The sequence below is a fragment of the Mus caroli genome, unplaced genomic scaffold, assembly GCF_978045245.1.
Source record: "Mus caroli unplaced genomic scaffold, Mus_caroli_1 scaffold_10, whole genome shotgun sequence".
Taxonomy (NCBI): domain Eukaryota; kingdom Metazoa; phylum Chordata; class Mammalia; order Rodentia; family Muridae; genus Mus; species Mus caroli.
This window is the reverse complement of record NW_028227265.1, coordinates 20,125,807-20,369,599: the sequence shown is the minus strand read 5'-3', so window position 1 is coordinate 20,369,599 and position 243,793 is coordinate 20,125,807. Positions and strand designations below refer to the sequence as shown.

The window sequence follows — 243,793 nt, the reverse complement described above, 5'->3', positions numbered from 1 at the left end:
AACAAAAACAAAACAACAATAAACTTTGGGTGACTGTCGTTTTTCTGTTCTATAAATCTGATTAAGTGAGTCCCTGAATTTTGTCTCTCATAGATTTGATTAATTTTTTGTTTGTTTTCGAGACAGAGTTTCTCTGTGTAGCCCTGGCTGTCCTGAAACTCACTCTGTAGACCAGGCTGGCCTCGAACTCAGAAATGAGCCTGCATCTTCCTCCCAAGTGCTGGGATTAAAAGTGTGTGCCACCACCGCCTGGCTAGATTATTTTATCAACACATTGTTTTTGTCAAACCCTTCTCCAGAAGTGCTGCGTTGATTGCTGACCGTCTATCCCTGCTACCCGGAGCACTGGAATAACAGAGTGGTTTTGCTTCTGTTTGCTCGTTTGGAAAATTGTTGGCGATTTTCATGTGTGTCAATTATACAGGCAGTTTTCTGTTTTTGAACTTGTCCTCTGACACTTTTATGCATGTATATCCTGACATGACTATGCATGTGTATATTTCTTTCGCTCTTTCCCCCATCTCCTCTTTGTCTAAGTACTTTCCCCAGATTCCTGTTGTTAGGCTTGGACTCACTCATTTTATCCCGTGCCATCTTTGTCCTCATGAGTTTGGAGCTATCCATGGGTGAGCTCGCCATTGGGCACACAATGGAAGACAAAAGTCTTGTTAGGTAATTTCAACAGATTGTGAGTATGATTACTGCTACAGTTAGCGCAGTTAACTTTTTCTTATCTAAGTATGCGACAAGAGTGCCTATGCTATGCTATGTGGTAGTTTAGAAAACCAGCTCACTCTCCTTAAGAAGATATCGACTCAGTCAGAGATGTTGTACCATGATCGTTATTCTCCTTTATCTTACCATGGTACTGTTATGTAAAAATATTTTCTTTATAGTTGTAGTTTTGTGAATAAATGTACCAAAATATGTTACTCTGAAAGGCACCTCATTCCAGGCTTGGCCTGTCCCCTGTTCTTCTGGTCTCCTCCTTCCAAGTGCTGCAATTACAGGGTCATTGGCCACACCCAGCTTGAAAGAGTATTCTTAGCACAAATGTTTTCTACATGTTATGCCTATCTTAGGAAGATGACACCTTGAAGATGAAATTAAGAATGATTAAATCAGAGTGTAAGAACCGTTCTTATTGTGAGCTTAATTCTTGACTACAGTCTTAAAACACTTATTCCTTTCAGTTAAAGTAGTATTGAAGGCTTTGTGATTATTCTGCAACTCTTAATGTAAAATTATAATGTTGAGAGAGAGAGTGGAAGAGAGAGAGGCGAAGAGAAGGGAAGGGAAGGTGAAAAAGAAGAGGAGAGGAGAGAGAGGAGGGGAGAGGGAGAGGGAGAGGAGAGGGTAGGAGAGGAGAGGAGAAGAGAAGAGAAAGAGGAAGAGGAAGAGGAAGAGGAAGAGGAAGAAGAGGAAGAGGAAGAGGAAGAGGAAGAGGAAGAGGAAGAGGAAGAGGAAGAGGAAGAGGAAGAGGAAGAGAAAGAGAAAGAGAAAGAGAAAGAGAAAGAGAAAGAGAAAGAGAAAGAGAAAGAGAAAGAGAAAGAGAAAGAGAAAGAGAAAGAGAGAAAGAGAAAGAGAAAGAGAAAGAGAAGATATCTGGTGTGACACTAAGTCAAATATGTATTCTCTTCCCCTCTATATTTGAGGACAGATGGTATAGCTGATCTCAGTCACCTCGATGGAACCAAATAAGCAGGGTTGTTTTGATATGGAGGCAGGGCAGTGGCCTGTTTCATCTATGCTGTGGTCTGAGTTGAGTCTAGTAAAATCCAGATAGTGGTGAAACTATCCATTGTATTTGGCAACTGGGAAAGACTTAAGTGTTCAGCAGAATAGATCTCCGTGGCTTCTGTGCGGTAGCGGACTTTGTGTAAAGAAGCAGATCAATAGGTGCACGAGGTAATGTTCATGATGTCTCTTCCCCCATAACTGCTCATCTTCTACCTAGTTAATGAAACTATTTGATAAGTTGTGCAGACCGGAAAGTAAATGGCCATTCCTCATTCGCATCTCTTCAGCCACCAGATGTTCCTCCATGTTCTGTATAACAAGTCTGTTCAACTGAAATTCTATGGGATGACTCTCTCTTCTAAAGGTGTTAGGTTACCTCTCCATCATTACCTGTGGCCCATCCTGGTCCTGATGCTGCATGCCTGTGGTCTTGCAGCATCCCCTTTGCCCATCTGCCTTTACCCCTTCTTGCCCGCTACCGTCCATGTAACACACAGGGACCTTATTTAACTATTTCCCCACCGGAAACTCCAGAAGCTTCCAACTGAAATTAGATTAAAACCCAGACACCATACTGAGGCCTGTGGCAATCAGGTGTCTGCCCCATGGTCTGTTATTTCCAGCTCCTTTTGCTCCTGAACAGAAAGTTTGTTTGCATTGTTGCCCTTGAACACTCAGTTCATCTCTAGAATTGTAATGTCCCAGATGCTCTTAGGACTGTGAGCAGATAAACTTAGGACTTGAGCAGACACTCCTATGAGTGTCTATGAGACCAGAGCCAAGTAGAAGACCACCCTTGTCCATTGGCTGAATAAATGCATACTCTATTTGTTCTGACCTGCAGACTTCTCAAAACAGTCAAAGAGACAGACACTTAACGTGTAAATAGGTTAAGATACCCAGAGCTTTATAACTGATGGCTAAGAACGATAAAATAAAGACAAATCACAAGGCTAGATGCTGATATGGAGGGAGATCCATTTAGTGGAAGGCCCTGTGTGTTTGAAATGAAGCTCATTACGCACAAAGTACAAGACTGAGCCCACTCACCATCCTTTAGGCATTTGAGTAGGTGCTTGCAGGGCTTCTAATGTGGTAGGAAGGAGATGATTTCCGACAAAAGCAATTCATTGCAAAGTATTGTTAAGACCTATGTCTTAATGTTGAACATTTAAATAATACAGAAATGAAAAGAATGTCATGAAGTTGAATAACCTCCAGTCCTGAACCAAGCAGATCAGGCAGAGCTTAGTCATGCGCTCTTGCGACAATTGTTACAAGAGACTGAGAGAAATTACTAATCAGCTCATGAACCACGGGCTTCATATCTCATCCTGACCAAGGGTCTTCCTAGTCATGTCCAAAATGGGCTTCTTCTTGTCTATCTTCTGCTAGATAATATTATTGGAAAGAAGAGCTTACTTAGGACAGGAAAATAATTTTTGCAAAGATTCCGTCATTCATTATATTCTATTTGAATATCCAAAGTAGGCAGCCATGACGAACTTTTTGAACAGTGTGAAGATTAAAGTTCTTAATGTCTTTTAAGATATTCTAGCCTAACATCTCATTAGTTCTCCGAGGATGTCTTGCAGTGTGTTTTGATTGTGCTCACCCCACTCCTCCCTTCTTTTTAGATTTTTAACAAATGTTCAACTCATCTGAAAGTCACAGCTGCCTTTCTCTGGGCCCTGCGTTTTTTCTTCTCTTGTTAATGTATTAAAATTGACAGTTGATTAGAAAGGCAAAAAATATGACTCATATTTCTCAGATGTCATTATTGTTCTTTGATCGAGTTATTGACTTTAATTGTAGTTTGAAAGACACCTGTGATTCATATTCAAACCCACACAGTCTGGGTTCAGAGTCTAAGCTCTTACCCACACACTGAACTGGTTTATCATGGAAGTTTCCAGCACAAATCCTTGCCATGCTTCTTATGTTTACTAATTATATCATATTATCTCTTTATTATAATTAATCAGTAAATATTCATATTCACTACCCTAGCATGTTAATATCTTTGATAATTGTGACTTTTTTCACTCTTATTCTTGGATTTGATTTTCTTCCTATTAATGCCTAGCCTAATTATTGCTTTCAATAAAAGCTGCAAGACTCTGTTTTTATGTCTGGAAATAGCTTTTCCCTCCTTGCATAATAAGAATTGTAAGTCTAAAAGTTTCTCTTTCTCTCTGCATTCTGGTCATTTTTTTTCCCTGTTATTTAAGGAAAAAAATCGCTGCTCAGTTTTACTTTCTTATACAGATAATGAATTTCCTAGAAAATGTGTTAGTTTGCTTTGTTTTGGGATGACATTCTCTGTGTATTCTAGGAAGTGAACTCACTACGTAGGCCAGGCTGGCCTTGAACTTACAGTAGTTCTCTTGCCTCATCCTCCAGAAAACTAGAACTACAGGTGTGGATACCACACCGAGCTGAAAGGTATTATTTCTTCATGATTGTTTATTTCATTGTGACTTGGATCTAAATTCTCGAAGTATTCCAGAAAGACCTTTATGGTTTGACCATTTGTGATTTTTGTTTTAATGGTAAATTTTGAGTCATTATCTGCCCAGGTATCACATCTGGATGCACATCTTCAGTTTCCCTACTTTCTTCTAGGGTTTCCTCTTATTGGACATCTCTGCTCCTGTCCACTGTGTCTGCCAACTTGTCTTTGTGTCTCTGTTTGCTACATTTTCCTGAACCTCTTGGACATTTCTTCAACTTAACTTGTCATTTGCTAATTCTTCCACTAGCTTTGCCTAGTGAACTATCTTCCTCTGCAAATGGAGTTTAGAACATGCTATCCCTGTAACCTCCCCTGAGTGTGACCTCACGGCATTTAAGAACAGTAGATCAGGGGTTTCTCTCTGATGTTTGGTTGCTACCTCCAGCAGGCGGAATGTGGGGGGCAGTTTATCTCTGTCTTTCTTTGGGAAGGACTCTGGATCTTGGGAAGGCTTCATCCTTTGGTGCCCTCCTTCGGGAGTCTCTTTTATCCAATGGTTAAGTTACAGACGGATGATTGACTTAGGCTCTGGTTTTGGGTTATTTGCCTTTAGTTAAGAAGAAAAGGTAGATAATGTAGAACTGTCAAGGATATTTACTGTATCTGATGGCAAGATTTTTGAAAGGACATTTTAAAAATCTGAAGCGTTCTATAGTCAGAACTCAGCTCACTTCAGAACGGAAGCTGATATTTCGTGTGTGTGTGTGTGTGTGTGTGTGTGTGTGTGTGTGTGTGTAGGGCTTTCCTGTTCTTTCACAGGAGCCCATTTCTCCCTCAGGAACCTCCCAATAGACAGAAACCCCACTCACAAGTGTGCTAATAATCTATCCTCTACCAGTTGTGACTATGTCCTTCTTGTGAGGATTCACTGGTGTCCTCGGGGAACTAAGACCCCTGAAAGGCTCCCTCTGACCTTGGTTTTCCATCCTCCTCTGCTCTTCCTTCTCAACCAGCACAGATGTTCCACCCACTGGGCTCCCTTCAGTCCCTTCAGTCTTGGTGTGACCTCTTGTCATGTGGTTCTGACTGTTTGGGTCACGGCAATGAATGCAGCTGTCAGGTCATGTCCACTGCTGTAGGGCAATTCCGTTAGGCAAATTAGCATCTGCTGCATTTTTATCGGTACGAAGGATGCCACCCAACGATTCTTGTGCATGTGAGCCTGGATGTACACACATCTATGCTGTATTGGACGGACTATGTCCATCTGGCAACAGACTTACAGCATCAGGGAATATGCGCATGCTCAGCTTTACTGGAAAGACCAGATTTGCTGGTCAGTGTACCTACAGTGCTTTCACTTTCACTCACAGTGTACTTGAATTCCTCTTATTGTACATCCTGATAGTGCATGTTGGTACTTAAAAATAGTTGTCAGTATGGTCTGTCTGAAATGGTGCCATTCAATCCACGCACCTCACTACCTGAGCTAGCTCCCACTGCTGCTTCAAGTCCTCTTTATAACTGTTGGCCTTTGAAAGAGGATTTGGGGTTATACATTAGACTCATACACACACAACAACAACAACAATCTTCTTAGTGGCATCATTTGCACCAATGAGAAATGCAGCAGATTGTAATATACCTAATGGAGTTGATGCCTCTCTTATAGCAGTGACCATGGAAATCAAATGGCAGTTGCATGGATTGCCATGACAGCACAAGCACATCACAAGAGGCAACCTCAAGACCTCCATCTTGACTCCAGTAATTGGTGGTGTTTGAAGGAGGATCTGGGGCAGGGCACATTCCCTGGAGTTAGTTCTTCACGAGAGTACTGGCTATTCTTCTTCTAGCAAAGCCCTACCTCCTAACCCTACACAAATGGTACCACCAGCTCAGGACCCAGGTACCTGAGACTGTGAGAGGGGTGGCACTCAGGACCCAAGTACTCAAAAGCCTGAGACTATGAGAGGGGTGGCTTCTCTCTCATTCAACCCACATTTGTCAAGTTCAAGAAAGGGGCTTATCATTAAGTGTTTAAAAATATATAAATGCAAGGGAGAATTACTCTACATAAAATATAGAACCATTCTGTCCTTAGATATGCATTCATACCTTTCCATTCTTTTATATTCTTAATGCATTTAAATAAAGGTTATTTTTCATGGTACTTTTATATTTACTGCACATACTTTAAAGCAAGAGGGACTGGGCATATGGCTCAGTGGAGGAATACAATCTAGGATACACACTCACGGGATTTTCTGTTTTCTTCTGTGGGGCTGCAGCAGGAATGCTGTGTAAGCTCATCGGTTAAAGTGTGTTGGAATTGAGGGAAGATTTCAGAGATGCAGTGCAAGGACTGGTATGTGTTCTTTCTGTACTTAAAGGAGTACGTGCTCTGGAGGGTATGGAGTCTGCTCCTGTCGAATTTTGATTAGCCTCACTGGTACCATTCTGCCTCTCCATCTGTCTTCTCCTGATTCTGCCTCTTGTCTTCCTTGTCTTGCCTATAAAACTGCAGCTTTGTACCCTCTGACTCACATCCTCTCCTTAGCCCTCGTCACCTGTAACCATGCTGATCTACTCTCTGTCTCTTTGCATTTCAAATGTGCATGTATTTTAGAAGCCACATAAAATGAGATCATATAGTCATATAATAGTTTTTATTTTGTTTCTGGTTTATTTCATTGGTTGGATGTCCTAAAAGGTTCATCTGTGTGATAGATGTGTTATAATTTCCACAGCGAAACACATTATTCTATACAGTTAACATGTGCTGGGATTATTGTTTTAAAGACACGAGGTTGGGAGTGGCTAGAGGGGGGGGCCTAGATCTAGGAGGAATCAAGGGAAGGTGAATATCCGAAATATATTGCATGACATTCTCAAATAATTAAATATACATTTTAAAACATCCAAGCACTTAATAAGGAAACAGATCATAAAATCTCACTTTTCGAGGATAATTGATGTCTTACAATTCCTTTGTTCATCCATCCATTGACAGATACTTCGTTTGCCTCTGTGTCTTAGCTGTTATGAAGAGTGTAAATGCTTTTGTATAATGGTAGTTTATTTGCTTTTGGAGTTTTTCAAGTAATGCGCCGTTATATCATGTAGGGCTTTGAATCTCTGCCATTCCCATTTTCATTGTACTTTGGTTTCAGTTTTACCATAAACTGACTGTCTAATAGTTTAAAGAAAGGGAGCCATGAAAGCAGGTGTGTTTTTAATCTTCATATTCATCCATTTCATTTTCCCTCCTCTTATAGGTTTGAATCTGCATCTGCTGACAAATTCTCCAAGTTTCTGCTTGTTGGAATTAAGAAATTCTTAGCAAACTTATCTGATCACACTGTAAATTTTAGACACCACCACAGGTGCTTTCTGATTGGCTTCTGGTTAACTTCCGGGTTAGCTTGCAAGCTGTGGAGTTTTGGCATGGCATCATCGTGCAAGGTTCCGGGTTTATTGAGAAGTGCGTCCTCGATTTCCTCACCACACTTCTAGCCGAATGATTGATGTGTAAAGTGTAAGGGGACTACTGTACACCATCAGCGTTCTGCATGTGAGTCAGCTAACCCTCCCCAGGTCTCTTCACTCACACCTGCCAGTCTCCTCCTCACAGTGTCAAGGAACGCCAGTTTACATCAGCATTGATGGAAGCAACCTGCTAAACTCCCCAGTTTCAGGACCTGAAGAAATCTGGTATGGTGCTCTCCGTTTCTTCATTCTGCTTTAGCCCTTTTAAAGAAGAACCCGGTGTGGATGCACACGGGCCCTGTGTACGCTGCCTCAGTTTAACCTTGATGTTAAGGTGTCTTTCTTGGATGCAGCAGGGAAGTGGACCCTGTTTTGTTTTTTTGTTTTTTGTTTTGTTTTGTTTTCCATTCTATTAGTCACTGTCTTTTTATTGTGGTACTGAAGCCACTAATGTTGGGAGACATCGATGATCAGTGTTTTGTTTTGTGGTGTGTGTATCTGTGTGCATTTCAATTCTTTTCAATTGCTGGTCTGAAATTTTTTATTCTTTATGTTTTCTTGGGTGTGGTTAGCCTTTTTAGGTTGGAGATTTCCTTCTACACCTTCCATAGAGTATAAATAAATATTGGTTAATTTTTTTTTTAATCCTGGAATGCCTTATTTTTCATCTATTGTGATAGAATGTTTTGCTGGGTATAGTAGTCTGTGCTGGCTTGTAGAATCTCCACTGAAGAGCCAAGTGTCAGTCTAATCAGTATGCTTTAATATATTACTTGGTCTTTTTCCCTTGCAGCTTTTAATATTTTTTTATTTGTTCTGTGCTTTTATTGTTTTGATTATTATGTGCTAATGGGGCAGTCTTTTTTTTTTTTTGGTCTAGTCTGTTTGGGTGTTTTGTATGCTTCTTGTACTCTGAGAGGCATCCCCTTCCTTAGGTTAGGGAATCTTCATCTATAATTTGTTAAAAATATTTTCTGTGCCTTTGACCCGGGTTTCTTTTTCTTTCTCTATTTTTATTATTCTTAGATTTAGTCTTTTCGTAGTATTCTAGATTTCCTGGAATTTTTTTTTTCTTTTGCTTCAGCTATGTTGCAGTGCTTAGGGCCTGCTCTGGTAGGATTGCTGGGCTCTAATGGAGGCATATTGTCCCGGCTCTTATTGTGTTTCTACGTTGGCACTTAGGCATCTGTGTTTGGAAAAATTGTAATTCTTGGTGCTGGTGCTGGTGCTGATATCTTCTTTTCCTTGTTGGGTAGGTGGATGCTTTGTTCCTTGGCTTCTGTTGCCTTCTCTGGTTTATGGTAGAGTATGGTAGCTATATATATTGCCTAGTGGAGAATTCTTCCGGGATCACGTGGCCACTGGGGGGTTCCAGGTAGAATATGTTTCTGGGTATTGGGAGACACATAGGCATGGGGACAGGCCAGGAGAACTGTAGGGATCCACAGGAGGGAGAAGAGAAGGGGGTGTTCCAGCAGGATCTGCTTAGTCCCCTGGGAGTGGGAACACAGAGTGAGGAGAGGCCAAAGCACATGGTCTCCGACAGAACTGAGCTGAGACTGGGGGATTGGGCTTGAGGAATGGAGGGAGAAGTGAAGGGCTCCAGTTAGCCACTAGCTTCCCTGGCCAGTGTGGCTTGTGGGTTCCTAGGGAGTGCCTGCAGGACTTGGAGGCTGGGATGGTGCAATGGTCAGTGATCAGGAAGGAGGAACCTTAGAGGGGAAGATTGGTGCGATTCACAGAAGGGGAGGAGGAAGAGGAGGCTGTAGCAGGTGTTTTCCTGCAGATGTGGAGACTGGAGGACTGGATTTGGAGGATTGTAGAGAGAGGTGAAGATTCAAAGTTAGCCTACCTGCTTCCCTGGCTGGAGTGCTTAATAGAACATCTTTATTTTTTCAGAAGAAAGTATGGAAATATATACGTTGATAAGTAGAGATGCAATAATTTTAGTTAAAGCCATCTTATTCAAAGTTGAATTATTTTATTTATCTCTTGTTTCAGGATGTCATGTCTGTGTGTTTATAGCAGGTAATATGGTTAGTGGTAATGGCACCAGGCTCTAGTTCACCGTTTAAAACCTCATACTAGAACATACATTAGATCATGTGACTCAATGCTAGCTCCGTCCCCAGGCATGGAGCATTTACTGCTGATGGAGTGCGGCTGCCCGAGCTTTCCGTCTCTATTGTAACCAGCATTTTGTGATGGTTGAACATTGTACTGGCTGGTTCTGTGGGTCAACTTGACACAAGCCGGAGCTATCACAGAGAAAGGAGCCTCCCTTGAGGAAATGTCTCCATGAGATCCAGCTGTAAGGCATTTTCTCAATTAGTAATCAAGGGTGGGAGGGCCCCTAGTGGGTGATGCCATCACTGGACTGAAAGCTAGCTGAAAGCAAGCTGAGCAAGCCAGTAAGTAACATCCTTCATGGCCTCTGCATCAGCTCCTGCTTCCTGGCCTGTTTGAGTTCTGGTCCTGACCTCATTTGGTGATGAACAGCAATGTGGAAGTGTAAGCTGAATAGACCCTTTCCTCCCCAACTTGCTTCTTGGTCATGATGTTTGTGCGGGAATAGAAGCCCTGACTAAGAAAACTACCAAATGAACATTACAGAAGAAAGCTTGTAAATCGTATCCTCAATTGAACTTGAAGAACAATACAGCAGAAGTCCTCTGGTTTTGTCCTCTTGCTGATGATCAGACACAAGACCTAGACTACTCTCCTCTGCTATCTGGTTCTTAAAGAAGAGAACAGTATGGAGGATGACTGCCTAACTTGGTCTTTCTCTGCTCTCCTAAGTGTTGGCTTCTTAAGGACTTATAAATGAAATAGTGAACAGGCTTATAAGCTAGTCTCCATAACTAACAAAACAAAATGTAAAAGATTCAGCTTTGCAGTTAACCGAAAGCCAAAGCACACCTTTTCTCTGACTCAGTGCACAGGGTGAGTAAGAGTTTTGGGGATGGCTGGCTTATGAGTACACTCTGGAATTAATAGTCAACCCAGCAGTCTGTGCCACAGACTACTCCACCCAGAATATCCCCTCCAGCCCTTCGATGCTCTTATTTCCACCAAGACAATCCCAGAGAGAGACCAGCCGATCCTAGTAAGCTGGTCTCTTCAAGATGGTGAAGTTCTAGTTCAGTAAGAGAGTCTGTTTCAAGACAGTAAGACAGAGAGCGATAGAGAAAGGCATTGAAAGTCACCCTGTGGCCTCATGTGCATGTGCACCCACACCCACATGGGCATGGACTACAAACACTCATGTGTATGCATGTGCACACACACTTCAAAGTAAGGTCGATGGCCCTTGACGAATGATGTGAGAGACTGAGCTCACATACAAGCCTCTCCTCCCCTTCCCCCTCTCTCCCCTCTCCATCCCCTCTCTGCCTCTCTTGTCTCTCTCACACGTACACTATAAAACAATATTACAATTTACATTCAGACTGAACTGAATAAAAACTTACTCTTCCCATTAATGATCGTATGACATCCAAAAACAATTTTTCTTATATATGACAAGAGGTTGTTCTCAGGGTTTCTATCCAAAGTATCTTCTGCAAAGGTGGATCAGTTGGCCCATGTCTGTCCTCTCAGCACTCAGGAGGCTGAGGCAGAAGGCATATTAGGAGTTCAAAGACAACGTAGTAAGACTTGGGGTCAAAAAAAAAAGTAAAACAAAGCAGGTGATTTTAGTTTCCTTAACATTATTTTTGTCCTGTCTCTTATTGTATCTCCCCTAGTCATGAACAAGTACTTTCAGTCTTAATACTAGATTTAGAGGACTTAAAAGTCTTGAACTCTTGGGTTATGTGCTTGTTTGTCTGGTTTTTCGGATTATGTTTCCCATGCATCCTGTAAACCTGTAAAATGTGTGTCCTATGGGAGACACACTGCATCTAATTGAAACTCCTTTCACAGCCTTGCCCTCCCACACTGGCCCTGCTGACCATTAGTTGGTTACTGGCTCTTTGCTCATAGAGAAAACCAGATGCTATCAGTTATGAGTATCATTAACTTTCTTGATTGCGGGCTCCCTACCACATGGGGGCGGGGAGAGAGAGAGAGAGAGAGAGAGAGAGAGAGAGAGAGAGAGAGAGAGAGAGAGAGAGAGAGAATATCTTTGGTTGACAGCTGGGCATGTCGTATAGGATTCTAGACACTACCCTAAGTAATATTAATGTATAGAAATAGGTGAGTCTCTTCTGTTAGGCTCTTAGAATAGTCAGTCAAGTCAGAAAGAACTAGGTTTAGGTTTTTAAGTTTGGCTCCCTTGGGTTTTTCTAGCATTGTCTTGTGTTGAAGATTAGTGCTGGTTTGCCTGAATAATTATTCCATCCATCTGTTCATATATCAGTGCCGACCGATACTCTCTACTCAAGGCCAGAGTCTTTCCTGCATGCTTTTACCACCGAGAGAACAAAGAATTTCTCTCCACCTCATTCCAATGGTTGATTCATTTGATGCTTGCTAGCCCAGCAAGGTATAGGAAGAAGAGTTCAGTGTCCTGGTTTCATTCCAGGGTTAGGCTTGTCCTTTTGTCCTAAGACGCAGGGCATTGGGATACCCCTAACATTAGAGATACGGGGTAATTTGCTGCCTTCTTGAGGTGGCTTGATTATAGCTTCTGTTCTACAAGAAGGAGTCTGGGTATTTCTGAAGCATGACCTCTTGCTTCTTCTAGGCCTGGGTTATAAAGGGAAGCTTTCTCTAGTCTCCCTCCCAGCCTGGAATCTGACACTTAAACACTTAATAAGTATTCACGTACACAAATTTTCTTGAGTCCTTGTCTCTCAGGGTGGAGGTTCTCAGAACTTTCATTTGGCCTGGCTTGTTTGGTGACAACAACTTTAACCAGAACCTTCTTGCTCATTTCTTTATGTTCTGTTAGTGTTCAGACCCAGGTAAGTCAGTGCTCACACCCCATGTCTTCTTGGAGACATTTGCCTGTCCTTAGATGTCAAGTTAGTTTCCTTTTCTTGTGTCCTCAGTTGTAACAAGTGCAAAAGGGGTGTGTGTGATGGTTTGCATATCATTTAGATTTTTTTCTTAGTTTGGTAGTGATGCTGATTTTGGTGTTTTCTTCCCTTTCTCTTTTTTTATGGCAGGTCTCATGTCAAAGTCTGACATGTTTAGATTCATTGTATAGTCGAAAATGACCCTGGGCTTTTGATCCACTTGTCTCCATGGGGATTACAGGTGTGTACCACCATGTCTGGTTTAAGACACACACACACACAGAGGGATTAAGCGCAGGGTTTTGTGCATGCTAAGCCAGCTCTCTACCAGCTGAGTTACCTCTCCAGACTTATTTCATACATCTTTATATGGTTACTATTTATGGGGGGGAAAGGAGTCAGTCTTTGACCATTAGGTAATTGTTGGCTGTAAACCATCTCCACGTTTTTTGTTTGATAAGTAAGGATGTTAGACAGACATTTCATCACTGGGGAAAAAAAAATAACCGACACCACTCAGTAGGAGGAATGATTTATTTTGGCTGTGTCCATGGTCTGACTGCGTTAGTTCTTGATAAAACTGGATGAAGCCGAATACCATGCAGCAGGAACATGTGACAGAGGCTACTCACCTCATGGTGGATGGCAAACAGTAAGTGATGAGACCCAATGCTGGGTCTTCAAAGGTCCATGTCCAGTGATCTGCTTTCTCTACCTAAGTTCTCCCACCTCCTAAGCTGGGTACCAAGGGTCTAAAACCTGGGCTTGTCAAGGAGATTGTATTTTCAGATGATCGTGTTCTGCTCTTAGCCCGGAAAGGTTTATGGCCATTTCACAATACAAATTGTACATAGACTGTCCCCAAGAGTCCCCCAAATATTGACAGTTCCAATGTTGTTCAGAAGTCCAAGGCCCAAGCCTTTTCTGAGACTCGATGCAGATGCTTAGCTGGGAGCCCCTGTGAAATGAAAAGGTAGTTATAATCTTCTGAGATGAAATGGCCATGAAATACATATTCCAACTGGGAAGAGAACAACAGAAGAGTAGCAAAGAGGAAGCTGATGAAAACAAGACTGAACGGGAGAGGCAATCCCTCAACACTTGGCCTCCATGACTTGCGCCACTGTGAGCTCCCATAGTGTAACCCCCACTGTCTGGCCTGGCCGGTTGTAGCCCACATGGGCTCTTTTGGGCGCCAGCCTCACTCATTGCCTGTGGCTCTCCTCAGAAGTGATTTCTCATTCTTGGTGTCTTCTCTATCCAAGCATCTCCATTTCTACTCCCGCCATACCCCCAGCTTTACACATTGCCTGAGGAGCCCTGCAGGGGCTCCAAATCTGCACACTACCTAGCCTTTCAGGATTTCCTTTAAAATCTTGGTGAAATCCTTCATGACCTTTAGCGCTTACAATTTGCATGCCCAAAAGACCCAGCATCATACAGACAACATAAAAGTCTGCCATCAGCTAGAGCACCTGACAGACCATGGACCAAGGCTGCTGAATGCTGGGCAGTTGAGCACAGTGAGAGAAATGCTAGTTAGTCTGTGTAGAAGGGGCACTCTAGAGCCTCTCTTTTCTCAGGAGAATATCTTCTAAGTTTATCTGCTCTTTAATATCCTTGAGCCTGTCCTGGGAGATATCTGGACAATTCAAGAAAGACCCTCACAGCAGCCTTCCTGTCAATTCAATGCATAGGGCTTGGCAGATTTTGATGGTGCTAACCTTTTCAGAAACCACACCTCCCTTAGCTCTAGCCGTACAGTCTTCTGAGATCATCTGAAGATCTTCTGAGATCATCTGTGGGTCTTCCTATCTTGCATGTTTTTTCTACTATTCACACTATAAATCTTACTGATAGCATCCCTCCATTATTATGCAGTCCAAATACTGGAGTGCCTTAAAGAATTTCCTCTGCTAGATTAACTAACCCACCACCTTTAAACTCTGGCAGACTCAGGCACAGTGGAAATGGGAACAACTTGTTACTGGTTTTAGATCTTACAATGATGATATTTACTCAAGTTCCCATGAGTCTTTGCTCCCTTCTGAAACCTCACCAGCACAGTCTGCTGTCCACTCTCTGGCCTTCAAACCCATTAAGCTTTGCTTACAATGGTTGAGTCTCTCTCGCCCACTTCTCCACACATGGCTAAAATTTCCCCACAGTCCAGACAGAACAGCTCAGTGAGCCCACTCCTCTGAGACCAGTTTTCTGTGTTGGGTCTTTCGGTGCCATGGCTTAGGGGAACTGTTTGTTTTGAATGGAAATTTCAGGGGTATCAGTCCACAGTCTTTGGCTGCATTAATCCTCAGCTTTTGATTTTAGGTGTTAATTAATGGCAGCATCAGCACACGGCAGAGGCTATATCCTTCCCTCAGAGTTGACAAGAAGCAATGAGAGAGACTGGGGTGGTGGTGATGGGAAAACAACAGGCAGGGGAGATGCTGTGCGAAGGCATGTGCCAAGGCCCTACTTTTATTCAGATCCATCTTCTAAAATTTCTGCCACCTCCTAAAGCTAGGGATCTCAGCCAGGGACCAAGTAAGTAAAGCATAAGCTTGTGAAAGATACTTCATATTTAGATTTCAACAGTACATTTCCTTCATTTTCAGTTTTCTGGACTTTTTTCATGAAAATGTCTTATTTTGATTTTTCTCTGTTGTAATTAGTATGATCATGTAGATTTTCTTCTTTAGAGTATTAATTTGGAAGATAACATTACATCAGTTTTCAAATATCAAATCAGCTTTGCAGACTTTCAATAACTATTACTTTGTTGTATATGTTTCTACATATGTATACATATATATACTCATATATACATATGTCTATATACATATATAGTTGAATATGGCATGCTAATATTTTGTCAAAGACTTTTAAGTGACTTTATGGGAGATGCCCATATATAGTTGTATTGTAATTGATTAGTTTTTATAACCTTGGGCTAATGGGCCAGTTGTGTTACCTAATACAGCTGTCATCAGGTAGCCTAAACCTAGTATAGAACCTGTGCTTTGTACCATAGTCTTCCATATCAGCTAGATAGGAGCTATTTCCCAAGTGTGCATCTAATTGGAAGAGGTATACAAAGCCTTAGAATCTTCAAAATTATACTATACATAATATATTGCCTTCCTATTTGGAGCAGGTACCCCAGCGTATCCTGTGTGACCCTGAAATCTTCATCATGATGTCAGGACTTTCTGTTTATGGGCATTTTATCTTACCTCATAGAGCACATTTCTCTTATGAAGACATCCCATTTTGTTTAATTAGATTTGGTGAATATAATCCATCAACAGAGTGGGCCAGTGTGGTGTCATGTGGAATGTCCAGTCAGTTCAGCTCTCTTTGGCTGTCTTGTGACATAGACCATAACTGACACAGTCTGATGAGCAAGGCCGTGTTTACCTTCACTGTAGCTGTGAGCCATTACAGTTGCAGTATGCTTCACAGAGGACTGTAGATCTTCTTGCTGAAATTTGTTGAAAAACATTGTGTTGATCACTCAGGGTCATAATAGCTACAACAGAATATGTGATACCAAGTACTCAGCGCAGTGTTCCTAAGTTATAGGAAAGCAATGGTTAGAAAAGATAGAAATTTTGCAATTATCTCATGAAGTCAAATTTCTTAACAACAACAACAAAAAAAATCAAATGAAAACAAAGCTGCCCTAAAGTCAATTTTGCCAAACCTCTCTTAGCTAAGCAAGGTAAATAATTTATTGGTAGTTATTTTGCTGCAGTAGAGGAAAGTATTTGTACTAGGAAAATCAACAACTTCAAGATTATTAGCTTGCCAATTAGAGACATTGAGAATAGGATCTATAGTGACTTTTAAAATAAGGCAAACTAGAAAAGAAGGGAAAATTACTTTCTTATGTCATGAGTTGTTGTTTAAGAAACAGAATAAAACATTAGTATAATGTGTAGTGGGATCCACTAAGATGTGGGTTGATGAATAGTAAAGTGTATGGAGCAGAGAAAGCCTTTTCTAGACAAACCTCTGAGAGTCAATGGTAAAGACTTCCTGGGATGACTTCCCAGCAGATACTTGGTGGAAAATATTTGGGTCTGTCATGTGTTTTAAGCCAGGACTGTTAACCATGAACTCCATCATTCTCAGAGACTTAGACCTTATCCGTCCTGTTAGTTTTGGGGGCAGATAGACAGACAGAGACGGAGGGACAGAGACTGAACCTAATTATCCCAAATTTCTTTTTACATACAACAGATTGGTGGCTTTGCAGTTGTAAAGTTGTGTTTGTGAAATTTTGAGCATAGTATTAAAGTGCAAACTTTTCCAATGAGAAGAGCTCATTCAACCACCATGATTGAGAGAGTGGCTTTGGAAATGTGTTTAATGAAGAGCACACTCTTCAGTTAGTTCAATATTAAACCACACTTACACATGATATACTGAGTTGTTCCAGTTCAACAGTATTTGCTTTGTACATGCTTAACAAAACAAGAATTAGACTATCCATTGCCATGCAAGCTCAAACCAGTTCTGGGAAAGTTTTTAGACCTTGATTCAAGTACAAAGAAATATTCCATATTTTAAAAGCCATTAACTGTATAATTGAAGAGCTTCTACCTAACTTTCATTTGGAACTGATTAATGTGCAATGTAATGAAGTGCTAAACTGCAATTATCATAAAAATAATTTGCTATAATTCTATAAATGCCTTCCAATTGTTGAATATCAATTAATACCATATGCCCCCGACTAACATCAGTATTTGGTAGTTCCTATTTAAAAGAAAATCTGGAAGAGTAAATATGTAAATCTCACTACAGATATGCCTTAACTGGTGTACCTTAAAATTAAATTTAATAATTGACAACACTAACATTGTACCTCCTATTTAAACAAGATGTCATCTCTACAATTTTTCTGTTATTAAGAGGCTTCTGTTTATAAAAGAAACATATTAAATTACTTTAATGTGCTTTAAATTTCACCAACAAAGAGCTGCAGAAGCTTGAGTCTGTTTTGTCAGGTGCTATTGTAATATCCTTCCCTGAGGTTCTCCTCATTGAGACTCTAAGCAGAGAAACCTTTTACAATTCCTGCTGTGTATTGGTTTTCTGTCCCACCTCAACATAAGCCTTCCATTGGTTCTTTTGGGTTACTACCTACTAAAATTAATACAATATCTAGGGCTAGAAATGTAACTTGGTGGTATAGTGCTTGCTTAGCATGCACAAAACCCTAGATTAGTTCTCCAGTACTGCCTAACCCAGTTGTGGTATAATCCCAGCACTGGGGAGGATCAGAGGCTCAAAGTCATCCTTCAATACAAAAGGAGTTCTAGGCCAGTCTTGGATCCATGAGACTATTAAATTGTACAAAAGCAGGTATACCTTAATACAATGTAAATAAGAAGGCAATTTTCAGATCAGTAGGCATATCATGTATCAGAAGGCATGTTAACATTTATTAGTAAAGGCACCCATCTGGTGCAAAGCTCTTTGGGGTTACTGCTTTGGTTATGTTACTGTAATTTACTATCTTCTGCTGTGGCTACTCCATTTGTGTGAGAATCTGTCAAGCAATGTCATGTGTCTACCAACTTGTATTCATTATTGTTCCAAAGAAGCAGAACCAATAAGCTGTTTTTATAGATGGAAAGAGACTTAATTTAAGGAACTGTCTCATGCCATTGTGGAGGCTTGTCCATTGAGATGTCTGATGGGGATGCCTAGCAGGCTAGAGACAAAGCAGACTGTTGACGTTTGAGGCCAGAAATAATCTACTGTAGAATCAGAAAGAGTACACAAAAGTAAATGTGGCTGATCAAACCAAAGGTAATCTGATTGATTCTTGCTTGAGGGAAGTTGAGGTAATACTCCTGTTCGTTATCTATTGTATGAAGCCTGTCGACATTATAGAGGTGCCAAGGACCAGCCTCAGCTTGGTCAGGGGTCTTGAGGAAACGGTGTTTGGAAGCATCGAACAAATGACTCAGAGTCAGTGATGGATGCAAGTTGGCAGCTCTATGCTCTGCTCGAGAAAGCTCTCGCTCCAGATAACTTTCTGCTTGAGATCTTGCAGACCAAATCCCAGTCTTTTATTTTACATAAGGTACTTCCTTAGAAATTGCATATCAATTCAATCATTTACCCCAGGTTCTCTTTTGATTATCCCAGAAGTCAGCATTTTATGTCAGAGCCCCTTGACTTTATAGACAGAGCCACAAGCTGCCAAATTCTACTGCTTGTTGGAGCTGGAACATGGCCCCATTGTTCTCTTATGTTATCAACAGCTTTCTGTTTTCCAACTCCTTTGCTGCCTAAGCTTGGCTGTCTTGGAACTTGGTCTGTAGACTGACCTTGAATTTAGAGAGCTGTGTCTTGTGAATGCTGCGTTAAAGGTATGTACAATTTAAGCCCTAAGCCCTTCTTCACCTAGTGCCTGTTCTATCACAGGCTGACCTTGAACTCAGAAATCTGCTTACCTTTGTTTCCTGGGATTAATGGTGTCTACCACTTTGTCCAGTCCTAAGATTTTCAGGGTTATGGTTAGATTTTCAGGGCCACTATTCCTCAAGATCTGGTTCAAAGTGCTGTATATTCCAGCCTCAAGATCTGGATCACAAGTGTGCCCTCCATTTCTGGATTGTAGTTCATTTCAGATTAAAAGGCCAAACTATTACTTGTTCAACTGCAAACATAAACAATAAGCTTAGCTGGGTGGGATATTGCCTTGAGATCAGTTGTCACCCCCTAAATCTCTTTATCTCTTTCCTTAATATCTTTCTGACAAAGCTGGCTCATTAGTATAGCTTCCTCTGTTCTTTCAGCTCCATGAAGCCCTTCATATAATTCATATTGCATCCTTATATTTTGCACAGTTGAGAAATCTTGTAAAGAACTGTTCTCACTGATTTACGTATTCTTGAACTCATGTTTTCAGAGTTCTTTCCAACAGCCTTAAGGGTTGTCCTGAAGGTCTAAGTGTTACAGAGATATAGTCTTGCTTCTCAGAATCATGCTGTTTCTGATTATCATGGAATCATTAACCTTAGCAGGGAGAACATTTCTTGAAAGAGGAACATAAAGTAAAATATATTTTTATTAACATTATTATACAAACAAACCTTATGCCTACAGTAACTGTCAGCGCTCAAGAAGTCCCATGTTGTGTTGGCTCTGCTCCTGGACAGGAAACCATGTCATACTGTCCTTTCTGTGGCCATGCTGAACCTGGCACAGAGGGAAATATACTTTAGTAAGAGGTGTGGAATGTGGAGCAGTCGAGGGTGGATGGTGGGGGTGGGGAATGGAATATGCAATGTAAAAAATAAATTAAAAAAAAAAAAGAAAAAAGGAGTATCTAAAACTGACCAAAAGCATTATGGTTAGGAAAAGCTGACAATAAAATTAACCCTTTGTACTCTGTTCTTTAACTTTTTAAAAGATAAGGCTGAGCTTTGTGTTGTCCTATAGAAACACAATACTTTTAACTTACTTTCCTCACTTGCCAATGGATAGAGTATAGAGTATTTTATGGAACTTTGTTGTGTGTGATAACTTTTGTGTATGATAACTTTTGGTCAGGGAACCAATGTGAGAGGTCTTCTAACTGCTAACATATCTAGTTTTATCTCTTTATTTAGAAGCAGGGAAACTATGCTTGGGCTCATTTGCCTTCTATTATGTGAAACACTTACATGGTGACTAAGACATTTTATATGAAATGTTTTTATTTATTTATTTTGCTATGAAAATGACCCAGAGATAAATGTTTTTTAATTTTACTTTAAAAAAAAATCTAGTTAGCCAGGTAGAGTGGCACACACCTTTAACATCAGTACTCAGGAAGCATAGGCAGGTGGATCTCTGTGAGTTCGAGGCCAGCCTGGTCTACAAAGTGAGTCCAGTATAGCCAGGGCTATTTCACAAAGAAACACTGTCTCAAAATCATAAAAACAAAACTAGAACAAAAAAAAAGTCTATTAAAAAAAATCACATGTGTACATGAGTCCTCAGAGGTCAGAATCTGGGTTGATCTCCTGAAACTGGAGTTACAGGTGGTTGTGAGCTGCCTTGTGGGTGCTGGGAACCAAACTCGGATCCTCTGCTAGAGCTACAAGTGTTCTTAACTGCTAAGTCATCTCTTCATTGCCTCCTACATTGTTTTAAATTGGTAATTAGTTACCCCAATCCCATCATTCCTCTCTCCATGTTCTTGTTAGTTCATATAACAACCATCCTATTCCATAATATTTCTGTTTGTCTTCATTTGTCTCCTTCTGAAACTGCTGCACATGCCAATTAGAGTTGTTGTTTTTTTTTTTTTTAATATGTATCCCATTCTAGTTCCCAATTGAAATCCATAACAGTTGTACTGCAGTAGCTTGCCTCCAACCAGAGACTACTAATTTGGAATCCTCACTGGCATTTGACACGTGGTCTATTCTAAACTCTCCCCCTTCCTGTCTACTGCTGACACAACTCTCAAGTTGTAACCCTTCAGATCAGTTCAAAGTAGGGATTCCTGTGCAATGTCTTATTGAGGGAATGCTCACAGACGATAGGGAAGCAGACAGGGGTCGGGGAAGAAGCTAAGCCAAGATGTAATTTCAAAGTCTAGAATCAGATTCATCCAGTGAGATGCTCTGAGAGTAAATGATACCCCAGAAATTCTTCTCTTTATATGGAATGACATGTCTTTTATAACTGCTTGCCACTAAAGTGTCACTGGGTACCCACTAAAGTGTCACTGGGTACCCACAAGTTGCTTGACATTTAAATCTCAGGTCTTAGAGGGCAGAGAGACTCTCACGGAGAAACTAAATTGACACTTGCCAATTTCAGTGAAGTTTATAGTACTTTTATATACTATTGAGCTAGGTTATAGTTATCCAGTTCCCTAATAATTAGTCATAATTAGTCATTTTGATTGTTTCTGTTTTTTTTTTTCTACTTCAAACCATGTGGAGATGACTCTCTTTCTCCAAATGTGTATTACTGACACATGTACCTTTAAAGCAATGGTAAGATAGCTGATAAAATACAAATGAGTCCTAGCTTTGTCAGCGTTTTATTGTATAGTAGCCATATTCAATGGTGAAAACCAAGATAAGCTTTGACTTAAAAACAGAAATGTGTTAGGTTGCTGCATGCATCTGGAAATGAGAAATAGAAAATAAATTGAAGTAGTAACAGCAAAGAGACTATGCAAATACAGATTTGATAACCTAAAAATAGGGGGTATTTAATTTTTTGAGGAAATAAATGTAGATTTTATATTTAGGTGCCCATATATTTAGCCTTTTAACAAATAAAATGAAATATGAGAATTGGCTGAAAAAACTAGGTTAAGGGCTCCTCTTATTGACTTAGTGCAATCAGATGTATTTTCCATAATTAGACCATTAATACGCTCTTAAAATATGTATCTACCTACAAATGAGAAAAAGGCAGCTCAAATTCCTAGCTCAAGTTCCAAGACACATGGTAAGGCTAAGGGTTTAAGAGAAGAAACGCTGGTATGTAGAGCTAACACTGGGGATTTAGGTGAGGGACTTCTGAAGACAAGAATTGCAAGATTATTAGAAACAGATGGCAAGATGTTCATGCAGGAAAATAGAAAACACATAGGGAAAAAATAATTAACTCATATGAAATGGAAACTAATAACCCAAAGCATCCAAGATATTCAATGTTTGAAGCATTGCTGCCTGGCTGTAGGATTACTTGGATAAATTATAATTTCATAAAGCTCATACCAACGGTTGCCCCTATGGGAAAGAAGAGGTTTTTCTTATAAAATACATGTTATCTTTTCCTTTTATATTTAGCGTGTGTATATTTTATGTATGTGTAAGGGTGCACGCCACAGGATACATGTAGAAGTTCGAGAACAAGCTCTAGGAATCAATTCTAATTCTAGGGAACAAAGTCAGATCTTCATGCTTGGTGGTAAGCACGTCGACCCATTAAGTGATCTCTCTGGACCCCAAATTTATATACATATGTGTGTGTGTGTGTGTGTATATATATATATATATATATATATATATATATATATAGAGAGAGAGAGAGAGAGAGAGAGAGAGAAGGTCTCACTTTGTAGCCCCTGCTGATCTGGAACTCTCTACGTAGACCAAGCCAGCCTTGAGATCCACCTGCTTTTAGCTCCTGAGTTTAGGACTGAAGGTGTGTATTACTACGCCCAATTCATGGCTAAAGTTTAAAAGTAGTTCTTAGACTAGCAGAGGATTTAAAAATAACCGACAAAATAAAAGGAAGCAGCTGCTATAAATGAAAAAACAATGAAACACTTATTTTCTATGAACTGTTTATCTTGATTCAGCTTACTGATTCCAAATAGTTGAAATGAAAACATTTTTTCTTTTTTTTTTCTTTTTTTTTAATGGCAGAATGGTATTACTGTAAATTGTGATACAAGATTAAAATAGCTCCCTGCACAGTAAAATTTGTCCTGAAGATTCTTTTGACAATTTTATGTCACCGTGTGGTATGAGACCACTGATGAAAAATGTAGCAATTATTGAGGGACAGAGGACTGTAAGTAAAACCTCATCTTGTTCAACAATAAAGATATTTTTACACTAATACTCAAGAAGGAAATAGCAGCTCTGAGCTTTATCTGTGTTAGTCTGCTATTCGCAAGTAAAACAATGTATTATATGGCGGAAGTGCTATAGTCTTAAGAAAACATGAGGACGACAAACATTAAGTAGGATCAGATTAAAAAACCAAATTGTAGAGAAATTTCATTAATGATTTATACGAGAGGGTACACATCATGTTAATTAAATTTACAGACGATGGTGAATCAGATGGTGTTGACAAAACCAGAGAGGGCACATAAAAGAGACCTAAAGTGGTTAGAAATATGGGCAGGAAATGAAATGTGATTCAACCTGGAAAAATGCAGCTAGAAAGTACATCTGGAGAGAATAAACAGAAACACAGTCATTCTGTTGGCAGCCTAGACGGTGCTTGGCAAGTCGTACTGCCAAGGGACTTGATTCGTGATGATAGTGTCAGCAAATTATGTATGGTCTCGCAACACGGTCCTCAGTGAGATCACTCAGTGAGATTTTAGTATGTACATCTAAGAGCTCCACATCACATCGCTGGAAGCTAAGTTCTTTTACTAGCACTGCCGAGATCACAATGAGAATACCAGTTTGTGGCCCCACACTTGATTCAGTTAAGCAAATTACCTAATGTTCAAACTAGAAAATAAACGTAGGGCAAGCTTCAGACTTTAACTTACACCGAAAGATTAGAGGAAAACATATTGTTTGTTCTTTTTTCTATTACGTCCAGTTACAGCACTTCACAAATATTTGAAAGACGTAAACATCATGGAAGTCAAGTCACTTTAAAGGTAGGGTAAGAGGCTTTATGGTTAAGTACTGGGATGAAATTAAGTAACGGAAATTTAAGACGGAATCCGGGAAATGTTTTCTGACAGTGAAATCTATTAGTCTCTGGAATGGAGTCCCCAGAGAGCTGGGGGGAAGTTCCATTCTCTAGTCATTGGACTGGATCAAGGCTTGGACAAAAATCATTATTAACAAAACAAAATGAAAAGACAGAAGAAGAACCAATTTCAACATTTTGTATCAGCAGAGATGTGCACACACAGTGACACCATCAGATCCCATCTGATTATCTTCTCCTTAGACGTCTCTGATGGGCCGTGGTCTATCATTAAGGAACCACCTATTATTTTTTTTTAATGAATGCTTTTTAAAAGATCAAATTCATATTTTCCAGCTCATAGACTTCAATTTCCTGGATTATTATTTCTTTCTTCCAAGTCATAGGAAAGCTAGAAACGGAAACAGCCTTCCTTCCCCTTGTTGATGAGATACGGCCTTAAATATTCCAGACCTTTGGATCAGATCTCATGAGGTCTCTGAGCTCTGAAGTCCCACTTATATTATTGCATTAGAAACATATTGTGATTGCAGTTTTGCAACCACAACTATGGAATAAATGAAAATTCCTTCACTTCCTTTTCTGGCTTGGTCCACAGAGAGACCCTCACCAGATGGCGTGCTAGGAGTTGCTACTTACTCTTAGCAAAGCAATTGAACGAGGTTTAAACAACATAAAGCATGCAGTTCATCAAACATAAGACATTTTGCCAACTGGGCCTTTAAATCACCTCGGATAACTTTATTTATAATTGCATTTAGTACCCTAACTTTTAAGGATAAAAGAACAAAGGAGATGAATACTTTGATATAAAAATTCATATTAATACAAGTGTGATTTGTTTAAATAAAAACAAACACACTAAATGTATGTTAGGTTTTAGGTGAGATGTAAATGTATTTATTTAATACGTATATGTATTATATACATATGTAAATATATACAAATACATTCAATCTTAAACTTCATAAGTTATATTTTGCATTGTTGGTCATCTTTGTTATTTCTTTTGAAGCAAATAAGCAGGTGTTTTGTTCTAGTACTGAACAGCCCAGCTGGTGAGAAATGTGAGCTAAGAAAATATAGGCAGTATAAATATCAATTTTTAAATACCATTTTTTTATTTTTTGAGATTAAAATTATATCATCTTCCCCTTACCTTTCTTTCTTCCAAACCCTCCAAGGTACTCCATGCCTTGTTCTCTTTCAAATAAATAATCTCTTTTTATATATTTTTATGTAATACACGTGTAACAGCAACTAAAGATATGTATGTATATGTGTGTGTATCTAATACATACACATCAATTTTGATAGAAGGATTTAGATAATTTCATAAAATTTGTTGATATAATAAAAATTATCTAGAAAGTGGTATTAAGAGTTAGAGTGGCCGGGCGTGGTGGCCACGCCTTTAATCCTGGCACTCGGGAGGCAGAGGCAGGCGGATTTCTGAGTTTGAGGCCAGCCTGGTCTACTGAGTGAGCTCCTGGACAGCCAGGGCTACATAGAGAAACCCTGTCTCAGAAAAACAAAAACAAGAGTTAGAGTGGACAGATTATTAATCAAGGTTTTCAAGAGATAGCCCATGTGCATGCACATACACAAACACCCCCCCCCCCGCAAGAAAAAAAACCTATGGAGTGTGATGTGAGTCAAATTCCTGCAAAGCAGGCGTCCCTGACTAAGTGTAAGAGCTGAACATTGCTGTAGAGAGCCATGAAGAGCAGGAGAATTTTCTCTCAGTCTAAGGAACATAGGCTTTTTGCTATGCTCAGGCCTTTGGTGGGTTGCCTATGGCCCTCTTACATGATCCATGTTATTCAGTTGACAGATTTAAATGCTGATCTCAACCAAAACACCTTTGATAGAACCAGAGTAATGTCTGATCAAATATTTGGACATCCTGTGGTTCTGTGGGTACATACATACACACACACACACACACACACACACACACACACACCCTAACCGTCAGAAATCTAGAAGAGTTTGAACCAGATAACATTTTTAAGTGAGAAAATAACAGTAGAAATGGTCAATGAAAACTCTTCGAATACAATAAAGAGGAAAAACTAGGGATAACAAACTTGGCCCAAGAAAAGTGAGTGGCTGTGGAAAGGCTGTCAGGAACCGGGGGTTATCTTGTGTTAACTTGTTTCTGAGGCTGGCGAGAGTATGCGTCTGTTGTGAGCATAGAGAGGCCGAGTTATAAGGATAGCAGGCCAGGGTGAGAGCTGTGCAGTTGAAATGAGGGAAATTGGGGAGATTATTTTACTTTAATTGAAAAATAAGATTCCTTTTTTGTGTCACATAGAAATCACACAAGAATACCATTTTTATTCCACTTTACTCTTGAATATTGTAAGAATATGCTATGCCTTTTTGAGACAGGTCTTGCTAGGTAACCTATACTGACATTGGACCTGTGACTCTCCTGCCTTCACCTCCAGAGTGGATGGCTTATGGGCGTTTGCCAACGTGTGCAGGTAAAACTACTTTGTATGCTGGGCACACTGACGTACTCCTGTAGTCTTAGAGACTTACCCAGAGAAGACTTTGTAGGAATTTACAACCCTCTGAATAACACAGTAGAACCCTCTATCCTTAAATATTTGTTTTTGTGCTTATGTCTTTACCTGCTCGAGTCATGTGTACTACAAGCATTCAGACACCTGCCGAGACCAGAGGGGGGTTGGGTCCCCTAGAACTAGAATTATGGATGGTTGTAAGCCACCATGTAGGTGCGCTGAAAACCAAACCCAGGTCCTATGGGAGAACAGTAAATATCCTTATCTGTTGTACCATCTCTCCAGCCCCCAAATGTATATTTCGAATGAAGTAAATGATCAGGTTTATATCCCATGTAATAACAGCATATCCATTTTAAGTGTTAGTGAGTCATTCAAGAAGAATGTGTGGTTGTTTAACTATCTGGGACTTAACAGCTACCCACTTTCAATGAAAATGAGTATCTATCAGGCCTATGTTTAATGGCAAAGAGATGCACCCGTATCACACATGTACACAGTGTCCTCCACCCTGACCAGGATAGACGCCCTGCTCTTTCCACCTCAGCCGGATGCATCTCACATTTCCCATATGTTCTGCAATCATGCCTTCTTTAGTGTGGTGGTAGGCGGCTGTTCAAACGCTCAGTTTTAGCTGGGGGATAGAGTGACCTAGTTCCAGCTCATACGGAACATAACGGTTTTCCTCGGCAGAGGCTAGGTTGGAGTGTTAGCTCAGTTAGCTCACTGGGAGAACTGGTATCTGCATAATCCTTACTCACTGAGCCCTTTGAGTTGCCCTGTTATCCTCCGCAGCTGGAGGTGGCTGCTTCCAAGTAAGTAGAGGATGGGAAAGCCACATGTAATCCAGACGCACCAATGGCTGCAGTCACTCTGTACAGCTGGATCAAGGGTAGTGATGGAAAATTGCCCCCAGCAACCTTCAGTGTTGACTTGTCTATCACCCGTATTTTCTAGGAAGAGAGTAGTTGGTGACGGGGAAAAACGTGAGAAAAGTCACCACGCAGGGCATAAAAAATAAATTCTATCCTGAGCATGGTGCTAGAGGGGAGGGGGAGACGTCGGCAGAAGTGGGGTATACAGCACAGACAAGTGGCTCCCCTTTTTTTCTTACCCATTGAACAGAGAGAGGAGATCTTTTGGATTCATAGAATCAAGGCGCCTCCTTGCAAATTTGGGGGATGATTATATTGTTAACCTCATCCAGCAGGTGGACTTCAAACCTCACATAAACTAGAGGTGAGATCTTGGCTTCAGAACGCTTTTACTCTTATAAATAATGAGTGCTAAATGTAATTACAGATGCAGAATTCAAGTTGACACACAATTCAAATGTTCTCGTATTCGGTGACAAAAATTCTGATCTATCGTCCCATGAGAGCCTGCTAGCAGGAAGCACTTTAACTTGCAGTGTTTGTTTTTATTTACTGTTATATTTTTTTCATTTCCTAATATAATTTTCAAGATGTAACCCCTCAAAGCTTGAGAAGGTTCCTTAGTGAGAGAAGCTGATGTAGCCCACTCTTCACCAGCCACAGATCTCTGGATGGTGTGTGTGCCTTGTTGATCCCAGGAAGCCTTCTCTTCTGTGTATCCCTAAAATTTTCTTAAAACTTAATTTTATGACACATCACCATTAAATAGATTGAGATATGTTTGTCAAAAAAGGGCAGGGAACGTCACTCAGTTGATAGAGTCCTGGGTGTAGCGCCACACACCTGCATTCTCAGCTTGGGAACAGATGATCAGACTGGCAAGGTTATCCCTGACTACATAGGAAGTTCATCCTGGGTTTTGTGAATTGTTATCTTGGGAAAAAGGAAGGAAGAGAGAGAGAAAGAGAGAAAGAGGGAAGGAGGGAAGGAGGGAGAGAGGAGGGAGGGGAACCTTATCTGGATAGAGTGATAGATACACTCACGTTAGTGTGTTATGAAATCATCTTAAGTTCAAGGCCAGCATGAGCTATAAAGTACAGGAACCTGTCTCAAATAATAAGATAAAGAAAAGTGGTGTGTGTGTGTGTGTGTGTGTGTGTGTGTGTGTGTGTAAATGCATATCTTAGCAATTTTATTATCTATATTAAGGATCCTTTATAACCATAAAACTATAACTACACTTTAAAAAAAAAAAACTATTATTGTTGGGCTAGAGAGATGGTTCAGTGGTTAAGAGCATCGACTGCTCTTTCAAAGGTCCTGAGTTCAATTCCCAGCAACCACATGGGGGCTCACAATCCTCTGTAAAGGGATCTGATGCCCTCTTCTGGTGTGTCTGGAAACAGCTACAGCGTACTCATATAAATAAAATAAATCTTTTTTTAAAAATCTGTATTATTGAAATATAATTTGCATATCATGCAGTCCATCCATTTGAAAGATACACGTTTTATTATTTTCACATGAATTTGTAAGCCTAGTCAGTTTTCCTAACTCTAGAAAGCTGACACACTCCTGCTCTCTCCACTCCTCCCAGCCCTCCAAATCTAGGCAGCTGCTAATGTGCTTGTCTATATTGGTTTATTTACGATGCTTCATATTAATTGAACCCCTTGGGAGCCGGAGAGCTGCTTTAGTAGTTAAATGTACTTGCTGCACTTGCTTAGGACCCAGGTGTGGTTCCCAGCATCCACACAGCAGCTCACACCCACCTAGAACAGCAGTTTCAGAGGTTCCAGTATCTCCTTCTGGCCTCCTTTGATCCCCACCAAGTAGTACACATACATACATGCAGGTAAAATACTCTTAGACATACATACGTATAAATAAATAGAATTACATAATAAATAGTATGTTCTTTTTAACCAGCTTCTTTAACTTAGCATAATGTTTTGAGATCCATCTATATGCCATGAATCAGTACTTTTTATATTTTATAATATTCTCTTGGATGTATACATTTCATTTTATGGATTCACTTGACTATATTGAATTTTTTAGAAACACATCATGAGCCAGTCTAGATGATCACCCCATATACCAAGGAAAATATTTGGTTCATTCCAGTGTGATTACTAAGAACACGGAAATATACCAGTCATTTGAAGATGATACAGCAACTATCTTAAGAAAGAGGATGATAACAGAAAAGTGTCTGAAGATACTATGCACATAATGTTTATGTACTATCAGGAATAGTTATTTCTTAGTAAATATTGTACACAGCGGAAGACAAATTTAATCTCCCTCAAGACCAATGTCTAAAGTGTAGTTACCAACTCTTTAGGTACTGCTTGTGACTCGTAGCTGTCCTTTTGAACAGCACAGAGAGCAGTTCCATCATGGTGGAAAGTTCTGCTCACCATTATTATGTTCTGGACGCCTCTACAGAACAAGAACTGGAGTTCCAAGGAGTGATTTAGATGATAAGATATAGCAAACTGAGATCTCTTCCTCCTGTGGTAAGGAAGGCTCAGAAGATGTATCTTGTCTTGTGGGGCTACTCTAGATTGAATAAAGAGTTTCATTCAGTCCCCATGAGCTATGTCCCCAACCCCAAAAGATGCTTCTGGTGTTAGACCTTAGAGTAGTAGCTACACAGAGAAAGCATTCATTTATAGCAGCAGAGAACAACCCAAAAGTTCAGGCTATATGAGTAAAGGTACACGTTATATAGGACTGAGAATAGTGAAAGCAAAGTATTGAAATTAAAGAGCTATCTTACAAGGTTTTCTTTGTATCAAGTGTCTTATGTTTCACTACTTTTGCATTGCAAGTCCTGAGCTTTGAGAGGGGGAAACATGTATTGGGAAGTTTGATAGAATAGTTACAGTGAACAGACACTGGAAGAAACATTTAGAGTGTGTTACTGCAGGCTGGGATAAAGTCGTCTTCATGGCCAGACTCAAATACATTAATAGTGGCAACCGGAAGGAAAGCTTAAAACTTGTAGAAGCATCAGACCATTTAATATTCCAACATTTGCCAACGTCACCCTTGAGAGCTATACAAGTGAGGTACAAAAAAGAAATCACAAAGCATCTCATAATGTTTTAAGTAATTTGGGGGTAATTTAAAGCTGTCCTTAGCTTCCAAAGCCACGAGTTGGGCATGCTCCGAAGAGTCACGTGACTAGAATGGGAGCCTCCATGATTGAATGGGAGTCGGATAACCAGGAGAAGAGGGATCTGATAAAGGGCGGAGTATAGAACCTCTAAGAATCCAGCAGTAATAGGACCAGGTTAGAGTGAAATGCCACGTGACCAATTTTAGAGAGAGAAAAATAATTAAAACCGGAAAGATAACTAGTTACTTTGTTTCAAAGAGAAATGACGACATTCTCCAAAAGGGCAGCTTCGTTTTCAGAGACGGACTGCTTGAATGCCTAGCAGGTATCAAGTAGTGTGTGTGCACCTAGTGTATTTATCCTTCTTAATATTCATACATTTCTGGAAAGATAAGTGCATATTGATTATCCATGTTGCATAGATGAGAAAAATTAAAGTTCACAGTGGTTACTGAGAGGAAAGCCGCCGTCCACTAAGAGCCTGCCCCTTGTTTCGTTATTGGCACAGTCCCAACTCTGAAACACTTCTTTTTTAAAAAACTCATTTTTATTTATATGAGTAAACTGTAGCTGTCTTCAGATACACACCAGAAGAGGGTATCAGATCCCATTACAGATGCTTGTGAGCTGCCATGTGGTTGCTGGGATTTGAACTCAGGACCTCTGGAAGAGCAGTCAGTGCTCTTAACCGCTGAGCCATCTCTCCAGCCCTCTGAAAATCTTCTTGAAACCTGTTGATTATAAATTTGTAACCAGCTTGCTTCCATCCTCCGAACTGGGCCTTACCGTGTCCCCTTTCCCGGGTCCCCCACCACTGCCAGGATGTGTGCTTGCTATGTGAAAACCACTGTGTCTCATTACTCCTGTCTTCTGATGGCTAGATGCAGTAAGTTCCCCCAGTATCTCTACCTATCATCTGAGTTGTGTGTCATTCTCCATCCAGTCTCCGAATTGTATTCAGTTAAATTCAGCCTGGACTCTGAATTGTGATGCCCAGAGTAGGCTTGGGTGTTCAGATGTAGTTTGATCACTATAGAATTTAAATGGTACATTTTTTTTTCTCTTAGTAGAAATTTAGAATCTGTGTTCAATTATTCATCCATTTATCTATTATGTATTTCCCATTTACCATACAGTAGGTAATTTGTAGTTACTTAGAACAGAACAAGTAATAGTAATTGATCATAGGAGTTAATTTTAAAGACTTTGCATGCATATTTCTAAACATAAATAATGTGAAATATTTTACACACACAACCTTTGTATCAAGTACAGATCTGGATACAGAAATGCTACTTAGTATCTTTCTTTGAAGAGAACAGAAGGTTGCTGGTTTTTTAATGAAGCAGGCATGCAAGCAAGGACACTAAAGAATTCAAGGCAAATATTTAAGTATCTAAAACTCATCGAGGCAAGAATGGCTTATGAAAAAATTAAACAGCAGTGGTATTTAACTTAATAATAATCTCCATTATCTTTTAGATTAGTGAAAGTATAATCAATCTTTCAAGAAATTAAAGTTGTTGCAAGAAAAGAAGGAAAATGGATGAAGAATATAGGAAGCAGATGGAGTACTTCCTAGATGAACTTGAGCATCAGGAAACCTGCCTTTGTTGGTTATTTGAAGTAGTAATTAATTAATAATCAGGATAATTCCTTCCAAGTAGCATGAGGAGAAGAGGATGGCCCTACTTAAATATTAAAACTTAAGAGTATTGATTTAGAGTTGTGTGGAAAGAATACTTGACTATGCAGGTTGATAACCAGAAGAAAAAAAAGAATATTTATTAAATGTGAGGCTGGAAACTAGTGTGGGAAAAATAGATATTCATTAATAAATTATACGTATTCATCAGTTAGTCATCAGTACACACAAAAAAATGTTGCATACTTTCTTGTTCATTTGTTCTTTTTTGGTGTTTTGAAATAGGGCCTCTCACCATGTTGCCTAGGAAGACCTGGAACTCACTGTGTAGCCCAGGGTTTTTTCAAACTCATAATTCTCCTGCCTTTTAACCCTGAGTTCTTGAATTATAGTCTTATACTAACACAACAAGCCAGACTGTTGCATTCCTGTCTTATAATATACAACCAAAAATTCAAATGGAACAAAAATAATGTAATCTTGGAAAATAAAAACACAAAACTGCTAGATGAAACTGAAAGGGTTTTTGTTGCGGCCCGCCCGCGGTCCACAACACGAACGGTTCAACTGAAAATGGCAGTTCAGGCTGAAAGAGAGGTAACTAGACGGGGCGGAAGAAACAATGGAGTCAAGACAAGACTCTGATCAAGACTCAATTTTATTAATTCCAGACACTCAGTTAATAAAGGAAGGGGGGGGGAACCCAATTTCCCGCCAAGTAACTCGGGGTCCAGTAGCAGGACGAACACGTGTGTGCCTCCAGACGGCAAAGGCAGGTTCCAGCAGTAGGTAGGCGTGGCAGGACGAATGAGCCGGTAGCTCCACCCTTGAGCAGGCAGGTTCCAGGCTGGGGGAAGGGAGGCCACAGTTTTGTTTGCTTGCTTGCTTCTAAAGCAAGACATAATGTCATTATGATGCATGTTGGGGGCTGGAACTTTTTAGGTAAATTCTCTATCCTGATGCCTTATTATTATTGTTATTATTACTCCATGAGTAGAGTGTTTCTTCTAAGAATTCAAAACTAAAATGTTATATGGAAAGACTAACTCATTTTACTAAATAATACTATAACCGCTGTGGTCAAAAATCTTAAGACTATTCTATAGGAAGGTCATCATATAGAAGCAGCCAACCTAACAGATGGATGAAAATCTAACATACGAACACAAGAAATATAAAAATCCAGATAACATAATACCTATAAAATGTTTAACTTTTAGCAATTGAATCCAAAGATATTGATATGGTTGGAATGCAAAAGAATTTAAAAGTATACTTTTATAAATGACCAGTGGACTTAAAGACAATTCTGATAAGCCTATGAATAAAATAAAGATGTCACTTTAAGACTCGGGCAAGAAGCTCAAGAACTTAAATGAGAAATTCAACAACTTAGAATGAAAAAAAAAAAAAAACAGCAAGGAGAGATCATGGAGAAAAGACAACTATACGAATAAAAAGCCCGATATATAATATTAAAACCAAACAGCATTTATTGGCTAGACCAGGCAGAATAAAGAATATTGGAGATTGGAGATTGTTGAGGATTGATTGTCCTCAGCAATAGTGAGAAAAGTAATCTTGACCATAGCATTTGTGGCCTGTGGAATGTGGTGTATACCTAATTTTTCATTTAGAAGAAGAAACTGAAATACAGACTTAAAATCATAGAATGACCAATGAAAAATTGATTCAGTGAAACTAAACCATTCAACTTCCCATTGAATGAAGTAAGCAAATGTTCTTTTTTTAAAGATTTTTATTTATTTACTTACTTATTTATTTATTTATTTATTATATGTGAGTACACTGTAGCTGTCTTCAGACACTCCAGAAGAGGACATCAGATCTCATTACAAATGGTTGTGAGCCACCATGTGGTTGCTGGGAATTGAACTCGGGACCTTTGGAAGAGCAGTCAGTCTCTTAACTACTGAGCCATCTCTCCAGCCCAAGTGAATGTCCAATTCTAAGAAGCATTTATAATCCCAGGCTATGAAAACCAGGCCAGAAAGAATCCCAAAAGCTACAAAAGAGAAATGCTAAGTCACTTACAAAGGAAAACCTATCAAAATAAAAGCAGACACCTCCACAAAAATCTTTTTTGTTAATTAATTTATTCTTTTACACTCCATATTTTATTCCCCCCATGCACCCTCCGACTGTTCTATATCTCATACCTTCCCCCCACCCCCTGTCCCCATCCCCCACCCCATCCAACCTCTAAACTCCCTCGGGCCTCCAGTCTCCCAAGGGTTAGGTACAAAGTATTGGAGAGAGCAGGAATTCAAGGCCCATACCTAAACATAATAAAAGGAATTTACTGCAAACCAACAGCCAATATCAAAATGGAGACATGCTTGAAGCAATCCCACTGAAATCAGGGACAAGACAAGGATGTCCACTCTCCCCATATCTATTCACTATGGTACTGAAAGTGCTAGGTAGAATAATAAGACAACAAAAAGAGATCAAAGGGATACATACTGGTAAAGAAGAAATAAAAGTATCACTATTTGCAGATGATATGGTAGTATACATAAGTGACCCCAAAAATTCTACCAGAGAACTTCTCCAGCTGATAAATGACTTCAGCAAAGTGGCTAAATATAAAATTAACTCAAATAAATCAGTAGCCTTCCTTTATACAAATAAGAAAGAAATTAAGTAAATAAATCCCTTCACAATAGCCACAAATAATATAAAATATCTTGGGGAAACTCTAATCAAACATGTAAAGACCTGTATGACAATAACTTCAAGTCTCTCAAGAAAGAAATTGAAGATCTCACAAAAATGGATCTCCCATGCTCATGGATTGGCAAAATTAACATAGTAAAAATGGCCATCCTACCAAAGGCAATCTATAGATTCAATGCAATCCCCATCAAAATCCCAACACAATTTTTTCAAAGACATGGAAAGAGCAATTCTCACATTCATCTGGAAAGGAAAAAAAACCCAGAATAGCGAAAACAATTCTTAACAATAAAAGAACAACTTGGGGAATCACCATCCCTGACCTCAAGCTTTACTACAGAGCAATAGTGATAAAAACTACATGGTATTGGTACAGAGATAGACACATTGATCAGTGGAATAAAATTGAAGACCCAGAAATAAAACCACACACTTACAGTCACTTGATCTTTGACAAAGATGCCAAAAATATACAATTGAAAAAAGAAAGAAAGAATCTTCAATAAATGGTGCTGGTCTAACTGGATGTCTGTATGTAGAATGGAAATAGACCCATATTTGTCACCTTGTACAAGGTTCAAGTCTAAGTGGATCAAGGACCTCAACATAAAACCAGATACATTGAATCTAATAGAAGAGAAAGTGGGAAAGAGCCTTGAACTCATTGGCACAGGGGCAAATTTCCTAAACAGAACTCCAATGGCTCTAAGATCAAAAATTGATAAATGGAACCTCATGAAACTGGAAAGCTTCTGAAAAAGGACATAGTCAATAAGACAAATTGGCAACCTACAGATCGGGGGGAAAAAGTCTTCACTAACCCCACATCTGATAGAGGGCTAATATCCAAAATCTATAAAGAACTCAAGAAGTTAATCACCAAAACACCAAACAACCCAATAAAAAAATGGGGTATAGAACTAAACCAAGAATTCACAACTGAGGAATCTTGAATGGCTGAGAAACACCTAAAGAAATTTACAAAGTCCTTAATGAGCAGAGAAATGCAAATCAAAATTACTCTGAGATTCCACCTGACACCAATCAGAATGGCTAAGCTCAAATCCTCAGGTGACAACACCTGTTGGAGAGAATGTGGAGGAAGAGGAACACTCCTCCATTGCTGGTAGGATTGCAAACTGGTACAACCGCTATGGAAATCAATCTGGAGGTTCCTCAGAAAATTAGAAATAAATCTACCTGAAGACCCAGCTATACCACTCTTGGGAATATACCAAAAGATGCCCCACCATGCCACAGGGGCAAGTGTTCCATTGTGTTCATAGTGGTCTTATTTGTGATAGCCAGAAGCTGGAAACAACTCAGATGTCCCACGACAGAAGAATGGATATAGAAAATGTGGTTCATTTACACAATGGAATACTACTCATCTATTAAGAACGAGGGCATCCACAAAAATCTTAATAGGAGAGCATATACTGGTATACATCAAGCTCCCAAAAGAGATGATAGAATTACCATATTGACAAAGTTACTATTTTAAACAAGGAGAAATGAAGACTTCCAACGATAGGCATTAAGCTAAAGCAATTCATGACAAGCCAACATTGGAGAAGACACATAAAGAAGTACTATACACAGAAGAAGAAAGATACGTGCAATCATTACAGTGATGAAATAATTTCAATATTAAAATAGATAAATGAAAGCATTAATTCAGTGAACCTGTAAGATTTAGAAGACAAAACTTTAATTACCTTCCAATAAAAATTCTAAAAATATCTAACTATGCTATTAAAAAGAATAGAGCCTCTATGGATTAAAAAACAATATCCAGCTGTTTGCTGTCTTCAAGAAACTCACTTAGTGTCAGAGATGTACAAACATAGTGAAAGGACAGAAAATGATGTTGCAAGTGAACGGAACCTCAAACAAGCAGTGATAGCAGTTCTAATATCCCAACAAGAAAATAATCAGAAGTGAAGAAATTAATTACATGTTAGAGAAAGAAACAATCAATCAAGACAATATAATTATTGTAAATGTTTGTATATCACATGTTGCAAAGCCAGCCTCATAAAATAAACTGTACTAGACATAAAGAGACAGGTAAGTCGGGAATAGTGGGTGACTTTAATACATCACTGTCTTCAATAGATAGATATTGCAAAGGAAAAAATCAATACATTTCATAGTTAAGATGCATCATATCTGAGACAGACATAATGGACATCCACATAATAGTCCATCCAACATTTCTAGAACATACATTCTCCTCCACAAACTAATCTCCAAAACACATTATATTTTAGGCCATATAGCAAGAAGTTATACAAACACACTTTGTATTGAACACAAGCTTCAGAACAGTCAATGATTCATGAAAGGAATCAGGAAGAAACTGAAATAAAAATCAAATGAAAATTAAAAGACAACCAGAAACTGCAACACAACAGAGGCAGTTCTAAAGTTTATAGCTTCTAGCGCCTACATTAAAAACAGCTAAAAAGATATTCTGCAACCCAGTGATACACTTCAAATTCATAACCAAGCCCCAAATTAGTAGATGTAGGCATATAGTTTTCTTAACCTACTTTAAAAGGGTTCAATCTTCTCTCTAGCTCCTACCATAGGTAGTAGAAAAGAAAAGTTATTAGGATACTGGGATGATTCCAATCTTCACTGTTCTTACTCCAGTCCACTAGCAAACACCAAACATAAATCAGCAGCCGCAGTGCAGTCCACTTTGCAGACACCACACAGGAACCAGCAGCTGCAGTTCAATCCAGAAGAAACTGTGATGCCAACTGGCCTGTCTGCGGAAGTTGCAAGAAGCCCCAGGAACCTCAGGAGAAGTTCTTTAGGGCATTTCTCTCAGTGATGTCACCACAAGTGAAGCTTAGCAATACAATGCAAGGCGAACCAATACATGCCTGTCATCAGCAAACCTAGCAAGGCAGAGCAATGCAAACCAATGCTTGAACTCCCCCTGTCTGTGGGGTCATGTTTATATCCCCTCTAGACATCATGCATCCTTTTACATGTCTGATATAGCAAAACATCCTTTTCTTTCACCTGTATGCCCAGCAAAACATCATTTGACATAGCTGACTTGCCAAAGAAACCAGAAGTTTTCACTTCAAGGAGATGTAAAGCAATAATCAAGATCACAATGGAAATTAATGTAATGGAAACTGTGAAACAATGCAGAGAATACTACCAAGTGTTAAAGAAACAAGATTGCCAAACCCTTAGCTGAACTAACCAAAGGGGGGGGGGGAATCTGAATTAATAAAATTAGACATAAAATGAAGATATGACTGTTATCACTGAAATGTGATAAATCATGAGGAAGATTTTTGAAAATCAAAAAAACTGGAGAAAATGGTTAAATTTCTAAATACACATGACCTAGCAAAATTTATCCAGAAGGAGATAAACAACCTAAAATCTGCAATAAAAGTGAAATTAAAACAGCAATAAATCATCATTTAACATAGAAAATTCCATGACTGGTTGGCTTTGATTCTGAATCTTGCTAGATCTTTCAAGAGCCTCAAACTATAAAAAGAAAGGCAAGAAATACCTGTAAATTTATTCTAAAATGCCATTATTAATCTTATATAAAAACCAATACAAATTTCCTTGATGAAAATAAGCCAGAAAAATACCTTAATAAAACACTAACTTATTTTAACAATACTTTATAAAGATGATGTACCTGGCATAAGACTTTAATTTCAGCATTCAAGTTACTGAGGCTGGAGTATCATTACAAGTTGAAGGCCAGCCTGGCTTTCATAGTGAGTTCTAGGCTAGTCAGAGCTGCATAAACAGGTTTCATTCCAGGCATGGAAGGACAGTTCAAATTAATCCACGTGAGTAAAAAGTAAAGTATATAAATAGAATCAAAGAAAGAGTAGCATGATCATTGTATCGGTGACTGCAGGAAATGTCTTTAAAAGAATTCAGTACCTATTCATGATATACTCCAAAGAAACTGATAATAGAAGGAACAACATAATTAAGGCCATATACAACAAACCTATGGCCAATGTTGTACTAAATACCGAAGAAAAGAAAGCATTTCCTCTAAAATTAGGAATGTAATAATGATATTTTTCACCACTATTAACCAACATAATGCTCAAACTCTTAGCTAGGAAAACAAAGCTAGAGAAATAAAATTGGGTACACATAAGAAGGAAGAAGTCAAATATATTACAGATGTTATTATGAGCATCTTAGTGCTAGACCCTGCAGACCCCACAAGGAAATTCTCAGATCTGGTAAACTGAAAGTACCAGGTTAACATTAAAAAAAAACATTTTTCTGTATATCAATGATGTGCCTGCTGAGAAAGTAATCAGAAAAATATTCCCATTTATGATTGCCCAAATAAAAGAAATTCTAACAAGAAATGTAACCAAGGAGAGAAGATGCTAGAAGATTAAAGACTTCTCATGTTCATGGATCAATGAATTAATAATATTTTTCAAGGAATCTGTCTTACTCAAAGCAATCTACAAACTCAACATAATCCCTATCAAAATTCTATTGACATTTTTCACAGAAATAGAAAAAATAATCCCATAAATCTTTTAGAAGTGTGCACGCGCGCGCGCACACACACACACACACACACACACACACACACACACACATGTACAGGGGGAGTGGCAGGCCCTGAACCAAAAGGAACAGTGTTGGAAGTACTAAAACATTGACTTTGAATTATTCTACAGAACCAACAGAACAAAAATCAGACTGGCATTGACACAAAACTAGAAATACAAACCAATGGAATAGAATACAGAACCAAGGTTGTTGGCAAAAAAACAAAACAAACAAACAAACAAAAAACCCAACAAAACTCAAAAAAACTGGAGAAAATGGATAAATTTCTAAATACACATGACCTAGCAAAATTTAACCAGAAGGAGATAAACAACCTAAAATCTGCAATAAAAGTGAAATTAAAACAGCAATAAATCATCATTTAACATAGAAAATTCCATGACTGGTTGGCCTTGATTCTGAATCTTGCTAGATCTTTCAAGAGCCTCAAACAATAACAACAACAAAAAAACTCAAAGACAGCTGACAGCCTGTGTTGTCTTCCTGCAGTCTGAGTGTTTCTGGTTTTGCACTTCCATCTCTGATCCGTTAGTCTTTGTGCAAGGTAGCAGATATGGGTGTAATTTCATTCTTCTACGTGTTGACACGCAGTTTTCCAAGCATCATTTGTTGAAGATGCTTTTTCTCTTTCTCTAGCTTATGTTTTGGACATCTTCATCAAATATTAAGCAGCAGTAGTAGTACACTTACCTTGGCAGTAACCAACAGTCCTTGAGTTGGATTTAAGACTTGCTCAACAAGAGGGAAAGTATGCTGTGTACTAGAAAACTAACTAACTGCCCAAAGCTTGTGAAGTCAAGCATCTTGACGAAGAACCTACAAGTCACCATTTTACTGAATCAGCACAATCAGACAAGTGACGTATGCAACAATTCCTGATGAAACAATCCATTTTTTTGGAAGGGACAAAAAGATATAAATTTATACATCAGATGGACATATTTTGATAGTGCTGTTAGTATGAATAGGGAGTGACTTCTTTACATAGCTATGTGGGAGCTAACCCCCGAGGAAGGAATTTGTTTGTAGTAATATTCTCTTTGTATATGTGTATATTCTTCCCTTCCCCTCATATATGCATGTGTGCTTTTCTATCTATGTTGAAGCCGGAAGTCAACTTTGGGTATCATTCATGAGGAAAGATACATTTTACCTCTTGAGACAGTCTCCAGCTTGATTTATAACTCCCTGATTAGTATAGGTTTGATGGCCAGTGAGCTTCTGGAATTCTCCTCCGTCTGTCCCCAGGGCTGGGATTACAGCACAAGCTACCACATCTGGCTTTATTCCATGGCTCCTGAGGATTTAGCTCAGGCCTTCATGTTTGCATGTCAAGTATTGTACCAACTGAGATACAGTACTAGCCCCTGGAGTTTTGCTTTTTGCCCCCAAAGATTCTGTTTTTATTACTATATCCCAAAGATAGACCATTGATATGCAAAGTGTGTTGTATATGCAAGAATATTCCTGGCAACATTGCTGAAAATATAGAAAGAGTGCAAATGAGGACTATTTAAAGAAACAGTAATATAATTTTATGCATAATTCATGAGTAGAAAGTTTTGTCATTATAACACAGAAGTCATGGAAATTCCCGTATCTGATTTTCCTCAACATGTTAATGTTTTCCATCAACTAACAGTGATTTCAAGTGCTTTTTATTCTGTGATCTCCCTCGGAAGATGATTACATTTTTTCAACACTGCGGGGGAGTCTCCTACCATATTTAGTTAACATCTGTTCCATATGCTGGAAGGTGAGAATAGGGTACCACAATTTAGCTCCCAGAGAACATTGATCTGTGGTTTGATACCAATCAAATGGTAGAAGCATGTAGGAGAAAAAGAAGCAGGACTCAGAAGGTGGCTTGGTGGGCAATGTGCTTGCTGTGCAAGTTTGAGAACCTGAGCCTCAATCTCTAGGAAGATACGGTGGCACATGTCTCTAATCTCAGTGCTGAGGGTGTGGAGTTGGGTGGAGCCCAGGGGCTTCTGGCCATCAGTGTAGTCAAAATGGCCAACTCCAAGTTTAACAAGAGAGACTCTGTTTCAAAAAATATGATACATAATAATCCAAGAAGACAATGCTGACCTTTCTTTACACACAGGCAAGCAAACAGGCACATATACCATACACATGCACCCAGAAACACCCTAAACAAGCAAATATGTAACGACAACTACAAGAGAGAAAGGAAGGAATGGATGACTGGAAAAGGGTAAAATATCAAACAAGGCATGCGTTAGTTCCGGGAAACAGTAGGAAACAGATATGTCATAAGTTTATCAATACAAGGACATAGATGTTTCTGCTCCAGTTACCATCAGTATTGGTTGAGAATTTAAGAGCTTTTACTACTTTTTGTTTTCTTTTAAAGTTTGCCTCCATCTCCAGCCTAGGGTGCACAGAGGAAGAATTACCAGAGAGAAAGCCTTCCAGCTTGGCTAAGCCCTCAACTCACACAGAAACAGGAGGGCGGATGTGAGCTGAGGCAGAGGGATAAAATTCACTCCCATGAGCCTCAGGAGAGGATGGAGTCTGCTATTACCTCTAAGGCACAACGGCAAAGTCAAGAGCCATAGGGGAAGAACAGCCATCTCCAAGATTGTAAGTTCTACTGTTCTTCTCAGCAGTCTGATTTTACAGAAACTGAGAAATGTCTCTCCTCACAAAATGTCCCCATTTATAGTAGATTTCCTGGCTAATTAAAACAGATAGCTTCTTAGTTCATACAGAAATGCCTGTATTGTTTAGCTGTAAAAAGGGAAAAAAAGGGGGGGTGTTAAACTGGTCATCTCTGTATAAACTATTAACTTTGTTAAAACAAATCCGTTGGTAAAACAAAGAGCACCATGGAGTAAAACTGTCAAAATATGTAAGGCGTGGTTATTCTCCATGGGTCTGTGTGCTCTTCCTTAAGGCTGAGTTTGTGCTAAGCTGGGAACGGATTCTCTAAACTCATGTGTATCTGTTTCATTATTTATGTCTCTCTCTCTGTCTCTCCATCTCTGTTTGTCTGTCTCTCTCTCTCTCTCTCTCTCTCTCTGTGTGTGTGTGTGTGTGTGTGTGTGTGTGTGTGAGAGAGAGAGAGAGAGAGAGAGAGAGAGAGGGAGAGAGAGAGAGAAACAAGCTTATGTCTTCTACCTTGTGGGTCCTGGGGATTAAACTAAGGTCATTAGGCTTAGTGGCAGGCTTTTTACCCAGAGAACCATTTCATTGGCCCCAATCCTGCATCTAAATTGACACTAGAATTATATAATATATTCAGAATATTTACAGAAGTGATCTGTCTTATAACTTCTGCATAAATAAACACTGAAAAATTACTCATTACTATAAGCTAATTAGAGAAATCCACAGTGATGTTTCATTACTACTATATATGATTTTTAAAATCTAAGTATTGACAAGGGTATAGACTAATTAGAGACCTCATATATCACTATTGGGAATGTAAAATGGTATAGTCACTTTGGAAAGCAGTTTGGAAAAGCAGTTGTTTGTTTTTATTTATTATTTTAAACAAGGATTCATAGAAATGCTTAGGCTGGCCTCAAGTTTGCCATGTAGCTGAGGCTGGCCTTGAAGTCCTGAGTATCCCACAACTGCCTTCTTGGTGCTGGGCCTACCGGTATGTGCCACAATGGCCAGGGATATTATATGTATAGTAATCATCTGAGTCCAAGTGTCTGTGACCACACGTTCACATAGTAACAGGCACAGCAGCGCTCCCAACAGCAGTTTTCATAGTAGTTAAAAGGGGCATTTTGCTAGGGGGTAGAGCATGAAGCAAACCTAAATGGATATTGGGAGGCTTCTAGGCATTCCCATGAACTGGCAGAGCCAGATATTATTTCTGAGTAGTGGACAATGTAATGAGAACCGTTGGAGGCAGTCCAGAGGGAAACCTAATTTCTGCCAACACAGTAAGACTTGAGAAGACTTGAAATTTTTTTCTAGATTGTGCATTTAAGGGAATTTCTTCTTGTAATATGAACGATTAATCTCTTTGCTATGCTTTTAAGAAGCCTTGTTACATTTATTTATTTACTTATTGCATGCCTCAGTGTGTATATGGGAGTCAAAGGGCAATTGGTGGGAACCCTTCTCCCACCATGAGGGCCCTAGAGATTGAACTCAAGTTGTCAGCTTGGTGACAAGAACCCTTGCCTGTCAAATGTCTTACTGTTCCCACTTCCACTACTGTTTTACACACACACACACACACACACACACACACACGCACGCACGCACGCACAGAGTGTGCACATGCTAGAAGACATCTAGCTTTGTTTCTTGGCTGGAACAGACTCTGAACCTCTAAAAACCTGTTCAATCGGTTGGAGAGAGACAGTTCAGTAGAATACTTCACTTGTGTGTGTAAAGCCCTGGATTCATTGTTCATTCCTCATCAACACACATAAACACCATACACACACACACACACACACACACACACACACACACACATCTAGTAGCAGATTATAAGAGACAAAATAATGCCTGAAAAAGCTTCAGTTTAAGGCTAATTTACCCAGTCTACTTAGTCTCAGTAATTCTGGATTACTAATTTCACCTACTATTCATAAGCTCAACACTGGCAATATTTTGTCTCCCACAGAAATATTACTACATATATCCGAGATGATGTAAATATATTGTTGAAGAACCAAAGATACAGACAAACTAAGCCCTGAAAAGTCAAAATATACATCACCATTTGATCAATTATATCTAAAAATCAAATCCCTAGATATTTAGTGAAATAGCTCAAAAGGCATACGAAAGAGCAGGTAGCTGCTTGGTAGAGTTTGGGCTGTGTGTACTGCAATAAGGCATGAAGCTTATGGTTCCATGCATGGCAGACAGATATCAGCCACTGAGCTGTGATCTGAGACCTTCCACCTCTTTCCCTCCCTGTCCCACCCCTGTGTGTGTCACACATTTGTGCATATGTGTGTGTGTGTGTGTGTATGTGACATCCAGAGAGCAAAAGAAAAAGTGAAGTCTCTTCTTGTGTCAGTCACCTTAAATGTTGGCAGAATTTCTCTCCACACCTAGAGCTCAGTATCTCAGGAAGACAAGCTGCCCAGTAAGCTCCTGCAGTCTGCCTTAGCCTCCACCCCACCCAACATGTCCTAGGCATGTGCAGCTGTGCCTGGCCTTTACACGGGTGCTAGGATCTAAACTCAGCTCTCTTCCCGTTGAGCTGTCTTCCCAGCCCCCTGCAACACTTTAAACGCAAGGAGAAAAAAATGGAAAATGAAGGAGAAGAGAATCACTCTTTAAGGAAAATAAGTTGGTAAACAACTTTGAGTAAGTATTGGAAAAAAAAAATCCAAGGAACTTCAGAAGTTTTACAACTATGAATTATTTTAGCTAAAAATAACAAAATATCTTTGTTACCTTTTAAATATTTTCTAAATTAACGAGTTCATTGCATCTGATATACCCAAGACAAAGAATCATTTTAACTGAAAGTATTTAATAGCTTGCTGTCGGTCTTTTTCAGGCTCTCCCGATTAATTTTCACCTCAGAGTGTAAACATTCAATGTAAGGCCATTTTTTTCTGAAGATATTAAAGCTATGTGCTTATTTTAAATCTTACTACTAAACTGAGAATAGGTTTTCCCTACCTTTTCAACATCTACAAAATCATAATAGTCTTGCCAGTTTTGTAAGTGTTACCAGTCCCACTCACCAAGTGTTTCCATTGTGATTCTTAGGTGAAATCCGGGAGAATTTTCTTACTTAATACCTCTAGCAAAGTATTTCTTTCTTTCTTCTTCTTTTTTTTTTAAACACCTGAAACGCCTGAAAAAATGTTCAGCATCCTTAATCATCAGGGAAATGCAAATCAAAACAACCCTGAGATTCCATCTCACACCAGTCAGAATGGCTAAGATCAAAAATTCAGGTGACAGCAGATGCTGGCAAGAATGTGGAGAAAGAGAAACACTCCTCCACTGTTGGTGGGATTGTAAGCTTGTACAACCACTCTGGAAATCAGTCTGGTGGTTTCTCAGAAAAATGGACATGGTACTACCAAAGGATCCCGCAATACCTCTCCTGGGCATATATCCAGAAGATGTTCCAACTAGTAAGAAAGAAACATGCTCCACTATGTTCATAGCAGCCTTATTTATAATAGCCAGAAGCTGGAAAGAACTCAGATGCCCCTCAACAGAGGAATGGATACAAAAAATGTGGTACATTTACACAATGGAGTACTACTCAGCTATTAAAAAGAATGAATTTATGAAATTCCTAGGCAAATGGTTAGACCTGGAGGGCATTATCCTGAGTGAGGTAACCCAATCACAAAAGAACTCACATGTTATGTACTCACTGATAAGTGGATATTAGCCCAGAAACTTAGAATACCCAAGATACAAGATACAATTTGCAAAACACATGAAACTCAAGAAGAACAAAGACCAAAGTGTGGACACTTTGCCCCTTCTTAGAATTGGGAACAAAACACCCTTGGAAGGAGTTACAGAGACAAAGTTTGGAGCTGAGACAAAAGGATGGACCATCTAGAGACTGCCATATCCAGGGATCCATCCCATAATCAGCCTCCAAACTCTGACACCATTGCATACACTAGCAAGATTTTGCTGAAAGGACCCAGATATAGCTGTCTCTTGTGAGACTACGCCGGGGCCTAGCAAACACAGAAGTGGATGCTCACAGTCAGCTATTGGATGGATCACAGGGCTCCCAATGGAGGAGCTAGAGAAAATACCCAAAGAGCTAAAGGGATCTGCAACCCTATAGGTGGAACAACAATATGAACTAACCAGTACCCCGGAGCTCTTGAATCTAGCTGCATATGTATCAAAAGATGGCCTAGTCGGCCATCACTGGAAAGAGAGGCCCATTGAACTTGCAAACTTTATATGCCCCAGTATAGGGGAAAGCCAGGGCCAAAAAGTGGGAGTGGGTGGGTAGGGGAGTGGGGGGGAGGGTATGGGGGACTTTTGGGATAGCATTGGAAATGTAAATGAGGAAAATACCTAATAAAAAATATTTTATTTTATTTTATTTTATTTATTTATTTTTTTTTTTTGGTTTTTCGAGACAGGGTTTCTCTGTATAGCCCTGGCTGTCCTGGCACTCACTTTGTAGACCAGGCTGGCCTCGAACTCAGAAATCCGCCTGCCTCTGCCTCCCGAGTGCTGGGATTAAAGGCGTGCGCCACCACGCCCGGCTATTTTTTTTTTTTAATATTTTTTTAAAAAAGTGAAAAAAAAAAAAAAAGCACTCAAAGTTCCATCATTGAAACAGTCAAATGAGATGAAGCCAGAGAATGAATTAGTGTTTGGCCAGGAAAAGGTGTGGGATGGTAGTGTTGGTACAGGTTGAATAGATTCTGATGTCAAGACGCCAGAGAAAGAAAATCACCACAAGGGGCACACACCATGTTTATATGAAAGGCTCAGAAGAGGCAAAACAACACAAATTTTAAATTGTTCCTTCGATGACTCATGTTTTTTCCCACCAACCCTACTGCCAGCTCATATTTATTGTTCTAGTTGTAAAACTCCCTCTTAAATTTTTTACTGGTTATTTTATTTATTTATGTTTCAGATGTTATCCCCTCTATGCCCTCCCCCTACCTCCTGCTTGTATGAGGGTGCTCCCCCACCCGCCCGCCCACTCCTGGCTCCCCTTAATTCCTTCAGTCCTTAGTTAGGGAAAAATCCCTCTTGTTAAACCCCAACACATTCTTATTTCTGATGGTATGTGCTAGTGTTTAAATTTTATGTAAATCATTTGAGGAAAAAAAAAACTTTCATATCCTGAAACAAAGAAATATGGTGAGCTTTTCTTGTCTCTGTTAATAGACATAACACCAACCTGGCAGATATTGGCTCATCTGTCACCTTCCATTTCTTTAACTAATCTACCTACAGCTCTGCTGGCACACCCAGATGTCCTGAAACTTTCCCAAGTGTGTTCGGAGCAGCCACTTGGAATCATTAAGAGTCCGCCTTCCACATGAGACCTGTCTGTCTCACCTGGTAAGAGTGCATATGCAATTTTACTGTGGTAAATGCTAATGGAACACATAGGGTCTTCGGTTGTCTTTGGCTCCTCGTATTTCTTTAAGGAGAGGGTCAACAAGGGGCAATCTGTGCCGCTTCCCATACCCAAATGATACTTTACATTTTCTGAAAAGTCAAACCTGCATAGAGCGGTAATAGTTGTGGATTGTTAGATTTCTATGCTTCCCTGCAACCTGGGGGGGGGGGAGTCTCATTTTGTGTTTCACTTTTTTCCCACCCCTCTGCTCTCAAAACCATAAGACGTCATTCATTAGTGGATCAGGAAAGAAGCTACAAATTTCTGTGGCTTATTGGCGAAACAGCATCTTTTTTTCTCATTTGTGGTGTTTTCCCTAAAGCATTCAGCTTCGCAGGAAGAGGCTGTGGCACTATAAATAAATATTAAACTTGTGTCGTTTGTATCCGTGATAAGCAGAATAGCTGTGAATGGCCAGCGGGCAGACGTGCCACGTGTTTACCTGTCCTATGCAGTACCCATGTAAAGAGGGAAAGTGGAAGGATTTCTCTTAGTGCTAAAGTTCATAAGGTTAGAAATGATTCTATTATGACTCAAAACTCATAGGTAATTTTTAAAGAAGTATTTAATTACAGTTGTCATTTCTATGGTTTCTAAGGAGAGAACAGTGGGGAGAGAACCCCCCAAATGCTCCCCTCACCCTTGAATAAATGTTATGTTCTTGAAACAGTGACCTTATCTGGTGACAGTAGTGGGAAGGTCAGAGAGCATCCGATTCTCAAAGTGTTTCAGTCCATGCACCATAAGTTCACCTTTGAAATTGTATAGCGTTCTGAAGTGTGTCCTTCTGCTTTAAGTAGTAATTTAATGCTAACCTAAATGAGTAATATTTGCCCTCGACGTGTTGATTTCAAAGCAGAAGCGTCTTAGCTAGGAGTGGTGGCACACTCCTTTAATCCCAGTACTCTGGAGTCAGAGGCAGGTGGATCTCTGTGAGTTTGAGGCCAGCCTGGTCTACAGAGCAAGTTCTAGGACAGCCAGGGCTACACAGAGAAACCCTGTCTCAAAACAACAACAACAAGAAGAAAGTAGAAATACCTTTTTGGGAGACTTTGCTGCTCCATTTTTTGTATTAAAATATATTTCAGACATCTCAAGGAAAGAGCAGAGACTAATACAAACAATATGCATGTGCCATTGCATGGGTTAACACATTACCAGTTTGACAAGACTACTGCATATTTTAAATAATAATAGTGATGTACATAACATTCATGCCATCATATTCTTTACCTTTCTTACTGTAACACCTTGGTTTTGATTCCCCAGAAATTTTTACATTATTATATCATTATGTATCCAAACAGCATTTTGAGTGATAAGTCATATAATTCCATGTATGTGGTCCTATAGTTTATTTTTTTCTTCAACTCATGTGTTTTTTTTTTTGTGGTTTTGTTTATTTTGTTTTGTTTTGTTTTAGTACTTGGGATGAAGCCTCCATATGCCAGACAAGCACTCTACTTTTATGCTGTTTCTTGGCCCTCTGCACTCTTTCTATTGGTGTGTCCCAAGGCATTTCATTTATAAAATGATGCCCTAACTTGCTTATGCACTCATTTCTTCATAGACAGATTGTTTCAATTCCTCAAGTATTAAAAGTAATAGCACAGTGAACATTCTTGTGCCCATCTCTTTGTGCACATGTGTGAGGTTTTGTCTGGTTAAAAACCTGTGAGCGAGCCGGGCGTGGTGGCGCACGCCTTTAATCCCAGCACTCGGGAGGCAGAGGCAGGCGGATTTCTGAGTTCGAGGCCAGCCTGGTCTACAAAGTGAGTTCCAGGACAGCCAGGGCTATACAGAGAAACCCTGTCTCGAAAAACCAAAAAAAAAAAAAAAAAAAAAAAAAACCTGTGAGCGGAACTGCCCAGCCTATGCATGGATCAGCTATGCTAAATGTTGCCCAGTTGATCTTTGACGCGTCTGTGGCTGTTTACATACCAAGCCCTCACCACTGTAAACTTTATGGAGATATAATTTATATGTCATAAATATACATCACTTGTAATGATATTCAGTAGGGTTTAGCATATTTATAGAGTTTTACAACTGTTACCTAAATATGACCTTATAACAGTTCAATTTCATCACACATCCCCAAGCAAAAACATGGGACCCACTGGGGTATATTCAAGGAAAATACAAACATCTACAAAGATAATATTGTTCACAGTCGTCAGAACATCCATCAAATGATGACTGAATAAACAAAGCATAGTGATTTCACTCATCAAGAGAGTGGAGAAGGGAATTAAGTACTGGTAGGAGATATGATATACATGAAACTCCAAAGCACCCCCTGGTAAGTGGAATCTGACAGTTATACAAGCATAAATATGATAACGTATGTACAAAGCTCAGAGTGGGCAAATGCATGGAGACAGCAGAGTCATCAGATTTGACTAAGAAAGGAAGGAAAAACTAGACACATGACTTCCCTCAAACACTGTCTTTGTCACACAGTAGTTTGTTTATTGGTTGGTTTTGTATTTTGCTTTTTGAGGTCTTAAAGAATGTAGGCAGTAGTCCGCTGTCTTCCACATAGTTTGCTAAGAATTTTGCCCCAATATCTAAGCAGCCTCTTTGCTCTGTTCCTTTCCTGTGTAGAAGATCTGTAATTTCCTAGATTGTCTTTGCCACATTGGATGGGCAGACGATTCTTTCTTTTCTTTGCTGTTTGAGCCCTTTCCATGCAGTTCTTGCTTCCCCTACCTCTTGACGTGTTTTGCCTTTATTTTTATTTAGCAAAGGTCTCCCCCTGTTCTGCAAAGTGTCTCTTCTTTCAAGCTTACTTTATTATATACCAAGTAGATACAAATTAGCATCATCTTGGTCTGAACACCATTTTAATGACTGTTGGACATCTTTTCACATGTTTTTATTATTATTTTTTCTTTTTTTCCTTTCCCTTTTAAAATTTATTATTATTATTATTATTTTGGAGGTGGATGGTGAAACAGGGTCTCACTATATAGGTAGCCCTGACTGACGTGGATCATGTTATGTAGACCAGGCTGGCCTTGAACTCACAGGGCTCCACCTGCCTCTCCCAAGTACTAGAATTAAAAGTATATGCTACCGTGCCCAGCTTATTTCTGTATTTTCTTCGGAAAAAAAAATCCATCTATATTCTTTGGCAATTTTCAAATTGGATCTCAGTCTTCATTTCCTTATTGAGATGCACGTGCCCTTTACCCACCACAAAGATGAGCTTCTTACTGGATACATAACCTGCAGACGGTTTCTCTCGCGGTCAGCATTTTATCTTCTTGAGAGTCTCCAAAGAGCAAAAGTTTGTTTCAGTTTTGGTGTTGTTTTAGCCCAGTGTGGTAATGGTTGTTTATATCTAATTCCAGCACTGGCAAGACCAAGCCAGGGGGACGCCAAGTGAAGTGCGGCTTAGGGTAGAGAGTGAGACTGTCTGTTTGAGAAATGACGACGCCTAGGACATCCATCCTTTCTATTATAGCTCAGCGTGCCCAAGGCGTCATACCCAAGGCAAAGCTGAGACTATCCACCCCTCTGGTTTTCTCATCGGTGCTTTTAGCCCTTACGTTTGAATCTTTCTCTGTTGCTATGGAATTGCACATACATTGGGAGGTGAAACTGCTTCGTTGTTTTGCATGTGGATGTGTCTTTTGTCAAAGTTGTTGTTTTTTGTTTTTTATTTTTTGTTTTTTGTGGGTTTTGTTGTTGTTGTTGTTAACCTCTTCAGACTTGCTGAAAATCAGCTGAGAAATATAAGGGTGTATTTTAAAATCTGAATTCTCTTTCCATTTACTGGGGAGTTTGAGTTTCCTCTGTCTGACGGTGTTCTCTTAATTTTAGTTGTAAACCTGCACTTCTGTTGTTACATTTATTCACAGGTTTTTTTTTTAATTGATGCTATCACAAATGCTATCACTTAATTTGCTTTTAAATTATATTGCTATATTGGTAGGGTATAGAGAACTGGGTAACTTTAGATGTTGGTATCTTAGTCTGATATCTTGATGAACTCATTTAACATATTTAATAGTTTTTAAAATCTACTCCTCAAGACCTAAAACAAAGCTTGCCCATGCTATTGAGTCTCTAATGTCAGTGACTATGAGTTTTAATTTCTCTCATATCTGCTTGTTCTTATTCTACTTCTGCCTTCTTATGATTTCTTATTGCTTTGCACCAGAAATTATTTCATCATCTCTGACTTCAGAAATCTTAAATGTACTTCCCTTAATGTCGTTGCCAGATGGTTTCAATAAAACCAATTTTGTGTGGATTGCATTAATTTTCTGACAGTTGGTTTGTTGATTGTTTTGAATACCTTTGTTAGTATCCAATTCATGTGATCTTTGGAATGTGGTTCATTCCTTGCTATGATAGTCTTTCAGTGGCCTGTATCTGACTTCCTTCAGTAAAACTGCAGGTCTTGGGCTAGCATTTGGGCGTTCAGCACAGAGTAATATCAAGGCATTGGTACATTCAACCTTGGCCATATCCTTTAATTAAGGAGCCTACCCCAGGTCCCAACATCAAACTACAGTGTTCCCCACCATGTCTCCATGTCTGTGAAATCCATTTAATCTTTCTCACCACACCAGAACCTAACTGCTGGTTTCCTCTAGAGTTCAGCATGTAGCAGCTCAGACCTGCACGGCGTTGTGTGTTTCTGTTTCTGAAGCATGCATGCCTGTAATGTCAGTCAGATAAAAGCAGCTCAACGAAGGCCGGAGGACGACTTTGTTTTGGCTCACGGTTTCAGAGTACAGGATGTGATGGTGCACACGGAAAGGCAGCAGGAGTGTGAGGCAGCTGGTCACACTGCGTCCACAGCCCGAAAGCAGGAAGCCAGAAGCCGAGAGAACTGGAGAATGGTGCTCTGTTCACGGTTCCCTTTGTATGCAGTCTAGGATGTGAGCCCCTGGCATAGTACTGTCCACATCCAGAGGTGATTCTCAGTTAGAGCTCCATGGGACCCCTCTTACTGACACACTAAGTGTGTCTCCTAGGTGGTTCTAAATCTATAGAGTACAGTAATCATTACCAGTGGCCATCTGATTTGAAAGCCTCTGCTTTCATTCTGAAAAATGCTTTCCTATCTTTGTTGTTAACAAGCTTTCGATTTTCTTACCCAATTTAAGAGACTAGTATAATTTTAACAGTATTTAAAGTAGCGAATAATAAGAAATTATAGAAGAGACTAAATGGTCTTGCTATCACTTCAGAGCTCCAGCTATTGCTTATTGTAGTGTAAGTTTTCAGAATATATTTCAAGAACATTCCCTAATGTGGTAGAATTCTCCCTGGTAAATTCTATAGCTTATTGACATTTATTTACCATGTTTTCATTTCATTACTTTAATTCTATAAGGTTACTTTCACAGACTTATATTTAAATTATACAGCTTGGAGAACTTTTTATTGAATTATTTTTTAACTTAAAATATAATTACATCATTCCCCTTGTCTTTCCTTGCTCCAACCATTCCCTTATACCCCTCTTGTTCTCTCTCAAATACATGCTCTCTATGTGTGTGTGTGTGTGTACATATACATATACATATACATATACATATACATATACATATACATATACATATACATATACATATACATGCCTATACATCCCTAAATATACAAATACCACCTGCTCAGTCCCCATAGTGTTACTTGTACGTACATGATTTCAGAGATGGCCACACAGTGTTGGATCACTGATCTGTGGTTTCTCCAGTTCTCATCATCCCTTAGTTAACTGCAGTCCTTTGACTAGGCTTGAGGCCTAATGAGATTTCTCCCTCTCATGGTCGTGTCTATCGATGTGGTCCTTGTTCAGTTTGTTTAGGTATCCGTGCTGATGAGATTTCCTGGGCTTATCTTCTCTGGTATTCCTAATAGTAAAATCTCACAGCAAACTTATGGTAATCTGGCTCTTGACCACCTTTTCTCTCATCTTTCGTGGTTCATCCTGATCAGGAGCCATCTTTCCTCTCATCTTTGCTGGTGCATCCTGACCAGGCATCGTGTTGTAGATGGATGGGTTGGGTCTGGGCAGCACGTGCTCACTTGCTCTCTGCATTTTGTGTAGTTGTGACTTTCTGCAGACTTTCATGTCTGACTGCTGCAAGGAAATGCTTCTTTGATGAGAGATGAGACTAAGATATGTATAAAAGGATAGATATTTAGGATGTAGCTATTGATTATGCTGATTTATATCCTCTGAGTTATATCCTTGGCCATATATTTATATGGCTTATATATGTGGCTATATTTAAGTGGTGGGTTTTAGGTTCTCCTCGCAGATCAGTGACTTTATCAGCCTCGGGGAGTTGGCTAGGTCTCCAGTACCAGACGTGGGTTTCTTCTTGTTGAGAGGATCTTAAGTCCAATTTGACAGCTGTTGGTTATCACCAAGTTGTGTGTGCCCCTATTGCAAATTGTGCCATGGCGGTCATTGTTTTAGTTTGGAGCCATAGAGCAGGATAGGGCTATCAGTTGCTTGGAAGCCTGCATGGAGCCTTCTGATACCATGAGAACTAGTTCTCAGGGACTTTAAAAAAGTAAAATATGCCGGGTGTAGGCAGATTTCTGAGTTCGAGACCAGCCTGATCTACAAAGTGAATTCCAGGACAGCCAGAGCTATACAGAGAAACCCTCTCTTGAAAAACCAAATAAATAAATAAATAAATACATAAAAAAGTAAAATATGCTATTATAATTGTATGTTCTAAAGGGAAATCTATTTTATGATTCAAAGAATAGAACACAAGCCTCGTTCCGGGAAAATAAGTGTTGACATCAATTGATGGTTTGGCATCCTCTAACGCTTTGGAAGTAGGATTTCCATAATGGACATCTGAAAACGACAATTCTTATTCAGTGAGAATTTTCTTTTGGGAGATTGTTAGACCCGAAAGAAAAGGAAAAAGTAGAAGTTTTTAACCCATTCGAGAAACTTGAACTTAAGGATGCCGGGTAAGGATGGCTGGGGAGGAGCACCAAGCAGATTTGAATCTGTAAGAGATCAAGGATGAAGGTAGCAGAGAACAGGAATGAGGTGTGTTGTGCCGTGCCCGAGTAGGTGACCGTAAGAACCTGGGTGCTCCTCTGGGAGGACGGACTGCCGAAGCCGGATTCCGGCGGGCATTTTAGGGCCGTGTTAAGGTGAGAAGAAGAAAGTAGTTCTCCGTGCCCTGCAACTATCTAATAATACGCTGCTGCCATCGCTGCCTTCTAATTGTAGGAGATGCTTTATTGGAAATCTCAAGTTTGAACTACTCAGTCTCTGTCCGTCTCCTATCCCTCCAGGGCCAGCTCAGCCCTTCATCCTGTCAGAGCGCATAAAACAGAACAGCTTACAATTTGCTATGAAGGGGTCTTCGGGATGAAGCATCTTAATGTCTGGAAAGATTAGACGGGATCTTCATGCTTAAAGACTCCCATGAAACATTTCAAATCGCCCGGATGTGTCTCGGTGCCCTTTGCCAAAATTAATAGATTTAGGCTGTGGAGTTAGAAGAAGGCTAAGTATCCATACCCACCTATCATCCAATAACATTTACTATTTTTAATCTTCTTATAGCTCCTGTACTCTTAAACTGAGAATATATTAAGTCAGAAAGGCTACCAATTTTAGACTCCTGTAAGTTAACACGTAGGGGCAATTTCGATGTATAGTGACATTCTAGAAATAAATATCACACACAATGATCTAGAGGCTAAACCATGTGGATCGCACGCGGCTGTTTTTACTTGCTTGCTTGCTTGTTTGTAATTTTGACTATTTATCAGTCTGAGGTTGACCCGCCTTTCTGGTTTCAAATAGCTATTCCAAGAGCCCTGATAAAGAATGGCACAGAGGGACTATGGTGCAATAAAACACCAAGTGAGCTACTTTGAATTCCTCTCATGTTCTGAGAACAAGAATGTCTTAAGCTTTGATAGAACAGGGCAATTTTATATTTTCTGTCTGACTACTTTAAAAGGTTCATTGTCTTTTAATTAAACTACGGGGGGGGGGCAGGGAGGGCTGCTGGGGGAGAGAGCAGAGATTAAAAGCTGTCGTGCTGTAAACGGGGTGGCTTTTAGCAACTAGTAGATGAGTGAAGCCACCACCTCAAGCAAGATGAACTACAGCAACAAGTTCTGTGCCTCGAAGCTTCTCCTTGTCTGACTGTAGCAGTAATTTGGAGTTAATTTGTGTGGTTTCCGCAGTAAAAAAAAAAAAAAAAAGACTGTGTTCTATGTCTGACTCTTCCTAGCGTCACTTCGGAGCTGTTAGGTCCCCTTTGTATGGTCCAGCAGTGAACCACCGTCACAGGTGAAAGCCAGGTGAGCAGGTTAGGTGGGCATCTTGGACCAGGCTTAGTGTTCACCACGTGTTGTTTACTCTCCACAAAATGCCCGCGTGAATCAGCCTCTGTCTCCATTCTCCCACTTCCTGCCTTCACCGATAAGCGGAGGGCCACTCTGCTCTGGGCAAGTCACACTGTTAGGTTGGGCGAATGTCTGGGTTTCTCTGGGAGTTTTATTGCCTGGCACATTGTCTTGTTTTCCTTTGTCTGTGTGAACACTTTTTTTTTCCTTCTTTGTGTCTGTTTTTCTCCCTTTGCCTCCTACTCCCCACTTGTCCCCAAATCCTTGAAGCCAATGAGGCTGTGGTGACACCTTCTGGGCAGTGCTGGGAGTGAATTACAGCCAGGAGTGAGCTTCCCGGTAGTGGTAGCTCACCCACATACAGTGAATAATAGGATGTATGGTTTGCTTCATCAGAGAAACTGATACAACATCCTGCTTGATCTTGGGATTTCTAGCACTGCTAAGTACCAAATGCTGTCAGTTTCTTGCAAACAAGCACAGATTCGCAGTTAGTGAAATAAGAAAATAAATTGACAACCAAGGCCCTACCTGCTTACTTTCCTAGTGGTGGTTCCGAGTCAGGCTTGAAAATGAATGTCAACAAAATAAAGGCGAGCAATTACGTGGGACTAGAATATCAACACCGGACACTGCTGCACGTGTTTTTGCAAGGATGTGTGTGTGGTGAGACACGGCAGTATCCCGTTACATGCCAGTGCCTTCTAGCAGTAAGGATGTGTCCCATAAATAGTCCCGGTAAAGGCAGTGACATCCATCTCAGCTGCCCACTGCCTGGCCGTGTAGGATACAGGTCGCCTGGCGCTGTTTCTGTGCACCCATGTCTCTCAGCGGGTTTCACAGACAGGTTACGGATCTACTCTGTACAGCCTCAACTGGAGTCTTTTCCGAACAGACTCCATCATTCCCACCTCTCCTTCAATGCTGATTTAATTGTTATATTTAACATTTTAAAATGGTTTCTTTTTTTTCATACAATATGGAAATGATACAAGCTTACAGTACCAATTTCTTTCTTTCTTTCTCTCTCTCTCTCTTTCTTTCCTCCCCCTCCCTTCCTCCTTTCTTTCTTTCCTTTTCCCCTTTCCTTTTTTTTTTTTCTATCACTACTGACTTACACTTGAACCCTGAAGAGACTCAAAGGTACAACTTCTAGGAAAAAAAAATCACATGGCAGTTCTAGCAAAGTTGATGTTACTATCTCATCAGGAGAATATTCAAAGAGCCTATGGAGTCTGTTGAATAATCTCTACCCTCCTCATAACCCTCTGTCATCGTCACTGACTGGATAGCAAATACAGAGGTAACAGACAACAAAGGTACACCAGGCAGCCATTGCAGCTGTGAAGCTGCCCGTCTTTGCAGTAACTGCACACCTTAGGACGCCGTCACGAGGACACTGAGCCCAGGACACTAAGCCTGGCTGTTGTTGGTGACTGGAACAGTTGCATCTGCAACCTTTAAAGGACCACCACATGCCTCATCTTCACTTTCTACACCGTTCTTCAGTGAAATATTGCTTATTGGGTGTATAATATGAGCATTTATGTGTGGTACAGAACCCGATATTTTTTACAAGTCCTAAATAATCAAATCAAAGCCTAGCCACATTACTTTCTAATTCTGATTTGCAAACAGTGGTAGTCCGCTTGAGAGAGAGAGGGGGGTGGGAAGGACAATGATGAAAACGGGGGTGAGGCTTTCCTGAAATTAAAAGAAAGCTGGAAATACCGAGGGTGTGAATAAGTAACAAAGTGTCGTGTGGTAACTGTCGCGTGGTAACTGCGGGGATGATGGTTTTATTTGAAGTAGGGGGGAAGGGAGGGAGAACCAGAAGGAGGCAAAAACACAATTTGGTCTAAAATTGAATTTCTCTGATAAGGCATTTCAGAAGCGGCTTGTCTTATTCACTCAGCAGCAAAATAATCATATGCGCTTTAATAATCTTTATTTTACAGGAGTGTGTTGCCAGGGTAACAGAGTGTAAGCAGGGGAACAGCACCTTCCAGATCACAAAGGCAAATCTGTGGAAGGAAATTTCTCTCCGTTCCTTTCTCCCTTACCACTGTAATAAAGACGCTGATTTTTTTCTGCACTATTTAATAATTGCCCATAAACATCCTCTTCTCCTTTCCCATTTCCATATCTGCTAAAACGTGGACAATGGCGTAAGTCTGGAACTGCCAAGCTCAGTGGGCTAAGCAAAAAGACAGATGTGGTATCTTTAGCATTTTTATATAATTATTTTTTATTACTATTTTACCCCGTCTCCATTCCTTCCCTCTGACTGTATTCTTATTTCCTTCTCTCTTTAACCAGCCCGATGGTAGTATACCAAGGAAAGGGGGCTCGAGGTGGGAGTCTGTATTTGGCTACATTAATCAAAATTTATTAGCCAAGCTTGCCTGCATGGAGATTTGAAGGAAGCAAGGAGTGCAGCTGAAGAGGATAAATTGAATTATTGCAAATGGAGTGACAAGCATTCAGACCTAAAGCTACAGAAACAATCATTTCTTTATACTCATGAACATAGAGGGTGGGTAAGGGGGGAGAAGGGAGATAAGTAGATTGGGGGGGGGGAGAGAGACAGAGAGACAGAAAGAGAAAGAAACAAAGAGACAGAGAGAGAAACCAAGACAGAGTGCGTCATCGGGGTCATTCAGTTTTTCATGGGCCCTGCTTCTGGGAGATCAGCAGATTTGAAATGAACAAAGTGAGAGATCCCAATGCCGTGGCAGCAGCAGAGATGCTCAAAACTGGCAATGAGAATGTACCAACTGGTCATTTGATTAGGTTCCATTCATGACAATCTGTGTATTTTCAGTAATTACCCCTAATTATTTTAGCCAGGGCTCTAGCCTTTGAGGGTAAATTTCGTGGGGTCAGGGCACGTCTTGAGATTAGATAAATAAAAAAAATATTCCAAATAGTCTGTGTTCACATGACTGTTGAAAGTTTGACTGTAGTGAAGAATTTTCAGGTTAAGGACATCTGGGTTCCTTAATACCACTGGTAACCGGATTCAACCTGTTTGTGGTAGCAGAGGCCTTAAGACAAAGGACTTTGAGGTGAGAGATGAAGACACACTCTGGTGTGTGGGAAAACAAACCAAAACAAACCATAAAGGACCGAGAGAGCGGACCATAAACAAAGGGCCATTTTAGGGAGTTTTCACCTTGCAAACTCTCCTGTCATCCCTGTAAAGAGAAGAAAGGGGTGCGTTTCAAGACCATCACTTGAATAACCCATGATGGGACCTACTCTCTGAATGCCTGAGCTATCCAAAGAGTATACACCTAGCTAGCTGGTCAGCCGCTTTGAAGGTGACATGCCAGTGAGCCGGTGACTTCCTTCTTAGTGTTGGTTGGAACAAGTGTTGCATTGTGTACATCTTGAGTCAGAGATGGGCTGTGTGAATAAGAAATGAGATACAAAGTTGTCTTAGCCCCCATGGGCTTCCTGGAGTGTTCTAGTGATAGTAACATCAAGTGAGAAGCCAGCCATGCTCTCTGGTACTACAACAGAGAGAAACAGTACCTCCACTTAATGAAAGGTCTGAAACCCTGATTCAGGAACATGCTACAAAAGCCAGCCCACTGCAGGAAGGACCTGGCACAGCAAAGCCCCTTGGAACTTTAGAACTCGTTGTTTTTTGTACTATTCTAGACTAAGTATATTAGTATCTCCATACTTTGTTTAAAATAAACTAAAACATGATATTTGCCTTAAATTTTATGTATAGGCATGATAAGTCAGGGAAAGAATAGATTGTATGTAAAATGATTTTTAAAACTATTTTTAAAACTATTTTTAAAATGGAAAAAAGATATATGCTTAAAGTAAAAATAAAATTCTGTATTCCCACTTAAAGTCATTCAACTTACATAACACGTAGATTTTAATAGACAGAGAAAAGATGGTTAGAGATGACCTGCACACATCCAAAAAAGAAATGGGATTTCTCACATTGGGCACATTTCTTTGGATCCCTTATTTGTTTTCTCTGTCCACCCTGCTCATTCCATCCATACGAGTTCATGTGAAGGTACTATAAAGCCACACAAAACTTGTATTGCTTGGGAAGGTTTGAGCAGGGTTCCTTTTTCATCCCTGTGATGGTACCTCTTCCCCCCTCCCTCACACCTCCCCAATCCATCTACAGATCTCCTTGCTTTAGGACATGGTGACTTTGTTTTCTTTCCTCAGACTTCCGGCATGGGTGTTGAAATCAAGAGGCCTTAATCAGAAACTCCATCATGTATTGCAAAATGCATGAAAGCTAATGGTAGTATTTGTACAACGATCAAATTAACTTCTTAATGCAGTTTTTTTTAAAATACAACGAGGCATTGTATGATAATGTTATGTTTCTGCCAGTCTTTCATGACTTTTAAATATATAAAAAGAACTTCTTAAACATTTTTCAAATCTATATTTTATAATTTTTGCTTTTAATTTTTTCTTCTGGGAATACTCTGAAGTTTGGCAGGGCCATCTTGGACCATAGCTATTCTCCCACCTTATAAAAATGTCTCCACCATGTTGGGCTCCCTCAGACTGTTCACAAATGAATAATAAGGAAGAAAGGGTAAAGAGTGAAAGCTAGCCAGGATGATGGCACAGGCCTGTACTCCCACAACATGGGAGGTAGAGGCAAGGGGATTATAAGTTCAAGATCAACCTGGTCTTCAGTGGACTCCCAGGCCAGCCAGGACTACATTTCAAGGTCTGGGGGAGAAGGAAGATCTCAAAGGAAAATTGTTATGATAATAGCTACAATATAATAATAATAATATAGTAGAAAATGTATTAATATCTCTACCAACTAACCTTGGTAGTAAGTATAATTCTGTGCTTATATAAAACATACACAAATGTAAAAATAACAGAACCTACTGGGGATCTTACAGAAGAGAAGCAGCTGTCAATGTGGGTGCCCCGTGCATGACCACACATGATGATATGAATGTTGCCCTGTGTAAATTCAGCCTCACCTAATATGTCATGATTCAATAAGCCGGGAATGGTGGAGTACACCTCTAATCTCAGCAGTTGAGAGACAGAGGCAGAGGTAGGTGGGTCTCTGTGAGTTCAAGGCCAGCCTGGTCTACAAAGTGAGTTCCAGACCAGCTAGAGCCACAGAGTTCAACCCTGTCACTAAAGACCAAGCCACCAAACAAACAGAAACCTCAATGAGATGCCAGAATACTTTCTACAGAAAACTATTCTTTTCCCTTGACCTTATCTTATAGAATTCACATTCAAAAGCCAAATTACCTTCTAAAGTAACACGTATAAAAAGGAGAAATATAATTGATTTTATGCGTTTATACTTATACTTTCTATTAGTTGAAGAAGATTCTACCTATAGTTTACAATTTGACTTATGTTGCAGTCTACGAAAATGGCCCATGACTTTTTTTATTCTGAAATTCATGTTTTATACAAGTACAGAACTATACTTGCTACAAGGTTAGTTGGTAGAAATATTAATAAAAGTCATATTGAAACATATACTCAAAGAAGCCAAGTCCTTATTGATGATTTAATAGTAGCTAGGTGTATGTTTTTGCCACTGTCATGCATAAAGAAGTAATGCCTGACTTGTTCAGGTCTTGGTTCTGCCACTTAGCTCTTTTGGATATCTTCCTTATCTATAAATAGTAATAGGATTTCCTGTTTAAATGTTGAAGTCATTGTAAAAACTCAGTGATGGATATTATTATCTCAGTGGTAAATAAAGCAAAATGCCTAAACAAGAGGCATTCACTTTGGTCATCTCTGTTAAAATAAAGAGTACATAGCGTCCATAAGCGAATACTGTAATCCATCCCAGATAGAATATGCAAATTCTTAAAAGGCAAGCTAGGCTCTAGGGCTAAGCTGTGTTTATTTACACCACAGTGGAAATAAATGTCTAAAACTTGGGTAATATTATTGATCCTCCATCTCCCAGTTCCCCACATCTTGATTTTTCCTTTCTCTCTCCTGCACAACCCTGGGATCCTAAGCATTTGAACATATTTGAATATTTTGATGTTAGGAAAGACAGTTTCCACACTAATGTCTACCTTGGCCATGGTATCATGTAGCCAACCAAGTGTGTTCCTTTGAAACATAGCTCAAGTCAGAGATATTTTCTGCCCAGCCAGGACTAAGAGATTTCCTGAAGCAGAAGTAAATGCTGGCGACACACTTCTAATTTTTAAGAACAAGTGAGGTGAAGCCAGAAGGCCAAGAGCCTTTGACATGATATTCTTGTCCATAAACATATTTCTACAAAACATGTCGCATATTTTCTTCCTTTAGAGAATGCTTGTTTAACACATCTTCCCCTGTAGAACCTCTGCTTACCCAGCCTCTTGCAGGGACCTCCTGTGCAGGTCAGGTTCCCGAGGAAGGCAGACCTGAGCTCTTTCCGGGTCTGCCATTGTGATAACACTTAACAACATCCTTTATATGAGGCATATAGAAGACATTTTTTTTCAACAAGTAAAAATAAATATGTTTTCCATTTGCAACTTAGGAAAATATTTCTATGTTTCATTTGAGTGAAAGAAATCCCCTTCTTTAATGTCTTTACCTTGAATTAACAATTTTTAGCCTCTATTTTGTAATCAGAATCTATATAATGGACTGAGATAAATAAAACTTCTATCTTACTGTTAAAATGCTATGTTAAGCTTTGACGATATGAACTGTGTACTTATTTTAAAACCGACTAAGTAATTAGTAGAGCTACCCAGAAATCTGGATTTCAACTTCGGTTTCCTGATTCTAGGGATGCTAGAAATACGCTTGTAATAATCAGAAGGGGTTTGTGGCTATTGTGTTTGAAATGTTTGCTGACTTGTATCAGACCTCTAGACATTTGAAGGTGGATTTGGCATGACCTACTTCACTGTAATTCCTATTAGTAACTCCACTGAAGTGTTAAGTGATAAATCCCCTCTCAAATTTTTTCCTTAGGTAATCCAAACTTAACTATATTATGAAAATAGAAGTAGCTCTCTAAGGAGGTGTGTGTGTGTGTGTGTGTGTGTGAGAGAGAGAGAGAGAGAGAGAGAGAGAGAGAGAGAGAGAGAGAGAGAGAGCCCTCGTCACTCTAAAGAGCGCAATACAGATGTGTTGGGCTCCCCTTTGTCTCCAAGAATGTCCTTTAAAGCTGCCATTGCCATTTTCCTCCATCACGCAAGGATTTATGAAAATGCCTTTTCATTTCAAGGCGTGTAGGTAGGACTCAAATATAATCACGAGACTTAAAATAAATGGTCCAGATTCTTAGACTAAAACAGTAACAACACATCTTTATCCACCACAAAGCACCGTGATGAGAGCAGGGTATTCCAACTGTGATAAACCTTGTCAGTAATGAAATAGATTATCCCTAAATATTAAGTATATTTACGGCTAGAAAATCTGATAGTAGTATTGACTGCTAATGTAAGAGGCCGACTCCTGTCCTCCAGTGAAAGTAAAGACAACCGTGCATCTATGTTAATTCCCAGCCGCTGAACTCAAGGATGCTTTGAACATCATTAGAGCTAAGAAAGGAATAAAGAAGGACCACAGAGAGGACTGTATGGAGGAAACGGATTCCTGGGAGCGTCATAACTAAGCTTGACCACCTCCTTCTTCCTCCCCACCCCCACCTCTGTCTCTGCAGCTTCCCATTTCTGGGGAAGGAGTGGGTATCTCAAGGGCTTTCATTCTCTAATCAGGAAGCATTGTCTCTTAAGCGAGTCGTGAGGTGATAACCCAGACACACAAATTCCATCATGTGTGGATCAGAGCTCTGCTGCCTGTTGAGGGTCTGCTGTCTCATTTCACAATCCCGTTAGCAGGGAAGGCAGGCACTCGTCTAATGTACATCTAAGGTACATCTGATGTACCTTAATTTTCACTAGGAAAGGTAGAGGTTGTTTTTATTTAAAGAAATCTAGATATTTCCAACAGCTAAAATTAGATGATTTCCGTTTCCCAATCATACTTCTGCGGATTATCCCTCCTTTTGAAATGGAAACTGTTCTAACCCTGTAACCTCAACATCACTGCAAGTAAAACTCTTTCTAATTATGTGACTGTGTGGTAGGCTCATTAGCATTGCTAATCAGCTGACTGCGGAGGGCTCCTGTCTTCAGTTTTAATGTTCATACACTCTCCATTGACATGATTGCAGTTTTTTTTTATAAGTACTTAGATGCTACTGTATTGAAAAGCAAAAATATGAATTTTTCAGTACATACCACCAAAATTTCGGGGGGAAAAAACATACATAATTTTACTAATGAGTCTTCATATAATTTTATGTCACTAAATTGAGTTTCCATACAGCACTATTTGTCTAAAATGTTCATGGTCCCTAATACTATTGGACACCAAAGCTTTACTTTCGAAATGAGAAAAGGCTTCCTCTTGGTTTGGCTTTATTTTTATTTCTTCTGTGACTGAAAGGCAATCATTTCCAGGGGAAAGTTGTTTTTTTTTTTTAATCTACAGAAAAGAATAGCTGATGATTTCTGAAAATCACCTTCAAAAGCCCTGTGTGAGATCACCATGATTGTCACAAATGAATATTTATTAAATGTCCACTGGGCTCTTGACATTATACTAGGTTGTTTTTTTTTTTAAAGGGATTTTGCTGAAGGCAGACAATAAAAAGAGAGAAGCTTCATATGACTATAATTTTATATACATATAAAGAAATTATTGCATAACTGGATTATATATTGCAGTAAATACACAGATGTTCCTAATGCACGTGAACATAGTAGAAATATTATATATATATATATAATGATGGCTATTTGAAACAGTTTCTGTATTTTCTGATACTTATGTAAATCTTCAAGTTAGTAGGTTATCAAAAAAGAAGCACACTATAACAGCAGCAAATGATTAGGAAGTATCTTACAGACTGATATCATCCCACACTGCCTTACTCAGTAGAACATGCAATAGAACTTAGTGTAGAACCTCTCAAAGAACAAAGGAGTTTAACGAGGATATGAGTCAAAATGAGGTCTTTGGAAAGCCCTTGGCAGTAAAAGGACATAGCAAGAATGTCATGGTGAAAAGGATGCTTGATTGATAAACGTGGGGCCCAGAGAACGATCTGGATGCAGAATCGCCATGTGTAGTGTAAGAGTCAGTGTGAGGAAATCATGTTCATCTAAATGAAGTACATAAAATATGCACTCCACAAATTCATAATGAATGGTCTGTGGAATAAAAGCTTGAGAAAAGTGAATAAATGAAGGAAGAGAAGTATAACTTATTCAATCAGTCACTCATCACATCTATTATATATTTTGTTCTGACAGAAGTGCTAGGGGCTATGTGAAGAATAAAAGTTTTGTAAGGAAATTCTTGGATAGAGAACTTAGTATTAACTTGAAAAGTCTCCCACTGCTTGACATATAGAAACCCAGGCAAACTGAAACGTTATTGTTTTGGGTGAATACCCATGCTTCTGAGAAACTAGGGGGGAAATGTCAATACCTAAAAAAAAAGGGGGGAAAGTTTTTTCGAGTGGTAAGCATGGTAGCCATGTTTTCTAGCTTGGGAAGGAAGGTGAAGGAGGGATGTTCTGGCCCATGGATATAAACTGAACCTCCAGCTAAGACTGGGACTCAAGATTTGGAGCATCCATGATCAGAAGAATTGCAACTGAATCAGTAGCATTAAACAACAACTCTGGGAATGTTATGTAATGACTAGGACTTTTAGAGTCTGCTCTCTAGCAAGCAACAAGATGAAGAAATGATTTGGGATTTTGGGTTTTTGGATTTTGCTTTGTTTTGTTTTCCTCACCCTGGGCTTGTGACTAAATAGGAGCGACAACTTCCCCCACGAATTTCTAATTATCATAGGCAAGCCGTTTTAAGACATTTGAGGTTTCCATGTGAACTCCTGCCTGGTGTATCTCCCAGCAGACAACATGAAAAGAGTTACAGTGAGAGCCCTGGTGTTCCTCACATTCAGAACTGAACTGGAAACTGTTGTAAAACGTATGCCCTTACCTCAGGCTACACTACACGCTTTCAGGAAACTACACCACTTAGCATGGCTTTAGTTTCTACACGTTAGAAAACAGTCAAGGAAGTAGCTAAAGTGGGCAAGAGTTAGCACACCCTAGTGCACACCAGCGTGAGCCTCTGATACAGACAACTGAAAGGGACCATGAGCAGGAAAGAATGAACATACTTTTCAAACATTAAAAGTGAGAGAATGGCTTAAGCTGAAAAAAAAATAGAGCAGTATCGAGCAAATTAACATCTGGAATATAGAGCTAAGGAAATTATCCTGAAGGTGGTATAGTGATCTAGGAAAAAAAGACTAGGAAATTGCATGTGGCAGGAAAAGAGGGAGGAAGGGAGGGAGGGAGGGAGGGAGGGAGGGAGGGAGGGAGGAAGGAAGGAAGGAAGGAAGGAAGGAAGGAAGGAGGGAGGGAGGGAGGGAAGAAGGGATGGAGGGAGGGAAGGAGGGGGGAGGGAGGGAGAGAAGGCGGGAGAGAGGGAGGAGGGAGGGAGGGAGGGAGGGAAGAGGGAGGGAGAAGACCATGGAAGGATATAGGAGATTGTTTAATGATCAAGTGCCTGAGAGTTCCCCTGACATTTCTTCTTGGCTTGGCTTGGCTTGGCTTGGCTTGGCTTGGCTTGGCTTGGCTTGGCTTGGCTTGGCTTGGCTTGGTTTGGTTGGCTATCTTGTTCTGTTCTTTTCCTTTGCGTCTATGTGTGTCAATGTGTGTGTTCTACATATCTGTTCTTCGGTGTGGATACACCCTTGAGCATGTGCGTACATGCACATAGAAGCCAGGAGGTGACATGCAGTTCCAAGGTTGCTCTTGAACTGATACTTTCGAGACAGGGCCTCTTATTGAACCCAGAGCCAATTGATTTAACCAATTGACCAATATCCAGGGATCTGCCTGCCTCAACCCTAACCTTATCCCAAGAGTTTCAAAAATATTTTATCATGTCCGACTTTCTATGTGTGTGCCGAGTAGCCAGACATGGGTGTTTATTCTTATGTTGACTCACTAAGCTATCTTCCCAGCTTCCCCCACCCCCCTAAGTTTGTACATGCCTAAATTTTTAGAGTAAGTTATTTTTAACTTTAACAGTCTCTGGTTGGTCCATGGTTCTGCCTAACGTATCACTCAAGAATGAAGCTTGTTATAAAGACGTTTTCATAGCAAACTTATTTATAGTCTGTGAGCGAGTAACTGGAGAATATCCTCCAAGTGCTGGAAATAAAAGCATCACACTAAGGACAAAGCCAACAGCAGAAAGCCACATGAAGTGTGGCTCTGTACAGTGTCCTCAGAATGATACAGTTATAGCTACATGATACAATTACAGTAAACATGAGTGACTGCCGGGAAGTGAGGCTGGAGAAGGAGAGAAAGGCCAGGCTGACTGTTAATGAATACTATCAGAAAGAATTTGTCTTAATTGCATTGGAGCTTATGATAAACTTTATGGAATGTGTGATCAAATGGTATGCATTCAGAAATTTCAATGGGACTTCTCAGAAAAGTGGCCGAGGGTTGTTTAAATAAACTAAACTTTACATCAACTAAGAGAAAGAGGAGAGTGGAAGCTAAAGCCACTAACTACATAAATAGTTTTAACTCAAAAAAAAAAAAGATAAAACCTTTCTAACTGTGTATAATAAGAGGCTATAAAAATGAAGGAAAACCTGACAGGACTATAAGGAGAGAGAGAAACAAATCTGCCAACCTATTTGGAACTTACTTAGCATATCTCCATGAATTTCGGAGAGGGAGGGGAGGGAGGCTGAGGAGCTGGAGGGAGGGGGGGGAGGCAGAGATGACTAATATACATTGAATATGTATAAGAAAATTCCTAAAAATGAAAAAAATGAAGCAAAAAGATTGTTGTTATATCAAAAGAGGGAGTACTGTGAGCAGTGTGTCTATGTCCTATGCCTAGGGACAAAGCAAAAATAGTTAAAGAAACAAAGCCAGGCAGTGGTGGCGCACACCTTTAATCCCAGCACTTGGGAGGCAGAGGGAGGCAGATTTCTGAGTTCGAGGCCAGCCTAGTCTACAGAGTGAGTTCCAGGACAGCCAGGGCTACACAGAGAAACCCTGTCTCGAAAAAATAAAAAAAGAAATAAACACTACTTCCTATATTCCTAAAGCTTGACCTTTCCATAAAATATAAATGGAAAACAATAAAAATTATATAGAGAATGGATTCACTAAATGAGATGCAAATATTAAATGTTAATACAATTTATTACAAATATACACGTATATAATACTCTAATTTTACCAGGTTAAAAAATAACGCTAGACTAAAAAAATATCCAAAATCTACCTATAAAGGGTGTGCTTATAATTACTAGGATGCAGAGAGCTTGAGGCAAATGCTAATAATAAGATTAATATATGTTGATATTAAATCTAATATTGTTGAAGACAAAAGCTTTATTAAAGAGATGCAAGACTACATATTGTAGAATGAAAATTTCTAAAAGCCACACACAAGAAAGCATGCATGTGCTTGTTAGCAAAACCAAAAACTAATATAGCAAAAATTAACAGCATTGGGCGAGTAAATGGCAAATCCGCTCTCCTGGTGAGGCACATAAACCCTTAAAGACCTGCTCAAGACACGGATCACTGGGACAGGGAAAGGATTTCAACAACACACTTGTACCTTGGGATCCTACAGGTAGACGTGGCGGTGAATCCCATGATGAACAGATGTGCTTTTCAAATAAATGGATAGCATTTAGGAGAACGTGGTATGTGCCAGCTCACAGAGAGAATCCCAACAAATGCTGTTAAAGGGGCATTTTCATACTGACTTCTGACCATGATACAGCAAAATTAGCAACCAGAACAAAAGATGACCCCAAACATCTTTAGGCATGGGAATGTTCAGAACACTCCCCTAAACTCACAAGATAGAAATAAAATTATAATAGGATTTGAAAATGATACTTAAAATAGAATTCAAAGCTTGTGAAGTCAAGAAGCTATTGTGTTTAGAGGAAATTCTATAGTTGAATAGTTGAGGGGGAAAAAAAAAACCCAAACAAACTAAAGCAAATCAAAACAAAAGACACAAAGTGTTCAATTAAAGTATCAAATTAGAGGGTTACTCTTTAAATCATTAACGCAATTGACAAACATGAATCCTAAGTGGTAGGAAGAAATCAACAAATAGAAATGATAAAGGAGAAGGGGCCTACCTATAATTAATGATTTTACAATATAAGAGAATATAATTTACCTAGCTCCGTTTTCCCAGGACCCTGTTGTCTGAATGTGAATTGTGTTTGTGAAACACCATTGCTAGGTTAACAGTAGTGACATTTTGTGATTAAATTACATTCAGCTGGAAGACTAGAAATAAGATTATAACTGGATAGAAGTTATAGTTTTAAACTTCCCAAAGAGCAGTGACCAGAAGCTATGCCCTGCAGAGTTAGCCCGGGATATATGGGTGACTTCTGCATACCCGCAGTGTGATTTTGTTCCCTCACATCTGAGATTAGCCCCATAGTGGTTAGGATCAGATAACCCCCATTGGATGACTACCCCGACTCAAGAGAGACACCTGATCTTGCTATGTCAACGTGTTCTGTAGCTGTGTGTCCTGACCTTTATTCTACATGTGCCTGTAATAGTTACATGAATGTAATTGCTGAGCTAAAAAAGCATCCTTAGTGGGCATAATGACTTTATGCCAATAAGCTGAAAAATCCCAGCTGAGACAGTTGCCCTGAAAAAATAAAACGTTTTTCAAATGTATTCAGGAATAATGAGAAAACCAAGCCAACCAGGGTCACATAAGAACTTGTCTCAAACAAGCAAACACACCCATATACAAAAACACAAGCAGAACTACAACTCTACTTATGTGCCTATACATTTTAAATTAATTTATTTTCGTTGGAAGGCAAAAATTGGTCTTGTTACTTGTCTTGTTGCTATAACAAAACAAAACAAAAATCAAACAACGATAAAGAACAAAGGACTTATTTTGGCTCATACTTCCAAAGGGTGCTGTCAATCATGGCAGGGAAGGTGTGGCCACAGGCGCTGGAGGTGGCTGCTCCCATTGTGTCTGCAGTCTGAAGGTATGGAGCCATTGTACTCCATCTCAGTGTATTTTCTCCTCGTCATTCAGTCCAGGACCCCAGCCCAGAGAGTGGCGCCACCAAAATTAAGATGAGTCTTTCCACTAGAATTAACCTAGTCTAGAGAATCTGTCACTAACATGCCCAGAGACTCATCTCTTTGGTGGTTCTAGATCTAGTCAAGTTGACAGCCTTTGCCATTCACAGCATAAGCAGTAAAAATACAGTCAGAGACTGAGAAGTCATTTCAGTACCACATATTGAGGGCAAACATGTTCATACCCTACAATAGAGTGAATATATTTTTAGCCATTACACTCAGGTTACTGTCATATTTGTGTGTAGAGACATGGGAGAGTTAGGTACGTTGTAGGAATTAGTGACCACAAACATGTACTCGTGAAAAAGAGAACTGACAAATATCCTAGAGATGATTAGTACCAGAGGACATCACACAGTTGGTTAATAGTGAGCTGTTTTCCATCAACATGACTATATCATAAGCCATGTGGAGCCAAGCAAACCGTTAACAAAATATAGCACTATGGAAGCGTGGAGTCGTTAATGTTAAATTATGAATGCCTATATGAAGTGACATATAAATACAGCCACGTGTAGAATAGTGATTCCTTGTGCTGGGGGGAGATGATTATATTTCCACAACGTCTTTAATGTTTGGAGCTAGTTAACTTTTTTGAATCATCGACTACTTTATTTAAGGAAAGATACCTAAGGTATGATATCATTCTTAAAGTGCTTACTTTCCATTAAGGGCCCCGTGATAACAAGTCATTGCAGTAGAGGTACTACCTAATCACGCTAGGAGTAGAGAGCAAGCACCGTACAGTTTCAGGCAGGGGCATGATACCTTCTCGGCCAGAGAGGTAGATATTTTTTTCTGAATGAAACTCTAGAACCCAGTGTTCAGGGTTGTCCATTGTCCATTCTCCCTCGTCCTGTCCTTAATGAAATCCCTGTGGCATGTCTTTAAAGAACCATGGTTAGGAAGGCTCAGATTGGGCCTGGAGGTAGACCAAGTAGATTGGCATGGTCAATGGAGTTGTGAAGCCAACATACAAGTAAAGGGTTGTAATAGGTCTGAAATATCAGGTGTAGCAAATTCACTGTATTCTTTAGGTTGGCAGGGGGTGGGGGGGAGCTTGTCACAAAAGGTCATGCTGCCTTTGGTAACCATTGTCCCAAGAAAATGAAGAGCAGCTGTCTGAGTGTAAGTAAGTGTGTGAATGTGTGTCCTGTGTGTTAGAAGGGATGACCTGTACAGATAGTCCCAGCAACTTGAGCTTGAGGCAAGAGGATCATGAGTTCAAGGCAAGACCAAGCAGCAGAGACCCTGTCTCAAAAAGAGAAGAGCGTGCATATAAATTAGCTTTTCAAACCAAGTAGGAAAATGTCTCCGAAAAGATTTCAGATATAAGAGGACTCAGGGTAAAACCGCATGTTAGGCTAGACATAAAAACCTTAGCTGTGCAAATATGCTTAGAAGAAGCTTTTGGATTCAGAAAGCCAGGAACCTCCAACCAAGTGGGAGATGTGGCATCTGGGATTTATCCTCAAGTACCTGAATGTCCACGGCACATGGTGAAGGGACAGACTGTGAACCAGATTTCAAGTTAATGGTTGGAACTTATGTAATGAAAATTTACAAATAATTACTGCAGGAATCAAAGCATTTACTAAAGTACTTGTGCTCTAAATATGATATACTGGTGTAGCTTAGAGCAAGCAGTCTGTAAATTAGTGGCATCATGGAAACCAGTAGTTACACAGGAAGTACAGAGACACCCATGCTTACCGGCTAAGGGCAAATAAAGCGTAAGAGGACCCAGGGTAAAACCACATTAGGCAGACGTGGTTCTGGAGGAACCCAGAGTTACACACCTTGATTCACAGGCAGCAGAAGGGGACTTTCTTTTATAGGCAGCTAGGAGCAGACTCTGATTCCACACTGGGTATAACTTGAATTTATATATGAGACCTCAGAAACCCACCTACACAGTGACATACTTCCTTCAACCTACTCCACACCTAATAGTACCACTCCCTATGGGTCAAGCATTCAAACATGTGAATCTGTGGGTGGCCAAACCTATTCAACCACCACATTCCACTTCCTAGACCCCCTTGGGCTTGTAGCCATAATATAATACAAAATGAGTGTTCCACTTAACTATTTGTGAATAAATATATTTCCCTTGGATACTGGAACATAGGGCTAAAACTGTAGCCATATCATTGGAGTCTTGGCCTCTGTCCCTTACATCAAATGTCTCTTCGTTTCTCTAGTAAAGACACTTGTATCCTGATTTGTGGCACAGTCTTTTAATCTCAAGACTCTTGATGATGTATAGAAAGAACTAATAGGTTCTACAAAATAGGACTTGAAAGTGTGTTTTGGGGAGCCACTGTTTAACTACACAACTGTAAACTCTTTAATGTTTAAGAATCTGTATTTCGTTGCAATAAGTGCTCTGGTTAAATTTCATGTTTTTATGAAATTCTCTCTTTGTAAAGAAAATGTTGGTCCTTTTTTTCTTTCTTTCTTCTTAGAGAAAACGTTGGTCTTCTTTTTCAGAATGACCGTGCTGTTTGATAGTTGGCCAGCAATGTGTGGTCAGTCCAGTTTCTGTGTTTCCCAAGTAGAATTTGGGGGACTCTTTCGTTTTAGGAGTTACAATAGGTATCTAGTGATGTCTTGGTGTGGTTTTAACATGCATTTCCCAAGGAAGGAGCTTTGAATGCGATGCCAGCCATCTTTTTGCGTGTCTATTCACTGTCTGAGTGTCTTCTTTGGTGGAACTGTCTGTAGTTCATGCTCAATGGACTTGTGTGCCGCTTCACTGTTGGCCCTCCATTGTACAAAGTCTAAACAGTAGTTCTTCATCAGAAGGCCTGCCTTCCTAGCTTGCCGTTTTTCATTTCCTTGGCCTGGTTATTTTCAAAGCAAAAGGTTTTATTTTTGAAGTGACCTGGGAGAATATTTTTTCCTTTCATATGTAATGTCCTCAAACCTAAGGCCTCTTTGCCTAGCCCTACCTCTAGAAGGGGACACATTTAGCGTGCCATGTTTACAGCTTGTAATTAAATTAATCTTTGTATAAGGCCTGACACCTAGATCAAGGTTCTTCATTTTTACATTTGGATGTCTTAATTTGTCCAGCATCATCTGCTGATACGTCATTGTTTCTTCAAGTGCCGTGTTCAAGTCTTAGAAGGAAAACATTGAGCCTGTGATAGTTAGTTAAGCGTACCATTAGCTGTGCCTTTCATAGGCACTCCTGATCAAGTTGAGAAAGCTGTCCTTTATTCCCATGAGGCCATTATCATGGGTGCCTAGTGACCTTCTTGATGCTTTCTTTGTATCAGTTGATAAGATCATAGGACCCAACAACTTTTTTTTTTTTTTTTTTTTTTTTTTGGTTTTTCGAGACAGGGTTTCTCTGTATAACCCTGACTGCCCTGGAACTCACTTTGTAGACCAGCCTGGCCTCAAACTCAGAAATCCGCCTGTCTCTGCCTCCCAAGTGCTGGGATTAAAGGCGTATGCCACCACTACCCAGCAAGACCCAACTTTTTAATAATAATGAAAACTACTGATCTATTTTCTAATGCTTAATAAGCTTTGCATCTCTGCAGTAAGTCCAACTGTGTTCTCTGCATATATTATTCTTCTGTGCTGTTGACTTATATTTGCTAATTTGTTATTCATTTTGCCTCTATTTTTAAGCAGAACCTTAGTCTATAATTTCATTCCCTCCTTTATTGTGTCTTCTTCTTCCTTTTTTTTTTTCCTATTTTTGTTCAATTTACTGTCGACATACTGCTGGATTCATCGAGTGAACCAAGAAGTATTTCTTCTGTGTTCTGAAATAATGGGGCTTGATATAAATTTCATTTAAACTTTGGATAAAATTCTCCAATAAAACATTCTGGCCTGGCAATCCCTTCTGTGATAGTTTTCAATCATGGATTCAGTTGCTTTTATATTTCCAGAGCTGGTCACATGACCTGTGTCCTACTGAGTGAGTTATACTTTGGGATTTTGATTGTAAGAACTGGTCTGTTTTATCTAAGTCATGAGACTCTTATGTGCAGAGTTATTTGTAATCCTTTTTCCATTATTCTTTTGATTTATATGTGGATAAAGCAATATTTCTGTTTCATTAGTAATACCACTAATTGCTGGAGATGTGTCAATTTATTAATGTTTTCTACAAAGAAAGAAAGAAGTTCTTTGCTGTGTTGATGTGGACCTTCTGCCCCACCTGCTGAGGCGCTGAGATAGGAGGACCCCAAGTTCAAGGCCAGGTTGGGCAATGTAAGGAGACACTACGTCCAGAAAACAAACCAGGTCTCCATCACATTGATTTTTGTCAACTATCTCACTATTTTCAACGTCAACAAATTCTGCTTGTCTCAATCATTTCTCCCATCCTGCTTGCCTCCAATTTACTTTGCTCTTCTTTTTCAAAGTTCCTGAAAGTCGAACTTAGATTACTGACTCAAGTCTTTTTTTTTTTCTAATGCACATAATTAGTGCTATAAATCGATTATCTGCCAGGTATTGCCATGGAAGAAAATGAAGGTTTGAAAAATTCCATTTATGACAATAAAGACTATCAATCAATAGGAATAAATCAATAGGGGGAAATACATAATCTTTACCAAGTAAATGATGAACCTTCCTGAAAGCTGGAAAAGATCTGGATAAATGGGCAGGAGAACTCTGTTAACAGGAAGAATCAGGATCATGAAGGCCACACTGTCCTTAACATCAGCTCTACCCATTGTGATGAGAGTCAAGTACCGTGCAGCTTCAAGACCTGGGCTGGTGAGATGCGGCCATGGATGTGGGCACTTGCCACCCAGCCTGACCTCCAGAGATTGATCCGCAGTGCTCACAGTGTAAAAGAGAACCTGTTCCTGCAGGTTTCCCTGTGACCTCTATATGCAAGCCATGGTGCACGGGCGCGCGCGCACACACACACACACATACACACACACACACACACCATAAATAAATGTTTAAATAACACATATTTACTGCAGATACTATTTCACTCTCATCCACTTAACACAAATCAATGGAAAATATCTATCAACACAGACACAAGAAAATAACCTAATCTCAAAATCTACAGGTGGTACTCTAAAGAGCTGCCGTCACTGTGTGGCTTGTGGTCATTACTTTTCTAGCTACTTGGGGTTTGATGCTATTTAGGAGAGCTGAAAATACTCATATATGCTTTGTAAACTCTCGTATATCACAAGAAGGGAAAAATGAACGCTTGTTGCTATATGGTAAATACTTGTGGATCATTGACAAAGCCTAACTGTGGTGGTAAGAAAAAGGATGAGTAGATTTGAGGGTATTCATTCAGGAAAACACAGAGAAATGCAGTAAACAATGAGCCGTGCCTAGACGTATCACTGGGAATCAAACTCTAAAATAAATGTTGTCAGACATGAGAAAATGTTATAGCACATCACAGTGTGATACAATGTGAACTTCTTATGCCTTCAGACATGCATGGGAATGGTGGACTTCAAATCCTGGGTGCAGTTCACATTTCAGGAAACAAAAGCAATGGAATTAGGAAGGACTTCCCACAAAGCTCAAATGGTAACCGTGACACCCTACTCCTTCGAAGTCTACCGGATAGATTTTGAAAATTGCCATGGCTTTCCATGCCAACAGGATCAACCAACTAGAGAAGATTTTTTTTTTGTCAGCAATTATCATACTTAATTAAACCCTTCTAAGGTGATTTTCTCACCAGAAGGTACGTTTTTTGTTAGGAGAGATAAGTACTATAGAGACAGATAAGATGAAGGGTTCCAAGACGGCCTTAGGTTCAAACAGATTTGCTCTTTTACCGTGTGTGGGCAGAATAAGTTTGTTTCTGGAAAAAGACTGTTTTATTTGGAAGGGAGGAGTCATTAAAAGGACCTGAAACAGAAGCATGTCTAACACAGGCTAGGGGCAAAGACACCAGGAGACTCAAGTAGTATGAAGGAGGAAAGAAATAGTAGGGAGAGAAAGTGAAGGCTAGGTTCGAAGAGAATTTAAGCCAGCTAGGGCCGGGTATTGACAATGACTTTGAACAAGACAGGAAGCGTCTGAATGGTTTTGATCAGAAGAGGGATCTAATCTTACTAAGGTTTTAAAAGAACCACTTTGACTGCAGGGAAGATACACCACTAGCCATTCCTTCTTTACAATCTGGAGACTGTAAGAAGAAAAATAATAAGTATGGACTGACTATTTTATATGGTATTTTTATGATGTTCATGTGTTTGGTTCTCAATGAACACTATTAGATACAATTGCATCTCCAATTTTACCAATGAAGAAAAGCGAAGTAAACTGCCCAAGGCCACACAGGCATTTATCTGAGAGATCCTGAGTTCAAATCCAAGCGGTCTAACTTTTGAACACCTATTCATGTTCTGCTGCCTCTTGCACTGCAGACGGTACTTTGAAAAATGTATGGAAGCCGATCTGAGTGTGTGCACCTTTACAGGATGAAATTGTATTAGATACAGAAAACCACTGCTGGAAGTGCAAAGAGCAGAATCACTTTGGAAATATCTTACATGCATAGCTTTAGAGTAATGATAGAATCCATGGTTGATTACTGACTTTAGAGGCAAAAATGGCTTAGAAAAGATGTCTGACGAGATTTTTTTTTTAAATCAAAGGAACCCTAAATGCTCAAAGACACAAAAGAGTTAACAGCCACTTGCCAGCATATAGGCTGGGTGAGACGTGATTGTTCCCAGGTAATATTAGATGTAAATACATTCAGGCATCAAAAAGAACTTCAAGAGGTGTGTGTGTGTGTGTGTGTGTGTGTGTGTGTGTGTGTGTTGGTATCTTTTGTTTTGATTTTGTTTTTTTCAGTTTTTTTGTTTGGTTGATTTTGCTGTTGTTGCACAGAAAACTGTCCTGTTGACATGCCACTGTGTTCTCAGACTATCTACCTGAGTCACTGTTTGCCAGTGTGCTGAACTGAACTGGGTTTCACAGATCGGTCCCATGTGGGAGGAAGGTATTTCTGCTTGTGGTTTGAGATCCCTCCTTCCCTGTTCAGATTTTACACTGACTCCTCCCATTTGGAATCACCACGTCACATTTTCTAACTTCCATTCCTCCCGAGAAACAGTAGCCGGGAGAGACACCGTGATGAACATTAGTGGCCGAGTGTGCGGTTACAAAAATCAATAAGCCACAGGATGCTTCAGATTCTTAAACAGTTTTTTAAAAGTGTGAGGACACTCGGTGGAATCCACAGAAGAGTAATTGTCTAAAGTTGGCACTCAGAATGCAAGGACTCGACTCACAATTAAAACTCCTTGTCCAGTGTGAGTACCTTCTTTTACACACGCATCTTGAAAAACACCCATCCCTTGACCATCTCTGAGTGTTTCACAAAATGAATGTTTTTCCAAACAATGTTGCCATTTTGTAAAGGAACAAATATTGTCTCTTATGGAAATTATAATTGCAACAATGTTCAACAGCCTTGTGGGCAGATTAAGGGAAGCCTCCAGGCTTAGATTTTTAAGACTTGAAACCAGTTCATTCTGGCCTCTCGCGATGACATAAAGTATCACAACATCAAAAAGAACTGTTTAGCGTATGTAGTTTGAATTTTTATTAAAGTTCTTTCTTGCCCCTGGCTTGTTTCTTTTCCCCCAGTTCATTTTAATTTCTTCCATCTTTCATTGCATAACTCCAAGTGATAAACATTTATTGAGTGTCAGCTCTCTAATTGTCCCTTTAATTGAACAGAGAAGGCCTGGACTCTGTGAATTCTAGACTAAATAAACAAAAGAGAAACCTGGAGGAATCCTGACAATGCGCATACCCCCCCTCCCCGTATTTATGACTTCCATTCAGTTTTTATCTATACACAGCTGATGGAGTTAGCCTAGATAGACACTTAGAATAAAAGCCAGGACTCACAAACAAAACTTAAACCCAGAGAGCTTCTGCGTTGTCTTAGGAATGAGATACAGAACATATATGACCGCCAGCAGGCATGAAACAGCAGAAATCAGCCAGCTTTAGGATTTTGAGGTGAGCAGCATTGGGGAGACTTTAAATCAAACAACTGGAAGTATAGCTAGCTGTCCCTTCAATACATTTGATAGGGGGCAGCTCTCCAGCTTCCTACACACACTAATGCTTGCTGAGCGCTGGCTGCAGACCTAAAGGGCCTTTGTTTTACCAACTTTCTCAGTCCTCACAACTGCAAGAGGGCATTAGTTATCATTATTCCCTCCACTTTAGAGAGAAGCAATGGAGACCGGGAAGATTGAAATCAGCTGACCAAGTTGACTTGCATGTAGCCATCTCAGAGCCTGTGCCTCCCGTCACTAGGCTAAAGCAGCTTTTAACATAGCAATCCTGTCTCAGGGTCCTATAGAAAAATTCAAAAGTGTTTTTGCATCCATCTTTTGAAATGTTAGTATCCATTCTATTTATTGGAGGTCTTTCCCATTCTGCACCCACTTGTGGAGATGAGAGAACATGGTTGGAGAAATAGCCAGGTCTCTCCGTCTACATAAAGGTGGATCGTGTGGTTGGAACACAGGTCCTCGGGTGTGTCCAGCAAGCATCTTTACCTGCTGCGCCATCTTGCTCATTCCCTGCACATATCTCAGATGAGGACTCCTTAAAGGAGAGGATGTGACAAGACAGGGACCTATCAAGCATGCAACATTAACTTTCTGAATCGGGATCCATATCGGATTCACCAAGAAAAAAAAGAATAGTTTCATTTCGCACGTTCAAATAAATTTCCTAATTACTATATTTTATCATTTTAAAAACTATAGAAGCTATTTTCAAAATTTATCTTTATAAAAAGTTTGGGAAAAGCCTAGAAAAAAATAGAAAGTTGTATGCTGGTAAAATTAATCATTTAAACTATGGAGCTATTTACTATAAAGAAAATATGAGAATGTAAATTTTTGAGGATTGCCTGCAACAAATTTAAATGCTAGCAATCACTGTCTTTGTGGGGGGGACTGTGAATTATTTTGTACCTTCTTTCTGCTTTTTTTTTTTCCAACTTTCCCCCTGCTAATTTGTTTCCTGCATTATAATAGAAGTCATTTTTTTAAGGCTTCGTGAACTTGAATGAAAAAATTTAATTAAAGATGAATCTCAAAGTTGATTTATAATTTTTTAAAAGGGAGTGCTTATTTTACTGGATTATAAATCCATCCAGGGTGGTGAATATATCGTCTACCTCTTTATCGTTTCCTAAAATACTTCTTCTTGCCGATGGTAGTAACCTAAGATGCTGTTACTAACAAAAGCCCTTACTGTAGACATCCTGAAAGTAGAATTAAACATAGAAATTTTAGAATTTCCAAAAGGCTGTACAGAGAAGGGCAGGCTAGGAAACAGTGAGCCACGAACCTTCTGGAAGTAGAATGTAAGAAGTGCCTGTCTCGGAGCGCCCTGCTCTGTTATCCCAGCACTGCAGCTGCCTGTCTAAAGCAGCTCAGAGCATCCACTAGGCTTTCGAGAAGCATAAAGAAGATGGTAGAAACCAAACGAGGATGCGGGCAGAACAGAAAGCTACAAGCTAGTCTTTCTCGTAATCATTCTATTTTAAAAAAAATCAAAATTTCACTAAGCCGAATCTATTAACATATAGAAATTATTGCAAATGATGCTTGGGTGTGGCATTCTAGAAATGCCTGAGTGCCTTAGCATTTCTAAGTCAGTACTATGTGCCATGTCAGCCAAAGGAGAGACAGGAGTCACATGATCATCTTGCCGGATTCCTCCCCTCCCCAATCGTCAATAAACCTTAATACAAATTTGTAATAAAAACCAGGGATAGAAAGGAATTTTTACTTGATTAAGGGTATCTGCAAAATTATGTAGCAGAATTGAAAGCAAGATTAGGTGACTAGTCTTCCCCAGGGATCAGCCTGCTAATTGGTTATCCAATACCAAGTGGTTACCCCAAAATCATATACATATGCACAACAGTAAGTGAACTCAGCATATTATATGCATACACACACACACACACACATTTAAACAGACACATGCACAAACATTCACATACAGAGACACACAGATACATATTCACGAACATACACAGAGACACATTCATGCACACACACACACTCCCATGCGTGCACACACATACATACACACAGACGCACACATAAACACATGGGGGTTGGGGTTGAACTTTGTACCCACAGATCAGTGCAGTGCCCAACCATCATCAGTGCAGGGAAGGTGCTTCTTGCAGTAGGTGGTAATCAACACAAACATCCATAGCTGGTCAGCGTGTAAAGAAAAAGAGACTGAAATGCTGAGTCCTAAGTGGGCTATCTTCATCACACCAATCCCTGAAGGCTCAGAGATGTCTGTGGAAGAAGGTCAGAAGGATTGTTACGAGCAACGGTGGTGAAAGACTCCAGGAAACAGCATTTTCTGGACACAACCAGCCAGACACACATACGAACTCACCAAGACCGCCACAGCCCGCACAAGCCTTGCACAAGCTCAAGCTAAACAAAATTCCAGTGTGCAGGAGGATATCTGCTCCTGTAACACACGGGGAGAATGCAAATCAAAACACCTGGATGAACAAGACTAACAAGAGCTAACGAGAGAACCGCAGCTCAGGTTATTGTCTACTGCCGATGGGACTGTGAATCAATTCAATGGCACTTATAGAAAACTGATTGCCAGTAAATGCACAGAGAGTACATGTCACCTGTGCCTAGCAGGACCATTGTTCTCTATATGTATATCTTTACCAAAGACACTTTCTAGAATGTGTATGCCCTATTTCTTTTAACAACCCAAATGTCTTTTAACAGTAGAGGGTAAATAAATTGTGTACAGTCACACAATGGAACACTTGAAGGAGGGAGTATAAACTTGCTCTGGAAATGACCAGATTGTCAATGTGCTAGTCTTTGGGATATGACTTTCTGTCCCAGCTGCTCATTTCCTTTTGTTACAGCATGTGAGCAGCCCTGGACGGTATTTAGAGAGCAGCCTGGAACTGCCACACTCCCCCACCCATTTTATTTACAACTTCTCAAATTCAATGTTTTTTGTTTTTGTTTTTTATATTGCATATATAGCAAAAGTTATTATTTTGATTTTTAAAAACAATTTCAAAACAGAAACATCTTACTCAGCTCACAGGCCATACAAAAGCAAAGGACCAGGTTTGATGCTCTGGCGAGAGTTTGCTGATCCCTGCTCTGTGGGTGTGAAAATGAATAAATTATAACTATGTTGATACATCAACATGCATTAGACTTATATAACTTTGAATAAAAGGAGATAGACACACGGTGTGCACATTGGATTATCCTGTTTCTGTGAAGGTCAAAGGTAGGCAGAATTTGTCTATGATGTCAGAACAGCAAGATAGAGAGCCACCTTTATAGAGTTGGAATGGATCGAAAAGTACAGGGGGCTTCTGGGACACTGACAAATGCTGGCCCTTGTGGATGCTATCTATGCAAATGTTTGTTCCTAGTGAAAACTGATAGCATACTTTTTTTTTTTTTTGCTTCACTTTTCAGCGTGTTCTTTGAACAAAAACTTTCTTAAAATCAAGATATAGATTATGTGGAGTGGAAGAGAAAGGGAAAGGGGCAACAGGAAAACACTGTTATTTTTAACTTTTAAAAAGGGAGAGAGAAAATGAGTTGAAAAAAATCAATGGTAGATACTTCTCAAAGATTACTAAAAGCATTTTAGATAATTTTATCAAAAATATTGGGGCTGAAGAGATGGCTCAGGGTTTCAGAGCACTGGCTGCTCTTCCAGAGGACCTGCGTGTGATTCCCAGCATCCACATGGTGGCTCACACCTGTGTGTAATTCTAGTTGCAGGGGCTCCTCTGCCTCTTCTGGACTCTGTGGGCTCCAGGCACACAGTGGGCACAGACATACATACATGCTGGATAAATAACCCCTACACATTTTTTAAAAATAACTTAAAAAACAAAAGATAAGCAGAACCCCAAAACCAAATTAATTAACTACATACAGTACTTTTATGGAGTGGCTGGAAATTTTAACTCTTTTAATAACCTACCAGTTAATTCCTCTGTCTCTTAAAAATAATGACGTAGATATCTGGGCTTTCCTGCTGAGGAAGTGCCCAGGTTACTGTTTGCCTTGCTAAGACCCGGCATCTTCCAGCATCTCTATGCCTGCTCTCTCCAGGTCCCATGGTACAGCACTTACCATCTGGCCATACTTGGGCAACCTTGAGAAAATGGGCCTTTGTACTGTTAGGCTATGGACATGCATCTCAATTTTCACCTTTATGCCCAAAGATTACAAAACCATTTTATTAATAAGCTGCATACTCACATGTATGGTGATTTAGGGTCCCGGGGGTTGCTGCTCATGTTCCTGGGGTACCTGTGGGGTGTGGGTAAGAGATTACTTAGGTTTCTGCTTCCGCAACCCGGGCTGCTCTATGAGATTTTCCAATGGAGAATATAGAAGGCCAAACAAGCTATTTCAGAACGAGAACCTGATGCAAATTTTCTCTTCTCATCTCTCCCTGAGGTTTGGAATAAGAGAAATGTAATCTTTATAAACACTGACATATTTGCAAAATGCAACATATTTGTTTCCGATGGCTTTTTTTTTTTTTTTTTTTTTTTTTTTTTTTTGGTAAATTCACCTTCACTGTGGCGTTCCTGAGAGCGGTTTTAACCGGCATCCTTTGTTTGAAACCTCCTCTGTACATAGATGTCTCACCATCTGGAATTATCATTTTCTTCCATACCCCAGCACATAAGGACCACTCCAAGCTGATTTCTAGGATTTTTTTGATACTAAAAGCAAGTATGACCACAGCTGCTGTGGCTTTGATACCTGGTGTTATTTATGGGTTTTCATAAAAGGGAGGGGTGAAAAGGAAAAATATGCTACTGTCTGGCCTCTCTCTACCTTCTCCTTCTCTACCCCCACCCCAACCCCCCTACCCCCTCTCCACGGCGGAGTTTAATTTTAAATGATAAATGTGGAAATTAGAGACCATCGAGAAAATCCAATTTGGTGAGGAGTTTTAAAAATCCCATAATAAACGCGGAGTGAAATGTATGATTTAATGCAGGGCGCCAATGGCTGCTATTATGGGCTATTAGCAAATCGGGGCTGAGAGTGAATCTTTATCACTTGGTGAGTGCGGACTGGTCCTGCCTCTCCCTCTGCTATTGATTTGTAGCCGCTTGTCATAATGACACTGGGAAGCAATGAATGGAAGATGTGCTTTTGATAGGATTCAGGGGGGTCCTGGAGTGGGGGGAGAGAAAATTCAGCAAGTTTTCTATCTCTTCTGCCTGATTAGATTTTTTTCCTTCTTTTTAGAGCTTTCACATTCCAATAAAAATGCTAAATCAGCTCTGTGCCAGAATTGTTAGGGTGTAAATAGCCGGTCACAGTTAACGAAGGGAAAGATGCAGCTCCCACTACCCAGGCTCTGCAGCGCTGGGTGGATGGAACTCAACAGAAGTGGGGTTGCACAATGTATGCAGGTGTGGCCAGAAGACCACAGTATGAAGAAATGCGAGGGCATAATGCAGATTGCAATCCTTATATAAAAATGCACCTACATTGCGTGTAGTATGCACGCGTGTGTATCCAGTAGCTTGGCGACGCTATGTCATGGAAGGCGACCTGGCTTCCCATACATGTGTCCATCTGACAAAAAAGATCCTTTCTGCTTTTGTTCCACGTGCAGCTTGATAAAGGGCATGTAGAGAGGCTACATGCATGTTGATGATAGAGTACATTAAATCCTGCACATTTGAGCATTCCTCAACATGTTCAGCATAGAAAGAGCGTATGGTTTGAGGACAAAGGCAATCACGAGGTAATCCCACTGGGAACGGAGGAGATTCCCGTAAGGAAAATTGTACGTTAAAATCTTTCAGAATGAATTGTCTTTGGTTATTCAGGAGTAGTTGGTCAAAGGCTCAATATGTAAACATGTCTCTTCCATGTTTCAGAGCAAGCAATAGATTTTTTTTCTCCAAGGTTCTCTATTCTGAGAAAATACGCCAAGTTTCCATGTCTTTGCATGGAAAAGTGCATGCATGCAGGCAGCCTGACGTTAGAGCTCTGGATGCAGTTAATGCAGGCATGGAGAGACGAGTACAGTCAGGGAATGTGCAGCACGACTTTGTTCTGTCAAGTGACAAACCTGCCTTCTCAATGCGCCTCCTTCCTCAGGCAACTGTGAAGGAGACTCAATTATAAATAAATAAATAAATAAATAAATAAATAAATAAATAAATAGCATAGTATTGTGTAGAAAGCAGACTACCACTGTTCAAGACTGGCTAAATGCATGTGCTGGTAAGGTCTCCGTCTTCACTAGCTAAGGAAGCCTATGGAAAATACTAAAATAAAAGACCATATATCAGAAGAATCTTTGGTTCCTTTCCTCTACTGTAGTGGTTCTCAGACTTCCTAATGCTTTGACCCTTTAATACAGTTCTTCATGATATAGTGAAACTCCAATCATAAAATTAATTTCATTGCTAGTTCATAACTGTGGTTTTGCTCCCGGTATGGTTTGTAATGTAAATACTTGAGATGCAGGATATGATTTGATATCTGTGAAAGTGTTTACTCCCCCAGGGGGTCATGACCCACAGGTTGAGAACTGCCCTGTACCATGAAAAATGTCCACGGGCTGTCTTATAGCATCAGGGAACCAAATAACACCGTCTTGAAAAACCCTCAAAACTAACTAGACCTAGCGGCGCAGGCCTGTCTTCCTGCTATTCTGAGGACCAGGGCAGAAGGATCACAAGCTCAAGATCTGCTACTGAGTTGGATGCGAGGCCCTCTTAGCCAACTTCCTAAGACCCCATGTCAATTTAAACAGTAAACAGAAGCGGATGGGGAAATGGTGCCTTGGTAGCACACTTGACCTAGTGTGCTCCTGAGGAGGCTCAGTCCCTAGCATTGAGAAAGGAAAACAAAAGAAGGGAGTGGGGAGTGGGGGGTGGCTTTTAAATGTCAGGGTGCTTGTCACATCTTTTACATGAAAAACAGCTGTGTTGTGTACTGGGTGTTAATTGGGGTGGGGAGAGAGAACAGAGGCTATTAACATGTGCTGTAAAGAACCTACAGGCCCTGAGTCATGGATTACCTGGAAGGACCTTAGGAAACCATGCACATTTCCAGACTTCAAGCGCATTACCCTCCAACAGAAAGCCCCACGGGCTGTACAAACAGCTGCCACCGTTCCTACATCCCCGCCCCCATTCAAGGACTGTGCCTAAACTGTGACTAATTAGGATGTTGCCATTTATTATGTATCATTTATTAAAAACTAATTAGAGGCAGAAAGAGGCCTTTCTCCATTTTTCAGTGGGGGGGGGGTTGCTTTATTCCCATGTAGTAAGTGATTATTGTTTGGTCCGTACATGGCTGTTTCGTACCACAATGAATTACCTGTATCGAAGCCATAATACCATATGTTCGCTTCGCCTTTGTTCTAATGTAAAAGCATAATTAATCATTCCCAGCATACAATGAGGCAGTAGTTTCCATATCGTATGTATATATTAAGTGATTTCTACTATTACCCAACCAGAAGTAATAGCATTAAATTGTGAAGCATTTTTTTCCTTACCCTGCAGTTTTCTAACATAAAAAAGTATATCTATCTATAAACTGAAATAAATAAATATTTTATAACAGGAAAATGGCTGATGCCTCGAAACCTTTATATAGTAGGATATCAGTGAAAAGTGCTAAAATTCTTGTTGGTTCATTATATACCAGGGTTATTTCTCCTTTTAAAGTGGCAGGATGGAATTTTTCCTACCGTTGAAAAGTTTACCTGCTTAGAGCTTGTCAAGTAAGATACATAAGTCCAGCAACATCGAGGCAGGCAGCGGAAGGAAAACAAAAGATTTTTGCCTACAAATATACTGAGGAACTCAAGACTAAGTAAGTCCTTCTTCCATGTAAACAAAAACAGAAATGGAAGGAAAATTATATGATAGAAGAGTTCGAAATACCTAGGCATAAAAGAGTCAATAAGTACGGTAATAAACATGTGTAGCAGGAACAAACAAGATGGCTGGAAATGTAACGCCAAGTAGAATTTTAACCCTCTGCTGTGCACATCACGTGATTTTTAGGCTTTTGTGGGGCTGCCTTTCCCAAAGTGTCCACAGCACGGTCAAACTCCAAAGGGCTCTGCACACCATCACATTAGCTCACCCACCGTGGACACACTGTCCTTGTGCAGCTGTGAAGCAGAATCGGGAAGATGCTGACTTAGCCAGGGTCGGTTCCGAGTCGGGGACACTCAGAGCCGGAGGGGTTTGCTGTTTGCGTTACTGTCCACTGACTACCAGGATTACAGGTCCTATCGCCTTCCTGTACCCGTTTCTCCGTCTGTAGTCCTGGGTTTGCTGGAGCCCTTTCCCAGTTTATAAAGCAGGGTTTTGATGACACATGGACGAGAGAAACTGTGCTTCAGTGCTAAACAACACCCAAGTTTAGAAGCTCTGCAATGCACACGGCCCTTTGTTTATATATTTTATGTTTTGGCTTGACGCTTTGAATCGCCTTTTTTTCCGTAGATTATGCACATTAGTCTAAATACCCTTCTCCCTCTCAAAACTGCAAGCAAAAAGGGAACAAAATCTAATAAATAAATGAATTCTAATCCTTCCTCTTACCGTGACTGTGTCCTTATTACCAAAGTATGTTTCAGACATTCTGTATTTACCCATGATTTGGAACAAAATGTTTGATTGATGACTTTAATGGTTAAGTTAAATGATATTAATACGTAAACATGCACACGTAATATATATAGCGTAGCTATATATTCATTAGCATGCTTATTCAGCTTTTTGAATATTTAGATCTTCTAGCCTGTTTCTTATGTGGCAGCTCACTGTGTACAGACTCTTCCAAAAGGTGACCACCTTAAACCCAGCACTCTAGAGGAAGAAGCAGGCAGATCTCCATGAGACCAAAACCAGCCTGGCCTGCAAGAAGAGTTGCAGGCCAACCAGGGCTCCATAGTTCGAGACTTTCAGATAGGGGGCAGCGGGTGTTATTCTAGCCTTGGTAGCATGTGAATATAATTCAAGATACTCAGAAGGCTGAGACCAAAGAAACATTTAATCCTGACAGTGGTAGGCTAGCCTGGGCCATACTGCAATGTCCGTATCTCTCAAAAATAAAACACAAGGAAACACACTTATTCTCAAGATAAAGTGGACGTCGGCAGAGTTACCATTCTCAGAGTTGAGATTCTTTGGTGTCTATTAGACAGTGAGGGCACCGGGTCCCTTCACTCCTTTAAACACATCCGTGGCTAAGGACTCGTCACTCTCCTTCAGTGCTGCCTGCTGGGAAGCTTCCGCTTCTCCCTTCCTGGAGTCTAAAGACTCACTTACCAAGTAACTGCCACCGTACACACCGTCTTAAGTATTTGGATCCTGCCACCTTAAGTAAGAAGTGGCCAGAGACGGAGAAATCAAGAAAGGCGCGTCACTGCCAACTTTTCTTTTGAGGCTATGTAACACAGGCTGACAATCAAGCCAGCGATCCTCCTGTAGCTGCCCAGCGCCCACATTACAACAGTGAACCAATGACACCCATGTTGTACTTTTTCCCTCAAAAAATAAAATCGTGTTTTCCTAATGACTGTGAAATGTATTGATGCTTTATACAAATTGTTTTCTCTAAAACCCAGCCTTTGAATAGCAGAGACATTTTTAAATGGATACAACTCATTCTATACATTAAAAACAAAAACAAAAAACTCCTCCAGCTAATATGCCGTCATTTTGCTTAGCTGGCATTTCAAACTGCTAATCTTCTTAAACTTTAGAACAATTATTATTATTTTAGAATCTTCAGTGGTGCTTAGCCTTCTCTGTGGGCTATTCTGCCAAAGACAGCCTGAGGGTCAGTATGAGCAGAACAACCCATGAAGAAAAGGATGAGCCTGTGCCACACACAAGACAGCCAGTACCAGAGGGAGTTCTGTGTACAGATTGCAAGGCAGGGTCTTTTCCAACTGACACCAAAACCTGTCTTTGAGATGGAGGTAGAGTTTGGGGAACCACGGGGGAAATTAACTGTCCTATACCCTCTTATAAGTTCTTCTCTTCTAAAAAGGTGCAGGAGGTGGGGGAACATCTGGAGAAGGTGACTGTCAATGGTACCACGTCTCTCATAGCCTAGTCTCAGAGTCCTCACCAAGCATGCTTTTCCCTGAGACTGTGGTTTCTCGCTTCTATACGTGCTCCTGTTCACACTGGTTAAGGGTGACATGTGTTGCTCCATTGTGTATTTGAGGTAAACAGTTAAGGACTGTGTTCCTCATATTTGCTTTTAAACTAATATTCTGTTTGACAAAACATAACTACTGCAATCACTTTTGATGTTTCATTTTTTAAAAGTGTATATTCCCATTCATTTTATGAAGTTGAAAAAGTTGAAATTAAATGAACATTTTTGTCCTCTCCAATAAACATTTTTCCCTTTTTATGTCACCATAGATGAATTTTCTTTTTCACTCCAGGTCACAGTAAGCCTCTTTGCATTCTGTTCTGTTCTCCATGCCCTTCATTTTACCTTAGTCCTCAAAGGGGACATGGTCTCCAATTCATATGTTCACAATCTTTGCTTTTTTTCCTCCCATTTTTTTCTCTTGCATTTTCATTTCCATTTCTTAAGAGACTATGATCAAAGACTGTAGAAACACATACTCTCAAGATGACTAATTTTTTTTTTCTAGCATACAGAATCTATATAGACAACTGACAGTTGGCATTGAAATGTCCGCCTATCCACAGATCACCAACCGGGAACACTTACAGCTGAGAAGCAAGGTACAGCAATTATAAGTGCAAGCTTCCAAGTTAGAGCAACTTGCCTTCCTGTTGACTATGCTAATTCCAATGATTTTGTAAGTCTTAGCTTCTCTGCTCATAGAAACAAGATGAATAATGCTAATACATTAACTCAGAATAGAGATACAACATTTCCATATATGTATCCACAGTCAGCACTAGATAGTGATAATAATACTTTAACTCAGAATAAAAATACAACATTTCCATATGTGTATCCTCAGTAAACACTAAATAATGATAATACTTTAACTTAGAATAGAGATACATTTCCATATGTGCATCTACAGTAAACACTAGAAGCATGGGTGTGGTTACTCATTATTTGGATGTGGTCTAGATTCTTGATGATTAATATTAATCTACTTATTTCGAGATACAGTCTTAAAATTAAGTATTTGATTTTCGTTGTTGTGAGTAACAACTAAACAGTGAAAACAGACGAAGCGTGCGCTTTGACCCAGAAGAACTTTGAGAGTAAGATGAGACTAGGGAGGGGCTAGGAAGTTGGTTTTCTACGAAACTGGAAACAGTCTGCCCCTTTGACCTTGCCTTTCACGCTATGATTGGAAATACAGTTTCTCCTTTAATTGGGCAACTAGGCATTTATTTCTCTTTCTCTGAATTTCTCTCCACCGGGGAGGTGTACCTCTGTTTGGAAAGAAAGTTGGTTTTTTTTTTTTGGGGGGGGGGTCTCTTGCCAGTTTGTACATTTATCTCTGACCATTCATGTTTCTCAACACTCCTTCGGTTAGCGCTAGAAACACTTCCTCCCATCATTGCTCTCATTTTGACTTCACTGCCACAACTCGCTGAGCCACAACTCACCGAGCAGTGATTCTATGCATACAGCGCAAGCATAAAGGGAAATTATGAACCTAAGGTTTCTTAGTTAGATAACCAGGCCCAATGTCGTGCTCTCTCCATATACTACTGGAAATGCGTGACATCATCTTGGGTTCACATTGCCATCAAAACGCATTACCTGCTACCACAGCTAGCCTTCATCTTTTCAAAGGCTTAGTGTCTTCATAAGTAACATGAAACTAGTGATGGAACCTATCCATGGAATGATTGCCATAGTCAGTTAAGGTCAAGTGGCTGATTGACATTTAAGGTCAGAAGGCTCCTGAGACTTTGGTTAAACTGTGGTCTTGGTTCCAAAAGGCCTTGATATTATACCTTTCTTTCAACTCAGAACTTAGTGGCCATTAGACAAAAGCTATGTCACTGACCTATAACACTAAACCAAATATTTTATTGAAAATAGATACTTTTTATAAAATATATTCTGGGGATGGTTTTAACACTCCAAAATCATCCTTATATCCCCACCTACCCAAAATCCACATGCTTTATTTCTTTCTCTCAATAGACTACAAAAAGACACCTTAAAAGTAGGAACAAGATAAAATTAATAAACAAACTAATCAGAATAGAACAAAACAAACAAACAGGGGAGAGGAGCCAAAGAAAAAGCATAAGAAATACATACAAATGCAGAAGCACATTTACACACACAGAAATGCCATAAAATGCAATTAGAAACCATAATCTATAAGCAAAAGAGATCTGCGGGGTTAAAGAAATTAACAGCAAAAACATTATATGAGACAAAAGCCTCCAAAAGTGCCATTGGATTCATTTTGTATTGGCCACCTACTTCTGAGCATGGGGTCTGCCCTTAAGAGTAGTTGGTATCCCCAGTGAGACTCCATTGGAGACAACTCATTTTTCCTTTGCAAGCAGTCGTCAATTGGAAATAGATTCTGTCTTAGTGGAGACTTGTTTCCCTTCCTCCCTCAGCAGTGGGGCTCCATCTGGCTTAGACCTGTGTGGATGATGCCATCATCTCTTTGAGTTTGTAATGTGCATCAGTCTCACTGTGTACAGAAGGCCTTGGTCACCGAATACTCTCTCACCTAGACGTCATCCCAACCCAGGCTTTAGCCTTTGAGATTTAAGTTCCCATCTACTTTGAACCCATTTGGCATCTCTAAACATAGATCAGAATTCACCACATTCAGAACAATCAAACACGCTCTTAAAAAGCATCACTGTGAACACATATCTGACCAGATGCAATCTAAGGTAGGCTAGGGTTATTTTATCATGAGAGATAAGACCCATCGTGGCAGAAAGGCATGGCCACATGTGGCAATTTGAGAGTGTCTCAGTGACTTGTTTACATCTTAGCAGGACCAAGCTAGAGACCTCAAGACTTCTGCCAGCAGCCAAGTTCTCTATCTAGGACCTACTTCTAAACACTTCCATGACCTTCCCTAAATGGTACGGTTATCTGGGAACCTAGTGTTTGAACACCCGAACCTGTAGGAGAAAGTTTTACACCTAAGTCCTAACAGTTACCTAGGTGGGAAATGAGAAGAAAGGTTACTCAGTGTAGAAGAAAATGCTTGCCTACAGACCATGTTTATTTGGGATATGGTTGGGATGATAAGGGGAAGTATGTTACGTAATGAGGTTGGAGCATTTAAGTCCAGATCAAGCTTGGCTTAGAATGCAGTCTTAGGGGTGGCAAATCTTCTTCTTGGGACAAATAGAAAACCTTGAAGAGTTTTGTGAACAGGAGGCAAGGTATCAAACTTTTAAAATATCACCTTGGTTTTGGTGCAGAAAAAATGACTGTCAGAAGAATGAGTGCCAGGAAAATAAGAGACTCCTGCTCTGGTGAGCTAGTAAGAGATGACATCGATTTGGCCTGTGGCATTAGAATGGTCACAGACAGAAGTGATCCGGTGTGTAAGGTACCTGGTAACATATCTGAGCAGCAAAAGTGGTAGGACTTGGTAAAGTGAGGATGGAAGGGAGATTGCCAATAATGATTCTTGGTGGTATCTACTATCCTTTTACTTCTAGATATAGGACTCCCTGAAGCATGTCCTGCGAGGCCAGTCTAGTAGAGGTGAGTTCCTTCATGTTTGACTTTCATGTGAGAAACTTTGTTCCTCACTTATCTCTGAAGGACAGCTTCCCCAAACGTCATATTCTTGACTGGAAGTGTGGTTTGTAGGTTGTTGGGGTTTTTTTTTATGTTTGTTTTTGTTTGTTTGGTTGGTTTGGTTTATTTCAGTACCTGGGATGTATTGTATCGACTTCTTATCTCCTGGCCCATCAGCTTTCTGCTGAGAAATAAGGTGTTGGTCTGTGGGAATTCCTTTATAGGGATTTGCAAGCCCCATTCTTTTTTTTTTAAATATTTTTATTAGGTATTTTCCTCATTTATATTTCCAATGCTATCCCAAAGGTCCCCCATACCCTCCTCCCCCCCCCCCACTCCTCTACCCACCCACTCCCTGGGGCATATAAAGTTTGCAAGTCCAATGGGCCTCTCTTTCCAGTGATGGCCAACTAGGCCATCTTTTGATACATATGCATGCCCCATTCTTATTTTGAGAAGTATGTTGTTCCCTTTTGACAGTGTGATACAGCGTGTCCTATACTGTCTTGGATTGAGTCTGTTTGGAGGCCTTTAAACTGTCGGCATCATCCAAAGCTTGCTGAGCTTTCTCTCTCATCTTGTTAAGCTGCTATTCTGTGTCCTTTCCATCTCCCCATCCATAACTCCCTCCTGTGAAACAAGTATTTGCTCACTTACTCCCGTCCTCTAAGTCTCAAAGGCTCTCTTATTGGCTCTCTGAATACCAAACTGCTTCTGTACTGCTTTCCCATACTATAGGTATAATGGCAAAGAATTGTCTCAAAGTTAGACCTGGTGATACACAATTATAATCTCAGCTCTTAGGAAGCTGAGGCAGGAGAATCACTATAAGTTCAAGGATAACCTGAACTATACACCCATGACCCTGTCCCGCTCCCCCCCCCAAAAAAAAATCAGAAAAAAAATTATCTCAGCTTTTTAAAAATTGTTTTTTCTAATATAACATTTTAGGTTGGTGGCTTTTTTTAGTACATTAAATAGGTCAAATATTGTCTTCCAGCTTATGCCATTTTGGGTAAGTAGTCTACTGTGATTTTGATTTTTGCTTTCTCTGCAATAATTTTCTTCTCTGCCATCTTCAGTATTTTATTCATGTTTCTCAGCTGTTCAAATATGATGTCCTTATAAGCATGTGTATGTCCTTTGTCCTACGTGGAGTTCTGTTTCATTTGAGTGAGGCTGTCCCCCATAGGCTCATATGTGTGCATGCTTGGACCCTAGTTGGTAGAACTGTTTGAGAAGGACTCATAGGTGTGGCCTTGCTAGAGGTGTGTCACTGGGGGCGGGCTTTGAGGTTTCCATAGATGCATGCTGTTCCCAGTATTCTCTTCTGCCTCCTGCCTGGAGATCACGATCCAAGCTCTCAGCTGTTCCTGGCACCATGCCTTTGCTGCACCATCATGGGATCGAACCTTCTGAGGCCATAAGCCTAATTAAACACTCTCGTCCTAAGTTGTGTTAGTCATGGTGTTTTCTCGCAGAAACAGAAAAGTGACGACTGAGACACATTCTCTTCCATTTGTGCTGTTTGGTCTCATTTGTGGAAAGCACTTTTCTATCTCAGGATTGTTCCTTCTCCTTTTCTCCTCCTTGGACGAGGGCAGGTGTGCATGAATGAGCCTGCTGGAAGCTGTGCCAGGGTTTGAAGATGTCCTGTCAGGCTTGCACCCCCATTCTGGTTGCCCTTTGCTTTCCACTCGGCCGAGTTTCTAAGGCCTTTACCGTGAGGTTCACTGATGGCTTTTGCCTTGTGTGTATGATGCCAGTTGATAAGCTCTGTCATGCCCATGGAATTCTCAACATCGCTGTCATCTCTTAATCTAGTTCAGTTAAAGGATTCCCTCTCTGAAAAGCTTTTCCCTTGAATTTAAATGTTTTGCAGTTTATTGACTTACAGGCATCGCGCGTAGTGTAGTAGAGAGTAATAAATCATCTAACATGACTTCCGCCTGCCTCAAAGGACTGAACTCTCCATTCTGAGGTGATACAGGAAGTCTCTTCGTTTCTACCTCTTCTCCAGAAGCAGGTTTCCCCCCCCCCCCAAATCATAAGGGAGAGTTTCTTGCCCTGTGACAAAATGTTTATCCAAGAAAAGGACCTGAGAAATAACTGATTTCATACCTCCAGGAACCTGGGATAGGGGAGGCTTCCGGGAGTCGATGCTGGTGACCTTAGCTGTTGTTAGGCAACAGTGGGGGCATGGAACCTGAAGAGGCCACCTCCTAGAGCCAGGCAGGACCCCCTATGGAAGAATAGGGACAGCAACCGACCTACAAAACTTTTGACCCAAAATTTGTCCTGTCTAAAAGAAATGTGGGGATAGAGCAGAGACCTAAGGAAAGGCCAACCAAAAACCGACCCAACTTGAAACCTATCCCATGGACAAGCACCGATCCCTGACATTATTAATGGCATTCTATTATGCTTGCAGACAGGAGGCTAGCATAACTGTCCTCTGAGAGGCTTTCCCCAGCAGCAGACTAATACAGAAGCAGATACCCAACAGCCAAGTGTTAGGCAGAGGTCTGGGACACTTAATGGAAGAACTGGGTGTGGGGAGAAGGAATGAAGGCCCTAGAGTAGATAAGAACCCCACAGGTTATTTAGATGTTTGTGGAATTCCTTCAAATGAAGTCTCTAGTCTACTTCTCAGAGAAACACATGAGGTCTATATTTTTCTCCCATCTTACTAGAAAACCAACTGAAATTTTACAAAGGTAGCTTACATTTAAATCTGTCTCTAAACCCAGTAGAGTAACTTCTGAGATTTAAAGTTGAAACTAGGGCATTGTCTCTTGAACAATGTTTACCAAGAACATACTCTACTCCAGGCACAGCTCTGGGTGTCAGAGGATACAGCAGTAAACAAAATGGCCAAACTCTCTACAGGGTGGGCATTATTCAAGCAAGAAACAGAAAGGAGTAATTACAGAAGTCAGTCATCGTCCAGCTAGGCAAGTACTCAGGACAAAAAGAAATCAGCAAGGAACTGTTAAAAAAGACTTCTAAAGTGGGGACGTTGTTAGGAAAAGCAACATTGGAAAGGTTAAGGACATGAAGTACAAACCATCAGGCTGTCTAGTGGCACAACAGAAAGAAAGTAGGGCATGAGAAAGCTCCAGCTCCTAGGGGGGTTGTGCATGGCAGGTCCAAGGAGGCCAGCACGTGAGAGTTGAGTATGTAAAGGAGAGAGCAGTGGCAAGCCAGACAGAAAGCCTGATCAGGGTCACTCTGAGTGTGGGGAGGCTGATGGAGTTAAGTAGTAGCATTTTGATGAGAGGATAGGTAGATAGATAGATAGATAGATAGATAGATAGATAGATAGATAGATACATAGATAGATAGATAGATACATAGATACATAGATACATAGATAGATACATAGATAGATACATAGATAGATACATAGATAGATACCTAGAGGATTTAGATAGATAGACAGACAGACAGACAGACAGACAGACAGACAGACAGACAGGGAAGGAAAAGAAATAGATGAACCCACACACTGAGTAGTCTGGGGTGGGTAAAAATGAGGAGACTAGTTAGAAAACTACTGCAAGAAGATGGGCAGACTCTGACAGTAGCATAAGAGATAGTGAAGCGTGCCTGGGTTTCTTCTCAGGAAAGGAAAACACTTCTAGTTACAGTATGTATTTTGAGTGTTATTTGTATTAACTTTCTTAAACTACACCTCCCTCATCCTCTGTCACCTGTGAGTGATTTAGATAATGCTTGAAATCCCCTATGTCACATTTATTTCCGTCTTTGTTAATATTTTAGAGATCAAATGTATTTGAAAGTAAACAGTCACATCTGAAAAGTTCTCTTCTACCATCTTCTGTGAGCAGTTACTCACGCGCTGGTACTCACGTTCCACATGAGCCATTTTGGCTGATGCACTCGCCCCATGGAACCCATTGTTCATTGTTTGCAAACACTGCCTGAGGAGCCCTATCTTTTTCTGAGGATTAACTTTATGAAGCACAGCTTGTCTCATCTTACCGGGCATACGTGGGAATTATGTGCCTTAAAGCAGTAACTTTCTCTAAGACCCTATGGGGAATGAGACACCACCCACGCCTCAACCCCTGCTCAGCATTGGTGGTCATTCCCCAGAAACAACTGCTTTATCCTGATATCTAATTTTTCCTAGGGACAAATAGCCTTTCCTTAAAGGGCAAAATGGAGAAAGAGAGAGAGAGAGAGAGAGAGAGAGAGAGAGAGAGAGAGAGAGAGAGAGAGAGAGAAAAGAAAACAAAGAAAAAAGTCTGTGGCCTTCAGTTAGCCCTGGACGTTTGGCTTATCCAGTTGTTAACGGTTGGTTTTGAGAGCTTATAATAACAACTCCTAGAATTACAGTTTGGTCTGTGCTTTTCATCTTCGCAGAAGTGAATTCATCTTTGTCATACCGGGTTGAAAACGCCAAAGACACAAGCAATTGGTTCTCAGACCTACTAATTTACTGGCTTCATCAACACGTCTTTCATAACGGCTCTTCGCACTTTGGGCAGAGATGCCCAAAAGAGCTGGTTTTCAATCCTGACACTGATTGGGAGTTTATCTGAGGGAACTTCACAAAGATGAGTCTTAGTTGTAACTATGGTTTGGAAGTGTGAAATACAGAAACCAGGTCCTCATCAGTCCCTCGGAGTGATACAAAATAGCAAGACCAATTTAGTTGTTTCTCAATAATTTAACGTAGTCTTTTGGCAGAGTTCTTAGCACTGTTGGTTTGCTGTTCAGTCCGTAAGCACCGTAAGCACCCATGATCTTAGATTTTGATTTGTTTAATGATGCTCCCTTTTTCCCCCAAGATATGTTTTAATAAAAGTCAATTAAATGGACTTCATTTTACTTACATTCTTCATTGAAAGTTAAGGAAGACTGCAAGATAACATTCTAACAACATATGGGAGTCACACAGATAATATCCAAGTATTGTAACATTACTGCCTTCTTTGCTATTGATCAAAGCACATCCTACCTTCCCTATGATACACTATGAATCTAGTATTCATTCGTCCTGATGGCTTTTTAAAGCTTACTTTCTTGTTTGTGAAATAACAATTTCTGAAATGTTGTTATATCAGATAATCTTGTTTTATTGTATTTAATCATATGCAGCCCATGTTTGCCACCCTCAAGCTCTGAGAAAGATCCTTCTTCTGTGATCGAATAAGTCAGTTTACCTGTGAAGAATCGCCTTTAATCTTGCCTTTTTAGACTGATGTGTCCCAGTCATTTCTATTTCCCTCTCTGTATGCTGCTACTCCAAATTTTAGTGGCCTTTAATAGGATACTATTAAGGTTCTAGGTCAGATCTGCACATAAATTTTAACCATTGTAGTCCATCTAATAAATGTCTTTCTAAGTTCATTCTTATGCATCATGTTTTCTCCCTTGGTGTCAGAATTTTAATATTTAATTATAATTGTGGCTGTTGCGTTCCAGCCCTCAAGAAGAAAATAGCCATTAACTTCATAACACCTTGCCTCTGTTTTTTTTTTTTTTTTTAATTCCAGTTACCATCTTTCTTCACTTCGCTACATTCACCTTGTCTCTGTTAGTTACAGAAGTTGGTCGAGAAAAAAGCTAACACAGAGTTAAATTGTAAGCTTCATCAGGAGGAAGGGCCTTGCAAGCAAGGGAGCCCTGATGGGGTTTGTGGGGGGAGAGAAGCGGAAAGGGACAGAACATTATAGTAGATACAGAAGTCGGGACTTAACGGGAAGAAGAGACTTCCGTTAGAACCCTCGACTGGAGTTCTCCTGAAAGGAATAGCTCAAATTAAGAGGGGGAGAGAGAGAGAGAGCCACCATGGACAGGCAATAGAGAAGAACTATGAGAACTTCCACACACAATAGGAAATATCAGACTTTTATAACCTTTCAAGGGATGGCAGGAATTGCACATGTCATGACTTATTTCAAAGTAGCCCATATGACAAAGAGTATGTGAGAGCCAGGTAAGACCATAAAACCACAGAACAACATATTAATGAGAGGCAGGAGGGAGAGAGGAAAAGGAAGTAAGATAGACACAGACTGTGGGATCTGGCCTTTTAGAATTACCGATCTCTTAAAGAGTCAGGCTCATGTTCTAACAGTCACTTCAGCTAAGAAAATTTAGCTTTGAACTTTTATCTTTTTCTCCCTTATCTAATCATTTTGATTAACTGGGTAGATAAAACAGACTCCTGGTATCCACCAACCCAAAAGACAACAACAACAAATTACGGAACACTAAGGGAGGTAGCAGCAAAGTAGAAGTAGGCCTTATGCATCAATAATTAATTTGGGTCAAGAAATTTACTGAATGGGTGAAAAAAAAGTCTAATTATATGCTATCTACAAACAATGTCCCTACCCACACAGGCTTGTAACAGACCCTCTCCAATCGGGAAGGGTTTTTCTTCCCCAAGGGAAGGCAAAGAAACTCTAATTTCCCCCCTGTCCTTTATATTGCAGTTGGTCATAAAGAATGGCTATGACCAAGCCTTATATGGTCACTGTCCTCATTCCAAAGATGCATGCCCACTGGCCCTGCAGCACAGCAGGGCCATCCAGTCTGCTCAGTGACATCTCCATATGAAATCTCAAGGTACTGGATTGGGGAAGCTTCCAGACAGCTGACCTCAGGAAGGTTCCTGGAAGGGGGGGGCACCTGAAGAGCCCATGCAAGCTCTATACCTAACCCCCATAAGGAAGTGCTTCCATGAATTCTCAGAGTCCCTCAAGCAAATGAATCAAAGCCAAAGGGCTTATGGGGACCACGATTCATAGCCAGTCAGAAACAGAAATGCAACAGCCAGGGGCTTGTGATTGGCATCTGCTGTGGGAGGAGCTGAGCCTTCCATCTATAGCATGACCTCTTCCTTCAAGGCAGAGAGCGTCAGATCTGAACTGAGTCAGAGGACACTTTGCCAGTCTGTCATTTGCTACCACTGATGCTTTCTGAAAGGGAGAAGTACTCACACCTTCTGAGCTTGCAGAAATCTTCTGTGTGGTTGTGGTGTGGAAGCGAAGGAGGCAGGGGGGAAGCAGGGGAAGGCAGTCTGGTTTTGTTTATATGACAGGTAGGTAGAAGATGTGAGCACTGTGTGTTTATATGGCATGTATGTGTACACTGTGAATTATAAAAACACTGATGAAGGCCATTAAACTAGAATAAAAAGAATGGACCATGGTCATAGTTGGGGAAAATGAAAACTATTAAAATAGCTATACTACGGGCTGGAGAGATGGCTCAGGAGTTAAGAGCACTGACTGCTCTTCCAGAGGTCCTGAGTTCAAATTCCCAGCAACCACATGGTGCCTCACAATCATCTGTAATGGGATCCCATGCCCTCTTCTAGTGTGTCTGAAGACAGCAAGAGTGTCCTCATACATAAGATAAATAAATCATTTTTTTAAAAAAAACTACAGTACTCATTACAGTTTGAACCTTGAATTTCCCCAAAGGCCTGTGTGTTGAAGGCTTGGATTTCAGGGTATCACTGGGAGGTGGCTGAACCTCTGTGAAGTGAGGCCTTATGGGAGGAAGACCCTTGAAGGGGATTCTGGGGACACTGGTTCCTTTTCGGTTCTTTTGCTCTTGGGCTCTTGGCATGAGCAGTTTCATTCCACCATATATTCCTGCCACTACATACTGCTTGGTATAGGCCCAGAGCAATGGAGCCAATTGATATTAGATTGATACCTTAAAAATAAGGACCCCCAAATACACTTCTCCATAACTCAGTCATCTTGGAGGTTTCATTATTGCAGGAAAAAAAATGTTCACATTACTCAAAGACAGTCTAAAAGTTGAATGCAACCCCTATAAAAATTGAATGGCCTTTTCTCACATCACTAGAAAGGTCAATCCTCAGATTCATATGGAAGGCCTTTGTAGTAACATCAACCTTGGACAAAAAGAATAGAACTAAATTTAAGTTTTATACTCACTGATTCCAAATTATATTACAAAACATATGTAAGCGGAATAGAATGGAGAGCCCAGAAATAAACCTGTAACTTGCTAAACAACTCACTTTCAGCAGGCGTACCAGGAATGCCCGGGGGTTTGGGGGGAGAGGGGGAGGATGGTACTTTAGTTCATAGTAGAGCAACACAGAGTATACACATGCAAACGAATAAAAACAAGTGCTCCTACCACACACAAAACTTAGCATGAGTTAAAAACTTAAACATAAGACCTGAAACCACAAAAGTCCAAGGAAATTTACGATAAAAGCTCTCTGTCTTTGGTTAGCTGCAACTTAAGGAACTTAAGGGAGAGAGGGAGGGAGAGAAAGAGACAGAGACACCTGTCTTGGAAAATCAAGAAAGTAAATAGACATTTCATCAAAGAAGAGAAAAGCTACGAGACATATGAAACAGTATTATTATCATCCAAGGCTAATCATTACCAGATGGCTACAAGCAAAACCATAGTGAGATAGCATCTCACAGCTCTTAGGAAAACTGTAATTTAAGAGATAAGCGACAAGTGCTGGCAGGGAAGTACAAGAAGGGAGCTACATCTGCGTGAGTTGTCACTGTGGTTAGGGACAATGATACCAAAAGATTAAAAATATTGAGCTGTACGGTGACCTGAATTTGGGGCATGTATAGAACAGAAAAGAGACGGGTGTCTGGAAGAGACATTTGTACTTCCATGTTCATTTAACACTAGCCACCATAGCCAAGATACGGAAACAATCTAATTATTCATCAAAAGGATGACAATACTGTGGTATGTCCATATAATGGAATATTAATCAGTTTTGAAATTTTTACCATTTATGGCAACATGAATGGACACCGAGTTCTTGATGCTAGATAACATAATCCAGATACAGAAAAATACATACCATATTATCTGACATGTATCATCTAAAAAAAAAAATACTGAACTCATAGAAATTAAAACTCGAACAGTAGCCACCATAGAAGGAAGAAGTGTGATGTTTAAAGGTACATAACTTCAGTTAGATTGGATAAAGAAAGTTGAGTGATTTACCGTTCTACATAGGACAGTATTAGCTACTTAAAATGAGCCATACAAGTGTTCTTACTATAGACCTACAACAAACGTACAATGAAGCAAAGGAAACTTTGTAGCATAACTGTTTGTGGTCTTCACAATGCTGGATATTTCTCTGGTGAGCACTTGAACTCACTAAGAGCTGTATATCAAAGCATGTGGGCTGTTTACCCATTGATTATACCCCTCTATAAGGTAGGTTTTTTTCCTTAAGAAGAAGCAAGTATGTAATATAATCATAGGTTGTGTGTGTTAGATATAATTTTATTACAGATTCAAATAGGAAAGTAGTTTGTGCAGAGAGCAGCTCCTGGCTTTTTCTAGACAAGCCAGCGTGTTAGCTGTTGTATAGGCACCAAGGATTTATACTTGACTTGGTGAACCCAAATGACTGAATGTGAAGGCCTAGAAAAGAAAGAAGTCTACACTAGTGTGTACAGAACATGTAGAAGCTCGTGACTTTCACAAAGCATAGAACAATAACTTTCTGGCACTTGAAATTATAAAGAGCTTAAGGTCCTGGACAGTCATGCTCACAAAGGCTCTGAAACAACGCTCTTCCTGTGTGTGTATTCAGCCATGGAGAAAGAAAGGCCCTATCATTAGTCGCATCAAGAGAGCGCCAGCGTTTCCCTAGCAGCGTCCTGTTCGCTCCAGCTGTTGAACAACCTAAGAGTCAGGCTGTGTCCTTGTGTTTCAGAGACTGTACACACTTGTGTCCGCCTTGAAGCCCTCGTCCTCATAAAACTCTCATCCAAGCATGGCTGAACTGCAATCTTGTTTGAGAAAGTGCATCTGGCCCTACGTGGGCTCTGCGCATTCCATCCGAGGTTCTCACGCTTCAATGTTGAGCCCCATCTCCTGGGCTCTCTTCCCCATTCCTAGCGCTCGCTAACGCTAACATGAGATATTTTATGGATCGTAAGAAAGAATTCTGCTTTTAAAAGGGGGTTGAGGAAAGGTGATACTGTGGAAAGAATGTGGCTTTAACGCGTAAGAGACACGGATTTTAGCTTCCATTCTGTTATTAACTAGTCATGTGACCTTGCGTGGATCACGTTGCCCCTTTAAATCTCAAATGATTCTTCTTTAAAGTCAAAGAATTAGGCTCGGCTATCTGATCTCTCTGTCGGTTCTGTAAAGAAGGGAGAGCTTGCTTTGTTTTATGTATTAAATGGGCATCTAGATTAATATTTATTAGCTTGGAAAGGGGCGTCCATAAAGCCTTTGCAGATTGCTGTGCCTAGCAGTCCTTTCTCTGCTCTGCATGGACTCACGGGATCAAAGAATTGCTTTGGGTTCACTGAAGGCTTTTGGCATATAGATCAGCACAAAAATGGTGTGACATTGCTGCCAACTGCTCCCCGTTCTGCTAGGCTGGAAATACATAGCTAACGCAGGGATTTTGTAAAGCTCCTGCACTGGCTGTTGTTTATCCATCATTGTTTTAGAACATACTTCTTAGCAAGCCGTTTGCGGCGCATCGCCTGCCTTCCTTTGTAAGCCATAAATATTTAATTCTTTAATAAACTGCTTATATGTAATATAGAATGACTGATGCTCGTCTCCCCCGCTGCCTCTTTTAATAGTGCTACTATTTGCAAAAACAAGTCTTATTTCTCTCTAAGCAGCAGCGGTGCTTCATAGATGCTTGGCTCTTCTTTTCCTAAGTAGCAGTTTATTCTGGGATGTAGAGGAAGCGACAGGCGGAAACGCAGACCCTGGCTCTAGGGAACACAGTTTAACTCCTCCCTGGTCGGTGCCCTTGGCCAAACTGCAAACCAGTCGGGTAAAGGAGTTAGGTGGGACAACGGTTACCTCGCTAGAGAGCAGCGTCAAAAACTGTTCAAACCTCTAGACCAAATGAGTATTTACAAGAGTAAACGTGCCCCCCCCTCCCATGTTCTGATGTTCCTTATCATTTATAAATGACAGTCGGGAACAGTGCACCAACACCACAGTGTCCCTCTCTCTTTTATAGCTTTATGCTATAATATCGAACATCAGCTGATTTGCTTCCTGTGGCATGGTTTTCAATATTTAAAGACTCACTTTTAAAACCAGGTCGGTTGGGTACTTACTGGGCACAGTGTGTGTGCCTGGAACAGTTGTCAAGTTGTTTACAAGCAAGCTACTGTTACGTTTCTAGGATATCTCAGTATAGTTCCTGTCAATAGAGCTCTGCAAATCGTGGACTCCCCCAGGGGAGGGCGGAAAGGATGAAGTGGGAAGGCCAGGACAGACAGCTTTTCAGTGTCAGATACATTTGGAAAAAGCAGTGTTTCTATTTTCTATCTTGATTTACGTGCTGCATGCATGCACCCTGAGCGGGCTCTGACTTCATGCCTTTAACCTGCCTTTTCTTATCTCACCGTTTATACAGACATCTAGCATACAGTAGGTCCTCAAAATACCATCAACTCCCTACCTACACGTCCACTGTGAAGATCATAGAGACAAAATAAAAATGACCAGACATGATCTGCAAGGATGCCTTCTGTCTTTTGTAAGCAGGCGTTTAATAGTGGTGGCGTACTGCTTTAAGAAATACATGTGAGGCTCTCTGTTTAACTAACATATTTCTATGAAGAGTCTCGTCAGTATCTTTCCTTACAAGTTACATTCCTGATTTTTTTTTTTTTTTTTTTTTTTTTTTTTTTTTTTTTTTTTTTTTTTTTTTTTTGCCTGTGTAGCCCTGGCTGTCCTGGAACTCACTTTGTAGACCAGGCTGGCCTCGAACTCAAAAATCCGCCTGCCTCTGCATCTCGAGTGCTGGGATTAAAGGCATGTGCCACCACAGCCAGCTGCTGCTGCTTCTTCTTCTTCTTCTTCTTCTTCTTCTTCTTCTTCTTCTTCTTCTTCTTCTTCTTCTTCTCCTTCTCCTTCTCCTTCTCCTTCTCCTTCTCCTTCTCCTTCTCCTTCTCCTTCTCCTTCTCCTTCTCCTTCTCCTTCTCCTTCTCCTCCTTCTCCTTCTCCTTCTCCTTCTCCTTCTCCTTCTCCTCCTCCTCCTCCTCCTCCTCCTCCTCCTCCTCCTCCTCCTCCTCCTCCTCCTTCTTCTTCTTTTAGGTTCTCGATCTTAACAGAGCTGATTTTCTTGTATCCTTGTAGGGAACGCAGTCTCATGGTCTTTGCGCCCCGCCTACTTTTATATGAAACCACTGCTTAATTCATAAAGGATCTCAGTTTTTCCTTCATCCATCAGTCACATAAATATTCTTCCATTGCATTCTATCTCAAGCATAAGGGCCTGTGACACCCACAGTACAGCTTTCTACACTGAGCACTGGAACTGGAAAAGGACTTGAGTGTAAGCCCAGGTTTTCCTGGCCACTCTATTTCCCATGGCTACACTGCCTAGCTTGCCTCTGACCCCAGCTTCTTGCTCTCTTCCTGACTTAATCTGTAACACTGGACCAGCCTTCATCTCTTATTTAATACGTTAGTTTTTATACTAAATTTCACTAAGATGTTTCAGTCAGTGAAAATAATAGATAACTTTACTTACAAGAACTTTATTATATTGTTACTGAGTTCTTGCTAATTCTGGATATTGACTTGAGATTCTTAATTTTCCCCCCTCTTAATAGAGCTCTGAGGGGCCAGGATTTCTAATTGAAGAAGAAAAATGAAGCATATACAAGTTAAGTTGCTTGTCTTATCTCACCTAGCTACCGTGTAAGCGAAACTGAGACGCCAATACAGCTCCTACCATTTCACAGCATGTAGTTTGCCATGTTGCATTGAGAGGAAGGAAGGAAGGAAGGAAGGAAGGAAGGAAGGAAGGAAGGAAGGAAGGAAGGAAGGAAGGGAAGGAGGGAGGAAGGGAAGGGGGAGGGAAGGAGGAAGCAGAGAGATTCATTGTAGAATTTTAAAATGATGGTCATTATTTCGTTGTTCATTTAAAAAGTAGCACTGCTGGAGCCTTCGGGATGGGGAAAGAACGAGTCTTAGCAGCTACATATCCAACAGAGAGCTAATGTCCAAAATATATAAAGAACTCAAAAAAAAAAAACCCAAAAAAACAAATAACCCAATTAAAAATGGGGCACAGACCGACACAAAGAATTCTCAAAAGAGGGAACTCCAATGCCTGACAAACACTTAAAGAAATGTCCAACATCCTTAGTCATCAGGGAAATACAGAGCAAAACTACTTAGAGATTTCATCTGACACCCACCGAAATGTCTGACATAAATGCCACTGAGAATATGGACTAATTGTTGGTGGGAGTGCAAACTTGGACAGCCACTGATGAAATCAGTGTGAGGGTTCCTTAGGAAACTGGGAAGAGATCTACCTTGAGCGCCAGCTATACCACCTTTGGGTACCTAACCACAGGATGCTTCATCCCACCACAGACACACTTGGTCAGCCGTGGTCATTGCTGCTTCCTTCATGATAGCCAGAACTTAGAAACAACCTACATGTCCCTCAACAGAAAGAAAAATACATTTAAAAAATGGTACATTTACACAATGGAATATTACTCAGCTATTTAAAAGGAAGAAATCGTGAAATTCACAAATAAATGGGTGAAACTAGGAAAAAAAATCATCCTGAGTGAGGTAACTCAACCCCCAGAAAGACAAATGTGGTATGCATTTGTTTATATATGGATATTAGCTATTACCTCAATGATAAGCACACTACAGTCCATAGCATCGCAGAGCTTAGAGGGACAGGTTTGTCCCCAGGACAAGGAAATGTACTAGATAATTGTGGATGGACAAGGAGGGGAACTGGAACAAACGAATCAAACAGGCGAAGGAGAGAGAAGATAGGGGACATAGGAGGGAATACAGAGAGAGGCAGCTAAAATTGAGGGCCATCAGAGGGGTAATATGGAGACCTAATACCGTAGAAGCTTCCTAAAATATAGGCATATATAAAGATGGTCTAAATAAAGTCACCAAATAACAGGGGAGTCAGACCCCCAACTGGACATCTCTTGTCACCAAAACAAGTGTTCAGTACCAGGATTGGATTATACCTAATTGAGTTGTTGGCGAAAGTGGTACTATGGGGAACCCCCAAACAGCCCAGGCTATTGGGAAGGCTATAGGTTGCTCTCCATGAACTGAAGGCAAGGTTCTGTGGCTGACACAACCCCTCCACAGCTTACTGAGCACAGGGAAGTCAAGCTGGTACCTACACAGAGCCTTCCCCCTGACAGGCTAATGTTCTCGATACAGGAAGGTGCTCTGCATGCTACCAAATGAGAATGCAAACACCAACCACTGAGCCCCAATCCCTTCGATCTACAACAGCGACCTTCATGGGAGACACAGTAGGGCAATAGAGGCAGTTATGGGGGCAACCAGCCAATACCTGACTTGACTTAAAGGCCATTCCGTGAGATGAAATTCATACCTTAAATGTCCTTGGTGACCATGAACCTGCCTACATCGTCCAGGGTCCTAGGTTAGAACCAAACACTACTGTTCTTTAAAAAAAAAAAAAAAAAAAAAAGGTACCTATAAAATGACTGCTAATGGCATTCTGCTATACTCCCAGGTCCCTCCCTTGCTTGGTCATCATCAGAGTCATCATCATTCCTCCTGCAGCAGATGGGGGACAAAGACAGACAACCACAGCCCAACCCTGTGCAGAAAGTGAGTGGCCATTCTTGGATTAGAATATATAAACTTAAGTTTTAATTTAATGATACTAAGTAGCCACTCCTTGTAGAAAAATTAAAGTGAAATTATTTCAAATAATTTATGCTCCCCAAGCTCAAATTGGCTTCCTTAATAACATACATTTGATTATCTTCTCTATTTCTCCCTAAGATAAAATCGCCTACCCACACCCCTGGTCAGGCCTAAGGTTCTAATAATATTTTTGTCATAGTCTTAAGTGTTTTCATCTTGTGTGTTGGCTCTCCATTGGACTAGCATTTCATTCTTTCAATCTCCGTGTTCTCAAAGTATAACCTATTCATACTGGCACAATCAATTACTTTAAACAATATGTACACACATCCCCCTGGTTTTTTTTTTATTATCTCCTAAAGAGCACACATGGATTTTCTACATCAAACATGTATCAGACATAATAAATGATAAACCCACAGTTCAAATTTATTGGCAAATAAAAATAAAAATAAAAGCCATTTGAAAAACATGCATGTAAAAACAGTAGCACTATTCATGCAGGAAAACAATTTAGTGTCGGTTCATAGTCTTGTGATGCCTTTCTCTGAAACTTTCTCTGAAATATATACATACATATATATATACATATATATACATATATATATAATAATTATATATTAATGAAAGTGCTTGTACAGTGGAAGTCTTAGGCAAATACAGATTGTAATTATAATTATGGTAAGGAATTTGAAGCACCTTTATTATAACCCTACTAATTGTTATTGGACTTTAAATCCTATGTACAAGTATGTCATGCCAATTTAAAATTTACTATTTTAAATGCACAAAGGCATTGTTAATTCTGGATAAGGCCTGTAACAAGGCAAAGAATTGATTTATAATATGACTAATTCCCTAACTGTGGTTCGAGTCTTTATTTTTTAATCATTAGACCTTCTCAAAGGAATGCATTCTTAAACAATGCTGACTGATACCTCTAATTGCTTAAAACCTTTTTTTAAAAGTCATCATAGAAAAAAAACTTCTGACTTGTTTTTGAGAATTGAAGCCATCATTACTAGAGCTATACAACACAGAATCTCTGTGTCGTTATCAATTTAAAGCCCAAAGTATTTTCCCTTTACACTGATGAAAATGGACAACCAGACAGTTCATTAGAAAAAAATGTGTCCATCTGTAAATCATTCCCTATTCATGTAGTCACAACACATACCAATTTTATAGTATTCAAGTTTGGAAGCTCTCGGGGACATCTATGCTACCTAATATTCTCCAGTTCCTCTTACTTATTGTCAAATAAGGTAACATCTGATTCCATTAAAATACTATTTTCTGTCTTCTTTACAGAGAGCAATGGAAACTTTAAGATATTCTTTGGCAGTCGACTCTTAGTCTTCAGATGGCAGATTCCTTATATAGTCCTTAAGCCTAGGCCTATTAACCCTTTGTTTTAACTTTCCGGAAATGCTGTCATTGCTTCATACAAAGTTCGAAATATAGTATGCATGTATCTGTAAACAGAAGCACACATAAGCACTGGGACAGTTAAAAAAAAAACCAATTTTTTAATCCCAAAGTTGACTAGTTACATTTTCTTCTGTAGATTATATTCTTGACTGGGAAATAATATTCATTTATGACTGTAATAGCAATAAGGGGCAGAGTTTATGTGGATAAACATTGGAAAGCAACTAAATGAACATTAAAATAAGGATCATAAGTAGTTGCCTTAGAGAGATAGTCAATAATTTGCCAGGCCAAATAAATGATACGGTCAGCTTCTATAACCCTGAGTTCTGCATGCATGGATTTAAACAACAAAAGTTTAAAATATGCAAAAATTTGTGACTTCACTAAACATGTACAGGATTATTTTTGTGTCATTCCTTATTCAATAGGATATAACATGACAAACCTATAGTCAATATTGTATTAAAGAGGAAAGACTTAAAGCAATTCCTGTAGAATTAATAAATCAAAGATAATCACTGTTGCCACTCTTATTTAATTCAGTATTTGAAGTCTCAGCCAGAGCAATAAGCTAAGGAAATGTAATTAAAGAAGTACAAAGCACCAAGGATAAAGTAAAATTATTCTTATTTCCAGATAATATGATCCTATACCGGGAAGAGTCTACCAAACCTTAGATCTGATTACACTTTTAATAAGGTGGCAAACCACAAAGGCAACATAAATGCAGTTGTTTTCCATCCTACCATTCATAAATAGGTTTGGAAAGAAATTAACTTAGAAAAAAAAAAAAGACATGAGGCAGGAAGCAGGGTCTGAGTGGGTGAAAGACTTTGACAATGAAAACTTTAAAATACTGATAAAGTCAAAGAGGACTTGAGAAGATAGACAAACCTCTTATACTCGTGGGTCAGAAAAAAAAAATTGTGAAAAACAATTGCCAAGACAACAACACAGATTTGATGCAATTCCCATCGAAATTCAAACATTTTCACAGAACTAGAAAAAAATAATTTTAAAATTTATATAAAGGCACAAAATATCGCAAATAACCAAAATAACCCTGAGTGCAATAGATAAATAAATAAATAAGAAAGTAAGTGATACTTAAAGGCATCATGAGACACACTTTCACATTATACTAGAGACTCACAGTAACAAACCAGCATGGTACTAGCATGAACTGAACATCTGTATCAGGGGAATATAACAGAGGACCTAGAGATAGCCTTGCAATAGCTATAGCCATCTAATTTTTAAAAAAAAAAATAATAATGAAAACATATCGGAGGAACGAACATCCTTCTAACTAGTGATTCTGGGAAAACTGGATATGCACACAGAGACTCATGCAACTAGATTTCAGTCACTCACCCTGCATAAAAATCAAAGTTTACCAAAGACTTTAAAGAGATACCTGAAACTCCCAAATACTAGAGGAGAATTTAGGGAAAACATTTTAAGATAGAAGCATAGTGACTACCTTTTCTAATGCCAGAAGGTGCTGTGCAGGCTCTTCTAAGGAGAAGAGAGTGTTTGTGACCTTACCCAACCTGGACCCTGCATGCTATAACATCCCAGGCAAGGTGTGCTCACTGGTGAGATTGTAAATGTTACAAAGAGTAACCGACTGCATTCTGACTGCATTTGAAGCCTCCCCAACAGGAGAGAATCCATTCCTAAAACTGTAGCCAAAACCCCAAGGCTAAGGAGGTTATGGGCTAAAAAAAAAAAAAAAAAAAAATGAACCCACTCCTATTGTTTTACTGAATGATAATATTGTCAAACAGCCTTCTAAATATTTATGATTATACCCATAAGTTAGGACTATCATCAATTTTGGTCAGTGGAACTTCTTTTTTGCAGTGCACAGCAGTTTGTGAAGAGAGTCATAACTGGTCAAAGAGCCAAGAAATAAAAATTGACTCTGTGTTCATTCCTGAATGGGATATCTGTATTAACCTCCCACCCAGGGCTCAGGAAATATCACAAAAGATGGGGAAGAGAGTAAGAAGGAGAAGTGGCGGGGAAGGAGTGCCATGAGAAGCTGTGTTCTGGAGCTGGTGTGGCAGTGCACTCAGGGACTCATCAAGCCAGTCAGCACTCCATCCTGGGTGGAGGAGGTGCTCACAGGACCCCAGCACTACCTGAAGAGCTAGTGCCAGTTGATGACCGATGCAACTGTGAGCCATGGTAGGCCGCCCATGCCCTGATGGAAGCCCCACATCCCTGTACTTGTTGGCAGTACTAAAGGACTCAATGAGTTACACTAACAAGAAAGAATAGGAAGGTGAGAGCGGAGACATGTTGGAAGGTGTCAGGAAGGATGAGTGAGAGTGGATACAATCGAGATACATTGTATACATGGGTGAAATTGCCAACAGAATAAAGACATCCAGCAGTTACAGACATAGGCAGGGACTTCATAAACAAGATTCCATTAGTTCAAGAAATAACTGCAAGTATTGTCATCTAAGCTTATAGAAATTAAAAGACTTCTGCAAACCAATGGGGGTGGCGGAAAATCAACAGAATGGAGTGACAGTATTGCCAGCTATTCATCTGATAGGATATTAACATTAAAAATACATAAAGAGGGCTGGAGAGATGGCTCAGCGGTTAAGAGCACTGACTGATCTTCCAAAGGTCCCGAGTTCAATTCCCAGCAATCACATGGTGGCTTACAACCATCTGTAATGGGACCCAATGCCCTCTTCTGGTGTGTCTGAAGATAGCTACAGTGTACCCACATATATAAAATAAATAAATAAATAAATAAATATTTCTTAAAAGTACATAAAGAACTAAAAGAATTAAACACCAAAAGAGAATTGGCCCATCAATAAGCAGGAAAATACTCAGAACACACTTCCTAAAGGAAGTGCAATACATACTGGGGAATTTTCCAGCACTTGTAGCAATGAGGGAAATGAAAACCAAAGGTCCCATCTCACTCAAGTCGTGATGGCCTTCATCAAGAAAGTAAGTAACGCCAAGTACTGATACAGACTAGTGTGTATAAGTAGCGCTTATATGCCATCGACAGAACTATGAATTTATCTAGCCAGTTTGTAAATCAGTAAGGGAATTCCAAAAAAGAAAAAAGCTAAAACTAGAGCTACTATATGATCCAAATTTAGCACTCCAGAGTATATGCCCCCAGGAATCAAAGTCAGCATATAATTAAAATGCAGCACCCCCATGGCTACCACTGTTCTATGTATAATAAAGGTGTGGAATCAACTTAAGTGCATTGCAACAGATGACTTTTAAAACTCAGCATGCACAGGCATACACACATGCATGCACACATGCATGCACACATATGCACATGCATACACAAGCCCCATTCACCACAGAAAAGCATAAAACCATTTTATCTGCTGAAGCAATGATGGTATTAGAAATCATCACGTTAAACAAAATCAGCCAGACTCAGCCAGACAAGCATCACATGTTTTTGCTAGTGTGGTGAACGTAAAGACAAAAAGACATGAAAGTAGACATAGAAAGTGGGTCAGGGAGTGGATCAGGGGTAAAAGAGAATGATATGGGCTGGATATTGTTGCCACAGTATATGCACGACAATGTCATAATGGTTCTTATCATTTTATACAATCAACATGCTTTCAAAAGGGAGGGAGAGAGAGAGAGGAAAGAAGGAAGGAAGGAGGGAAGGAAGAAAGGAAGGAAGGAAGGAAGGAAGGAAGGAAGGAAGGAAGGAAGGAAGGAAAGAAGGGAGGGAGGGAGGAAAAAGGAAGGGAAGGAAGAGGGAATGAAAGGAGAATGGGGTCAGAGAGGGCTGAAGGAAGGAAAATGATGGAAGACAGGAAGCCAGAAGGCAGGAAGCAGACCTGTAGCTAACCAGATGCTTGAGTTACTATATAAGGTCTTTTAAATGGCACCAGGATGTCATTTTGAAAAACACAATATGTCTTAAAGAGGAGAGAGTATATGGTTATGAAAAGTTGAGTGGATATTCTAGAATTAAAAACTACAGTAACATAAATTGAATCACTGGAAATAGATGAAGAAAGGATCGTTGAACTTATCAATAGAGCAATAAAAATATTCAAGCCAAAGCATGAGTAATGGAAGGATGCATAACAAAAAAGCATAAGATCTATAAAGTACACAAAGCGCCTAACACGTGTATGCTTGGAATCTTACAAGTAAAAACGAGACTCCTGTAGAGTCCATATTCAAATTGATAATGATAAACAATTATATAGTGGAGGAAAGATCTCCATCTGCAAAAATCCCATGTGCAATTAACAAACAAAAGCACAACTAGTTACACCAATAAAACTACCAAAGATAAACAATGGAGAGAAAATTCTTAAGCGGAGGCAGAGACAGATGTATTACCCCAAAGTCAGCAATACAACCGACAGCCTACTTCTGCAGAGCAAGGATGTACCTAAGAGACAATGGAACGCCATCTTTTAAAGGGCAGAAGGAGGATAGCTACCACTGTAGAACTCTGCACTCTTGGAAAACATCCTTCGGAACTGAAGGTGAGACAACTTTAAAGACAAACAGAAAGTAGAGCAACTTACCAAAATAGATCTGACTTAAATACGATTATGAGTTGTCAGGCAGAAATGGCAATTTCTGGAGGAAATATGAATATAAAGAGAGAAACAAAACACATGAGTGTCGATGAGACTCAGTTAATCTTGGCCGCACAATGGAAGACCATAGTCTCTTATGAAGTTAAACATAGCTGAGCTGTAAAGTGCTTGTCAGTAATAACACAAAAAGTGGGGAAAGGTGACCCGGACACTGCCTAGGGTGCAATTGGATTTTTGGTGTGTTCTGAAAGTACAAGTTGACTACAGGCTGCAATAGATGATGCATGCTATATTTAGAGTGACATTTAACATGTTACTGTCACACTAGGAAAAACAAACAAAAAATCCGCATTCTCCTTTCTTATTTCTTATTTGGTATTGAGGATCAAATATAAAGCTTCCCCTAGTACTACAAAAGCTGGTCTTGGTGGCACACTCCTCTAATCCCAGTATCAAGAAAGAAGCAATAGGAGGCTCAGGAGTCCCAGGTCATCCCCAGCTATGCAGAATTCAAGGCCAACCTCTGCTTTATGAGACTCTGTATTAGTTTTTTTTTTAAATAAACAAAATCTCACATATACTAGCTGATTTTAGGGTCACTGAACCACACCCCTAGACTGTGAAAAAGAAATATTGATCCTAAATAATGCAAAAAAAATAATGGAAGGACATAAATATGATCGAGTAAACAGAAAAAATGATAAGGTAATTTGTATTAAATATAAATGAATGCAGTGTACCAATCAAAAGGCATAATTGTCTGACTGGATAAAAGATCCATTTAGCAAAGAGTATAACTAATTGAAAGAAATGATCATTTTTAAAATCCAGCTATATCAGAATATAATACAACTATATTAGCCTTTAAAAATAGACTTGAAGACAAGAAATAGTAACAGAATAGTTACCACTGTTAACCTAAGAAAGGAGATAATCACTTGCAATCTATGGCTGTTTACTTTTTTAAAATAGCATTAAAACATATAAAAAACAAAACTGAAAAACTAAAAAGCTAAACATCATATACAGATTCACATTGTACTGAGAGCCTTCAGCAAATCTTTTGGTAGCCAAAAGAAAAATTATCACTAATGGAGGTGAGCTGAAATAGCTCCTGACGTAAACTGTCTATAACCCAGCAATCACAAGATCAATTCTTTCCACTAAATATTTACCCATAAGCTAGTGTCAAGATTAATGAAAAGATTGAAACTGTTCAGGGAGTCTTGTGACCACAGAGATCTGGAAAGTTATTTTAAGACACCAGAAATCAATAAATAGGCAAAGGAGTCAGCTAACTCCTCCAGGCTAATCCCTGAGCCCCACACAGGTCCCATGACATGCACACACCACAAACACACACACAGGCCACACATACACACATACACTAATAAATCTAAAAACTTTTTGAAAAATGTGTGACGCCCAACTAAAGCAATTATTGGAGGTAAGTGGATAGCTTTGTGCATCTATGTTAGAAAAGATAACTCTAACTGATACTGTTATCTAACACTGTACCTTGTAAACATAGAAAAAGGACACGGTTAGTAGAAGTCAAGAGAAAAGCATCAGCAAGATTTGATTCTTTGAAAAGACTAGTGAGATTGTTTTGTTTTTTTTTAAATAAATCAATGATGAAAAGGAGAAAATATAAATCATGAATATAGCAAATGAAAGAATAACGTCTCTGAAGTTTTCATGAATTAAAAACAATTGCATAACATGACATGATAAACATTATCCCAATTGTCTTGATAACTAAGATAAAATAACCAACTGGGGATGGGGGTCCATACCAAAATTGACAAAAGAAATAAAAAATATATGTAGTCCTAGACACTTTTTAAAAAATGAATTAGTAATTAAGATTGTCTGGGCCTAATAGCTACATTGGTGAATTGCATCCAATATGTAAAGAAAACTCCTAACAATCTTACTCAAAGTTTCAGAATATACTGGAGAAGGGATTCTCACCAACCCATTTTACGAAGCCAGCAGTACCCTGGTAACAATACCAAAATCATTACAAGAAAATCATATACTAATATCTCTCATTCGCATTGATTTAAAAATCCTTAATGAAATGTTAACAAGCCATGTATCATACTATGTAAAGGATAAGTACATCGTAGCAAAGTGACATTTGTCCTAGGATTGCAAGGCTCGTTTAACAGGGAAGATCAGTCATCATAATTCACTGTGCTAACAGCTTTATTTAAGCTCTTACTTGTTTCAGTCGAAGCAAGATCATTTCACAACGCTTAACAATCACTCGTGATTTAAAAAGGGGAAAAAACAACACTCTTGGTGACTAGGAACACAAGGAACCCCAACGTAGAGCATGTGTCTTAGTGGAGAGAAATGAAAGCCTACAGTAAGTCATCAAACAAGCAATGGTGTCCCCTAACACCGGAAACAAAGCAAGGGGTTCTCTCGCCCCCCCATACCCCCATTCAGTTTCTGCAGAGTTGAGCTGCATGGCCTCATCCATGAGGTAAGCTAAATGAGAAAGAACGAATGTGTGTGATTGCTGGGAATGAAGATAACAGCCGTGCAGAGATGGATGGATTGTGTTTACAGAAAATTATAAGGAATCTGTAAAAACTATAATTTGCATTTTTAAAAGTATGCTAATATATTAAAATCTGGGCAAGCTATTACAATCCGGGAAGCTGAACAGGAAGTCAGTAGCAGTCATTACAGATTTGTGAATAAGGTTTATGAAGAGTTCTGGGGGTGAAAGAGACTATCCCTTTATAAATTATTTAGGTTTTGGATAACTGAATATAGTTAATGTCCTTACTATTTTGAGTAGAACTTCTTTTTTAAGACTGAATTGGTCAGTGCCTTATCAGTGGGATCAAATGTTGAACACGTCTCAGTCCTGTGCCCTTCTCACAAACTATGGTAGAACTCTTCATCAGACCACAGATGTCACCAACATGGCTGGCATATATATTCATTTGAGAGAAGTGAAGTAGATACCACATAAATGATCTGCAGTCGGAAGTCAGACTGAAGCTCACATCCATGTATGCCAGGGCAGCGTTTACTCTATGTGCCTAGTTAATCTTTCTCACTATACCTTGTACAGCTAAGAAGTAAACATTTTCCTTTTCTTTTAACTCTCTCAAATACTAAATGATACACCAAAATAGCAACAATAGCAATAACAAAATTTACCATGTATTTAAGACATGTTATTTACAGACTCTGCACCAAGTCCTTTACATGTATTCCAAATTTAACACCCACAATTCTGGCAATGGAGAAATAAGAGGTTAGAGGCTAGAATAATTAAGATTAAATAGAAATTCTCCAAAGAGCCTTAATTCTCCATTCTTTGTAGTTTGGTATACTGTAACAACACTTACACGCCATGATAGTTGAAGTGTGTGTGTGTGTGTGTGTGTGTGTGTGTGTGTGTGTGTGTGTGTGTGTGTGATGGAAATTATGGAGATTGTAGGTGAAAAAATCACAATTTATAACATAATTACAATTGGACCTGTTCTAGGCTAGCCTTAAGTAGAAAGTTGTGCAGATACACAGATCAAATTTAGACCTTCTTCAGATAATTTAAACAAAAGATATAAATTTAACCCGTTTATCAAAGTACTTTAAACTATCTACCTGGCCAAGAAAATCAACAAAATCTTCCGTCTAACTTCTTGCTTCACCCTCTGCTGCCCCTTTGAAACCTGAGAAGTGGTACAAATATGTTACTAGCTCTGAATCCACCCAACAGACTCAGTCGCTGTCTGCCTACCTCTGTCTATCGTAAACATGCACTGAATGGAGACTCCTAACGCCAGCACTCCGAAATGTCAGAGAAGCCCAGAAGACATCATTACCCCGAGAACCAACCAGCACCGCAATTATCAGGCCTCCTTAAGCAGCGGATGATGCCGTCTGCTCTTTAGCAACACACTCTTCGATAGCACCAAGAAATTCCTTCTTCCACAAATACCTGGACCAGGAGGCATTCTACTGCATCCCAAAGGAGTAGCTGTGCTTTTGGCTTCTGGGCTGAAGACCACTGAGGGGGTAGGGGGGTAGGCACCGAGCCGCTGCTGCTGTTGCTGCTTTCCTCTGCCTCAGACCTACAAGGGCCCGCTCAGTGTTCATCTTGGTGAACCCTGATGGCTCTTTGGATCTGGAGCCCACACCTGGGACCAGTAGAGCAAAGATGGCTTCTGACAGCTTCCTGTGCTACCAAAAAGCCTCGCAGTGGCTGAGTAGCCTCCTCTTCGTGGGTTCTCTCTTCTCCCCTCCCTTCCACATCCAAGCCCTTGTTTAGTCCCAGGTTCCATTAGAAATGCTATTTGGGCAGCAAATTTCACAGATTGGATCCATCTCAATGCTCTCATGCAAAGAAAGCACAACTGTCTGGCTCTTCATTTAAACTAAGGGGGAAAAAAAAATCAAAATACCAAAATGCCGTAGCCGCTCAGAGCTGTCTCCTAATGAACCTGTTTGTCCCATGAGCTGTAGTGAGGCGCTTGTCCTCGGTAAGAATTCTTTGTGCATATTAATATTATGCATGTTTTCCATGTGACTCCTCACTTGCCCTCACCCCATCCTTTGAATTCATTTAAATAAAAATAATTTATGTGGACATTCCTTCAGTCGGGATTTTCTCTTTCTCTTTCTTAAAGACATCCATAACATTCAGTTGATGCTTTGCATCCAAACCAAGTCGTTATGCCTTTGCATGTCATTAGAGCTTTATAAAGAACAACAGCGACATCTGCATGTGCCGAGGTGCCAGGAGATAGGAGAGAAAAAAAAAAATACCGAAAACAAAACTCCACACTAGCTTGGAGGCTCTTTCTCCCCAGCAGCGCCTGCCACCACTGTGGATAGGAGTAATTGTACAGTGTAATCACATCATGTCTCATCTGAATATTCATAGCAGAGACAAAGCTTTGGAGGATAAGGGAGGAGTGGAGATAATTTAAATATAAGCCAGCGTCTCATTTCTAAATCAAGTTGTGCAGTTACGCTGTGCACCAGGATTCAATATTAAACCAACACCGTTTCACAGTTCGAAAATAGGACACGAAGACGACGGAAGGGGCATGGTAAAGAAAGAGCAGTATTACATCCTCCTTCTTGGCTATGGACAAAACAAAAATGGATGGCAACAGAATAAAAAATCGTTAAAGTGATATTTGAAGAGTCACCAACAGTGGCTAACCAGCTGCTGGTTTACCAAGAATGAAATAGCCTATTGAGGGAACTTTAAAAGCCCTCAATTAATATGTTGAGCATGTATAAGATCCACAAAGAACTCACTGTATTTCCCACTTCCCCCCAGACACCCCCAGTATTCACAACTCCCCCAACCACCACCTTTGTCTTCTGTCAGGTGTGTGTGTGTGGGGGGGGAAGATCAGAGCTACACAATAACTGGTTAACCTCTTCAAAACTGTGACAGCACCCGTCTTCACAATTAAAGAACAAAAACAAACACAAATAAAAAGGGTGACTTCATCAATGAGGGGATAAATTACCAATGACTTCTTCACTCTCTTTAGCTTATTACCCCCCCAAACAAAACAAATATAATCCACGTGTTAAAATCTCTCGTCTTCTTTCTTTGTTTTTGGTATGACGTTCTTTATTATTATTATTTTTTTAAGTGTTGGTATTTGTAGAAGCTCCTGCCACTGTGTTCCCCAAAGAGCTACTAGTCTCAGCCCACTGGAGTTTATATTCCTTTAATTGTCTAGTGCAGGGACATTGCTGCTGCCGATCTTAAAAATATACCGCTCTGCAGGAATTAGAGGAATCCAAGGTTGTATCCAACTTCAAAGGTTTCCAAGTCATAATGATTTTAGAAAGGCAGAAGACACATCATGGAAGGAACAAGCCCCCGTTTGAAGATAAGCATCATAGGGAATCTCTTTTTCTTTCCCTGTCTTCCCAACTTTGTGCTCCTCTCGGCTCTGGGTGCCCCCTCGCTAACGTAGTTTAATGATATGCAAATGAAATATGCATAAAACCATCCTACTGTATGATGATTAAACACTGGAGACATTAACAGCGGAGGCTTTACTCTGTATAATAATCCTTCCAGACCATCCACTTCGATTGCGGAGTTTTGGAAACCCATAGCAGTTGGCAGAGAGAGGGGAAAGAGAGAAGGAAGAAGAGATGCAGGGGCACATCTCCCACTCGGTGCTTCTCCCACTCCCAAGGAGCTCCCCCAACCTTTGTACTGCACTAGTGCTGTCTTTTGTAATCCATCCATGCAGTCGCACCAGAGCGATTAACGGGGGGGAAAAACCTCTTTTCTCTTAATGTTTCAAAGCTCATTAGCCAAACGATTATTCCTCATTAACAGCGAAAGCTTATTCATTAAAAGGAAGGATATGCCCAAAAGATGCCAGCGCAGTTAATCCTGAGTCCCGTAACTGGACTGTAAATCCCAAACTACTTGTATATTCCATGCGAAAGGGGCACGCGCCAATCCACAATTAAAAAAAAAAAAAAAAGAAAGAAAAGAAAAAAGAAAAAGAACAAAAATAAAAACAGTTTGTGTGTTTTGTAAAATCCACAAGAGCAGCAATTAATATTCCCATTGAGTTGACTTTAAATTTTGTGTGTGTGTCTCCCTTTTGTTTCCAGCGCCTGCCCCTGGCTCAGCGCCCAGTGCCAACAGAACACCTTCAGGATTCACAGCAACGCAGAAACCGTGAGTACCAGCCGCTTCCCTCAGACCTTTTTGCAGGATGTCTTTTTTTTTTTTTTCCCCTTAAGCACCTAAAACATAGAGACAAGGCTCTTTTCCCTTCTCCTCCTCAGCATCATGCCACCAGGGTTTGCCCGGTAGCCCCTTCCAAATCTCTCTGCCTTCAAGTTTGTGCTTGTATGTGTGGCATCCCTCCTCCTCCTCCTCCTCCTCCTCCTCCTCCTCCTCCTCCTCTCCCATAGTGGATCTTGTAAAGGGGCTTCAGACGACCCCATTCATCTCCCCGGTGATAGCAGCGAATGTAGATAAATCTCTGGCTGCCTGCTTGCTACTCCAGTATGATTTTTATTTTGTCTTCTGTGTGTACCTGGGTTAGAGAGTGGGATGCACACACACACATACAAGTACATACACAGATCTCCCACTCTTTCCTCTGCCATCCTCTCCCACTTCTCAGACATGCATACACCACCCCACACATGTGTATATGCAAACCATATACACCTATATACGTACCCATACCTATAGCATGAAAACATATACATAGCTAAGCATTCAGTTTGTCAGAGAGTCTGTGTATTTGTATACACGCAGAGCCTTACACACATCTCTATATGCACTTGATGGTTGCCTGTTTTCACGTCTACCCATCTAGATAGCTCCTTTTAAACATTCCCTCTTTTCTCTCAGCAGAGGCTGTGTGCCATTTCCATCCAGGATTGGGAAAGCAGTATTCCTTCCTTGGAATTTCTATCTGTAGACCTTTATGCTTCCTTCTCTGCCTTCTTCGGAGCTATAAAATTGGCATCTTTCCCTGAGGTTTTCCGAATGGCAAGTGGTACCGACTGTGGCATGCATTCACGCCGATTCCTCAGGCATTTCTCTTCCGATGTCTGCCTTTCCTCTTTGTTGTTGACTTGGCTGAACGGTGTGTTGTTATTGTTGTTTTTTTAAGTTAATTATAAACGAAGTTGAATAGCAAATAAGCCAGTAGCTTGCCCTCTCAAAAAAAAATTTAATGAAAAAACAAAAATAGCCCACACAAGTGCCTTCTGCTGCAACAGATGCCCACATCACCCTTGGCATGGGCAAACGGACAAACAGTTTGGGTGGTTGATGATTTTCTCTGACTGTCGCTGTATCTGTTGTTTGTTTTCCTTGTTTCTTTTTGATTTTTCAAGATGTCCAGGACCCCGGCCTCTGCTTGGAACGGAATGGTGTCATGGCGGAGACAACGGCCTTTGTCTTGCTGGGTGTGAAAACATCCGCCGTGCTGGCTCCTCCACTGCGGCAGAATCAAGTTTAAATGAAAAAAGTGATTAAAGTCAGCTTTGTGCTTCTTTGGTGTGGAAGACCCCAAAACCCCAAGTAGCCGACTCCCAGGGTCCAAGGAAGGGCTCATAGTTGGAGCAGCCTGGGCTGTAATCCTGGCACTTGCGCCTTGCGTTGCTGCTTGCTGTTCGCTCCTGGGGGTCTGGATAATCTCCCTTGGCTTTACCGCACTGTCTGGCCCGCATACAGGGCCCGGTAACATATACCCGCTGCTGCTATCACACGAAACTGTGGCGTTGCCCCTGAATGGATGGCACCGTGCCAACTCTTCTGCCATCCGCCCTTGCAGCTTTTTTTTTCTTTTCTCCCGCCCTCCCCTTCTTCTCCTCCTCCCGTCGACTTGACGTTAATTAACACACGGGTTAATTGATTTTAAAAGCCGAAGAATTACAGTTAACTTTTCCCACAGGGTACAGACGCCAGCCGCTTGGCACACTCTGCCTTCCGCACTGGTGCAGGGGGGCAGGGAAAGCCCGCAGCAAAACTAGCAACTGCTGAGGGAACGTTGTCTGCTTATTGGAGTAGAGCGATAGAAGTCAGCGTGGCACTGCCTCATCCTGTACAGTATATGGAGCCATTATAGATTTTGTCAAATAATCAAACACAACCCCATCTTTCCTCTTCCCAACTAGACAACCCTTTCAGAAGTTCTTCGAGAGATGAGATAAGCCCCTCCCAAGACCGCTTCTATCCTCCCTAAAATGTTTCTTTTCTAGGAATAAGAAAATGATGGTGCTTTTGAGATTTTTTTTTGAATTGCTGTGTCTGAGTTTCACAAAGGGAAGGGTGGGTACCCCTACCCTACCCAGCACAAGTACAAGTTCCATAAAGTTCTTCTCAGTGTCTGTTCTGTTTTGCTTCCACTCCTCTTGGCCAGATGAGGTTATTTTGGGTAATGGATTTCAGAGAGAAAGTACATAGTATAATTAAGAACAAAACTCCTAGCCAGGCTCTTTGTTATTTTGTATGAGTGTATGTATCTTTGTTGTCCACCCCCTTTCTCAGAGCCTCTGTCCAAAATAAAAGCAGTTTCCTCTTGCTGTTGGGAAGGAGTCGGGCAAGGCTGGGAACCCGTGCTCTCACCTTTTCATGCTTGCCTTCTATTTCATTTTGGTTTTTTTGTTTTTTGGGGGGTTTTTTTGTTTTGTTTTTTTAAAGCACACAGCAAGTGAAGCGACAAGAGGAATCCATTATGCAAATCATGTCACTTTGCATAATGTCTCATGACTGGAATATGCAAATGAGCTGTATAATTTATGAGTGCCAGTGTCTGTCTAAAAGTGTTTCACATAATTTACAAAGTGAGCTTGAGACGGAGTGGACGCAGCTCCGTCCAAGTCCTTTGCCAGGAAAAGCTGCCTTTTCCAGTAAATGCCATTCATGCTTTCAGCAGGAGCTGTGCAAGAGATCCCAAGTGTTCAAGAAAGGCAAAGAACTCTCCCTGCCTAAAAGTTTGCAAGATACTTCAACTCTAGTGGCACAGTTCTTACATTCCAGCACAACTGCTAGATTCCATCTGGGGAAGAAACTGGTAAAAGCCAAATGTGGCATTTGTATGTAGTTTTTCTTTGGGGGATGTAGGAATATCTGAGAGGTGTGCATACCTACTCTCCATGCCTGGGTATAGGAAGGCAGGAGAACAGGAGATTGCATTCCACATGGCTTTATGTGTTCTGCTCTAGGCAGCATTTTATGAATTATAGGCTCTTAGACATCGGACACTGATACATAAGGCCTAGGATGTGGTTGTCTTATGAAGTTAGACGGTAACCTTAAAGATGCCTTCAAAGGAGAACTTGCTAAAACCTAGGATTGAGTAGTCACATGAGATGGTCACTCTACATCAGTCTTGTTCAAAAGTATTCCTTTGAGAAGATGACTCAACTCTTTGAGAAGTACTAATACCTTCAATAATCTGATATGATCTGGCCTTATATTTTCATTATTATTACATAGTCCATAGAGATACCAGGCAATCATGGCAGTACACATCTAAGGACCTGATCCTTGGCAGGCAGGCCAAAAAGATTTCCCGATGAAGAGGAGTCCAAGTCAGCTCTTAGAGTTGAAGAGAAATCAAACAAAAACAACAGGGAAGTACTTCTCGCAGAGAAGCATTGATCAGCAAATATATGCATTCATTTGCTAGTGTCTGATTTCGTAGATTGTATGTATTTTATACAATTTAGCCCATAATGAAAACTACAATTAACTATTAAAACACTTTCTATATAAGATCTCGAATCACTCAAAACTCATACACTGAATCATCAAAGTTCCGGATGTGGTCCCATGTGATGCATTTCTTCTTTTAATAATCATTTAAGAAAATAACTGAGAGTCTGGAGGGGGAGAAAGCTGTGGCTGGGTTGTAATATATGAGAGAAGAAAGAAAGAAAGAAAGAAAGAAAGAAAGAAAGAAAGAAAGAAAGAAAGGAAGGAAGGAAGGAAGGAAGGAAGGAAGGAAGGAAGGAAGGAAGGAAGAAAGAAAGAAAGAAAGAAAGAAAGAAAGAAAGAAAGAAAGAAAGAGAGAGAGAAAGAAAGAGAGAGAGAAAGAAAGAAAGAAGAAAGAAAGAGAAAGAGGAATAAAGAAGGAAAAATAATAGGAAAAATGATATACCCAACAAGAACAGAGCACCGAGCCTTTACGAGTATAATGGAACATTAACATGTATTGTCCTGTGGTCTACAAAAACAAACAAAACAAACAAACAAACAAAAACCCCGAAATCTGGAAATATTCAAGCTGAAAAAAAAATTAACTGGTTCCTCCCCCCTCCCAAAAATCAGAAATAAAAGCAGCTGGACCCCAAAGCACTCTCACTCTCTGGAAGAGCTTGCATGTCACATCAAATGTTTCTACATGGCACGCACTTGAGAGGCAGCGGGAAATTAGAAAATGTGTTAATGGAATGCAAATGAAAACACATTAAAAATGTCTAAGATGCAGTCATGATGTGCTTGGAGGGGAAAAAAAAAAGGGGTTTTGTGATTTACTTTAGAAGCCTGGAAAGTTTGGGGTCATTAAGTACTCACTTGAGAGGAAAGAAACCTGAACCAAACATAAAAAAGTCAGACTTCATCAAAACTGAAAATGTTTGCTACTTGAATTGAATAAAATAATGAAAAAAATCACATACTGGAGAAAATATTTGCCACTGATGATAAAGTTGTTTTTTTTGTTTTGTTTTGTTTTGTTTTTTTGTTTTTTGTTTTTTTTTGTTAAAGCCACAAAAACTAATCAACCTAAATCAGACTGAAAAATGACACAGGAGAATTCTCTCAACAGTAAAAAGGAAATGTAGACTTCAGAATATATAGAAGCAGAGTGAACTGTCAGGAAAAGACATATACTGTAAGAAATGTTAAAGAATGCTGTCCAAATAAGTGGGAAGTTACACCATGTAAATAAAAAGCATTGGAAATGATAACTGTCATTGCCAGGTTTCAAAACTTTTATTACTTAAATGTATTTAAAGATAAATTAGTCTAAAGGAAAAGTAATAATCATTACTTTTATAACAAATATAACTTGTGATGAAAGCTGTTGAAAAGAAAAATGGAAGAATTCTGCCCTAAAGTTCTTCTCTATGTGGTCTCTAATGAGTAATAGTTACATATCCTAAAAACAGAAAGCTTAAATGACAGCCATGGTTAATAAGCTAAAAGATTTTTTAAAATGGTCACTAAGTATATCCATTTAATAAAGGACTAGGTAATAGACTTAATCTTCATTAATTACATTAAATGTAAATGGCCTAAATATTCTAAATGACAAGATATGGCATATTGTATAGAAAACCAATATGATCCAAATTAATGCATCTGTCTTTACATTCTACTTCCTCTTCTCCAGAACCTTCAGTGTTTATTCCCAAACACACTCTGCTACTTCCTACAGAACACTTGAGGCAGATGCTGCCAGAAACTCTGGGCATCAATGTCGCTCCCTTATTAACAGGCCCAAGATTTCCCCATGGCTTTATGCAAGATTTAACAGTAGTTGTTGTTCTGATGGCTAACAGGTGAAATTATTTAGGTTCTGAAAACAGAAGGCATTTTGTAAGGCACCCGTCTTCCCTGAAGCCTTTGTATGGTCAGAGGCATGGCACATTCCCTATCTCCCAAGAAGGAAGAACAGTCCTCCTCATCGGCCCTACAGATTTGAAGTAATCTCTTTTGAGCTTAGGGTCGTGAAGATGGCTATAATGAAAGGTCAACCTTCTCTTAGATGCAGGACACATTTGAGTCTTGAACTGTATACACATAACTGTGTCAAATGACTTTTATTCTTTTCTGTAGGTTGTTGCTTAATCAACCAAACCCATCATTCTCCTTCTTCATTAAATAATTGGTGCTCAGCAGCTGCAGTGGACCATTTCAATGGCCCTAGCCCTCTCATCAGCATTACTCTGAAGAGCCAGAGACATGACTTAACAAAGTCCTTCTCTCCATCTCTCTCATAACCACATTCACATAGGACTCTGATAGCCAATCAAGCATTCAGCAGGTTTTCTAGACTATGCCTCACGTGATCACTCCTAATGCAAACTACCCTAGGTATGAACTACTCAATACACAGACACATTTCTTCTTTTAATAATCATTTAAGAAAATAACAGAGTCTGGAGGGTGAGGGAAAGCTGTGGTTGGGTTGTAATATATGAGAGGGGGGAGGGGAGGGGAGGGAAGAGGAGAAGAAGAAGAAGAAGAAGAAGAAGAAGAAGAAGAAGAAGAAGAAGAAGAGGAAGAGGAGGAGGAGGAGGAGAAGGAGGAGGAGAAAAGAAAGGAAGAGAAGAGAAAGTAAAGTAATAATGATGATAATAATAATAATAATAATAATAGGAAAAATGATATAACCAGCAAGAACAGAGCACCAAGCCTTTACTAGTATAGTAGAACATTAAGATGTCTTGTCCTGAGGTCTACTTCAATAAAACAGAAACCAAAACCTGTTCTTTCTCTAGGGAATTTCTGTAAGGAAGGACATGAAATGGGATGAGACTAAAGTTTTGCAAGTATGTAGATGATGATAGAAACCTAGCCTCGTCTTAAGCTTGTAGAGCATTCAGGAGTGTGTGTTGTCCACCCCCTCCCCCCCAAAAAAAACAAGCTAGCCTGTTGTAACCCAACTTTATTCAGCCACTGACTTTGGGCTTCTACTGGAGAGGCTGTACATCCTAGACATTTCAAACAAAATGCCCCCCTTATGGTAGTATGGTTTTGATCAGCCAATCCCATTTCTCTAAGAGTCAAGTGTAAGATATCACCATGATTCAGCAGTTGGAGGATAGAGTTTGTCGTGATGAAGATCTGGGTAGAGCCATGGCAGCTGCAATATCCACGAACCTAATAAATATGAAAGTATTTCCTATCCTAAAATTAAAATACACCACGATGTGTTCAGTGGAAAGAAAATATACACTCAGCATCTATGTGTAGGATTCTAAAAGGTCTAGTAGAAGTTACTCAACACCTGCATGTTTTCTGATTCTGTCCATTATTGAAAAAGGTGCTAACATCTTATAAATAGAAACCTTCTCATCTGTCTTGACTTCTTTTTCATATATTTCAAGGTTCTGTTAGTAGGCACACACACTTAAAACTGCAGTGCATTGTTACAAAAATGAGCCTGAATCACTGTGAAATATGTTTTCAGTAATACTTATTTTGAAGTTTACTTTGTATAATGTTAATAGACTAATTGGATAATCATTTCCCTATAATATCTTTCTCTCCTAAAGTCCAATATTTCAATGGCAAATTTATTAGCAGTAGTAGCAAGTGCATAAGCCAAAAACTGAAGGTATGGATTTAGGACAGGTGCAGGAAAGGTCATAGCTGGGACGTGGTGTTTGCCTTTCTGTCCTAAGAAATATATTTTTGCATGTGGATGGTCGCAACACAGTTGTCTGTCTGCTTTATTGGTTCATTTGTTTTTATAGATGGTTTATAATTGATAATGGAAAAGGCCTTAAGTAAAAAAGTGTTCATCATAATATGCGTTCAAAAGTTTTCACCAAAACTTAACCACACATGTTATTAAAAAGAAAATCTCAGATAACCAAAAGGTGATAATTGTTCCAGTTGTATTTTTTTTCAGCAACACATAATCATATTAGAAATCAACCATAAAAGTATTTTTACATCTCATGTGAATAGAATATACAATATAATCTAAAAAAAAAAAGTGTAGAGTCAAATATGTACCTGTCAATCGTCACTGACATAAAAAACTTAATAAGTAGATGCAAGCAAAAGGACAGCTCCTCACAGTAAAGTTCTAGTGAGCAAATGTGGGAAGATAATAAGAAAATTAGAAAATCACTTGGTAAACGTCAGAAAAGCAACCGCGGTCAGTCATCATAAATGAATCCTAAAATTAGTGAATTCCTTCTTTTATACCACCTCAAGGTACTGTTCTTTGGATTGGGGAAGATGAGAGATATCCAACTGGGGAGGTAGAGAAAAAGGAAGTAAGAAGGTTAAATAACAATAAGGATGTCTGAAAAAGTTATAAGGAATCAGACTATTAACTACCTACTTAAAATGCCTATAACATGCACAAGCCAGTGTGTGACTATATATATATATTTGAAATGAAATTTTGACATCTAAGCTGACAATGCTCCCTTCAAGAGCCATAGACCGTCTTAACAAAAAATCCCAATACCAGACATGGGAAGCTCTTTCTTGTGTTGTTGTTAAGGGATGTCCAAGAGGCTCCCAAAATACTGTCAACCATTCATGTGACCTTTCTGTTGCCCACCAGAGGTGGGAAGTAAGCCCCTAGTGCTATGGACACCACATATGCACTTCAGACACAAGGCTCAGGTCTCTCAAGCTGAATCTAACCCGAGAGCCTCCACCCTGAGCGCTAGTTTTCATGGTACCAGGAGGGGGAAGCCACCAACAGTCCTGCTCAGCTGCCACATCTGTGAACTACAATAGTGACAACCATGACATCATAATCCTAAGGGGTCAGGAGTGGAACACATGGCTTGGCATTAACCAACAGCTTTCTAATTGGACTTAAGATCCACTGAACAAAAGAAAGGTCATGTCTGGTCCTAGATACCTAGCCAACTACTCAAGGCTTGTGAAATCATGGATCGTGGAGAAAAACCTACAATTACCACATTACTAAACCAGCGCCATTGCTAACTACATTCTAAATGTTTGACCTTCTAGCCACAGGTAAGTATAGTTCTCACCAAGGAAACTTACCTCTGCAACAAAAGCCATTCCATAAAACCACAGGTAATCAAAAGTCAGAAATGTAGAACTCAATCCCAACTGATACATCTGCAACACAGTTCCTGCATCAGCAGCTTGGCGATCATAGCGGAAGAGGGGGTGGAAAAATTGTCAGAACCAGAGAAACAGTTTACTATGAGACCATTTCTCCTAGAAACATCAAAGCTACATTCGTGAAGTCTCATCAGCATGAGTGCTAAACATGACCTGATCAAGGATACCAGTAGAAATGCTAACACAGACAGGAAAAATTCATGCGGTCGCAATCCGAGGCAGAGAACTACAAGCAAATAGTCTTTCCCTGGGAAAATCAGGAGATCCAAGACCAAATGATCAGCCCTGAAAACATGTACATACAAATAACATTATGTGGACCAAGCAGGTTGTATGTATATATTTAGGAATATATATACACACACATAAAGATATCTAATGACAAGGAAAAAGAGATCATGAATTTGATAGAGAGAAGGGGGGTATATGGGAGGGTTTTGATGGAGGAAGGGGAAGGGGTGATATATTTATGATCTCAGAATAAAATATTTTTTAAAAATATCTCCCTGTAAGATATAGGTTAATTACAGAGAAAAATAGTGGCTTTAACATGTAAACCTTGGTAAACAATTTAACTCTGTATTCAGAGATAATATCATCTGCTTCTGGGATATGAGAGATGTCAAGATAGTTCACATTCTCACCTGTCATCCTGAGCTCAACATCATTTGGCAATAATGCATAATATCATCCCCATCATGAAAAAAGTTCAGACTATTCTATACTAAGAGACAATAATAACTTTCCAGTGTTCTTCATAACTGTGAGGGTCATGGCAAACAAAGAAAGGCTAGGACTTAAGGATTGGTGACAGATAGGGAGGCATCCTGACTAAGGCAGTCCCTTCCCTCTACACACATAGCTCAAATAAGGGCTTGTCCCTGCATTAACTGCTTATTAAATCTAATTGAAGATGCACTATAAAGATGTTAAACAGTTATGCCAGTCATGCCAGTGCCCACAACATTGTGGCAAGGACTTCTCTGTTGCTGGCTGTTCTTAAGTCCACTGCCATGTTTTCTCCACTTACTCGGGAAAAAAATGAGTTACTGACTCCAGAAATAAAGATGCTACAAAAAAAAGAAAAAGATAAAAACGTTAAGGCACACAGAGAGACTGACACAGGAGGATTGTAGTAATGGCAGGGGGCCACTCGCACTGCCTAGCAAATCCAGTGACACTCTAGCCCAAGGAAACAGTCACACAAAAACCATGGAAAGGAGAAAACAGCAGGAATCCCTAAAGGTTAAAACGGGAGTTGATGACATGGCTTAGTCAAAAATAAAGCACTTACCTCACAAACACGAGAACCCGAGTTCAGATCCCTGGGACACATGTTAAAAATCTAGTCATGGTGACAGATGCTTATAATCCCAACAATGTCAAGATAGGCGGCAGAGACACAGAGCTGCAGGAGCCGCCGGGCTGGCTAACCTGTGTGGGGAAGTCCTCTGTCAGTGAGAGGTCCTGTCTCAAAAAAAAGACGGAACACCCTGGAGGGTGACACGGGAAGGTGCCTTCTGACCTTCACAAGGATGCTGTGCACTCGTGCGTACACACGAGCGTGGGTTCTTACACACACGTGCACGAACCCACAGCCTCCCCCTAAAAAAGTTAAGTAATGCTTAAAACACAAAGACATGGCGTGCCATCAACTGAATACCTTGAAGGGAAATTCCTAATGGGCCCAAAAAGGATTAAAAATACGAACGGAGGAGCTGGGCTGTAGTGACCGACGCTAATTGCATTGCTAGTTTCCTTTTGTTTTAAAGCACTTCCTTAGACTTCTGAAGCCACTTTAGTTTGAAACGTGTTTTCCTTCGCTGTTTCTCCACTTCCTTCAGAAGTCATGAGCCTTGAATGTTAAGGATACCCCAAATCTTTAAGCTCTGCTATAAAGTGGCTTTTGCATAGCCCAAGACTTCTCTGGGTTCTGCCATTGGGATTTCCCAGGTTAAAGGTTACTTATTTGGAAAAGAACAAATTATTTTAAGAGAATGAGCCCTAGAGAGAATATGCTCCAGTCCTTGCTACCCACCTGCTAATCTTCAGGGGAAACCTTCACGGACAACCTGCCGATCCTGCGCAAGCGCAGTTACACACCTATGAGATGCTCTATGTGGTTAGATCAAATTACTTTTCCACACTCTTGGGTTTTTTTTTTTTTTGTTTATTTTGGTTTTTTTTTTTTCTAGCTTAATAATAAAATTATGGGACTTCATTTGTGACTATATCTATATATGTGCCTCCCTTTTAACAATTTTGTGGAATTTCATACTGTGAACCCTTCATAGCGGAAGCGTCCTCCACGAGCCTGTTTTCATTGTATCAATTACAAGCTGTTAGGAATCTTGAGACTTCCTTCACATCGGTTACGCCCATCCTGCTAACCTCCGCTGTTTTCTTTGATTCGCTTTTGTGGTGCGCTTTTTCTCCTTTTCAGAGTGCTTTTCAGGACATAAATTCTTCTGTGTATTCTCTTTCTCTGTTCACTGTAATTCTCAAAATGCTTAATCTGTAAGGTTAGGCACAACTAGAAGTCTACGGAGTCTAACACATGGCTGGTGTTTTCAGCTCCTGTGGTCCAATGGTAGGGAAAGCTGGTATCCAAAGCCTTGGTGCTCTGCAGCTGAGGAGGCAGCCTCAAGAGTTACAAGAGTACCCAACTAATGACTGGTCCAACCTGAGACCCACCTCGTGGGAGAGATTCAGCCCCTATTTTAATGATAGTCTGCTATGCTTGCAGACAGGAGTGTAGCCTAACTGTCATCCGAGGCTTCTTCCAGCATCTGGTGGAAACGTGCAGGGACCCACAGGCAAACACCAGGCAGAGCTCAGGGAGGCTTGTGAAGGAGTCAAGAGACAGATTAAGGGACCTGGAGGGGACAAGGACACCTACAGAGCCAACTAACCTGAGCCCCATTGGGGGCTCACAGAGACTGAACCACCAACAAAAGAGCATGCATGGGCTGGACCTAGGTCCTCTACACATTGGTAGCAGATGTGCAACTTGGTCTTAATATGAGTGCTCTGACAGTTGGAGTGGCTCAGAGCTGTGTCTGACTCTGTTGCCTGCCTTTGGATCTCTTTTTCCTACCTGGGTTGCCTCTTCTGGCCTTGATGGGAGAAGATGTGCTTAGTCCTGATGAGATGATGTGCCAGGGCAGGTTGGTACCTATAGGGCATGGGGGGCTTCTCTAAGGAGAATTGGAGGGATTAGTGGGGGAAGGGTATGTGAGAATGGAACTGGGAGAAGAGGAGGGATGGGGGCTGTGATTAGAATGCAAAGTTAATTAATTAATGGGGGGGGAGATTAACAGAGTAGGATCTCTCTAAAGTCATTGACCTAGGACTTATAAATGGACTTGTTACCTTCAAAAGCTGGTTTTAACCAGGACTAGCAACATGTCAATCTTAAAGCTTTTTCTTTCTTTGGAACATAAAACTGTGTTCATTCACCAGTCTTTATAAAGTTGCTAACATTTTTTCCCCCAAGAAACAGGTAATTAAGTGGTATTCTGAATACTGTCAAACACACACACCCCGCATTAAATGCATGGTTGTGTGGTTTTCTGTTCTGATTCCTTTGGTGATAAAAAAAAAAAAAAGAAAGAAAAGAAAAGCTGATTTGAATGAAAACTACCTCTCCATGTTTACCATGGCTCCTCTCGCCCTTTTCTGGGTCCCAGGCACGGTGTTGAGGCTACAGATTATCACTCGGTTGGGCCTATACCAATTCCAGCTGAGTCTGCTGCTGCTTTGGTAGGTTCTGGGTCTTCTCTCACATGTGTCTTATCGTTTCCTGTGTCTCTGGGACCCACGTATGAGGTATAAATAAGACTGATGATGTAAACAGAACTAACTGATCTTCATCTTTGATCATTTTTTCCTGCTTACTTGGAAGACATCAGGCCATACTGAAGAACAGCATCTTCATGAGCAATGAGCTTTCGGCTGGAGGGATATCAACCCCAGTTCTAAAGAGAGAGCAAAGAGCCCAGGGCAACTGAATCACGTAAGTGGCATCAGCCAAGTTAATTCCTACTGTGCATTACCATTCAAGGAGTTCAGCAAAGGAACTAACAGCTCGGGGACAAGGGAGGTTAAGGGGAAGTTTGTGTGACTGTGTTTGTGTGGCTAACACTGGTTATTTTAAAGTATGAACTTCATATTGAACACACTTAGTCTTTATCGTTATTATATTAGAAAATTGATTTTCTTCACCAGTATCTATTTCCATCATTGGGACATGGTGGTTGAGGCTGAATTTAATAGTATAAACCTTGGCTTATGCTCATGAATACTGGTGATTTATAACTTGCCTAAAACTAAGCATGCATTTTATCCTCCCTTCAAACAATAAATACAACTTACCTGAAACCGACCTTAAATCTGTTTGTATTTTCCAAAGTATTTTTGAAGCTTCCATTTGGCAGCAAAACTTAAGCCAAGAAATAAATTTCCACTTTTTTTTTTTCTTAACACAGTAAATCAGTTCTAAGCTCTCCCCTCAGTGGTCATGGGACACTGCAGTAAAAATGCTGAGATCATTTCTCCAAACACCCCGCTTCCTGGCCTTGCACACTGCCTGAGGGTTCAATAAGTAGGTTAATGCTTCCTTCAGGGTTGGCCTGAGGGTTAAAGTTCCTGAGGAGCCAACTGAAGCTTGCAAGAATGGAGAGGCCATGTGGATACAGCGTGTGTGTGTGTGTGTGTGTGTGTGTGTGTGTGCGCGCGCGTGCTCGCGCATGAGTGTGCTGTGCCCCCATGAATGACTGAGGGACCGAACAACCATTGACATGCATCCACCTTCACACACAAGGCCTGCAGACCTCATGATCATTGCATCTGCATCCATATTCAAGATCAGGCTTTGTTTTTTAATTATTTCTCAGCCCTATTATTTATAATGCTCTTTCAGCATCCATACTTGATTATTAAAAAACCATCTCCTAATATTTTCATTCAGTTGTTTCGATGGAAATTTTAGACTATATTCCTCTATAAGTTTGCATTTACTCAAAACCCAGTTCCATTTTACCTGCTCATGAATAAGCGCAGTGGTGGTGGTGGTGGGGGAACTCATGATAATATCTAAAACCTTGTATTTATCTGATTAAATATTTTTTGTGACATCTGTAAAGGCTGGGAAGATGACCCCTACACCTTCTTACGTACTATACATTAACAGTTATCCCCCACTGAAAACTCACTTTACATTTTACTACAGAGATACAAACAGGCTGTCTGGATTTAAGTAACTTGACCAGTGTCAGGCGGCTAATGAGCAGAAGAAGGGATTAAGATAGACTTTCACCTGAGTTGGAGACTCTCCGGGCATCCTCTTATGATAAGTGTTTGTCCCCCAAATGCTTCCTGTGTGTTTATTGTGTGTTGAGTATTGTCCAGGGCACTGGAGATTGTTTTGCAGGGTGAAAATCCTGCTACTCTAGTGAGCCTTCACTCTTGTGGAAATTGGAGAGAGAGAGACAGTGCAGTAATTAATAAGACTGTGATAGAATCTTGTTAGGAAGGGCTGTGTCCCCCACAGGTGGGGTGTGGAGGCAGGATGACTCCTGATGACTCCAGGATGAATCCATGTTCAAGGGCAACATGGATTCCCCGACACCCTGCCTCAAAAGCAGAAGTGATGGATGGAGTTAAGACAGTTTTGCAACTGGTACAACCACTCTGGAAGTCAATTTGGTGGTTCCTCAGAAAAATGGACATAGTACTACCTGAGGACCCAGCTATACCACTCCTGAGCATATATCCAGAAGATGCCTCAACATGGAATAAGGATACATGCTCCACTATGTTCATAGCAGCCTTATTTATAAGAGCCAGAAGCTGGAAAGAACCCAGATGTCCCTCAACAGAGGAATGGATACAGAAAATGTGGTACATTTACACAATGGAATACTACTCAGCTCTTAAAAATGATGAATTCATGAAATTCTTAGGCAAATGGATGGAACTAGAAAATATCCTGAGTGAGTTAACCCAATCACAAAAGATCACACATGGTATTCACTCACTGATAAGTGGGTATTAGCCCAGAAGCTCAGAATACCCAAGATATAATTCACAGACCAAATGAAACTCAAGAAGAAGGAAGACCATAGTATGGATACTTTGGTCCTTCTTAGAAGGGGGAGCAAAATACTTATGGAAGGAGATACAAAGTGTGGAGCAGAGACTGAAGGAATGACTATCCAGAGTCTGTCCCACCTGGGGATCCATCCCATATACAGTCACCAAACCCAGACACTATTGTGGATGACAACAAGTGTTTTCTGACATGAGCCTGATATAGCTGTCTCCTGAGAGGCTCTACCAGTGCCTGACAAATACAGAGGTGGATGCTTGCAGCCAACCATTGAACTGAGCACAAGGTCCCCAATGGAGGAGCTAGAGAAAGATCCGAAGAAGCTGAAGGAGCTTGAAGTCTCCATTGGAGTAACAACAATATGAACTAACCAGTATCCCCAGAACTCCCAGGACTCAACCACCAACCAAAGAGTATACATGGAGGGACTCATGGCTCCAGCCGCATATGTATCAGAGGAGGGCCTTGTTGAACATCAATGGGAGGAGAGGCCCTTGGTCCTGAGAAGACTCGATGCCCCACTGTAGGGGAATTCCAGGACAGGGAAGTGGGAATGAGTGGGTTAGTGAGCAGGGGAAGAGGGGCAGGGATAAGGAGTTTTCAGAGGGGAAACCAGGAAAGATTTAACATTAGAAATGTAAATAAAGAAAATATCTAGTTTTAAAAAACAGTTTGCAGTCTCATCTCTTTGATCTAGTTTAACACAATGATATTGTTAATTATTGTAGGGCCCTCCTAGAGCAAACACAGACACATGGTTTAAGAGAAATGCTTTACTGCATGTTCTTATACTTGCTAGAGAATGCAAAAAAAGAAAAAGAAAAGAAATGCAGTTTTAAACTTAAAAATCAAGGTGGTTCAGAAAGGATTAACTCAGAATATAGCATTGGTTAACAAAAGCACTGCATGCAACATCGGTGTGTGCTTCCTTCAATCTGAAATAGACACCATCTGATGAGCCCCTACCTGTGTATTCACGGACATAGTGCTTTGAAATAGTTCCCGGATATTAAATGCCCTGCTTCAAATTCCATTAGATTTTCTAATGAATATTTAGAGGACAGGAATATTCCAACTTCTCTCCAGGGGAAGTGGCACTATTAGGAGGTGTGGCCATGTTGGAATAGATAGGGCCTTATTGAAGGAAGTGAGTCACTGTGTAGGCAGGCTTTGAAGTCTTTTCCTATGTTCAGGCTCCGTCCAGTGTGGTGATGACTTCCTCCCTCTGGCTGCCTACAGAGAAGAGTCTCCACTGGTTTCCTTAGGATCAAGTCATAGAACTTTCAGCTCCTCCAGTATCATGTCTGCCTACACACTGCCATGCTTCCTGCCATGATGACAATGGACTGAAACTCTAAAGTGGTAAGCCATCCCCAATTAAATGTTATCCTTTATAAAGGTTGCCTTGGTTATGGTATCTGTTCACAGTGATTAAACCCTAACTAATAAGCTCTCAAATAGCTAACAAATTTTTTTTAAGATAGACCCTCAAGCCAGATGTAGAGCTGGACTCACAGCACTCAAGGGTCAAGAAATGTAGTGGGAATTTTGGTTTCTTTAAAAACGTGGAAATAAAAAATGTTTTTGTTTTAACCCCAGGTGTGGGGCTGCTTCGGATTGTCCACAGCAGCTGATTGTGATTTGCCTTGTGCTCTAGCAGGGGCATGGTTTTGCCAGCTGCAGATAGTTTCTGAAGCTGTGTGACATTTGGAATTCTAGGGACCCATCAGAGGGTATACAAATGCTAGAGCCCAGTAGAAGAGGCTGTTGTGGGGGGTGGCTTTGTTTTGTTTTGTTGTTTGTTTTTTGAGGTTTGTCAAGTACTCTTGTACAAAGAGATGAGAAGAAACTAGATATCCTGACAGCAAAGATCAGACTTGCCCCAAGAAACTCGACACCCGACACCCGTAACTAGAAGGAAAGAGTCTAACAATAACATCACCCTTTCCCTTTCCCCACCCCCCCCTCTCTCTCACACACACACACACACACACACACACACACACACACACGTCCTTTTTCTTTCCTACCTAGTGTTAGGAGATTGAAAGGGTGGAAGAATGAAAGAACCCACAAAACAGCCAAAAGTCTGGTTACAAAGAAGGATAATAATGTGAAGGCCAACCTGGGCTACGTGGCAAGACCCCCATCAATCAATAAATAAGCAACCAAATACTCAAAGAATATCTCCAAGCAAGACTTTATAAAGTATATGTTTGATTATACTGTGGTAGTAAACAAATCTTTTAGATTATTAAAACTTTTAAAATATTTTTTTAGAAAAGTATCTTATTTTGTACACTATCAGGAGAGGGGCAGGTAGGCAGCAACAGACAAACCCAGACTTACGTTTTCATTACAGTCATTTATGTCTGTGTGTATATGTGTGCAAAAACATAGCCAGTGAGCATATGGAGCACAACTTTTTGAGTGTTTTTTTTCTAGCACATGGGTCCTATGGCTTGGACTCGAGTGGTCTGGTTTGGTAGAAAGTACCTAATGAGCCGTCCTTCCAGTCTGATTTTTAAATTTAACTTAAATATAGACAGAAATCACTCATTTTGTACAGCATCCTCTATAAAAGGCTGATGTTTCTATTAATAATGTTAGTATTTAAAAATAGAAACATTGAAGTCTGAAACCCAGTCTGAAGAAACATCATCCAACATTAAACCCAACAGCAATGTCAATAAATAAAATAATTTAGCGTGGCCTCCTAAGACAAACTTGCTTCCATGTTTCTCACCTGTTGCCCAAGTCTTTGCCATTGATCCTGCACCACCTTACCTCCAAACCCTAAGGACAAGTAGGGTCAGACATCCGGCAGTCCAGAGCACAGGCAGCTGTTGCGGTAAATCTCCAACCCAAATATGCCCTGGCAATGAAAACACAACTCAGTTAATATGATTACATGCTGTGCGCCTAGATTGGGCAGGTCTACCGCTACACTACCATCTTTCCCAACTATGAGACCCCTTAGAACTTGCGGTTTCTCCAGGCCATGTGCTTCTGCTCCGCTTTTCTTCTTTTTCCTCCTCTGCGTTCTCTCCCTCTTCCATTTTCTCCTTCTCTCTCCTTCTGCTCCACCTTCCCTTTATCTGCCCAATCATCAGCTCTCCTTTATTTTACAAATTAAGATGGGAAGTAGGTTTACAGGAAATCACTGAGTGCTGACTCAGTCCTTGTTTGCAACCACTCACAGGAGAATGGAATTAACAACAAATATAATAGTAGCCCCAAGGCTATTCACAACAGGCAGCAGATGAATTTTTCTAACATGTCCATTCAAGCCCTCTTTTACATTAAATTATCGTGTTTAAATAATGTTTTATAATTATATTTAAGTTTTTATCTGTTAGTTGTTTTGTTGGCTGAGGGTTATACTATGTAGCCTTAGTAGACCAGGCTAGCTTTAAACTCACGGAGACCCACCTGTCTCCAGTGTTGGGATTGAAGGTATATACTCCCGTGCCTGGTTCTGTTTTTAGGTTTTAAATGTCTTCGTTTTATAAGAATACTGCTCATAGCTGGGCGTGGTGGCGCACGCCTTTAATCCCAGCACTCGGGAGGCAGAGGCAGGCGGATTTCTGAGTTCGAGGCCAGCCTGGTCTACAAATCGAGTGCCAGGACAGCCAGGGCTATACAGAGAAACCCTGTCTCGAAAAACCAAAAACCAAAAAACAAAACAAAACAACAACAAAAAGAAAGAATACTGCTCAATACCTAATTCTATGAGCTTGTGTTTGCGCATGCGTAGGTAATTTAAAATTAAAATTCTGTTGGATTTCCTTTTATGATCTATATATTTCTTGTGTTTCAGAAGTACTATGGTGTGAAGTGTGTTCTACTTCTAAGCAGAAATGTATTTGATAAACAATTTATTTGAATACCTTTAAAGCAGCCACTTTCACTTTTCCTATTAGATTGCTAAATTGTCATCTGGCAGAGTGCCTTCTATGGGAAATCTAATCCATCCTTCCAACCCCATTTGTATACTGTCAAAAGCAGTGGTTTTTCGAGCTGTAAGTTATGTTCAGGTTGTGTCAATATTTTAGTTGGAACTATTTAGTCATATTTAGTCTTCTTGTGCTGCCCTGATCACAGAAAGTCTTGCCACTCTATGCTTTGGTCTGTTTTGTGTTGCCATCATTATAATCCTAAATCCCCAGTTTCAAATAGGAACTTTGAAACTTGATTGAGGCTGTTTTAATTGACCTCACTTGGGGGTGGGGTGGGGAGGTGGATTGAGGCACGTGGAGTTCTGAACAATTTCTGTATCAGCCATTGCTGTTCTTTAAATGTCTTAGGCACCACTCACATGAGTGATGCTAAAACTGATGAATTGTGTGTATGATTTAAAGTAAAGTGTGGTCGTGAGCTATAGCTCTACAAAGCCGTTGTTTTAGAAGCCGGGACCTTGCTGGACTCCATTTACCATCTTCCCCACTGTGATATATAATTTCCATCTGGATTAGAAGCATTAGCTCGATCTCAATATTACTTTATTTCCGTTAATCTCTCAACACTCTTTCTCATGGTAAGAAAGGGGACAGAAGTCCTTCATCCTTGGTGAGGCAGTTGCCATTTCAGATTTTCTCCCTTCTGCCTATGTACATCCCCAGCTAAACTAACCTCTGCCTGGGGGATTTCCTGTGTGTTTCTTTAGTGTAACTGCTGATAACAAGGTCTCCTAAATTTAATGTTTTTATGCTACTTTAAAGCTATTTTTCCTGACTACGTAGTTCAGATGTTACAGTTTTAGCTCCTTTAACAGTTATGGGATACCCCATCTATTCTTTCCCCATTAATCCTGACCAAAAAAAGTAATCATTTCCATCATTGTTTCTCTGTTTATAAAGGGATTTTATTCCCCCTGCCTGCTCCCAGGTGTAGCTTTCTTCATAGTTATCTTGAGTACATTAATCTTTGGAGGTTTTGAGATTGGTTTTTCAACAATGTAGGAAAAATTTGACTTCCCCCTTTAATAATATTTTTATTTACTCTTTGAAATTTTCATATGTCTATGCAATGTATTTGGATCTTAGCCATCCCTTGCCTTTTTTCCCTCCAACTCTCCCAAATGCCCACCACCCCATCTCCCTTCTGCCCCCGTGTCTTCTTTGATCATTACCATTATTATTAATAACCCTGAGTCCAGTTAGTACAGCCCACATGCCCATGGGTGAAGGAAGGGCCATCCACACAGATATGGGAAACCTAACAGCAGCCATGTCTTCCTCCATCAGCTGCCAATAGCTTCTGCTGGGATGGCAAGCTGGGAGTATTGGGAGGGTGGCTGAGAGGGTCCACCTCCACCCTGCCCCACCCTGCCCCACACCCCTGTGCTGGGGGATTTTGCCTGGCCTGATCTTGTGCAGGTAACCATATTTGCTATATGTAACAGCTATGTCATGCCTACAAGTTAGCATTTCACGGCTCTCCTCCCCATCCACCAGATATCCTTACACTATGTTCCCTGAGCTTAAATAGAAGGTTACAGTGCTTAATTTCACATTCTCAGAACTTTGGCTAACCTGAGTCTCTGCATCAACCACTAACAACTACCAAAAAATAAATAAGTAAAAGAGCCTTTTTTTTTTTTTTAGATTGAGAGCAGCATAAAACTGTGTATATAAACAAATATTTTGATGGTTTAAAGCCCTACTGTACAGCAGGCCTCAAAACTGATCAGAAAGTTGTTGGTTACCCTCAAACCATCGTGCCACTATTGCATGAGCAGAGGTTGCCTGGCAAGTCAGTATTGTAGCATGCAGGGGCCGAGGCTAGGTGGAGTCATTGAAGTCTTTCATCCCTGAGAACCACGAATAACGTCGTCCAGCCCTGTGAATGCTATGAATGCTGACCCCACCCTGTGAACACTGAAACCCTACCCCCATCCCCACCCCCACCCTGGGAGAGTTTCTTCTTGATCACTGTTTTCTTCCATGCTCTTTCTGCCTATTTTCTCCTTTCCAAAAATAAAATTTAAATAAGTATAAACCATCTAACTATTCAGATATCTTTTTCTTTATGCCTTTTATTATCAATTTTCTCTCCCATCTTCTGACCCGATATTCCTACTGATTTATCTCCCAATTCATTGCTCCCTTTCTTTGCCTATCTGTTGCTTACCCTGTTCACCAACCAGTCTTTCTAACACGTTGAATAGTTTTAATTGTTTAATTTACTATCTAAATAAGTTTAGATATTTTAGATATCGCCATCTAAATAGTTTTTATTCTAGTGAGCAACTCAAAAGGCTGGTCGGCACTTCCCTGAGCGAAAATCTTCAACTGTTGCTTTCTGTCAGTTTCTCCAAGCTGTGTGTAATGAAAGCTAGCTGAGTATTCTCGGGAATGTGTGTACATATCTTGCTCCTCTCGACCCTTAGTTTTCTCCTTTTTGAAATTTTTCTAATCTTTTTCTACAGGTTTCTCAAATCTCAAGCCTTTCCATCTGAATTTCCAATCACTTGAGACTGAGTTTTGTTTTGGTTTTTTCTGCATGAGTTCCACACACCTCCTACAATGCAGATTTGCAGAACCTTTCCATGAAAAGCTACATAAACTCCCACTCTTTACCCGAGAGTGTGATCTTTTTATTTCTGTTTTTAAAAAAATGATCTTTAATCTTTTTTTACAGTACAGTCGGTATCCCTCTCCTCATCCTATTCTTCCTCCACCCCCACCCCTCCCAACCCTGTTCCCAAGAGGATGCCCCCCCCCAACCCCCACCCCCACCCCGCCAGGCTTCCCCACTCCTGGGGGCCTCAAGTCTCTCAGGGTTTAGGCATCTCTTTCACTGAGGTCAGACCAGGAAGTCCTCAGCTATATGTGTCTGGGCCTCGTACCACAATGTGATCTTTAGACAAAGGTTGATTGGGCCACTGGCAAGAGTGTTTATTCTGTATCTGTACAAAAATCTATTAACAGGATCCCCCTTTCAAAAAATTGATCCCCCTTTATTTGTAAAACTTGTAACTCTGAAACAGCAGGAAACCTGAACCAAATAATTCAAGATAGAAGGATAGAAAAGGACTTCATGAATGGAAGTTCAGTACCACAGGAAATTATCCCAAGAATTGAATGATGGGTCTGCATGGCATTAAAAAGCTTCTAGACAGTAAAGCAAAGACTATCCAGAGTACTATGAAGTGGGAGAGCTCTTTGTCAACTTTATATGTACCTGAGGATTAATATCTAGAACCTATAAAGAACTCCAAAAATCAAACACCAAACCATCCGATCAGTAAATAAGTAAATAAACTGAAAAGACAATTCCCCGAGAGAACAAATACACATGGCCAATATATTTGGGGGGGAAAAAAAAGAGTGTTTAATATTTTTAGCTGTCAGTGAAATGCAAACTAAAACCACATTGAGATTCCATTTCACTCCAGTCTGAATGGCTATCGTCAAGAAAAAACCAAACACCAAATGAGGATATGGAGAAAGAGCAGCTCTCAGGTTGTACTGGTGGGAATGTTAGGTAGCTACTATGGAAACCAGTATGGAGATTTTCACATGCACACACACACACACACAAAGCCTACCATACGCCCTAATAACAGTGACAATCAGAGTATCCTAGAGAATGTCAAGGCACCCTTACTTGAAGTACAACCTTTGTGTCTTTTTAAGAACACTACGTAAGCACAGAATGCTTTGTTTGCTGTTTAGACAGAGTCTTGATAGCTCGCCCAGACTAACCTTGAATTTTTCTCCTGCCTCTTCGAGGGCTGGGATTTCAGTCCCATACCACTAGGCTTTGCTAGAATGTTCTTCCTTTGCTCTTGCTGGCGAATACAATCAGGATGTTTCCTAATTTATCAAAATATATTAAGTATATGTCTTACAAGGTTATTTTCTGCTTTTTCTTTTCTTTATTTTTGATTGGATATATTCTTTATTTACGTTTCAAATGTTTTCCCCTTTCCAGGTCTCCCCTTCAGAAACGCCCTATCCCATCCCTCTCCCCCTGCCTCTTTGAGGGTGCTCCCCTACCCACCCAGGAGACAGCCAGATCAGGCTTCCTGGCAAGCACTTCCCGACATCCACAATATCGTCCAGGTTTGGTGGGATAGGTTCCCAGGTAGGGCAGTCTGTGGATGGCCTTTCCTTCAGTCTCTGCTCCACACTTTGTCTCCCTACTTCCTCCTGTGAGTAATTTGTTCATCCTTCTAAGAAGCACTGAAGCATCCACATTTTGGTCTTCCTGCTTCTTAGATTTCATATGGTCTGTGAATTGAATCTTGGGTATTCCGAACTTTTGGGCTAATATACACTTGTCAGTGAGTACACACCGTGTTTGTTCTTTTGTGACTGAGTTACCTCACTCAGGATGATATTTTCAAGTACCATCCATTTGCCTGCGAATTTCATGAAGTCATTGTTTTTAATAGCTGAGTAGTACTCCATTGTGTAAATGTATCCATTCCTCTGTTGAGGAACATCTGGGTTGTTTCCAGCTTCTGGCAATTATAAGTATGGCTTTTTCTCTTTAATGATCTGGATTTTAAAAATTGTTTTCAATGTATCAAGGATGAAACCTTAATTAAATACCTGATTCTTTACTATCCATATTAGTATGTATGGTACTAACAGATAACAAAGCTATCTTGAATGTAAACATGAACTGTATCTGCTGTTGCCAATATGACTCAAAATGGTTATTTTATTGTGGCTCTCCAAATATTAGTGCGTATATAATTTATAATATTCGGTTTCTCCAGGAGGGTTTTTATAAGCTTTAAGTGAGCTTGACTGTAATCAGTGGGGGCTGAAGTTGATATGGTCACCCTTTACATAGGTTTTCTCTGTCTGTTTTTAAAATGAAGATGCAGTCTTTCAGCAATGCCTGATGTTTCAGTTCAGAGCCCTACTTAATCTTGTACCTTATAAAGTGACTCTTTAATCTCTATGAATAAGGGAGAAGGCAGTCCTTCAAGTCTATGGTTGGTTTGGAAAGACTTTAGACTTTCCGCCAATGTTAGCCATCTGTCTTTGCCACACTCAAAAGGCCCCAGCCCTGATACCAGGTACTTATGTGATTCTATGGTACAAATTGAACTGTCTTTGAGTTTTCCTCTTCCCTTTAAAAAAATAAAAAGTGTTTAAAAGCTTCAAACTTGTCCCCTGCTTTCTAGTTCTTAAAATTGAATGTCTCCTCATCTTTGTTATCTTTAGAATTTTGAAATTTTTATATTTTTAATCATTCCTAAGTCATTTTGGTTTATTTTCGAGAGAAGTGATATTTGCATATTTAAGCTATTGTATTGTTATGGAAGCCTGTCTTCGATGCCTGCTGCCATCATTTGGACATCTTTCCCCATCACCAGCCTGGCTGGTTCTACTAATTCCTATCAGACAAATCATCAGATTCAAAAGAACCACACACCTCTCTCATTCAGTATATGGAGTTAGCTTTCTTGAGCTCTATGTAAAAGCTTTGTTATCTGTGATCAATAATCTTTGTTGTCTGCAATGAGGAAACAAACATAGATGACCCCCAAAATGGTCAGAGACAGAAAATATAAAATATGTTCCTCCCCTATTACAAACCATTTCTTTGGAGACACAGTCTACCATAGCCCAGGTTACCCCTACCTCCCGAGTTCCAGATTACAGGCATGTGCCATCAAATCCTGTTCTATGCCGTGTTGAGGATCAAGCCCAGGGTTTTGTGTGTGCTAGACATGCTCGGTCAGCTGAGCCTAAGCGGAGAAGAATGCCATAAGAACAGATTTGGCAAAATATGGCAAAGTGTCTAGGAGAGAATAGTTAAGATTTTTAGCATCAAGCCAGTTGGAATAGATTTGTTACTTGTGACATTTCAAGTGTGTACCCGCAGAGACTACAATTACAAGTGAAGTTATATTTGCCTCAGGAATTTGAGGCCACTTTTCAAGCAAGTAACTGCCTTACATAACACAAAGGTTAATGCTGCAGTTAGAAATTCCTGAGAAATCATTGTTGATGTTGTTATTTTTGGAATGTTCCTTCTCGTTACATCCCACATTTCTCCAGCATCTCCCTGTGTAAGCTGAGTCAGGCAGAACTTACGGGAGACTGCAAAGCACGCGTGCTCTGTGTTACAGATCTTTTACTGAGCATGGACAAAGGATATTGGCTTTAGGGACATAGTTAAACAAGCAACAGGATGTCTGCACTGCAAGTGATGTCATGGATGTACCTGTACAGTGGAGAGGAGAAAGAAAGGAAGAAAGAAAGAGAGAGAGAGAGAGAGAGAGAGAGAGAGAGGAAGGAAGGAAGGAAGGAAAGAAGGAAGGAAGGAAGGAAGGAAGGAAGGAAGGAAGGAAGGAAGGAAGGAAGAAAGAAAGAAAGAAAGAAAGAAAGAAAGAAAGAAAGAAAGAAAGAGAGAAAGAGAGAGAGAGAAAGAGAGAAAGGAAGGAAGGAAGAAAGAAAAAAAGAAAGAAAGAAAGAAAGAAAGAAAGAAAGAAAGAAAGAAAGAAAGAAAGAAAGAAAGAAAGAGGCTCGCCTGGCCCCTGATACTGACTGGGTTACATAATAAGCCCATGTTTTCTCTTGAAAGCATTTTTCCTGGGTCAGAAAATAATAGTATGTTATTTTGAACCAAGAAGAGATTAGTTTTAGCTTGGGTAGATATGCCTAAGTCACCAGAACAGGGGGCATTTATCAGTAACTCTAGTTGCTGACTCCAGAAATCACTGCTTGCTACTGCTAGGTAAGCAAACAGAAAGCATTAGTATATGTGTGCTTAGACTCGAATGCTGTGCCTAGTCCATTGGAACACGAAGCAGCACAGACAAGCACAGCTGAGTTTCTGCCATGCATGGGGTGGGCTTGAGGCTCATTCATACCTGAGTAGACAAGCCCTGGGCAGAGTCCTGTGCTTTTCAGAGAAGAACCATGCCTGATTTATGACGGCTTAACCAACAATGAACAAGAAATGAGAAGTTAAGTTGTTCAGTAGTGACAGCGAACACTGCTGGGACTTCTGGGCTGTCTTTATTTCAACGAGTATGTCTTGTAGCAATGAAATGAGTAACAGCTGGAGAGAGTCTAACTCCTTGGTTGACCGATCATGGATGGTGACTTTATCTGACTTCCAGATCTGAATACGTACCCAGTATACCTTGGTGCCACCAGCGAAGCAGGCATCATCCTAGATCGTGACATTTAATTTGGTAATTAAACAGAATTTTGTGTCCTGTGCTGATGAGGGATGCACACATCTACATGTAACTAATTATCACGTATGAAGTAGAAGTATTTGAAAGTAGTAGTCATTCATTATTTCACACCTAAAAATTCTAAGGGAAGCACACAGACAGTAAACAGAGATTATATTTTATTCATGGACAGAAAGGATCCTTGACGTTCGATACAGAATGGCATTTTGAAGCAGGTAAAAAAAAAAAAAAAAACAAAAAAAAAAAAAACTAAGATGGAAGAAGGTAGACAAATAAAGCTAGATCCAGGGCAACCAAATCAAGACAACAACAAACACTCTTGAACTTCTTCCTTGTGTGACAGGTCCGATCATTGTCATCAGAAATTTCCCCTCCTGCCTGATCATGGCCTCTCACCCCGAGTGAAAAAACGAGCTATCGCCGAGGATAGCGGATATAGTAGAGTAGCTGAGAGAGGATATTTTTCAAATTACTTTTATTTTTATTTGGGGTGGGTAATGAATGTTGGGTACAGGTGCCCTCAGAGGCCAGTAGTAAGCCATTAATCCCCTGAAGCTGGGTTTCCAGGTGACTGTGAGCTGCTGAGATGGGCGCTGGAAGCTGTAATAGAGTCCTCCGTGAGAGCGGCAAGCTCTCTTATCCACTGAGCCATTCCTCCAGCTGCAAACAGACCACCTTTATGGAAGTGAAAGATTCTCTAAAAAACAGTGGTTCCTGTGAGGAGGTCCTCTGAACTTATCTATAGTCAGTCGCCATGAAGACTTGAGCTAGAGAGTAATTAATTTTGGATAAATATTCTCCAAATGTGGTTGGTATCAGAAACGTCAAGGAAAGAGAATTCCTAGCAAGCCGTTCCCGACCATCTGCAGACGAGATAATTAAGGGCAAAGGGCCGAGAAGTGGAGGATTTAAGATTGAAGGAGGGGCACCGTGAGACGGTGGGTGCGGATGAAAAATGCTTTCAAATCATTAGGAAGAAAGGGTTGGCAGAATTTGTCATCTCAGGGGTTAAAAAGCGATACCAAGGTTATACATCTAAGACTGTCTGGTGTTACTGACTGTTGTAGGAAATATTTTAAAAGGAATCCGCACGTCCCTGCGCTTGCGCCCCTACTCTCTGCCCCAACGGCCTGGCCAGACTTGCACAGGCCGGCAATGGCAGACTTGTTTTTATCTCGTGGAGACTCTGACTCAGTGCTCCAAAATCTCTCCACCCAGCTCACTAAGTTCCTACTGGCTGTAGGAACTTACATGCCAGTCCCATGCTTCAAAACCCACGGCCTTTGTGGTGCACATCTGGCAAACCCATGTTTTGCCTCCGTAGAAAACCCAACACAAACTTAGTTCAGAAAAAAACCGGAAACTCAGTTGCTGGGTGCAACAACTAAAATCCTAATCTTGTAAACCTTATTAAATCTAAATCCTCCGGTGGCGAATCCTGACGGATCTGCCATTGAAACTGGGAGACACTCATAATTACATCTTGTCCTCATGCTATCCCTGTCCAAAAGGATCTCTCTCTCTGTCTCTCTCTCCCTCTCTCTCTCCCTCTCTCCCTCTCTCCCTCTCTCCCTCTCTCCCTCTCTCCCTCTCTCCTTCTCTCCCTCTCTTCCTCCATCCAACCCAGAAGTCCCGCCTACTCATCCAGTGATTGGCTCCTTTATTCATTAGCAGATTGGTGATTGGTTCGCAAGAACAGCACCAGGCCCAGCCGCAACAACTGATTCTTAGGAGAAAATTAGTAAACATGACTATATGGAAGGTAGAGTCCTTTATCAATATATCAGTCCAGGAGTGGTTGTGGTCTTTAAAGCACAATAGTCTCTGGATGATAGTAGATAGAGAACCAGAGAAAGGAGCGGAGGATGGAGGGGGGATGATCGAGGTATAGCTGTAGGCTAGAAATGATAACCTTGGTGGTACCCAGAAGTGTAAGCATCATCTAGAAACCTTGGAAAGGATGATTCGGGAGAGTGAGACTCTTTTCAAAATGCCCAGAGTCAAGGGCAGTGAACTATCGAGGGACACATCAGAGCTGGAAGAAACTGTTTAGTCATTCCGGTTGTACAACCCCCATCCTCTAATGATTGTCCTCTAATGGCACAAACGTGGCCGCTCTTAGGATGCTGCAGATGTGGACAGAGTTTCAGCGAACGGCAGCAGCCATGGTTTGCTCGCACATCACTGTAGGCTAGCCTAGAGCTCTCCCATGCAGGCTCTCCACTGGCAGGTCTCAGCCGAGTGATCGTTCCCGGCCCCGCTGTATTAATAGGGAACTAAAAGATTCCAGAAGACAGAGTGTAAAATGATGTGGATTTTAGACAATGAAATCATCTGAAAGAACACCGATTCTCTCTCATTACACACCATGATTGGAGAGGAAGTTATTCCCACATCAGCCTTTTTTAAAAGATGGGAACCTCTGCCCTCTCAGTCATCACTGAGGCTAGAAAGCTGTCACTTCCCATGACATAGGATCATCATACAGAGCAGTGATAACTAAGGCATCTACTGTTAGACGCTGCCATGTTTACAAATGAGTTCACAGGTTCAGAGGTGAAAAAGCTGCTAAGCTGCCTTGATGCTTTATTCAAGGGGTGTGTGTGTGTGTGTGTGTGTGTGTGTGTGTGTGTGTGTGTGTGTGCGTGTGTGTGTTCTACACACGTCCTTGCTGTGAGCTTGCTCTACTCATTTAAACAGTAGATAAGGGACTATTTGTAGAAAATATAAGAGAAAAAACGTAAACATAATTAGGAAGATATAATTATGTATATTTTATATTTAAAGAAGCTCATAATCTATTGCCCTGCTTTTTGTACCCTCTTAATGGGTTCTCTTACATTCATGTTGTTTTCTACTTCACAGGTTCCCCAGTCTTCCTCTTCCTCCAACTTCCTGTCTCATGCATTCATTTAACTCTTCCTAGGATGGCCCTGTCCTCTGCAGTAGATGGCCACAAATAGCTTCCAAAGTGCAGCGATGAACTGTAGGCCAGAAGGGTTTGCTTTTAAGCTGAATATTTCTTTCTGCAGACCTAACAGTTTAAAGATACTGTTTCATAATTGTGTGTGTGTGTGTGTGTGTGTGTGTGTGTGTGTATCCACTCATTCATTTTGTAGGATGTTTAATCTATACTTTACACTTTAATTTCTAGACATAATCACTACTAATTTGCCCCCCCCAATTCTGTGTAATCTTTGTACTTTTTAAAAATCACCAGTTTGCAGATGTCCTATGGTGAAATGACTCTTAAAGAACTATCTCAGAATATTAATAGGTGCATCTATATTTTCACTAGCCATAGTTTGCACTTTTCTGTGTCTGAAAGATTATAGTTCCAAGGATTCTAAAAGGTGCACCCCTGCACCCCTCAAACAGCTGCTCAGTCACAGGAGCACGGCAGAATATGTTAAATTTCTGAGAGAAACACAGCGACACCTGTTGGGCGTGACCTAAACTACGGCCACGAGAAAAGGCTTTCAGCCTACAAGAGCCATAAGAAACAGAGGACCCTGGGTAAAATTGTGGATTATCTTCCCTGGACAATTGAAATATCTTTTTGTATCAAGGTATGATGTTGATCAAGCTCAACACATTACTCAGTGTTTGAGAAGGAATTATTAAAGAAAATTAACTTTGTATGAAACACATCTTTTAATGAGATACAAGTTTCTCACAATGGATGCCTCTGTAGATGAATTTTCCTGAACCAAATTGATTTTATTTGCTCATCTTCCTGTTTAAATGGCTTTTCCATTTGGTTGGTTGCTCGGCTTTTGTTTCTGAGGTGAATTTCACTACACCGAACAGGCTTGTTTGGAACGCCCTGTGGAGCCCAAGTTAACCTTGAACTCTTGGTGCGCTTGCCTCAGTTTCTCAAGTACGAAGATTGCAGGCATCCACCACTTCAACCAATGGGAAGTGTGTGTGTGTGTGTGTGTGTGTGTGTGTGTGTGTGTGTGTTTGTGTGTGTATGTACATGCTTACTGATAAAACTGCTGAAACCTGTTGGTAAACCATGTAAGTGGATAGAAATAAGAAAAGATTTATCAAAAGCATTACCATAATTCTTTAAGCCCACTTTTGAATTATACACCAAAGAGATAGGCAAAGAACTATAAAGCTGCTGTTCTTATAGGATTTATTGTCTAGACCCGTGCCTGTCAGGAGTCATTAGTCACATGTGGCTATTGGAACTTAACTGAATTAAAATGAAATAAAGCATAAAAGTCCATTCCTTCCTTCTATTAGCCGTGTTGAGCTAATGGCTACGATGTTGAAATGTTGAGTGCAGACAGACACATCCGTCTTTGCAGGAGGTTCTGTAGGACAATGTTGATCATCTGCACACTGAAGTCATCTTCTGTGGCAATTACTATTTTACATACTGCAGTGTACTAAATAGGTACTATTTTCTATGCTGGGGTAAATATAGTGTGGTGTTTTTTAACTCTCTCGCTCTCTCGCTCTCTCCCTCAGTCTCATCCTCCTTCTTCCTCTCTCTCTCTCTCTCTCTCTCTCTCTCTCTCTCTCTCTCTCTCTCTCTCTCTCTCTCTCTCTCTCTCTGTGTGTGTGTGTGTGTGTGTACATATGCACCCCTGTATCTGAGTGTGATTGTGCACATGCCATACCCTGAATGCAGAGGTCGATGCCAAGCTTGGGTGTTAGTGCTTATCCTTCACCTTGTTTGAGACAGAATCTCCCATTGGTCACTGCTGTGTATAGTTTGAGACAGAATCTCCCATTGGTCGCTGCTGTGTATAGTTTGAGACAGAATCTTCCATTGGTCACTGCTGTGTAGAGCAGGCCTGCTGGCCCGTGGTTTCTAATGATTCTCACACAGGTACAAGGATTAGAGTCAGATAGTACTACAGCTGGCTATATGTAGGTTCAGGAGCTCGGAACCAAGTTCTTGAATTTATACAGGTGATCTACCCACTGAGTCATATCCCCAGACCTGTTGGTTTTTTTTTTTTTTTCATACCTGAAAATTCAGTTGTATGCCTGTTTTTGCTCACCTTTATGTTTTAAATTTTTATTTATTTATTTATTTATTTATTTATTTATTTTTTGGTTTTTCGAGACAGGGTTTCTCTGTATAGCCCTGGCTGTCCTGGAACTCACTTTGTAGACCAGGCTGGCCTCGAACTCAGAAATTCGCCTGCCTCCGCCTCCCGAGTGCTGGGATTAAAGGCGTGCGCCACCACGCCCGGCAAATTTTTATTTATTGATTTATGTAGCTCTGTTCATTTTTCTCTGGAAGGAATACCCACTGTACAAATATACTGTTATCAGTTTTCTCACAGGGATAGATTTTTCCATTGTTGTTTCTGCAGTAATGATGCTCAGAAATTCCTGCTATTACCTCCCCAAGCCCATATGCAAATGTCTGGAGGGTATAAACACAACTATTGAATGTCTAGGCTATAGGATATTTCCATCGTATTCAGTAGATAATATCAACTATTGAATGTCTAGGCTATAGGATATTTCCATCGTATTCAGTAGATAATATCAACGTGTGTTTAAAAGTGACTAGACTATTCTACACTCAGATTGCCAGCATTTATGAGTTTTGAGTTAATCATGTATTATTTTTTAAATAAAGTTGGCTATACCCAGCAGAAACAGACAGAAGTATAGTAATAGCTCACAAGAGAAACACTTTTTATGTAGCTCAAATGTAGAGAGCCAGCGTAGCGTTTCCAGCCATTGTGTTTGCATTTAGTCACTGGGGGGGGAAGAAGAGAGAAACAGCCTTATATTCTTCCTCTTGACAATAAGGACATTTCCTAGAACTTGAGAATTGATGTATGCTTGTAATCTCTTAGCTAGATCTTCATCAAATGGGCACAGCTTCAGGAGCAGTTCAACAGCAGCTATCTGTCTGCCCAGGCAACACTCAGTGTGCTTGGTTGGTTGGTTAGTTGGTTGGTTGGTTAGTTGGTTGGTTGGTTGGTTGGTTGGTTGGTTGGCTGGTTGGTTGGTTGCTTGGTTGGCTGGTGTTTCGTTTTGTTTTGTTTTGTTTTGCCGTAGTACAGAAGATAAGAAAGATCGGGGAACGGGAACCATACCCTTCCCTCTCTGTGCTTTCCTCTCTTTGTCCTGCCTGATCTTCTTCTTGCTCCTTGTAGTCATGTTAGGTCTTTGGAGGGGACGGGGAGGTGTCAGAAAGCTGATTCTGCATTCCTTCTCAGCAGAAGGCCCCTGATAATGTGTTGTCCTCAAGTGGGTACGATGCTAGGTCTAGCATCTACTCTGGTCTCACCAGAGGCTGAGTTACTGTTTTTCTATCAATAGGCACTGTATGGGAGTAGATGGTTTGAGGCTTTCTCGCCAACTTTCCCTCCGTTCATTTTGGCAACCGTAAATGACTAGTCTACTTCACTACTCTTATTTTGCTACTCAATATTTTATTGTTGAAGATCTTTTCTACCCCATTCTGTTTGTTTATATATGTTTATAAATAACTAATTTTATTTTTTATTTTTAAATTAAATGTATTTATTCCCTTTTCATTTTATACATTTTAATCTTTTAATATCGTTTTTTGATGCTCAAATGGTCCTAGATCTTTCAAGGGGGTTCTCTTTAGCTGTGTCTTTTAGAGATAACTCAGCATGCTTTAAGCATTTCCTTAGTTGCTGAAGTAATACATTCAGCAGTTGAGGGGGACAGACAGGTAGACCTCTGTGACTTCAAGGCCAGCCTGGTTTATATAGGGAGACCCTGTCTGAAACAAGGAAGGGAAGGGAATGGAATGAATGAATGAATGAACGAATCTAAGTTCATCTTGTACCTTCCTACACTAGTCTAAAATTAGCTTTTTCTCCATGAAATGTAATTGCTTACGGTGGACAGAGGGGTTTTGAAACCAAACTCTGCACACATGGTGTTCCTTGGAGTTGCTGTAGCATTGAATCTGACTCATTTTGAAATTTCTAAACATATTTCCAGACATATTAATATCTGTATTGGTCCAACTATCAAGAGTGCACTGATCACAATAACTCCGATTCTGTTTTGATATCGTAAGTTAAACTCCCGTTTCCTTGCTTGCTTGCGGTATACGAGCCCTTTCCTCTCACGCTGAGCCATGCGCCACCTGGATTCGTAGTACATTTGCCATTTGCACAACTCTGGATCTTATGGTCTCAAATTACTAAACCATATTGTGGCCCCCAAATCCCTACTAACTAGAATTTGAAACATTGGAACTGTTTCATAAACAGTTGTTTCGTTTCATCGTGAATGACGGTTTCTTCTAGTACTGGTCAGATCCTGTCTTTGTGCTTGGTGTTCCGCAGATCTGCCTAATGGAGTATGTGTGCAGATTTGGTTTTATTTTTGCTATGTAATATCCTGACTCTAAGGATTCACGTGCACATTTGTGGATATTGTTCAGTGATTACTTCCTGAGTGTTGCCTTTGATTTTCTTATCACTTTAAGTACACATTAGACCCCATTCTCTCCTTCATATATCAATTTATTTCTGTACTTTCACTATGGATGCCTTTCTAGGCTTCCTTCTGAATGATTTTCTTTCAGTCTTATCTCCCAGTCATCAATTCTTTCTTCATCTGTGTCACATCTGATGTCGTACCTGTCTCTTACACTTTACAAGTAGTTCTTTTTTAAAAAGTGTGTTTATTTACTACTGTATATGTGTTTGCGTATGTCTGATGTGTTTGTGGACCTAGGCCTGTGCGCCGCTGTGGTCTCCCAGTAGAAGTCAGAGGCAAACAACAGAGGAATTTGTTCTCATCTTCCACCTTTATGTGGGTCCTAGAAACTAAACTCACCTTACAATTTGCACGGCAAATGCCTTTACCGGCTGAGTTATCTCACTAGACCCCAGGTTTTATTTCTAATTATATTGATTTATTTTGGTAGGTACATAAAAGCACAAAGGTTATACATAGTAATGGCCAGCACTTATGCTTTGGCCCTGAGGTTAAACATATCACCTGAAACATCACAGTTTTGTGGTAAAAACAATTGAACTCTCTTTCCCAGATATATAGCCCAGCATGCTATCTTTGGGAGCCCTATGTTCAGAGCACACTAGGACTTCTTAGACCTGTCCAACTGAATCTCACTACCCACGGGTTGCCCTCATCTAAAATGCAATTCTAATGATTATTTTTAAAAGTCAGAGGTTGTGTTTCTGTTGTCTATTATTTCTGGCTTGGTTTCTGTCTTGATTTCTTTTTTTAGGCATATTAGATGTATTTATATTGTAAAATTTATGATTTGACTATTGCAATACTGTAGTTTCTGTCAGTTTTTTTTTTCCTGTCAGTTCTGCTGTTCCTCAACATGGTATCTTTTTTCTCCTTTGGATTTTGTGACACTTAAATTTGGTTTTGCCATCGTTAAGTAGAGTGGAAAGTATGAGCAAATTGCAGGAGATCGTAGCTGAGGACACAGGACACATTTTCCTGAACTTCTTTTGAATTTTCTTCCTCAGGGTGCTTACAAAGAACTGCTGGCCAAAGTTTAGTCTCTCCCCTTGTATCTTTTCAGCCCAGATAGGCAGCATGGTTCCATTCTCCACCCCATGTGCTTGCTAACCTGTGGTTACAGGTTGCAGTGCTCACACATCGTGGTTACAAGTTGCGATGCTCACACATCCCTGTTGCCCAAGACCATCATAGCTTTAACACCTTTTGTTCTGACGTCGTTCTTAATAACGCCCTCCGGAATCCCTGTTTGGATTACAAATTCCCCATCACCCCCACCGACCCTAGTAAGAGACTTTTTGTCCATCCTAACCGCTGTCAGGCTAAGCAGACGTTTTATTATTTCTCCATTGGCAAAGCCGAATTTGTAGTCTATTCTTTCACCGAAGGTGGGTCTCCCAGAATCCTGATTTCATATAAGGGATTCCATTCCAACTTCTTAAGTAAGACACTTTTGGTTTCTGGGGATTGGCAGTCGCCCTCAGGGCGCCTGCCGGCTGTAGCATGTTTACCTCTCTGGGTTCTCGCTTCCCTTAGTTCTCTGCCTCTGAGGATTTTCTTCACTTTATTGTGAACTCAGCTATATGTTTAAAAGGATGTTGTAAATCTTTTATCCCGAATATTTAGTTGTTTGGTTGCAGGAATACCTTCCCTTCGAACAAAATCCCTAGAGTCCTCGTAAGTACTAAGTTAACTGCACGTGACATTGGAAGAGCCCGGTACCCTGGTGCTGACATCGGTCAGAAACTTCAAAGACCAGATTTCCTACTTGAGAGCTTTCATTCGCCTCCACTTTGGTGAAAATAGGAGACAATTTAATTGAAGAAAAATGTTAATTACTTTTTAATAGTTTATATTCTCCAGATAGGAACTGAAAACATAAAGAATAACCAGTTTGGGTTTTTTTTTTGTTGTTGTTTTTTTCTGTCAAAGAAAATAGACAAGCACCAGCACAGAATGCGGAAGATGGCATGCTACACATCTTATAGACGAAGGAGCGGGTGCACTAAAGGGCAGCACCTTACTGGTGGCTTGTTGTTTGAAAGTGGTAGAGCTAATGCTTGAACCTGTGGTATGCTGTCTCAGACGTCATCATCAATCATCATCATCATTACTTTTTAGTCTTCTCTTATCTACTACACCCTGAACTCAGTTTCACCTCCTTCCTCCCCTCCCAGTCTCCGCCTCCCCTCCTTCCCCCATCCATTCCTCCTCTTTAACTTCGGAAAAGGGCAGGCCTCCCATGCATATCAACCAAACATGCCATATCAAGTTGCTGTAATATGTATAGTAATGTATAGTAATATGTATAGTAGATAGCCCCCCACCCACATTAAGGCTGGACAAGACAAACCAGTAGGGGAAAAGGGGTTCCAAACACAGACAAAAGAGTCAGAGATAGCCCCTGCTCCCACTGCTAGGATTCCTACAAGAATCCTATAACTGTACCGTACCATATGTAGAACACCTAGGTCAGACTGGTGAGGCTCCCTGACTGTTGGTTGGTCTCTGTGAGCCCCTGTGAGCCTGTTAGTTGGTACTGTGTGTTTTCTTTTGTCAGTGTCCTTGACCCCTCTGGTTCCCTCATTCCTTTCTCACCATCTTCCTCAGGATTCCCCAAACTCCACCAAATCTTTGGCTATGGGTCTCTGCCTCTGTTTCCATCAGTTGCTGGATGAAGCCTCTCTGATGGTGATGATGCTAGCCTCCTGTCTACAGATACTCATGTTCTTAACACATATCTCATATGTCCCCTAATCCAATTATGTTCTTTTTTTGTTTTGTTTTTCGAGACAGGGTTTCTCTGTGTAGCCCTGGCTGTCCTGGAACTCACTTTGTAGACCAGACTGCCTTGGAACTCAGAAATCCATCTGCCTCTGCCTCCCAAGTGCTGGGATTAAAGGTGTGTGCCACCACCGCCCGGCAATTCTATTTATTCTTACATCCCATTTGTATAGGCATATCCTCATGGGAAGTATAATGCACTGATATTTATCATAGTCTTCCTAGTATTGGAATATTTACTAAATACTTAAAAGCCACTCAGGAAAGAGTGCAAAGAATACAGAACAATTTTTAATTAAAATAATATTAATTTTTATTGAACATTACTACTAAGAGAAAATAAAGTCCTTTGGCGCCATGAGTGCTCCTCATTTAGTTTCCATCTCTTTCCCTCATTCTGTTCCATTTCCATGGAGTGGTCTTTATTTGTTTAGCTGAAAATTCTTTGATTAGCCTCTTAACAGCTCAAATGTGGAAAACTGAGCCTGAAGCCCAGCCTCCTCATAGATTTGTTCCAACAGAATGAATGAGTTGCTTCTTTGTGTTTTCTTAACATTTTTTTTAATCTTTATAATTATATGGCTTATAACTAAAACTTAATATATGTTGTTGACCTATACTAAATCATCATTTTATAGGTAAAAGAAAATCAAAATTTTATTTTGTTTCTATTTAAATTTATTTGTGTGTGTGTATATATGTGTGTGTGTATGTATATATATAATATATATATATTATATTGTATATATATATACATTTATATATATATACATATATATTAGATGTAGGGGCAGGGGCGATGAATTCTTTACCTTTGTGTCACTAATAAAATCACCATGATGTCTATTTTCATTTAAAAAAAAACTAACCTGAGTCTCATTACAGCTCTTCAGATCTATGGCTCCCATGCCTGCCCCATGGAACTGATCTTCTAAACACCAAATAGCCTCACTTTCCTAAACCAAACCTTGTTCCACATGAGCTACATCTCTTTACATCAGTAATGCTTTGTGGCTTTTTGTTTACTTATGATGCTTAGAGATAAGTTCTGTATCCCTGGTATTGCAGAACTGGAGAGGAGCCGAGCAGGCCTTTCACATCCTTCAACTCTATGTATCATTTGATAGCAAATTGGTCATGGCCATATGATATATAAAGTCATTTCTTGTAGTTTAAAATAAGAATCTAAGCCCAAGCTTGGAGACCACAATATAAGGACAATCTCTGCAGGGGGATTTTTAAGCACAGCTATCATCAAAACTACCTATGGGGCTTTTAAAAACTATAAATGGTTGCATCCTACACAAGTCTTATAGCAGTTTAAGTGTGGGACCTTTGAGAAGATTTTGGAAAGCAATATCAAGTGGTAGTAAGGCCAATACCTGAATTCAAACTCAGACTTATGTAATCTTATGCATTACCTAAACTCTCTATTCTCATATCCAAAAAACTAATGTAACCTTGGTGGGGTATCATTTAAATGATGAATAAATTAATGGAATTACTTAATCAGTATGAGAAGAAAAGAAACTAGGAAACAGTCTATGCTAAGTGAATATAGTCTCATGATCTGAGTGTGTTCAAATCTCTGCTACCAGCTCTAACTTAGAGGCTGAGAGAGAAAGCAGTAACATTATGACGGCATAACATAGTCACCTCTAAGCCAAATGCAGAACAGGTGACCGCATACCCTTCTTGGGCAAGAGTTCTCTGTTGGCTTGTCACTAAAGTGAACCACACCAGCTTCCTGACACAAGGGACCATTGACTATGACCTCTACTGGGCAATCAGTACCTCTCCCTCCCCCCTCAGACTCACTGAGGTTTCTGGGTCACGCTCACGCCTTTGAATCTTCCAGGATACTTTTAAAGTGGGTTTATCAACATAGACTTGTCAAGCTTGAGTATTCAAACAAGCTTGTCAAAGAAGAGTGTTCAAAAAAATCACAGTGACGCTTATTTTCATAAAAAAGCATTGTGACATTAAATAAGTATAAAATTATAAGCTTAGGATAAATAATAAGCCTAATAATACTCTCCATGGCGATAGCCTCTCTGCGTCTTGTGACTATGCTTAATTGCACGTTTATTAGTTGTAGATACAGGGATTTTATAATAGCAAATGCCGTCACTTTTTACCTGAACCTTCACTTGCAGCTATAATTATGCCTAGGCAGAGAAAGCCTCTAAATATGGCAGAAGCTGTCTGAATAGGAAAGAAAACACCACTCTTGGCTTACAATTAAATCTTAGCACATAGTGTTTCTGTAGCTTTTATTTACCAAGTTGAGTTTGCTTTTGCTAGTCTAGAAGAAATTTGCAGAATAAAAAAAAAATCCATATTTTAAAATAAAATACAATGCATTTTCCTAAATTTTTCTTTTCTTTTAGCTAATGAAGAGTCTGCTGATTAGACGCCGGGGAACTATCTATCAGTAGTTCCTGCTAATAAAAGACACCAGAGCCTTCTCTCCACTATTAATCTATCGGTAATAGAAGGACCATTTCTTAAGTACACAGAGAAGAAAGAATAGAAAAAATACTGGCTATGACACCAAATGGATTGCCTTTCTCCCGCACTACTGTGCCCTTGTCACCCAGGGCATGTAGAGCAGGCTGGCACCCATCGCATTACAGATTTAAAAGTGCTGGGATCGCTCGGTCCTGTAGCAGGTCGCCTGATGGATTGGCGAGTAATGCACTTGAAGAGTACATTACTGAGCTCTAGACTAATGGCCACCTCTTGCCCATGGCCTTTATGGTAGATCATTCATTGTGCTGCCTCATCAGCTTCCTGCCAGTCTGTATCTGGCATGAGCACTGCCTGCTCCAAAGCTGATTAATACCCTGGGAACACATCCCACCGCAGGTTTTCACGGATTACACAAACCCGGGAGTGTTCTAGTGCTGTAGGTGCCACATGGTTTCTCCTTCATAAATAAAACCGAAAACAAAATCCTTAGCTGTCAAAATAAAGAACTGTATGAATTATAGATGGATACATCGTTTTTAATTATACTTGGCATGCTGAAGGAAGAATAACACACATTAGATATCTTAGTATCCTATTTCTCCAAAGTTGGTTGTTTGTTTGTAAGAAATTGAGTCTGTGAAATAAGGCAAAAGAAACATGCAAAAATAGTGGGGATCGCATGCAACTTGGGACTAAGGGAGGACTGTTGGAGGAAATCTGTAAGCTTAATGAGCACTGGAGAAATAAGCATATGGAAGAAATGCAAGTTCTGCCAACCCTGAAAGGCTGAGATCTGGGCAGATGTGTAAGGTGGAGGACGCCAGGCCAGAAAGTAGCCTGAGTCGGAGCATCCACGCCCTGAGGAGCATGGCTCGTGGATGGATGATAAGGAAGGCAAGCCTGAGTACAGTGTGGGTATGGATTGGGTGATGCGGACTCCGGCGCTGCCTGTGAGGGGTTCCGAGTTCTGGCCAAGTGAGAGGCTAGACCATCTTAGACCAGATAGAATCCCACAGAAGGACTAGGTTTTTGTTGTTGTTGTTTTGTTTGTTTGTTTTGTTTTTGTTTTTTTGAGACAGGGTTTCTCTGTATAGCCCTGGTGTCCTGAAACTCACTTTGTAGACCAGGCTGGCCTCGAACTCAGAAATCCGCCTGCCTCTGCCTCCCAAGTGCTGGGATTAAAGTGTGCGCCACCACACCTGGTGGATTAGAATTTTTAAAGGAAAATAAATGCTATGTGAGGACTTAGTAGGTTGGCCCCTTGCAAACTGAGAAGAGATCTGAAATCTCCAGGCTCTGGAAGGGTGAGAAATGTTTGCTGCTTAGGCCCCTGCACTTTGTCATAGAAACCTTGGACAGTGGTTATCAGGGTTGCTCTATCTCTTTTTTTCTTTATTTTGATCATGATTTTTCTTTTACCTAATTCATCTCGGATCCTATCCACCAACCTCACGTAGTCTTTTGCTATCGTTCTCCCTTTCAAAAAGAGGATGGAGGAGAAGGAGGAGGAGGAGGAGGTGGTGGTGGTTCTGGGTTAGGGATGGGGCTTGTGGGACCTCATCTGGCCCTGTGTGTACTGCCATCCTCTGAGTTCATGCGTGCGTCAGTCCTGTCATATTCAGAAGGCTTTTTTTCCTTAACACCCTCCATCCCCACTCTTACAACCCAGCCACCCCCTCCCCCACAGAGCTCCCTGAGCCCTGTGGGGAGGGATTTGATGGAGGCATCCCACTGAGGACTGAATGTCCTGCGCTCTCTCACTCTACATTTTGTCCAGGTGTGGGTCTCTGTATCTGTTCTTGTCTACAGCAGGAGGAAACCTCTCTGGTGATGGCAGAGCAAGGCATGGATGTAAGAATATAGAAGAATGTCATTAGGAATCAATTATGACTATGTTCCTTTAGCAGGACAGTAGCATTTGCTTTTCCCCTGGGTCCATCGCCTACCTGGTCTCAGGCTATTGGCCACTGCTCACTGCCCGCTCATCTCATCTGTGAGATGGAAATCTCACAGAGTGGCCATAAATCCAGTTAGCAGTCAGTTACTACGACAACTTTTATTCCACTGTTGTGCCAGTGTATTTTGCAGGCAGGTCACCACTGTCGATCCAAGTGATTGTAACTGCTTTGGTTACATGCTGAGAACCTTCTAGTACCACAAACACTAGTCAGCAGGAGTGAAGGCTCTAGTGAGACACACGTTCAACTACTCTATGGTCAATAGGTTAGATAGATGTTGTCTTCAGCAACAGAGCTTTACGATAAGTTTATAGAGAGCAACCAGTAGCTTTGAGGAGAATAGGGATTGTTTGGGGGCTTCTATGGGACACCGTGGTCGACAATGAAGACATAATTCATTCCTGGTGCTGATGGTTTCGTTTGGTGGCAACAGATGGTAAATTGTGGCTTTGTCTCCCCCATTATTTGGTATTCCACTCATATATGTGTGAGGGTGTGTGAAATAGATATTCTTAATATATAGTATGTATATTATAATAATATAAACTGTGGTAGGTTTCCATATGATATCGCAAATGGCCCTTAGTTTTAGCTGTCCCTCCTATATTCCTTCCCTTACCCCCCTCTCCCCTCCTATCCCCTATTTCATCCCTCCATTCCAGTCTCCTCCCTACCCCCAACCATTGAATAACTATTCCGTTTCCCTTTCCTATAGAGATCCAGCCCTCACCCCTAGATCCTTACTCTATACCTAACCTCTGTCTAGTCCCTTACTTTATACCTAACCTCTGTGGTTATATGGGTTGTAGCATGTCTATCAAACACTTAACAGCTAACATCCATATATGAGCGAATACATACCATATTTGTCTTTCAGGGTCTGGGTTATCTCACTCAGGATGATTTTTTTTCAAGCACCATCCATCTCCCTATGAATAATATTCCATTGTGTAAATGTGCTATTTTCTTCATTCATTTACCCATCACTGGGCATGTAAGCTATTTCCTACTTCTTGGTTATTGTGGTTAGAACAGCTACGAACATGATTGAGCAAGTGCCCCTGGAGTGGGGTGTGGAAGTTTTGGGGTCTATTCCCAAGACTAGTGCAGCTGGAACTTGGGGTAGATGGGTTCCTGGCTTCCTGAGGAATCACCACATTGATTTCCATAGTGACTGTACAAGTTTTAACTCCAGCCAGCAATGGATGAGTGCCCCCCGTGCTTCACACCCAACAGAGTCTCACTGGGCATACACACCACACTCAAGGGCAGCCCCCGCCCCAGTACTGGATGGTCAAAAAAAAAAAACTCAATGGTATTTTTGGAAGGTCTATTTGTATGTTTTTGTCTCATAATACTTTGCCTGAGATTCACCACCACACACACACACACACACACACACACACACACACACAGAGAGAGAGAGAGAGAGAGAGAGAGAGAGAGATCTTTTGCTGATATATCATGGTTTTCAATTTTGTGTCTTGGTGGGATTTCTGTGTATTTGGGTGTATGTATCTCTGCATCTATCGTTTTTTGTACTTTTTCTTTGGCTCTTTTTATTTTCCTGTTCATTTATTTGTTTTTGTTCTATTCTGGTTTGTTCATTTCTGTTTTCTAATTATTCTTTTTCTTTTCTGTTAAGTGTCTGTTTTCTGGTAAGAGAGCACACACAAAAAAGGGATGTGTGTGTAGTATGTGGATGGGAAGGATCCAGGAGGACTTGAGGGAGAAGAAGCCATAGTCAAAAATATTGTATGGAAAAAAATCTAATTTCAATTAAAAATATTTTAAAAAGCCTACAAAAATGGAAATCAAAACAAAGAGGCAGAAAACCAACAAGACAAAAAAAAATAAACTAAAATCAAAGAAAGCTGAAACAAAAATTTCAAAAAATACCATTGAGTCCATTTTCTATTTCAAGCTACTCCTGTGCATGGGCATTTCCTAAAGTGTGGTTGGCACACTTCTATGTCTCTCTGTCTCTTTGTCTCTGTCTGTCTGTCTGTCTGTCTGTCTGTCTGTCTCTCTCTCTCTCTCTCTCTCTCTCTCTCTCTCTGTGTGTGTGTGTGTGTGTGTGTCTTGCTTGCTTGCTTGCTTTTCTCCTTTCTCTCTCCCTATTACTTGTAGGTTTGGCCTTTTTCAAAGTGTCCCAGATTTCCTGGATGTTTTTGTGCCTGTAATTTTCTATAAAGACTTAACAGTTTCTTTGACTGAGCTATCCATTTCTTTTGCCATGTCTTTAAGACTGAAATTCTCATTCTCATATCTTACAATCTGTTGGTGAGGCTTACCTGCAAGGTCTTCCACAGTATTATCAGTCTCAATTCAGTTCGGGTTTTCTTTAGTTATCCTACTTTCATGTCACGTTTTCATGGCCTTCTTATCCTTTTGAAGAGCCTCAAACATATTTGTACTTGTTATTGTGAAGCCCTCATCTTAATACTTTAGCTAAATTGCATTTCTTAGGGACTGTTGTTACTGTCTTCTGGAGGAGGCCTGTTGTCTTAGCTGTTCATATTTGTGGCTTTGTGCTGGGATCTAGGCATCTAGAGTTCTGATTGTTGAATTGTTTCTTGATGTCAATATCTGACCTTGTCTTTTGTTGGGTGGGTGTTTCATTCTTTGGCTGTTGTTACCCACTCTGGATCCTAGGCAAGTGTGATGGTTGCACTGTCACTGAGGGTCAGTGGGTGACACAGAGGAATGGAGGTGGACTAGAAGTAAAGGCTGAGAAGGGCATTGAGGGAAAGCTAGGAGGACCAGCATCCATGCCACAGGCAAAAATCCCCAGGGAATTGATGTGAGATGGAAGGAGGGGCTCCTGATAGCAGGGCCAAGAGTAAGTCTGGAGAGATCAAAATGGAGGACCAGAAGGATCATGAAAATAGCCTGTGTCCCTGCTCCCTGTAGTTACTGAGGCTCTGTGGTAGAAAGTGTTTCTGTGACCTCCATTCAAAATGGCAGCAGTCACCAGCACCTGAGGGACCAGGGGCCCACTCTAAGGAGCCTGAGAGACCTACAGAGGCTTCCTAAGAGATATGTGGCAGCGAAGGATGAGCTGTGGAGCAGGGTCTCCAGGACGACTAAAGAAAGGCAGCTCTTACGGAAAGAGGCTTTTTCAACAGTGCTTTTATGGATTTGCGGGTGGGGAAGGAACGATGATGCAATTGAGGAGTATGTCGTTGTCCAGTAAGGCCAGTTCTCAGGCTGCCAGGAGGTCTGGGCTACCACCAGGCCCACCTCACCCTGCCACCACCCACTGCTTGTCCTGTTGGGGGAGGAGTGTGGGCTCGTGGCATTGCCCACAGCTGCAAACGAGATGGCTGTGCCCTGGATTGCCAGCAGAGAACAAAATGGTGTGAGATGCCTGGAGCTCACAGGTGTGATGTCCAGCTCCGTGATCACCCTGACTCTGGGCAGCATCAGGATGTCCAAGATGAGTCTCAGCAACATCCCCGTACTTACAGTGCTTCAGAAAGCGTGAACCAGACCAATGACTCTTTACAGTAAGCATTTGCTGCTTTGGCCAAATGGTTTACTGTGTGACACGCAGCAGGCTACAACACCACTTTATTTCAGACAGGCTTTCTCTTGTTTAGCCCTGGCTATCCTAGAACTTGCTCTGTAGACTGGGCTGGGCTTGAACTCAGAGATCCAACTGCCTTTGCCTCCTGAGTGCTGGGATTAAAGGCATTCGCCACCTGCCACTGGGAGTTTGACCATGCTCCAGTGACTATATAGGCAACACAACTTGGACTTGGTGGTTTGATTGTTTGTTTGTTTGTTTGTTTGTTTGGAAGGCCAAGGATAGGTAGGCAGACCTGGGAGGAATAGGGGGCAAGTGTGATTGGGGTCCATTGTATGAAAAACCCAGATAGTTAATGAAACTACTATGTTAGGGGGGAAATGGAAAGTAGAAAAAAATCTATATAATAAATATGGGGAGATATTTTATAATAGTGTTGCTGATATGTTGTGTAATTCTGTAATTAAAATAAAGATTGAGCAGTGGAAAGAAGATACATATCAACCCTTTGGTATTCCAGCCTGGTGCTCCAGCCTGGTGCTCCACTGTACACGCCTGCACTTAACTCTTCCACCAATCAGGATGCCCTTGTAGACGTGACAAGCCTTTCCAACTGCAATAGATGTTTCTCTTTAAACAACTTTAATTACCTGTCAAGTGAGCTCTTTTTTCCTGCATAAGCTCCTACTCCATCTTATATCCCTTCAGTCCTAAGACTACAAATAAAGTCCTTTCTTCTTTACAGAAAAAAAAAAAGAGAGAAAGAAAGAAAGAAAGAAAGAAAGAAAGAAAGAAAGAAAGAAAGAAAGAAAGAAAGGAAGAAAGAAAGAAAGGAAGAAAGCAAGGAAGTATCTTTGGATTGGTAGTTGACACGAAGGGATGGAGATGCACTGGCTGAGGGGTCCTATTACAGCCTCTTAATGCGTCCATTTTTCACCATCTGAAATGCCTTTCTAAATCCCTGTTGATCTTATTTATTCTAAATAACAATACAGCTGCTCTGATCTTTATTATGGCTGCTAGCGTAGTATATTTTTTCTACTTTTAAATTGAGATTTTATAAAACTGTATGTGTATTGGTGGTTTTACCTGTACCTATGTCTGTGCACCATGTCTATGTGGTGCCCTCAAAGGGAGGAAGAGAACCTGGATATCCTGGAACTGGAGTTGTAGGCTATTGTGAGCCATTGTGTGGATGGTGAGATTCAAACCCATGTCTTCCAGAAGAGCAGCCAATACGCTTAACCTCTAAGTCATCTCTCAAACTTGCTCATTTTCCAGCCCCTATGGTTCATACTTTCATCTCACAGAGCAGGAAGTCATGGCTTACTTAATATTATAATTTATATAATTTATTTTTATTCTGCCAGTATTACAATTTCTGCCACTTAATTGGGATGTTTTATCTGTATACATCTAATTATTGGTGACTAAACTTGTCTATCTCTTTTTTTCTTTCTATTTCTTTATACTGCTTTTTCCTATTATTTCCCTTTTTCCTATTATTTCTTCTAAATTGAGCATTGTTTATTACAGTTCAGGTTCCATACCATGTTGTGGCATTCTTTGTTTTTGTTCTTGTGGGCTGATGATTAGAATCTGGGTCTCAAGTACACGCTAGGCAGGCGAGTGGCCACTAAACCACATCCATAGCCCTGATATTGTGTTTATTTTCACTTAATCAACTAAATGTAGGCATGAATTCATATTATAGCACTTAGGAAGAAAATTGTAAAAGCTTGGTAATTATGCCATATTTATTGTCTTCATATGCCTGTATGTCTACTATAACACGTTTTAATGAGAGAAAGAATAGCAAGTTTTAGAACTTAGCCTTGTTTACTCTGACAAAACTTGCTTAAAATTAGAAGTAAAAATGACTTGGAAGCTGTCATTGATGAGACAGGTTATCCAGATTTTTGGCTACTGCAGAGTAACAAGCAACTGTCAGTAGGATGCCACTAAATGTATTTTGGAAATTTGAGCACACATAATGTACATCTCTGAGGTCAACTAAAGATTTTAGATCTGTGAAAAAGTAACTGTTCTTTGGAAGATACTCATAATGAAAGCAATGTGAAAATAGATGCATTATTTCTTTTATGCAGTTTTTGACAGATGTACAATCAGTAAGTAGGGGGAAATGGCTTATGTCACAGAGGTCATGTTAGTGTGCAAATGGTAATTCACACAATGCAAATATATTAGGTCACCAAATAAGAGCATCTAAATACAAAGTGTCCATTTGTCACATATATCTGGGGACACTGTGCTCTGGAAGAATGTGGTATTGAACATGTTGTCTCTTTACATTTGTCTTCTTCATTCAATTTGAGCAACTATATCCCTTTTAACCATAGTGTATAACCTGGATTGTGAATAAAGACTAGGAAGAGGAATCTTGTGAGATGGAGATATAATGTCTTGTCATTCAGTGTGAAGATCCCAGGAAAGCGTCATAGCAGAGACAATGGTCTTACATACTGAAAAGCTTCCTGACCCAGAGAGGATTTGCAAGTGTCCTTCACCACTGAGCCATTTCCCCAACACGCTTCTCTTTGAACATCTCAGGACCTATAGGAGCGCCTCTTGCTTTCGTTTTGGATACCAACAAATTGTGTCCTCTTTGTTTGTCTCAGTTACACTTGTTAGAATGTATCAGTTTTGTTAGTTTTTTTAAAGTAAACAGTTGCTGGCTTTGCTGAGGGAGGCTCCTATCAGGTCCCCGTTTCCTCTCCCTGATTTTATACTCTTCATAATTTCCTTCTGTTTTCCTTACTGAGTTTTTCTTCACTTCTTATGTAAGAAATTCAAATCACCAATTTTTTTTTCTAAAGTAATCATTAAATCTATGCCTTTTCTTGCTAAAAACCAGTGCAGGTGTCTCTTTTTCTTCCTGACGTGAGCTTTCTGTCTCCACCACTACTGGGACTTCCCCCCTGATTTCCATTGCAGTATCTTCTGTGATCCAGATGTCAGCTGTGAGTCACTTGTTTAACTTCCAGATGTCCGATAGAAGGGTTTTGCTGTTGACTTTTAATTTAATTTTATTTTGATCTTAGAATGTTCTGTGTAATTTTAATCTTCTGACTTTTATTGAGACATTATGTGGCTTGCCATAAAATTATATTGATGTGAATGTTTCATGTGAGCCTGAAAACTATGGATATATTTAAAACATCTGGGGCTGGAGAGCTGGCTCAGAGGTTAAGAGCAGTGGCTGTTCTTCCGGAGGTCCTGAGTTCAATTCCCAGCAACCACATGGTAGCTTATAGCTATCTATAATGAGATTTGGCGCCCTTTTCTGACCTGCAGGCATATATCCAGGCAGAATTCTGTATACATGATAAATAAATAAATCTTTAAAAAAACAAACAAACATCTCTTCCGTTTTAGCACTTCCTGTCATGTAGTTTGGGAGCCTCTCACTTGGTATATATACCCTGAGCATCACGTGCACTTTTCTGTGTGTGGTTATATTGCTTGCTTTAGACTTCTCGTTTTCTTAATAGTCACGATGAGTTCCCAGTGACTAATGTTTTTGGTACTGTGCCTTTTCTTGCCCTGTCTTCAGCACGTCTTTGTCCTTGCGTCCATGAGTGCCTCTTACAAGCACTATGCAATTGGGGTCTTATACTAATGTTCGTATTTTCTCTACCTTTTTTTTTTAAAGATTTATTTATTTATTATATATAAGTACACTGTAGCTGTCTTCAGACACACCAGAAGAGGGAGTCAGATCTTGTTACGGATGGTTGTGAGCCACCATGTGGTTGCTGGGATTTGAACTCTGGACCTTCAGAAGAGCAGTCGGGTGCTCTTACCTGCTGAGCCATCTCACCAGCCCTTTTCTCTACCTTTTAAGTATGAAGAGTTTTTGTTTGTTTGTTTGTTTTAATGATTTATTTATTTTATGTCTATGAGTACACTGTAGCTGTCTTCAGACCCACCAGAAGAGGGCATCAGATCTCATTATGGGTGGTTGTGAGCCACCATGTGGTTGCTGCGATTTGAACTCAGGAACCTCTGGAAGAGCGGTCGGTGAGCTGAGCCATCTCGCAAGTTTACCTCCTTTAATGTCAATGTTGACGTGGCTGAATTTATTTCTCCCAAGTTGCTATTTGTTTTCTATCTGTTCCACCTGTTCTTTGTTTCTTTGGGCGTCCTTTTTCTACCTTATTTTTTGAAGTCAGTTTGTTTAAATATTCTGGGTTTTATTTTCAATTTGCTTTTTGAACTGAAATACCCTTCCCTACACCCCCATTGATTTTTCTCTAGGTACAGCATACCTTTTTAAATATGTATTTGTTGCTGTTTTTGTATTTCATATATGCATATAATGTGCCTTGATCAAGTCTCCCCTCCCAACTCCCTATCCTCTAACTTCTCCTACCCCATACCACCAAATCCCCCTTTCCAAATTCGCATACTGTTTCCAGCCTATTGAATGCACCTCTGTATGTGCATAGTCATAGGGCAATTCCCTGGAGCATAAGTAACCTACTGAGGTCCTATCTCCATAGAGAACTGACTCTCCCTTGTGCGGTAGATAGATCAACTGCTGATAGTTCTCCAGCCAGGGGTGGGGGCTTCATGAGCCCCTCCCCATCCAGGCTGGGACGTTGGCTGGATCGATCTTCTGCAGGCCGTGTGCCCATGTGCTGCTGCGTGCACATGTACTGCATTCTTAGCGTAGCCTATATTATTTCACATAGAAACTAGATGTTTCAATATTATAACCGCATTTATTACTTTCATAGTTATTTTGATATATACTTTATGCTCAAGTACTTTATAAACGGCGAAACATTACTAGTTGTGTTTTCAACAATCTGTAAAAAAAATTATGAAAAAATTTATATTTATCCACGTTTCCCCCCCACCCCCACTTTCTGAGCTTCTCTTTTTAATTTCCGCAGTATCTCTATTTCATACAATTTTATTTCAATCTGAAGAACTTTTAACATTTCTCATAGGTTAGGTCTACAGCTAGCAGGTTATCCCATTTTTACTGCAAATACATTTTATTTTTTGCCTCCATTTTGAAAGAAGTTATCACTGTGAGATTCTACACTGACAATTTCCTTCCTTACCTACTTCAAAACAATTCCATTTTCTCCAATTACCTTTTCGTTAGACATCAGTCATGATTATGATTACTGTCTTCCTTCTGAGCTCTAGAACCTGAGTTACATGTATGTTAGACGGCTTGTGGCTGTTACATGAATCACCCATATTCTGTTCAGTTGCTTTGATTTCCTTTTCAACTGTATTTAGATCATTTTTCATAGCAAATATCCCATTTTATATAGAATGTTCAGAAGATTTTTTATTTAAGTTTCATTTTCTCTGTTAAAAACTAATCTCTTGCTCGCAGACTCTGCTATCCTTGTTCCCTAAACTTTTGAGTCTATTTATATTCGTTTTAAAGTCCTGGTCTGCTGGTGACACTGGATTATATATTGATGTGCTTATTAAGGCTTCTTCTCTTTATTTTATATCATGTTTTCTTGCGTCTTTGTATATCTGCTATAATTTTCATAGACATCAGTCATTGTATATATATTTAAAAAAACAACTACATTTTATGTTTCATTGGAGATTTCTACAGAGCATAAACACTTTCCTGTGCCTGGCATCTAAAATACTTGAACTTTCATGAGAGGTCATGTTTATCTCTGACTGAGAAACATCTTTAAGAACTGCTGATCTCACCTCTGATAGCCTAGCCATACTTTCCCAGAGAGATAAATCCCTTTAGATTTTTAACATGTAGAATTTAGCTTATTATTTCAGCTATTTTCCATCCTTTACATTTAACTATACTGGGGCTCTAGTTCCAGATGCCACCGAATATTTTTAATAAACGAAGAAACAACAACAAAACTATTCAAATTCTGTGTTCTTCTAAGCCTGCTTTCCCTAATTCTGTCTCAGCAAAATTGGAAATGGAGGAAGAATTTTTGTGCTGGGTATGTTACTGAAGGAAGGGTGTGTGTGTGAGTGTGTGCGTGCATATGTGTGTCTCATCCAGATTTCAGTCTGACTTTCAGTGTTTTTAAGATAGGGTCTCATGTAGTTCAAGCTGGCCTCAAACTCCTGAGTTTCCTGCCTCCTCCTCCTCCTCCCACATGGTAGAGTCGTAGGCATGTACCACATCCCCAGCTCCTTATCACGTTTGAAAGGTTCCTTTGTTTTCTAGAAGTTCATCAAAATGACTACACACCCACTACCCTTTATTAGCAAAGCCCACCTATGGCCCCTTATATCCTAGATGAAGGACTGCAGAAGCTCACTCTTGCATGCATTTTATGACTGTCCTTGAGATCACAAAAAGAGCTCAAAGAGAGAAACAGAGAGAGGAGGAGAATGAGAAAGAGGGGAAGAGCTTAAGAAACATAACATGTGATGCAACTGAAGCACTTTGGGCAGAGGAAAGAGGTAAGGGCACCTGGGTGTGGTTGCCATGGTAACCTGAGCCAGCCCTACTGGCCAGGAAAGTAGAAGAGAGTACCAGCTTGGCCACTCAAGAATAGTGTTCTGGCCACAGACTGGTTACTGTCGATGGGAACAAGATTAGAAGATTCTCTAGTGTCCATGTATTAGCCTGTCAGGGGACTTATTTTAAAACACAGTAAGTTCTGAGGATTTCTTTTTTTTTTTTTTTTTTTTTTGAGTGTAGAATTTCAGAGGTGGTGTTAAAGCAGCATTAATCTAGACATGATGAGGGAAATAGATTGGGAAGCAAGTTGGGAAAGGTGTTGACCAAATACACAGGGTTTACAAAAGCTCCAGAGGAGAGCAAGGTAGCATGTGACAGAGAGGGGGGGGACTGACAATTGCAGGAACTAATAATCTTCATAAACATAAGCGTCTCCTCTCTGTGTTGTGTGGAGACGTCATTGTCAGCTAAAGGATGGATGCGAGTCTGTGCCAAGCTTTGTCCTATCCAAAGTCATGTGTTTCTCACATCAGTACTGTGCTTCCAAGTGGTTTCTCAGTGTGCGACACGAGAACAAGAAGGAAGTCAACCAGCCAACCTGGGTGATGAAGGGCTTGATAGCATCTGGCCCCAGTTAGAACCGAAGCTTAACGAAAGGTACGTCATGATGTCTGAAAAAGTATCCCCTGATTATTAAGAGTACTCTGAGTGGGAACAGAATTATGGTTTCAACAATGTAAAGGAATAGCGCGGTTAAGTAAGTATACAATTGTGACCTGCAAGGGAGTCTGCCGTCAACTGAAAGGCTTCTCAACACCTGGTACGTGTGTTTTTCTACGGTATGCACACCTTTCTGTAGAGGCTTGAGTTGTCTTAGAGTGCATCCCAAAGTGCCTTGCACCCAAATATAGTGAGATCTCTCCTCCTCCTCTCTTACAGAAGAGTTTGGCAAACATTTGAGCACAGAGCCAAATAATAAAGATTTAAGCGTCATAGACCACACAGTGTCTGACACATTCCTCAGCTCTGTCACTGGACCAGAGATGTAGTCATGGGTGAGGTAAGGCATGAACACGGCTCTAACGGTTCTAATGAAACACTATTTACAAAAACAGGTGGCAGGTCAGACTTGGCTAATAGATGGTTGTGTACCACCCCCCCCCTTTCTACAGTGTGTTCACATGGCAAAAATCCTAGAGATTTAGCCCTTCTAGGGTGTCTGAGCCTGAACATAAGATTGTCATATGAACCTCATAGAAATCTTAGATTTTCTGATGGCTGCATTTTTTAAAGGTAAAGTTTATTTTTCATGTTTCAAGCTTATTGTTTCTGTATGGATATGAGATGTGGGGGTTGGGAGTTTGCATGGGGGCCACAGAGTGGTTGTGGAGGACAGAGGACAGCTTTATGGAGTTGCTTCTCCCCTTCAACCTTTGCAAGGGTTCCAGGGCTCAAACTCGGGTCACTGGGCTTGGAAACAGGTGCCTTGATCCCCCAAACCATCTCACCAGCACAAAAATTAATTTTGTGGGTATATTTTATTTGACTCAATGTATTTAGAATCATCTCGATATTCTTAGTCTTACAATTTTACTAAGTTGATATTTTGCATACTTTATCTTTTGCTGTTCTAAGTGTACAAAGCCTGGTCTACATTGTGTTCTTACGTCTCTGTTGAGATCAGACACATTTACATTGTTACCATAGAAATACATGGCTGACGCAGCTCTAGGTAACCCAGAGTTACTCCAGAACTAAATGCTGCCCCTCCACACTGGACTCACTCACTGGTTACACCATTTCTTATCCAGATTTTTCTACAAGAAAAACCCCTTTCTACCCTTAATTTTATCAGCTTCACTCTTAGAAAGTACAACAAACAGTGCTTCAACATACACAAGACTTGTCTTGGAGTTGGGTGTGAACTTCATCTTTGAATTTGGTAGTTATGAAACAGAACCTGAAACTTTTTATACTTAAAAGTTCCTAAGCATTAGGTCCAATGACCGCAGTCTACAGAGGAAGGGATTGACAAGACCACTCCAAAGAGTATGGATCTAGTCGAAACAGATGTCCTACCTCCTAAAAACAGCTAATTCCAACCCACAGACATTCCTCTTAAGCCACCACCAGAACCAAGAGCTTTGGAAGTAGCAAGCAGTGTCCAGCATAGCAAGAATCATACAAACAACCCAGGGGTCTATGGCAACTGAGTTTAAATACTCTTTACAGAGGGAAGTCGGGGACAGAGACTGACCTTAGTGGTAATGAATATGCTCTGCCTGTGCAAGGCTTACAGTCTGATCCCCAGGACATAATAAGTACAAAATCAGTAATTAGGGGGCAAGGGTTGTCTCTGACTCTGTTGCCTGCCTTAGGGACCCTTTCCTCCTACTGGGCTGCCTCCTCTAGCCTTAATAGGAGAGGGCATGCCTAGGCTTACTGCAGCTTCATGCACCATGCCATAGTCTGTTGACACACATGGGAGGCCTGCCCTTTTCTGAAAAGAAATGGAGGAGGAGCGGATGGGGGTGGAAGGATGGAGGAGAGAATTGAGGAGGTGGGGGAGGGACTAACAGGAGAAGAGGGAGGGGGAAACTGTGCTGGGGATGCCATAAATAAATAAATAAATATTTTAAATAAAGACCTTTTATGTGCCTTGCATCACAGAACTCAGGAGGCAGAAGCAAATGGATCTCTGTGTGTTCCAGGCCAGCCAAGGCTACATAGCGAGACCTGTCTCATAAGAAAAAAAGTCAATTTTAATAGCTTCTTTCAGTTGAATATCTAAAAACAACAACAAAATACTACCCAGACCTCCCAAGTTGATGACAAATCCTGAGATGTCACTTGTACCCTTGCCATTTCCCCTAATAGACTTCCTAATGCCTCGAGCTTATTCATTGTTTATTCACATCCCTGCATCAGGAAACACGAGGATGGGGACTGGCCTCGTTTAAAATGCTTTAGTACAAATCTTAAGCAGTCCTAGAATCTTACATCTGAAGATGATAACTTCATGTCTCATTTCACTGAGAAATGAGAGGCTGACCATAGAGAACCCGTTCTTCCCACAAGCAGATCTCCTGCGCTGAGCCACCACCTCCCGACTGTTGCAATGTCCCTGATCCTGCTGAAGGCAGATGCCTTGATTTGAGTATTGGATCCCATCTTCCCTTGCCTCAAAGCCTTTGTTCTTAAGCCATACACCCTGGCTCACCTACTTGTATTTTCTTTTTCTAGTAGAATTATCCTTCTGTATACTATTTTAAATTTTTATTGAAAATTTATTTTCCCATGTAATATGCTCTGATCCTGGCTTCTTCTCCCCCAAGACTTCCCAGGTCCTCCCCACTTTCCCTCCTAGTGACTGATAAACATTCTGCAGCTGCTCCCAGCTTACATGAGACCTTTCCTCCACTTCAAAATGAGCACCTGTTTTCTACTTTGCTTTCTGAGACTTGCCAGTAGACTGTCTAAGCTTTCCAGCTCTTCGGCTCTCACTGCTGAGTCTTTGTCTCCAATCAAATCTTTGTCGTGTGTCTCCACTGGAAGAATTCCCCCATCAACGTGGCCAGTGCCTTCCACCCTCCCAACAAATCTCAGTTCCCATTCTCTTAGTGCTATTTTTTTAAAGTTGATTACAGTCGCCTTTTGCAAACGGTGGGGCACAGAGTAACTCCGTAGCACTGGTCATTCCTTTCCAGTTTCCTTTGCGGTCCCTACCTCTCCCCTTTCTTCTGAGTGTCCTCAAAGCCGTCCTTGGGCCTTTGGCCATCTAAACTCACTCTGACATCTCCTCTAAGTACTTGGCCTGGGAAGCTGTGTGAAAGTTAATTATTACAGTATCCTCCTTATTCCATACTTTAGAGATAATCGCCCATCTTATCCACTTGAATTATTTAATGGTCATCTCCAATTTAACTGGTTAAAATAGTCTTTAATTTCATCCTCAGCCAGCTTCACGTCCAGTCTTCTATCATTCAGGTAGAAGCAGCATTAATCCTTCATCTACCACGCAAAGTCTCTTACCTCTGTCTCTAACTACATCCTGAACCAGTACCACTAAATTCCCTCACTGCCATCCCTGTGGCCTAAGACGACACACCCATCTCCTGGTTAATCTCCTGTGGTAACCTGCCTGGTGTCCTTGTTTCCATTCTATGCCAACATCTCCACATATGTTGGTCAGCTTTCTGGTAAAATGAGAAAATACCTGATTTAAAACAAACAAACAAACAAACAAACAAACGTGGAGGAGGAGCGGTTTAGTTTGGCTTTCAGTTTCAAGGGGTGCAGTCCACAGTTACTTAGCTCCATTTTCTTCTGGTTGGAGGTGAGGTAGAACATCGTGTTGTGAAAAAGAGAGTTAGGGGAAGGAATTAGGGTTGAAAGATACTCTTCAAGGAAACACCCTTATAGCAACCTACTTCCTCCAGTGTCTCCAGAGCTGACTTGAACTCAAAGATGGGTTGACCCATGGGTGGGTTAGAGCCCTCAGGAGTCAGTCGCTTTAAGCCACTTCTGAACACTGCTGTTAGAGGACAGAGCATTAACCTATCTGCTTTTGGGAAATGTTTTAGATCCAAACCATAATACCACCCTTCAGTCTGTTCTTAGGACCAGGAGTGCTCTCAAAGGACCTTTAAGTGCATCGTTAGTGAGCAGGATAGAATTACAAATGCCTTGTCTTGTCCTTAAGCTCTCTGCATCTACTCCTGGTTGCTACCAATTCCTCCTGATGTTCTCCTCGGGTTACTGTACTCAGCCACCTTAGCTCAGCTCACGTTCTCTCAGTGTGTCTGGCTTAGGCTAGCCTTCTGGGCTTTGCCTTCTATCTGAAACTCATCTCTGAGACCTCCACAGGCCTTGCTTGCTCTGCCAACTTCAGGGAAAACAGACCACCCAATTTCAAACATTGCTTCTTAAAAATGCCTCTTTTTTTAATGGCCTAATTTTCCTTCCATAGATAGCCACCTGAAGTTATACTTTTAATTACCTTTTTTCTTTTCGCTTCCACACTAGAAGTCAGGTTCCACGACGAAAGGGACATTTTTGCCAGTGCTGGGCCGCAAAGCACTCTGAGTGAGTGAGTCTCAGAGACCTCAGGAGGTTAGCTAGCTCACCAAAATCTGAACCCACTGCTTAAGCTGTCTTCAAGTGCTGACCTGGGCTAAATCAAACCAAAGACCTTCTAAGAATAATAGACTTTAGTACAAAGTAATTCCTGCAGTGTAGCTCATACCAGGAACCTCTTCCAATGCTTGTTAGGAATTGGATACAGAAACTCTCAACGATCCCTGTTAATCAGCTAATTTGCCTGTTTCCGTCAATAGTTATAGGCTATTAGTTTCTCTTCCTAGACTCCGTCTCACGAGGCTTACAAGAGCTTGCTTTTAAACAGAATTTCCTTGGCTTGCTTTGCCATCTCCTCGCTTGGCTTTTCTTTCTTTAACAAGCCCAACAGCATGCTGCTGCATCTTCAAAGAGTAAATTAATTCCGTCCGCAAAAGGGTCAAGTGCTAGAAAGTGCATAGCCGTGCAGTTTGCATGGCAGGATACAGAAGATATGATGCTAATAAGATTCTAAGATGAGAACAGCAGACTGTCTCCCGGGATTCAGATGAAGGGGTCTGTAAATTTTAAAAGAAATGGTCTCCGAAAACTAATGATGTCTGCTTTCCAATTCATTAATAATGTGGAGCGGGGAGATGGGAGTGAGATCCAGGCCATGCTTTGAAATATCAAAATGTAACGAGGAAGAAAACAGTCAGAGGGATCTCGATGGGGTCATCACGGCTGGAAGATGTGGTGCTCTGTGGAGGGGAGGGACTCTGTCTACTCCATGTGTGTGTATTTATGTGCATACAGCGCCTTTATCTATATGAAGGAAGGTGGGGGGAACCACTGCAACATTGATAAGGCTTTTGCAATTTTCATATTTAAGGTGACTCGGAAAGAATATTTCGAGTATTATAAAAACACATCTGAGCCATGTGCTTTTCCCCATTTACAAACCCTGCCCTTCACCTCTTTGCATCTCATACAAGGGATGGAGAAACAGGAACCTCAACCTTGTTTGTAGTTAATAGTGGAAGGAAAGAAAAAAAAAAAAAAAAACAAAACCCCGAGGCAAAGCCTAATGAAGCAAGAGCAATTCTGAGCTCTCTTCTGTAATATCTGCAGAGGCGGTGTCTTTCCAAGGGCTGCCTGGACATAGCGTGTGACCTTGCCGCTTTACATCATTAAAATTTCCCATTACCAGAATAGTGTTTGCATGGAGGGGCTGTTGTGCAGATATTACGGCTGGGTTTCTCCCTGCTGCATTCAGAGTTTGCCCTAATAGAAAATGCCCCTCTGCTTGAACAGTTCCCTTGAGCTAGGAGGTGTGCGGCAGCGGGAGAGTTTAGCTTTGGCTTTTATTTTGACAAAGCTATTACATTTTGCAGATTGAGGTTATGGTCTTTCCTCCTATCTCTGTATTTTATCTGCATGATATTTTCTGATCTCCCTTTTAAACCCCCATTAGTTACGACGGAGGCTCTAGGGTGGCAGCCTGCCTTCGAGCTGTGATATCGTCAGCTTTTCTTACAAGCCTCTAAATAGACTAAACTGATTCCGTGGCGTTCAGTCATGTGTGAACCTTTCCAAGGGGCCCGGCCTCAGAAAGGAGACCCCGTGTGCCAAGCAGGGCTCTCAGGGAGGGTTTGGGCAAAATGACCACGGCCGCACTGTCAATGTTAAAAACAAAAGAACAACCTCATTCTCCGAGGCCAAAGGTCTTGTTGGCCTGGCATGGCCAGGCTCAACAGGAAACTGCTAGTTGAGAAAGCTGGTGGTATTCCCAAGCCCACCCTTCCCCCAGTACCCTGCCCCTCCAAACCCCCGACCCCTGCCATCTTACTGCCCCTCCTAGGAAGCTACCGTCCCAGCTTCAAGTTCACCCCATTCCCAGGTCGCTTTGCTACACTTTCATATGGCTCTAACCTTAGGGTTTTAACAGAGAGCTTCACAAGGGTGAAAGCTTTGGCTTAGAGGGTGCAGAAATATTTCAAATGGCTGATAATTTTTCTGCAAACTGTTTTTAAAACCCGTTCGAGGCCAGCCTGGTCTACAGCGTGAGTTCCAGGACAGCCAGAGCTACACAGAGAAACCCTGTCTTGAAAAAACAAAACAAAAAACAAACAAAAACAAACCAAAACCCGTGTGGAGATGCACTGGCCAGCATTCTGCAAGTCTCAGTAAACCAGAGCTGAGTGAGAGGTTTTGAAACCAAAGCGACTGTTCTCGGGTGTCTAAAGTATAAGTGTGAGCTCTCTCTCTCTCTCTCTCTCTCTCTCTCTCTCTCTCTCTCTCTCTCTCTCTCTCTCTCTCTCTCTCTCTCTCTTTCTTTCCTCCAAGGCCTTGCTGATCCGTGTTAGGCTGGGTTCTTCCTGATAACCTGAAGCCTGGAAGGCAGCACGGCCAGGTGCCACTGACACTCGACTCTGTTCACCTTGTCTTGAATACGTGGGTCCTCCTGGTAGTCTAGAGTAGGGGCTGCCACAGGGAGAGGGGGTGGTAGAGGTGAGGAATTTATTTCCCCAGGAAATCTCATTAGCGATTCTGTGCCTGTTTTTCATCGAGGTTTCTTTCCTTGGCTTTTGTTTTCGGCTGAGTAACGGAGCCTGAAAGCCTTCTGGTGACTCACAAAAGGTCACACTGAGAGTCGGGGGCATGGACCAGTGCAGGCTGCCTACCAGTGATTGATGCGTATTAAAGCTGTCTTGAGCCACTCATAAACACAGCAAGAGGCCTGTTCTCTCTTCATCAGTGCTCTTGACCAAGGCTTGATTTACTGTTTTGAAATCAGCTGCTCCTTCAGTCCTCTACAATAGCTTCTTTAATAGCTTGTCATAACAGTTGATGACAATTTGGGACAAGCTCTGTATAGATATAGATATAGATATAGATATAGATATAGATATAGATATAGATATAGATATAGATATAGATATATGTGTATGTATATATATATATATGTATATATATATATATACTTTGCACTATTCTAGGTACCAAGACTTTATAAGCAGCCTAATTGTTCCCCGAGTGTCTGCTGACCTAAAGGAAAGTGTTCCTGAATAAGAGAACCCTTCTTTTCTATTTAGGAGGGTATTGAGATGTGTATTCAATACCGTAGCAAATCACTACTGAAAACTGGTTTCATGTCCCGGAGGCTGCTTCCCTCCAAAGGTGGACCTGCAGAAATACCCGCTAGGAAGACAGACCCATTCGGCTACTCCTTGATGAGACTGCTTTGAAGTTTGTGCCGAGAAGACAGGCTTCTGAGTGACAGCAGAGCCCCCGTGGTCATCACTTGTGCAAGTCTGTCCATCTGATGACTATGCCTATGTGGCAATGAACTTTGCAACTGATACTGGACCTGAGGTGTGGCTCGGTGGCGGAGCACTTGCCTGGCATGCACGGAGAGCCCTGGGTGGTTTGATCCTCTGCGCGATGGTAAAAACCAAATGAGGAAACAGAAAGAGCCCGATATCCATAAGCCTGAGACAGTTCGCCATATTACAATGTATAGGACTCGTCTGAGGTGGAATGACAATTTGTGAATGCGAATTTCTATTTGTGGTCAATTTATTTGTCCCTTTTGGAAGACCTGAGTGAGCTGAACTTCTCCCAGACCTTCTCGCTCAGTGTTTGCATCTGTGTCCAGGAATGTGCTCTGGGGTGACTTTAGAATACCTAACAACCCATGTGACAGGTACTGCAACCATTGAAAATAGATACACATGGAACAGTGGCCAGGTACAACAGCCCAGGCCAGAACTTCCACCTGGCTCTGCTCGCTCTGCTCCATGCATTCGAGTCTTACGTGCCCACCCCCACCCCCCACCCCCGCCCCCGAGGCCTGGCTAAAGCTTTGCTTCTTTTTCCAAAGCCTTTCTTGTTCTATAGAGTCTATTTCTTGTTTCTGAATTCCTATGACACTCTTACCACAGAACCCTCCAGTTATCCCAATGTCGGCCCTACTGATGCTGTGCTTTTAAAATATTCCCCACAGAACAGGGTTGTGCAATATAAACATTATGGAAGTATTGTTGAACATGGCCTCTTCTGGTGGAAATTCTCAGAGATGATTTTTTTTGGAAATGCTGCAGCTGATATAATGCTAATTTGAATTTCCTTTGGGGCCTTGAGTTCAGTATCCAAATATCCTATTTTCTTTTAAAAGAGCCTGCTGTGGGGGTGGGGTGGGGGACAAAAAAAAAAAACGCAGCAACTTCTATTTCAGCAAAGGCCTGTCACACTGTCCCATAGCCACTGGCATCAGTACCTTTCCCCACCCCACCCCTGGGAGAGTGCTTTCTTCACACTCTCTGCACTTTCTTCAAATGATGGTCTTTTATTTGGAGAGGAGCCGCAAGTGAGACCTGCAACTGTTAAGTTCTCACCCGATCCTGCGGAAAAGCATCCTTTTAGGTTTCTACTTCGGTGATGAAGCACCGGGACTGAAAACAACTCAACTTACACTTCCGGGTAACCGTTCTTCACTGAGGAAAGTCAGGGCAGAGAACTCAAGGCGGGAAGGAAAGCAGAGCCCTGGAGAAATGCTGCTCTCTGGCTTCCTCAGTCAGCTTTTCTTAAAACTTCCAACACCGCCAGTCCAGGGGTGGCCCCACCCACAGTGAGCTGGCCCCACCTACATCAACCATCAATCATGGAAAAGCCACAGGCTCACCAACAGGCCAATGCAGGTGAGGGCAGTTTCTCAATGAAGGTTTCATTTTCTGAGGTGGTTCTAGTTTGTGTCAAGTTGACACACAGGTTTGTGTATTGCTGTTGTCGTTGTATGCATTAGGTCATTATTTCAGGTTTAAGCAGCACAGATAATTTTCCCTTTAAAACAGAACAAAAAGCTTATTAGAAGTCTTCAGTGTTTGGCATTTGGTTATTTGAAATGAAGAATGTGGAGTTTTTTTTCCCCCTTCCTACCAATGATATCAGTGGAGAGGGTGTTTCAAGTCAGTCCTACAGCGAGTCATTGTGCCAGCCTCTAGCAAGGTGGGTTACAGGAAAGAAAGAGGTGAATCTGTGAGAAAGGCTATGAGAGAAGAGCATCAGGTCAGGTACCATTCCTGAGGAGTGGTTAATGAAAACTGGTTAAGTGTGTGTGTGTGTGTGTGTGTGTGTGTGTGTGTGTGTGTGTGTGTAAAATGTATCATATGTATCATAAAATACATATGATATATACACATATAGACATATACACATACAAATATATACACATATATTATATAATATTATGTATATGTATGTATAAACTGTATTATATGTGTCATGTCATTATATAATATATATGGTATATATGTACATAGGCATGTCATACATATATACATATGCTATGTACATATACTATGTACATAATATATGTGTTTGTATAATACTACAAAAGGGTATGGGGGTGGGCTTACAGGCTAAGTGTGAGTAAGTTAGGAATCACCAGTTGCTTCAACAAGAATAAACCAACTAGTGCAGTAAAACCTCAGAACATATTGGGGAGAGCAGCTCTGCCTCAGACTCTCCCTCAGACCTTCAGCACCCCGTTGCATCTCTCCTGGCCCATTTCTTCATTTGCCAAACAGACAGGCTTACCAAGGAATCGTTCTTGCAGATGAAGCTTACAGTGACGGCTGTTTTCTAACACGGCCATCTTCACACACACCTGCACTCCCCCTGCTCCCGCCTCTTGTCTTCTTGCATCTTTGTGTATTTGCGCCATCGTGCTGACTCCACTCAGCCGGCAGAAACAAGATGGAGAGAGAATGAACACTTAGACACCAACCCCATAACATACGCTGTGCTGTACTTACTGTTAAAGCATGTGTGTTTATTCTATTCTCTGTTTGAATCTGGGAGCCCCTGGAGAACAAACATGATGATTTTCCTGTTCATTCCTGGATTTGAAACCACCAAATAGTCAGAAAATATTTAATGTAATGGTATTAAAATAGAGTATTCTTTTAATATTCCTGAATGCATAGCAGAATACTGATAATTTGACTACATGCCTGTTATTATTAGTTATGTGTTTTAGCTAGATACTACTGTAACAAATCAATGCTAATTATTTATATGGCACTGCCGATTAAAGCTACCTGTGAGTAAATTAATTCTGTTCTTACTATATATGATTTAGTAATGAGTTGAGAAGCCTATCTAATATAGGTCCCTACCTGCCTCCCCACCCCATAGATGTGTGTGTGGTGGATATTTTCTCTTATAGAAACACAGATAAGCATCATTGTCTCAAGTTGTAACTATACCATTCTGTCACTGGCTACCTACCCAAGTCTGGACTTCATAGCTTAAATGCTAACTTTGTTCTGTTTCTGTCTTTAATCAGATAAGAGTATCCCACTGTGGCCCTTTAAAGATGATAGGATAACTTTCAGTCTTATGCTTCCTTGAGTAACTTCGGGTTTATCTGTCATATCGTGGAATGTAGGAAGAGACATGAGTTACGTGTTTAAGAGACTGCCCTGTGAGCCAATCTTGACTCCATAGTGAGGGGATGGAGTCTGGCCATCTGCAGTGCTGTTGTGCTTCCCCGACTCCCTTCCAGAAGAACACGTGCAGGAATCGAACAAGGAAAAGAAGGATAAGGATGAGCAACCTTATCATTGTTCAGTCAATAATGATAAGGAAGAACAAGAGAGCCAACTAGGAGAGAGAGAGAGAGAGAGAGAGAGAGAGAGGGGAGGGGAGGGGAGGGGAGGGGAGGGGAGGGGAGGGGAGGGGAGGGGAGGGGAGGGGAGGGGAGGGGAGGGGAGGGGAGGGGAGGGGAAAGAGAAGAGAAGAGAAGAGAAGAGAAGAGAAGAGAAGAGAAGAGAAGAGAAGAGAAGAGAAGAGAAGAGAAGAGAAGAGAAGAGAAAAGAGAGAACTGAAAGCAGAAAATACTGAAGTGTGAAAGATGCCTGGAAGAAACTCATGTGGCCATCGCCAGTCCTCTGAAAGGTCCACAGAAGTGTGACTGTGCTGGCCATCGCCAGCAAGGAGAGGTCATCTTGTCACGTAAAAGAAGTCAAACTCAGGGAAACAAATACCATGTGCTGTTACTCATAGATAGAGCCTGTGCTTTAAAAAGAGTGAATGTGAGTGTGCACTTGTGTGTGTGTGTGGCATTAAAGAAGAAAGAGGAAAGAGTATCTTAAGATGGGAGGAGGAGATCTTAAGAGCAGTAAAAGAGAGAGGGTAATGAATTATACATGCATGAAAGCAGAAAATGGGGTCTATTTCATGACAGAGGGAAAACAGGGTAAGAGGGATGGGGACAGCTGGGGCACTCTAAATTGATAGTATAACTAAGAGCAAAATATGCATACTGAATTGTCATAGTGAAACCCATTTGTATGCCAGTTTAAAAGAAAAATACCATAAGTAGTAGGGAAATACAAAGACACAGCATAAAATTAAGAGCTTGGGACGAGCTCTGATGCTAAGAGATTTGGAAACCTAAAGTGAAAGAATGAGAAGGTTGCCTTTTTTTTCTCCTCTAGTAAAAAGTTTTCCCAGAAATGTACTCCAAAGTTCACTTGAGACAGATTTGTCTCCTAGTCGTAGTGACAAGGGCAGTGAGCGAGATTCCCCTTAAAAATGCCTCCAACCAACTGATGTCATAAATGAATTACATTAAATACTTAAATTACTAACTCTAGATTATATAACATTTCTAGAATATAAAAAAAGGTTTCTGGCCCCACTGATTCTAAATGGATAATGCATTTATCGCAGTGCCATGCACTGTGCTTACAAAGTCAGGCAAACAATAGTGGATAGCAACAGCATAAACCGTATAATTTCTGTATTGTTTTAAAAGAAAACAATGTCTTTCTAAATGATACAAGAGTCAAAATATTGATTAAAATTTGTCTTTGGAATGCAAGGATAGTTTAATGTTAGGGTAGCTGCCATTTCTGTCCCTTCTTCATCCAATTAAAAAAAGCAGCCATAAAGTCACTTTATGTGTATGTGGGTGGGGGGAAGAGTCTGCATCTCATTTATTTGACCATTTTCTTAAAATTATAAACTGTATTTTAAATGAAAATTTGCAAATAAACATATCACCTACCAAAATTAACTTAATAAAGTCATTTTAAGAGATAACAAAGAATAGACTGGCAAAACACAACTCCAGTTAAATACAACTTAAAAATACTTAAGTAAAAAACAAATTCTGTAATGTAATAAAGGCATTTATTAGAAATCTACAATAAATGTCACAGAGGCTTTGAGTGAAGATAAATAGTTGGAATCTGTTATCCTTTCTCAAAGTAATATAAACCGTTTTTGGTTTTTTGGTTTATTTGGTTTTTGTTTTGTTTTTGCTTGTTTGTTTTTTCATGCTAGGCTTGTGGCTACCTTAAAGAAAATTACATCCTTCAGGTTTCCTGGTAACTATATTTATCCACATGTCTGAGCTGGTTTCTGACCAGTGTGATATAAACAAAGGGACCAAGAGCAACTTTAGAGAATTGGCCCAAACCAGGTGCAGTAAACATACCTAAATCCCAGAACTTAGGAAGCAGAGATGGGAGCTTAGACATGTGTTTGAAGCCAGCCTAGGCCACATAGTTAGTACTGGGCCAGCTAGGCTACATGTAAAGAGATATGTCGAAGGAAGGAAGGGGAGGAACGGAAGGAAGGGAAGAAAGGGGACAAAGGGAACGAAGGGGAGGAAGGAGAGAAAGGAAAGGGAAGGAGAAAAAAATGTGTCAAAAAAGAAAATTTCAAAAGTTCATGATTTCAAGCTACAATGCATGAATTGTGGTAGCAACTATATGAAAGTTCAAGGTACATGTGTTAATAAATACAGCTCAGAGATGTGCATAAAAATATAAAAAGCCTGCATGAATATGAAATATCCGCTATCAGAATGAGTTGGGAGGGAGAGAAGGAGTGTGCTTTGGCTGAGTTTGGAAGAGTGAATTCATGTTACTCCCTCAAAACTAACAAAAACAGTAATAAAAGAATCTTGAATCAAATATAGCAAACAGTTAATAGCTATTGAACCTGGGTCACACTAAATGACCCAGCTATAAATTTTGATCGGGTTATTTTATGTTCTTTACTATGTGTATAAAATACTGCATAATATAAACATCTTTAGTTATATTAAAAAAAAATAAAGGCTCACAGCCAAAGGAAATCAAAATAAAACATCAGACATAAATATACAAAGCGAGAGAAGGGATTCCAGCCATGTGGCTTTGTTCTTCTTAGGCTCCAGCATGATTGAACATACATGAGCCTCAGGGCTTGGCCTAATTGCCACCTCCCCCAGTAAATAAATGTCCCAAAGCAAAGGCTAAAGGGTAGTCACTTTGATGTGTCATGTCTTCGAGATCATTCTGATGAAGGAATCAATTCAGATGCGCCATTACTGGAAATAGATCATTAAAGGACGATGTTCGCACAGAGAACAGCCGCTGTTCTACCTTTACTCACTGGAAGGACTGGGTGGTTTTTGTTTTGTTTTGTTTTGTTTTGTTTTGTTTTGTTTTGTTTTGTTTTGTTTTGTTTTGTTTTATATTTGTTTTATTTGCTGAATTTGGTGAACCTAGACAGGAGGAACTAAAGTGTAATCGTTCACATTTATAAGCAGGGACACAAAGTCCTAAATGCCAGAGAACAAAGAGATATGCAAAAACTTCATGGGAGAAAATGTTAAGAATGTTACTGGAAATTACAAATGGAAATCTAAATAAATGAGAAGGTATTCTCTAGATAAGAAACTTAGTGTGTTTCTGGTATCAATTTTCCCCACTCACTGATACATTTCAACAAAATACTAACGAAGTGAGCCTGGTAAGCTAAGTCCCCAGGAACATCTGAAACAATCTCTAGGACTGTATTTAAAACAACAACATGAATGAAAAGCTACCCATATCAGATGTCTAAATATACTATAAAACCTTAATAACTGAAACAGTGTGGTATTGACAGAATAAAATAAAATGGGGGACCCAGAAAGAGGTTAATATGTAACCTAATAAATTAATTACATTCCAAATCAATAAATGAAGTATATACCTCTAGTACATATATGATCAGGTTTCCAAGTGCCCCGGATACACTAATGAGCTAAACATAGTGAATAGCAAAATTATAAAACCATCCAAAGAGGTCATCAAAAGCTCTCTCTGTTACTCTAAAAGCGGGTCGTTTTAGTTTAGAAATAATATTTAATGGTTACAAAGGAGGAAGTGTACAAGTTGTACAAGTGTACAAGTTGTAGTGCATAAATGCTAACCTGGTAGAAAATGTTTCTGACATGCTCCGTGGAGAGGGAGCTGTAGTCTTGGGAGCCACGTTCTTCTGCTCTTAGCCGGCTTGTTCACTCTGCCATGTTAAGTGAGTTGATAGGAGGGGAGGTAGAGGGCCGGGTAAACTCCTTTGAATGAATAACATTTGCCCTGTCTCTTGTGATGAAAACATAAACTGGTACAATTTTCAGGATATCCTGTGCTTTTAAGTGGGCTGTATGTGCTCATGGACAATACTTCTGGTATTAGGTGGAGAAAAAAAAGCAAGACAACAAGAACTATATAAAATATACATATAGATTTTTATATAGGTGCACCTGTGTATATAAACATACCTTTATGTAAGTTGATACAAAAGTAAAAATAAGATACAGATGTAGCACAAGCCATTCTTCCTATTGTTAATTGTAATTAATATTCCTGCTTACGCACAGACTTCTTTCTGTGGAGGCAGGAGCTAGGGCAGGGCAGAGCCGGTCTATATGATTCCATTTGGTTTTGCCCCTTTAAAATGAGAATATATCCATGCATTACATTTTTAATTAAAAAACGGAATGTCTCCAAGGTTACTCTCTCCAATGTCGGCCTCACTCATTTGTATCCTGAAATGCTCTCTTGGGTGGTAGAGAATGAGATGTACTGATGGCCAGTGTGCTGGGAATTGCATTTAGAGGCATGCAGGGCTAGGGAACATTAGTCAGCCACGTGCTCCCCCACAGAGGAAAAGGTTGAGAGCCACGTTCATAAGCCATTGTTCCATCTCCTCCTGCTGCATCCAGAAACAAAAGATGCTTCGTGCTGCCTTTACCACGGTCACTGTGTGTCAAAAGTGCACGCATGGTATTTTTGCACTGCAGAGACATTTCATTCCCTTAGAATAGTTCTTTGTGCTATGTTCTGGGTAATTTTAAATAAATAAGTGCTTCCCTGCCAGCATCAAACACAGTGAAAGAAATTGTAGGGCTTGAGGTCTATGAAGGAGTAGGCAGACAGCCCTTCCTTCCCTAAGATGTTTGGAACAGAAAACATGTTACTATGTGGCATTCTGACCTAGCCATTGCCAGCTTAACCAGCTCCTATGTGCATTTATTCTAAGTTGTACTGTTTCTTTCCTGTTGGTACACATCCATGTGTGTGCTAACACCTGCGAACATGCATGCGGGCATGCATGCATGCATGAGCACGCACGCAAGCATAGATGCCCCCACATGCCTGTCTGAATCCCTGGGCATTCCGGATAAGCACCACTTGACCTTGCATCCGTTTGGCTTCCATATCCTTTTAACGACTACCCTGGGTTACAGCTCACTGACCCATGGATTAGCGGCAACCTTTTGGGGCAGCACTGTTTAAATCAAATTCCCTTCTTTTCTCTCTTCTTAATTCGACAGAGTACAATTGCGTTGACAGCATACGAGAAGGAGGGGAGTGGTTCCCAAGCCCAGGTATCAGTGGTAGTAAGGAACAGTGCTATGGAGCACTTACGGTTTGTCAAGCAATACCCCAGACATTTGATGATCATTTTACTTCACAACCCTACCAGCAAGGTACTAGAACTATTATTCCTACATCTTAACAAATGAGGAAAATAAGTTACGGAGAGATCAAATAACTTACTCGAGTGTCATACAAAAACAGGATCTGAACATTGAAAGGAGCGCAATGGTAAGCAAAGATGTGTGTGAATTTGTTTTGCTTATTAGTATTTCTAACTCATTTGGTATTTTTAAATTATTAAAATAATACAAGCGAAAGCAACTAAACAGCTGTGTATCTAAGACTGACTGTCCACGTCCCTTTGTGCAAGTGCATCCGTCTCCTTGAAAAGCCAGTGCTCCGTGCTTTTCTCTGATACACACAGACACTGCATATGGTTCTGAATATGAGCATGGGTGTGGAGTCTGTGCATGTGTGTGTGGGCGGGGCTGTGGAAGGAGGTTATGTGCACACATGGGGTGGGGCTGTGCGGGGGGGGGGGGGGCTGGTTTCCAAGAATTTCAATGGGAAGATTACCGTAGTATCATTTTGGTCTCCCTGGCAATAATGTAAAATACCCTTCTAATTGCAGGGACTGTTGTGTATGTTATTCAGTCCAGTGCTACAGATATAACATATATATTATATATGAATTACATATTATACATTTTATATATTATATATCCCTGTGCCTTTCTTTGTACCTTTATTGTTAATTATTTCATAGTGTCTATTTGCCAATGTGTACAAAATACTATTACTATCCCATTTCATTTCTGGATGTGTATTGTTAGAATACAGAAAGCATTACTTTTTAGCATTGATATTTTCTCTAGCCCCATCAACAGAGGGTCCTCACTGTCAGGATTTTCTCAGAGAGGTGGATGAGCCAGTACTGTCAAAATATGGTTTAATTACAGAGGGGAAAAAAAACATATCTATTAGGAGTGCTATTTAGAGCGGGGAGGGATCTGTGCACAGTTAAGACAGAAGTCACTTGAGCCCCCTTAAATCTATACAAATGGAAGTCTGGAGTGTATAAAACAACCCCATGCCAAAGTGGAGACAAGAACTGACCAAAAGGCTCTTTGGCAGTTGGACCCTATGGCATAACTCCACTGTGGAGTTGTCCTAGGGCCATTTTTGATGAGCAGATCTAGCAATTAGGTAGTTGGTAGTAGAGGAGACCAACGGCAGTCTGGAATTCTCTAGGCACATCTGCCTCTGACCTAGAAGCTCCCGTCCGTTGATAACAGCTTTTCCTTACATACAAATTTGGCCAACTCTTGCACAAAATCCTAAGGTCTTGGTCACATTGTAACATAGTACAGGACTTTGTCACTACGTTACAACTCTTGCCTCCATACTTATACATGAGAGCAGTCTTTTAAAAGTGCCCTGTGAATTAGAGTGTTTTTCTGGGATGCTGTACACAAAGGACTCAATCATTGGCATGTAACATTTGTGACATTCGCAGGTGACCAACAGGATCTGGGGAGAAGAGCAGATTCAGTGCTCACTCTCACAGCAGCCTTCCTATTGGTCGACCTTTGGGTCCTGAGACAAATTACTCACTGCCCAGCTGATCGGCATCTCTCATATCTCGCTCTTCAGCCTGTCTGTTATTTCATTACATACTCATTAATGGGAAGGACCATCTGCTATGATGTTTTCATAGGACAGATTTAATTGACCATTCATTTGGTGCTGAGAATATACAGGAAGGTATTTGATGTCAAATAGTCCTGTAAATACTTTCTCTGAGTTCAGGAGGAAATCAACACCATTTGAGGCCATCTTTAACAAAATTAATATTTATACAATGTTATAAGCACATCTCTTACTCCATAAAGAAATCCAGGGTTGGCTTTCTTTTTCATATGTCAGCCACAGTGCTTTTTTTTATATTTTAATAAGTTCACAATAAATTCATTCTGTATGTCTGGTGTCATTTTTAAAAATCAAGTCTTGTAATTCTCATGTCCTCTAAATATGCAGATTTCATATTTGAACTACAAAAAGTGGGCAGGGGTCTGTAAACGCGTAATCTGTATGGTCTCTCTTGCCATCAGGGAAAAGGAGAGGGCCGCCTTAGTTCTTGTCACTTGCTTTGTTGGGGACAAGTAGACACAGGCTCCCGACTGAAAAAGCTTGAGAGGCAGAGCAAGGACTTTTAGGGGTCAAGGAATCCATAAAGGTAAATTGGTCTGTGCCTGCCTCAAGCTGTGGTGTTAATGTTAGGCGACAAGATGCTGTTGAAATGTGAGGAGAGGAACTATAAAAAGTGATATTTAAATTGTCATGAAGCTATTGAATTGAGCCCTTTCCCCATTATTTCAGAATCCTTTACTAATATGAGGGATGCGGAGAAAAACCAAAAGCCATAGGAAGTTACACAACAGCTGTGCAGACACCCCAGCTGGTGAATAGAAACTCTCACATGGGTAAAACCGTGTGAGTGAACATCTTTTAAACACGCATCCACTGCAGGGACCGGATGCTGGGAAGTACCAGATGAAGCGGATACTGGGCAGAGCCAGGGAAGGAGCACCGAGTTCGCCTGCCTGTGCTCTTCCAGGTCACCTGCCATGAGGTTGATGAGCTATCGCTGATGCTGGCGGCACATCGCTGCCATCATGGATCTATCAGAAAGCCCAGTGGAGATGTGAGGGCTCGGTCCCTCACATCCCGTAATGAGGATTAGTTATTACATAGCTTTATTGCTTTATTTATCATTAGAGTTGTAACAAATCTAAGTGCTATATTCTTTTGACTGTAGTGTCCTTCATGCCTGGCTGGCAACACTCTACAGATAATAGCAGAGGCAGAATACTTAACAAGTGTGTGTCTGTCACCTACTATGTGCAAAACCACAGAGATAAATCAGATGTGGTTTTGGATGGCCAGGAGTAAAAGTTCACGTTCTGTGAGGAGAATAGATACAGTCAATACTATATCTATGGCCGTGGGGGTGGGGAATGGGCTGGGGTGGGGGATGGGCATAGGAGTGGGGGATGGGAGTAGGGGTGAAGCGGAAGAAATGAGGGCAGCAGCTGAGGAAAGATGATGCATAGAGCGCAACAATGTGACCTGGGAATTCTCATCGTTGCTTCAGGACTGACAGACTGGGTGACCTCCAGCTGGTCTCCAGGCCTTCTGTAAAAGAAAGGCATTGTTCTATAAAGGTCTCTTTGGAAGTCTCTTCTGTTTTATTGCCCTGTTCATGTAACAGAGGAGCAAGCATAAATGGGTCCACATAAAGAAACAGGAGCCTGAGCAGGAAGATCGAGACCAGCCTGGGCTTCATATACAGCAGGAACCAGACTGGCATTTAGGATCTAAATGTGTAAATAAGGTTTCAAAGGTCTCAAAGGTTCGCTCTGCCGTTTGGTCACAGACTGTGATATTTGCTTTCAGCCGTGTGCTTCTCACTTCTTCACAGGCCAACACCAACATGTTGGAAAGTCAAAGGGGAACAGATCTCCAAATGGCATTTTAGAACTTGGGAGAATAAACACTAAAATATAGAAATGCACAAAGAAAAATAGAGTAGCCATTAATATTCTAAGTTTTAAAAAAAAATGAAGCTTTAGGGATAAAGCTAAATCCTTGTGTTCACCATCCCTCTGCCCACTTATCCTTTTTTGCTATCTAGAGATAAGAGCTAGAATTTGTTTAACATCTATGCTTCAAATGTGGGCCTGGTAGCACACACACCTTTAGTCTCAGTGCTCGGGAGGCAGAGGCAGGCGGATCTCTGAGTTCGAGGCCAGTCTGGTCTACAGAGTGAGTTCCAAGACAGTCAGGGCTACAGAGTAAGACTCTATCTTTAAAAAATAAATAAATGAGAGGCCCTGCCAAAGCCTTACAAGCACAGAGACAGATGCTTGCAGTCAACCATTGGACTGAGCATGGGGTCTCCAATAGAGGAGTTAAAGAAAGGACCAAAGAAGCTGAAGGGGTTTGCAACCCCACAGGAAGAATAACAATATCAACCAACCACTCCCCAAGAGCTCTCAGGGTGAAAGATCCTGACAGAATGTAAAAGGTCACAGAAGCCCTGAAATTGGCAAAATAGATTTCATTGCTAGCAGAACTAGCTTCACTGATTTAGAAAAATAGAGGTGCACAATGCTCTGGCCTCTCCTTGAACCCGTGTGTGTCTGCCAATGTTCTGACTGTTCCTTGAACCCAGGTGTGTGCCCACTGATGCACCTCACTGTCAGGTGTTTGTGATATTGGTTGCTAAGATAGAGTCAGAAAATCTCCCCAGCAACCACAGCCAGGGCCAATCCTGAGTTACTACACCTGCATTAGACTCTTTCCTTGTTTCCCTCCCATACCCATTTCTTGAGAAATCAATCATTTTACATTGTTTAGATCTGGAAATCCCCTACTCCCCCCTTCTCCTTTCCCCCCTGAGAGCCTATAAAAACTGAGACCCCTTACCCCTGTGTGGGATATGAGTCGTCCCCAGAGCTCTGGCTTTCCCCGAAAAAAAGTCTCATGTGGTTTGCATCAAGGTTGGTCTCTTGTGAGTTCTTGGGAGTCCGCTATTGTCCCGAGACTTGAGTGAGGTCTTTCAAGGGACCAAGCCATCAAAGGAGTACACATGGCTCCAGCTGCATATGTAGCAGAGGATGGCCTTATCATGCATCAGTGGGAGGAGAGGTCCTTGGTCCTATGAAGGCTCGATAGATGCACCAGTGTAGGGGAACTGAGGGTGGGGAGGTGTGGGAGTGGGTAGGTGGGTGAAGGAACACCCTCATAGAAGCAGGAGGGAGGATGGGATAGGGGGTCTGGGGGGACCGGGGATAACATTTGAAATGTAAATAAAGAAAATATCCAATAATAAATAATAAAATTGTAATAAAGAAAGAAAAATTTTAAACTATGCTTTAAATTCATTTTCATCTCCAACATACATTTCATTTTCAACATACATTTACATTGATATGTGCATACCAATACATAGAATATTTGGTATCGTTTTGAAACAGTGCACATAGAAAACCTTCTTTCTGCTCCTTGGTTTTTGCTGTTACTACTCAATATGTTTTGTCATGTCTGCATCTGGTAGTTTCTTTTAGATAGCAACATAATACTTCATCACATAGTTTTCCCACTTTGGTGTGTTCTCCTGTGCGTGCGACAGCCCAAAGGTGATATGAGTGACTAAATCACTAATGTATTTACTGAGAGAGGGTCTCTTGTCGAGCCTGGTGCTCACCCCTTCGGCTAGTCTGGCTCACCACCTTGTCCTAAGGTTCTTGTCTCTGCTTCTCAAGTGCTGGAATCACAGGCAGGTCACCACACCTGCCTGGCTTTCTGATGTAGCTACTGGGGACTCTTAAACTCCAGGCCTCATGCTTGTGACACAAGGGTCTTTATCCACTAAACCATTTCCTCGGCCCCATTTTCAATCATGGATTTTTAAAAATACTTTCACGTAGTTACAGTATCCTATAATCAGTTGGTTAGTATTAACCAATGCTACACATGAGGACATGTGTGTGTACACATACCATTCTGTTCACACATGAAAGTTTATTTAGGACGTATATCCTGAAATAGGACTGCCGATGTGAACATGTATGTGTTTCCAGATTTGATTAGGTGTCACCTGACATGTTACAAAGCTTTCATGGGAAGTACTTACCTCCTTCGAAGAATGTCTGAACGGAAAGGCCCCTCCTGCTGCTGTTTTTCCGAGTGCAGCGGAAAATCCTGGATTGTTCTTCCAAGATTACGGCTCCAGTTCTCTTGTGTTTATGCTATTGCCTAAAAGCTGTGATCTTTAGATGTTATGCTTTGATCTTTTTTTTTTTCTTTTTGGTTTTTCGAGACAGGGTTTCTCTGTGTAGCCTTGGCTGTCCTGGAACTCACTTTGTAGACCAGGCTGGCCTCGAACTCAGAAATCCGCCTGCCTCTGCCTCCCGAGTGCTGGGATTAAAGGCGTGCGCCACCACGCCCGGCTCTATGCTTTGATCTTAAGAAGACTTCATGTACATTGAAGCAACTCGAAGAGTGAGTTTATGTTCCCTTCAGGTTGTAGGTCCATCTGAAAACACTTTGCGTGGGCGTCAAGGTAAGGACTCTATTTCTAATTTTTCCATGTAAACAACTGTCCAAAGGCGTGTATTAAATATTCTGCTCTTTTGTTCAAGGATGTGTGAAGAAACCTCTTTCAATGGCATGTTCCCACACACCCTGCGTCTGTCGCTAGATGCCACACTGCTCTTTATTTATACCGATCCTTGACTCCACGGACCTGGTTCTTTACCCGTGAAGCAATCAGCGACGTTGAATACACAAACTAGTTTAAAGAGGGCGTCCACCCTTAGTATCCTGAGCCAAGGATTTCCCTCCGCTGCCCTTCTGGATGGTTAACGTGAGCTGGAACCACTGCGGGTAGAGATCTGCATGGAGCCTGTCACGGTTGGCAGAGTGCGGGGCTCCTTTCAAGGTGGCTTGGGTCGTCTGTTGGCAAGTTCAATCTGAGAAGTGGACAGCCTTGCAGTTTAAGGACCATCCACTCAGACAGCTGGTTTTTTTTAATTGAATTAATTAATTAATTAATGGAAATGTACAATAGAGTAATAAATGGAATGTAGAAGAGACAACAAGGTAAAGGAGTGAATACGGAAAGGGACAAATTATACAACATGCAAGAAGTTTTTTTGTTTTAGGATAGAATATTCTGTAGATATCTGCCAGATCCATTTGATTCATAACTTCTGTTAGTTTCACTGTGTCCCTGTTTAGTTTCTGTTTCCATGATCTGTCCATTGGTGAAAGTGGTGTGTTGAAGTCTCCCACTATTATTGTGTGAGGTGCAATGTGCGCTTTGAGCTTTACTAAAGTTTCTTTAATGAATGTGGCTGCCTTTGTATTTGGAGCATAGATATTCAGAATTGATAGTTCCTCTTGGAGGACTTTACCTTTGATGAGTATGAAGTGCCCCTCCCTGTCTTTTTTGATGACTTTGGGTTGGAAGTCAATCTTATCAGATATTAGAATGGCTACTCCAGCTTGTTTCTTCATACCATTTGCTTGGAAAATTGTTTTCCAGCCTTTCATTCTGAAGTAGTGTCTATCTTTTTCTCTGAGATGAGTTTCCTGTAAGCAGCAAAATGTTGGGTCTTGTTTGTGTAACCAGTTTGTTAGTCTATGTCTTTTTATTGGGGAGTTGAGTCCATTGATATTAAGAGATATTAAGGACAAGTAATTGTTCCTTTCTGTTGTTTTTGTTGTTAAAGTTGGCATTCTGTTCTTGTGGCTGTCTTCTTTTAGGTTTGTTGAGGGATTACCTTCTTGTTGTTTCTAGGGCGTGGTTCCCCTCCTTGTATTGGTTTTTTTCTGTTATTATCCTTTGAAGGGCTGGATTCGTGGAAAGATAATGTGTGAATTTGGTTTTGTCGTGGAATACTTTGGTTTCTCCATCTATGTTAATTGAGAGTTTGGCTGGGTATAGTAGCCTGGGCTGGAATTTGTGTTCTTTTAGTGTCTGTATAACATCTGTCCAGGATCTTCTGGCTTTCATAGTCTCTGGTGAAAAATCTGGTGTAATTCTGATAGGCTTGCCTTTATATGTTACTTGGCCTTTTTCTCTTACTGCTTTTAGTATTCTATCTTTATTTAGTGCATTTGTTGTTCTGATTATTATGTGTCGGGAGGTATTTCTTTTCTGGTCCAGTCTATTTGGAGTTCTGTAGGCTTCTTGTATGTTCATGGGCATCTCTTTCTTTAGATTTGGGAAGTTTTCTTCTATAATTTTGTTGAAGATGTTTGCTGGTCCTTTGAGTTGAAAATCTTCATTCTCATCTACTCCTATTATCCGTAGGTTTGGTCTTCTCATTGTGTCCTGGATTTCCTGGATGTTTTGAGTTAGGATCTTTTTGCATTTTACATTTTCTTTGATTGTTGTGCCGATGTTCTCTATGGAATCTTCTGCACCTGAGATTCTCTCTTCCATCTCTTGTATTCTGTTGCTGATGCTCGCATCTATGGTTCCAGATTTCTTTCCTAGGGTTTCTATCTCCAGTGTTGCCTCATTTTGGGTTTTCTTTATTGTGTCTACTTCCCTTTTTAGGTCTAGTATGGTTTTGTTCATTTCCATAACCTGTTTGGATGAGTTTTCCTGTTTTTCTTTAAGGACTTCTACCTGTTTGGTTGTCTTTTCCTGTTTTTCTTTAAGGACTTCTACCTGTTTGATTGTGTTATCCTGTTTTTCTTTAAGGACTTGTAACTCTTTAGCAATGTTCTCCTGTAATTCTTTAAGTGAGTTATTAAAGTCCTTCTTGATGTCCTCTACCATCATCATGAGATATGCTTTTAAATCCAGGTCTAGCTTTTCAGGTGTGTTGGGGTGCCCTGGACTGGGCGAAGTGGGAGTGCTGGGTTCTGATGATGGTGAGTGGTCTTGGTTTCTGTTAGTAAGATTCTTACGTTTACCTTTCGCCATCTGGTAATGTCTGGAGTTAGTTGTTATAGTTGTCTCTGGTTAGAGATTGTTCTTTTGGTGATTCTGATTACTGTCTATCAGCAGACCTGGGAGACAGGCTCTCTCCTCTGAGTTTCAGTGGTTAGAGCACTCTCTGCTGGCAAGCTCTCCTCTTACAGGGAAGGTGCACAGATATCTGGTGTTTGGACCTCCTCCTGGCCGAAGAAGAAGGCCCAAAACAGGACCTTTCCCAGATGCTGTGTTGCTTTGGCAGGTCACTTCTGTGGTGCACACTCTCCCCTGTGTAGACTAAGTTCCTAAGTTCGGTGGAGTCCCGGAACCAAGATGGCGCTCCCTGCTCCTGAGGCAGAGGGCTCCCGTGCAGGGCGGAGCACTGTCCTCCGGCTGGGAGGGTGCCGGATGTCTGCGGCCCGAAAAGGGTGCTGCCTCCGTGGCTCTGTGGCTCCCGCCTGTCCCAGAAGCTGTCTGCCTCTGTGGTGCACACTCTCACCTGTGCAGACTAAGTTCCTCCAGACAGCTGTTCTGTCCCAGGTGACCACAGCCCCTATCTGTTCCAGTGTTCCCTTGTAACACGCCCCGCCCCCTTTCTAAAGGCTCTGTTCTCTTCGTCAACAGTAGTCAATTAACAGAGAAATTGAGCCCCCAGTCAGTCCCTGGCAGTGATACTGGTTTCTTTTCCTTAGTCAAGAAGGGACTTCCTAGGAATAAACTTTCCGGCTGCTATTCCCTAGACAGCAGAGAAAAGGTCCTGGTCCTTGGTGGTCTGGGCAAGTTCACAAAGAGAAGACCTAACCCAAAGCCAGCAAACAGATCTTTTTTCCTGTTAGCTGTAGGTTGGGGTGCATTTTATGCCTGCAGGAAGGAGAATATTCTTTGGTTGTGTTGGGTCGTCCTAACCAAAAATGGTAATAAAAAAAATCGCCTCTCATCTTCAAATGGGGTTCATTTCTACACACACTAAAAAACTAAGCCTTCTTAACTCATGGGTCTCACTCATACTTCTAACAGTGAAAAGGACCTGTCACCTTCAAGAAAGAGATGTCTAATTTACCCTTCAAGAGAAAAAGGGTGAACACAGGAACTCCCCACCCCCACCCTCAGCAGTTGTCAGATGGTTAAAGAACAGAATCCTTAAGCTCCAATTACATTAGATCTGATCCCACAGCAACTTTCAGAGTCCCGTGGAAGGTTCGTGCCTGCTTCCCAGTGTTAACGAGCTGGGCCTGCCGTGCTGGAGCATGCTTTTGACTTCTTGAAAAATAGTCACAATTAAAAATTCAAGTACTATTATCAACTTCCCAGCTTGAATTATTTAGCATGTGCACTATTAGAATATACTCATTAATTTTTTTGTTTCCACGAATTACCAGTTTTATACCACATGGAGATGTTTGATTTGCCAGTCTTGGGTTTTTCTTTGCTAATTACAAAACCATAGAATAATATTTTCCCTTTTTCTAAGTTAGAAATTGTGGAGAGTGTATTCAATAAATGTTTGTTAACTGGGCATCAAGTTTTCATTTGCCAGCCAGAGAAAGAAAACATTAAAAAACGAGTAATCATAAATATTTGTGTTTCCTGATTTAAGCTCATTTACACTCAGCAGTTACTACGGAAAATAACACCCAGGGGCGAGGGCTGTAGCTTTGTGGTAGGGTGCTTGTCTCCCATGCATAAGACAATGGGTTCCATCCTGTGGCTACAAAATGACAGCGATGTTTGAATTAAAATGGGCTGGCTTTTGTCAAGATGGCAGCCCTGCATTGAGTTCAATGCTAGGCAGGCTTCCTAGCCTTTTGCCCTTTGAAGGTGTCCCTAAGAGTTCAGGTTCTTCTCCAGATTCTCTGCACCAATATCTCTCCTGAAAATCTTCCTTTGTCCTTGGTCCCCATATATCCCCCTTCTGCAGATGAAACCTGGAAAGTTCCAGACAGATCAGAATATTCATGTGGGATGCTTGCCCTGCAATCACAGCTATGGTGTGCCAGACAGTAGTCTAGAATAATATAAGTTAGACATAAAAAAGGTTCTGGGCGTGTCTGCCCAGTTAGTAGGTGGCATTAGAAGTTACGTCATGCCAACATTAGGAACCTGCAGCTCTGGGGATGGTTTACACCCACACAGATGGCATCTTCTAAGCTCCCCAAAGGTCTCTGTCTGTTGCAGCATAAGTTTGTCCTAAATATCCCAAAAGACAAGGACCTGTTTCTCCTCAGTGATCACATTTCCCGAGTGCAATCCCCTAAGTATAACTTCAGTGGTCCCGTGACACTGTGGACTCTACTCTGCCAGCCTGATCCTCCCAGTCCTTAGTGACTCTTCATTTTATGTTATGTGTCTATCTGGTGGTTCTGTCAGCATTTATGTCTATGTGCCCCATGCATGCAGTACCCACAGAGGCCAGAGGAAGGATTTCAGAGCCCTAGAACCAGACTTGTTGTGAGTCACAGAACCTGTTGTGAGTCACAGGGTGCTGGGAATTGAACCTGGGTCCTCTAGAAGAGCAGCCAGCACTCTTAACCACCAAGCAATGTCTCCAACCCCACAAATTTCATTCTTAATATCTTCTTTTGTTAATATTGATAAAAATTTTAGTTAACAATGTAGTCTTGCGATTAGTTTTCTATCTTTAAGTTTATTTTGAATTATAACTTTAATTATTTTTAATTAATCTTCTATTGACAATGGGACAATGGCCCCTAGCAGGTTAGTTTCAGTTTAGTCTCACTGTTACGCAATTTATACTCTGTGTAAAATGAATATAACTACAGCAACTGTTCAAAGGCAGTCTGCTAAGCACTTTTAAAAACACAGCATATAGTGTTCTTTTGAAACTTTACAATGTAATTTATATCTCATTCACCCATGAGTTAAAAAAAAATTAGAATAATTTTAAAGCAAGGCATAGTCAAAGAGATGAAATTTCTGGGTGAGAAAAGTAAACGCTGAGAGATACGGATGTATTGTACGTGGAGACCTCTCCACAGAGTGGTTTAGGTTGAAGGGCTTCCAGCAGCAAGATACAATGACTAGGAGAATAGCGTGAAATAGCGTGAATAGACCCGAGAACCAACAATTATTCACTCAACCATAAGTGTAGTTTCTTCCTTGGGTGGAAAGAAATTAGTGATACTTCTATGAGAATAAAAGGGTTTTTTTTTTTTACCACCTCTCACAAATCTACCGATATCAGGGACAAAAAAAAAGTAGAAATAGATTGGAACAAGCTTGATGCAGTAGAATTTTCAAGCTGAGAGCTAGGCTGCTTCTAGCCGCTACTGGAGCAAAATACCAAAGAGCTATAGAAGAGATACCCCACACCCACCCTGGGACAGATCAGTTAATTGCTGCATTTGACCAGCTGCAGAGGAGTTCCCGCTCTGCCAGACTTACTCTGAAGCAAACAAGGCAGATGAAAAGCCATGTACTTATCGACTCTAGGGAAAAGAAGAATTTGGAGAACAAAGAAGTCTAACTGTAGAACACCTTATGATTCGGCTGTCAATAACGATCCCATAGTGACAATAATGTATGTCCCGAATAATATTTTCATAGGAAAATGTTCCATAACCGTATTGGAAGGATGGCTCAAGGGGATGTATATGTATAATAGCATGTAAAGGCGTAAGATGTAAGAAAAGTGGAAGAAAGCTAAATCCTTATTTTCTCCTCCATGAAGGCAGGAAGGCATGCCTCAAAAAAAAAAAAAATCACAATGCTGAAATACTTGTATGGTTTTTTGGAAATACGGAGGCAGCAGAAGAAACAGCTGTGTTACTTCATTTTTGTCAATTTAACACAAGCTAGAGTTACCCGAGAAAAAGGAACCTCAAGTGAGGAACCACCTTGACCAGACTGTCCCGTATGTATGTCTGTGGGGCATTTTACTCATTGCTAATTGATAGAGAGCCCAGGCCACTGTGGGCAATAGCATCCCCTAGGAAGATGGGCCTGGGCTATATATATAAAAAAAAAAAAAAATAGTTGAGCAAACCAGAGGAGGGAAGCCAGTCAGCTGTGTTCCTCCACAGTCCCTGCTTCAGATCCTGTCTCCAGGTTCCTGTCTTGTTCTAGAAGACGGACTGTAAGCTGTAAACAGAAATAAAACTTTTCTCCAAGTTGCTTTTGGTCAGTGTTTTATCACAGCAATAGAAAGAGAATGAGGGCAATAGCCTAAAATATACAAAGTAACTGAGTGTAGTGAGTCAGATTTGGATATAGGGGATTGGAATGGGGGGGGTTGTTGTTGGCATTATAACAGAGTTTTTGGACTTTACAAACATACCCATTTTAAAATGAGCAAACATATTCATCAAGAATGATAAACAGATCATTCAACTTGCGTTGGATTTGCAAATACAACTGACCAATACCTTGTCATCAGAGGAAGTGATGTATAACCAAAGAGAAAGGCGAAGGAGGACTCAGAAAACTAGTATTGAGTGAGGAGACACTGAACCATGAGACAGGAGGCTCAGTCTCCGTGGTACATTAAACATCTTCTTATGAATTGAAAACTGTGTAATGTAGCGATGGGGATGCCCTCTGTCTGTTCTCTGGTCATTTTCAACTTCTCTAAGTTTTGGGTTCTATTAGAAAATGAGGATGGTCTACATTTTACCCCGGTCTTTGTGATGGTTAAATAGACGGATCCGTGCGCTGCCAATAATCTACCTGGTGCTTGGAAAATGCCTGGTGGTTGTCTTAAATGATAACGTCACAATGTTGCTAGACTCTTCAACACCGCGAGTTTCATTCTGGTTTGCAACAGCTGAGAAGTATTTTTAAGATTTATGTTCAGTTTCTTTGGACAGCGTCTGCACTGTTACTTGGGTTTGTCTACAGGTAGAGAGTAGAACTCAACCATTTTTGAATGGTGTCAACACGAAAGTAGTAGTTCCACAGTTTTGATGTTAGGTATTGACCAGAACATGTGGCAGACACTGACAACCTGTTGTTACGGATACTGAACTGTCAGGTTTAACCTGTGCTTATTTGCAAATGATAATGCCTGTTTCCCTTTTGTATAGGGGGGCCTCTTCTCTATGTTTTTGAAGTTCTATATAGTTCTATATAGATGAAGGCAAAGATCTGACAACAACGGAGGCTATAATATACATTCACGGTGACATTTCCACAAAGGATTCTGTCAACCAAAAAGAGAATTACTGTGAAGGTCAAAAATGTAATCCAGGTGGTGTGACTCCTATTGAAATTTTAACAACATCCTGTGTGTGTGTGATGCATGCCTTGTGCCCGCATCAGCGATGACAGGGCAGAAGGAAGAAGCAAAGGTCTTGCCAAGTACTGGGCACTGCCACTTAGATGTAACAACCCTGAGGACAGCTACTTGAGGGTCTTAGGGGCCCTAGTATTGGCAGAAATATGAGTTGAGTTCATGGTTAATGCTTTTCTATCCATTCTGCTGCATCTATCCACCCCCCCCCCTTAGAATGACTCTATACATATTGTCTCCTAGAGTATCATTCCTATATGTTGTTTTATATAACTAATATGCTCATCAGATTTTCTCCTAAATAAACAACATTTCCTACTAAAAGAATTAGTGACTTTCCTTGGACACTGTCTGAACTCAGCAACATTTTTTTTTCTATAAAGAGAAAGTCTCTACTGCGCACCTTTGATAAACATATACATATAATATGTAAATAAACATGTGACCATGGCTATATTCCAATAAAACTTTATCTACGGAGACAGAAAAAAGGCCATAGTTAACATGGACTGTAGGCAGTCGTTTGGCCAATCCTTGCACCATTTAAAGACAGTCATTTGTAAAACATCAGTCTATTGAGTTTCAGAGCTTTCTGTTTTCTACAACTTGCAAAGTCTTAACTCGAGATCCAGCAGGAATTTCCCAGTGCCTCTTACTGTGGAGGCCCTCTTGTCTTATAGGTCAGCCCTGAAGAGAGCACATACGGAAAAGATCCAAGCCTGGGCCCATCACAGTGAAACTGGTGTCATTAGAAGAATATTTTATAAAGGGCCTTCAAGAAGTCAGAGTTGGTGCCCCACTGTGTATATCAGAGTTGGCTCCATGGTAGGAAATCTCATAGAGAGAGGGTGGGCTCTAATTTCACAGGATAAGCACCTGGCTTCCCATGGAGGTCTTAGTTGGAAATATCGATTACGTGGTAGAACAAGATGAGATGGAGCGGCACCTGAGCCACCAGGATCTAAATTGTGTGTGGAGAATTCTGTGCCACTCAAGGTGTCGACACCTAGCCATGCCAGCACACTCCTTGTTTTCACATCCCACCCCGATTCTACTGACTTATTCATGTCGGCCTGATCTCCCTACTCTTTGCTTCTTTCCTGACAGTGTTTGTTTTATGTGCATGTGTGTGTGTAGCGGTTGTAGAGATATACAGCCACCTTCTGACTTGACTAAACGAGGGGAGTGGGCTGGCTGTGGCTGGAATCTTAACAACCTGTCAGAAGCAGAGCATCTTTAAATCCTGTTCCTGCCACTCTCTTTCCTTCCCCCAGAACAGAACGTAGGTAGCCGGGAAGACAAATAGGAGTGGCTCTCTGCTATTTCTCCTTGTCTGTGTGATCCTGCAGGTTTGGATGAACTAAGCCTTTGCAAGTTACATTGAAATGGTCAAAACCAGCTTCAGCTGGGTCTGACTTGTTTAATGATTTGGCCAGAATCCAAGGCATTGGAAATCAAAACAAAACGAACCCCTTGGATCAGATCAGCATACATTATAACAGTGTGACCGTTCACCATCTACATCTGCTCGATTGTTATAGGCTGTGCAGTGATTGGAATGGAAGTAATTCACCCTGGCTACTCTGGGTCATCGTTAGATCGTGTGTATTCTATGAAAGAAATCACAAACTGTGGAGCCTCAGAGATCTCATAATTTCATTCTCCCAAGGAGCTCCCCACCACCTACCTCCCTGGTTCTACTTCCTGTTTTAAACATTTTCTTAGAATGTGAGCTTTGTTATTCGTGCTCAGGTTCAGCAAGTCTTACTTGTCTAGATAGATCACCATCGAGAAATACAGTGATAGGAAATGAAGCTACTTCTGACATTTTTATGGTGTGTGATATACGAGTTGGTGCAATACATTAAGATCTTTGTAATAATTTTTTTTTACTTTTGAAATAGCTGATTCTTTGGGGACCATTTAAAACATAATTCCACAGATTTTAGTGGTATCAGGTATCTCTCTAGCGCCATTTTAATTGAGCTCTGATTTTTTTTTTGTCCCCATCAACTGGGAATCAAACAGGAGTCTATCAAAGTCTATCAGGTGACAAATCACAGAAAATTGTCTCACAGGTCATGCCTGATGACAAATAAGATTAAATCCTTGCCTTCAAGTCACATGTGGTTTAATGAGAGGTTTAACAAATATGCAGCAAAAAAAAAATAAACTTCTATAGATATAATTAAGAGACATTATGTCAAAGAAGTTAAAAAGAATAAGTAATGAAAACTATTATTTACAGCAAGTATGTTTACTAAGCTAAGCATCGCCTTCACCCTTACACATTTTTTAATCTACATAATATGTTGTGTAGATGAAGAAAAGAGGCCTGGAGAAGTTCAATAAGTTGATCAAGGGTAACACATCTTAGATAGCAAACTAAGGTTCTATTAAATAAGACCGTAGGGTCCTGAGAGCACATCTCAATGCTGGGGAGATCAGGCCAGTGAGATTTACTCAGGGAGCACAGTTAATGAGAGGTTGAAACGGTTGATAGACTCCTTTGAGAAATGGACCAGCACAGTGGCATAGAGACGGGAAAGGGTGAAGGAGAATGGGGGGAGGGGGGTAATAGTTGAGAAAAAAAATCACAACTGGGAGTTGGTAACTTACTTGATAGTACGGGTTCATATCAACATGGGAAGGTCATGCACAGAGGACAGTATTCTTTGAGCTCAGATGAGCAGAGGGTGCTCTTAACAGATTAGCCACCTTTCTTGGGCACTCAAAGTGGCTCTGTCCCAAGTCTCTGTCCTCGGCTCTCACCAGGCTGCAGCTGTTTATGGCTTTCCTTCTCCCATGAATTCTAAGCTCCTAAGCCTGGTGATGCGTAGATGCCCAGTGGCCCGGAGCAGTGTTCCTGGGATAGTTAAACCTCCCATCATCATACCTTTGAAATAAACTTCAAACCTGTTAATTCAGACCTGCCCGCTGAACAGCTAAGTCTGAATCTTGGGGAAACTGGGCAGATGCAGGGGGCATTTGGGGATGCTCTCGGGTTGCAGAAGCAGATTTTAGTTATCAGAAGGGGTCAACGCTCAGAATCCCCCAAAACATCGCTGCTCTGAAGGAGAACATGAAGAAGAGAGGGTAAAACTAAGATCTAAGGAAACTAAAGAAAGAATGAAAGAGTCAGAGACAGGTTTGAAGCGAGATCTTCATTGACGGAAATGGCTGGCTGGCATTGTCGTGTTCTAAATATTGGGGGATTTTTCTGATCATCTTTTAAAACCTCAGAGAAAATGTATGCTTCTGACTACTAATTTTATGACTGTGAAATATTATATTTGGAGTGGTGCAGATGCCACGTTCATTAGCAAGGTTATTAGGCTTTTGTTTCCTTTTAATAAATGAGTGTACGCCCCTCGGGGCGGGGGGGGGGGGGACAAAACATTTCCATGGCTAATCAGTTCAGATGAAGAAAAGGGACATTAAAACGCACCACTTTCCAAACACCCTCGTGCCATCAGCCAATGTGGGATAAAGCTTCCTGGGATGTACTTAGAATTCACTATGCTTTGCTACCAGTGCCTACAGCATCAGATATCCCCATCTGAGACCTCAGTTCCTAAGCTCTCTGCGTTGTCCCGATGGTTTCCCCTTCAGACAAAAGCATTACACATTTCATAGAGGTCCCGAAGTTATTTGTTCAGGATGAATTTGAGGGGATGCCTGTTTAGCTCTCTTATTTGCATTTGAGATATTTAAAATGGCCTCATTATCCAGCCAACCTTAATGCATTGACTGACTCCAAATACCCCTGCATGTATAATTTAGGAAATACAATGGCTTCCTTGTTGTACTTCTTGATCAATTACAAGAGGACTTGTCTCCTTAGAAAGCTATGAACTTAGACCATAAAGAAAAGTAACGGAAGTTATTAGCATGGTAAGTATGTTATCCTTACATTATATCGTGACAGTAAACAGCAGAGTGCTTTACTAGGTAAGATATGCCATACCCACCCATTTGTCTCATTACATAATTTGATACATTTTGATAAACGTCCTGCTTCCATGCATTCTGAAGTACACATTTAACCTCAACTCTGCATAGCAACCCTGTGATTATCTTTGTTAAAATCTATTCTGCATATGAATTAGAATAACATATCAGTGTTTATCTACGTAACATTTAAAACTTCAGTAGTTGGGTTAAAAGCCAGCTTATGTACAAATAAAAACCTGGTGGACACGAAAGACAATAATGAGAAGTTTCCAGAAAGACGAATAAATAGCATTTATGTAACAAGTTGCCACGCAGAGCTTATATTGTGAAACTCCGGGTTGCATCTAAAACTAGACTCATAAGAAAGCAAATAGTGAAAATTAAGGAAAAACTACAGAGAAAGCAGGAATGCACAATTATCAGAGTTTGAAAACTAGCAGCCTTCCCTTTTAAATTAAACCTGGGATAAATAAATAGAAAAAGTAAACGTTCAGTCATAGCCATTCACAATTAGGAATTCTCAAGAACAGAGACAATGGAGAATAATCCACATATATATGTATATATTATCACAAAAGAAAGGTCATTTATACTTCAAGCAGTCTTCCATAGAAATAATAAATGCCAGAACACATTGTTTGGGAGAAATTATTACCAATTTAGAATTGTATACTCATTTATACTAGCATTAAAGAAAGCAAAACTACAGGCCCTCACTCCAGAACCAAAATAGGATTAAAATACATGGGGAATAACCTGAGGGAGAGACAGAATACATGGAAGGCCCACAATATTCAAGACTGGTTAATCACCTGTTGTTCACACACTTAATGACCTTTTAGTTTTTTAGCAGGAAACCCCCCCCCCCGGCTAATTCAAAAGCAGATCAAAGTTATCAAGAGAGCCTGCCATGGTATTTTGGATGCTGAAATACAGGTAAAACATTAAACCTGAAAGCATAGGAAATTGTATTTATTAGTAAGTACAATAATTTAGAGTTTTTAATCTTGAAATTGTTTTTAAAGGGAGACTGGAAGGAAATATTAAAATAGTATGAAGATAAATAGAACAGAGAACACAGTAAAAACAGAAAATAATTATCTGGATATGAGTCCAGATGAATTGATAATTAGAATAAGAAGACACTGGACTTACTGAAAATAGTGTGTATTACAGAAATAGGCCTTTTCTTCCTGCGGGTCTCCTTCAGATTCTAGACTACCTTCTCCCAGACACCTCCTACAACTGTATCACGCTCAGATATTAAACAAGATCATTTTCTGTTGGAATGAATGTTCATCCATTCTAAATCCAAACATCCATCTCCCACCCATTTACAGCTGCTACCCTCCACTGTTGCTCCTACAACCCCATCCAAGCAAGACATGGGAACCTGCAGTGAAGACGCTGTCTTGTGGTTGTCGCTCTCTCTCAACGCCACTCTAAGCTACCTTAGCTCCTTCAGGGTTAGCATTGGGGAAGGTAATAGGGAATCTATCATGTCTGTCATACATATCATGGTCCCATAAAAAAATAACTGTTCAAAGGTTGGCTGTTTGCCATGGAGTACTCCGATGGATTCGTGGACCATCCTCCCACATCATCCGCATAGTTTCCTGAAGCACGTGATGGATATTCCTGGGTGGGCTTCCTGCGGATCCATTCCCAGGACCTCTTTCTCGAGCAAGAGACGGTTCCTTTCTACTGGGATTGCCTCTCGGTCAGGCAAGCATTTCTCGTGGAACTGCTTCTGGTGTCCACCTGACTTCTTTAAAAATTCCCCTGGTTCCCCTCGATGGAGCAGTGCCTTGACCTTGAAGCCTTCTTTCTTCTCTTTGTTAAGAAAGTCAGTGCTTCCTGTAAACTCATCTGGTTCGAGCGACTTCCAGGCGCCAAGTGTCTTCAGCCCTCCCAGTCGCAGGAGTCTTCAGTCAGACTCTTCTGAAGGTGTCTTTGTCCTTTGGCTCTGTGGCCGGATGGTCTCTAGTCTGTAGTGTCTCCATTGAGCATGGATCATGTGAGATTCCAAACTCCACTGGCAAACATTATTCACTCCTGCCAGGCCAAATACTGTGCTTCACTGCGTCTTTTAGTGCTTGGCGCTCCCTTCTCCTTTACTGTTCTTTCTTCTTACTTCTCCCTCTACCATCTTCTTTCTTCCTCTTCCTGTTCATTCCTTCTGTCTCTGTCTCTATCTCTGTCTCTCTCCCTCCCTCCCTTTCACCTTTTCATTCCTCCCTTTTTCAAGATTTGAAGAAAAATAAGCAGGGATGTAGCAACATACACCATTAATCCCAGCACTTGGGATGCTTAGGCAGGGGGATAGCTGAGTTTGAGGCCAGCCTGGTCTACAGAGAGAACTCCAGGTTAGCCAAGGACCTACACAGAGAAACCCTGTCTTGAAAAACCAAAATATAAGTATAAATAAATAAACAAATATGCTCAATACAGATATTTAGGTAAGGGTTATAGACTTACTTTTGTTTATGATTTTTGTTTCCTGAGAGGCACTGGGGTGGGAATATGTACAGTATAGGTGGGTGGTAGGGGAAGAGAGTATGTTTGTGTGTGTGTGTGTGTGTGTGTGTGTGTGTGTGTAACTAGTTTTACTTTCTCCAAATAAATCTTGCAGGTGAGTCTAGCTCCTTTCATTGTTCTATGCGAACTCTTCCTTCTGCCCCTGCCTATAGCTGAGCCCAAATGCCTTTCAGTTACTGTCTTACTGTAAATGCAAATGAGTTAATTCACACTTAAGAGGCAGTCAGATTAGATAAGAAAACCTTGCCACTTCTGAAAATCCCAGAACATATGCTAAATAAAATATGCAAAGAATCAGTCGAGAATAAAACGTTGAAGAGGGGATGAGAATTTATCAGGAAAACGCTAAAAACCTGGTTTTACGGTATTAAAGAGGAAAGCCTTAAGAAGGACAAAGTATGATAATATAACACTCAGAAATATATGACAATCACGAACTCAAACTATGTAAAATATATAGGTACCAGGGAGAATTTGGCAAAACTACAGAAATAAGGAGACATGTTTAAATTTTCTTAATATGTTTCTTAATTGAAATAGAATTATATCATCTTGCTTTATCCCTTTCTTCCCTCTGGCCCCTCCCACATACATTTTCTCCAACCCTCCCAATACCCCACTCTCAAATTTATCAACTTTCTTTGATTGTTACACACACACACACACACACACACACACAGTATGTATATATGATGTATGCATACATGCACAGTATGTGTGTGTGTGTGTGTGTGTGTGTGTGTGTGTGTATACAAACATAAATATAATCTGTTGAATTTGTTTTTTGTTGTTTGTGTATTTATGGTTTCAGGACTGACCACTCTGCATTGGACAAACAATAACGGGGAGAAGCTATTTCCCCTTCTCCCAATCATCATTAGTCGCCTTATGGTTCTCTGTCTATGGATGGGACCCTATGAAATTTCCCCCTTCCACATTGATATGTCCACTGGTCTTGCCAATATTCCTGTCTTGAACAGACAGCCCTTTCTGGGACAGACTGTTTCACAGCAGACTTCCTGCTCGTCTGACCCTTACAATCTTTCCGCCCCCTCTTCTGGGATGTTCCCTAAGTCCTAGATGCAGGAGCCCCGATACAGCTATAATCATTAGGGCTGGGTTTCCCACGATCCACTAATCCTTGCATTGCATCCAGCTGCAGTTCCCCTGTAATGATCTCTTTCCATTTGCTGTGCAAGGAACCCTTTGATGCGTGGTGGTCTCTATGTGTACCTATGGGCATAGGTATAAGATTTAGAATGTAGTATGGGATTCTGCTGCTGGTCTAGTGAAGTGAAGGTAGAAGATTCTTTTCTAAAGTCCATTACCTCGCTAACCATGGGAAATAGGCTAAGTCTCCAGTTCCAGGTATGATTTCCCTCCTGCTGAGTGGGCCTACATCGTGTTAGACAGCTGTTGGTTAGCACCGGCAGGAGTGCCCCTTATTACCCTTCACGGGTATCTTACCATGCTGGTCCTTGTTGTGGATCACAGGTTTTAAGGAACTGCTTAATTTCTCCCCTGCCTTGGCAGTTTGTACACTCTTTTCTGGAAACATGGAGGCTAGACTGCAAGAAACAGACTTTCAGGCCCAATCCAGCTGGAATCGCCAGAGTCGTATGTCTTAACTGTGCAGTGTCTTCAGTAATGCGGGCTCACCCTCAACTCCTGAGAGCTAACCAAGGGCTCTATAGTCTGTATCATTTGGAGAATCACTTGGGCATGCTGACCAAGCACTGGCAAGACGATTTCTTGTACCTGGTCCTGTGACAGTCTACTCCACGGATGACTCCTGGGTCCTGTTCATGCCCTTCCTAGTCACAAAAGCCAGGAAACAGAAACAGCCTACGTGTCCTTCAGCTGATGAATGGATAATGAAATCACAGCGCATATACACGGTGCAATGCCATTCAACTGAGAAGGAAAACGAAACCTCCACTTTTCAGGTGAAAGGATGGGCCAGAAAAGATCATACTGAATAAGGTAACCCAGACCCAGAAAGACAAACGCTGCTTGTTCTCTCCCTTCTGTGGTCCCTAGCTCCGAATCCTCAGATGTGGGTATATAGCATGGAGTAAACACAGAAACCAGAAAAGTATGAAGGGACCATAGGCAGGGGCTGGGCTGGATGGGGGAACAGCAGGATACCAGTGATAGGAAGTGGGAAATAGGAAAGTGGGGAGGGGGAGGGAGCTCAATACAAATAGAGAAGAATGGTATCTTAGAGTTACTGTGGCTGTGCTGAAACACAAAGACCAAAAGGAACTTAGGGAGGAAGGCTTACTTATCCCAGTCCATTGCATCACAATCCACTGAGGAAAACTAAGACAGGAAGTCAAGTCAGATGGGAACCTGGAGGCAGGAGCCAAGGAGGAGGCCATGAAGGAGTGTTGCGTATTGGCTTGCTCCTCATGACTGGCACAGCCTGATTTCTTATAGAACCCGAAACCACCAGCCTAGGGGTGGCACTTCCCACCATAAGCTGGACCCTCACACATCAATCACTAAGAAAATGTCTTACAACCTTGCCTGCAGCCCAGTCTTACGGAGGCATTTTCTCTATTGAGTTTCCCTACTCTCAAATGACTCGAGTTTGTGTCAAGTTGACATAAAAATCTAACCAAGACAGAGGGGCAAATGACACCAAGATTGTTTGATGAAGCCTCATGTAATCATATTTATATTTAGCTAAAATTATGCACAACATATATAAATGTGTGTGTACCCCCTGCCACACACACACACACACACACACACACACACACAGCACTTTAAGGAAGCTGTCACTTGGGCAAACCATACTTCCCACAAGAACCATAGTAAGAGATTTTAACATAATCTAACACAACAGAGAAACGATATAGATACAAATGATGTAAGAAATTTAAACAACGAAATTAATAACCCTGATCTAGTTAGTCCATATCTGTATTTCCGTTTTGAGAATATATATTCTCTTGGTTCCATATAGAAAATTAAATTATGCTTTTCTTTCTTTCATTCTTCCTTCCTTCCTTCATTCCTTTTTCATGGGGTAGTGGGCTTTAAAAAAAAAAAAAACAACTTTTCAAGCTTGAGTTGAACTTGCAACCCTTCTGCCTTTGCCTTTTATGTGTAAATGAATGATTTTTTAATGATCATGTATTAACTACAAAGCAAACCTCAAAAAATTGCATGTAATTTTATTCTGTCAATAATGAAATTAAAGTGTGAATGAACCATTACAAAAAAGTCACAATGGAAAAAAATGTCTCTTCAACAAATGATACTGGCCTAACTAGATGACTGCATGTAGAAAAATGCAAATAGGTCCTTATTTATCACCCTGCACAAAACTCAAGTCCAAATGGATCAAAGACCTCAACATAAAAACAGACTTACTGAACCTGGTAGAAGAGAAAGTGAGGAATAGGGTTGAACTCATTGGCACAGAAGACAACTCCCTGAACAGAACACCAATAGCTCAAGCACTAAGGTCAACAGTTAATCAATGAGACCTCATGAAACTGAAAAGCTCCTGTAAGGCAAAGGACACCATCAATAGAAAAAAACCAGCAGCCTACAGAATGGGAAAAGATCTTCATCAACTCCACATCCAATAGATGGCTAACATCCAAAATATATAAAGAACTCAAGAAACTGGCATCAACAAACCCATTCATCCAATTAAAAATGGAGTACAGATCTAAACAGACAATTCTCAACCAAGGATTCTCAAATCACAAGTGGCTGAGAAACACTTAAAGAAATGTTCAGCATCCCTAACCATCTCGGAAATGCAAATTGAAATGACTCTAAGATTCCACCTTACACTGTTAAAATGGTTAAGATAAAAAACACAAGCAACAGCTCGCGCTGGCGAGGATGTGGAGCAAGGGGCACAGCATACTCCATTGCTGGTGGGAGTGCAAACTTGAACAGCCACCTTGGACATCGATATTGTGGTTTCTCAGAAAGTTGGGAATCAATCTACTTCAAGATCCCGCTATACCACTCCTGGGCATAGACCCAAAAGATGCTCCGTCCTACCGCAAGGACCTTGGCTCAGTGATGGTTATAGCAGCTTTATTCCTGATAGCCAGAAACTGGAAACAATGTAGATGTCCTTCAGCTGAAGAATGGATAAAGAAAATGCAGTACATCTACACAATGGAATTTTGCTCAGCTGTTTTAAAAAAAAAAAAGGCATGAAATTTGCAGGCAAGCTGTTTAAAAAAAAAAAGGCATGAAATTTGCAGGCAAATGGATGAATCTAGAAAAAAATCATCCTGAGTGAGGTAACCCATACTTAGAAACACAAACGTGATACGTACTCACTTATAAGTGGATATTAGCTGTTAGGTAAGCAATAATCATACCCAGAAAAGCTAAGAAACAGGGGGGGCTCTAATGGGGGGCACATGGATCTCCGTGGGAGGGGGAAATAGAATAGAGTTTATGGGCAGACTGGGTGTAGCTGGGAATGGGATAGGAAGGATCAGGTGGAGAAGAGGAGAGGAATGGAGGGAAAGAAGACAGAATGGACAGGCATGGGCGAAGTAATGTAGAAACATGGTGCAGTAAAACTCCCAGGAGTCTATGAGGGCTTTCACCATCCAGACTGTGTGTCTCCCATTTTCTACCCAGCTGGCCAAACCATTGAATTCCTGTAGCTAGTTACCACAACTTTTTAGAAAGCATTCCTTTTTTTACAAGTTAAATATCACACCAGTTTATGCGTTTCAGAGTAGCACTAATGAATAAAGAGACACATTATATAGTCTGATGCTATCTAAAGGTCAGTAGACACTCTAGGTTCTAGAAGTCTAAAGAAATGTTATTTACCAGTAGAAATTTTCATTGTTTCACTCTCTAGTTTTCTGGATGTTGGTCGAAGAAAGGGAGTAACCACAGAGTGCAGTTCTGAAAGGAGGAGCCAGGTTACAAAACCGCAGGAGAAACTTTACAAATACTTAAATAAATGTGAAAATTGAAAGTGTCGTCCAAAGTTCACGAACAACAAAGTGACTTTAAAATAAACCTAAAGCTTTAAATGGATTTGTGATGTGAACTGGAAACAAAACCAACCTGGTGGGAACTAATTGTGTTTGGGGCTGAAAGGGATTACAATGTAAGAGGCAAAGATGCTAACAATCTTGAAAATGGCAGCTGTGGGGGGCTGGAGAGATGGGTCATCAGTCAAGAGCACTGGCTGCCCTTGCCAAAGACCCAGGTTCCACTCTCTGCACCCACATGGTAGCTCACAGCCATTCCATGGGCTCCAGTCATTCACACATGGGTACACATATATACATGCAAGCGCTCATTCACACATGGGTACACATTTCTTTTAAAATGGCAGCTGGACTTACAACTTTAAAACACTAAAGGGGTTTAGAAATTGCATCTCTTGTTAGAATTATGATCAGTTCTCACAGCAGTTAAGCTATTCTGTACAAGGCAGATTGGGTACACTGTGAGCCCCCACTGTAGGTCTGTGGAAGTTAGTGACCTTTCAGAGGTCACAAGCGAGGGGGAGGTGCACCTCTCCTACCCAGTTCAAAGGTTGGACCAGACTCTGAGGTCTGAGTAGCAGTGGCCTCCGAATACCACTGGAAGCTCTTTGAACAGGCTCCATTTTAATTTTGCTTCTCCTTGGCAGTAAATAGCAAGAAAAAAACCATGGAGTCCGTGTGTTCCAAGCCTAGGAAACTAGAGTAAAAATTGAAATAGGTTGGAAAGAAATAAAGCAGAGTAACAAGAACAGAAATTAATAAAAACTAAAAGTAATTAAATTAAATAGAGATCAATTAACCAAAACAGCCCATAAAAAATGAAGACCAAGACTAATTAAAGACATTTAAAAAAAGAAACAGATTCATAATGATATGGTCAGTATAGAAATACAAATTGTACAGAATAATTTTGTCATTCATAAATATCATAAAGAATTCATGCCAGTGGATTTAAAAACATTTCTACTGAACTTTGTTCGCAGAAACATATAAACTAAGACAACAATTCAGAGATAGGATGTAGGCCCGTGGTAGAGCACTTGTCTAGCGTGTATAAGCCCAGCGACCGAATTCCTAATCACAAAGGACTCCACAGCAGGCCATGTTCTGCAGAGTTATCGGAATGGCGCTGTTTAAGTCTTTCTGTCTGTCGCCTTGATGGTATTTTCAGAATGCGGGCGGAGCAGTATATCAAATGTTGCTGAACACACTGATGCCACACCCTCTGACATAAACTTGATTGGAGCTCAGCGTAGTTTATGTATTTTATTTCCTTCTGCCTGACCTCTTTGTCTCTCTCCGCTGAGCCAGAACGAGGTTGGAGAGAAGATGGATGTAACCTGTGGTCTGCCTCAGACTAGTGTGAAGATGTTTGTTGTATTGTTTCCTACAATTTAATAGTGAAATGTACTTTCAGAAAACATATTCCAAGGTTATAAATAAATGGTGTGTGTGTGTGTGTAGGGGAGGTTTCAACTTCTTACTGTTAATAATTGAATCTGCTATAACAAATCCACTAACGCATTCATAGGGGGAAAGGCATACAAAATATGAAGAAGACTGAAGCTGAAATGTGATGGTCATGTGGGAAAAGGGACGTGAAGGACAGTAGGTAATTTTAGAGGGAAACAAAGTAAGTTTCAGAGAGAGAGAGAGAGAGGAAGCCTGGACAACAGATGGTGGCCTGGGACAGAATTCCTCATCTTCTTTGTTAGATGCAATTGCGTTGCTCTTTGGTGGGTCCAGGTTTTCAGGGCATCAGGTATCTTTCTGCATTGGCTGCTCCACGATGCTCTCTATGTCCATCCAAACAGTGTAAGATTATACACGAGGCTCAGTGTTAAGAGCACCGGCGGCTCCTACAGAGGTCCTGCATTCATTCCCAGCACCTATGTGGCAACTCTCCGCCACCTGTAACTCCATTTCCAGGGGATCCAATGGCCTCTAATGTCCCATCCCCCCAGGCACCAGGCACACATACATGCATTTTTTTAAAAAGGAGTCTATATGGACAGATGTATGTAGATATAGGTTCAACATATGTGTGTGCATTTAACATTATCTTTACACAATTGATGGTGTGTGTTTGTGCATACTTTCATACATCTTTATAAAGTTGAGATTTGTGAATTAACATTTCAGTGGGAGAATTATAGATTTCTCACAACTAGTGGAAAATTACAAACTGGGAGGTGCTGTGGTGGGAGGTGCTGGTTCAACAAGAACAACTTAAAGCAGTCAGACACTTTATGCCAGGTAAATGTATTTTTGTATTCCATTTAAAAAAATCAATATGTATTCTTCACATGAAATGATTGGTCTCATCATGACATTATTATGGTATTGTTTTGTTATCCTTATCAATAATATAAAAAAAATGCCTAGAAGCTAAGGAAGCCATGTTTTGAGTCAATACGGAACATCTTCATATCCTTTATATTGGATAAATACATGGAGTAGAAAATAGCATCTGTAGATATGTGTGTATGCAGATATGTGTACATATATGTGTGTTTGTATACATGTATGTATATGATATGTGTGTATATATGTATGTATGTATGTGTATGCATATATGTGTGTATATATATGTGTGTGTACATCTATGTGTGTGTGTGTATATATATATATATATATATATATATATATATATATATATATGTATATGCTTTGGTTTAAATGTCAGAATCTCACAATCGGAGGGATTAGCATCCTCCTGAAATTGGACCAAGCTCACGATCCCCTCCTGTTTAACTCTTCTTTAACTGTCCAACTGTATTGTTTTCCTTCTGACCATTTCTTCTGTATTTTCAGTAAAAGAGTTTGCTCAACAGAAAGGGAAAGGCTGAGGTAAGCCTAGAAGGTTTAATTAAAGCTTTTTCTAGACAGCATGAACCATCAGCAAACGTTGAACTGGACCAAATGAAATGTTGTTCAGATGGAAACAGCCAGAGCTTGCAGCTTTCCCTACAGACAGTGGGATTCCAAAGCACAGTCCTTCCTCCTCCTCCTCACCCTCCTCACCCTCCCCCTCCCTCCCCCTCCTCCCCCCTCCCCCTCATCCTCCTCATCCTCCCCCCCTTCTCACCACACACCACTTTCTCCAGCATTGAATGTGAATGACATCTGGGTTGTTGGCAGCAGGGGAGCCATGAGGGATGGACACCATTAGTTGTTAGAGACAGCGTCCAGGACTATTTGAATGTGTGGAGGAGCTGCTCCCAGTTCTCTTCTCTCCCCACCCCCCTTCCATTTTATTCCTCTTTGGTAACAGTTTTCAGTTCTTAGCAAGTGGCTTATGCCTTAGTCTGTGGACACTTCCTAATCTGTTGCGTTAAACCCCTGGGGAAGAACATAATGTAAAAAGGTGCCTGCATCAGAAGGCGCCTACATCTCCGTTTTTTAAAAGTGTGGCTTAATTCCTTTCCTCCGGGATAGGGTGTTCTCAGTACTGGGGAGTTATTAGTTATGATTGGAGGTTAAGAAATTTATTAGTTAAAAATTCTAAAATGTGATTAGTTAAGCTAGATCAATTGCATTGCTTCTAGAATTGACCGTTTTCAACTAGCTCCCCAAATGTTATAGCCAAAGGATAGAAATGGAGCAAGGTGACAGGGCAGGGCAGGTGGGAGGGATGGGTTCTAAAGACAGTGGAAATTAAAATTGCTGTTCCTTAGGGAATGGGAAAACAGCATTAAATAACCAGGGGTTTATTCTGCTTATACTTTATCCATTTCTGTGTTCACGTTTTTTTCTTGTTCACTGTCCTGTGTTCAGCATGCCACTCTGTCACAAACCACTCCTAAGGACCTCTCTTGAAGCAAAATACAGTCTTTAATCCAGTCTGAGTTCCTATCTTTTCACTGTCTGTGTGGTCTTGGGCAAGTCTTAACCTTTCTGATGTGCCAGTTTCTCTCTCTCTCTCTCTCTCTCTCTCTCTCTCTCTCTCTCTCTCTCTCTCTCTCTCTCTCTCTCTCTCTCTCTCTCCCCTTCCCCGTGTGTGTCTGTCTGTCTGTCTGTCTGTCTGTCTGTCTGTCTGTCTCTTTCTTTCACGTGTGTGTAGGTCTGTTGGCGAGAGAGCATTGGGTGATTCTCATGTAGCCCAGGCTAGCTTCAAACTTGCTATGTGGCAGAAGATGGCCCTAAACCCCAGTTTTCTATATCTACCTCTGAAGCACTGAAGTCACAGAGATGCACCACCACAGCCAGCAGGGAACAGTTTTCATAATGGCGTGTGGGGCTGGCATAGCATTTGTCACGGCTCCTGGCCACCGACTCGCGGTGGGTGGGTTTCTGTTAGAGCATCACATTTTAAAATCTCATCAACAGTCAGTTTATCGGCTTGCAGAGAGGATATAGTATTTTTTAATAAATCGAAATCCACTCAATCCATTCACAGGGAAGTCTTCCAACGTGGTCAGTGATGAAACTGCGTAATACTGGATTTTTAAAATGGAATGTCAAGGGGCCTTGGTTTTATTTATCTCTTAGGGACTGGTGGGAAGAGCAATTCTCTCAGAGAAATTTCAAAAATAAAAAACCAAAAGCCTTGTCCGCAGCTGATGCTGGGTGAGTGAGTGTATTCTCTCCCAGGGTGACAGCTTCATGTGTGAATTCCGATTTCTCTTTGTGAATTGTATATTCTCCAGCACTCGAATAGCCTCATAAGCATATACATGCACAGTTCTGTACTTTACCAGATATTTTTCCTAATGGATTTGTGTTTGAGGTTGTTCCTTTTTTTTTTTTACCCCCACCCCCACCCCCACCCATACCCGGAAAAGCCACTATAACAGCAAACCCAAGAGACAGTGAGAACAGCTTTGTGCTCCTAAGATGCGGATTGGAAGTGTGGGTGGAGGAAGGGGAGGTCAGAAAATAGGTTGTTATTTCCATTGCTGGCAATTTAGATTCAGGGGCATTTCATCTGCAGTTCCCTCAAGTGTTGAATTGAATAAAAGTAGTAGCAGCAAGGGTGGGAAGGGTGGCTGGGGGAGGGGCCGCCAACACTTGCAGCTAAATGCAAAGGGACAGGCAGCTTGCAAGCCTGCATCCTCAGCTTGGAATAAAAAGCCACAAGAAGCCCGAATGCCAGCATTTATTGAAACAAGACATTGCCACAGTGAAACAAAACACTGACCGAAATCCATCCACACTGGCAGCCCAGTGTAATTGCTGGAGGGTGGGGGTGGGGTGCTCGTCTGAGCAGGGCAGGCTGGGTAGATGGCATTGCTGGGGAGGGGGGGCGCGGAGGGAGGACGGGAAGGAATACGAAGAAGACGACGACATTGCTGCATGAGGAACATCCATACTTCACATGCGCCTGCCCTGAGAATGAATATGCCTGGGAAGATTGGCTTCTCCCTTTGCATTCGAGTCCACCAGCACTGGAATTTGCATTGAGCCAGGCACCATGAAATACTGATGGCGTACGGGGAAACCTATTGTTTACGAAGACCCGATCTCCCCGATTCCTTTTATAAGGCGTTTTGAGCCGGTTTTCCTTTGAAATATCGTCACAGGTAGTGGTAAACATGAGCTAGCCCTTAAAGCTCTTTTCCCTTCCCCCTTCCCCCTTCCCCCTCCCCCCTTCCCCCTTCCCCCCGCCCCCAAACAAATAGTGTGCCTGGTGGGTAAAGCAAATCAAAGGAAAAATTAATCAGACACAATGCTGGAGGAACACCAGAAATCTAAACAGGGAAAATTAATTGGATACCAATTTGTCTTATTTGCTTATGATCCCGAGAAAATGGCCTAGTTAGAAAATCTAGGAAGGATGAGGATGTAAATTTGGGAGGAATGTTACTCTGTGTTTAGAGGATCACAATGCTTCAAACCAGTCGTTTGTTTATTACAGCCAATTTACATAAGACTACAACCATTACAGTCCTCTTCCCTTGTCTAGATTCTAGCATTCCCTAATAGATCCTCTTGATTGAGTTCATTACTAACAAAGGTGCCCTGTATTTGCTGTAACAACTGGGAGCTGGAGAGACAGCTCAGCAGTTTAAAGCACTTGCTGCTCTTGGGGATGGCCTGGGTTCGAGTCCGACCTGCCCACATGGAGGACCACAGTCATCTGTAACTCTAGTGCCCCAGAGGATCTGACTCCCTTTTCTGGTCTTTACAGGCAGCAGGTACATCCATGGTACATACACATACATGTAGGAAAAACACCCATGCACATAAAATAAGTAACTCTTTAAAAAAAAAAAAGAAAAGAAAAGAAAAGAAAAGAAAAGAAAAGAAATAAAGCTTTAACTATTCAAGCCAAAGTGACCTTCATTAAAACACTGAGAATCTAGACAGGGAGATGAGGTATCCCTCAAGAAATGCATCCACGCAGTGCAGCGAGCACAGACCAACCCAGTTTTGTAACAAGTAGGAAGAAGACAGTGTGCCCTGCACCTCACAAGGGTTTGGCTTATGATAGGCCATAGCGTCTATCAGAGAAATAACCCGACGTCTTAATTTCCTGAAGCTTTTTAAAATATGGGTAGGTATCAATACCTGCCTTGTGAACATATGTGAAAACTAAATTAGATAACTAACGCAAGTCTTAAATAGGCCTATGGTATGTGCCTAACTGGGTAGCACTCACCCTTCACTGCAGGTCGACTAGAAGAGAGTAAAACCTCACTCTACCTGGCCAGTGAGCAAGAGGCAGGGACCTTAGGATACTTAGTACATAATAAGAGTAAGGTTCATTTGATTGTGAATTTATCTTACTTTTAACTGTCGAATGATTAGATTCCCTCCTGATAACTAGGGCATCCTTTTGTTATCTCTTATAGGAAATGCCAAATGCTCGTTTGAAGTCTACTTACAGGGAGATCTGAATCTCATTGTAATTATTGTAATATGTATAGCCATTGTAATTATTAACAGTTTTCTTTTCTTTTTTTTTTTCTGTTGGGGTTGAATAAAGCTGGGGCAGCAGGGCCCACCTTTAATCCCAGTACACAGGAGGCAGAAGCAGGTGGATCTCTGTGAGTTTGAGACCAGCCTGGCCTGGTCTACATAGTGAGTTCCAGGACAACCAGGGCTACAATTCTAAGATCTGTCTCAAAAAAACAACAAACAAACAAACAAAAACAAACAAACAAACAAAAAAACAGACAGACAAGCTGAGGTCCTAAAGATACACTATTTCCTGTCTTCTTATGCACTGGCTCTCTGGCTATCTCCATTCATTACATATTTTAAATCTTTCTAGTGGTTGCTTTCATGCTCCAAGTATTACTTTTTAAATATTTATTTCTTGACATACTGCCTTTCAAAGGTTTATTGTTGTTGTTGTTTTCTAAGTTGTGAAAACCTCTTCTCATTTTCTCTACCTGCTGCTACTTTGGTATTTATGTTTTTTTTTCATTTGTCACCATTTATAATATTTTTCATAACTTTTTTTTTCAGATCTTGCATGTATTGGCCACAGAATGATTCTGACTCTAAAGACAGAGAAGAAAGTCCATCCCCAGTATATGAGTAACTTTTTTCATTTTGTGACCAAACAGCTATCAGAAGGAAGCAAGGATGTATCTGAGGGGTTACAGCCCACCGCAGTAGCGGAGGGACGGAGGCAGGGATGGAAGGCAGGCTAGCGACATCTCATCCACACTGTGGAGGCAAACAGAACAAAGTCTTTGCACAACCACTCAACCTCATGACTCACCCCAAATGGCCCACTTCCTCCAGGAAGGCTCTACCTCCCAAGGGCTCCACAAGTTGTCAGAGCAGCACCGCCAGGTGGGGTCTCAGTGTGCAGACACGTGAACCTGTGGAGATGTGGAGACACCTCACCTTCAAACTGCAACACCCCGGACATCCGAGGTCCTCCCTGGAGGACAGTAACCCGAGCACATAGACCTGTCATGGCGTTGCTTGACTCTTCACTTGTCTTTACTTTTTCTTGGCCACGTTGTTTTTTCGTATCTGTCGTCATTCGAAACAATTTACTTGAGTAATGTTTCCTGGGAAATGTGGTTGATAGGCATCTCCTACATAAAAGCAGTATGTTTACATTCCCAACAATAGATTAATTCTATGCTCATATTTAATTGGTACAAGTATTTTCTCACTAAAACCTACATTCAATGTTGCCAGTAAGAGGCATTTGGCACCCTGTCTACCTCTACTGTGTTAAGGAAATCGCCTTTTCCCCATTGCCGAAAGCCATTAGAATGTAATTTACATGGGGTGGGCATTTTATTCATTAGCTGCCCCTACCAGTCCAAAGTTGTATGTCTTTTCATTATTCTCAGAGATTACTCCTTCCGCCTCATTATCTTTGCAACGTTTGTTTCCGTTTTATGTATTTTCTCCTTTGGGAACGTCTATGAACATTTTCTTTGCCCCGTTCCCTATTATTAATACTTATAATTAATTTTTCACATCATGGAGCTATTATATAATGTGATCTACTTTTAATTTCTTAGTTCTTCAAGTATATATATTTAATGTCACTGTAATTATTTCAGTTGTCTCAAGTTCGTACTCGAGAGATTCCTTAAAAAGGAACAATTTCTCCGACTTTGCCTGTTATGTTTATCCCTCTTAGTACTTGAAGGTCAGTTTCGCTGGACATGAAATCTTTGGTTTATGTGTCCTTTTCTTAAATAGCGTTGGGTATCAATCATGATACTCTCTTTTGGAATGGAACACTACAATTGAAAGTCTCATAGTTGTCACCATAATCCATTTGGTTCCACTTCCTTTTGATTTTCAAATTTTGCCTCATTTATGTGTGGGTGCTTGAAGTGGGTGAATCTTTAAAAAAAGTGGGAGTGGGTAGATTGGGGAGCAAGGGGAGCAGGAAGGAATAGGGATTTTCTGAGAGGAAACTAGGAAAGGGGATAGCATTTGAAATGTAAATGAAGAAAATATCTAATAAAAAATAAATAAATAAAAATACAAATAAAAAGAGAGGAACAGAGGATACTTCTCTGTCCTGATGTATCTTTTTAAATTCTTCATCCTTTCAAACGACTTTCCCTCCCAGTTCTGAAAGGCTTTGGGTTTTGTTTTAAGCCCCTTCTGACCTCATCATCTGCTGTCTGCTTGGTCTTTTCTCCTTTCGGTCATTTGTCCCCTGTCACTGCACCCGCCCGACGGTCCTGCCGTGGAGGAATCTGCCCATTTGGTTTTCTCTGAGTCCAGCCTGTTCTTCCCCTATCCAATAGCCATTTTCTCTATGATATCTCCTCTAGCTGCCTTCCTAAAATAATGAGATATGCCCATCTCTTACCCTTGTTAAAATTAAAGTTGAACAGGAAAAAATTTAGAATACAAATGACAAATTAGGTTATTCAGATGTTAGTGATGTAAAATTTCAAAGTTGGGAAAGATGGAAAGCTCAGAGATTGGACTGGAAGGATAATATTTTACTGGGTAATATTTTAATAGGTAAGGGCCTATTAAGTAGACCTAGCTATTGGTCAAGAATATGCAACTGCTTCAAGCTACTCGTGAAAAATAACATGATTTATTTTATTAATTTTGCTTTGTTTTGAAGCTTTTATTTTAGAGATTGTAATGTAATTACATCATTTCTCGATTCCCTTTCCTCCAAACCCTTGGAAGAGTAAATAAAAGAATGAACATAAAACACCTCACAAATCTCATAAACAGAGAACAATAAATGTGAGCTTTGCAAATAACCCTCACAAAGTCCTCACCACAGGCACGGAGTGTGGATGTGGGGGACCTCAGGGTTGATGGAGTGGTGAGTGAGGAGACACAAGGTAGCGGGAGAAAGCCAGAGGGTGATTTATGATTCAGCAGATGTTTACTGTACATTTTGCACTTGGTAGGGAAAACGAGGGCAAAGGGGGATTTGGGGCCATTGTGGTTACTCTTTATTGAGTACATTTAAAATCACATCAGAGACACACCTCTGTATGTGTCTCTGAGGATTTTTCCAGTGAGGTGTGAGTGAGACTGGGGGACTCATCCTGAACTTGGGTGGCACTGATTCATGGGTTAGGACCCAGGGTGAATGAAAAGTGGAGAGGAGAAAACAAGCTGAGCACCGGCATTCCCCACCCTGTTTCCTGCTTGGCGCTATGCTCTCCCTTCGCGGTGGTGGACTGTATCTTCCGAACTGTAAGCCAAGATTAACACTTCATCACTCCAATCGCTTTTGTCAGGTACCCGATCACAACTAGAAATATAACTAACTCATGAACTAAAGATGATCCTGAAGGGGCAAAGATTGTCCCCTGCCCTGTCTCCAGAGATCATAAAAAACAGGCACACTCTGAAGACTGGGTCACGGAATCTGTCCTTGTCACCTCCTCAGCAAGGTAGGCCTAGTCCTCAATTAATAGTTTCCACTTAAATAGAGGAGGGACAAAGGAGACAGTAAGCTCCCAATGCCTCTCTGTTGGCTGCCTTCAGAAGTGCATTTTTAAAGGACCAGAGAGACACCGGTGGGACATGACTGGAAAGATGCCTATGGGGCGTGACCAGGGAGATGCCTGTGGGGCGAGTGGAAGCTGGTACAGTAGAAAACAAGGTTTTCCATACTCAGAATAGGTGAGCTGCTGAATGAGAAGCCTGAAGGAAGGAGATTATAGAAAAGAGGGAAGTCTAGAAAATGAAGGAAGGACCACGACAATGGTAGTGACTTCCTATGAGCCTAACTGAAGACATTGCACAGTGCACTACACAGATGGTTTGCTCAGACTCTGTGTAGCGGTGAGAACCACACCTGGGTTGGTACAGACCAGACAGAAGGCACAGGTGAAAAGAAGTCCCGTTCTAGTGATTTCAAAGGTATAATGGGACCTGGATTTCAAGCCCCTCCCACCAAGGAATTTGCAGATTTGCCGGAGTCTGAGGGTGGGCATTGCTTAAAGGTGAGAGAGCACTAATCAGTCACTTGAAACAAATTATTTCAAGAGGAAATTTCAAATACAAGGTGTCCTTGGCTACTCTTAGGATCGCACCTGATACCCTGCTGACTAATTCTGGTCCAAAAATTACCTTTTCCTGAAAATGACCCCCCCCCCAGATCATTCCCTACCCTACCCTCACAAATAAATGAGCTGTCCTTCCGAGGTGGACTCCCCAGTACCTCATCACACCTTTATCTGAGCTGTGACTGTCTGTTTATTTCTCTGCCTCCCCCCAGTAGTCAACATTCAGGGCTGGCATTCCAGCGTGACTGGGTAAGTGCAGCTGGGAGATTGTAGCCGTGTTAGATACCCTGTGAAGAGACACTGGGATTCCAGGGAGGGATTGAAAAAGGGATGTAAGCACAACGGTTGCTAAAAAACAGAATGTGCAAAACAGATAAAAGCATCAGCGCGTCGGCTGAAAATGCAGGTGCACGCCATGGTCCCATACTCACGACGCCCTTCTGCGCGGCCACACGTGTCCCCAACCTTCTAGAATAAGTTGCCTTTTGTTTATAATTTCTGAGAACCTCAGAGAATACATTTTTCAAAAATTTGGAATTCATAGCAGTGAGAAAAAAAAAAAAAAAAACTCAAGTCGTCTCTCTGACAAAGCTGTGTGGATTCTTAGCTGTGCTAGAAAGAGAAGCTATGCATTTTACGCCTGTGACTTTAACAGTCCACAAAAGAAAAACAAGAGTGGTTCTCACACAAAGCCACGGTGCCTGCTTTGCGGCACTGATGTAGCAGCAGGGAAGGAGGTCCACCCACCGTTCTCTCTTTCACCCAAGAAGGAACCAATTAATCCAAATAATAATAATAATAATTAAAATTTGACAGGCCTCTGGAGGCTGAAATGAGCACAGAAGTGCGGAGCCTGTGTTCTGTGTGTGACCAAGGACTCGCCAGAGCCCACGGCGGGAGTGTGGGGCTGGCTCCTAGACACAGAATTATGGAGAGAGATCGAATTTTCTGCATTGAGGATCTCTCATTACATTTGTTGATGCAAGTTAAAATACCTCTTCACGCCTGTGTCATACGAGAACAAAAACAGAATCGCCTAGAATACTGTGAAGAGGGTAGACTACTCAGGGTGTCCTTGTAGCCATCTACACAAAGCAAAATGGATCTGAGAGGTTTTTTTTTTTTTTTTTTTTTTTTTTTTTTTTTTTTTCCCACATGAAGTGTTTGCACAGAGACCTGGGATTTCTGTGGTTGTACAGAGAAGGACAAACCTAACAACAGGAACAGTTTAGGGAATCTGTGTGTTTTGTTGCTGTGGCTTCTCCTGTATCCTTTTCCCATTTTTTTTAAACTGTAGCTGTTTCTCTGTATGAACTATTTGTATGAAAATAAAAATGTCGAATCTTTTCCAAAAATGTAACTTTAATGTGAGCTGCCACGTTGCTTTTGCTGCGATTGCTGGTGACTGTGGTGTTGCAGATAGCCCTGTGTACGTGTAATTCTTAAGGATGGAGGGGGCAAGTGGATCTTTTCCTACAAGGCTATCCTCTGTGTGCTGGCACAGCCATTTGCAAAATTTTGTGTGTGCCTGTGCAAAAGAGAGACACCCACGTACCATTATTCCAAACAATTAAACCCCAACAGCACAAGAACGTGGGGCCCTGGCTCACTCTTCCCTTGCAGTGATTGCCTGAGCAATCACCTTTGATCAGGGAAGAGCTGGAGGAGAGAGTCCCGCAAGTGACAACCCTCACATAAATATATACATTTACATACATGGGGCAGCCGTGGAGGGCTCTGCAGCTCCCCCCCCCTCCGTCTATGACCTGAAACCATTGTAACTCTGCTGACACCTCATTTAATTGAATCCTTCCCCAGCAGTGCAGAAGCCGAAAGGGGGAGGGACACGGAAGGATGGGTAATCAAGGCAGTCTCTTCTGCCCGAATGTCTAGAAATGGCAGGGAAGTAATTGCTTTTGAAAAGCAAAAACAGAAATAGGACAGATTTGTTCTGTTTAGCAAGATTTAAAAGGGGGGGGGGGAATAAATATACAGCCCCTGCAACTTTCCAAAATACTTACCCCAAGAATAAAACTAATTTGAATTTCTGTGCAAATAAGAATAAAACGGATTTTATTAGAGAAGAAGAGAAGGAAAAAAAATATCCTAAGAGCGGAAAAAAAAAAAAATCCAGAGATTTTCCTAGTTCAAAATGGCCTGAGACAATAGAAAGAGATTCAGAGCCCAGAGCCACAGCGCGGCCCCTTTTGTCAGCTTCAAATCAGGCAGCCAGAGGGTCGAGTCAGTTTAACCTGCCTCTGTGACACATCACCCGCCCGCCTGACCCGAGATCAGCCTCATTTTTATGGATGCAGAGGCTCATGGCGTGATTCATTCCCGGGCACACCCAGCTCATTCCGCTGTCTGCCTCCGCCACAAAGGTACGCTGCTATTCTCTGCCTGCTGAGCCGATGAGATTTCATTCGGCTTCCTGTATAATACGGCAGTCATCCCGCCTTGTAGCAGAAGAGTAATGTCCCTTACACAACATCCATTCGGGAGCCTAGATCACTTATGCAAATTAGCGCACCTCCGCGGGCTTCAGGAAATGAACCTGGCCCTGGAAGAATCATCAGGTTTGGGGAAAATAAAATCTAAGAGGTATTTAATAACTCCCACCTCGATTGTCATCATTCCTCCATTTTTTGCTTTTTTTTTTTTCCTTTTGATTATATGTCCATGAGAACATGGAAATGTGTGCGCGGTCAGCAGCCGTGTTGCCCTTTGATTTAGTACATGATAAAAATGGGAAGAAAAATAGCACGAGAGTAACTCATGACTAGGAAATGATATCTTTATAGAGCGTTCTCCCACACAGTATTAAATATATTTATACTTCTTTACCAGCATGTATAGTGACATCCGTAGCCACTTTATGATCCCTTCTATAGACCAGGAAACTGAAGCTCTTAGATTTAAGAGAGTTTGCACACACTCTCCACACTGGCTGAACAGCAGAGCACAGAGTCAGGAGGAAGAGCCTCGGGGCCCCGTTCTGGACTCCATCTTAGAGAGCTGTGACCCAGCCCTGCCTCATGCTTCCACATTGTCTAAGGAGCCCTTGGATCAAGAAACGTGGGGAATCCACTCACTGCTAAGACCCTCTCCACTTCCAAACCACATTTCATTCTCTAGGACTCTTGACTTTCAAGCTTGCCCGCCCCTAGGGCCTGTACAGGATTCTTCTCTGAGACCACCCTTTTGGTCTGCATCAGAAAGCTGGACTAGGAGCCAAGGGGGACAAGGTAATTAACTGTGTACAGAAGTGGGGATGGATGTTAGATGTGTAAGCAGTGTCCTTGACAAGTGTGTAAAAACATTCACAGCAAGAGATAAGACTAGGGTAAGGAAAAGGAAGGATTTACAGTGTGGGACCTGCTAACTATCCCTCCGGGCCTCTTACAGTCTACAGTCTAAAGGTTCCTGACTAGAACGTGGCCTTCCAGGCTGTTGGGAAGAAAGTTATTTATCAGAGTTTGAAGTCAGAATGTGCTTCACACAACCATTTCATTTTTAATTTTTTTAAATATTTAGACACACAATCTGCAGAGCTGCTTCTGAGCTCTTCTGGCCAGCCAGCTGAAGCAGTACTCATCTGCACGGTGGTAGAGATAAATGAGAATCTACCTGGTCAGCACTTCACCAACTAAGCTGCCTCCATTGCCCTCGAAGGAAAATTTGGAAGAAATCATATAAGGGTAACAGATGTAAATTGCCTTTAGCTCTCCTTAAAGGATCAAGCCAGATGCTGGTTTTTGAAATCACAGCATTTCTTTTTTTCTAGCAAGTTCACTAAAGATGGAGGAAAAACAAACAAATAAACAAACAAACAAAAACAATCTGCCTGATAGTCAAGGTCTGAAGGATGGAGCTGATTTCAAAGTAATGAGAATTTCCTAACCTGTGAGTGAATTTATTGGCTTGCTGCTGGTTCTATTCTTTTCCAGGTCCTAAGTAGTGGTATACTGCACCCCCACACACACACCCTAATATACATTTCTTCTAGGAAGTTAAGAGCAGGATTAGGCTTAAAACTATGTCCCAGATTTGTGAGTAAATTGGCCTTTTATTCATTTTTAGCAGGGCAGCCATTTTGGAGATGAGGCAGTCCAAGAGAGAAGAGAAAGATACACGAATAGTCCTCACTTTGGCAGCTCACTGCCTGGCCTTCAGGGGCCTCCTGTGGACTTGGAAGCATGCCTAGTCCCAAGTCTTTGGTGGGCAGTAGGGGGACTCCCTGGGGACACTGAACTTCTACATCGCTGGTGTATCACTGCAGGGCAAGTGTTGAGCCCTTCCTTCATCGCCATTTCTGAATCTCTTGTTTGTTTCAATAGTTTCTGGAGCTCTGGAATCCTGCAACCTCCACTTTTGAGTGACCAGTGCCTTACAGCACAAAGCGGGCCAGAGTGTAGCAAGTGGACAGACAGACAGTTCTACTTCTCGTCATTAGTTTTTCTCATCCTCTCTTGGTTTTGCTTTGCTTTTTGGGTCTCTTAGGTTTTGGAGCTTTATTTTTCAGTTTCGTTAGGATTTGGTTTTCTTTTTCTTTTGGTCAATCAGTTGGTTGGGTTTGGTTTTGTCTTTGCTGTGTTTCCTCAAATGTGCTGAAATCACCCCCAGGGTTGTCTCCACGGTATTTCATCAACTCCTAGCAGGGTTGTCCAACCTTCTGACAGAGTGACACAACATTGTCACCTAAATACTTCCTGCTGAAGAGTTGATGTACTCAAGTTACCAAAAAAAAAAAAGAGAGAGAGAGAGAGAATTAGTCTCATGATGTTTTGAGTAAGCGAGAGTAAGTGTTCAGCTATGGATGAATCATCTGTATTAATCTCTTCCCAGCCCAAGCTCAGGGAACACTGCAGAAGAGTGGGCGGGAAGAATGTATGACTGGCAGGTGAGGAGGAGGTCTGTGTGAAATGCTAACTTCTGGGTATGGCGTGGTCGTTACACAGTTGGCTCATCACAACTGCGGTTACCTGGACAGCATCAAGTCAGTCAGTTTGCAGTTTTGTCTCTGATGTGCGTGGTAAAGTCTGGAAAATATCATCAGAAACATAAGCAAGGTTTTCCTTTAGCTTTGACTGTATCCATAAGCTGAAGAAAGTCCTGGGTTTGGGCAGAATAATTTTATGTGAGTTTTGTTTTAGGAACTAAATATCTGTTTACCTTTGCCACAAACTCGGATAGTGAAGCCTTAATCCCTGTGTGGTTGGTCACTGGAAGACAGGGCCTCTAGAAGGAAGTAGGGTTTAAATGAGGCCATGACAGAATGCTGGGATTTGTGTCCTTATAAAAAGAGAATTGGGAGGCTGGCTGGTTCTTTGCCGTACATGCACATATCCAGGACAGGTCGTGTCAGATCACTGTGCTGAAGACAGTGATCTTTAAGCCAGGATGACTGTCAACTTCTACCCTCCAGGAGCAGGAGAAAATACCGTTTTCCTGTTGTAGCTCCCTAGCCTACAGCACTGTGTTAGGACAGCCAAAGCAGACTGACTATTGGAAATGCTTTGGGCAGCAAGTAACAGAAAACACAATTTGTGTTTGTTAAGTGGACAGTAAATAAAGCGGTATTATAAGTTGCTAATGGAGAGATGTTAAGAATTCTCAGCAAATAATGACGATAAACTCAAAACTCTCTTACCCTTCTACTTTGTCACCTTTGCCTTGTTGGTTTCTGACTTTGTGTTTGTCCCTTTATAAATGGCTGGTAAAACAGCCCATTAGAAAAGGAGACAAGATAAAATGGGTGGGGTCTCCTTCTAAGAAAGTAAACTTCTCTCCAGTAGCCCCCTGGTAAACATACTCACAAATATCATCGACAGGGCCGATGTCAAATGGCCGCTCCTGCTCCAAGCTCAACAGCAAACAAAGGAGAATGGTGGTCCATCCCCTGAGGCAGCCACATCACCACTTAAACAAAACAAGGCACCGCAGCTCTAACGGCTGGGTAGCCATGAAAAAGTATCTGCCACATCTCTGTTTCTTAGCTGCATCCATAGGTGCCTTCATCCTTCTCTTAGTCCACTTGGGTTACTATGACAAAGTACCATAAACTGAGTAGCTTATGAGCAACAGGAGTTTACGTCTCCCAGGTTCAGAGGTTGAGGAACCTAAGACCAATGCACCAGCAGACTCTGTCTGTCCATAGATGATGCCATCTCACTGAATCCCCACATGGAGTAACAGGAAGAAGAGGACACTCCTTGAGAATCTCTTTTATTAGGATGTCAAGCCCTCTCCTGACCTAGTCATGACTTGTCACTTCCAAGGGCTCTAGCCCTGATTCCATCACATTGGTGTTTAGGTTTCAACCTGTGAATTTAGTGATGCAAATGTCCGGTCTACAACATGACTTCCTGGTCTATCCCAAGATATTCTAAGTAGAAAGTGGACCCTTGCCAGAATGCAATCGCTCTACGGTGGGAGACGTGATACCTATTACCCCATCATACCTAAGACACACTCAGCAAGGGAAAAGGTCACTAGAAATGTTTCCTTAGACATTTAGCAATCATGACAGAGTCTGAAAATTCTTACCCACTGGTTGTATACATTAAAATAACACAGGTATTTAAAAAGATGTTTTAAAAAATTATGTACAACTGTGTTAGAGAGCATGTGGATTTATACATGTGAGTACAGTGTCCATGGAGATCAGAAGAGGGAGTTGGATTCCCGAGAGTTACAAGCAGTTGTGTGCTATCCTATGTGGATGCTGGAACCACAAACTCTGGTTCTCTGAATGCACAGTACATGCTATTGACTGTTGAGCCATCTCTCCAACCCTATCTAGGATTGCCTAAAAGACACTATTGTTTAAAACCAGACTAGCTCAGTCAGAATCTTTGAGTGGGGGGCCCCAGCGTCAGTAAGGATACGCATCAAACATATGATTCAAACATGGATCCAGGGGTGGGAACAACTGTAAGAAGGATTTATATAGGAAACAAAGATCCTAACCTTTACCCTCCTGGAAGACTCTCGAGACGTTTTCTCAGTGTTACTCGTGTTTATATTTACCTTTTAATACATTGCTTATGTGTGCACTATGCACATGTAACTCTATGAGAAAGGCTGTGGATGTGTGAGGAGACGTTGTAAGCAGCTTCCACCTGAAGAGCATTCATGCTCTTTGGAGTAAATCAGTAAAGTGTTGGAATACTAAATGCGTGGTGCCAGATGAGCATGGAACGGGGTGGTCAGTAAAGGCTCCATACAAGTGTTAGGGAAGCTTGACTAGACCACTTGACTAGACCATTGCAACATTGGTGTGTCTGTGATGGACCTAAGTTAATTCGTTCTCATGGGGAGCAGAAAATAAGACGAGAAGCAGCAAAGGAACATAGCAGCTAAGAGGCTGCCATGGTGAAAGCAGCCTTTATAGGTTGGCAGGAAAAATCAGGGAAGACCTCAGTTGAGGCTGGGGAATGAAGAGTAGGGAAACATTCAGCAAGTAGTCATGTATATGGGAGTTTGCACAGGACAGGGTTGTGTTTGTGGCAAAGTTGGTTGTAGACTCTGGGAAGATGGCCACAGGCAGGAAACTAGAAGCCAGTCGTTTACACATGTCCTTGGCAGCCATCATTGTACCATGTCTCTGCTGGAATGTAAGCCCTTGACACAAGCCCTCCTACATCTATTCATGAATGAGCAAATATTTATCCATCACCTAGTAGGGCCCAAGCACAGTAACACAGCAGCAAATAAACAGGAACTAAAGAAAGAGGAGACAATGAGTGTAAACAAGGCCATTTCTGGGACGTGTTAAGTTCAGCGATGACAACAGGATATAGGACAATGTTCATAAGTGTAGAGTTAGTTGGGTTCCTGTTGGGTAAGGTTTCCAGCATCAGGAGGTGGTGGTGGCTATTGGGGAATGAGCATTCCAATCAAAGCATCAGCAAGGGCAAAGGCCCCGAGAAGAGACTGAGTTGACAGAGTCAGAGTGGAGTACAGCTTAGGGATGGAGAGGGAGAAGAGGCACGCCCTCAGCTCTCTATTGGGTTATCTCACAAGGTGCTGCTAGGCAGCAATGAATAAGTAGGATTATTCCCACGTGGAAACCGCATGAGGTCACACAGGAAGAAAGAGTCTTTAGGCTTCTCATAGGGAGTGGGGTTTCTTTTGCTTGTAGTATTGGACTCCTCTCTGGTGTTTATTATGAGGACAGCATCATCCGGTTTGTCTTATGTATTTCCCCATCTCTTTGTGTCAGACAAGGAGGACCACTAAAGGATGGTGGTCTGGCCCACTTTTGACTCTCCCACATCTGAGCAAAAGCCCTGCTCACTAGCATCCACTTAAATATTTGGTGAACAGATATGCCTATGATAAATATCTAGCACCTGGGTCCACACAGTTTCAAAAAGAAACACAAGAAGTTACTCAAGAAATGAAACACAGAGCTAACAGATAACCGATCCATCCCACTCTTAGTGGAACATGAAAAACAACTGGAAGCCGGCGTCCAGATGGAGGTGGGAGGTGTGTGGGCGCTTATGGGTATTCAGAACGGCCGCAAGTTAGAGACACTCAAACATCAACTGATGCATGAACGAACAAAGTGTGGTTCATCTCCCCAGCGGACTACTGGGCTGTCACAAAGAGCAATGACGTCCCGAAGCACGGTTATAACCTAGACAATCCTCCAAATCCCGCGCTAAGTGGGATGATCCGGGTGCCGTAGATCACGTGTGTGATTCAGCTTACCTGTAAAGCCCCAACTCACAGAAAGGAACTGGGGGAGGTCAGGGTGGGAGGGTGCATACTAAATAGGCTCAAGGTTGCCTTTGGGAGCAGGGGTGGATGTTTTAAAGCCAGATAGGCAATAGATGGGAAATACCATGAGTACATAAGTGCCATGAAATTAGACACGGGTTAATTTTGTGTTATGTGAGTATCAGTTCAATAATCGAGTAGGGAGACAGACTTAATCCTGTTTGGATAGAGAAAGGGAAGGTTTGATGGACCATTCACTGGCAGTAAAGAGATCACGTGTGTCTTTGAAGACAGAAAGTGAAAAGGCTGTGCAGATGCCAGTGAACTCTCTTGAGTCTTCCTGGGTCTCAGAAGTAGGAGACACTTTTATGTGTGTAAAATACATATGTATGTACATTCAGTCTCCTCCCCATATTTACACAAACAGTGTATTATGCATGCTATTCCAGACCTTTTATGTGCTTTTTGGTGTTGTTTTATGATATATCACACTCACAGATATGACGGTCTTTCTGGATCTCTCCCGTCATGTGTTTTGTCTCCTTGCAAATTAAAAAGAAAGGATTTCTATGTAGAAAAGTCCATAGTGTCTCTACAGCTCCATAGTTTACCATTGCATGGACAGAGTATCATTTCTTTAGCTAGTCTCTGACTGATGGACCCTTAGGTACCTTCTGATCCTCTTTGATTACAAAGCTTCAATGTATAGCCATTTGCACATGCCATTCCATAAGTGTGCAGGTCTGTCTGTAGAATGAATTCACAGAACTGGACTCACTAGGTCAAAGGGCATCTGGATGTTATTTTCATGAGTCTTGGAAAAGTTGTGTCCCCTAGAGTTTATGCTGGGTTTTATTTCAACCAGCAATTCATAAACACACACACACCCGAATACACATGCACACACATTTTACCACACCTTAACAAGATCATTATTTCATCGCTAATTTGGGTATTTGTTACTATGTTAAATATAACATACTATCTCAGTGTGGAGTTTCTTTATGTTTCGCTCACTATAACCCAGTATTGTTTCTTTGAAAGACATCTTTGTCTGTTTCTGATGCATTGTCTGCATCTGCTTAGCTTATTGAACTTTCATGCACTGACTTATAGAAGCTTATATATTACAGGAATTGACTTTATATGAATTATGATTTTCCAGTTTGTCATCTCGCTTTGCTTTGCGCCTAATAATTTTGCCATATGGAACGTGCTTTGTCTTTCTTATTGTTAATCTGCAAATCCATGTAACACCTAGGTCCTGTGTCACAATTAGAAAGGACTCCACTCCCTTCAAGGTCACTCGTTTGAGCTCTCCGTGACTTCTACCAACTTTCTGGCTTTCTTGGTGCGTTGCAGTTCATGTGAATTTATTTCGGTACATTTGGTATGTCGTTCGCTGTTGCACCAGGACCATTTCCCCTTACTAAATAAATGTCATTTTTTTTCCATATGTCATTTGTTTTTATTCCTCCAATACAGCTGGAACCAAACTATTGCTTTGAATTGCCAGATGAAATAATAGTCACTGGATACCTATTACGTGCAAGGCATGATTATCATAATGTTTCTAAACTCTTCTTCAGGAAGAAGTGGAGACAGACTTAAGGTCAGCTATATACACTAGTACGAAAACATCTTTAATGATAGAATCTCTGGATATTGAAGAAAAAAAACCACATCCTCCAGGAAATGATGAGACAAAAAAAAAAAAAACTAAAGTAAAACTTACACGGATAGCTGAGATGTAGCTCAGGTGCTTAGTGCAGTGGTTCGCAACCGTCCTATTGTGGGAACCCTTTTCTCTATTTCCTCGTGACACAACCCACAGGTTTAGAATTGCTGCACTAGAGCATTTGTCTAGCATGCATACATGCCAGCAATGCCAGCAATGCCAGCAATGCCAGCAATGCCAGCAATGCCGCATTGGGGAGGCAGAGCAGGAGGCTCGGACGTCCATGTCTGCTGGATGTGGTGGAGCATGCCTTGAATCCCAGTTTTCAGAGGGCAACGGAAGGTGGGTTTCTGTGATTTCAAGGCCAGCCTAGTCTACATAATGAATTTCAGACCAGCCTGAACTACACATGTGACCTCTGTCTCCAGGTAAACAAACCAAAAAAAAATAAAATAAAATAGAAAAAAAATTCATGTTTGTCTTTGCCTTTATAGTGAATTTGAGTATAGTCTGAGATAAATAAGAACTGGTATCAAAGACAAAAATACATAAATTATTCATTATGAGTTTTCTATAACCCCAGCAGGAAAATGAAATTGGTGACAAGAGAGATCGTCAAAGACCACAACTATTAACAGCACCAAAATAATCTCTGGAAATGAGTCCTGTGAAATTTCACTCACAGTTGGTGCTGAGAGATTCTAAAACTAAGCATTATCATACATATGAGAAAGGAAAGGAAAGGAACACGGGGAGATCACAACCATGAACCTTGCGTGGGAACAACCCTAGCTATCTAATTACTAATAGGGAGCCTATGAATTACAGCTTTTGATGACTGTTGCGCCAGCTTGCTTTCAAGGCAGCCTGGAATCGCTGGCCAATAACTGTAATAACACTTCCAGACAGGATCGAGCTTAGTTTTGGCACATCCTTAGCATCCAGATCCTAGAAACTTTCCTAATGAAAACCAAGACGTGTTCTGTCTGGCACAGATTGATAACACACAAGTGCGCATGTGATTCATCCGTAGATACGGTCACAGAAATATTCCTGGTGGAGGAGAGAACGAATCAGAGGGTGTGAGCCACAGACAGAGAAGAAAACAAAATGCAAAGAGAAAACACCCAGGCATGCCAGTCTTTTAATGAACACACAAAACTGATGGTGAAGGGGGAAGGCAGTGTTTATGTTTTGACACTGTCTGGTTACTTCAGGTTGAATATTGTCCCTCAGGTCCATATTTCCCCAAAAGCTCAGTTTGTGACGTTATTTGTTTTCTTCATCCAAATATAATTAAGATGAGGTCATCTGGGTTTGAGTGGACCCTAAGCTTCTTCTTGTTGTTGTTGGTTGGTTGTTTTTTTTTTTTTTTTTTTTTTTTTTTTTTTTTTTTTTTTTTTTACACAGAGTCTCAATATATAGCCCTGACCGGCCTGAAACTCACTATGTAGACCAGGCTTGTCTCAAACTTACATAAATCTACCTGCCTCTGCCTCCAGAGTACTATATGTGGTTCAAGGCTAGCTAGACCCTAAGTCTTAGCACTAGCATCCCCATAAGAAGGAAGGGAGATACATAGACTTACAGGGGGAAGAGGCATATGAACACTACAAGCCAAAGGTTACCTGAAACTGTCTAGAGCCACCAGAGGAACGAAAAGCATCTTTTAGTTCAACGCTTTCAGGGATAGCTTGGCTCTGCTAACAGGTGAGTTTTAGATTTATCTCTGCTACCGCTTGGGCATGGTGAGTCACATCTGCAACCTCAGCACCCGAGAGGCTGATACAGGAGGATTGTTGTGAGTTGGAGGCTGCATGTGTTCCAAACCAGCCTGACATGAGACCCTCAAACAAACAAAACAAAAATGAATGTTAACTTCTGTTGTTTTAAGCTATAGGAATATACCACTTCTGGGAACACAGTATACTGCTCCTGACCCCCCCCCCAAAAAAAAAGCCTCAGGCAGCTCTAATTACACACCTGTCACTCAAGACTCCAGGTAGGATGTCAAGTTCAGGGCTAGCCTGGGCTGCATAGTAAGACACTATCTCAAAGACAACCAAAGAAACAGAAACATCTTTCCTTGGAAACACTTCATCTATTTTCCAAATTTGGTGTGAAATATGAATATTCTCCTAAGGTGAATCATTGGGTCACCAGGTTTTCCAGGCCACCTTGTGATCTGGACCTCACTGGCAGTTCTGGCTATATCATATTTTAAGTCTTTAAGACGCAAAGAATGCCTGTCTCCTTCTTATTGAGAAGATTAGTCACTTCGAGTCAACATGCCTTTTAAACTATGAGACGATATCCGCATGCACAGTTGTTATTACTACAGTTTGGAAATAACAGGCCCAGTCATTAGCCCATTCATCAGCTTAATTTCACCTATAGTTCTGCTATTAATTAAAATGTTGTCTTCTTGTCACACAAGTTTTATTTACATAGAGAAAATAGACAAAAATTCATTCATTCATTCATTCATTCATTCATTAAAGCCCTTTCTAGGGACATTTTATTGAGCACAAGTTTACTGCCAGGAGTCTGTTACCCACCTGCTAGCCTAAAACTGTGGAGTGGGAAGCAAGATGAGGCGCTCAAGGCCAGTTTACACTGTGTTGAGAGTTTGGAGGGCTTTCTGAGCTACATGAGATGCTGTTGCAAGAAACAATAACAATAACAAAAACAACAGTGTTTCCCTAACTGTTGGATATCTCATTTCTCCAATCTCATCAGGTAAGAGGTATCAGTAAAGATTAGAATGAATACCCGGATTCAGGTATTCACTCTTATACATATTATTATAAGTATTGCTTGATGCTATGTGTCCTTCTTAGTTACTGAAACTTAGTGCTCTGAAGCATGCTCTGAAACAAACCCAAAAACAACAAAGCCGGGTAAAGTTAGAAGAAGCGGCCTTGGAAGATGTGATGTGTGTGGTAGCCTGAAAAAGAGGAGCACCCAAGTCAAGATTTGGGAGCACTTTCACAGATATGTTTCCAGCTAGAAAAGTATCCCAGTGAGGGCAGCCAATGGGAGAAGTGTGCACAGACAGTATATATAGGATTACACAGACCTTGACCAAGAAGTAGGGAGTTAGTCAAAGTGCAGTGTAAAGCCGTTGAGGGTTTTAAGTAAGGAAGTGGCATTACCTGAGTTACATTATCATCATTATTATTAGCATTATAAAAGGGGATTTATTAGATTAGCTTCCACAATAGCAGTTGACTAGTCTGACAATGGCTGCCTTCCCAGTTAAAAGGCTGGGCTCCTGGTGGCTGCTCAGTCAACAATGTGGTTAAGGCCTGAGTGATTCCTAGAGAACCATTGTGTTTAATCTATGCTGGAAGACCAACAAGTCTGAGCTCTGATATCAAGGAAGGTGGTGGTGGCAGCACCACCACCAACAGGGGAATAGTCATGTTTTCCAGCATCAAAGGTAGGAAAGCCCTAATTGCTTTGTAGCTTGTCCTGGCTGTGGGGTAGAGTGGGACTGGGCTTAGATGTGAGGGGGAAAAATAAAACGACTAAGAAGACCCATTAGAAAGTATCTGGGGCATGATGGGAATGACAGCAGCTTAAACCATTAGGGATGGAGAGTGGCAGTTGTGGATAGATAGGTTCAACACATCTGAATGGAAACAGCAGGTGTTGTGGAAGGATGGGGTGTGAGAGCAAGGGGTGAAGAACTTGACAACCCAACCTTCCCATCATCTATAGCCATGACTGAGAGTCTGGGAACCATTGTTCTTTAGGATTCTCCCCCTCTCCCCTCTCCCCTCTTTCCTCTCCCCTTTCTCCTCTCCCCTCTCTCCTCTCTCTCTCTTCCTCCCTCCTTAACTCCCTCCCTTTCTCTCTTCCCTCCCTTTCTCTCCCTCTCTCTCCCTTCCTCTGTTTCTGTGTCTCTGCTTGTCTCTCAACTTCTCTCTCTCTTTCTCTCTCTCCTTCTCTCCCCCATTCTCTCTCAAACACACCCATGTAATCTGTTTTCAGAGCTGAGAACACTTGGATGAAGTGGTGGAACACCCTTGTCTCGTACCCAGGTGCTCCCAACACAGCTTGTCTTGAAGCCACAAGGGGAAGTTCTCTATCAACCCCCAGCTCTTCTTAGGACTCGTGTCCCCTTTGGCTGCCTTTAAGTCTGCTGAGGAGACCTGAGGACCTTGATCCCACCCTAGAGTCTGTAACAAGTTGAGAATGTTGGATTCATTTCATCTTTCTTTGTTTTTCATCGAAGAAGAGGGGTTGTTAATGTCTCCTCTGCAGTATTATTCTGACAATTAAATGATCTTGAATAAGGATAGTGATTATGGTGTCAGTGATGGTCAGGGTCCCACAAAATACAGGTGAGTCAAACTGGCATGGTTCTACTACTTGACCTTGGAACCATTCTATTCCACCTGAGTCTTCTACCTAAACCCTCCCTACATCTCCAGGATGGTTTGGGGTTTGGTTTGTCCAGAGCACAATCCAAACTGCCGGGGTGACCTCTTGATGGCAATACTTGACTTATTTCCAGCCCCGTGTAAAGCACAGGGATAATTTTTGAAACAGTAACAAGAAAGGATGTTTTTGATAAAATAATGAGCCTTCCTTATTTCCAGCTTTCCTTTGATGCTTGCTATTCTGCTCCCATTATGTCTCGTTGTCCACCATTGAAAAGGCCAGTGTCCTCAATTTGTGCCCAGCTGGAAAGATAACATGGAGCTGAAGAGTACAGAAAAGCAAAGGAATCACACTGGGATGATATTTTCCTTTATGAGGACACTTCAACAATCATAACAGAGAGAATGTCTTATGAGCTGACAGTCAGTTTTAAATATGGAAAATGTTCCCTATCTCTGGAGTAGTCATTATGTTCTTATACATTTGATGTCACTAACAGAGCAATGGAAAGGTTTGTCCTATATAGATAATATATTTAACATAAGGAGGAAAAAATATGATTGTTTCCCAAATCCTAATGTGTGCCAAGACTCCTACATGTTTGGTAAGAAGTTACCCCCACATTCCCTGCTCTCCCTCTTCTGTTTTTATAATGGGTTATGTTGTTATCTCACAGAACTTTGTCCTCTCTTTTATGTATTATTTGTAATTTCTGCCAAGTGTGTGTGTGTGTGTGTGTGTGTGTGTGTGTGTGTGTTGACCAAAGGTCAATCTTAGGTTTCTTCCTCCAGAGATAGGCTCTCTTACTGAATCTCATGGAGTGCAAGACCATTTAGCCAGCAGCCCCAGGAATTCTTTTGTTTCTGCACTCCCGGCACTGGGCTCACAGGCACATACCACTGTAGCTGGGTTTTTTGGTTTGAATGGGTGTTGGCAGTCTGAACTCAGGTCCTTGCGCCTGCATAGCAAGCACTTTACTGGTAACAAGATAGTTCCATCATCTGAAAATGTCACAGGTATAAATGTGCTGTTTGGTTCTATAATACGCCTAGTCTGTAATCTGTGGATACATCACAGAGTCATCTGCAAAAGTCTTAAGTGACTTGCGTGAAGGGGTCCTTCTCCAGTACATTTAGGAGTTTGCTCCTGCAAGTGTATATCACTGACCTGAGAGCATTGCTTGGTTTTAGAGTCTTAAATTTCTCAGATTAGTGGTTTCTGGACTTCTAAGTTTAGAATAGTAAGAGATATAAGTCCTCAGACTCAGCGAAACACACAGATTCTCAGGAGAGACTAGCTTCCCACTTGTGGACCAGGAGAAAGAAACACATCCTTACAACAGCCAATGGACTGTCCCCAGCCCCAGCCTCAGCCCCCACCCCAGCCCCAGCCTTTTAAGAGTTCAAGTATTGTGTAGAGATCTCAGTTCCAACTCGTTAACTTCTATTGGTCTTTGTACTCATCTGACTACTAAAAATTAATTACCGTGGTCACTGAGACAGGGCAGATGCCATAATGCCTGTGTCCCAGGGCTCATTGCTCTCAGTTCAAGTCTCTCTTTGTACCTGTCACCTTGGGGAGTGGCCCACTTATAAATGTATCCCTTTGTTGTTCTGTTTTATTCAAGAATATCTTAACATTTTGGGTGAAAAGTTTTGGGTCATCTGGTCTACCATCCGTGTGGAAATGAAACTATCAATTCACTCTTCATGCTGCAAGCAGAGAAACCTTTTGAAAATCCAAGTGTGACTGCATTATAGGCCTTCCTTAAAACACACTTGACTAGCTTCCCAATAGTTGTGAGATAATGAGATTCATAGCCTGTAAGGCCCTGAATGGTTTCACCCTTGCTTATTTCTCTAACCTCCTGTTATATTATATTCCTCCCCATTCTCCCTACTCACACAGGTGTTCCTGTGGCTTTCTGGGCTGTATGTTTCCACGCACCTACATTGTGCCCACATCACTTCCAGTTACTCATAATTCAGATTTCAACATAATTATACGGTGGCATCTATTGGGGTGCATTTCCTCTGGTTCCTGTGTATATTGTCTGAAATGGTTTTTTTGTACCGCTTACCACAGTCACTTTACATTCAGTTTTGAGATTGTTTTTAATATTTCTCACCCAGTGGGGTACAAGCCCTATGAGAGCAAATGCCATATGTGGTCCTCTCATCTCATCAATAAAATTAATGCTGGCTGTGCGCATATTAGCATGAGCAGCCTTAACATCTTGGTCATGTAACACTGTGAAGGTTGTTCCTCCTGCCCTATCCTATAGCGGGTGAGTCAACTCTTCCCCAACTGGATACCAAAAGAACCAGATGACCTCCTTGTCTTGTCTTTATCACCTTTCAGGTCATATCAATTGGGAAAAAGAATGAGATGTCATTTGGGAGGCTTCTGAACCAAGCCAGGCATCTCTGTGTTCTACTCACATCGCACTGGCCAGATCTTAGCTGCAAAGTTCTACTGCCGAAGAGCTGAGCAATCTAGATTTATCTCCTCTTTCCCAGACAAGGAAGAAAGGAAAGGGGAGAGGAGACATTGGTAATGTGTGTCTGTCACATTGTTTTTTTGCATTAGCAATGAATGGTTCTGGATAACTGCAAGTTCCCAAACACAGAATGAACCAAACACGGATTGCACTGCTATCAACGAGTACCTTGTTGGTTCCACTACTGTAAGCTCTTCGAGTGTAGAGACAGTGTCTGAATTGCACTGTCCCTGGTGCTAGAAGGATTTTTGCATAGGTGTAAGATTACCCAAGTGATGGAGAGAAGCAGCTGAAGAGCCCTACGGGGTAATGCTCCCATGGCCAGCGTCCTCTAAACACAATCATCTGCTGCGTTGCAAGCTTTATCATCATGTCTGTGATATCATATGGAAGGACTAGGAAAGGGACAGATCCCTGACAGGCAGAGAAGGGGGCCTCAGATAAATAATAAAGATGACAATCTCCTGCCTGCCTCTTCATATTGCTCATCTCTGAAAGGCTTAGTAGGCTTCTTCTGCTGCCAAAGCTCTCCTTCTGGCTGACTGGTCCAGGCTGGTCAAATACCTTCAAAGCCAGTCCTAAACATGTTTATCTGCAGCTATGGGTTTATCAGATCCCTTTCTTTGTCTGTGCTGCTGACCAATCTGAAATTAGAGGAGAGGGACCCATTCCAAAACCATGTAAAACCCCTGGCCATCCATGGGGGGCAGGGGTAGGGGATGAACTTCAGTGTCTGTCTTAGTCAGGGTTTCTATTCCTGTGCAAAACATCATGACCAAGAAGCAAGTTGGTGAGGAAAAGGTTTATTCAGCTTACACTTCCCACATTGCTGTTCATCACCAAGGAAGTCAGGACTCAAGCAGGTCAGGAAGCAGGAGCTGATGCAGAGGTCACGGAGGGATGCTACTTACTGGCTTGCTTCCCCTGGCTTACTCAGCTTGCTTTCTTATACCCAAGACTATCAGCCTAGGGATGGCACCACCCACAAGGGGTCCTCCCCCTTGATCACTAATTGAGAAAATGCCTTACAGTTGTATCTCATGGAGGCATTTCCTCAACTGAAGCTCCTTTCTCTGTGATAACTCCAGCCTGTATCAAGTTGACACACAAGACCAACCAGTTCAGCATCTAAGTCCCCTCTCTGCTTTGCAGGGTATCTTTTTCTGCCTCTAAGTGTGCCTGGCTGTGTGTGTGTGTGTGTGTGTGTGTGTGTGTGTGTGTGTGCAGGTTTACTTTTAATAAATTTTACTTGTTGCTTTCTGCTGCTTTCCAGTATTTTTTTTTTTTTTGCCTTTTAATTCTTTTCTTGTCAGAGGAAACAAACCTGTTCAAGACCCCAAGATGGTAACCGTATAGCTTAATATATGGGACCAGATCATCTCTTCAGTCAAACACCCCCTTACCTCTTCCCTTCTTGCTACTAGGAGTTTAAAACCAGTAAAAATCTCCACCGATGTGTGTTTTCAGATTGTCCAGCGTTGGTCCTACCTAAGGGATTTTTTTTTTTTTTTTTTTGCTCCTGTCCATGCAAAAGAGAAAAACCACATTAGTTCCAGTCCCAGCTGCCAGGCTAGGATCTCACCCTTGCCTTTCCCTAATCAATACACAGAAACTCCTGGTACCATTGGGTGGGGGTGGGGTGGGGTGGGAGGGACTGCATTTAAAAAAAAAAAATTTTTAAAGGATGAAGTGGGGCACACAAAAATCCTTGCTTGCTTTTCTTCAGCTCTCTGCCCAGAGGTGGAGACAACTCTAAGCGCTGCAGGTGGGCATGAAGGTGCCACCCCACATTACCACAGGGGAAAGAAAAAAGACCGGAACTGTGAAAGCTACCTGGCTCTGTAATGCACGTTTGCAAAGCCTGCTGTTGGAGTTAGTGACAGGGGAGCCCCTCTACCTCTGGGGCTTCTGCAGAGCAGTGAGCTTTGGTGGATCAATACTTTAGTCTTGTCATGCTAATTGCTCATTGGTTGACATTCATGATCCTTCCTTGCTCCCTCCCTATGTAAACTCCTTACAGCTGGAACAGATGCAAAAATCCAGAGCCTTCCAAGCCAAGCTCCTGCAGAAGACAGAAGGCCTAGAAGCCAAGGTACGATGCTCCCCCCACCCCCTCAGCACCCCCCCCCCCATTTTCTCATCCTTCTTCTACTTTAAAAAGCTTCATGTCTGTCTGAGTGTGGTAAGGATAGGGAGGCGCAAGAACAAATGCACAGAGTAACTATCCTCCGACACATAACTGGTGTTGCCGTTTTCAGAACAAAACAAGATCTCTGCTTCCTTCCACTCCCTCCAAACACAAACATGCGAACAAATAAAAACACCCATCCACCCATTCTGGGAGTTTTGGTCGCAGCCCTTCTGTTGGGGTGATTGTGACTCTTCAACATTCCACAATGAGCAGGTACGTGCACTGTCCTCTCTGCTCCCGGTCTAAGGCACTTCAGACAAAGCTAAAGAATGAGAGAGGGGGGAGCAAGAAGGCACTGTGGGGTGTGTGTGTGTGTGTGTGTGTGTGTGTGTGTGTGTGATCACGCCTACCATATTGGCTTCCTGTCCCTGGAACATCAGCTTTCTAGCTGGCTGAGCCTGTCCCCATGATTGTACAGGGTCGCCACTGAGCCCACCTCAACTCCTACCCTGTGAGCTTTAGGCCTGTGCTACGCAGGGTTTTGTTAAGCTGTTTAGTATTAATTGATTTTTTTCTCCCATTTTTTTTTCTTTCTTTCCCTGGGCGGGTCAATAGCTGGATGCTTCAGGAGCAGAGGATCTATCAACTGCAGACCAAGCTAGGGAGCTGCCGACAAACCTGGAACGGTAACCTGGCTAGCTCCGGGAGCGCCGACGGCACTCGGTGGCCCAGCAACGGGCAACAGGAAACGTGCAGTGGCCACGAGGCAAGAAATCGACTCTGACCCGATCATTGACACCTGGTAAGTTTCTTTACTTTTGAAAAGTGAGGCAAAAGATCACCACATCTTTCTTTCCTGACTCAAAAAGTATCGGCAGTGTTTTGGCTGATTTTAGTAATGAGCAAATTCTAGAAGCCCCCCCGCAGACCTGGGAGCATGGGCTGGAGGGGGTAAATGAGGATTCGTGGGATAGATAAGGGTGAACCAAACTCTGATCCGAAGGTGAGCCACTGCAGCCAAGCAGATGTCCTGGGCATTGATCCTTACATTGTGTTATTGATTTTCTCTTGGGGCCAAGAATAGGGTGGACCTATGGAGGACAAGAGCGAAACCGACACCTTCCCGGAGGGCCAAGCGGCCCTAATCGGTGATAACAGTGTTAAGTGGTCAGCCTAGATATGAGGTTTGCTTGGATCTATTGATCTGTGCTCCCCTGGGATATAAATCCTTCTGAATTTGCTTCCGTGGATATAAATATTTATAATTAAAATAGCCTAGGAGCCTCGTATGGGCGCAAGGAGAGTGGCCCATTCCAGGTTAAAGCTCCCACACTTCTTTGCACACGTCTCCCACTCGGCACCCCTTTGTACATCTTGCCTTCTGTTTGGAAGCCAACTCTCAGCCCCTCGGTGTAGCAGGCACGGTGTCTATCAGAAGCCAGGTGAAAAATCCTTTCTTTCTGACTGCAGCTTCCAGCTGAGGAGC

At 41.0% G+C, this 243,793-nt stretch overlaps 3 long non-coding RNA genes across 7 annotated transcripts in view; 2 read left to right on the top strand and 1 right to left on the bottom strand.

Annotated features, from left to right (window-relative positions):
• Positions 1-13,187: 13,187 nt before the first annotated feature.
• LOC115031731 (uncharacterized) lies at positions 13,188-117,272 on the bottom strand. 5 transcript variants are annotated; one of them, XR_015048710.1, is made up of 8 exons: positions 116,678-117,272; positions 82,523-82,573; positions 80,649-80,726; positions 80,376-80,545; positions 19,758-19,863; positions 19,116-19,321; positions 16,063-16,216; positions 13,188-13,603 (listed from the first exon to the last, which is right to left on the bottom strand). It is a non-coding gene; the product is annotated as an uncharacterized LOC115031731 (long non-coding RNA). The 5 variants fall into 5 exon arrangements; XR_015048713.1 differs by having other exon boundaries at positions 15,879-16,126; XR_015048711.1 differs by having other exon boundaries at positions 16,063-16,126.
• LOC110300941 (uncharacterized) lies at positions 106,599-120,642 on the top strand. The gene is made up of 3 exons (XR_002378645.2): positions 106,599-106,663; positions 119,341-119,407; positions 120,586-120,642. It is a non-coding gene; the product is annotated as an uncharacterized LOC110300941 (long non-coding RNA).
• A 121,979-nt stretch (positions 120,643-242,621) lies between these two features.
• Positions 242,622-243,793, top strand: part of LOC110300741 (uncharacterized) — a 4,513-nt gene continuing 3,341 nt past the window's right edge. The window contains exons 1-2 of the long non-coding RNA XR_002378616.1: positions 242,622-242,669; positions 242,923-243,109. This is a non-coding gene — a long non-coding RNA (uncharacterized LOC110300741). The remainder of the gene's footprint in view (positions 242,670-242,922; positions 243,110-243,793) is intronic.